This window comes from Somniosus microcephalus, chromosome 18 (assembly GCF_052327205.1).
Source record: "Somniosus microcephalus isolate GS21.2 chromosome 18, FLI_Smic_1.0, whole genome shotgun sequence".
NCBI classification, from domain to species: domain Eukaryota; kingdom Metazoa; phylum Chordata; class Chondrichthyes; order Squaliformes; family Somniosidae; genus Somniosus; species Somniosus microcephalus.
This window is the reverse complement of record NC_141004.1, coordinates 10,403,220-10,628,399: the sequence shown is the minus strand read 5'-3', so window position 1 is coordinate 10,628,399 and position 225,180 is coordinate 10,403,220. Positions and strand designations below refer to the sequence as shown.

General features: G+C 45.9%; 1 protein-coding gene across 7 annotated transcripts; it reads right to left on the bottom strand.

Moving 5' to 3' along the window:
• Positions 1-26,216: 26,216 nt before the first annotated feature.
• rap1aa (RAP1A, member of RAS oncogene family a) lies at positions 26,217-147,946 on the bottom strand. Of its 7 annotated transcripts, XM_086011038.1 has the most exons (9): positions 141,909-142,044; positions 141,150-141,252; positions 78,739-78,824; positions 71,302-71,370; positions 63,842-63,898; positions 58,960-59,100; positions 35,876-36,019; positions 33,564-33,679; positions 26,217-27,745 (listed from the first exon to the last, which is right to left on the bottom strand). In XM_086011038.1, the coding sequence occupies exons 3-8, from the start codon at positions 78,793-78,795 to the stop codon at positions 33,593-33,595; spliced, it is 555 nt and encodes a 184-aa protein (XP_085867164.1). In that variant the 5' UTR covers positions 78,796-78,824; positions 141,150-141,252; positions 141,909-142,044; the 3' UTR covers positions 26,217-27,745; positions 33,564-33,592. The 7 variants fall into 7 exon arrangements, with proteins under 7 accessions (XP_085867164.1, XP_085867162.1, XP_085867166.1 ...); XM_086011036.1 differs by lacking the exons at positions 141,150-141,252; positions 141,909-142,044 and adding an exon at positions 147,833-147,946; XM_086011040.1 differs by lacking the exons at positions 141,150-141,252; positions 141,909-142,044 and adding an exon at positions 147,805-147,827.
• Positions 147,947-225,180: the final 77,234 nt, after the last annotated feature.

Here is a 225,180-nt window from a genome sequence, read left to right as displayed (position 1 = left end):
GTGCTCACTGCCCCGTGTCCTAACTCGCACCCAGTCCCGTTCACCCATCACCCCCTGTGCTCGCTGACCCGTGTCCTAACTCACACCAAGTTCCGTTCACCCATCACCCCCTGTGCTCACTGCCCCGTGTCCTAACTCACACCCAGTCCCGTTCACCCATCACCCCCTGTGCTCACTGACCCGTGTCCTAACTCGCACCAAGCCCCGTTCACCCATCACCCCCGGTGCTCACTGCCCCGTGTCCTAACTCGCACCGAGTCCCGTTCACCCATCACCCCCCTGTGCTCACTGCCCCGTGTCCTAACTCGCACCAAGTCCCGTTCACCCATCACCCCCTGTGCTCACTGCCCCGTGTCCTAACTCACACCCAGTCCCGTTCACCCATCACCCCCTGTGCTCACTGACCCGTGTCCTAACTCGCACCCAGTCCCGTTCACCCATCACCCCCTGTGCTCACTGCCCCGTGTCCTAACTCACACCCAGTCCCGTTCACCCATCACCCCCTGTGCTCACTGACCCGTGTCCTAACTCGCACCAAGCCCCGTTCACCCATCACCCCCGGTGCTCACTGCCCCGTGTCCTAACTCGCACCGAGTCCCGTTCACCCATCACCCCCCTGTGCTCACTGCCCCGTGTCCTAACTCGCACCAAGTCCCGTTCACCCATCACCCCCTGTGCTCACTGCCCCGTGTCCTAACTCACACCCAGTCCCGTTCACCCATCACCCCCTGTGCTCACTGACCCGTGTCCTAACTCGCACCAAGCCCCGTTCACCCATCACCCCCGGTGCTCACTGACCTACATTGGCTCCTGGTCCGGCAACACCTCGATTTTAAAATTCTTATCCTCGTTTTCAACTCCCTCCATGGCCTCGCCCCTCCCTATCTCTGTAACCCCTTCCAGCCCTACAACTCTCATCCAATTCTGGCCTCTTGTGCATCCCCGATTTTAATTGCCCACCATTGGCGGCCGTGCCTTCAGCTGCCTGGGCCCTAAGCTCTGGAATTCCCTCCCTAAACCTCTCTACTTCTCTTTCCTCCTTTAAGACGCTCCTTAAAACCTACCTCTTTGACCAAGCTTTTGGTCACCTGTCCTAATGTCAGCTGTGGTTCAGTGGGTAGCGCACTCGCCTCTGAGTCAGAAGGTTGTGGGTTCAAGTCCCACTGCAGGGACTTGAGCACATGAAGCTAGGCTGACACTCCCAGTGCAGTGCTGAGGGAGCGCTGCACTGTCGGAGGTGCCGTCTTTCAGATGAGACGTTAAACCGAGGCCCCGTCTGCTCTCTCAGGTGGACGTAAAAGATCCCACAGCACTATTTCAAAGAAGAGCAGGGGAGTTCTCCCCGGTGTCCTGGGGCCAATATTTATCCCTCAACCAACATCACTAAAACAGATTATCTGGTCATTATCACATTGCTGTTTGTGGGAGCTTGCTGTGCGCAAATTGGCTGCCGTGTTTCCTACATTACAATAGTGACTACACTTCAAAAAGTACTTCATTGGCTGTAAAGTGATTTGGGACGTCCGGTGGTCGTGAAAGGCGCTATAGAAATGCGAGTCTTTCTTTTCTGTGGCTCGGTGTCAAATTTGTTGTTTTATAATACTCCTGTGCAGCGCCTTGGGACGTTTTACTACGTTAAAGGCGCTGTATAAATACAAGTTGTTGTTGTTGTATATAAATACAAGTTGTTGTTGTTGTATATAAATACAAGTTGTTGTTGTTGCTCTTAGCTCCGATTTACATTAATAAACCATCTCCCTTATCCCAGGGGTAGAATCCAGACTTTCGTTAGTCTCCGTCTTGTGACCTCGCACCAAATCTAACTACTTTAATTTTGTACAAACTCACTATTCCATGAAGACTGGAATGTTTGCCCAAAGCAAGAAAGCTTTTTACTGACTCCCCTGATGGACCAGTGTGGAAATGCATTCCCCGCTGTGGTATGAAGGCAGAGGGAACGGGAAGATCCCAGCTTCCAGCCCCAGTCTGTGTTGGGCTAGCGGGGAAGAGGATCAGCGAGGGTTCCTGCTCCTGAATGCAAACCAGTAACCCCGCTGGAGAGTGCGGGCTTGAGGGTCAAATGGGGAGAGCTGTGGGTTCGGCTGTAATAAACCCTCCCCCGGTTGAATGGCCGGCCAACACGCTGTCGGCCATGTCGCTGAGCCTCTTGTAGAGTCTGCGGTCTCAAGAGAGAGAGGAGAGAAACAAACTGCAATACAAGGGGAGGAAGTGATGCTTCAGCTGTACAGGGCCTCAGTCAGACCCCACCTGGAGTGTCTGTGTTCCGTTCTGGGCCCCGCTCCTCAGGAAGGGTATATCGGCCTTGGAGGGGGAGCAGCGCAGATTCACCAGAGTGATACTCGGGGCTAAACAGGTTAAATTATGAGGGCAGGTTGTATAAATGTGGCTTGTACTCCCCTGGAGTCCAGAAGATTGAGGGGTGATCTGATCGAGGTATTCAAAATGATGAAGGGATTCAATAGGGTAGATACAGAGAAACTATTTCCTCTGGTGGGGGGAGTCCAGAACAAGAGGACACAATTCTTAAAATTAGAGCCAGGCCGTTCAGGGGTGATGTCAGGAAGCATTTTTTGACAGAAAGGTAGTGGAAATCTGGAACTCTCCCCAAAATATCTGGAGGTCAATTGGAGCTTTCAAGACCGAGATCGGTATGTTCTTGTTGGGTGAGGGTATCGAGGGATATGGAGCAAAGGCGGGTCAATGGAGTTGAGGTACAGATCAGCCATGATCTAACTGAATGGAGGAACAGGCTCGAGGGGCTGAAGGGCCTTCCTGATTTATCTTATCTTCTCTCCTTCTCTTGTGACTTTGGTGATGACCTGCTCTATGGGCCTTGACCCCCCTACTTGATCTGTCCATAAACACTGTAAACTCACAGGGTGACAAGTAACCAGGGGCAACTATCAACTGAGAAAAGCTTGCAGTGAAAAAAAAATCCCATCAGAAAATAAATCTTCATCTTGTCCATGGAGTTATTGAAGGGAAAATAGGGTTCATAAGTTGGTCAAGTCCCTTGAGGACCTTGTTTTGCAAGGTTATTTGCCCCGCTGGGACCTTGAGCTAAGTTATAAATCCTGGCTCAAGTCAACAATGTGCAGAGTGAAAGTTATTGTAATGAAATCAGAACAGTCTGTAGGGAAAGACAATGGTCCGGACACGGGGAATCATGGGTGGCTTTGTGGCAGAGGTCAGGGGCCGGCTGCAGTTTGCATCTGGTTAAACCCTCTCGGTAAGATGCAGTCACCTAAAGCTCCGCTCGCCCAGTGCTAAACCAGACTTGGGACGGTGGAGGAGAGAGACTACGTCTGGAGTCCCAAACTCTGCCCATTCCCGGGTGCTGTGACCGTCCCCCAGGGATGGCCGTGGATCAGCAGCTTTCTAAACCTCACCGCCTCCGTGTGGCTCAGTGGGTGGCACCCTCGCCTCTGAGTCAGAAGGTTGTGGGTTCAAGTCCCGCTCCAGAGAGTTGAGCACAAAAAGTCTAGGCTGACACTCCCAGTGCAGTGCTGAGGGAGTGCTGCACTGTCGGAGGTGCCGTCTTTCATATGAGATATTAAACCGAGGCCCTGTCTGCCCTCTCAGGTGAACGTTAAAGATTCCATGGCACTATTTCGAAGAAGAGCAGGGGGAGTTCTCCCCAGTGTCCTGGCCAATATTTATCCCTCAACCAACATCACTAAAACAGATTATCTGGTCATTATCACGCTGCTGTTTGTGGGAGCTTGCTGTGCGCAAATTAGCTGCAGTGTTTCCTACATTACAACAGTGACTACACTTCAAAAAGTACTTCATTGACTGTAAAGCGCTTTGGGATGTCCAGTGGTCGTGAAAGGCGCCAAAGAAATGCAAGTCTTTCTTTCTTTCTTTCTCTCCCTCTTCCTTTAAGATGCTCCTTAAAACCTACCTAAGTGCAGGGTGGCCACTTATGTCATACCTCCCAGCCATCCTGGTTTAATTGGACATCTCGATATTAATCAGTCAATTTCCGTGTTCTACAGAAAACCGTCCTCATGTCCAAAGGCCTCTCGTTGGATCATTCGGCTCTCAAGGAGGCCATTCGGCCCATCGTCCCTGTGCCGGCTCTTTGAAAGAGCTCTCCACTTTGCCCCAGTCCCTGGCTCTGAGAACGCTTGTAGATTGAAGGGTGTGAATTATCTCGTTGAGCAACATCCAGTTCCATGAAATAGTTTCAGCGTTTCCATCCGGCTCCAGCCAACAACGAACGCGGTAAGATCATGGTTAAAAGAAAGACTCGCATTTCTATAGCGCCTTTCACCACCTCAGGACGTCCCAAAGCGCTTTCCAGCCAATGAAGTACTTTTTGAAGTGTCGTCGCTGTTGTAATGTAGGAAACGCGGCAGCCAATTTGCGCACAGCAAGCTCCCACAAACAAGAATGAGATAATGACCAGATCATCTGGTTTTTTAGCGATGTTAGTTGAGGGATAAATATTGGTCCAGGGCGCTTGGTAGGTGGGAGCGTTACCACAAGCCTCACACAATCACCATCCTGGCAGGTTCTCCTGTCAGTCCTGCTGCTGGCCCTTCCGTCTCTTTGTAGCTCAACCCCCTTCACTCCTCCTCTGTGTCTGTCGGTGGCCAGGGATTCCCAGGAGTCAACGACCGTGTTGCGCTGTTTCAAGTGAATCTGCAACGTGTCCTTGTAGGGCCTTTGTTCATCTGCCAACCACCAGTTCTGCATAAAGCACCTGCTTCAGTAAAAGTCCATCGCAACAGCGTGTGGAATTGTGCCCTCCAGTGGCAAAGTAGCAAACTTCATCTTTTTACTCTATACAGTCTACTTCTCACCGGTCAGGGCTGGGACACTCTCCAACTCTGGCTGGGCCAAGAAATAAAACTGCCCATTACATCAGTGTCAACTTTGGCTCAGTTGATGGCACTCAGAAGGTCAAGAGACTTGAGCACAAAAATCCAGGCTGACACCAGTGCAGTACTGAGGGAGTGCTGCACTGTCGGAGGCGCCGTCTTTCGGATGAGACGTCGAACCGAGGCCCTGTCTGCTCTCTCAGATAAATATAAAATATCTCGCGACACTATTTCCAAGAAGAGCAGGGGAGTTCTTTCCCTCAACCAACATCACTCAAACAGATTAGCTGGTCATTGTCACATTGCTGTTTGTGGGAGCTTGCTCTGCACAAATTGGCTGCTGTGTTTCCTACATTACAACAGTGACTAATCTGATTTTTTTTAGTGATGTTAGTTGAGGGATAAATATTGGCCAGAACACTAGGGAGAACTTCCCTGCTTTTCATCCAAATAGTGGCCGTGGGATCTTTTACATCCACCTGAGAGAGCAGACGGGGCCTCGGTTTAACATCTCATCCGAAAGGCGGCACCTCTGACAGTGCAGCACTCCCTCAGCACTGCACTGGGAGTGTCAGCCCAGATTTTGTGCTTGAGTCTCTGGAGTGGGACTTGAACCCACAACCTTCTGACTCAGGGGCGAGAGAGAGAGTGCTGCCCACTGAGCCACGGCTGACACACAATTTGTGGAGACTCCAGGGCGATTCTGGAGAGTTGGCAACTCTACCCAGCAGCCAATCATGTAGTTGCACTGGCAGGTACCGGGAATAAGGTAGCATCGATTTACCAGAATGATACCCGGACTCTAGGGGGGGAAAATTCAGTTGGTTGCACCTTAAGAGGGCGCTAACGGGACGCAAAGCAACAAGCGCCCGGCCGCGGCACTGCCCACGCCTCCCGCAAAATTCAGCGGGAGGTTAGTGGTGGCGCTAACCAGTAGCGCCCTGCGGCACTGCGCCGCTGGCGATGATGTCATTGGTGTGCGCAGCGCCCCGTTCACGCCCCAGCCATGATCTTCGGGAACGCCCCCTGATTTACTGCCGGACGCTATGTCCGACGGCGTCAGGGGGGCGTACCTGCGGCCGGGGAGGCGCAATTTAAAGGCGAGGTGCGGGGCGGACATTTTTGTTGCTGGCCACCTGCCAGCACCTGCCTGCGCTCCCGCCCCCGGCCTCCTGAACCCCCCCCCCCCCCCGCGGAGTGCCGGCTGCGCTCCAAGAGCCCGGCACTTCTCTTGAGTGCCGGGCTCGTTTGCCTGCACTCCCGATCCCCGGGGGCCCAGCTGGGCCCCAGGTCGCGCTGCACAAGGCCCCTCCCCTTTAAGAAGGGGAGGAAGGCCTGCAATACCGAGGAGCGACGTGCCGCAGCGCCACATAACGCCACAATATTGACTCACAGCGCCCCAAGAGGGATGCAGGGCGCTTCCAGTAGCGCCCCGCTTTCCTCTTGGGGCGCAACCACTCAATTTCCGGCGCGGGGATACTTTTAGCGCCCCGGCGAAGTTAGCGCCCCAATTGGGGTGCTATTCAATTTTTAGCCCTAATTGTTAAATTATGAGGACAGATTACGGAAATTAGGGTTGTATTCCCTGGAATTCAGAAGGTTAAGGGGTGATCTGATCGAAGTTTTCAGGATATTAAGGGGAACTGATGGGGTAGAGAGAGAGAAGCTATTTCCGCTGGTTGAGGATTCTAGGATTAGTGGGCAGAGTCTAAAAATTAGATTTTTATTAAGCAAAGGTATTAAGGGATACGGGCCAAAGGCGGGTATGTGGAGTTAGGTCGCAGATCAGCACAAACTCATTGAATGGCGGAGCAGGCTTGAGGGGCTCAATGGCCTCCTCCTGTTCCTACGTTCCCAAGGTACAGGCCTCTTGCCCAATATCTCAACTCACAGACTCCAAGAAAACCTTGCTTATATAAAAAAATGAGGTTTTAACTAAAACTCGGAGATGCCTGAAGCAAGCTGAGTGTGCTCAGGGCTTCCTCTCTCCGACTCGATTGGACCAGCCAGAGAAACACGTCGAGCTTGGCACGGCTCGGTGGTGCCATCTTGTGGGGGGAGAATGAACTGGGCTCAAAAAGTAAAAGGTTTGAAATTTGAAAAGTTAGTGCGGGCTTGTGAGGACGACACAGGATTATTTCCGCTGGTTGGGGATTCTAGGACTAGGGGGCATAGTCTTAAAATTAGAGCCAGACCTTTCAGGAGTGAAATTAGGAAACACTTCTACACACAAAGGGTGGTAGAAGTTTGGAACTCTCTTCCGCAAACGGCAATTGATGCTGGATCAATTGTTAATTTTAAATCAGCGATTGATAGATTTTTGTTAACCAAAGGTATTAAGGATTATGGGGCAAAGGCAGGTATGTGGAGTTAGGTCGTGGATCAACCATTGAATGGCGGAACAGGCTCGAGGGGCTCAATGGCCTCCTCCTGTTCCTATGATCAGCGCACGTACCTGTAAGTAAAGTGTAACGCAATGTATAAGATGGTTTTTAACATTAAGGCCAGAATTTTCCGGGGTGGTAGCAGGCGTAATCGGTGGCGGGTCGGGTGGGAAAGTTGTTATTTTTGACAGCGGGTCGGGAACCTGCTGTCATCTCGCTCCCACGCTCTCGCTCCAATTGAGATGATTATCAGGTAATTTACACGCACTGACTTTTTAAATTTCCCTGCAAGGCCACGGGATTCACGCAGCTCGAAAAACACATCTGTCAACCTGAGGCGGGAGTTCAGTGGCCATTGCTCCAGCTGATTACTTGACAGCATCAAATGCACAGTAAAAGCTCTCACCTGCCAGATGCTCACTTTCCTCAGGCAGAAGCTGTTGCTCAGTCCATTCCCAACACAGATTCTGCAGGCTGCAAGTCTTTCCAGCATAGTCTCCACCCAGTCTCACCTCATTGGAAGAACTCTCTCACCATTGACAGATCGCTTCTGTTATTTGCACGTCACCTGCCATCTATTCCATCAACATGGGTGCCGTTTATACTGTCTCACCTTGGTCCTCAGAATCTGAACATGATGAGCCCCAACACCAGCAGCACCAACAACAACACCTCCAACCTTCTCCGCAATCACCTGATGCTGCACAGGACATCAGCACCCGAGCACATTGCTGCCCGGGAGGCCAGCGATGGCCTCACCATGGCCAGATTTACTTCACTTGACACTGTACACCCTGGCTGCCACATGATGCGCCAGGTTGGCACCACCCCACACCAACACCATAAAGCATCCCTGCAATGCCCAAGCCATTCCTTTCACACTCACCACCATTGCGACGGGGGGGACGTTATGTCTCACCATTGCGAGGGGGGGATGTTATGACTCACCATTCACTGCAACTCACTAAGACACTTCCAAAGGTGCACACACATCTGTCCAAGACCGGAAGGTGTTGAAAATAAAGATTTCTATGTATGACAGCACATTAACAGAAACTTTACATAAACATTGGCTAAAATACCCAAGTGTGTTGTTAGTTGGTATGATTGGACTAGGATGGGGGTGAGTGTGAGGGGTGGCTAGTGAGATGGGGATGTGATAATGTAGATAGAGAGGGATGGGTGGCGGTGCAAGGTATGTTGGTGTAAGGATGTGCAGGAGTCGGGTTGGGAAGGCAGAGTGATGGGGATGTGATGAGAGGCACAGCAAGATGCAGTTGAGTGTGGCTTTGTACTAATGTTTCCTGATCTAATGAGATCATTGAAACATTTGTAGCACTGCACCCAGGTCCCCCTGACCACATCCCTGCTGGTGACCTCCTCTGCAATCTGCAACCAGGCTGTCTTGTTATCCTGGGGAGGTCTCTTCCGCCCATAAGAAGGGAAGAGGACCTCCCTGCGAGCTCTGACTCCCTCCATAAACATATGGAGGGAGTCATCGGAGAACTTGGGTGCAGCCCTCTGCCCCTGTGCAGTCATTGTCAGTGTTCGCAGCACTCCAATGCTGTAGTGCACTGACATTGACATTGACATTCAAATCCAATGTGGCCGTGGCCCCTTTGGTAAGTGGGAAAGTTTGGGCAAGTGGGAGGTGAGGGGGTGTTTTTGCTCTGTTTTGTTCCCTACTCCCAGGCTTAGACAGCACTGCGGAAGCGGAGCAGCGAGACGAATCAACCTAACAGGCACCACAGACAGCATTCAAAAGGGAGGTTGGTGATCAGCTTGTTGGTAGGTTCTCTTCCTTCTCTTTTATACCTTTAATAAGTTGGTAAGTCCTATTAAATAGTGGTGTGATATTATCATCTATATCCGGGCAGAGGGTCTTCATAACTAATAATAAGAAATTTAATTAATTACATAGAATGGAGCAGGTGATGTGCTACTGTTGCGAAATGTGGGAGCCGGTGGACCCCATTGAGGCTCACAGTGATTACATTTGCGACAAGTGTTTGCTGCTAGAGGAACTCCGGCTCCGTATTGAGGTGCTTGAGACCGAGCTTCAGACACATCAGGGAGGGGGAGAAGTTCCTGGACTCTATGTTTCAGGAGGCAGTCACACCTATGAAATTAATTAATTCAGATGTAGTCCGTGGTCAGGGACAGGACGGTGTGACTACGAGTGAGGCAGGTACGGGGATCCAGGAGGTAGTGTTGAAGGAGCCGCAGCCCTTGCTCTTGCCAAACAGGTTCGAGGTTCTTACTCACTGTGAGGGCGGGAGCGGGGACTGCAGGGAAGATGAGCAACCTGGCCACAGCACCGTGGAACAGGGGGCCATTCAAGTGGGGGGAATAAAAAGAAATGTTGTAGTGGTAGGGGATAGTATCATTAGGGGGATAGATAGGGTTCTCTGCAGTCAAGAGCAGGAGTCCTGAAGGCTGTGTTGCCTGCCCGGTGCCAGGGTTAAGGACATCTCTTCTGGGCTGGAAAGAAACTTGGAGTGGGAGGGGGAGGATCCAGTTGTCGTGGTACATGTTGGTACAAACGATGTAGATAGGACAAGGAAGAAGGTTCTGTTAAAGGAGTATGAGCAGCTAGGGGTCAAATTAAAAAACAGAACCTCAAGGGTAATAATCTCTGGATTATTACCTGAGCCACGAGCGAATTTGGCTAGGATAAATAAAATTAGAGAGTTAAATGCGTGGCTCAAAGACTGGTGTGGGAAAAATGGGTTTTGCTTCTTGGGACACTGGCACCAGTACTGGGACAGGAGGGAGCTGTTCCGTTGGGACGGACTTCACTTGGCCAGTGCTGGGACTAGAATCCTGGCGAATCATATAACTAAGGCTGTAGAGAGGGCTTTAAACTAATTAGTGGGGGGGGGGAGGTTTCTAGAGAGCAAATAATAAAAATGACAACGGAGAAGGTCATAGACTTAGGTAGCAGTGGGGAAATTAAAAACCACAGCGTGTCAGGAAGGGACAGAAGGTATGGAGTAAAAGGTAAAGTAGTAAAAGGGGAAAAAGCAGGAACTAAGTGTCACAAAACATATTTGAAAGTTCTTTATCTGAATGCACGTAGCATTCGTAACAAAATGGACGCGTTAACGGCACAAATAACTACATATGGGTATGATCTTGTGGCCATTACAGAAACATGGCTGCAGGGTGACCATGACTGGGAATTAAACATACCAGGTTATTTAACAATCAGGAAGGACAGGCAGGAAGGAAGGGGAGGTGGGGTGGCTATGTTAATAAAGGAAGGAATCACTGTAATACAGAGAAATGATATTGGGTCAAAGGATCAGGATAGTGAAACAGTTTGGGTGGAGATAAGGAATAATAAGGGGAAAAAAACACTAGTGGGCATAGTCTATAGGCCTCCAAACAGTTGCAACACTGTTGGACGGAGTATTAATCAGGAAATAGTTGAGGCTTGTAATAAGGGAACAGCTATAATTATGGGGGATTTTAACTATCATATTAACTGGACAAATCAAATTGGGCAGCCTTGAGGATGAGTTCATTGAGTGTATTAGGGATGGGTTTCTTGAGCAGTATGTAACTGAACCGACCAGGGGGCAACCAACCTTAGATTTGGTCCTGTGCAATGAGACAGGATTAATTAAAAATGTCCTAGTAAAGGATCCCCTTGGAATGAGTGACCATAACATGGTTGAATTCCATATTCAATTAGAGGGTGAGAAGGTTGGATCGCAAACAAGCGTGCTGAGCTTGAATAAAGGAGACTATGAAGGTATGAGAGCGGAATTGAGTAGAGTGGACTGGGAAAATAGATTAAAGGGTAAGACGGTACATGATCAGTGGTGTACATTTAAGGAGTTATTTTACAACTTCCAAAAAAAATATATTCCACTGAGGAAAAAATGGTGTAAAAGAAAAGATAGCCATCCGTGGCTAAGTAAAGTAATTAAGGATAGTATCTGACTAAAAACAAGGGCATGTAAGGTAGCCAAATCTAGTGGGAGGATAGAAGATTGGGAAGTCTTTAAAAGACAGCAAAAAATAGCTAAAAGATTGATTAAGAAAGGGAAGATAGATTATGAAAGTAAATTAGCAAAAAATATAAAAACAGATAGCAAAAGTTTCTATAGTTATATAAAAAGAAAAAGGGTGGCTAAAGTAAATGTTGGTCCCTTAGAGGGTGAGACCGGGAAATTAATGGTGGGAAACATGGAGATGGCAAAAACGCTGAACAAATATTTTGTATCAGTCTTTACGGTAGAGGACACTAAGAATATCCCAACACTGGACAAACAGGGGGCTCTAGGGGGGAGGAGCTAAATACGATTAAAATCACTAAGGAAGTGGTACTCGGTAAAATAATGGGACTCAAGGCGGATAAATCCCCTGGACCTGATGGCTTACACCCTAGGGTCTTGAGGGAAGTGGCGGTAGGGATTGTGGATGCATTGGTAATAATTTTCCAAAACGCCCTGGACTCAGCAAAGGTGCCGGCAGATTGGAAAACTGCTAATGTAACACCCTTATTTAAAAAGGGTAGTAGGCAGAAGGCTGGAAACTATAGACCAGTTAGCCTAACATCTGTGGTTGGTAAAATTTTAGAGTCCATTATTAAGGAGACAGTAACGGGATATTTGGATAAACATAATTTAATAGGACAAAGTCAGCATGGTTTTATGAAGGGGAAGTCATGTTTGACAAATTTGCTTGAGTTCTTTGAGGAAGTAACATACAGGGTGGATAAAGGGGAACCAGTGGACGTAGTGTATTTAGACTTCCAAAAGGCATTTGACAAGGTGCCACACAAAAGATTATTGCTCAAGATAAAAAATCATGGGATTGGGGGTAATATTCTGGCATGGGTGGAGGATTGGCTATCTAACAGAAAGCAGAGAGTTGGGATAAATGGTTCATTCTCAGACTGGCAGTCAGTAACTAGTGGTGTTCCGCAGGGGTCAGTGCTGGGTCCCCAACTCTTTACAATCTATATTAACGATTTGGAGGAGGGGACCGAGTGTAACATATCAAAGTTTGCAGATGATACAAAGATGGGAGGGAAAGTAGTGAGTGAGGAGGACATAAAAAACCTGCAAAGGGACATAGACAGGCTAAGTGGGCAGAGATTTGGCAGATGGAATACAATACTGGAAACCATAGAGCAAGTTATTATCTTAATGGCAAGAATCTGGAAAGTACTGTAGTATAAAGGGATCTGGGGGTCCTGGTCCACGAAACTCAAAACGTTAGTACGCAGGTGCAGCAAGTGATCAAGAAGGCCAATGGAATGTTGGCTTTTATTGCTAGGGGGATAGAATATAAAAACAGGGAGGTATTGCTGCAGTTGTACAAGGTATTGGTGAGACCGCACCTGGAATACTGCATACAGTTTTGGTGTCCATACTTAAGAAAAGACATACTTGCTCTCGCGTCAGTACAAAGAAGGTTCACTCGGTTAATCCCGGGGATGAGGGGGTAGACATATGAGGAGAGGTTGAGTAGATTGGGACTCTACTCATTGGAGTTCAGAAGAATGAGAGGCGATCTTATTGAAACATAGAAACATAGAAGATAGGAGCAGGAGTAGGCCATTCGGCCCTTCGAGCCTGCTCCGCCATTCAATGAGATCATGGCTGATCATCCAAATTCAGTGCCCTGTCCCTGCCTTCTCCCCATATCCCTTGATCCCTTTAGCCTTAAGAAATATATCCAACTCTTTCTTGAATATATTTAATGAACTGGCCTCCACCGTCCTCTGTGGCAGAGAATTCCACAGGTTCACCACTCGCTGGGTGAAGAAATTCCTCCTCATTTCAGTCCTAAATGGCTTACCCCTTATCCTTTGACTATGACCCCTGGTTCTGGACTCAGAAACATCCTTCCTGCATCTAGTCTGTCCAAGCCTGACAGAATTTTATAGGTTTCAATGAGATCCCCTCTCAATCTTCTAAACTCCAGTGAGTATAAGCCCAATCGACACAATCTCTCCTCATACATCATTCCTGCCATCCCAGGTATCAGCCTGGTGAATCTTCACTGCACTCCTTCCATGGCAAGAACGTCCTTCCTCAGGTAAGGCGACCAAAACTGCACACAATACTCAAGGTGTGGTCTCACCAAGGCCCTGTACAACTGCAGAAAGACATCCTTATTCCTGTGCTCGAACCCTCTTGCTACGAAGGCCAACAAACCATTTGCCTTCTTAACCGACTGCTGAACCTGCATGCTTACCTTCAGCGACTGGTGCACAAGAACACCCAGGTCTCTTTGCACTTCCCCTTCTCCCAATCTATTGCCATTCAAATAATAATCTGCCTTCCTGTTTTTGCCACCAAAGTGGATAACCTCACATTTATCCACATTATAGAGCATTTGCCATGTTTCTGCCCAATCACCCAACCTGTCCAAATCGTACTGGAGTTTCACGACATCCTCCTCACAGCCTACCCTCCCACCCAGCTTTGTGTCGTCTGCAAATTTGGAGATATTACATCCAATTCCCTCGTCCAGATCATTAATATATATTGTGAACAGCTGGGGTACTAGGACTGATCCTTGCGGTACCCCACTAGTCACTGCCTGCCACTCGGAAAGCGACCCGTTTATTCCAACTCTTTGCTTTCTGTCCGCCAACCAGTTCTCTATCCAAGTCAATACCTTGCCCCCAATTCCATGTGCCTTAATTTTGCATGCTAATCTCTTATGTGGGACCTTATCGAAAGCCTTCTGAAAGTCCAAATATACCACATCCACTGGTTCTCCCTTATCTATTTTACCAGTTACATCCTCAAAAATTTCCAGTAGATTAGTCAAGCATGATTTACCTTTTGTAAATCCATGTTGACTTTGTCCGATCCTGTCACTGCTTTCCAAGTGCTCTGCTATTACATCTTTTATAATGGACTCTAGCATTTTCCCCACTACCGATGCCAGGCTTACCGGTCTATAATTCCCTGCTTTTTCTCTACCACCTTTTTTGAATAGTGGGGTAACATTAGCTACCCTCCAATCCATGGGTACTGTTCCAGAATCTATCGAGTTCTGGAAGATGACCAGCAATGCATCTACTATTTCTGGGGCCACTTCCTTAAGTACCCTGGGATGTAGATTATCAGACCCTGGGGATTTATCGGCCTTCAGTCCCATCAATTTTCCTAACACCATTTCCCTACAAATACTGATTTCTTTCAGTTCCACCCTTTCATCAGACCCTATGTTCCCCGGCATCTCTGGGAGGTTATTTGTGTCCTCCTTTGTGAAGACAGAACCAAAATATGTATTTAGTTGGTCTGCCATTTCTTTGTTCCCCATTATAAATTCCCCTGATTCTGACTGCAAGGGACCTACGCTTGACTTCACCAATCTTTTTCTCTTCACATATCTATAAAAGCTTTTACAGTCAGTTTTTATGTTCCCTGCAAGCTTACTCTCATATTCTATTTTCCCTTTCTTAATTAATCCCTTTGTCCTCCTTTGTTGAATCCTAAACTGCTCCCAATCCTCAGGATTATTGCTTTTTCTGGCCAATTTATATGTCCTCTCCTTGGATCTTATGCTATCCCTAATTTCCCTTGTTAGCCACGGTTGAGTCACCTTTTTTGTTTTATTTTTATGCCAAACTGGGATGAACAAATTCTGTAGCTCATCCATTCGGTCTTTGAATGTTTGCCATTGCCTATCCACCGTCAACCCTTTGAGTGCCATTCCCCAATCAATCCTACCCAACTCGCTCCTCAGACCATCGTAGTTTCTTTTATTTAAATTGAGGACCCTGGTCTCTGAGTCAACTACTTCATTCTCCATCTTAATGAAGAATTCAATCATATTGTAAGATTGTGAAGGGGCTTGATCGGGTGGATGCGGTGAGAATGTTCCCAATGATGGGTGAAACTAGAACTAGGGGGCATGATCTTAGAATAAGGGGCTGCTCTTTCAAAACTGAGATGAGGAGAAACTTCTTCACTCAGAGGGTAGTAGGTCTGTGGAATTTGCTGCCCCAGAAAGCTACATCATTAAATAAATTTAAAACAGAAATAGGCAGTTTCCTAGAAGTAAAGGGAATTAGGGGTTACGGGGAGCGGGCAGGAAATTGGACATGAGTCTAGGTTCGGAACAGTCATGGCCCTGTGGTTGGGGAGCGGGCCCAGGGGCCGTGTAGCCTGGTCCTGCTGCTACTTCTTGTGTTCTAATTCTGTGTTAGATTTCAGGAGATGGTTCTATTCACAGGGATTAGTGGAGACCTCGGGAACAGGCTGCCAGCTAGGAGTCCTTCAAGAGTAAATTGGGCCTGTTCCTGGCAGGGGTGGAGATCACCACTTACAGAAGGTAAGTACTGTAGGAAATACAGGGACAGAGTGATCTCCTGGACGAGTTTCGATCGCCTAGATGGGTCGGAGAGGAATTTCCCAGATTTTTTCTCCCAAATTGGCCATTGGGTTTTTATCTGGTTTTTCGCCTCTCCCGGGAGATCACATGGGTTCGGGTGGGATGGAGAGTGATAGTAGATTTGAGGTTAGGATCAGATCAGCCATGATCTTATTGAATGGTGGAGCAGGCTCGAGGGGCCGATTGGCCGACTCCTGCTCCTATTTCTTATGTTATTATCCCGGCTGAAAACGCATCATGAATGACATCACCATACCCGCTCCATCTCATTGGGCCGGGTAACGTGCTGGGCGGGCTTAATAGGCCCCCATTAAGGGAAGTTCATTTTCTACAGTGAGATGGAGCCAGCAGCGGTGTCGGGACCCCCCACAGACACCGGCCGCACCGGACCTGCCCAGGTAAAGAAAATTCTGGCCCAAGTCTCTAAATTGGTCACGACCACGGCTGTATTTTTGTCAAAAAGCGGAATAAATACTTGAAAATATTGACAGCTTTTTTATGTGAATCGAAAGCAATTTAAAAGGGAAAATTAGTGTAAGAAATTGTAGCTTTTGTAAATCATCATAAACTGAAATTATGATCATGATAAATTTATAAAAAGGGACGTATTTATTGGCAATGGTGTTTGGCAATAGCGGTTTCAACAGGCAGCGCAGATGTAACTGTGCAGTTGTCAGTTCAGGTCTCGCACAATACCCAGCACGAACAATCCCCATATCTCTGAATCCCTAAACCCCAACCCAGGAAAACTGCAGTGTCAATAACTACTTGCATTTATATGGCGCCTTTAACATAGTAAAACATTCCAAGGTGCTTCATAGGAGCGTTATCAGGTAAAATTTGACACCGAGCCAGATAAGGAGGTGTTAGAACAGGTGACCAAAAGCTTGGTCAAAGAGATAGGATTTAAGGAGCATCTTAAAGGAGAGAGAGAGGCGGAGAGGTTTAGGGAGGGAATTCCAGAGTTTAGAGCCCAGGCGGCTGAAGGCATGGCTGCCAATGGCGGAGCGATGAAAATCGGGGGATGCGCAAGAGGCCAGAATTGGAGGAGCGCAGAGATCTCGGAGGGTCGTGGAGCTGGAGGAGGTTACAGAGATGGGGGGGGGGGGGGGGGCGATGCACAGGGCCAATGACATCATCGCGCGATGTAGCGCGGCTGCGGTATCAACAGGCGCTCCGTTAAAATACACACGTGTAGGTCTTCATTCATTCCCCTTTCACCTTGGCACCCCTCGGGCTCAGAGGGCTGGGGGTTCGAGCCCCTGTGCAGGATTTGAGTACGTAACCTAGGCTGGCACTTCAGTGTGGTACTGAAGGTGTGCTGCGTTACTGGAGCTGCTGTCATTCTGATGAGGTTGAGGCCCCATTTTCCTGTTTGGGTGAATCCATGGCAATAGTCGATAAAGTGCAGGGGACTTCTCCCCGTCTACATCCCTCAAACACCACACAAATATTTTTTTTCTGATCATTTATTTCCACTGGAAGGGTCGGTAACCAGGGGACACAGGTTGTCCTTGTGCACCAGTCACTGAAGGTAAGCATGCAGATGCAGCAGGCGGTTAAGGCGGCAAATGGTATGTTGGCCTTCATAGCGAGAGGATTCGAGTACAGGAACAAGGATGTCTTGCTGCAGTTGTACAGGGCCTTGGTGAGACCACACCTTGAGTATTGTGTGCAGTTTTGGTCGCCTTATCTGAGGAAGGATGTTCTTGCCATGGAAGGAGTTCAGCGAAGATTCACCAGACTGATACCTGGGATGGCAGGAATGACGCATGAGGAGAGATTGGGTCGATTAGGCTTATATTCGCTAGAATTTAGAAGAATGAGAGGGGATCTCATTGAAACTTATAAAATTCTAACAGGACTAGACAGACTAGATGCAGGAAGGATGTTCCCAATGGTCGGGGAGTCCAGAACCAGGGGTCACAGTCTAAGGATAAGGGGTAAGCCATTTAGGACTGAGATGAGGAGGAATTTCTTCACCCAGAGAGTGGTGAACCTGTGGAATTCTCTATCACAGAAGGCAGTTGAGGCCAATTCATTAAATATATTCAAGAAGGAGTTAGATATATTTCTTGAGGCTAAAGGGATCAAGGGATATGGGGAGAAAGCAGGGACAGGGTACTGAATTTGGATGATCAGCCATGATCTCATTAAATGGTGGAACAGGCTCAAGGGGCCGAATGGCCTACTCCTGCTCCTATCTTCTATGTTAAGGTAATTGGCAAAAGAACCAGAGGCACATTGTTTTCACACAGCGAGCTGTTATGATCTGGAACGCGCTGCCTGAAAGGACGGTGGAAGCAGATTCAATAGTGACTTTCAAAAGGGAATTGGATAAACATTTGAAGGCAGAAAATTTTCAGGGCTTTGGGGAAAGAACAGGGAGAGTGGGACTAATTGGAGAGCTCTTTCAAAGAGCCGGCACAGACACGATGGGCCGAATGGTCTCCTCCTGTGCTGTAAGTTTTGTTATTTGTGGGACATAGCTGTGCACAAAATTAGTTACTGTACTTGCCTATACAAGAGTGACTGGACTTTAGAAATAACCCAGTCGTTGCAAGAAAGACTTGCATTTCTATAGCGCCTATCATGACCTCAGTACGTCCCAAACGCTTTACAGCAAATGAAGTACTTTTGAGGTGTAGTCACTACTTTAATGTAGTGAAAGAGGCTTTGACTAAGTTTTATCTTTATAACCATTACTATCGCATGGCCTTCAGTATTGTAGACTTAACGAACTGGATTCACTAACCTCAAGTACATATCACGGTAAAGTCAATCTCTCGCTCAAGGTTGGCTGCGAGCTGTGGCTCAGTGGGTCGCACTCTCTCTCTCGCCTCTGAGTCAGGAAGGTCGTGGGTTCAAGTCCCACTCCAGGGACTTGAGCACAAAAATCTAGGCCGACACTCCAGCGCAGTACTGAAGGAGTGCTGCAGTGTTGGAGGTGCCGTCTTTCGGATGAGACGTTAAACCCTCTCAGGTGGACGTAAAACATCCCATGACACTATCTCGAAGAAGAGCAGGAGAGTTTTCCCCGGTCTCCTGGGGTCAATATTTATTCCCCAATCCACATCACTAAAACTGTTTATCTGGTCATTATCACATTGCTGTTTGTGGGAGCTTGCTGTGCTTATAAAATTCTAACAGGACTAGACAGACTAAATGCAGGAAGGATGTTCCTGAGGGCTGGGGTGTCCAGAACCAGGGGGCACGGTCTAAGGATAAGGGGTAAGCCATTTAGGACTGAGATGAGGAGGAATTTCTTCACCCAGAGAGTGGTGAACCTGTGGAATTCTCTACCAGAGAAGGCAGTAGAGGCCAATTTATTAATTATATTCAAGAAGGAGTTAGATATATTTCTTAAGGCTAAAGGGATCAAGGGATATGGAGAGAAGGCAGGGACAGGGTACTGAATTTGGATGATCAGCCATGATCTCATTGAATGGCGGAGCAGGCTCGAGGGGCCGAATGGCCTACTCCTGCTCCTATCTTCTATGTTTCGATGTGCGCAAATTGGCTGCTGCGTTTCCTACACTCCAACAGTGACTACACGTCAAAAAAGTGCTTCATTGGTTGTAAAGTGCTTTGGGTCAACCGGAGATCATGAAATGTGATATATAATTACAGGGGCATTACCATTTCACTTTTTAATATTTTTTTTGTGGGATGTGGGCGATACGGGCAAGGCTGTATTTATTTCCCATCCCTGAGGGCGTCAAGAGGCAACACAAAAAGGGAAATCTTAACCCACCCCACAGGAAAAGGATGGGAAAACGGTTAAGTTGCTGAGTAAAGACTTATCATTGCGCCTCTCTGCGATTTCCGTCCGCCGCCATCTTAACTGAGCCCTTTACTTTTAGGCAGCCAAGGTGCCTGCCTGATTCAAGCGGGAGCCTCATTAATATGTGCTAATCGGGGTCCTATGATGTCATTAGGATCCTGATTGTATGTTTAACGGGTCTACTTAGTGGGACGTTCCGCTCCGTAAAACCTGGCGGGAAGAGGAGGAAGCCCCTTCCCTTCTTTCGTGGGGCTGGGAGACGCGAGTGAGGTTCTGGCTAAGACCATTTAGGCAAAAGTGAAAGCAAGCCAGGGAAGGCCCACCGCCCACAGACATTTTTCCCTGGTGTCAGCCCACCAGTTACCAGCTTTATTGAATTAAACTTCACTACTTGACGAAGTTATGCAGTACCAGAAGTGTGACATGACCATACCCCAAATTGCAATGTTGGGGAATTAATTACAAAGCCAGCGCAGGTTTGGAAAGGGATCGGATTGTCGAAAAAACCCACTGGTTCACTAATGCCCTTCAGGAAAGGAAAACTCGGACTTCGCTAGTCTGTTACCGGAAGCTAAAAAGGTTAAATTATGAGGGCAGGTTGCATAGACTGGGCTTGTATTCACTGGAGTGGAGAAGATTAAGGGGTAATCTAAACGAGGTTTATAGGATGATCAAACGTGTTGATGAGGGAGAAACTATTTCCTTTGGTTGGGGGGGGGTGGGTGTGGGGGAGTCCAGAACAAGGGGACAGAACCTTTAAATTAGAGCCAGGCCGTTCAGGGGTGATGTCAGGAAGCACTTCTTCACAAAGGGTAGCAGAAATCTGGAACTTTCGCCCCCAATAAAGCTGTTGAGGCTGGGGGGCAATAGAAAATTTTGAAACTGAGATTGATAAGATTTTTGTTGGGCCAGGGTGTTAAGGGTTACGGAACCAAGGCGGTAGATGGTGTTAAGATACAGATCAGCCATGATCTAATTGAATGGCGGAACAGGCTCGCGGGGCTGAATGGGCTCCTCCTGTTCCTGTGGCTCATAACCATTGGCTGCCAAGAAACAATTGCTTCAGTATGCAAAACGCTGAGAAAATCCCAGGAGAAACACAACTCAAGAGGCTATCAGCCTCTGGCCAGGCACTAGCCCAAAAGCGGCGTCGGTAGATGTAGCTGATTTATAGAAAGGCATCAGCGTGGACTTGACTATGCTCACAGAATGTGTACCATTTGGCTCCTTTTAAACAGAGCACAGAAACGTGCGCCAGATATGCTTACAACACTTTTGGGTAACGTAAGCTGATGGAGCCAGGGAAGAAAATCAGCATTAACTAGACTCGGTTACGTGACATTCCTGGTTTTAAAATGGTAAGTTTATACCTCGTAGGCTGCACGCTTAGTCTTCAGAAGCTTCCCAGCAATTTTTATACATCCCCTGTTCCATGCCCATCCATCACAATGAGACCCCTCATCTGTTCGGTCACCCACCCCCTAGTGTGACCCCGACCAGTTCCCAGACACAGAAATGAGGTAAACCATTATATTAAGCAACAGCATGAACACATTCATTGTACCTGGAGGAGGGACGGAATGAATCTCAATTGCACTCTACTACGCACGTGCAAATTACCTAATCATACCTTCAAAGCATTTACAAAAAGACTTCTGCTATTTAACGGCAGGCTCCCCAGATATGGTACTGGGTCATAGAGAAAACAGCCTGTGCTGTGTTCGCTGGAGACTTGCATTTATATAGCACCTTTCAAAATCTCAGGGTATGCCAAAATAATTTGCAGCCAGTGAATGAATTTTGAAGTGTAGAAACTTTTGTAATGGGCCGATATTCTCTGGAGTTTAGAAGGATGAGAGGTGATCTCATTGAAATGTATAAAATTCTTAAAGGGCTTGACAGGGTAGATGCCGAGAGGCTGTTTCCCCTGGCTGGAGAGTCCAGAACTGGGGGTGGGGGGGGGGGTCATGGCAAATATAAAAGAGGTCAGCCATTTAGGACTGAGATGAGGAGAAATTTCTCTACCTCAGAGGGCTGTGGATGCTCAGTCGATGAGTATATTCAAGACGGAGATCGATAGACTTTTGGGCATGAAGGGAATCGAGGGATATGGGGATCGGGCGGGAAAGTGGAGTTGAGGTCGACGATCAGCCATGATCTTATTGAATGGCGCAGCAGGCTCGAGGGGCCGTATGGCCAACTCCTGCTCCTGCTCAGGTTCTTATGTAATGTAGCAAATGCAGTTACCAACTCATGGACAGCAAGGCCCCACAAGCAGCCATTGGATCAACGACCGAACTTTTTCCAGTGGTGTTACTGGAGGAACATCCCTGCTCTTCGAATAGTGTCATGGGATCTTTTATATCCACCTGAGCAGACAGAAGTGGCATTAGTTCACCGAAAAGACAGCAGTTCCAACAGTGCGGTGCTCCCTCAGCACTGCACTGAAGGGTCAGCCTAGATTATGTGCTCAAGTCCCTGAAATTAATCAGGAAATACTGCACAGGAGGCCATTCGGCCCATCGTGCTCGCCTGTCTTTGAAAGAGCTACGCAATTAATCCCACTCCCTTGCTCTTTCCTCGTAGCCCTGCAAAATTTTCCCCTTCAAGTATTCATCCAATTCCCTTTCCACAGTTGCTATTGAATCTGCTTCCACCGCCCTTTCAGACTGCATTCTAGATCACAACAGCTCACTGCATAAAAAAAATCATTTCGCCTCTGGTTCTTTTGCCAATTATCGTAAATCTGTGTCCTCTGGTTACCGACCCTCCTTTCAGCGGAAACAGCTTTTCCCTGTTTACTCTTATCAAAACCCTTCATGATTTTGAACGCCTCTATTAAATAGATCCACAACCTTGTGAGGCAAAAGTTCTACCAGAGGCAAACAACGGCCAGGGCTTCTGCTAGAAAGGTGGACGTGTGGCGATGTTGGAGGGGTGTTGAGCATGGCCACAATCGCCCCAGTCGAATGATTTCATTGGCAAGGCTCATAAATGATGGTCATGCGGTGCTGTACTGCAGGATTGTCTCCTTCAACGAGTCAGAGCCCCAGTACGAGTTTTTAAAAAAAATTTGTTCCTGGGATGTGGGCGTCGTTGGCAAGGTCAGCATTTATTGCCCATCCCTAAATGCCCTTGAGAAGGTGGTGGCGGCAAGCTGCCTTCTTGAGCCACTGTATTCCGGGTGGTGAAGGTACTCCCACAGCGCTGTTAGGGAGGGAGTTCCAGGATTTTTACGCAGCGACGATGAAGGCTGATTTCCAAGTCAGGATGGCGTGTGACGTGGAGGGGTACTTGGGAAGTGGTGATGTTCCCATGCGCCTACTGCCCTTGTCCTTCTAGGTGGTAGAGGTCACGGGTTTGGGAGGTGCTGTCGGAGAAACCTTGGCAAGTTGCTGCAGTGCATCTTGTAGATGGTACACACTTCAGCCATGGCATGCTGGTGGTGGAGGGAGCAAATGTTTAAGGTAATCAGCTCCTTCAGGGAAATAAGGTAGACAGGCAGAGTGGGTGTAAGGCAGTGGACATGAGTTTCACCTCAGGGGCAACCTAGTGCTAGCTGCTGTTTTCCTGTTGAGGATACCCAGGAGCCAGCCAAGAACCAAACACAAATTGCCTGCAAGTACAGAATAGTCAGGAGTGAATTTGGAGGTGCATTTAAATACACCCACCTTAATGGGACTGGTATGTCTTCACAACTTGAAACAGTTAAAAAGGTTCAGTGGAGGGCTTGGTTGTCCCATACAGTTCAGCAGCAGCATCTTGTATTCAGAAACTCCATTTACATTGCAATGCAAGGGTGGTATTTCAGACTTGCATTTATACTCAATGCCAGCACTCTCGCCGCAGTCAGAAGGTTGTGGGTTTACACACACAAGCCAAGTTTATGCAACCTGTCATCAGATCCAAGATAGCCTCCTGTGCCCACTGCTCTGCCCGCCACCCCTCCCTCCTCCCCATACAACAGCCATCTCTGGTTTCAAAGCTCTAATCCACATGAAAAGTGACCAGACTATCCATTAGATCTAGTTGAACCAGCTGAAACTGCACTATTGTTCCCTTTCTTCAGCTAAATTTGCTCTGAGTCCCACTCCAGAGGCTTGAGCACAAAACCCAGGCCAACACTCCTAGTGCCAGTACTGAGGGAGCGTTGCACTGCCGGAGGTGCCCTCATTCGGATGAGATGTTAAACCCCGTCTGCCCTCTCAGGCGGACGTAAAAGATCCAACGGCAATGATTTCGAGGAGGTGCGGGGCGTTCTCCTGTGTCCTGGCCAATATTTATCCCTCACTAGAAACAGATTTTCCAGTCATTATCACTGCTATTTGTGGGAGCTTGCTGTGCACAAATTGGCTGCCGTGTTTCGTACATTACAAGAGACCACTCTTCAAAAGTACTGCATTGGCTGTAAAAGCGTTTTGGGAAGTCGTGAAGGCGCTATATAAATGCAATACCTTTCTTTACTACTCCATCATACCAGATATTGGGAACAACCCCAAACTCCGCTCCACCAATCTCCCGTCACTACGCCAGTCAGGCTCATGACACTGAATGGCCGTTCCACCATCTACACGGCACAAGTCAGGAGTGTAATGGAATACTCTCCACTTGCCTGGATGAGTGCAGCTCCAACACCACTCAAGAAGCTCAACACCATCCAGGAAAAAGCAGCCCGCTTGATTGGCATCCCATCCACCACCTTAAACATTCACTCCCTCCACCACCGGCGCACCGTGGCTGCAGTGTGTACCATCTACAAGATGCACTGCAGCAACTCGCCAAGGATTCTTCAGCAGCACCTCCCAAACCTGCAACCTCTTCCACCTGGAAGGAAGCTGGCAGCAGGCGCATGGGAACACCACCACCTCCAAGCTCCCCTCCAAGTCTCGCACCATCCTGACTTGGAAATATATCTCCGATCCTTCATCGTCACTGGGTCAAAATCCTGGAACTCCCTTCCCTAACAGCACTGTGGGAGCATCTTCACCACACAGACTGCAGCGGTTCAAGGCGATGGCTCACCCCCACCTTCGAGGGCAATTAGGGATGGGCAATAAATGCTGGCCCTTGGAGCGACACCCACATCCCATAAACAAATTTTTAAAAATCGTACTTCACCTCCAAAGTCAAGGTCTTGGACAAATCTGGTTCTGGTTCCTCCGCCCCCTTGACTCGCAACATCTCAGCAAAGTCAACATCTCACACCCATTGCGTTGGGAAATATCTGGCTTCTTTTGGCTAATCAAAAAAAAGACGGAACAGGCTCGATGGGCTAAATGGCCTCCTCCTGTTCCTATGGCATGGTCATTATGCAAGAGAACGTTGCCCTGATTAAGGAGTCTAATTCACAACAGCTACTGTGTATGTTCAAGTGCTGTGAAATAAAGTCGCTCAATTCAAATCTGGTCTCACCTCACCAATGGTGTTCTCAATCTGCCTGCGAAGAGATTGAAGCACAGGTGCGAACATGTAAATATCCAGTTCAGATCAAAATGGGATATTGTTACACCTCTGGGCTTATGCTATTGTATAGTTAGAGATTGGGCACCACTCCTAAAATTATATTCAGTCTGTTTATGGAAGTGACTAGCACCACAGTATCCAAGAATATTAGATAGAATGTTCTCCAGGACTGGAGAATTTTAGCTGTGAGGGAAGATTTAATAGGCTGGGCTCTGTTTTCTTTGGAACAGAGGAGGCTGGGGGGGGGGGGGGGGGGGAGGGAGGAGAGGGGGAGACCTAATTGAGGTGTATAAAATTATGAGGGACCTAGAGTGGATAGAGAGGACCTACTTCCCCAAGCAGAAAGGTCAATAACCAGGGGGCATCGATTTAAAGAAAGATTAGAGGGGAGTTGAGGAGATCCTTTTGCACCCAGAGGGTGGTGGGGGTCTGGAACTCACTGCCTGAAAGGGTGGTCGAGGCAGAAACCCCCATCGCATTTACAAAGTACTTGGATATTCACTTGAAGTGCCGTAACCTACAGGGCTACGGACCAAAAGCTGGAAAGTGGGATTAGGCTGGATTGCTATGTTTTGGCCAGCAGAGACACGATGGGCCAAATGGTCTCCTTCCGTGCAGTAAATTTCTATGATTCTATAGAATGTACAGCACCGAAACAGGCCATTCGGCCAGTGTTTTTGCTCCACACACCCTACTTCATATAACCCTATCAACATAACCTATTCCTTTCTCCCTCATGTACTTATCGAGCTTCTCCTTAAATGCATCTGTGCTATTTGCCTCAACTACTCCCTGTGGTAGCAAGTTCCACATTCTAACCACTCTCTGGGTAAAGAATTTTCTCCTGAATTCCCTATTGGATTTAGTGACTATCTTGTATTGGTGCCCCTAGTTTTGGACCTCCCCACAAGTGGAAACATCTTCTCTACGTCTACTCTATCAAACCCCTTCGTAATTTTTAAAGACCTCGATCAGGTCACCCCTCAGCCTTCTCTTTTCTAAAGAGCCCCAGCCCATTCAGTCTTTCCTGATAGTTAATAACCTCAGTTCTGGTATCTTCCTTGTAAATCTTGTGCTGTACCTTCTCCAGAACTAGAATATCCAAGGCAAGATCCTAAACATGCAATACGTTCACAGCAATTTGGGTGAGCTATATCGTGGCCACACCTTCAGGAGAGATGGAGACAACAGAAATAAACCACACTAAAGCATTAGCAACTATGGCACAATCACTGCAGGTTTAGGGTGGTAAACCACAGCCGATTCCTCAGACACTCGCTGTCTTATTACGAACCTTTGAATAATATGACAAGAGAAACCGAAACGTCAGCCTCGATCCTGAGCAGAACCTTTCAACCCAATTGGAATCAATTCATGAACTTGTCCATTTTATTTACGTGAATTCACAATAAATCACACACAGTCAGTACAATTAGAAAACTTAAAAACTTAAATCAGATATCCAGAGTGGTATTCCAATTAGACATGGCAGAGCTCAAGATTGAACAGTCCTCAATAAAACAGTCAGCCCAGTATTGATGTGTCACTGGACTATCTATTAGAGAAATCAAACCATTTACGATGCATGATAAAGACATTATTTCTGCATCATATTGGACCGTAGCCCAATACTGGATTAGTAATAAGAAGGTATGGGAGGCTTACTAGAGAAAAATTATACTTCAGCCAATATATTTTAATTGTGTAATGCTGTTAGTTCATCTTCCACAAATTGCTCCTGTCACAAGGCCTGTAACCACTGTATTGCTATTTTTAGCCCAAATATTCTCTCCAGACAACACAAGCTGAAAGGACAAAATCTACACTACAGGTGCTCATCACATTTGTCCTAGAAGTCTTAAGAGTGGAAATTTCACAGACCATTAAAATCTTAGCGACAGCACTGGTTCAGAATTAAGCTCCATTTAGGATACTGAAATTGGAACAATTTGGGGTGTAAAAATGCTGATCTATTTACCATAAACTGCATTCAAGGCAAACTTTCAACCTCACCACCCACCCTCTATCCCAAACCCCGCAAATGCAAAGCCTGCTGCAGTTCAGGAAGTGCTTGCAGCTGGGAAATGAGAGTCTAGCATTGCCTGTGGGGAAGGAGACGCACTGTGCACGCAGCAGACTAGTCCCAGGATCTCCAAGGGGCCCAGACCCAAGAATGAAACATCCTGCCATATCTGTAATGCAACACTGACGCACAACTTTCTTTTTAAAAAGAAACCAACCTAGATTGGAAGGGAAACAAATGAGACCCAGGAAGCCAGTTTAGAGTTGGTTTAGTATAATATATTTCAGCTTTGAGAGAGACATAGAAATCAGCTTTCCACAGTTTTCCTATAAAAGACCCATTTTTCCAAAGCATTATGCACAAAACATTTTTAATTAGAATACAATTGTATAGTGAAAGTAAGGTGATCTTGTAACTCCCCAATATAAAACAGAGTTACAATGACCAAAAGTAGATGTTAACTGTTGGGATAAGTCCATCAAGGAACAAAATGGACTAAAAAGGTCAAAAACTATCGAACTATTAGTGCTTGATAGGGAGAGAGGTGCAATGATAAAAGGCCAATATGTAATCAACTCTTAATTTCACTGGCAACTTCTACAACATTGGAAATGTGTCCATGCTTTTTTTTGTATAATCATACAACTAAACTCATATCATTAAATCCACATTGGCTATAACCACTATGCAAAAAGGTGAAAATACTGTCTGTTCAAGCGATGCACATGGCAAATTTCAGGAACAGTATGTGCAAACTGTCTTCTGGAGATCTCTTTAAATTGAAGATATAAAAACGGGTGAAGCCTCTTCAGATATGTTAATTTTTTTTTGAAATTGGAATGCTGGCATTTTCCAATTAGGCAACAGTTCTTCATACCTGGAAAATATCAAACAGCAGAGCTCGTCACACAGAACCAGATAGAGTCACATTAAAAAAACAAGTTTAACAGAAAGAATGGCAGAACATAAGAACTAGGAGCAGGAGTAGGCCACATGGCCCGTCGAGCCTGCTCCGCCATTCAATAAGATCATACCAAAACAAGTGCTCTACTCGGAAGTCCGACACGGCAAGAGCGCCCCAGGTGGGTAGAGGAAACGCTTCAAGGAGACCCTCAAAGCCTCCTTGAAAAAGCGCAACATCCCCGACACCTGGGAATCCTTGGCCCAAGACTGCACAAAGTGGAGGAGAAGCATCCGGGAAGGCGCCGAACACCTCGAGTCTCTTCGCCGGGAGCAAGCGGCAGTCAGTGCAAGGAGCATATGTCAACCCAAGCACCCCACCCACCCGTTCAACCACCGTCTGCCCCACCTGTGACAGAGACTGTAGGTCCCGCATTGGACTCGGTCACCTGCGAACTCATTTTTAACGTGGAAGCAAGTCATCCTCGGTTCCGAGGGACTGCCTAAGAGAGAAGGGTTGACCACTGCTGTTCACAATTTACATTAACGATTTAGACATTGGAATCAAAAATAATTTCTAAATTTGCAGATGACACCAAGTTAGGGGGAATAGTCAATACTGAGGGGGACTGCAACAAATTACAGGAGGACATGAATAAACTTGCAGAATGGGCATATAATTGGCAAATAAAGTTCAACACAGATAAATGTTGGGTATTACATTTTGGTAGGAAAAGTAGGGAGGTCACTATCGATAGCAAAATACTGCAGATACTGGAAATCCGAAACAACAGAAAATGCTGGAAAAACTCAGCAGGCCAGGCAACATCCGTAGAGAGAGAAGAGAGTCAACGTTTCGGGTGGAAACCCTTTGTCAAGACTGAAAAAGCACAGGAAATGAGGTCACTATCACTTGGCAGGTGAGTGTTTAGGTGGGGTAGAGGAACAAAGGGATCTCAGAGTACAAATACACAAATCACAAAGTCGCAATACAGGTTAGCAAGGCCATAAAAAAAAGCAAACCAAGCACTAGGGTTTATTTCTAGAGGGATAGAAAAGTAGGGAAGTTATGCTAAACCTGTATCGAACCTTGGTTAGACCAACCTTGGAGTACTGTGTGCAATTCTGGTCGCCATATTATAAAAAGGATAGAGGCACTGGAGAGGGTGCAGAGAAGATTTACAAGGATGATACCAGAAATAAGAGGGTAGACCTATCAGGAAAGAATGAACAGGCTGGGTCTCTTTTCTCTCGAATAAAGGCTGAAGGGTGACCTAACAGAGGTCTATAAAATTATGAAAGGTTTTGACAGAGTGGATAGAGAGAATGTTTCCACTTGTGGGGAAGAGCATAACTAGAGGCCATCAATGTAAGATAGTCACCGAGAAATCCAATAGGGAATTCAGAAGAAACTTCTTTACCCAGAGTAGTGAGAATGTGGAACTCGCTACCACAGGGAGTAGTTGAAGCGAATAGTATAGATGCATTTAAGGAGAGGATATACAAGCATGAGGGAAAAGGGAATAGTGGATTATGCTGATAGATTTAGATGAGGAAAGACGGGAGGAGGCTCGAGTGGAGCAGAACGCTGGCATGGGCTGGTTGGGCCGAATGGCCGGTTTCTGTGCCGTATAATCAGAGACCTCAACTCCACCTTCCCGCCCTATCCCCATATCACTCGATTCCCTTAGTGGTCAAAAACCTCATCTATCTCGGCCTTGAATATACTCGATGATTCCGTATCCACAGCTCTCTGGGGTAGAGAATTCCAAAGATTCAAATCCTCAGTGAAGAAACGCTTCCTCATCCGAGTCCTAAATGGCCTACCCCTTATCCAGAGACATAGAAACATAGAAGATAGGAGCAGGAGTAGGCCATTCGACCCCTCGAGCCTGTTCCACCATTCAATGCGATCATGGCTGATCATCCAAATTCAGTACCCTGTCCCTGCCTTCTCCCCATATCCCTTTAGCCTGGAGAAATATATCTAACTCCTTCTCCAATATATTTAATGAATTGGCCTCTACTGCCTTCTGTGGTAGAGAATTCCACAGGTTCACCACTGTCCTAAATGGCTTACCCCTTATCTTTAGACTGTGACCCCTGGTTCTGGACTCCCCCGCCATCAGGAACATCCTTCCTGCATCTAGTCTGTCTAGTCCTGTTAGAATGTTATAAGTTTCAATGAGATCCCCTCTCATTCTTCTAAACTCCAGCGAGTACAAGCCTAATCGACCCAATCTCTCCTCATAAGTCATCCCTGCCATCCCAGGTATCAGTCTGGTGAATCTTCGCGGCACTCCCTCCATGGCAAGAACATCCTTCCTCAGATAAGGCGACCAAAACTACACACAATACTCAAGGTGCGGTCTCACCAAGGCCCTGTACAACTGCAGCAAGACATCCTTGTTCCTGTACTCTAATCCTCGCTACGAAGGCCAACATACCATTTGCCTTCTAACCACCTGCTGCACCTGCGTGCTTACCTTCAGCGACTGGTGCACAAGGACACCCAGGTCTCGTTGCACCTCCCCTTTTCCCAATCTATTGCCATTCAGATAATAATCTGCCTTCCTGTTTTTGCCACCAAAGTGGATAGCCTTGCATTTATCCACATTATACTGCATCTACCATGAATTTGCCCACTCACCAAACTTGTCCAAATCATACTGGAGTTTCTCTGCATCCTCCTCACAGCACACTCGCCCACCCAGCTTTGTGTCATCTGCAAACTTGGAGATATTACATCTAGTTCCCTCATCTAAATCATTAATATATAGTGAATAGCTGGGGTCCTAGCACCGATCCCTGCAGTACCCCACTAGTCACTGCCTGCCACTCGGAAAAAGACCCGTTTATTCCAACTCTTCACTTCCTGTCTGCCAACCAGTTCTCTATCCAAGTCAGTACCTTGCCCCCAGTCCCATGTGCTTTAACTTTGCACGCTAATCTCTTATGCGGGACCTTGTCGAAAGCCTTCTGAAAGTCCAAATACACCACATCCACTGGTTTGCCCTGATCAATTCTACTAGTTACATCCTCAAAAAATTCCAGTAGATTTGTCAAGCATGATTTACCTTGTGTCCCAACTGTGCCCCCTAGTTCTAGACTCTCCAGCCAGGGGAAACAACCTAAGCATCTACCCTGTCAATCCCCCCCTCAGAATCTTTTACGTTTCAATGAGATGAGGTCACCCCTCATTCTTCTAAACTCCAGAGAGTCTAGGCCCAATCTACTCGATCTCTCTCCTCTCATCCCAGGAATCAATCTAGAAAGTGAGATTAGTGTCACAAGCTCGTAAATGCTATCGGCACTGGTTAATTCATCGAAAACCTTTGTAGCTTCAACAACTAAGGTCACCACATCAGACAGAAGTGGGAAGAGAGGCTAATTTAAAATAGACCTTTGGTGTCCAGTTTATATATTAGACATTTCCAAACACTCCACTCAAAAACTGGACTTTGTCCAAAATGAACACAAGTCTTGACCGCGGACCTGGACGGCTAATTGGGAATTCATCAAATGTCCGTCTGTCAAAGGTCATGCAGAACTGGTTGAACCAGTAACTGTAAATTCATGAGGAACTGCACAGATAGTTGGCAGAGAAAACAATTGAGGGGGGTGAGAGATAGTGTGTAGAATTTTTGAACATGGGGATCAGGCAGAAGGATTGCAATGTTCTCCCCTGACACTCTGATACAAATCCTAATCCAGAGAAGCTCTAGTTGGCCAGAGTGTTTGATGCTGCCCTTTCCTTTCGAAGGGGAGGGATGGTCAATCTAAAGCTGTGGCAAGATAGAGCCAGGTGTGGCAGGAGGACTAACACAAACAAACAACATTCACTTTGTTCTTTGCAGCAAGTTAAACTCAGGAAGTTGTTCACATGATCAGGGCGTTTACACACTGTTGCATGTCAAAACACAGATCTGCCTAATTGCGGTCACTGAATCACTAGTTCAAACAGCAGAACCAGAGATCAACAAACAGGAATTAAGAGTTAATTCTGAACCAACACTGAAAATCCACAAATCAGGAATTTTATACCACCACTGACTTCACCAGGATATGATAGTTTTGAGATGTGCTATTAAAACTGTTAAACTAATTGTGCACTTAGTTATTTAAAATACGTCTATTGGAATTGTCTAGAAAGCAAAGGGCGCTGCACATCACAATATGAACTGTAGACAAAACATGTTCTTAGCCCTTGAAGAAAGGTCAGGAACATGTGTGGTGCTACATTTTAATCAAAGCGCTAGACCAGTGACGGCTAAAATTCACAAAATTTATGTGAAAAATAGAAAATGTTTTCAGTACATAACACTGTCAAAAAAGGACAGAACATGGCCTAGATACATTAAATAGTACACCACTGCCTATACAATGGCCCAACAACCCTCAGAGATCTCTGCGCTCCTGTTCTAGCCTCTTGCACACCCCCAATTTTCATCGCCCCACCCATTGGCGGTCATGCCTTCAGCTGCCCAGGCCCTCAGCTCTGGAATTCCCTCCCTAAACATCTCTCTGCCTTTAAGACTTCTTAAAACCTCTCTGACCAGTTTTGGGTCAGCTGCCCCAATATCTCATGTGGCTCAGCATCAAACTTTGTTCGATAATTGCTCCTAGGGACATTTCACTAAGTCAAAGGGGCTATATAAATGCATGTCGTGGACGTGGATAGATTCAGAGCTCGAGTTTCACTACAGTCCGCTACCATACAAAACACGACACGCAGTGTACCAACACTTGCTAGCTTCTACGACACAGAACTACGTCTGGGGGGGGGGGGGGGGGGGGAAAGAATCACTTACAAAATGAAAAATCATACTGTCAGCTTAATTCAGCTGGCAGTTCTCTCCTCCTGAAGGTTGCAGGGTCAAGCCCATGCCACGACTGGAGTGGATGACTATACAGCGCTGTACTGAGGAAGCGCTGCGCGGTCACTTAGGGAAGAGACATTAAATCATGGCCGCATCCATCCATTCTGTTGGATCCAATGGCACTATTTCGAAGGCGAGCAAGGAGTTCGTCCAGTGCCCTGGCCAACATTCTTTCCTCAACCAACACAGAGAATTAATTTATCTTGGGCTGCTTGGGGGGCATTTATGTAGGCAAACGTATCAGCCATTTTTTTGGCACTGCAGTGACTACACTTCAAAACAATTCCTTGTATGTGAAGCACTCCAGGATGTCTGGGAGACACGACAAGTTTTTCCCTTTGTTATTTAAATAGAATTTCAATTTTGAGATTCTATTCTGCCTCAACTTGCCGGTGTAAAAATTGAAATAGATTCCTTCAGAATGGAGCATAAAGCAGTTTACACTAGGAACCAGTATTTGAGTACTGCGCATGAAACAATGCACCCTTTTACAGTTTCCCAATCTCCTTTGGTCTGGCACAATTAAAGAGAGAATATCTTGGAAACACACGGCAAGCCAATTAGCATCTAAAATACAGGGGGGGGGGGGGGCGGAAGAGAGAGAAGGGGGCACATTCATCAGAACTGGTCGAGTGCGGTTTCAGAAGGCACAGTACGAGAACGCCGTTCCTCAACAGTTCTCAATAGTGACTCTGACCCACCCTGGACCCGAAGCCTAGACAGCAGCAAAGCCGGTCGAGAACCCACCAGGTCAAAACAGTTAAAATAAACTGAAATTTTTGCAAACGGAAGAGGAATTACAGCCAAAGCTCCCCCCGCCCCCACCACAAATGCTGCATTGTCATATTTAGCCAAGAGTTGGCCGTCCAACAGTAATCCCTGGTGTGATGAACAACGACCCCAATATGTCCTCACCTGGCTCAGACCTGCTGCATAGCAGAAGTTTAAAGCAGCATACATTGGGATTTCTTCTTTTTACACTTTTCCACCGGCGCTTTCCTATTGATCTGTCTGACCAGGTCATAAAAGATCTGCAGAAAGAGGGGGTGGGAAAAAAAATAGATTAAGAAACATATCGTTTTGCACACAAACAAGATTGGAGGTGGGGTGCCAGCGTTTCACTCTAAACTCTGACAGGACAGGTGTTGCACATCAACTCGCTGCATAACGGGGTGTCAGGGTAGAAGCACTTCACCGGGCAAAATCATGGCGTTCTTCCTACATTACAACAGTGACTACACGTCAAAACTACCTCACTGGCTCGGAAGCATTTTGGAACAACCTGAAGCCATGAAAGGCACTATATAAATGCAAGTCTCTTAGGAATAACCTATTAAGTGGCAACTAACACATTTTAAAAGATGAATTTACCTGAACTACCTACTTGACATTTCTGAAGTCACACACACATTGGAGAGCTCCTATACAAGGTATACCTAGATTTCAAAAATTTTTTGAGCGTGTGCAATGGCAATGGGGAAATGATGTTGGTCTTGGGAAATGTGGAGTGCCTCAGGGATTAGGCTGGGGGCTCTATGGTTGCTTATTGACAAAAGTGACGTAGATTCAGAAACTGAATTTTATTTGGTCGATCTGCAGTCAACACTAAGCTAGGGGGCGGAGTTTCTGATAAAGCATCCGAGGAGCTACAGAAGATCCTACACAATATTTGCAATTGAGCAGACTTATGGCAGATGAAATTCAATACTCTCATCGTTGGGTCCTACAACAATGGGGAACATTATGAATGGTGATTAATTAGTTACAGAAGCTGAAAGTGATCTGGGAGTGATAGACTTTACATTGACCACACAGTCATTGCAAAGTGATTATTGAAGTTAAAGAATATATTGCCAAGTTAGTAGAGACCTTCATCCTAAAGCTGAATAGTGCTCTGGTCAGGCTGAACCTTGAATACTGTGCTCACCCAGGTGGGAAACAGTCAAGCACTGGAAGCTGAGAAGGGCCACAAGATTGTTCCCACGTTGTCAAAGGAAAGGTTAAAAAAAAATCCCGAGTGCATGAAAAGGGATCTGAGGGGTATAGCTATTAAGTGTCATAAAAGATTCTGAGGGGGATTGACAGGGTAGATGCAGAGAGGCTGTTTCCCCCTGGCTGGAGCATCTAGAACTAGAGGGCATAGTCTCAGGATAAGGGGTCAGCCATTTAGGACTGAGATGAGGAGGAATTTCTTCACCGAGAGGGTTGCGAATCTTTGGAATTCTCTACCCCAGAGGGCTGTGGATGCTGAATCGTTGAGTATATTCAAGGCTGAGATCGCTAGATTTTTGGACTCTAGGGGAATCAAGGGATATGGGGATCGGGCAGGAAAGTGGAATTGAGGTCAATGATCAGCCATGATCTTATTGAATGGCGGAGCAGGCTCGAGGAGCTGTATTGCCCATTCAAGCTCCTAATCCAGAGAACTATTTGAGCATAAGAACGTAAGAAATTGAAGTTACAACTACAGGATAAGGGGACCAAAAGTACAAACAGGGAAGAGGCAAATTCAGGACTAGTGTTAAGAAGCACTTCTTCACAGGGCTGAGGCAGCAAAAACATTGGTGGCATCACCTTACCCAAGAATGGGAACAAGCAGCACAAACGCACGCTCTTCCATTACATTCCACACAGCATGAGAAATGCTTCATCAGCATCATCTACATTATGCCAGGCTACATCAGACCATGGTACTTTACCGCAAGACAGTAACATGGAGGTCAGCTTTATCAAGTTTACATTAAAATATATTATACCCATCGACTGAAAAGTCAAGTGCGTGAAAATAGTTTGAGAGCTTGCTGCTCAATGGCTGTAAAGGTTACACTCTGTACTGGAGAAGGCAGCAGTCATTCACCATAATCCTAAATGTTCTGCCAGGGTGATGCATGGTTAGGAGGATGCGTTCAGGGTACGGAGATCACCACTGGGGAATGGAACACTTTCCATTGTGCGAATCAAGTGTCAGCATTAAGCATTGCCAGGCACAACCTGGTTAGATACAAAGTGAAGCTCCCCTTTTCTCTTTCTCACCCCACCCCCCAAAGTACATGCCTCAACCCAACCTATTGCACCAGTGTGACAATTCTCCATCTCTCATCGGCTATGCTCTTTCCTCTCAATGAGATTACCAATTATCCCAAACGAGGGACATTTCTGGACTGAGACCAGGCAAACTCACTTCATAGTGAACCTCAACGCACCGAGGTGTGGACATTTGGCCTTACCTCATTAACATTGATCTTTGACTTTGCAGAGGACTCTAAAAAGGCACAGTTGTTCCATTGTCTTGCTAGGTTCTGGCCCTGTTCTTTGCCCACTACTCGCTCGTCTTCCAAGTCGCATTTATTGCCAACCAGAATCATGGGAACCTGGAGGAAAATACAAGCACCAGCGTCAGGCAATTGTTAGTAACAAGGCACAGACTCAGATGTGCCAAATTTCAACATCCCAAATCCATTTATCTTCATCATTACATCAATTTTACCGATCTGTTGGAATTAGTCAATGGGTAAAATGAAAAGCCGAATGCTCCATACTCTGTATTTATTGGAATAATCCTGTCCCCAAAAGCCTTCAATTATAAAGTGTCAGATTCAAAGCTATGGTGGATGCCCAGACTCTCATCTGACAGAGCAAGGCCCATGGTATCAACTACAATGGCAATTTGATATATATATATTTTTTTTAAATTAGGATGTGAAATTGAAGAGTTGAATTTATATTAACTATTGGAAACTTGAGCACTTCTAATTTCCCAGAACAACCTGGCATTCAATTACCACATAACTCAATAATAGATCCACTAATTAGGTGGCTGGTGAAATGGGCCTACATTCCAGCAAACCTGCACCAATAGGCTGTCTATTCCCAAAATTACTGCGGTAGAATTGCTGCCTGGTTTCTCCGACGTGATTTACTTCAGGCACTAAAAGAGACATTCCGATCCATTTTACTCACTATACCAAAGCCTCAGTTATTGCAACACAAGCACCCCACAGTTACAGCACTAACTGGTGTAAGCAAACTTCAGTAATAAAATGTCAAGTACTCGGTCTTGTATCCATTTACTGAGAACAGCAATCAAAGATTTAGATTATGAAGAGGGTTTGCATCGCTGGTCTACAGTACAGCGTGAAAACCTTCCTTGGATACGTCGTCCCACTGGCATGAGCTTACAAGGATTCCAATGAGCTGCTGTGGACCAGACAGCGAGTTAATAAATCTCCGGATACACATGACCATTCCAGAGAGAATGGGCCTTTCCCGATTTACAGCTTCTTGAATTTGGATCAAAATCTCTTGGCACTAAACTGCCATTAAGGCTTAAAACTGGTACCAATTAAAAAAAAAATATTTCTCACAATGAACGCTTGGATGTGGGCTACACTAAACGCTGCATTTATTGCCCCTCCCCAATTGTCCAGAGGTGGCGGTGATGGCGTTTTCCCATTCCGAGACTCGAGTAGGACGAATGGTTAGAATACATGAACATTTTCGGATGAGACGTTAAGCTGAGGCTCCGTCTGCTCTCAAGGTGGACGTAAAAGATCCCATGACACTGTCCGGTGCCCTGGGGCCAATATTTATCCTTCAAAATCAACATCAAAACAGATTATCCAGTCATTATCACATTGCTGTTTGTTGGACCTTGCTGTGCGCAATTGGCGGCCACATTTTCCACATTTCAACAGTGACTCCACTTCAAAAAGTACTTAATTGGCTCTGAAGCGCTTTGGGACGTCCAGTGGTTGTGAAAGGCGCTATATAAATGCAAGTTTTTTTTCTAGCTGGAGGGCGTTCGGGTGCGTTTGCACTGCAAGTTCAATATCTGCGTAAAGAGATTTTGGATTTCCACCAATGCGGAGTTGCAGTGCAAATCCAGAATCAGGCTCGAAACTGCCTTCAGACTCCAACAGAGTGAGACATTCCAAATAACACATGAAAACCCAATGCATTGTCAAACCTTTACTGGACAGTCAGGGCGCATTTTAAAACTTACCTTACCTCAACTCGAACATTGAGCAGGGACTCTTCCCTTCCCCACTCTCGAAACATTTAGCTGGGAGGCAGTTTCTTCAGCAGCACCTTCCTAATCCATGACCTCGACCACCTAGAAAGGCAGCAGGCGCACGGGAACACCACCACTTCCAAGTCACACACCACCCTGACTTGGAAATAGATCGCCGTTCCTTCATAGTCGGTGGATTCAAATCCTGGAGCTCCCTGCCCAACAGCACTGTGGGAGCACCTTCACCACACGGACTGCAGCGGTTCAAGGCGGCGGCTCACCACCACCTTCTCGAGGGAGATTAGGGATGGGCAATAAATGTTGGCCTTGCCAGCGACGTCCACACCCAATGAATGAATTTTTAAAAAAACTCTGCACGTGCAGGTGTTCAGACACGTGCAAAGCTTTCTCCGAAACAGGACAGCTAAAGTTCCAGCTAGGCAGGAGCCAAGTAGTATAAACAAGGTTCACCCTGGCTGGAACCTGAACTGCAGCAACAAGGCTGGCTAAATATAAAAGTTATTAAATATACACTGTGACAAACAGAATAGGAGGAACTGGACAGCAAGGCAAAGACAGGTAAAGTCTGTGTGTATTAGTAGCTTGCATGCAATTACAGGAACCTCGAGCACTGCAGTACATTTTTTCAGCATTACTGCATAAACTGAAAACTTACATAACCAGTCGAGCCGGGGGAGGGCCGATGGGATAAGCCAGCACAATGAACAGTTTTTAAAAAACAGCACATATGACTCAACATTTCAAGATTTTCCCTTAATCTGTTTTGCTGCACTTCAAGCCCACGGAAGATTTAAACAACAATAGCTGTATTACTTTTAGATACTTCATTAAAATGGTACTTGAAATGGAGGCCTGCGATTTCTGCACGAGTCATTTTCCCCAAATAAAAGAAACCCGTTGCAAAGTTGCTAGGATCGGCCCAGTGGCAGATCTTCAATAGTTCACTTACTTCATGTAGTTGATGACTAGTTTGCAGGGTTGTGGGGATAAATCTGGGCTGTGGGACTAAATTGGAGAGCTCTTTCAAACAGTCGACATAGGCACGACAGGCCGAATGGCCGCCTCCTGTGCTGCAAGAGTCTACGATTTATACTGGAGCCTTTCTCCGACTTGAAGGTTTGTGTGTAACCATGTCCTTTATAAATGGGTCTACAATTTTGTTACAGTTGTGTCGTGGTGGAAATCAACCCTCACCCCACTCCAACACAATTAAAGAAAGCTCACCCTCTTCCCCCACTGTCCGTCAGTCAATGTCTCCCCCTTCGGCAGTCACGCTGTGCGTCCGCTAATTTTAAACTTCCTTATTCACACGTATAAAATGAAACTGCTTTCTGATTTTTAAATCAGAATCGGAAACGATGAGAAAGTTGGCGTGCAGAATAATCTTTGAAATGTGTACCCTGCCCCCAAGGTACCTGCCAAACACGTTCTAAAATCTTTTCAGAAATGACCATTTCAAAACTTAACAGAAAAACACAAACTGCAAGAAGCTTTACTTGTTTTGGATGAAGTAGTTAGCTTGGCAGAAAGCTGTGATCTTTCGGAATGAAGAATTGAGATAATTATATCAAAATGTATTTGAAATACACCAAAGCTTCTTACAGAATTCCAAATCAATCATCCCAACAGCCGAGCAAAACCTGTGACGACTTTCCATTTTAATCTAACAGCAGGTTGACACATGAAGCGGTAGTTTTAAAGTATACATAATTCATTAACCAGTGACTTAGCTTTTATGTCAGGAGACCAGACTAAAATGCCCTTCTCCATAATGCGTGCCAACACATCAAACTCACAACTTGCGCCAAAGACGGCATCATTTAAAATTGCCTCTCGCATTCCTATCTGAAAGATACACACTACATTATTTACAACTTTGGAACCAAGAACCATTTAATTCAGCAGGAACCTGCTTCTACCTCAGGTACACCACACTGTTTGTATAGACCTGCTCAACTTTTAAACCAAATGCAGTGAGCGAGTACCATTACAGATGTACGCCTGCCAAGACTGCGTCAGTCCTTTCTTTTGGGAAACCTTACCTGCCAAGAAAACCGCACAGACAGCACGGTTCAGAAAACTTTGGGGGGGGGGGGGGGGGGGGGTGGTGAGTTACTAGGTTTTACTCATCGCCCTAATTACAGTTAAAATAGGACAGGATTTGCACACTAACAGACTTTCCACTACAAAAACCACCAATGATTCACAATGTTCAAAAGCCTGGCTGAATCTCTATCCACATTAAAGAAAAGTCTGCATACTCTTCAAATTTTTCCATTATAAATTCCTATATTCACAATGATAATGGAAACTGCCTTTGTAAACTTATCACAGCATCTCCTCAGCGGGGAGCAGCTGCAGTGCCTGTACAGGCGTGAGGGAAATGATAGCGTTAACAAGTTAACACAGGCAGGCGCCATTGAAGTGGACACAGGAATTTGTAATGGAATACAAAAACTGGTAAAACGGCAACTGATTTGCATCTGCTTGCAGACGATGGTTACAGGATGTTCAATCATCCTCTAACCTTTGCATCATTTTTAAAAATTCGTTCACGGGATGTGGGCGTCACTGGCAAGGCTAGCATTTATAGCCCATCCCTAATTGCCCTGGAGTGTCGCGCTAGGCCATTTCAGGGGGAAGTTAAGAGTCAACCACATTGCTGTGGGTCTGGAGTCACATAGGCCAGACCGGGTAAGGGTGGCAGATTTCCTTCCCTAAAAGGACATTAGTGAACCAGATGGGTTTTTACGACAAAACGGTAGTTTCATGGTCACCATTACGGATACCTTTTTATTCCAGATTTATGTAATCAATTGAGTTTAAATTCTCCAGCTGCCGTGATGGGATTTGAACTCATCACCGGATTATTAGTCCAGTAACAAAACCACTGCTACTGTGCCCCATCTGAATATACTTGATGTTGATTCCCCATATATAATTGTAAGAAGTCACACAACACCAGGTTATAGTCCAACAGTTTTATTTGAAATCACAAGCTGGCATTATTCTCTGACTATATATGCTGTGTCTTTATGCATCTCTCCACTTCACCTGACGAAGGAGCAGCGCTCCGAAAGCTTGAGATTTCAAATAAAACTGTTGGACTATAACCTGGTGTTGCGTGACTTCTTACATTTGTCCACCCCAGTCCAACTCCGGCATCTCCACACCATGGCCCCCATATATAACACCACAGAAGATTGACTAGTTGAGAGTAAAAAATTGGCTGCACGTTTTAAATAATACAGGAAACTTTGGTTTATCCGGAGGTTGTATGTCCGGAATACTCGATCTAATGGCAAAAATCAGGAGCCGTTTTCTAAAAGTTTTTTTAGTTCTTTTTCCCCCCCCCCAGTCAGGCACTGCAAGGTCTGTAGCTACAGCAACAGCTTCAGCTAGAGACGCTTGCAGCTGCAGCCGACTCTTTAGAAGCTGTTGCTAAGCAACAGTGTTTGTTGTCAGATACGGAGATGAAAACCTCCGTATGCTTCAACATTAACTTTGTATGTCCGGCAGTTTTGATAGATCGGCAACACGCCGGTCCCGTCGGTGCCAGATATCACAGTTTCCTGTATAGTGTCTATGTAACTTCAGTCACCTCTCACATACACGGCAAGAGCCGTGGAACGGGAGGACACAATGCCTCAAGGTCTTGAGCCACACCATGTCTGATCTCAGCAGTAGCTGTGCGGCGTCACCTCAAGACAACTCGTGCATCACCTAGCTAAGGCAGGTTAGGCAGCGGCACTGGCAGAAACTAGTGAGCTAGTCACCTGCCCAAATAAAAGAGAAATAAACCCATGCAGAAAAGCCAGCAATTCAGCATTGCCAATACAGATCTGTGTGGGGGCACAGATCAGGTATTGCAGCTGAATTAAGTTGGTCAATAGCAGGCTCACTGGCAAACTGGCCCCATCAGGACAATCACATCATAAAATTCTCATCCAAAATGAAACCACTCTTACCACAATATCTAAGGAACAAGAAACTGATCCACTCTGCCTGCAGCTTTGGTGTCAAATATTAATATGGCTACTGGAAATGATCAGCATTACTACATTAGTGATTACACTTCAAAAGTACTTAATTGGCTGTAAAGCATCTTGGTCATGAAAAGAGCGATATAAATGCAAGTCTTTCTTTAAGAACATATCCCAAAGTCTCAAAGCAATTCCCCTAGAAACCAACTGGATAATGCAAACAATTGAGTCACCTTCATTAGGTGATTACTGGCCCATTTCATGCCCTCGATCTTTGGAAGTACCGTAGAACAGGGCTTTTCAACCAGGGGTATGTGGTCCCCTAGGGGTCCGCCAGAGAGCGGCCGATTTCTCAGGGCGGGTCCTATCTGGGGAAGCCCACGGCAGGGTCGGACCTTTGGTTGGGTTGAGGGACTGATCAAAGGGGAGGTTGCAGTCGGACGGGGACAGAGCAGCTCAGCGGCCTATGGGACAGCGTCAGGTAGATGCAGACTGGGTCCGGGCTTGGCTGGGGTGAGAAGGTCCCTTGCCTGCCCCCGGGCAGCTGACTGGCTTCATTCGGCCGGTCGCTGGTTACCGAGTCCGGGCCCCGGCTTGGTAAGCCCCTGAAACTGTTACCGGGAGGCTCCAATAACAATGTTTGACTGGAACTCGGAACGGACCCCATCACAGACTGTGGACAAGTGTCTCTCTCCCCCCACAGACTGTGGGACAAGCTGTTCATCTCCCCTCCTTGTTCCCCCCAACCCCACAATTCTTATACAGAGAAAGTACACGTGCTGTGTTACAGGAGGTCTGTGGAATTTTTGTAACACAGGAGAGGAGCCAAGCAGCAAAAAGGTTGAGAATCCCTTGCCACAGAACCCGCAGCCAAGACCAATCGCCCGCCACCACCACCACCCCGATTCTTGCCAATGTGACCTTTGCTTTAGTGAAGTTGAAAAGCCAACGGACATGCAACTTCTCCTCATTTTAAAGTTACGCATGAGGTGGCACACAAAGACAGCCAAGTGTTGGCATGCTTAAACCACATGAGATTTCATAAAACTGGCCAAATTGGTTATTCTACACCAATTGGGCAGCATTGGAGGGAAAGAAGGGCACCAGGGAACTGTGATGCAGACTAGCACAAATTTACAGAAAATAAAATAGCAATTTAGTCTGCTTTTATATAAATTGTCAAAAGGATTTGTAGAACCCAACCAGATTCAGAACACCCATTTTTAGGTTACAAATACCTCATTGTCACTTCGAAATAGCACAAAGAAATGTGTGTGCTCCGGCAAAGATGCCTCATGCTCAACACTAGATATTTGCAGCAATATTAACGCTACCAAATTCTAGCCATGCAGTGAAGATATTAATCTTTAGGTAGGAGGAGACAGGAAATTTGACCCAGCGCACTGAGGCGTTTCTGGCCTAACTGCTTGTATAAACGTGGAATCCAATCAGCAAACGGATTCCCCATCTCCCAATCACCGTGGAAACCCAAATTATTTTTTTTGGGGGGGGGGGGGGGGGGGCAGTGCGGAGAGAAAGAGTCGAGATCCATTTCTACCAGTGTAAACGCAGTCTCAATACCTGCAGCAAACGCGAGCGTGACCTGTCTTTGTAGTACGCAATGTAAATTCACCCCCAGGTTCGGCAGAAAAGCCTTTCGGCATTACCATTATTGCAGAGGTCGGCGTCCATTGAGCAACAATCACGTGCTAAACAAAGACACATTAAACTGTGGAATCTTCCTGCATGCCTACATAAGGTGCTAGTCTGCGGAGTCTTACTGTATTTGGAATAAATGATGGGAACTCTTGCTACAATGTTATGAAGTAGAGCTTATGAATTGAAGATAAATAGTGTCTGCTTTGCCCTCACAGCACTACAATATGACAGTCAAATTAAAATAATTTATATCTGGTACCTGGATTGTACATTAACTCCTTAATATACCTCTGTTGCATGTGGACTGAATAGACAAGACTTTCACTCAGCTGTACAACAGATTCAACAGCACCCTTTGAAACTGCCATGTTACACCACTAACATTTAATCAAAGCCTTCCATGTTCATTTTATGAATGTTATAAATCTTGACCTCTCTTCTACAATGATGCAACACCAGCAATGTTCCCTGTAATTCTCTTGGGCCACGCGGCCCCTTTAACGGGCTGCGTAGCCCATTCAAAATTGCGCACATGCGCGTTTTCCATTTCAAAGCCAGTGAGCCGGCTGCGCGGGACCTCTAGAGCGCTGCGCAGCTTAAAGGGAACATTCAATATCAAATCAACCTACTTTTGTAAACTCCAACTGCTTTCCACAAGCATGCAGCTGCCTTTTGTGGCTGCAAGTTCCCACAAAATGAGATCTCATCATTTTAAGACGACCGAAAAGAAGTGGTCAACACATTGCATAAACACAAAGATGGGACTTAGTCTAGAAAACAAGGGAATTGCCCCATATCACTGTCTCAGCCTCAATTCTAGACAGATTTGCAGGAGTTAAAAGATACAACTACTGTACAGTTATATTGTACAGCATCTGCAGTCTTATTAGTAGATTTATGTATAATCAAGTCTGAGCTGCCAACATCATCATATTTCGCACTCCTGGAAGCTCTTTGAATCTTAGGATATGCTAATGTCATGTCAGTAAACACTGCCTCATGAAACCTAACAACAACATCTGATAGAATTTTGTGTCTTTCATTATTACAGAACTGTTCAAGTACCAGAACATTGAGTGGGGAAATGAGCAACACTGCACTCTCTACTGGATGCAGGAAATATTGCCGTCGTAAGATGCAAAAACCAAAGTATTAAACTTTTATTTAGGTAACGCACTGTAAAATCTGGTCCGGAAGTTGGATCTTTGTGGACGTTTTATGCTTTTTAAATGTGTAAATCCTACAGGCTTAACCTCGCGTGAAAACCTGCAAAAAAAAAAACCGAAGTTCAAAGCGCACGCGCAGCCTCCCCTTCTACCGCCCTTTCAGGCAGCGCATTCCAGATCATAACTCGCTGAGTAAAATAATGTCTCATCTCCCCCTGCATTTTTTTGCCAATGATCTTAAATTTGTCTCCTCTGGTTACCGACCCTCCTACTGATGGAAACAGTTTCTCCCCATCTACTCTATCAAAACCGTTTGTAATTTTGAACACCTCTATTAAATCTCCCCTTAACCTTCTCTGCTTGGAGAACAATCCCAGCTTCTCCACATAATGGTACCAATTCTGGTAAATCATCTCTCTCCAAGGCCTTGCCATCCTTTCTAAAGCATGGTGCCCAGAATTGGGCACAATACTCCAGTTGGTTTCACCCAAATATCCAGGCAAGAGCAGCTTGGCAATGGGCCCAATAATGCTGCACAGTGAACAGCATGAACTTGTGTAGGTCAGTGACTTGCCCTGTAACCCCATTCTGTGGAGTGGTGGGGGGGGTTGTGGGAGGGGGCGGGGGGGGAGAAGTTGTAAGTGCCCATGACACAAAGTTAGAGGCCAACTGTATAAGGGAGCTAAACATACACAAGGCTAAAGCACCTTGGGTTAGTGACCATATACCAATATCAGTTTGACCCCCTTACAGTGCAACTCCAAGCCAGTTCTCCCAATGACATTAGCACCAATGTTCCCTTTAATCTGCGCAGTAATAGGAAAGGTCCTGCACAGGCCGCTCACCGGCCTTTCCATTGCAAGTACCGTGCATGCACAGAAATTTAAAGGGACTATGCAGTAAGAGAAACAGGCCGCGCAGAACAAAGCACAGCTTACAGGAAACAGTGATTAGCACTCTATTGTTTAGAACCAGTTTAAAGTAAGAATAAGCTTATTCAATTACAAGGAACCATGGTTAACATCTTAATGGCAAGCGATCCACAATATTCCATTTATTCTACACAAACTGTGGCAGCAGAGTGTATCTGTTTGTGGTAATGACGGTTTTAGGGGGCAGGTGGTAGAGGGAATGGAGATTTTTTTTTCTGCCCACAGTAATGCTGGTAATCAAGGAGATTAAAAAGCAGAAACAGAGCTCGTACAACCAGCCCACAAAGGCAGATGTTCACACAGTGGAGTATCAGCATCAAAGCACTATGCAGTCATAGAAGACCTGAGCCCACAGCCGTTCCCCCTCCAGGGCAATTTCCGACAAAGTATTAAAAGAACAACCATTTCCCTTGGGACACCCATCTCATCAAATTCTCATCATGTCCTGTTTATTCCAGATTTGTCACATGGAATTTAGGTACAAGGTTTTCATCAAAATTTTACAAGAACAAAAATGCAATTCCTGGGGGAGTTTGAAGGCTGGGCGGAGGACACCCTCACACAATTAAAGTTTCAAATGCAGAGTTAAATTCGGACAGCTCAGTTTTACTTTTAGAAACTAATTTAAACGTCACCGAAAATCTACAAGGGACTTCCCCTTTTCCACTTGAACAGCCTTGCTGAATGAGACTGTGAACTGAATCGATGGAAGAAAGGAAATCGCTGAGATTCAGCTCATTGTATCAGAGTGAACAGTCCATTCACTCTTCTCGCCGCACAAGCATTTTTTTGAACAAAATTAGCTTCTTGTAAATCACAATTTCTGGGCGAATGCGAGGTTTATATTTCATAGGGTTTAAGAGCAAGACCAAAACTGGGAAAGCTGAAAGAGGAGAACAGTACAAGTTTCAGTGTGCCAGCTTCTAAATTAATCGTGCGTGCAACATGAAGGCATGTGCTCGATTAGCATCAGCAATGCTACACAGAAATAATGTTAAGGACTTGTGGATTCTTTAGATTCTCCTAGGTTTGCTCACAAGCAAACCCAACATGCCTCCTCCAATACACACAACTTGCAATGTCCCAGTTTTATCTGTTACAAATACATTGATGAGGAAACTAGGATCTTTGAGGCCCAAGTGTCAGAGGCAATGCATTGATTCACATTTCACAATTGTGTAGCTAGACTCGCTCTGTTGTTCAGAGGGATACAGGAGATAATTAAGGTATTTAATAAGATAGGCAAGTTTTTGATTAATAAGTTTTTTGGGAGCATTGAGTGATAACCTAGTTTCCCCATCAACAAAAATATTTTAATGAGGAAAATTCCTCTAGTGAATATATATGAATTTACTTATTAAATGCCAACCCTAATCACTGATGAATCTTTCCTGAACACTGTTTGTTGAATGTTTCTTGCTTTCTTCTGCTCTTTGACAACCATTAGTCCTTTATCTACTGACTTTCTTGACCTGTCTCCTTCGATTGAAGTGTAACTCCCACATCTCCGCTATTACTAAAGCGGCCACCAAGAAGCTGGTTTCCTCATTCAGCACAAACACTTATTTTCCCACGGAGAGCTCTTAACTCTATAAAGATCAAGTCTACTCAAGGCTGGACTACTGCTCCCATATGTGGAAAGGCTACGCTAGCACCTTTCTTTAAACTGAAAATACAAGAAAACTGGTCTGAGGGGGCAATCCATCTTTCACATATAGCCTCCAACTCACTCAGAACCACTAGCATTTCTCCATTTTAAAATCATTACTACGGTCAGTGCTCCTCTGAACTTTTGACCTTTGTCACTTCTAATGATGTCCTCCTAGAGTGGTAATATTGGGGGGGGGGGGGGGGGGGGGGAAAGAAGAGAGAAGGGGAAGAAGAAAGATGAGGGAGGGAGGGGAGGGGATGGGGAGAAAGGAGGGAAGATGGTGGGAGGAGTGAGAGAGAGAGAGAGAGAGAGAGAGAGAGAGAGAGAGAGAGAGAGAGAGAGAGAGAGAGAGCACGCAAGAAAACACAAATATTACATGCCATAATTCTGGTGGTTCAGAATTGTCGCAAACTTACCTTAATTCATTCAAATTCAATCCACGCCTACAACAAATCCAGAATGACGCAACCTGAGCCGGTTTACATTATTTAACTAAATGCCCGACGACTCTTACAGCAAGGTTGCATGGAAATGAAAATTGGCGAATATATCCCTTCCTCCATATTTAAAAAAAAATAAAGCTGGTCAGAGTTATTTTACCAACACGGAAGAAATTCTGAATTCTGGAAGCTACGTGGCAACAAGATGTTTTTGGAGATAGGAGGCAGAGCCGGAGAGATTTCAGTGTGGTGCATGCGGATCAGAATTGGACAAGGAACCTGCATTCCAGTGCCTTTAGAAGTTTAATACCAGCCTGGGCATCTGTGCAACCAAGTTTGGTGTTTGAGTTTTTTCAAGAATTAAACTGGTTCAGTGGTGGAGTGAGGGGGAAGGCAGAGTTCTTTGCATTTGAAGTAATAAAAACCCCATTAATTATGAAAACATTTTCATCCTTACCATTTCACCAGTTAAGTGCGCTTTAAGTCTGCACTCCAGCGACTTGAGCACGAAAAAAGTCTAGGCTGACACTCCGGTGCAGTACTGAGGGAGTGCTGCACTGTCGGAGGTGCCGTCTTTCAGACGAGACATTAAACTGAGGCCCCGTCTGCCCTCTCAGGTGGACGTAAAAGATCCCACGGCACTCTTTCGAAAAGGAGCAGGGGAGTTCTCCCCGGTGTCCTGGGCCAATATTTATCCCTCAATCAACATCACGAAAACAGATTATCCGGCCATTATCACATTGCTGTTTGTGGGAGCTTGCTGTGCGCAAATTGGCTGCCGCGTTTCCTACATTACAACAGTGACTACACTTCAAAAGTACTTCATTGGCTGTAAAGCGCATTGGGAGGTCCGGTGGATGTGAAAAGCGCTATAGAAATGCAAGTCTTTCTTTTTTCTAAAAAGGCAAGCGATTTCTTCAAAGCTGCACATGTTAAGCGAGGTGCATTAGCTTCATAAGTTTCTCTGCAGAGAGTGTTAATGGGGCTGAAGGGAAAACACACCAACACATTTGAATAGAAAGTAGTTGCGACCGATTGTGACAGAAAAATGGCTGCTGTTGGTAATGTAATGCATGAGCTGCTGATGTTCAAAGACACCCAAAAGTAGCAAGTGTCAACAGTGCCTCGGCCAGATGGGACACACCCTAGTGAACCTCAAAAAAACACAGCAGAGGCTCTGGTAAGAGCTGCGCCACAGAATAATGAAGGCTACCCTATTTAAAATAAAGGAATGACACCTGAAAATTATAATTCAGTTAGCCTAAAATGTTTAGTGAAAAATATTTAAGAGCACTGTACACTATGCTGTTTACACCCCCTATAGATCAGTCCAAAGGAACAGTCCCCATCGACAGATCATGTCCCACTAAACTGCTGGAATTCTATTGAGGCGCTAACTCAACGAGCAGATGAGGGATACCAGCGAATATAATTTATTTGGATCTTCAAGAGGGCATCTTAGTTCCACACACACGACTTCTAAACGAAGTTAAACTCATTATACTGAATAGCAAATTAGCTCACAGGACTGAGAAGAGTCTTGGCAACACGTAGAAGGCGGTGGAAATGAATAGAAACGGTTGGGGGGGGGGGGGGGGGAGGAGGAAAGAGAGGGGAAGAGAAAGAGAGCCGGGGGGAGGAAGGAGGCAGTGACCAGCGCAGCTTCAGGGAGATTTGTCATTCAAAATACTGGGTGGGGAAACTGGAGGAAAACACCCCTTGTTTATGACATTTGTTGTTATCAAGCTATGGTGACAATGATATAAACAGCATCAGAGAACAGATGGACCAATTAAGCACTATTGCCAGAAAGGATGATAACGGCAAAGTAACACACAAACACACCGGGGCAGGAAACAGCAGACACGTGCACACGATGAAAGGATGCCCTTTTGTAAGGGTGGATGTGCCTGCTATTATGACTTTGAGGTATGAATACTTCCTGCACACAACAGGAAATCTTTTGAGTTAAGCTCTGCTGAAAACCTGCAGCTTTAGTTTTCAGATTCAGAAGACCCCTCCATGTTGAGTGATGTAAAATAAAAGCTACATCCCTTGGGACACAGCCAATTAACAAACAATCCCAATAAATACATTAATTTGTATCTGAACGTGTTCAGTGCTTATGGCTTATCTGGAATTAGCTAAACAATTCACATTCACTGTTAAGTTTATAATCTTGAAGCACAGATTCTACACACACAGAAACGACTACAAGTGCTAAATGTTTATAAATGCCCAAACAGAAGTATGGCAAGTGCCCAAGTTCGAAGGTACACTAATGTCAAATACTCAGTCTCCCATAATTTGAAGATCAGAATATGCTGACTGATCAGCACAATACAAACAAAGCTAAATATAGCAACGCATGGTAATACCCAGTGCAAGGTCAGCATCAGGTCGATAATTTGGGCCTTGGAAAACCAAGATAGCTGCAACAAACTTAAAGTGAATTACTTTTTGCTCCCCGCCCTTCCCCAAGAACAGAGGAGCACACAGGCATAAAGAGTGACGGAGCCACAGGCTATTTCTCCTCAACTTATTCAGAATTGGCAGAGAACACAAGCATTCTGCCCACCAGACCGAGTGAAAGAGAACATTAGAAGGGTCACCATTCACTTCGTCTTACTGCGACGTGGGCTGTTAGCATGGCAAAGAAACACAGGAGAGAACCTTATGAACCTTCAAAAGGCTTTCATGGACAATTCAAAAAAACAAAATGTAGAGTTTGGAGCAATGTTCCCTTTCATTGTTTTTTGGGTGCGTGGCCCCTTTAATGGGCTGCACGGCCCCTTCAGATTTACTCACATGCGCAGCCTTTCCATTCAAAAGCCGGTAAGCCAGCTGCACGGGACCTCCAGACAGCGGGGACATTGGTTTGGAGGGTTTAACAATCTACCCTGATCTCCAGATATTCAATAGAGTTCTCTGGTCAAGTTGACTGAGCAACTAGAAAGGTGAAGGGAAAGAGGGGAGGTGGGAGGGAAATTGGCCAACCAATTTTCCCTCTCCGCTGGGAGAACTGGATTTTATATTTGGTGCTTAGTCTGTATAGTGCTACGCCTGGACTTCATATTATTAACCACAAATATCTGGAATTACAAATACTTGGAAAAAGTGAAATCAGTTTAAAATTAGAATCATTGGTCCAACTGCAGCACAGAAGCGACGCTGCTGTGGCTTGCGTACGAGCTCAAGATTAGACTGTTTCCCTGGACAACTGAAAGATACGAGGAGGAGTTGAACCATTGCACATACAAGTCAGAAGAATCTGTCCGGCATCCCATGTTCTCCCATCGCCTGGTCACGTGGCGATCCACCTCAAGTCAGTGGTACTTCACATGGGTGTCAGGGGTTTAGGACGTGATGGTTTGAGATAGGCTCAACGGACCAGCCTGGCTTACCCTGTACGTCTTTTCATACATTCGTGCGTCTTTCTATTGTCCCACCCCCACCTTCATTCTCCATGGGAAAGCTCTGCCGCATAGGCTGACTAAAGACAGGCCGAGACTACAAGCTTGGAAAATATTCATATAAAAGACTTAACCGTATTTCAATACACGGAGAACCAAAGCTGTGGTGGAGCTTGGGAGACATCTGACCCAGGTACAATGGCCTATACGCTCGAGTTTAGAAAAATTAGAGGTGATCTCATAGAAAAATACAAGATTCTGAGGGGGATTGACAGGATAGATGCCGAGAGGTTGTTTCCCCTGGCTGGAGAGTCTAGAACTAGGGGGCACAGTCTCAGGATAAGGGGTCGGCCATTTAAGACTGAGATGAGGAGATTTTCTTCACTCAGAGGCTTGTGAATCTTTGGAATTCTCTACCCCAAAGGGCTGTGGATGCCGAGTCTTTGAGTATATTCAAGGCTGAGATCGATAGATTTTTGGACTCGAAGTGAATCAAGGGATATGGGAATAGTGCAGGAAAATGGAGTTTAGGTTGAAGATCAGCTATGATCTTACTGAATGGCAGAGCAGGCTCGGGGGGCCGTATGGCCGACTCCTGCTCCTAATTCTTGTTATCTTATGCAAGAGCTGGAAATCAAATGACTCATTCAGTTTAAAGATGTGTGAGGATGTTGGTTAAATAGTTAAACTATTTGCGCCAGTTATTGTAGGTATTCACCTCTTCTCTCAGGGCTGGGTCTAAATGGACTGGAAACCCACGATGATGCAATAAGTTGAGCCAGGAAATCTGTTTACATTCTATTCTGATGGGATAAGAACAGAAACCCTGGAAACCACATCCACTTTAACTCTGCATATTAACAGATTCATAGAATGGTTACTGCACAGGAGGGCATTCAGCCCGTCGAGCCCGTGCCGGCGCTCTGCGAGAGCACTTCAGCTAGTCACACTCCTCCGCCCTTTCCCTGTAGCCCTGCAAATTTTTCTCCTTCAGGTTCTTATCCAGCTCCCTTTTGAACGTCACAATTGAATCTGCCTCCACCACCCTCTCAGGCAGTGCATTCCAGATCATAGCCACTCGCTGCGTAAAAAAGTTTTTCCTCATGTCGCCTTTGATTCTTTTGCCAATCATCTTGAATCTGTGTCCTCTGGTTCTCAACCCTTCTGCCAATGGGAACAGTTTCCCTCTATCTACTCTGCCCAGACCCCTCATGATTTTGAACACCTCTATCAAATCTCCTCTCAACCTTCTCTGCTCCAAGGAGAACAATTCCAGTCTATCTACGTAACTGAAGTCCCTCATCCCTGGAATCATTCTCGTAAATCTTTTCTATACCCTCTCCAAGGCCTTCACATCCTCCCTAAAGTGTGGTGCCCAGAATTGGACACAATATTCTAGCTGAGGCCAAATCAGTGTTTTAAACAGGTTCATCATAACTTCGAAATAACAGAAGATGCTGGAAAAACTCAGGTCAGGCAACATCCGTGGAGAGAAATTTGAGTTGACGTTTCGGGTTGGACACCTGGCAGCTATCTTTTGCCCTGCCAGTACACTTTACACCTAATCCCAGCCTATTACCATCTCGTCTAGCTTCTAATCTCTTTTACTTCTTTTGTTTCTTTTATTCTTTTGTCCGATCGCAGCCCTGCCTCCGATCTAGTTTCTTTTCTTTCCAGTTTTGAAGGGTCCAACCCGAAACGTCTTAGTACCGACCCCTGGGGACCACTGTATACCTTTCTCCAGTCCGAAAAACAACCGTTCACCACTACTCTCTGTTTCCTGTCAGTCAATTTTGTATCCATGCTGCCACTGTCCCTTTTATTCCAAGGTCTTCAACTTTGCTGGCAAGCCTATTATGTGGCACTTTATCAAACGCCTTTTGGAAGTCCATGTACACCACAACAACTACATTGCCCTCATCAAAAAACTCGATCAAGTTAGTTAAACACGATTTGCCTTTAACAAATCCGTGCTGGTTTTCCTCAATTCTTCCTTCGCTTCCCTCCGCATCCTAGGATGCAGCCCATCCGTAAGTACAGACAGCCTTTCTGGTACCTCCTCTATCAATTTTTATCTCATCCAGTATCTCCACTACCCCCTCTTTTCACTACGACTTTGGCTGCATCTTTTCCCTTGGTGAAGACAGGTGCAAAGTACTCATTTAGTACCTTAGCAATGCCCTCTGCCTCCATGCGTAGGTCTCCTTTTTGGTTCCTAATCGGCCCCACCCCTCCTCTTCCTACCCGATTATTTATATGCTTATAGAAGACTTTTGAATTCCTTTTTTAAGCTGCCAGTCTATTTGCCCCTCATTTTCTTTTTCCACTTCCCTGCTGAACTTTCTATATTCAGCCTGCTTTTCACTTGTATTCTCAACCTGTAATATGCACTCTTTTTCTGCTTCATCTTACTCGCTCTCTTTCGTCATCCAGGGAGCTCTGGCTTTAGTTGCCCTACCTTTCCCCCTCATGGGAATGTACCTCGACTGTACCCGAACCATCTCTTTAAAAGGCAGCCCATTGTTCGATTACAGTTTTGCCTGCCAATCTTTGGTTCCAATTTACCCGGGCCAGATCCGTTCTCAACCTACTGAAATTGGCCCTCCTCCAATTAATTATTTTTACTCTAGATTGCTCCCTGTCCTTTTCCATAGCTTTACTATGATCACTGTTCCCCTACTGACACTTGCTCCACTTGACCCACCTCATTCCCCAGAACCAGATCCAGCAATGCCTCCTTCCTCATTGGGTCGGAAACATACTGATCAAGAAAGTTCTCCTGAACACTTCAGAAATTCTTCCCCCTCTCTGCCCTTTACACTATTACTATCCCAGTCTATATTAGGATAATTGAAGTCCCCCATCATCACTCCTCTATAGTTCTTGCTCCTCTCTAATTTCCCTGCAAATTTGCTCCCCTCTTCCCCACGAGCTGGTGGCCTATCGAATACACCTAGTAGTTTAATGGCACCTCTATTGTCCCTTAACTCTAACCAAATCGATTCTGCCCTTGACAACTCCAGGACATCCCCTCTCTCCAGCACTAACATTCTGCTTAACCAATACTGCCACCCGACCTCCTTTCTTTCCTTCCCCATCATTCCTGAACATCTTATATCCAGGAATATTTAAAACGCAATCCTGCCCTTTTGAGAGCCAGGTCTCCATTATTGCCACGACATCATATTCCCATGTGGCTATTTGTGTCTGCAGCTCACATGCACTGTAAACCTATCTTAGACCTTCTTGTATTTAGTCTGACCCCACCCAATACCTTACTATTTCTTACTCTAGTGCTATCGGTCTCTCCCAATCCTTTGTTTCTCCTTTCTAATGCTACATCCTGGTGCCCAACCCCAGCCAAATTAGTTTAAACGCTCTCCAACAGCACTAGTAACCGCCCCCCCAGCCTTCATCCCTCCCGCCCGCACCATGTCTCCAGTCACGCATTCATCTGCTCTATCTTCCTATTTCTATACTCACTAGCTCGTGGCACCAGGAATAATCCAGAGATAACTACCTTTAGGACCTCATCCCTCTTTCTACCTACGTCGTTGATACCTATATGGACCACGACCGCTGTTCACCCTCCCTCCCTCAGGATCTTCTGCAGCCGCTCAGTGACATCCTTGACCCTCGCACCAGGGAGGCAACATACCATCCTGGAATCACGTCTGCAGCCACAAACGCCTGCCTGTTCCCCTATTTAATCCCCTACCACTATTGCTTTCCCTTTCCCTCTCTCTCCCTCCTCCCTCCCCCCACCAAACCCTATACAGCTGAGCTAACCATGGTGCCGTGGACTTGTCTCTGGCTGCACTCCAGAGGAACCATCGCCCCCACCAGAACAGAATACTGGTTGGAGAGCGAAATGCATTCAGGGGACTCCTGCACTACCTGCCTGGTCCTCCTAGTCTTTCTAGCAGTCACCCATTCCCCCTCTGCCTGCACACCCTTACGCTGCGGGGGTGACCACCTGAAACATGCTATCCACATAGCGCTCAGCCTCACGGATGCACCGCAGTGATGCAGGCTGCCGTTTAAGCTCTAAAACCTGAAGCTTGAGCTCCTTCAGCAGACGACACCTCCTGCACACGTGGTTGTCCAGGACACGGGATTCCAATGCTTTCAAACTATCCACATCCATTTATAAAGTTGTTCTTGTAGATTAAAGTTAAATTAGAAACTGTACAACAAGGAGCCAGAAGTCTACCCATTTGTCTGCAACTCATTTAAAAAGTACAAAGTTACAAGCTTTTTTGTCTGAACAACAAGTGCTGACAATTAGAGAGAAAAAGACCTTGAAAGGAGGCGAGATTTAGTAATAAGTGAATGGAATTTGATTGAGAAATGAAAAGTAATGCACACAAAATGCCAATACAATTACTAAATGCACATTATACATTTAAATAAGCTGAGTCAGGATGATTGAAGTGCCAACATGTTGGAGCAAAGCATTCCAAGGGTCAGTGCAAGACACTAGTTTGAATGGTAAATAAAGCATTACATTTCACAGGTAAACTACCAAGGGAGTGGCAGAGGCTGTGTGTTATGTATTGGTGAGATCAGACATAAAACAGCATGCAGCGGAGAGTGGAACTATACGGTACAAAAGGGCAGGAAAGAGTGCTTGGAATCGCAAGTTTTTGAACTACGAAGGTGGACAGTAGCTATTTCTCACTGTGAAAACTGGAGAAACCTGATCCAACTGGAGTCGCCCCTGCTCACCAAGGCAGAAACTCTTGTTGGGGTGGGGGCACTGGCAGCCCTCAAGCCTGATCCTGAACTCACCCAAAGATCAGCTGTGGTTTTCCATCCCTGCCCAGCTGAGATCTGCTAACTCAGGGCAAACCAAGAATAACATCTATGCTTTTTTAACAAAGTTAAAAGAAAAGAGGGACATACAAGAATATTCCCTGTAAGCTGCACTTTGTTCTGCGCGACCTGTTTCTTTTAGTGCGTGGTCCCTTTAAATTTCCACACATGCACGGTATTTGCAATGGAGAAGCCGGTGAGCGGCCTGCGTGGGACCTTTTCCATTACTGCGCCTTTGAGGGAACATTTCATACAAGTATGTTGCTGGAACAAGGCAAGCTAAGCTCAATAGGGAAGGACAGTCTTGAGGGAGGAGTTGCGGTACTTTTTGATCATTCTCTTTTACAGTGCACTAACCTTGCTGAATTTGGACCATAAAAAAAATCTTTGGCATCTTACTGACCCTCGAGAGTCAGCTCTCCCTCTTGCTGGACCATTTGGGTGAACCATCAGTGTTCGTTGACCTATATTATCTCCCAGTCAAGCGATGCCTCAATTTTAAAATTCTCATCCTCGTTTCGAAATCCCTTCATTGCCTCTGCCTCGCCCCCGCCCCTCCCCATCTCTAATCTCCTCCAGCCCCACAACCCTCCGAGATCTCTGCGCTGCTCTAATTCTAGCCTCTTGAACATTACCGATTTTCATCGCTCCACCATTGCCGGTCGTGCCTTCAGCTGCCAAGGCCCCAAGCTCTGGAATTCCCTCCCAAAACCTCTCCCTCTCTCCTCCTTTAAGGCTCTCCTTAAAAAACATACTTCTTTGACCAAGCCCATCCTAATATCTCATGTGACTCGGTGTCAAATTTTGTTTTACAATGCTCCTGTGAAGCGCCTTGGGGCGATTTACTACTTTAGATAGAAGATAGGAGCAGGAGTAGGCCATTCGGCCCTTGGAGCCCACTCTGCCATTTAATGAGATCATGGCTGATCATCCAAACTCAGTACCCTGTCCCTGCTTTCTCACCATATCCCTTGATCCCTTTAGCCTCAAGAAATATATCTAATTCCTTCTTGAATATATTTAATGAATTGGCCTCAACTGCCTTCTGTGGCAGAGAATTCCACAGGTTCACCACTCTCTGGGTGAAGAAATTCCTCCTCATCTGAGTCCTAAATTGCTTACCCCTAATCCTTAGGCTGTGACCCCTGGTTCTGGACTCCCCTTCATCGGGAACATCCTTCCTGCATCTAGTCTATCTAGTCCTGTTAGAATTTTATAAGTTTCAATTTATAACCCTAACCCCTCTCATTCTTCTAAACTCTAGCGAATATAAGCCTAATCGACCCACTCTCTCCTCACACGTCATTCCTGCCATCCCAGGTATCAGTCTGGTGAATCTTCGCTGCACTCCCTCCATGGCAAGAACATCCTTCCTCAGATAAGGTGACCAAAACTGCACACAATACTCAAGGTGTGGTCTCACCAAGGCCCTGTACAACTGCAGCAAGGCATCCTTGTTCCTGTACTCAAATCCTCCCACTAAGGCCAACATACCATTTGCCTTCTTAACCGCCTGCTGCACCTGCATGCTTACCTTCAGTGACTGGTGCACAAGAACACCCAGGTCTTGTTGCACTTTCCCTTTTCCCAATCTATTGCCGCTCAGATAATAATCTGTCTTCCTGCTTTTGCCACCAATGTGGATAACCTCGCATTTATCCACATTATATTGCATCTGCCATGCATCTGCCTAATCACCCAACCTGTCCAAATCATACTGGAGTTTCTCTGCATCCTCCTCACAGCACACACGCCCACCCAGCTTTGTGTCGTCTGCAAACTTGGAGATATTACATCTAGTTCCCTTGTCTAGATCATTTATATATAGTGAATAGCTGGGGTCCTAGCACCGATCCCTGCGGTACCCCACTAGTCACTGCCTGCCACTCGGAAAAAGACCAGTTTATTCCAACTCTTTGCTTCCTGTCTGCCAACCAGTTCTCTATCCAAGGCAGTACCTTGCCCCCAATCCCACGTGCCTTAACTTTACATGCTAATCTCTTATGCGGGACCTTATCGAAAGCCTTCTGAAAGTCCAAATACACCACATCCACTGGTTCTCCCTTACCTATTCTACTAGTTACATCCTCAAAAAATTCCAGTAGATTAGTCAAGCATGTTTTACCTTTTGTAAATCCATGTTGACTTTGTCCAATCCCGTCACGGTTTTCCCAAGTGCTCTGCTATTACATCTTTTATAATGGACTCTAGCATTTTCCCCACTACCGATGTCAGGCTTACCGGTCTATAATTCCCTGTTTTTTCTCTACCACCCTTTTTAAATAAATAAATAGTGGGGTTACATTAGCTACCCTCCAATCCATGGGAAGTGTTCCAGGGTCTACAGAATTTTGGAAGATCTATAGAATTTTAAGACGCTATATAAATACAAGTTGTTTTCTGCTGGGGAGTGCTCTTCTGCATCGCAGCAAAAGAGCAAAGGGTAGAGGGGGAGATTTACTCCAAAGATCCATTCCTGACCCCAGGAAATCAGGGCAATTGCAAAATCAGCAATCCCAACTGATCATTTGGTTCCCTGGGCTCAGGTGATTCCCAAGAAGCTATCAGATTCGTCTCAAACTGCATCCCACACCGTTCATCGCGCAGCCATTCCGAGATACAGTGATGTCACTAGGACAGTCGAGCAGTGACATTTAAATCAAAATAGGCCAACATTCCCCGCTATAAAATGGGGACTACTTTGAACAAGGACTCCGCTTCCCCTTTAAGGATTAGCTTCACCCCAAGCAATTGATTTTTGCAATAGTTTGGCCAAGTTGTAGCAGTCGAAAGTGAATTGGATCAGTTGCTCACTCACCAACAACTGGAAGGAGATACGGATTTAGAATGGTAAAGATGAAATGATTAGACTGGCTCCAGGAATGATCTGGGTGGCCTGAGCACTCTGTTCCCACGCCTACACGCTTAGAGAGGATTCAGAACCGTGCGAGGAAGCCAAATCATCAGGCGGTCAGATGTAGCTATGTCAATCATTTAGTTTAAACTCCACACATTAAATCAGCACCCTACATTTCTGGTCAACTCCTCTTCAATTCGCAACTGCTTAAAAACAGTTAAAAAATAAATTCCATAGGAAATAAACTTAAGTCCTTTTTAAATATTAAAAAGGTACCTGGTCAGAAACTTGAGAAGTAGCATTACAAGTTTGTCCCGAAATTTGACTGCAGTCAAGAGGCGAAATTAAATCAAGTTTACTTACATCTTCAGTGTCCTTGACTCGTAGGATCTGTTCCCTCAGGTCCTGTAAGTCATTAAACGTTGACTGTGCAGTTATAGAATATACTAGTGCAAACCCCTGGCCGTTCTTCATATACAGATCTCTCATTGCCGTGAATTGCTCCTGCAATGGACAAGGGATAAACTTAATGTTTGATCAACTACCAGGACTGTACATATAAATTTCTGCGGTACACACCTTATAAATCCCATCTGTCGTGTGCACAGCAAAACCCAACTGGTAGGAGGAGGCGGCAAAGGATACTGGATATTTTCAATGTGCTTAATTTGTTGCCCCCATGACTTCAGTTGTATCCAAGTTGATTCCCAGGATGAAAGGGTTGTCCTATGAGGAGAGATTGGGCCTATGCTCTCTGGAGTTTAGAAGAATGAGGGGTGATCTCATTGAAACACAAGATTCTGAGGGGGATTGACAGGGTAGCTGCCGAGAAGTTGTTTCCCCCTGGCTGGAGAGTCTAGAACTAGGGGGCGTAGTCTCAGGATAAGGGGTCGGCCATTTCAGAGTGAGATGAGGAGAAATTACTTCACTGAGAGGGTTGCGAATCTTTGGAATTCTCTACCCCAAAGAGGTGTAGATGCTGAATCATGGAGTATATTCAAGGCTGAGATTGATAGATTTTTGGACTCTAGGGAAAGTCGAGGGATATGTGGATCGGGCGGGAAAGTGGAGTTGTGATCGAAGATTAGCCATGATCTTATTGAATGGCGGAGCAGGCTCGAGGGGCTGTTTGGCCTACACCTGCTCCTAAATTCATGTTCTTATATTCTTGTGCATCTTCACATTCTGGCTGTAACCATCTTCCGATCAGCTGTTAGTCATATACAATGGGAGGGTTTCATGGACTCCCACATCCCATACGACAAGGGGGGGGGGGGGTTTCCACCCATGCTCCGGATGAGAGTATCCCGCAGGAGGTCAAGCCAGAATTCAGAGCCAGAGCTCTGGTCTCCACTCGCCAGGACGGTGTGGGGTTCAAGCCCTGCACCTGCTGACTCCGGGGGCAGGAATGCTACCACTGAGCCAAAGGCTGGCTCCCTGACTTAACCAGACCACCACCACTTTGGATGGCGCATGGCTGAAAGGAATTTTGATCGGGAATTTTACCTTTCTAAAAAAAGATTTTTTTTTTTTTTTTAAAAAGCTCCAACCGTAACAAGCGACTAAAGCAGAGAGTGGCGAGTTAGCTGCGCACATCATCTTTCACAGCACACATTTGCAGCTTTGGTTCTTCATGTAGCGAAGACTCAGCTATGCGATCATGTGAGCTCTCTCCACCACTCCTTCCACCCCCTCCCAGTCACACAGGGGCACTGAGCAAAGGATTGTCCACATTCAGCTGGGAACGATGTGTGGTGCAGGAAGAAAATACTTACAAATAAATCTCATACTTTTAAGCTCTAGACTAATACAGTAGACTTTAACTCAAATGAAAAATTAGACAAATATTAAGTGGCAATACCACCCCAAGACAGCTCAGCCAATTTGAGCCAGGGTGGACGACTGCAAGGGTTCCCGAACAGTCAGAAGCCCACATCCAATAGCCTCAACGCTATATTAGATCCCCTGTAAGGCTGCATGGGCAACATGAATACTGCATGGTTAACAAACAGCTTATGGATTTAATGAGAACCTCGGAAAAGGTTCGGTTCTGGTGCCATAATAGAGTGGAGGAAATACACATTTTAGTTGCACTTGTTACATTAAAACCTCTTCGACCAGAGTTCCTTTTAAATGTGAAGGAGTGTCAGAATGTTAACAACTGTGCAAATGAGGCTTGTAAGCTAAAGATTACAAAGTTGGAGAGAAAGCATTAAAGTTGAGAGAAATAAATCTGCAGTGCCTGGTTTAACACCAGGGGGAGCACCAGAGCTCAGTCTCCTGGACCAAACGTCCAGTGTTGGACACGTGCAGCGTCAGCAAGCTATAGTATTCGGATAACTTCAGGTCTTGCAGCAGTGTGTGCACAAAGACCGTTTTCCCACCCCCTCCCCAAGAACTGTAGAGCCCTGAATTATCCACGAACCAGACCAGAAGTCGGGGCAGGTTGTGTCCAACGTCCCAGTTAAGCTGCGCGGCCGTGCAGGCCGCTCACCAGCTATTAAAATGGAGGGGGAAAAAAACCGCGCATGCGTGAAAATTCGAATGGGCCACGCAGCCAGTTAAAGGGGCCTTGTATCTCCCCCCCCCCCCCAAAAATTAGAGGGAACATCGATCGTGTCATTCAACTGCAGGGCTGCAACTTCAGATTGGGCCCTGCCCTTCAAAACGAAAATTTCACACACGGGCTGCACAAAAATTCAAAATAAAGCGTGCTATACAGAATTCGCCGGGACAAGTAGGCCATGCTTTTTGCTGGCCTGATTTTATCTGCTAGACTGCCACTGCAGTTGGATTTTGGTCCTTTAAATCGGCACTCCGCTATATCCCGAATATCTACCACTTTTGATTATCCACCAGCGTCATTCCATTATGTAGATAATGGAGATTCCGCTATTTGTAGGAACAAGCAACTCTCTACTCAAATGGAATGAAGCTCTGTTGCTGAAAGTCGAGAACCAAGAATTTTAAATAAAATTCACTGCCTGAACATTTCACCCCCAGGGCAGAGATAAAGAAAATTGATAGCTAATTATAACTTTTTGGATTCAAACAAAAACAAAAATTCAGAATTGTAATTTAAAAATATTTGGGAACACTGCACGCTCCAAAGGAAAGACTGCACCATGAAGGAAAATTCAAAGAACTGGAGTACGAGGGTTACTCTGATCTCGAGCGGGTTCTCTGGAGTCACTTAGAAGGTATTTTGATTATGGAGGAGGCTAAAGCGTCAAGATTTATCACAACTTATTTAAAGGATAAGAAAGAGACACTTGGGTTTGCTGGCCTCTTCATTAAATTGTAGCATGTCAGAATATCATCTACAACATAAGATAATTCAACTCAAGTATACATGGAAATCAACCATGCCGGGTATACGCTGCATAATCAACAGATGCTCGAGACTGGCAAGAAGCAGACTCCGGTACTGCTTGTACCCTATGCAATCACCGTTCTGCAGCTGCATTCAAGTGCTGCAGGGCTCCATTGGGCAATATTTCACTAACCGGCTGCAAAGCTTCACCAACTTGAACGTCCTGGTCTCAGTTTGCCCCGTGCGAAACAAACCTTTCTGGAGGCCCTCTCAAGTTGGTGAAAATGCCAAAAATGTTCATTTTAATCCACACAACAGCCTCCTTGTAATGATGTAGACATATTGCGCACGTATGGCAAGGACTAGCTAGCTATGCAGCTTGTAACGGAGATGAGGCAGATAGGACTCCAGGGGTTAAATTATGAGGAGAGATTACACAAACTAAGGAATTTAGAAGGTTATGGGGTGATCTGATCGAAGTTTTCAAGATATTAAGGAGAACAGATAGGGTAGAGAGAGATAGGGTAGAATGAGGAATTGCTATGCTTTAATAGAGAAGGTCCAGGTATGGAAGCGTAGCGGTTTTGGCACTGAAGTGGCAACCTGTGCGTCGTGAGTGCAAATCCCACCAAGGAAAGTTATGAAATTGAATTCAACAACTTGATGCGCCATCAATTACTCAAAAGACTGAAGTTGAGCGAGTAACAACCAGGCTTTTATTAACTAAAGAATGAAGGTCTAGTCTCGAGTGGTCGACCCGTCCAGAATACTAAGGGACTGGGAGGTAGTCACTTATATACCTGGAATAGTGGGAGGAGTCAGCCGATGCATGTCCAGACCTGTACCTAGTGGAATACACATACAGACACAGACAGGTATGACAGTGGTTTACCACACAACTCTGGTCATTTGAGGATCTGGTATCACGAAAGCGGCTGGATTGTTGCAAAAACACAACTGAGTCATGAATGTCCTTCAAGGACCTTCCACCCCCAGCCATCTGGCCTACATGTGACTCTAGGTTGATTCTTAATGCCCTCAGGGACTGGAGCGCAAAAATATAGGCTGACACTCCAGCGCAGTACTGAGGGAGTGCGGCACTGTCAGAGGTGTCGTCTTTCGGGTGAATTGTTAAACCTGCTCTCTCAGGTGGACGTAAAAAACCCATGGCACTATTTCGAAGAGGAGCAGGGGAGTTCTCCCCGGTGTCCTGGGGCCAATATTTAATCTTTCAACCAACATCCCAAACAGATTATCTGGTCATTATCACATTGCAGTTTGTGGGAGCTTGCTGTGTGCAATTTGGCTGCCACGTTTCCCACATTGCAACAGTGACTACACTTCAAAAGTACTTCATTGGCTGTGAAGCGCTTGGGGACGTCCGGTGGTTGTGCAAGGCGCTGTAGAAATGAAAGTCTCTTTTTTTTTCCCCCCCAGGGAAATAAATATTATTTTGCCAATGTTGCCCACATCTCAAGAACAAATAAAATAATTAGTCAAAGCTGAAGATACAATTATCTGACCAACTTTTTAAGGTGTAACCAGGTATTCACCGAGAGATTACACTTTACAGGGACACCTTGGAGAGGGTAAACCTCGTCACTAGACCAGAACAGAAGGAGGTTCCACAAAGAAAGGCTAGGTCCTATTTCTACACGCTGATGGACCTGTACATCTCCAGCATTTTCTCCCTTTATTCCTATTCCAGCTGCTGGTAATAAGCTTCTCGATGGGAGAGGGAAGAGACAGGGTGGGGGGGGGGGGGGGGGGGGGGGAAGCTATGCACAAGTTTCTAACTGTTGCCACGGTTGTCATATGTATATACTAACCAATTTATGAGAGCTATACCAGACCAGCCATGTAATGCAGTATAATAAAATGACATTAAGGTGGGCAGCTACTCAAAACTTGTACAAAAAAAAGATTTCTTACTGTTCCTGCTGTGTCGAGGATTTCAAGCATACACTGTTGGCAGTCTACTTCAACTTGCTGCAAGAGAGAAAGCAGAATACATCTTAACCAAACCGGTCCACATTTAAATACTCAAGGGCTACGGTGAAAATTGCTGCTTATGTATTCATAACCAAATTCCCCACAACAGCCACACATTGGCACCGATTGTAGGAGAATACGAACTGGAGTAGGTCAGTTAGTCTCGACAGCCTGCTCCGCCATTCAGATCAGATCATGCCGATGTGTGCCTTAACCAATGTTACTTGTTTTTGGGGGGCGGGGGTGGGGTGATGCGCGGCCCCTTTAAAAGGACCACGCATCCCATTAAAAATACCCCGCATGCGCGACTTTTCGCAGTGGAAAGCTGGCAAGCCAGCTGCGTGGGAGGTCCCAAGAGCTGCATGGCTGCGCAGCTTAAAGGGAACATTGGCCTCAACCCCATTTACCGGCCTTTGATCTAGAATCCCTAGATACACCCTTGCCTAACATACATCCGTCGATTTCAATCGTGAAAATTTCAATTGACTTCCAGCATCCGTAGGCTTTTTGCGGGGGGGGGGGGGGGGCGGAAAAAGAGAGAGTGTTCCAGATTTCCACCATCCAGTGTGTGAAAAAGTGCCTCCTGATTTCACTCCTGAAGCGTGCCCCTCTAATTTGAGGATTATGCCCTTGTTCTGGGATGCCCCCACCAGAGCAAAAAATAAATAGTTTCTCTGTATCTAATCATTGAATCGTTTTACCATTTTGAACCCCTTGATTAGATCACCTATTTTGGATTGGACAGGCCTGTTCCAGTGAGCTGCCTGGAAGCTTCTAATATGTGACTTTTAAAAAAAAAAACATTCCTTTCCTCCCACATTTACTTCTATGCCTTATGATGTGGAGCCAATAATGAATTTACCACCACCATTGCGTATAACTGGAAATGCTCAACTGAATTAATGAATCACAAGTCTATTCCCCCTATTTGGCTGGGGTGGGGGGGGGGGGGGGGCAGGGGGGGTTGAGAGAGAGGCAGGGGAAAAGAGCCAACTCTTCACGCTTCGATTTAAGACCCTTAAAACTATGCAGTGATTCTTTGTTCACAATGAGACCAAATTAAGAGACAATGTCGCGGTAGTTTTAGGATACTTTGCATGTTCCGCCAAAGCTTGGCCTCGCAATTTAAGACCTCTGTAGGCCTACCTTACTCACGAGTCGTGTCATATCTGGCTGTCGTAGGCCGACAAACCAGATGGACCTTGGTCTTTTATCATCTAGCAATTCCAATGTTCCTATGCACAAGGGCAGTCAGCAAATTTGTTTTGGTAGCATTAGCGTCATTTTACAGCTTAGCTGTTTGCTTGGGGCACTGATGCAGGATTTTTTTTTTAAAGTTAGAAAAGATTTGAGGTTATTCTGCGCTCAAGATGAAGGACTTTGGTTCTGGGGAATGGAACAATTTTCCATGTTGGGCCTCTAGGGACGGTGTCAAATATTAGGGTCAGGTTAAAGACACCCTGTTGGATAAATGTGTGACCTTCAGAACAGCACCCACTACTGCACCGCGAGACATTGTCTTCCCCCCCCGCCGCCGGCCCCATGTTCCACACCAGCCATCCTGTGGCCAGAGTGAGATTGCCAATTGAAGCTAAATTAGGGAGAGGGGAGCTTTATGCTGTGCAGCAATGACTGCTCAATTTACTGGTCATTTAGATGATCTATTTTAAATAGTGTGGTATGACCAGCGAGCCTTTTGATGCTCTGCCCATCAGGTGGTAGCAATCTTGCTCTGGAACAACGATTCTCCAGTCTCTAGTTACAATAACTTCCAGATAGCTCACTCCTTGGAAACATTTTTCTTCTCATTGTTTAAATCCATCATCATCAGGTTTCACTTCTGCACAGCGAGTCAGAAATGAAAGCAATGTGCCCATCCAGGGGACAGCACAAAATGGGAAGTTTTAACAATCCAATGTGTAGATTTACTTCTACGCAGTTTCAACTGAAAAAAGTTTCATTAGAAAAAAGGGAAGTTAGCATATAGGAAAGCTTTCAGAAAATTATATAATGACGAGCTTTTGGGTCTAAACAACTGGTATACTAGAGCTGGCTGACTGTAGGGTGACCACCATTCCTGCTGCATTTCTTTAAGTTCAGCAGAAACTCCATGTGGCTCCGCTGCCACACACCTCTCCTGGAAGCACCGACTTGAGCTGGAATACAAGCCCAAAAGGCACCAGCGACCTTCTGCTACTTTGCACAAGCAACGCTTCATGCGTGAGCCTAGACATCAGGTTTCAGGAGGCTGTGGGCCACAGCGGGAACCGATCCCCGCCCTCACTCAATTTCTGGCAGCCGCTGGATAATGAGGAACAGGAACCGAGATAGCAAAATCAGGTCAACAATCAGCTCAAACAAAATGGGAGAGTTGGCAGATTGTTAGTACGACTTGAAACAGAAAAAGGTCCTCACTTGGTTCCCTGTATTAGAAACCACCATCCGAGCCAATTAAATGGTGGCACAGGATGCCCACTCCAGTTAGCAAACCAAGGCCGATAGTAAGGGAAAATAACTTTCCTTGCCCATTTAAAAGATGCGAGACACCCAGACACCATATCATCTTTCACACCACGCCACCACCCCCCCCCGCCCCGACATGAATCAGTCAATCATGAAAGAAAGACTTCTGAAATAAGAGAGCGGCCTACAGGTGGTACTGTCCAGGGAGTGTATAAATACTCGGGCACAGGCCCAGCTTGTGCAGGACATTAACAGGAACTAGTGAAGGACACAACTAGACCTCCATGTTGTAAAACAGTTGATTAAAGCTTTGTTTAATGCTTAGACCAAATGCCTAGTAGTTTTCTTCAGTCACCCCCCACCACCTCAAAGAATCTTCCAATGTAAAGCATTTATTGGAGCAGTGATTGCTTAGCTGACGGTATAGTATTGCACCCTGTAATGAATTTAAGGGGAAGCTAGTTAAGTACGAGGGAGAAAGGAATAGAAGGATATTCTGATAGCAACGTCCCCGCTAGGCTACTCATCTGCAAGGTCCTGCGCAGGCCGCTCACCGGCTTTCACATTTCAATTTCTGCGCATGGGCGGTATTTGCAAGGTATCACGCATTAAAAGAAACAGGCCGTGCAGAACACAGTGCAGCTTACAGGGAACACTGGCTGATATGCGCCACACAAGTTTCCTCCTAAGCACAGACAGAGACCAGTTGGGCTGAATGGCCTGTTTCGGTGCTATAAATTGTATTTAAGTCTATGTAATTGAGGACAGCGTGATTGAAAAACTCAACTGTAGGTCAAGTCCCTCAATCAAGCAGATTCTCAATTGCAATTTGCTGCACACCCACTTGTTCATTACTAATGACACCATAGATATATTTAGTTTTCTTGTACTGTTTATTAAGGCTCTCCGTCCCAGCCTGTGCACTGATCGAGTAGGACACAGCATGATACCAATTACGCTGAATTTAAATTGAACTGCCCTTCAATTAAAACTGAAGGGCAATCAAACAAAGAAATCATATTCTATTACTGAAGAAGTGTAGTGACGGCAGCCTACATCACCTCACCCCAGAGCAGTTAAGAAAAGGCAACCCCCAGCTCCCTCCGAGTTCACGCTGTGGGCTGCTGCTAATTTTCATTGAGGTATGGGTCAGAACTCAATTTTGGAATCCAGAGGACAGGACTTTTGGCTGAATGCGCCCGAATGGAACTTTTGCCTCCCTTCACCCCCCCCCAAAAAAAAGCTGCAGAGGCTGGGGGTCAATTGAAAATGTAAAAACCGAAATGGATAATTATTAGGCAAGGTTATTCAGAGAAAACTTACAGCACAGGAGGCCGCCATTCGGCCCGTTGTGCCGAGTCCCGCACCCCCGCTTTTTGTCCGTAACCCTGTCAGTCCCTCATCCTCCAGAACCCGTCCAACTCCCCTTTAACATTATTGATGGAATCAGCTTCCACCTCCTGCTCCGGTCGAGTGTTCCAGATTCCGACACCTCAGTGGAAAAAAAATTCTCATCTCCCCTCTAGATCGTTTGCCAATGACTTTGACTCTCTGACCTCTGGTTATTGACCCACTCACCAAAGAGTTTTTCCTCTACCTACTTGATCAAAACCTCTCATCTTCAAAAACCTCTACAGTCACCTCTTAACCTTCGCTGTTCCAAAGAGAACAGTCCGAACTTTTCCAACTTCTCCTCATAACTGAAGTCCCTCATCCCTGGTAACATCCTGGTAAACCTCCTCTGTACCCTTTCTAAGGCCTTTACACCTTTCCTGAAGTGTGGGGCCCAGAATTGTCCACAATACTCCAGCTGAGGCCTAACCAGTGATCTATAAAGTTCAAGCAGGATCTCTTTGCTTTTATAGTCTATGCCTCTATTTATAATCCCAAGTAACCCAGATGCTTTTTAACCACCTCATGAACTTGCCCTGCCACCTTTAAGGATGTGTGTATATGGACAGCAAGGTCTCTCTCCTCAACTACACTTTTCAAAATCATGCCATTTATAGTATTCGGTCTTTCCACATTGTCCTTCCAAAGGGCATCACTTCACATTTATCAGCATTAAACTCCATGGGTCATGCTTCTGCCCATTTCACCACCCTGAAGCCTATAACAATGCTCATCACTATCTACTACTTTGCCAAGTTTTGTATCATCTGCAAACTTTATAACACTACTCCCTAGACCAGGAGTCTAGGATTATTAAGGGATATGTAACCAAGGCAGGTAGATGGGAGTTAAGATACAGATCAGCCATGATCTAATTAAATGGCGGAACAGGTTTGAGGGGCCGAATGCCTCCTCCTGTTCCTATGTTCATCACAATTGGGTTTTTACTGGATATAATCCAATATGCAGATAAGGTAACTGGTTATACAAAACATTTTTCCAAACAGAGGCTGCATTTATTACAGCAACGATTATATTTGTGGGGCACTGTATTTTGGAATGCAACAGTTCCACATTCGCTTTCCTGAAGCTGACTCAGGCCAAAGTATGGGGAGTGGAAACAAGCCTAATCTAAAGAGCGAACTTTGGATGTCTTGGCATTGTTGTAGGGTGGAGATTGAGAGACCAGGCCAGCAAGGAGAATATTACAGAAACCGAGGTGGTCAGGACTTGTAATTGATCCCTCAACAATGCAAGTCTAAAGTAGGTTTAAATGGGCACTTAGTGCAGATGGATAGAAATGGAGAAATTGAGTCGATGAGAATGCAGCAAAAAAAAACTGAGGATTGAGTACAAAAATACTTTTGTCAGGTTACAGTATTTAATGTATTTATGATTTGGAAATGCTACTTTTTTAAAAAATTGAAATTGCGTTTTGTATTGACGAACTTGGTGTCACATGACCAGAAGCCCAGTATAATGTTTAGGACTCGATGATTCCCGAAGCGGGGCTCCCACTGGCCCGGTAAGGAGTCCACACACACTACCACCATAACATACCCCACTTACCCAAGCCCAGAGAAGTTGGAAAGGGGTTTGCAACAGTTGAGATTTAGGGACACAACCTCACCACCCAACCACCCCCCCCAGTTAAAAAATTTGTTGTTCACAGGATATGGTCAACACCCAACAAGGCCACATTTATAGAACATCCTTTGTTGCTTCAAGGATGAACCACTGCAGACCATGTGGTAATGATTTACCCACGATTGTGTTGGATAGAGAACCGAACAATCATGTAGCCCTGCCTGGTTCAGGTTACATCACATCTACAGCACAGAAACCAGCCATTCGGCCCAGCTGGTCCATGCTGGTGTTTATGCTCCACACGAGCCTCATCTAACCCCATCAACATCACTTTCTATTTCTTTCTCCCTCCCTAGCTTCCCCTTAAATGGTGTGGAGATGCCGGTGTTGGACTGGGGTGGACAAATGTAAGAAGTCACACAACACCAGGTTATAGTCCAACAGCTTTATTTGAAATCACAAGCTTTCGGAGCGCTGCTCCTTCTTCAGGTGAAGTGGAGAAGTGCATAAAGACACAGCTTATATAGTCAGAGAATCATGTCAGATGTTTACAGGTAACCTTTCCAACTGCCATTTATCACCTCGGCAGAGAGATAATCACAGCAGCCAAAGGTGTGAATGGTGTCCAAACAGGTCAGTCAGGGAAACATTACATCAAAGAACAATGTTGAACAATGTTCTTTGATGTAATGTTTCCCTGACTGACCTGTTTGGACACCATTCACACCTTTGACTGCTGTGATTATCTCTCTGCCGAGGTGATAAATGGCAGTTGGAAAGGTTACCTGTAAACATCTGACATGATTCTCTGACTATATAAGCTGTGTCTTTATGCATTTCTCCACTTCACCTGAAGAAGGAGCAGCGCTCCGAAAGCTTGTGATTTCAAATAAAGCTGTTGGACTATAACCTGGTGTTGTGTGACTTCTTACATTTCCCCTTAAATGCATCTTGTATCTATGCTATTTGCTTCAACTAATCCTTGCGGTAGCATGTCTGATATTCTTATGACTCTCTGGGGTAAAGAAGTTTCTCCTGAATTCCCTATTGGATTTTTGAGTGACTATCTTCTATTTCTGGCTTCTAGTTCTGGACTCCCTCGCAAGTGGAAACATTTACACGTCTACCTGATCAAAATCTATTATCTTAAAAGACCTTTATCAGGTCACCCCTCAGCCTTCTCTTTTCTAAAGCAAAGAGCCCCAGCCTGTTCAGTCTTCCCAGATAGTTATAACCTCGAGTTCTGATATCATTCTTGTGAATATTAGGTATCAGATTATGAAGGAGACTGCAGAGGGCTTTTTTGTAAAATGACTACAGAATGAAACTACAGTTGGTTAACAACAATTCAAATGTAAACAGGCAGATAGAGTAGTAGACAAGTGTATTCACTGCACAATTCTGTTAGAACACAAATTAAAGCATTCTAAGTAAGTGAAGATGATTCGTACCAATTTCCCTGAATTCCAGTCTGCACTATGTTAGCATAGGCTGCAGTTAGTTTTTTTTAAAATATGGCATAAAAAAAGAGCACTACCTATCAATTTGGAAAAGCAACTAAAAAGTTCACACCTTGGAGAGACTAAGTGGCACCGTGGTTTAGACTAGGGTTGTCCAATTGGAAATCCAGATGTGGCTAATTGCATTTCTGATTAGCAAATTAAAGAGTGTGTCAGACACAGGTCATTGGGCAGGTGATCTCAATACTCATATTTGCATGGTGTATGGATGGGATGCGTTGCAATGGTACAAGATACAGGGGCCTCTCCCAACCATTATGCTCCGCAAGCTTATACTGTGAGCCAAAAGGAAAACTAGTAATTTCAGCAACTCAAAGCTTATGAATGTCTATGTGGACAGGCTGTGCACACACATGTACCGATACCACCACCACCACCACACCCCTCCCCCCTTCTCTTGCCCTCACCACCCTCCAACCACATCCCATCAAGTCTCACCTTTCTGTAGGAGTCTTCTATTGTTGGGTCATACTTTTCAACAAATATTCCCTGAACAAACTGTACAGTCTGAAAGAGAAAAAAATCCAAAATGTCAGTATAATGTGCACGAACATACAATAGAAAACTCTAGTTCGGCCCCAGCTGGAGTATTGTGTCCCATTCTGAGCACCACACTTTAGAAAGGACGTGAAGGCTTTGGCGAGGGTACAGAAGAGATTTACTAGAATGGTTCCAGGGATGAAGGATTACAGTTACGTGGACAGACTGGAGAAGCTGGGGTTATTCTCCCTGGAGCAGAGAAGGCTAAGAGGAGATTTGATACAGGTGTTTAAAATTATGATGGGTTTAGATAGAGTAAAGAAGAGAGAAACTGTTTCCAGTGGCTGAAGGGTCAATAATGAGGGGGCAGAGATTTAAGGTGATTAACAAAAGAACCAGAGGAGACATGAGGAAACTTTTTTTTATAAAGTGGTTAGGATTCGGAATGCACTGCCCAATAGGGTGGTGGATACAGATTCAATAGTAGCCTTCAAAAGGGTATTGTATAAGTATTTGAAGGAGAAAAGACTGGAGGGATATGGGGAAGAGCGGGGAGGGGGTCCAACTAGATTGCTCTTCGACAGAGCTGGCGCAGACTCGTTGGGCTGAATGGCCTCCTTCTGTGCTGTACTATTCTAGGATTCTAATCAGAGCATCCTGCAGGGAAAAAGGACAAAAAGCAGGGAGGAAAAACCACAAGACTGATACTTCTAGCTCGGCAGCTTAAACATACCACCTACACTCCCACATCCCGTCTACCTAGCGCCACAGGTGAATGCCAAACAGGGTGTATTAATAATCACAGTTACAAAAAAAGTCAAGGAAACAGCTGCTAGAATGAAAATCCACAGAAAAGACAAAAGGTCAAAACTTGATGCAGCTTGCAGGTGCTGTTCTGTATTGATTATGTTCATTATTGTCGTGGCCTGTAAACACCAGCTGAGATATGCATTACCAAACATCACTAGTTTGGGAGCCACACTGATTTTGCTGAAGAACAAAATAAAGATGACATTTGACAGGTAGGGGTGAAATCTCCAAAATCAATAGATTTGTGCTGGGATGATTGATGGCTGTAAAGTTTCCTAAAAATAAAGCATGGTAATCCAGGACAAAGCAGCCCGCTTGATTGGCACCCCATCCACCACCTTAAACTTTCACTCCCTCCACCAATGGCATACCGTAGCTGCAGTGTGTACCATCTACAAGATGCACTGCAGCAACTCGCCAAGGCTTCTTCGGCAGCACCTCCCAAACCCGCGAACTCTTCCACCTAGAAGGACAAGGGCAGCAGGCGCATGGGAACACCACCACCTCCAAGTTCCCCTCCAAGGCACACACCATCCTCACTTGGAAATATATCACCGATCCTTCTTCGTCACTGGGTCAAAATCCTGGAACTCCCTCCCCAACAGCACTATGGGAGCACCTTCACCACACGGACTGCAGCGGTTCAAGGCGGCTCACCACCACCTTCAAGGGCAATTAGGGATGGGCAATAAATGCTGACCCTGCCAGCGAAGCCCACATCCCATATACGAATAAAAAATTAAAACACACTAGCCTGGGTTTTCTGATATAATGGTTCCAGGGACGCAGGAATAAAGAGGCATGGATAGACTAGAGAAGCTGATGGTGTTCTCCTTGGAGCAGAGAAGGGCAAGAGGAGATTTGATGGGTGTTGTTTAAAATCATGAAGGATTTAGGTAGAGTAAATAAATAGAAACGGTTCCCAATATCTGAAGGGTCAATAATGAGGGGGCACAGATTTAAGGTGATTGGCAAAAGAACCAGAGGCAATGAGGAAGAAAAATATTTACACAACGAGTGGTTAGGATTTGGAATGGACTGCCAGACAGGGTGGTGGAAGCAGATTCAATAGTAGCTTTCAAAAGGGAATTGAAGAAAACAATTGCAGGGCTATGGGGAAAGAGCAAGGGAGTGGGACTAACTGATTGCTCTTCGAAAGAGCCGGTGCAGATTCGATGGGCCTCCTTCTGTGCTGCACTATTCCACTATCTGGGAGGAGGAGAGCATGCCAGGGGATCTCAGACACCGTAATTGTGACCATCTTCAAGAAAGGTGACAAGTCCAAATGCGGTAATTAGAGGAGTTTCCCTGCTGTCTGCCACAGGGAAAGTCATCGCAAGAATCCTCCTCAATTGCCTTCTCCCAGTGGCACAGTGCGGATTCCGCCTACTAAGGGGCACAATGGACATGTAATTGACGCGGGGTGAAGATCAAGAGAAATGCAGGGAACAGCACCAACTGCTGTACATGGCCTTCTTTGACCTCACAAAGGCCTTCAACACTGTCAACCGTGAGGGATTATGGAGTGTCCTCCTCAAATTCGGCTTCCCTTAAAATTCTGCCACCATCCTCCGACTGCTTCATGATGACACGCAAGTAGTGATCCTGACCAACGGATCCACCACAGACCCAATTCACGTACGGACCGGGGTCAAGCAAGGTTGTGTCATCGCACCAACGCTCTTCACGATCTTCCTTGCTGCAATGCTCCATCTCACCCTCAGTAAGCTCCCCGCTGGAGTGGAGCCAATCTACAGAACAAACGGGAAACTGTTCAACCTCCGTCACCTCCAGTCCAGATCCAAGGTCATCCCATCCTCTGTCACCGAATTACAGTATGCAGACGACTCTTGCTTCTGCGCACACTTGGAGGTCGAACTCCAAACCATCGTCAACACCTTCACCGAAGCGTACGAGAGCAAGGGACTTACACTAAACATCCGTAAGACAAAAAGGTCCTCTACCAACCTGTCCCCACCAGATTACTGCCCCCCAATTATCAAAATCCACGACGAGGACTTGGGCAACGTGGACCACTTTCCATGCCTTGGGAGCCTACTGTTGACAAGGGCAGACATCGATGACGAAGTCCAACACCGCCTTCAGTGTGCCAGTGCAGCCTTCGGTCGCCTGAGGAAGTGTGTGTTTGAAGACCACGACCTCAAACCCGGCACCAAGCTCATGATCTACAGAGCAGCAGTGATTCCCGCCCTGCTGTATGCTTCAGAGACATGGACCATGTACAGCAGGCACCTCAAAGCACTGGAGAGGTACCACCAACGCTGCCACTGCAAATCCATTGGCAGGATAGGCGCACCATCAGTGTTCTCGCTCAGGCCAACATCCGCAGCATCGAAGCTTTGACCGCGCTTGATCAGCTCCGCTGTACGGGTCACATCGTCCGCATGCCCAATACGAGACTCCCAAAACAAGCGCTCTACTCGGAGCTCCGACACGGCAAGAGAGCCTCAGGTGGGCAGAGGATACGCTTCAAGGACACCCTCAAAGCTTCCTTGAAAAAGTGCAACATCCCCACCGACACCTGGGAATCCCTGGCCCAAGATCGCTCAAAGTGGAGGAGATGCATCCGGGAAGGCGCCGAACACCTCAAGTCCCTTCGCCAGGAGCAAGCGGAAGCCAAGCGCAAACAGTGGAAGGAGCGCACGTCAACCCAAGCACCCTACCCACCCACCCCTTCAACCACCGTCTGTCCCACCTGTGACAGACTGTAGCTCCCGCATTGGACTCATCAGTCACCTGAGAACTCATTTTAATGTGGGAGCAAGTCATCCTCGGTTCCGAGGGACTGCCTAAGCAGCAGCAGCAAGGTCTCACAAAGAGCCATTAAACAAATGGCCTGTTTTGTTTGGGCGAACTCACTTCTCTTCCAATAACATCCACCCGAGCTGACATGTTGTTCATGAAACATTACAAGGCACTGATGTACACTTAAATATGCACATGTGCAGGTGTGGGTGTTAATAACACTTCCAAGTCATTGGTTATGCAAGGATATTGGCTCGTGAATGTACCACTCAAGATCAGGCACACGTTAAGACAGCTACAGAGTTACAGCGGCTGTGAGGGGCTGGCAGTCCATGTAGGTCAAGACACTATCTGCTCCCCCTCGATCCCTGCTTAGCAAGACTAGCTGCAAGAGAACTGCACTTTACCATAATGCCTCTGGTCAAGGTACCCAAAAACAAAAAAATCAGGTAGGGTCCCTGCTTCTGATCGCTGTCCAGTTACCCTAGCTAGAAGTGCATGTGTATGGTGACTGCTGTGTGAAGACACAATGGGCCCGATTTTGCGGCTTGTGTGGGAATGGTCGGATTCCCCCGAATGTGGGGTTCTGACACAAATGTGTCAGCCAGCTCCACGCAATTTTCCCTCAAGTGGCCAATTAATTCCCAGCGTGTGGGAAACCTTGCTAATTGTCCATTTCTAATCAGAAAGCCCCACAGTATGATGTCATCATTCGTGGTGTTTTCAAGGTCCACAGCAAGCACTGCATGCTCTGAAGGCTTCCAAATGAACCATGCAGGATGGCAGAGGAGCCTGCAGCAGCTGTGGCCAGTGCCAGACCCCGAGCTGCCTCCAAATTCGACGAAGCTTCACTGCAGGCATTATTGGATGGGGTTAGGGCCCACAGGGAGGTCCTCTTCCCTAGGTCAGGCAGGAAGAGGCCTCCCACTAAGACCAAGGCTGCATGGATGCAGGTGTCAGCAGATGTCAACTCGAATGTGCATGTAACCTTGGCATCACATCTCTAACTCCTTCCTTTACTCCCCCACAGGACCATCCAAAGCCCCCGTCCCCACTGTGGAGGAGGAAGAGGCTGTGCAGCCAGACTCCTCAGAGGAAGCTCCAACCTGAGGGCGCAGCGTCAGCAGAAGTAAGCGCACCCAGCACCAGCGCAGACACTCACACCTCAGGGGGACCTTCGGGACATAGAGTAGTGTTGTCACCTGGTGCTTCACAGCTCACAAGTGAGCCTCAGCAGATTCTGGAGACAGGGACAGCAGTGGAGAGTCCTCGTCGGAGGGCACAGGACTCTGCCAGCTCAGCTCAGCTGCATGTCGACCCTCTGCCTCTGGGTCTATCCGCAAGAGAAGAGGTGATGGATCTCCATGCACAGATGCAGGAGTCTCTGGCAGGTTTTGTCTCCAGTATCGCTGTGAGTGTGGAGCAAATGGAGGAGTCCATAGTGACCATGAGCAGAGCCTTTGTGGAGTCACTGGCGCATAAACGCATCACCATGGAAAGGTTGGCAACCTCCATGGAGGAGATAACTCGCCAGGGTACGGAAAACATGGCGAGTGCTCATAAGAGAATGACATCTCTTGAGCAGCGTTGGCCATCTATTGAACAGAGAAACCAGACCTTCATGGAAGTCCTTCTGACCTTCTGAGTAGGACTGCCAGTGCAGAAACAGGTCCCCATGGCCCCCTAAAGCGCAGCATGGTGCTCTCAAGCCACTTCCAAGCGCTGGCCCCTTCTGCTTCAGGTGAGTGAGCAGCAGCCTGGTGCTCATCCTGCTGTTCCTGGTTCTGCTGCTGCCGCCTCTGCTGCTGGAGATCCTCTAATGGCAAGAAGGGAAGGAAAAAAAGGCGCCCCATGCTTCTCGTAGATGCCTCCGCTGAGGAAGCGCTGAGTGAGGGTGGCGAGAGGGGCTTCCCAGGAGATCACATTGGAGAAGTGTGAGAGGCTCCAACCTTCCACAGCTGTGCCTAAGCCTTGAAGAAGTAGCCCCAAGCCTGCAGCAACAAGGTCCTTCATCATACAAATGCTGTCCCTTTAAATCGCAGCTTTCCCGAATGATCTGCAGCTGACAGCAAGCAAACCGGCAAGCTTCACGCCAGGTTTATCAGCGGGGTTCCCCGCAGGCATGTTTAGTGCGGGGAACCCCACAAAATCACAACGGCCCCTGAAAAATCGGCTTAAACATGGTGATAATTGCTCATTACTGTTCCGACGGCCAGTCCCGCCAGCGGCGGACGGGACTGAATCGGGTCGCGGAGAAACGGCGGTCCGAAAGTCGGACGGGGCGGGGAATCAGGCCGGGGGGGGGGGGGGGGGGGTGGGGTGCGGGGGTCGCAACCCACTTTTTTGGCCCCCGGCCGCTTGAAAAGCCGCCCGACGGCTGGCAGAAAAATCGGGGCCAATGACTCAATTATGAAAACCCTCACCACCCTTCCTCAAATCAATAGGTTTTTTTTAATTTTTTTTTTTATTAAAGTCACCTAATCAGTACTTCCGATACATGCTCAACTACACTTTTCAACCTTGGGACGCTCAATTGAAAAGATAATTCCTGCTTTTTCTCCCCCAGCAAATTAAGCCCCCACCACCCTCTCCAAGCTGGTGGTGTTGACAATTCCGCAAAGCCAGCAGCCCTCCAGTACCTTGCTGCAGTGGCCATTCTTCACCTGCAAGCCCGGTCAGAGTGTCAGCAGGTTATTCAACTGTTGGCACCATCATACTGGAGAGACATTGCGTCGTCACTCAAGATCCAGCTATGCACATGTACTTCTAGTGGGGGTACCTGGATAGTAGTCATCAAAAGCAGGGACCTGCCTGATTCTTTTTTTTCCCCCCACCTCCTTGGGCCAGGCCAAGCGTAGGGATCAGCTGAAGCAGAGCCCAGGGATCCATATATTTTGTACAACTCACACAGCATTTGCCTGTGAGTCACTGGAGGAGCCTGCCAAGGCCTGGTTTTGCTTGTGTTGCAATTCTAATAAAAGTGAGCCATTTCCTCACTAGTTCAGCGAACTCGCTTACTGCTCAGTTAGGTGTCAGTTTATAAAAACACACCCTCTTTCCATCATGTGACAACAGGTCCATAAGGGTTAAAAAAAAAGACAAGTGTAGCAAACAGCCCACGTCCAAATAAGTTTGCAGAGCTGCGTATAGTACTTTAAAAAAATTGAAGTGCTTCGTATGAATAGCGTGGCCGGGGGCGCCTGCGATTTTCCAGTCTTAAAAATCACTGGCTGGTAAGCACCCAACAACTTGCATTTATATAGCGCCTTTAACGGAGTAAAACATTCCAAGGCCTTCACCTCCTTCCTAAGTGAGGTGCCCAGAATTGGACACAATACTCCAGTTGAGGCCAAACCAGTGTTTTATAAAAAGGTTCATCGTAACTTCCTTGCTTTTGTACTCTATGCCTCTATTTATGAAGCCCAGAATCCCATATGCTTTTTTAACTGCTTTCTCAACCTGCCCTGCCACCTTCAATGATCTGTGCACATATACCCACAGGTCTCTCTGTTCATGCACCCCCTTTAGAATTGTACCCTTTAGTTTATATTGCCTCTCCTCATTCTTCCTACCAAAATGTATCACTTCACACTTTTCTGTGTTAAATTTCATCTGCCTCATGCCTGTTCCACCAGCCTGTCTATGTCCTCTTGAAGTCTATCACGCTCCTCCTCACTGTTCACTATACTTATGACCAAGTTTGGTGTCATCTGCAAATTTTGGAATTGTGCCTTGTACACCCAATTCCAAGTCAGTAAAATGCAACTATAAAAAAGGATAACTTTTGGGATACTGTTTAGTGCTTTTATTGGTACTCACCAGCGCAGACTTCCCCACACCTCCTGAACCGAGGACGACCAGTTTGTATTCGCGCATCCTGTGACGTTCCTAAACAGCGTCACTATCTGCAAGACAAAAAAGGGGCAGCCTGTTTAGAGGCAAAAAGATGCTACCCACAAAATACACATTTTGTGCTGCTTCCATAAACTTAGTCTGCTTGGAAATCAGCTGCATTTGCCAACATTACTGACAAATTGAACAGTTGCACACGAAAACTAATAGGGAGGAGAAGCAGATGATGAATTTTAGTCTCCAGCCAAGCACACTGCAGAAATGTGCCAGGTTTTTAATGCAACAGTCTGCTCATCACATTTTAATCCACAAAATCCAGAACAAAAAAAAAGTTATGACTTTCCACATCCTTACGTACTTTTGAAAATTTGCCCTTGACTGGTGAGCATTACAGTAGAGGAAGAAAAGCACGCCTACAGTGACGACCCCTGCTACCTGCCCATGAGGTTATTCCTTTGTGCCTCCCTATGGGTGAACTACAGTCTCCAGATACCAACAATGCTGCAATGTCAAGCTCGATAAAATGGATGCCACCTCACTACAAGCAGCTGAGGCCTGATTAAATGAAACTAGAAACGGCAAAGACAGGCTGCCCCAGAACTCAAATCAGATCAACTATGCCAGACTTACTAGGCTGTTGAATCAGCCATGCTTACAAACCGCTTTTAACATTCGCACTGGTGCGAAATGACTAGCCATCTTAAACAAATAGTCAGCAGACTCTGCTTGAAATAAGCAATTCTGAACTGCACTTTACTGGAAAATCAGGGTGGGAGGCTGAACACGAGATGGAAAAAACAGACAAGCCCAAAAATTCACCCACATATCCTGTGCTTACTGGGATATTTCAAGCCAACAGCTACAGGATCATCATGTACTTCATACCCTTCAGGCAGATCACTTATAATCACATACAGCACTGTCAAATCACACAACAGCTCATACACATCCCACAGAACGTAGCACTACTAATACAGCCAAGGAACAAACATTCCCCGAGTTCAAGTTATGGTCAGTACAAGAATGGGAAGAACATTGTTCAGGACAGCTCCTTCCCAGAACAGAATCGGCACATATACAGCAATGCTATGTTGGTGCAAGTACATCTCACAGTAAAACCTCCTTCCTGTCACCTGACCGCACCCTGATCTTGTGCCCCTGTTAAAACACGCTCTTCCTGTCACATCATGTGGGAGCCCACATCAAGAGCTGGCAGCCTTAATGGCCAGTGGCAACAGAAGATAAAACGCTGAAAGAACCTGCTGCACACACAGCCTGTTCTGAAAAGAACATAATCCACTGCTTAACAGGCTTTAAAATAATCAAACAGTCTTGACGCCAGATAAATATGCTTCTAGGCCTAGTGGCATCATTAGGTTTACAGAGCATATTGGTAACAATGCACTACAGGAAAGAAAGAAATATACTTCGACTAATACACTGGAGGGGATTTTTTTTAATTTTTTTTTTAATAAAATGCAGTGCGTTGTTAGAATCTGGAATACACTGTCTGAAAGAGCAGTGAAAGCAGATGCAATAGCAACTTTCAAACGAGAATTGGATGTACTGTAGAAGGAAAAGATTGCAGGGCTATGGGGAAAGAACAGGAATGGGACTAATTGGATAGCTCTTTCAAAAAGCCGGCACAGGCATGATGGACCGAATAGCCTCCTTCAGTGCTGTACAATTCTGCTTGAATGTCATGTGACACTCAATTCAAACTTATCCCACCACCAATGACTGACTTGTAATCCCTAGCATCGCGCAACTTGAAATACTCTCTAGATAACTCAAGCTGGAAGAATAAAAATCTATAAATGCTTTTGTTAAATGTTTTTCACCTTCAAATGGACACAGCAAAGGCATCTGACATGCCCATTATGCTGCAGTGAAATCCTAATGACAACAGGGGACTTTTAGGTTAGTAAAGTAAAAAGTTAGTGATAGTGTTGCTATGTTACAGAACAAAATAAATTAAACTAGGTCACTTCTCAATCATGCCCGGTCTTATAAATAGAGGCTTCACTACACTATAATTTACTGGCGGTCTCAGTACGCTGATCAGCACGCAGTGCCAGCTCATACTTTTGAGGTAATTCATTTTTCACACTGGTCCATCAGAAGTGAAAAGCGACCACTTGCAGGTAAAACATTTTGCATGAATGTGAGACTCGTGTGCTTATCCTTGGCAATAACAAGCCCTTTCCACCTGTGAAACAAGTGAATAGTGATGCTAGAGTTAAGTGTAACAAAAAGTGTCGACAGCAAAAAACCTTTGCAGTAGCGACTTGGCCATCAAAGCCGTAAAATCTGGAATTGAACGTGAATAAATGGCTCTGTCAAATTGATTTACTTGCATTCCACCAGGTTTACCTGGTTCTTGGTTTCCTGTACATTACTCAACAGAGAAATTATTCTACAAGTGACACTTTGCAGAATTTGTACCAGCCATTTAGATATGCTCAAATAATTTCCAAGGATTGAATTAAATAATCTGCCTCTACCCATACATTAAATGGGGGATTTAAAAGCATCCGCTGTGGCTCAGTTGGCAGCACCCTCGCCTCCAAGTCTGAAGGTTGTGGGTTCAAGTCCCACTCCAGATACTGGAGCACATAAATCTAGACTGACATGCAGTACTGAGGGAGTGCGGTCTTTCAGATGAGACGTTAAAACAGGCTCTGTCTGCTCTCTCAGGTGGACGTAAAAGATCCCACGGCACTATTTTGAAAGCAGGGTAGTTATCCCCGGTGTCCTGGCCAATATTTATCCCTCAATCAACATCATTAAAACTTGGTCATCATCATACTGCTGTTTGTGGGACTTTGCTGTGCTCAAATTGACTGCCGCGTTTCCTACATTACAACAGTGACTGCACTTCACAAGTACTTCATTGGCTGTAAAGCGCTTTGGGACGCCCTGTGGTCATGAAGGGCGCTGTAGAAATGCAAGTCTTTTTTCTTTTTATTTCAAACCTGCAGCACAGGTTTTTCCAGAAATGTCTTGCACAGAGCTTGATGGTTATACAAACTCTTCACAATTAGCATTTCAAACACACAAGTGAGCCAACAGTTCTAGACTAGTTAAACTGGTCAGTTGTATGTCAAAATTAGAAAAGATTAAAAACAGATCAACACACTGCATAGAAATTCCTTTCATTCTAGGTGAACTTTGAGGAACAAATGTGATTTAATTGCACCACATTCAATACCATTTCTTCCCCACCACAGCCAGGATCATTCCAAAGTTCTCAATATCAGTCTTGTCCAGCCCTTTCCACTCCCTCCATCCTCATTAAACACCAACAAGCTGATTTGAAGATTGCCACCATCCGCTTGCCTGCATCAGCCTCCTCCCAACCTCCCATCTACCCTCAACCATCATTAAGCTCCTTGCCTCCATCAGATCCATCTTGTGTGTCCTCCACCCTACTTTGACCCAACTCTGATTTCTTAGCCCAGTGCTCGCTGACATTATGAGCAGCACAGCCCTGGTATTGCTCCTCCCTTCAAAAAGTCCACCTCATTACTTCCGGCTTGAATTCCTCAGTCTAGTTTCCACCCTACCTGTAGCATGAAAACCACCCTGGTCATGTCACAGGCCGCTCACGACACGATCCCTCTTAGTCCTGCTAGACTTCTCTGTTGCTGTGGTTGACCACTCCATTCTCCTCAACCATCTCTGATACACCTGTGGGGCACTGCCATCACTTGGTTCAATCCCTATCTATCCTTCCTAATTATCGTTTCAATTAAGCTCCTAAAGGGATTCTTACTATGATGCATTCACAAGTTTGATTGTGTTTTGCTGAAATTTGAATGAAGCGGCACGATACCAATCACAATGCAACGCCTTGCAATTGTTAAGTCCCATACAAAAGTAGCATCACACTGTTTCCACAGTAATACTGATTGCTTGCAGGACAATAGGCCCTTTCTGAAGCTTACTAGAAGTTTTACTTACGATTTAAACTTCTACAATTGCTTCTCAATAAATATATTACAGAAAGTGCACTAATATGCAATTTTGTACATCTCTCATCGTTGAATTTTAATGTTATTTATGGCTAGGGTTTCCAGGGTGGTGCTTTTAAAAAAAATAAAGCAAGCCATTTTCCGTGCTAAATCTAGAGCTTAAAATCAGTGATTTCAGTTGTCTTTCATTAAAGGTTACAATCAAAGATCAGGAAGCCTTCGAAATCAGGAAATCCTGGGAAAAAAAGGTAATTAAGAATGAATATCTTGTTGGTCATTTACTGATGCAAGTGAACGATCCTGTAAATCTGAAAGTAGAATGCTGGGCCAGTGGATGACTTTACGATCAAGTTGCTGCAGAAATCTGAACATATGCTTGGCTTCATCAGTGTTACAGGAATAAACACCAACTACAAGCTCTGCTGGCATTTTATCATTTATAATCTAAAATGGCAAATCTTACTTTACAAAATCAACCACAAAAAAATACTGCGCAAGACAGTTATCTTTTGGTATTTCTCTCAAAAGCCACCTTCAGAGAGAGAACTTAGGGTAAACAGGCCTATCAAGGGCTTAAAAACCAGAGCCTGTAGAAATATTTTGAAGATTTCTAAACTGGTTAAGCTTTCCACTGCAACATTTGGATTCCACGCCTGGCCTGCCGTTGCCTTTCCCCTCCCTGCACTGCATTGCAGAACACTTATTAGTTCCGCTTCTGGCCATTTCCTCCCATGCTGCTGGCAATTTTTTTGCTGAAAAAAAATGCCTTTTTATGGAAATGCATCTCCTGACTCAGAATTTCAAGCAGCTAGGAATCCTCCGCAGGGAGTCAGCACAAGATCATTTCTCGGTGCTCGAAATCCACTGGAAAAACCAATTCAGCTGATGACACAGCTCGGAGTAAACACAGAGAATTGCGTGTTTACATTCTACAAGCTGGATCTTGGCTAACCCGAGGAGCAGATCAGCTCAAAGGCAGAATGACATCACTCACCAATTATCTTATGCTGTACAGTAGCCTCTTGGCAAATCCTCCTCTCCATGTAAGGTCATAAAACACAAACTGCATAAATGGAACAGGGGGGAGGAGGGAAGGAAAAGAACACGATGTTTCACCACCTTGTTCCTGCAGATAAATTGTTATACCATCATTTGAGATCATATACAGGAAAGTTCAAACTACCAGCCAATCGCCAGGAGAATCTTCAGGTGCAGAGGCCAGGGGATAATTGCACCAGGACAGAGAGACATTTCAGACCCTTTATTAAAGTCACTCATTCTGTCCTTATTTTCCTTTATCCATTATAATTCCTATGTCTACATTTCAAACAGAAACTACTTATGTAAAGTTAATACGCTGCAATTACACCCTCCCACCAGTTTTTTTTTGGGGGGGGAGAAAGAGAGAGAGAGAGAGAGAGAGAGAGAGAAGTAGGGAGGCGGCTGCAGGACAGGAGGTGGTGGGGGGTGGTGCGTGAGTGAATGGGCTGGCAAAGGCAAGTAAACTACCTCAGACGTGCCAGTAGGACGGCGGGGGGGGGGGGGGGGGGGAGAGACACAGAAATAGCTTCCCCTCTCGCCAATTCGTATTTTCATCTTTGAAGGGGAATTTCTCTTTTTCTGCAGACCCAGGAGTTTAAACTTCCCTTTTCCAGTCAAGTTTTACATCTTGGGGATGGGAGGGGGTGGTCACTGCCACATTTACACCCTGTGGGGGGCAAGGGCTTTTAAAAAATCCTTACAGCGAGGAACAACCACCAACTAGGAGTCCACTGACCACAAAGTCCAGTACGGTCAGATGGTAGCGGAAGGCACAAGTGGGGAATGGGGCACAGCTGGCATGAGTCTCTCCTGTGTTGGCAAAGATGGAAAACATGGCGTGTACCACCTTTCATTGGAGCACTTTGAATTTTTACAGCACTGAATTGGCCTGATCGGGGGAAATTACCACTGTCCTGATGGGGACGGATGGAGGCTGACATGTAAAATGCACACAAGGATTCGGCCAGTTTGAAAAGTTAAAGCAGATTTCTTGGTTAGTGTCACAAATTGCACTTGACCAAGGATCTCTAGATCCTCCTGGATGAATTACTCAGGCACAACACAGCAGCAGCTCCCCTTTCAGAGCCAACATTAGCTGGCATTTTAATCTGACACAGCCACTTACAGGTGTATCTGCTACTGCAGGTAAAAGTCGATTTTGCCATGGACCCTCGACAGGAGTTTGCAATGCATTCTGAGGTGGCGTGTTTGAAGCCACTCATTTTGTATTCCAGAGCTAACTAAAAGCTATCGCAGTCCTGGCTAATTGTAGATCAAGCTCCAAAATGATTCTTATTGACTACGGTTTGTTATCATGTAGCGTATAGAATTTTATTGGAATCTACTGCATAGTTTCAAAATGTCAGTAGTAATTGCAAGCAAGAATACCATCATTCATCTCTCGTGTGGCACAGCTCGGAGGTTTTGCAACACAAAATACAATTCCTGTTGTTCTCAAATGAGCTGCAAGATGATTCATACAGTATTTAAGAGGGACATCAAGGAACTGGAGTGCATTAGCTTCAGAGTAGAAGTGTTTTTTTTTTGCTGTACATAGTTTGAATTCCTTAAGTGAGCACCTGCAACGCCTTGTGCCTGTCCTGGAATGGGGAAAAATTAACCTAATCTGCTATGTTGCGCTTAACCTGTTCCTCAGGCGTGGCTCAGTGGGTAGCACCCTCGCCCGAGTCAAAAGGTTGTGGATTCAAGTCACACTCCAGAGACTTGAGCATAAAATCTAGGCCGACACTCCAGTGCAGGGCAGCTGTCGGAGGTGCCGTCTTTCGGATGAAACATTAAACAGAGGCCCTGTCTGCTCCCCCAGGTTGACATAAAAGATTTCGAAGAGCAGGGGAGTTCTCCCCAGTGTCCTGGGCCAATATTTATCCCTCAGTCAACATCACTAAAAAACAGATTATTTGGACATCATCATATTGCTGTTTGTGGGAGCTTGCTGTGCGCAAATTGGTTGCCGTGTTTCCTGCATTTCAACAATAACTACAATTCAAAAAGTACTTCATTGGCTGTAAAGCGCTTTGGGACATCCCGAGGTCGTGAAAGGCGCTATAGAAATGCAAGTCTTTCTTTTAAGCAGTCGATATGTTGACCTTTAGCATGACAAGCCAAAATACACATGACTACCAACTTAACTACCGACTAGAACTGGGATCCAGAAAGTGGGTGTTAAGTTTTTAAACAAAGGAAGGGTGTATGTTTTTGACTGAGGTCTACCACATGGCAATGAATATAGAACGTGACAAAAAAATACATCACTGGCTACGCCATCAGTGGACCAGAACGCCAACCCTAACAAAAGCCAATGACATGCTTCCTTGGACTTCTATAGCCATTTCCAGCAACCCAATGCAATATTCCCCACCCCCTCACATTACAGACCTACAAAGCTGGACTTTAGATCATGTCAACAGTGGGGTGGACCCGCTTACACCAGACAACACAAATAATTCTATATCACATTTCAAACTGAAGGATTTTACAGGCACAGTACTAGCTCAGTTTACTTGGCTATATCTCAATACATGGATATTTATATAAACATGATAGAGCCAAAAACAAAGGTTATTTACAGGCATGGGTACAAAAGGTGAGGTGTCCCAGAATGGATCAGTGAAGGTCATGTACATGTGAAAAGGAAATTGATCACACCAAAACACCAATCTCAGAAAGACATTAAGAATGGATGGAACCTCGGAAAGATAGAATCAGGGTCAGAATTCAGTCCCCCTTCTGAAAGACATAACCCAGAAGCACCTTTGCACATTCACTCCTGAAAACCCAAAGAGAACGTAACCGAATACAAAAGCAAAATACAGCCAATGTTGGGAATCGGAAATAAACAGAAAATGCTGAGAATACTCAGCCGGTCAGGCAGCACCTGGAGAGAGAAACAGCATTTCAGGTCGATGACCTTTCATCAGAACTGGAAAAGGTTAGGGATATAACAGGGTTTAAGCAAGTGCAGAGGCAGGGAAAGAACGAACAAAAAAGGGGAAGGTCTGTGATTGGGTGGAAGGAAGGAGAGATTAAATGACAAAAGGGATGATGGTGCGAGGCGAAAGGGGGTGGCAATGCGACAAGTAAAGAATGCTAAAGAGATGGGGCTGTGAAAGCAAGTTTTGGTAAATACCTGATCAAACATGAGAAGGGAAACAGAAAGCAGTGAAGATAAACAAGGTAAGAGAACTCAACTCAATACTGTAACTGCATTATACCACACCATCACCAGACCAACAACAACGGGCTTTCTGCAAATATTTTATTTCTAATATGGCAGGTCATTAGAATCAGAAATGTAAGGCCCAGAATGCCATTCGGCCCATCATGTCTGTGCCAACTGAAAGAGCTATCCAGCCTAATCCCACGTTCCAGCTCTTGGTCCGTGGCCCTGTAGGTTACGGCATTTCGAGTGCATATCCAAGTACTTTTTAAACGTGATGCGGGTTTCTGCCTCGACCACCCTTTCAGGCAGTGAGTTCCAGACCCCCACCACCCTCGGTGAAAAAAATCTCTCAACTCCTCTCTAATCCTTCTACCAATTACTTGAAATCTCTGCCCCCTGGTTACTGAGCTCTCTGCTACAGGAAATAGTCCTTCCTATCCACCCTATCTAGGCCCCTCAATTAAGTCTCCCCTCAGCCTCCTCTGTTCCAAAACAAACCGCAGCCTATCCAATCTTTCCTCATCGCCAACATAAGCAACATCCTCGTAAATCTCCTCTGTTGTATATTTTTAATTATGGAAGTCCAAAGTATCATCAAAATGATCTCAAATTTGCTGCAAGTTGGTAGTACTGGTTCGTGCCGATCTACACAAATGTCTTTCATCGCCAACATCTGGATTTGAATCTCAGCCAGAGTGTGGGATGAGACGTCTGCTGGTCAGTCAGTTTTGTGGGCATAAACTGGCGAACTTTAGTACTAGAGTGAAAATTCTGTTAAAGAAAGCAAAGAAAGAAAAACTTGCATTTATATAGCACCTTTCACGAGCTTTCAGGACATCCCAAAGCGTTTTACAGCCAATGAAGTACTTTTGAAGTGTAGCCACTGTTGAAATGTAGGAAACGCGGCAGCCAATTTGTGCATAGCAAGCTCCCACAAACAGCAATGTAGCTGAAGTATAACTATTGGCCAGGACAGGACAGCAGGGATATCTCCCCAGCGCCTCTTCGAAATAGTGGCCGTGGGATCTTTTACGTCCACCTTAAAAAGCAGACAGGGCCTCAGTTGAATGTCTCATCCGAAAGACGGCACCTCAGACAGTGCAGCACTTCCTCAGCACGGCACTGGGAGTGTCAGCCTAGATTTATGTGAAGTCTCTGGAGTGAGACTTGAACCCACGACCTTTTGACTCAGGAGAGAGTGCTGCCCACTGAGCCACGGCTGACACATCCAAGAGGAATTGAATGATATTTTTAAAACATTACTGTCCCTCTACACAAAATGCCAAGAATCCAAGTCTACAAACCAAACCGAGCAAAGAATGAAGAACTCTCACTGCCTCCATACCCATGATGCAAAGAATAGGAATTCCTAGACTACTGATGCACTTTGGGATCTTAAAATTCAATCACTGATCAAATGCCTAGTCAACAAACTTCTAACGGCTCCTTTCTGAAAATACAAGGCCTATAGTAAGTCAATCCTGGATTTGATCCAGCAGCTCGAGGGATTTAGAGAGTTTATTAAAATACAGATAGAATTGGCTTGCTACCTCACTGCAATAGACAAGTCCCAACAGCAGTTGGGCTGAATCACCTCTTTTGTGATCAACGTTGTAATTGTTGCCTTCGATGCTATATATAAAAAAATACATTTTAAAAGTCACATTCTGTTCCCATTCCTGGAAGTACAATGAAGGATGTTCACCTGTTTTTACCATTTGGATGTCGTACTCAGCCTAGTTTTCAGAATAAAGCATACTAAGACAATACAATGAGCAGGAAGACCAAAATAATAAAAGCTTGCTAAAAACGATTCCTGTATGCAGCTGCATACAGGAAAGCATACTGTGCTGTGTGGTCAGTGTGCATGTGGGAGGAGTCAGTCACACAGAGAGCATTACCGCCCGGGTAACGTGGTGTGAAGTCCCGAACGACTTTAAAAAGTGATCATTAGTGCTCGAGGGGTTGGGTGGGGGATAAACAAAATGCAGCATTAGTTGCTTATGGGGATGCCCCTGAAATGCTGTAGTGCAATTATTGATTTTCAAAAAGCAGTTTCAAATTGTTCAGAGTAGTGCAATCTTTCAACATTTGGCTCCTTTCAAGAGCCATTGACATATATGCAAATAAGCGACTCGGGAGTACATTGCCCAACGAGCCCCTTTCAGCTCATGAGTGAATTGATTTGCATTCTATTATTGTTACACTCCACAAGTGACACCATTTTGCCTGCTTCCTGCTCATGACTTCATTACATGACAATTCAGAGACATATTGTCTGGAACACAGCAGCTAAACACCAATACACTGCAGGACAATTACTGTATTTTGAACGGTCCTCACTGGAACAAACCAAGAGAGGTTACGTTTGGTTGAAATTAAGAATTCAGAGGAGGAAGGGCGACGGGGTGGAAAAAGATGTATATGCCCACGTAGAGAAAAAAACACATAATTACTGGCAAGTTTCAGTAGAACATAGCAGTGGGTCCCAATTGAAAATTCGGAGCTCTTTCATACAATCTTACAGCAACAGAAATAGCTAGTCAAGTCAGTCTTGATGTTTTTCTCCACAAGACTCTTAGTCTAATCCCCCTCTGCTGCTCATGCCTCATATCCTTTACTCAAGCAATTACTTAATTCCCTTTTAAAGAATTCATCGACTCTGCAATTCTGTGACAGAGAATTCTATATTCTAATCCCCCTCTATACAAGACAACTTTTTCTAACTCAATTATTTCAAATTTGTGTCCTCCCATTACAGTTTCATTGACCAGTGAAAACATCTATGCAACATAACCCTTAATAACCTTGAAGGTGACTTGTCAGGTTACTCCTGAACTTTCTCTGCTACAAATGAAAAGAGCCCTAATTTCTGTCACTTTCTTAAATGCCGCCTCTCATCTTGGTAGGTCGACACTGCAACTTTATGGCTTTTATGTCTTTCCCATGAATGGGTTTCAGATAAATTTGTCATTTACATATATATAATATATATATATATATATATATATATATACACACACACATAACAAGAAAGCTTTGAAGACAGAACTATTCAACTTCTTGTAGCATTTACTTTTAAACTTTAGACACGTTGCAGATTGAGAAAAAAAAATTAAGACAGGAGGCGAAGGGCCAGGTCCATAATGCAGGACAAGGCTCAAGGGACCAGGAAGGAAGATGGGTAAAATGGAGCAGTGGTGCTTGAGTGACGTTAGGCTTGGGATTTAAAAGCATCTTTAAAAAAGGAAGTGACAAAGTTGTACCTGGCCTCGCCGAGATCATGCCTGGAGTTCAGCTTTGGTCTCCTTATTGCAGAAAGGATGTAGATTTCTTGGGCAGGGTTCAAAGCGGATCCCTAAACTTAGGGAGCTGTGTTATGAAAAGAGATTGCCCACCCTGGGACTCAACTTTCTTGAGATAAGGGGGATTTGATAGAAATCTAACATTTATAAAGAAAATCTAGGTATGGAGAAATTTGATCTAGGAAGTTTCTGTCAGGCAAAAGGATTAGAGGACATGGGGACAGTTTAAAGTGAAAGTCAGAAGGAAATAGAAAATTGAGACAACTTTTTTATTTATAAAAAAGGTAATAGAATCAACAAGTGACAGAACAGAAAATTATGGCACTTTAAAAACACTGGCTACATTCCAGTTAAGAAAAGGAGACAGAGGGCTCTTGGTTCTAGAATCAGGTAAGCCAGTAGGAGATTAAATGGACCAATGATTTCTTGCCCAAACCATTACTGCATTGCAACATACGAAGGGAAGACTGAGCAGTTGTTGAGCGGAATTGATGGGTTGAGAGATGAGCTACTCAGGGTATCCTGCTCTGGTAGCCCCAGCCTTCATATGGCTCAAGATGTTGATAATGGGCAACAATGGTGACATTGAAGGGGAGCTGGTTGGGGTTTGTCTTGGAGATAGTCAGTACCTGCCAGCCACTTATCAGATGTTACCTGCCATTTCTCATCCAAAGCCTGGGTGCTGTCCAAGTCCTGCTGTAGGCTTGCATAGGCTGCTTCATTATTAGAGTTGTGAATGAAATTGAACACTGGAATTAACAGCCAACAGCCCCACTCTAGACTTTGTGGTTCAGCGGTCACTGACTATGCAACTGAAAGTGGTTGGGCAGAGGGTGCTGCCCAAAGGAACTACAGCAGCTATGCGCTGGGGCTATGAGTTGGCTCCGACAACCACCCTCCTGTGTATCACTATGATTCCAACCTCAATTCTGCTAGGGCTCCTTTATGCCACACTCCGCTGAATGCTGCCTTGATGTGGAGAACAACTACTCACAACCTCTGACATTCAGCTTATGTCCATGCCTGGACCAAGGTGGTGATGAGGTCTGAAGTTGAATGATTGGATCAATGAAATACAGAAAGGCTGAAGGCGAGGGAGGATTAGAGAGAGATAAGAGGGGCGCCTGAAAGAGGTACCAAGCGCCTCCCCAGATATGGGAACAGTACGAGCGATAGGCAGAGTTGAACTTATTAAAATCTTGGAGATTTGCGAGGTGAAAAAGAGTGTGTGGTAAAGAGGACATCAGTCTTCTTGGGCACAGCTTTAATTGATGGGCAAGATGTGAAAGTTCACCTGAAATCTCAGGAGATAATGAGGCCAGAAACATTGAATGGGCAAAAGGACGAGGAGTGGAGGCAAAGAGAGGTGGTGACTATTGGTTAGACTTATGAAAGCTTAAGAAATTGTTTGGAGAATGGAAACAAGATCATTGACCCACAAGAGCAGGAGTAAGAGCAACATGTAATTAAATCACTGCACTGTAAGAGGTCTCGATGGCGGGTGCACTAAAGGTGAGCAATTTGAAGGAAGCCGACCAATACAGAAACAGAATTATTAGCAAGAATGAACAGGACTGGATGGCACGTGGAATTGGTCATGGATGAAGGAGGAAACCGTGAGGGAGAGAGGACAGCCCTGAGGAACCTTTGGGTGAATGGAAGAGAGAGGGAATCAGTGGATTAAAAAAAATAATTTTTTTTAATTTTAAAAAAAAAATTAGTTTATGGGATGTGGCCGTCGCTGGCAAGGCCAGCATTTATTGCCCATGAGCCATCAACTGAAGTTGAAGTGATTTTGGAGGACAGTAGATATGCACGAACGGTGCTCTGCGCGATGGCAGACAGTCATAGGGTTTGAAGATGTCCACGGTAATCTCAGATGATCAAAAAGCATTTAAGGGTGGGACTCGAGATACACAAAGTGACCACCGTTAGAATGGCCGTATCAAAAGCCATAAAATCATGGGTTAGGCCTGAATGAACTTCCAAGGTGAGAAAGATCATTTCAGTTTCAGCAGCAGGTTCCATAATTTTGGAAAGTACCAACGCAAGAGCACTTAGATGGACAAAAATGTGAGTGAAGGCAAACATGTACAAATTTCCAAAGGCAGCAGGATGGTGGGGGGAGGTTAAAAAGTACAACGCATAAAAAGGAGTACCTTTGATTTAAATATTCGCTCACTTTGCCAAAAATGGGATTAATATAATTTTGGTGCAATTCGTCACACAATAGAGGGAAGAACTTGGATGAAGCAATCTGCCCTATTTTAACAAAGCAGAACATAGAACGAGACTTGCCTTTTTCATTAAAACTACCTTTTGCTCTCTTTTCCCCTTCCAAGCACAACGCATCAGCCCATTGCTAAATGGCCTACAGCAAGAAAACGCATTTAATCTGGGGTGTATACAATTGTGATTTCCTGCCAAATTGCTCATTCTGTATTACTATTGCACTCAGCAGCTGCACGTTTCTTAGCAAATCAGCTAAAGCAACATTTCAAATGAAGTTCAGCAATTAGTTACTAAAAATTGCATCAAAAAAGTGCTGCTTGGCTAAAACAAATTTGATTAGGTTATGGATTTAATGTGTGACTATCAGTTGTTCTGTGGAAGCACGGCTCAAGTGTATTGTGCAACCCGCTAATGTATTAAACACAACCATCCCTTATTTGATTACAGAAAAACAATTTTAAAACAAGCCAGTGCTGGAGGAGGAATCTGCAGTCACAGTTCAGGAGTAGTGAAGCTCTTACCAAAAAATAAATTCAATTGTAACATTACATTCAGAGTTAATATGCCACTCTGGGGGGGAAAGGAAATGCCAATGGATTTCTCGAGGCGAATTTGAGCTGATCAGAATGGAAAGGATTTAAATTTTCTACTTCCAATTCTCATACTTAGTGCAGCTTTCCGATGTGTCAAAATATTTAATTCAAAAGACTCAATTCTGTACGAGTATGATTATAGCACATCATACTTAATGATGCCCTCGCGTTTTTGTCCCAGGGATAAGCAATCCCTTATTTAGGAGGTGTTTATCTACATGTCTGTACAAATTAAAAGCAGAATCACACCTTTTCTTGAGAAACCCAAGTGTAGGGTGCAGGAGACCAGGATAAAACAGTGTTGTTTAATAGAAATTGCTGAGTAGCTACAGATGTGGTCTACGGCGACACGGTTTCAGCCAAATGTTGTAATTTTACTAGAAAACGCCTTACACACAAATACAGGTAAATGCACTTCACATGTGCACATTTACTTAATATCTACTACCATTCGACGAGTGCCTCTCCTCCAGACTTCCCCAAAGCCTCTCCACTACCTACAAGGCACAAGTCAAAAGTGCAATGGAATACTCTCCACTTGCTGGATGGGTGCAGCTGCAACACAAGTTCGACAAGATCTAGGACAAAGCAGTCATCTTGATCGACACCCCATCCACTAGCTTAAACATCCACTCCCTGAAGCATCGATGCACCATGGCGACAGTGTACACTCTCCACAGGATGCACTGCAGCAACTCGCCAGAGCTTTTTCTGCAGCACCTCCCAAACCCGCGACCACCACCTTCTGGAAGAACAAGGGCAGCAAGTGCATGGGAATACAACCATCTCCGAGTCACACACCATCCTGACTTGGACAAATATTGCCGCTCCTTCCTTGTCACTGGGTCAAAGTTCTGGAACTCTCTAACAGCACTGTGGGAGTACTTTCACCACATGGACTGCAGTGTTCAAGGCGGCCCATCACCACCTTAGAGGGTAGCTAGGGGTGGGCAATAAATGCCTGCGACACCCACATCCCGAGAACGATAAAGAATTCAGTAAACACGGAGGTAAAGCACTCAATCAAAAAAAAACTTGCACACTCAACTTTTCATTTTACCAATAAATGCACAAAAGGGTTAAAGTACACATGCATGTGCAATATTTGTGTACTGTAATCATCTGCCCAATGATAGTCTATTACTCATTTACTAATCAGAAATGCAATTAGCCACATTTGAATTCCCAATTAGCCACATGTGGCTAGAGGCTACCATATTGGGTAACACTGGGATAGAAGATCTGGTAGTAAATAGGTGATGCCAATATACAGTAGATAAAGCTACATTAAAATCACAACTGAAAATATCAGGTATTGGTCAGATCAGACTATAGTATCGAAGAGTGGTAGTTAAACTTTGATCTGAACATGCATTTACCACTTATTGCAACTACATATCAAGCAAAAAAAATCAGCTTCATCAAAAAAAAATGCCCATCTTTCTTATCTGGATGAGCAAATAATTTTTTGCCCACAAGCCATCCACTGCAATTTCTGCCTCGGTACCTACTGATCAGTTCCGACTGCCCAACCACTGGATTACAGTAATGTTCTCCTGGAACTGGACCATAAAGCCAGCTGCACACTGGTTTACTAGTCTACTCAATAAAACTCAATTCAAAGTACCGGATGTCAATATTTTTTACATTAACTTCGCATTTTGCTGTTTTTACACTATTCAATATTTTTGTACTAAAAATTGAATTAGTTGACAATATTCACATTTGCGACACTTAATATTTCAGACAAAACTGAATGCAATATTTTACCTTGAAAATCCAGTGATACAGTAATTAAAAATAATCATGTTGAAACCTGCAAATAAACTGGTAGCACAACAGGTGCATCAACAGTGCACAGTGCTGCTAAAATTCCTATCGCACCTATAGATACGGAAGCCACCATGTGAAAAATCCTCAATGTCCCTCAGGATTTTTGAAATGTAGTCACTGTTATATAGGTAAACGTGGCAGCCAATTTGTGCAGAGTGGTCCCACAAACAATAAACTAAATGACCAGTTAATCGGTTTTAGTGATGTCAGTTAAGGGCAAGTGTTGGCCAGGACACCTGGAGAGTTCCCCCACTCTTCAAACTGTGGGAGCTTTGACCATCCACTTGGGCAGACAAACACAGCCTCAGTTTAATGTCTCAAACAAAAGACTGCACCCCTGACTAAGCCGCACGCCCTTCAGTACAGCACTGAAGTGTCAGCTTAGATTATGTACTCCAAACCCTGAAGCTGGAACTGAACATGGTTTTAAGCTTCGAAGCAACAGTGTTACCACTGAGACAAGCCAACACTTGCCAGCTGCTGGTAATCCCTGAATTCACAGTATTATTGCAGACTAAACTTTACCAGTTAAAGCCCTCTGATGGCCAAGATCAGCTTGCAAGACTGCTACTCTAAGCAGGAGTGGCAGTAGCTAATCCCGCAAAGCGTGAATCTGTATTACTGAGCGAGAGAGTCCCCATTAACACTGCTTACAAGGGAAGAATTGTGCTCAAATTTAAGTTTGCCCTTTTTAGTTTTACTTTGTGATTAATGCAATAGTTTAGGATATTAGTACTAATCATACTGCCTTGGGAGATTTTGGCAGATGTCTCTTCCCTCACCCTGTGGCCTCTGGCAGAATTACAGCTACATGTACCTCTGGGTTTCCATTCATTCTGGACAGTGGGATGCTGACCGAACTGGAATTTGGTGCCGAAGCATCTTCCAGATCCCCAGCACAAGGAGAATACATTAAGAGGCAGGGTTATCCTAGTTTCCACACAGACGAAAAACGACTAATCTTATTTATTTTAAACTTACAGTGGACAATGCCCACAGCGGCATCCTTGAATCTGGAGCTTGCTGCATGGGGAAATCGCCAGACATTGGCCCACACTCCAGCACTCAGTGGTGCAGTGTTACAGCATTCCCAACCATGGCTTCTGGCAAAATGTCAGTAAATGTCAAGTGCTCTCAAATCGCACAACCAATAATGAAGGGAAACAAGAGCCCATTTATAGCTGCTGCAGATTTAAAATAGTGGTTTCTGGTCTTACAAAATTTCAAGGAAGGTTTTCAGACAGAGAGTCACAATAGGTTAAGTTGGGAGACAGAACTGCAAAAAACATATTTAGCTAATATAGCACACGCAGAGATTGTGCAGGATTCTTATTTAACCATAGCCCTCCTCTCTGTCTGGTCTGCTTAAAAATATACTTAATATGTGGCAAAGCAAACCCATAATAACATTCCTGAGTGAATCACACAGCTTCTGTAACAATGATATTACACTAGAGTCTGCAAGATTTTATACATAATTAATTTGGCAGCAATAGACCCAGGTGTCTCCTAAACAAGCAACTACATAAATTGTTCCCACCACCGAGATCATTTTTTCCCCACAAGTTGGAGGTAAATAATGGCAGTGTGTGCTGAATGCACTCCTTGGCTGCCTCAAGTAATTGCTACGGTCTTTTCGTGCTCACTTGAAATTGAATTTACAAGTTATGTTTTTATCCCAAACATAAAGTTGTGCAATACAATTCAAGAAAAAGTCCAACAAGTTAGATACTGTTCATCTGCAAGCAGCTCTACAACTGCAGGTATCGGATAGAAAGAATGCATGCCTATTTTAAAAAGTGTTCAAGGGAAAAACAAAGAACTTAAGGCAGCTGGGATAGTAGCTTTCCTTGGAGTTGAGCATATTTTGGTTAGCTTATACACATTTCAAAAATTCAGCCAAACATGACTGCATAGAATAGAATCATAACGACAAGCATTTATATAGCACTTTTAGCGTAGTAAAACGACCCAAGGCGCTGCACAGGAGTATTTTAAGACAAAAAATGACACTGATCCACATAAGGATAAATTAGGGCAGGTGACCAAAAGCTTGGTCAAAGAGGTAGGTTTTAAGGAGGGTCTTAAAAGGAGGAAAGAGAGGTAGCGAGGCGGAGAGGTTTAGGCAGGGAATTCCAGAGCTTAGGGCCCAGGCAACAGAAGGCCGAGCGATAGAATTAGAGGAGCGCAGATATCTCGGGGGGTTGTGGGGCTGAAGGATATTACAGAGTTAGGAAGGGGCGAGGCCATGGAGGGATTTGAAAACAAGGAGGAGAATTTTGAAATCGAGACACTGCTTAACCGGGAACCAATGTAGGTCAACGAGCACAGGGGGTGAACAGGATTTGGAGAGAGTTAGGACACGGGCAGCCGAGTTTTGGATGACCTCAAGTTTACGTAGGGTGGAATGTGGGAGGCCAGCCAGGAGTGCGTTGGAATTGTCAGGTTTAGAGGTAACAAAGGCATGGATGAGCTGAGGCAAGGGCAAAGACAGGCGATGTTACAGAGGTGGAAGTAGGCGGTCTTTGTTATGCTGCAGATATGTGGTTGGAAGCTCATTTCAGGGTCTGTTTGCCCTTCAGCCCATCAAGCCTGTCCTGGCTCCTTAATTTCCTACATTACACCAGAGACTACACTTCATTGGCTGTAAAGCGCTTTAGGACGACCAGCGGTCGTGAAAGGTGCTATATAAACACAAGTCTTTCTTTTTGAGAGAGCTGTGCAATTAGTCTCACTCCCCTGCAAGGCCTGGATTTCTAACATTTAAATGCTGCAAAATAATTTAATTGGGCTTCAATAAATCTCTTTCCACCAGGATACCCAATTAAAGAGACTGCTGTTAATCTGGCACATTAAAAGGTATCAAAGATTAAACATATATAGGTCAACAGAAAAGAATATCGTCTTTAAAGAAATAGTACAGAGGTAAGAAACACAAGCACACTAATATTCCTGTACATACTGTTTTCATTGCAGTAAATGCCAAAGTACTGTACTCGCCAGTCAACTCTGCAAAGGGAACAGTTGACTGGCAGGGCAAAGGCTGGGAGATTAGGCTGGTCAAAAGCTTCTGGCATCCTGAACAGAAGATCAGCAGGCCATCCAGCTTTCAATAGGGGGGAGGAGACGAGAGCAGCTTGAGCAATGCTACCTTGGATGCCGTTTGCTTCACGAGCACATCAGTGGCCGTCTCCTACATCTGAGCGCTGCTGTATAAGTGAGCAAAACTTGAATATTTAATGTCCTACAGATCTCTGCAACTTTAGACCCCTGCTATAGGGCAAAGAGTCAATTTCTCGGCATGTGATCTTAAACTTCAGATTCTGGGTCTAAGAATGGATGCATTGTTTGGTTTTGGAGACAGCAGCCAACAAATGCAAGATACTCACTGGTTTCAACTGGACGGCAACATGCCTAACCAGAACAATCCAGAGATACGGCGTGACGTGGAAAGGGCAGAGAAAGAGCAGCAGTTTGAAAGAAAGGATAATTTTGAAAAAAGTGATTACTCCACTGGCTATAGTTTATGAAATTCTCCTGTTGAGCATGCTTGTGGGGAATGGGGCTGGGGTGCCAAAGGAGGAATGCAGGACTAATACTGCATAGATACACATCAACCCATTTCACCACAATGCAGAAAATAAAAACTGAGGTGGAATTTCCTGTGGGGGGCATAAGAGCAAAATTACACCCATCCCGCTAAAAATTTTGGGCGTAATTTTACACCAGTTTTGAACCAGCATAATGGCAGGAAATGAGTATGACTAACCTGGGGGCGGAGCCATTGCAATGAACAGAGAGGAGTTTGGGAGTAGGGTTCGATAGACAGGCAGATTGTAAGGAAATGTGAGCGTAGTGTAATTGTGTGTGTAACACACTTGCACCCAAGCTTGCATGATCTTTTACCCTGGGTATTTGCTTTATACGTGTTTCTGGGCACAAATACACAGGAAATTCCACCCCTAAATATCTCTCCTCAAATCAGTTAGGGCTGAAAAGCTCAGGAGTCTCATTTAAATGAATTGGTTCATTATATCTCTACTTGATTTCAGTTGCACCGTGACAGACTTCAACCGGGGCGAGACTCTTGGTAAAACTCTCCTGGTCCTTGGGACAGAAGATTCAGACATATACCCTGATGTTTCATCTCTGCTCACATGCTTAAACACTGACTTAAACTGCACTACACCTATTAAATTCACTGACCGAAGACTTGTGTGGAAAATAAATGGGACTTCAAAAAATCTGCACCCGTTACACTGTAATAGATTAACGTTTAGATTTTATTTCTAGATGACAGGCTTGCATTGGGTTCTGTAAGATGCAACATTATGCACTGCCGCTACTATATAACCGATTATTCTACAATTTACATCTGACTGCAAGAGATGCCAACTGATAATGGTTTTAAAAATCACACGAGTGGTATGCAGATCGACAGGGGACATTTAAGGTCAAGCGAGGATTTCCCTCCAAACAAAATCCAAGCAATATTGTCGTTAAGAGGAGGAAAAGGATAATTGACGGACAGGCATCTCAGAATGGCTTCTCTGACAAGTCTACAAGTTTAGAAACTTCAATTGCACTAATTAGTTCAGCATGTCTTGTTAAGCCAAATACTTTTCTACTAAGAGCAGGGGAGTTCTCCCTGGTGTCCTGACCAATAGTTAGCCCTCAATCAACATCACTAAAACAGATCATCTGGTCATTATCTCATTGCTGTTTGTGGGAGCTTGCAGTGCGCAAATTGGCTGCAGCATTTCTACATTACAGTAGTCTCAGTCTGGGTGATGAAAAAATTCAATTTCTCAGCATACTTATGGGGGGTTGAGGCAGGGGTGAAAAAAGGGGTTTCGGAATCTAGTTGGTAGTAAAGAAAAGGACCCTGGGGTTATTGTCACCCTCCTGGATGAGGTGAGCGAGAAATGGATGTGATTAAAGTCAGGTATGATGGATGGATACCCAAGTCATGCGCTCAAATCTCTGTAGCTTGGACTTGAAGGAGAAAAAGGTGGGAGCTACGCTAGAGGGAATGACAAGAATAAGAGGGCGAAGCTTTTCATGGAGACAAAGGCAGAGAAAAGAGAGCGGCAAGGGAGTGGTTGAGCAGATGAACAGCCGCAGCGATAATGTAGTGGAGTTTAAAAAGAAAAAAACCATGCATTTCTATAGCGCCTTCCACGACCACCAGACGTCTCAAAGCACTTTAGTCAATGAAGTACTATTTGAAGTGTAGTCACTATTGTAATGTGGGAAACGCGGCAGCCAATTTGCACACAGCAAGCTCCCACAAACAGCAATGTGATAATGACCAGATCATCTGTTTTTGTTATTTTAGTTGAGGGATAAATATTGGCCAGGACACCAGGGATAACTCCCCTGCTCTTAGAAATAGTGCCATGGGATCTTTTACGTCCACCTGAGGGGGCAGACGGGGCCTCGGTTTAACGTCTCATCCGAAAGACGGGTTTGAAGGTGCGCTCATTAGCAACTTAGAAGAGATAAAACAAAAAAGGGGATATCCATCCACGAGCCGACAAGAAATTGATAAATTATATTTACTACTCCTCTGCAACTTGAAAATTTAAAGCTCATAACCATAAAGTACCTTTGGAGGAACTGCAAATGAGTGCTCCAGCACAGCACTGAAGCTGCAGTAAAGCCACAGACTGGCGCTGTACTTTAGAACTCGACAGCAAATAGGTCACTTATTAATAATTTGCTCGAGTTCAACATCCTGACTGTGCAGTTCAATATTATTGCCACAACGGCATTGATCGCAGCTTGTATAAATATGGAAGGAAAATTAAACATATAATGCAAGATGGATGACCAACCTATGGCTGTGAAAGAGTCCAGCACAGAGCCTTTGGTGCGATAAAGACTTTTAATATGAACATACAGGTAGACTATCCTTTATCCGAAAACCTTGGGACCAGCCGTGTTTCGGTTTTCGGATTTCAGAAGGTATTTTATAAGACTGGGAAATTTGGCGGGGGTGGGGGGTCGGCGGGGGGGGGGGGGGGGGGGGTGTCGGGAGAAAAGAATATCAGACAGACCGCTGCAGCTATCGGACGGGCCGCTGTATTGTTGGGTTCACTCTCCCGGTACCTCCTTCACACTGCCCGGCTCGGCCTGCAATCTCCTACCCGGGCGGGAACTCTGTGACCCTCTGCCCTGCTCAGCGTAAGTCGTGCGCCACTCTGGTCATGTCGTGCGCACGACTTACGCTGAACGAAAAAACTTTCGTTTTTTTTTTTTTTAAAAAGAGGTTTTCGGAAGTTCGGATAAAGGATAGTCTACTTGTACTGAGCAGAACAATATTGGTTGAACTTTGACAATAACTAAAACCCTCCAATTAACATTGCAAGTTAGCAAACTACACCCAAATGTGTTACCGTAATGTATTACAGCAAGTTTCCTAACAATATGGAAGATACATTATTTCTGATGCCAAGTTATGATTGTGAAAGGCAGGTCTATAGCCAGGCAGAAAAGAAATCAGGCAGAACAAACTGCACCTTTTTATATAAAAAAAAAAAAAAAAAATCTGTAGCAAAGCAAAAGGCAGGTAGATGCTTGATGTCGGTCTGCAGAGGTCAGTCGGCAAGGAGGTCACTACACAATTACTCTGAAGCACTAGTTAAAAATGTTAGGCTCTCGCTTGTGTTCACTCTCATGCCAGTCAGTGGCTCAGTGGGTAGCACCCTCGCCCGAGTCAGAAAGTTGTGGGTTCAAGTCCCACTCGAGACTGGAGCACAAAATCTAGGCGGACACTCCCAGTGCAGTTCGGATAAACATGGGCCTCGTCTGCTCGCTCAGGTGGGTGCAAAAGATCCACTGCACTATCCATGGTCAATATTTATCCCTCAATCAACATCACTAAAAAATTAATTATCTGGTCATCACCACATTGCGGTTTGTGGGAGCTTGCTGGGTGCAAATTGGCTACTGCATTCCCTACATCACAACAGTGACTACACTTCAAAAAGTACCTCATTGGCTGTAAAGGGCTTTGGGACGTCTGGCGGTAGTGAAAGGCGCTATATAAATGCAAGTCTTTCTTTCAATGCTAGTGATGGACTATTTGATACTGTGAAAGTTTTAGGATCATGGCATAGGCCTGTTCTCACTATGCATGATCTCAGCGGCACCGGAGTGTGTCGCTGTTTTCAGTTTAATTTAGAGGATATAGTCAGGGTAAGTCACACACTACAGTCCAGAGTTTTCTTGGAGCTGCTACTTACACTTGAAAATAGCAAATAAAAGGGCCGGTTACAAAATCCAATTTATCCCCAGACAAGCCATAATAAAGTACTTTCTACCCTCTCGTGTAGGCGGACAATTAGTGCCTACTGGCACATCAGAAGTGAGAAGGACACTGGTAATGAGCACTGGAAGCAGAAAAACAGCATTTCAGACACGACAAAGGTAACCTTCAATATTGGCATACGAACATGCAGATTAGAGAATACGGATAATAAATGCATAGAAAAGAGTGTACAAGTCACGTCACTATATTTATACGTGGACAACGGATTCAGTCATAATGCCCTGTACTCGAGCTTAAATATCAGTTACTGTGGAGAGAGCTAAAGACGGAGAAGAACAAGTATTTATACAGCGCCTTTAACATAGTAAAACGTCCCAAGGCACTTCGCAGGAGCGATTATCAAACAACATTTGATACCGAGCCACACAAGGAGATATTAGGACAGGTGGTCAACGAGGGAGGTTTTAAGGAGCGTCTTAAAAGGAGAGAGGTAGAGAGGCGGAGGTGTTTAGGGAGGGAATTCCAGAACAAGGGCCCAGGCAGCTGAAGGCACGGCCGCCAAAGGTGGAGCGATTAAAATCGGGGATGCACAACAGGCCAGAATTGGAGGAGCGCAGAGATCTCAGACGGTTGTGGGGCTGGATGAGGTTCTAGAGATAGGGAGGGGCGAGGCCAAGGAGGAATTTGAAAACACGGATGCGAATTTTAAAAATCGAGGCACGTTTAACCGGGAGCCAATGTAGATCAGCGAGAAGTTCACCAGAACTCAATTCAATTACAAAAATGACTTCTTCCAGCCATCCATTACTCAGCACATAACACCAGAAAAAGACCAAAATTGCTCTGTTCCTGGGACTCGAATACCTTAGTAGTTTGATGTTGACCACAACTCTAATGTAGGCCACTAACTATCAGTGCCAACAAAACAAAGATCAACAAAACAAAGATCGTGCATTGGCAGAGGAGGGGAGGGTATCAGGCTTACAAAACAGAAGTATATAAAAAGATCAACATTTAAAAAAAAGTGTACAACATTCTTAATTTTAATTAAAAAGCACTTTTGGTCCACAAAAGTTGGGCAGATCATTCCGTTCACTTCAGCACTAAGCTTGCAAACATCATCATCTGCTGAAGCAAAAATCTTCATCTTCAACAAATGTCCCAATTCAATGCATTTAGTGGTTTGATTCTCAAGTTAGGATTAAGTATAAATTGCACAAGTCTAATCTTCGCCATGTTACTTTCATAGTTTACATAAATTGCCGTTCTTTGCTCAAGAGACTTCAATTTCTAGGGTTTAGGCTTTGTTTTGTCCCCTTGCTGACACTGGGAAAGAGGGTGGGAAGGACAGGATAAGAAAACATGCCTGGGTAGGATAGTGTATGTGGAGCCGTACAACTACCCGTTTGGCAAGTCTGCTCTTCCTAGCTTGGATTAGACCGGAAAGTAGATTTATAGCCCTCTAAAAAGATTAAAATCTCTCTCCAGCTAAAGTTAGTTCAAAAAAGGTGCTCCATTTCCCACGTGGACAACCACATAAAAACACTCAAATGGTTACCTCATCAGATGGCGAAGAGAATTTAGAATTAAGACTAAATTAAAGCTGCTCCACTTGCTTTCCCAAAGGCTCGGCTCAAAGGCAGAAGCAGCAGCACCAAAAGCATGCATTTATATAGCGCGCCTCACATGCAGGAAAAAGTTTCAAAACGTTTTATAAATGAGGAAAACGATTTAATGGATGCTTGGGGTGAAAAAGGGGGAGGGGAATGGCGAGGCCAAGATGGGGAACTAAAGGCATGTTTGAAGAGGAAGGTGGGAGAAACTGGTTAGAGAATTTCAGAGGGCAGGAGTGTAGTAGTTCAATGAGCAGTCACTGATGGCGAAGAGGGAACAAGGGACAGAGGGGTCTGGTGTTTAAAGACCAAATGGTGCGCGTATGACTTTAAGGCAGATCAGTAGTGCCACGGAGAAGTTTGAAAACAAGGAGAATTTTTTAAATCAACACAATGTGGCACAGGGAGCTGGTGGAGGCGGGGGAAATGATAGGAGTATGAAACTTAATGCTGGTGAAGACCCTGGCTGTAGCATTTTGAAAGAATTGAAGATCGTGATGGTCAGCCAGAATTGAGTGTGTGCAAGCGGGAGGAAAATCAGAGATTGTACCGAGCCGTAAAATCAAAGGTTCCAGATTCTATTCCAAGTCTATGTTGCGTTAGCTGATCTCAGCCAGTGTTAATTGGGGACTTGCAATTGGTTTCAGCATCCTTGAAGGAGAAAGGGGAAAAATGATTAAAGTTCCTGCTCACTATCCAGCATCACTTACTGGGAAATGCACACATCCACATTTGGCAACAGGATTGGGCTTGGCCCCGATATGGCCCACAGGCACATTTATTCTTTAGGTTCAAAGAAAGAAAGGAGAGACTTGCATTGCTGTAGCACCTTTCACGACCACCAGCTGTCCCAAAGCGCTTTACAGCCAACGAAGCACTTTTTGAAATGTAGTCACTGTTGTAATGATAGGAAACACGGCACACACAGACAGCAATGGAATAATGACCTGATAATCTGTTTTAATGATGTTGATGGAGGGATAAATATTGGTCAGGACTCTGGGGAGATGTCCCCTGCTCATCAAAATAGTGCCATGTGATCTTATACATCCACCGGAGAGTGCAGACGGGGGCCTCGGTTTAATGTCTCATCCGAAAGACGGCACCTCCGACAGTGCAGCACTCGAATGCTATGCTCAAGTCTCTGGAGTGGGACTTGAACCCACAGCTTTTTGGCTCAAGAGACAAGGGTGCTACCCACTGAACCACAGCTGACACCAAACAAGAATGGCTTCCTGGGTAATGTAGCTGGAGGACACCCATGGAACAGTATGCCTTCAGGAAATGGGGCAGTGGTGAAAATTAGCAACATAAAAAAATGCTCAACCATATGAGAGTTACTGCAGACAGCAGGAAACATGGTTCTGAACAGGCACAAGTCAGAATGAGATCACATGCACATCTTAAAATTACTGCTTTTTGAAAAAAAGGCATTATAAACTAGTTCTACCTTCTAAACAACCAGTTTGTCTTTTCCTTTCTAACTGCAGCCAGGTTACAACGCCATGGGTGTACTGGTGGGAATGTTCGGGATTCTATCGCTGAAGTCATTGCAGCCGAGTACTTCAGAGCATGGCAAACGTACAAGGTCAGTTTTGAAGTTACTCACTGGTCACATGTTAACCTGCTCATTTATTTTTAGCAAAACAAGAACTTTGCCTGAAACGAGCCAGCCATTTTAACGATATGAAACGCAGTCTCAGGAAGCGGACGAGAGCCTGCAGGGCCTACTCTGCAAATCTGGCCCACGGTAAAACAAATCACAACTCTTGCCCCAATGTCCGCAGCATCAACTAACACAAGACCCTGCCGCTAGACAGCCTGCACTGCCACCACAGGCCACAACTCATTTCAACAAGATTGTCATCAAATTTGTTTCCACTGTTGACAGATTTAGGAAGCAAAGAAAATTGCACCAGTTGCCTTACAATATAAATAATAAGATAAGCTAATTCTATCATACAGCAGATTGTTTTTCTTCAAAATTTTTTTATTTTTCATAATACTGATTGTTCCCGACTTTACAGTAATCCTCTTTTTAAAAAAAAAAAGCATGTGGATTCAGCCCACCAAAATCCCCCCCCCCCGATATTCTAACTCTCCCAGCTTTGCATCGAACCAGTTTGAGTATTCCCAATAATCTTGCTACAACTACCCTGCCCGTTTGACTAAAGAGAAGCGAGTTTTATTTTCCTTTCCCAGTCCCTATTTCTGTTCCAAATTTACTTTTCAGTAATTTCCATTTGTGTCCTCTGGTCCTACTTTTCTTTCTTACTTTGAAGAAATAATTTAAGTTAACCTTATCGTTAGTTACCATTTAATATACTTCAATTTAATAATTGTTGTACACTACAATTACATGCTGGGAGCAGATAAATATACTCTTCCAAAATGCATAATTTACTGTGAATTACATCTGTTGGAATTGTTAAAATCAGGCCTGAGGCAACTCGGAATCATACAGCGCACTGATCTGCAATTTTCATTTGGGGATTTATTCCCCCCCCCAAATGTAATTTAAAAATCCTGTGTAATAAAAATGGAATCTGACTTATTCAGTCACTCTGGACACAAGTGCCCAGCTGAACACGAGATTGATTTTCAGCCAATGACACCTAACTTCCCAAAATATGGCGAGTTGCATCACATCTGGAAGGGTATATTTAAGTTTTGCTGCTGAACCAACCAGCTCAGTGGTTATCCAAAAGGAAATGAGGAAGGCAGCCAACACAGTCATTGCGATCTGAACTGGAGCAGCACTGACAGACATTATTTCTTTTGGATAACCATAGCAGATGTAATGACATCACTGCACATTCCTCTACATGGGAACCTGAAGAAGTTGCTTCCAGGACACCACTTCAGAGGCATTACCTGTACTTGGAACCATACGCTCATTGTGCAAATGTTTTTCAATTTGCCCGATAAAATGCTTTCAAAATCCACTTCAACACAAGAACATAAGAATGAGGAGGAGTCAGCCATTCAGCCCCTCAAGGCTGCTCCGCCATTCAATAAGATAATAGCTGATCTTTGACCTCAACTCCACTTTCCCACCCGATCCCCATATCTCTCGATTCCCCTAGAGTCCAAAAATCTAGACATCTGCCTTGAATATACTCTCAGCCCATTGGGGTAGAGAATTCCAAAGATTCACAACCCTTGGAGTGAAGAGATTCCTCAGTCCTACATGGCCAACCCCTTATCCAGAGACTACGCCCCCCTAGTTCTAGGGGGAAACAACCTCTCTGTGTCGACTGTCAAGTCCCCTCAGAATCCTGGAGGGGAGGTTGGATATTGGCTAGGGTTTTGGAATTAATATGTTATTTGTAACTGAAACTAATTAGGAAGGCAAATAGTATGCTGGCCTTAATTACAAGAGGATTTGAGTACAGGAGTAAAGAAGTCTTACTCCAATTATATAGGGACTTGGTGAGACCACACCTGGAGTACTGTGTACAGTTTTGGTCTCCTTACCCAAGGAAGGATATACTTGCCATAGAGGGAGTGCAACGAAGGTTCACGAGATTGATTCCTGGAATGGCGGGACTGTCGTATGAGAAGAGATTGAGTAAACTAGGCCTGTATTCTCTTGAATGCAGAAGAATGAGGGGGGAGCTCATTGAAGCATACAAAATTATTACAGGGCTGGATAGGATGAATGCTGGGAGAATGTTTCCCTTGGCTGGGGAGTCTAGAACCAGGGGCCACAGCCTCAAGATAAAGGGTAGGCCATTCAGGACTGAGATGAGAAGAAACTTCTTCAGAGGGTGGTGAATATTTGGAATTCTCTACCCCAGAGGGCTGTGGAGGCTCAGTCATTGGGTATATTCAAAACAGAAGTTGATTGATTTCTGACTAGCAAGAGCATCAAGGGATATGGTGATAGGGCCGGTGAATGGAGTTGAGGCAGAGGATCAGCCATGATCTCATTGAATGGTGGAGCAGGCTCGAAGGGCCTACTCCTATTTCTTATGTTATGAAGCAGAGTTAGTTGATATCAGCCAGTGGCTCAGTCTTGCTTCTGTGTCAGATGGTTGTGGGTTTAAGTTCCAGTCCAGCGACTGGAGCACAAAAATAAAGGCTGACACGGTTAGTGCAGTACTGAGAGAGTGCTGCTCTGTCGGAGGTACTGTCTTTCAGATGAGACATTAAACCAAGGCCCTCTCAGGTGGACTTAAAAGATCCTATGCCGTTATGTTGAAGAGGAACAGAGGAGTTATCCCCAGTGTCCTGGGACCAATATTTATCCCTCAATCAACATCACTAAAAAAATCTGGTCATTATCACATTGCTGTTTGTGGGAGCTTGCTGTGCACAAATTGGCTGCTGCCTTTCCTACAACAGTGACCACCACTTCAAAAAGTACTTAATTGGCTGAAAAGCACTTTGGGACATCTGGTGGTCATGAAAGGCGCTATATAAATGCAAGTCTTTCTTTTTCTTTATCCACCAAGGCAACAGTCTGAGCATAGTTAGCCTGAGCACTTCTAGGCTGGTGAGGTTCCTATATTTATCGTTATTCCGGCTAGAATGGGAGTATACACTCAATGGAAAGACACCGAAGGACATGGATGAACACAGAGGAGACCTAGCGGGGATTAAATATGTAATTCCCCGAAAGTGTGACTACAGATAGATGAAACCATGAAGAGGCCAACAAATTCTGAGAGTTTTATAAACAGGGTAATAAAGTACAACAGTAAAAAGAGGTAATGGTAAATTTGTACAAAACTTTAGTGAGGCCACAAAAGTAGCATGTGCAGTTTCAGGCACCCCATTACTAAAAGATAAAGCCAGACAAAGAGTGAACAGCATAGATTAACCAAGGCAACACCAGGGATTCGAAGCTATAATTATAAGAGAATCGAGATGCTAGGAATATTTCCATTAGAACAGGAGAAGGCCACAAGAAGATTTAATAAAGGATTTTTAAAAGAAGAGTTTTGAAAGAGTGAATAAGGAAAAGGCCATTTCCTCTGGTTCACAAGTCAGCGACAAGGGGTCATTAATTTAAAACTGGTGGTGAGGAAGCAAGTGGAGAAATTTCTTTACACGGTGGAATTTTGAAACATTGCTTGCTCGGCTACAGGGAGTGGTTGAGGCAAATATTATTGCACTTTTTAAGGAGAAAACTGGATGAATATTTGAATGATTATAATATGGACTATGGAGAGGGCAGGGCAGTAGGATTAGTTTTTGATTATTCGAGAAGATAGCCAGCAAAGCCTGAATGGCCTCCTCCTCTGCTGTAAGAATAGTTCTATGGAATGGCGAGGACAGTACAAGGCTCAGCTGTCGCAACAGTCAAATCGTCTGCCAACACCCACTTGCCTTGGCTCACACATAAAAGAATGGCCATTTGATGAAGTGTTGAGAAGCTGATGTCCATGGAGCCATACATCAACAAGAGTAAGCATCAGCAGAAGAGGAGAATTAGCAAATAAAGTTGTAATTGTTAAGGGTCTCACAGTTGTTGCTGTTATGCCATATTCAGGTTTGTTGCAAGTACAAACTACCAACTAGATTTTAAAATGAGGTTATGGGATGGAACTTGGCCCCGACTTCCTTATTTTTGTGAACACGTGCTGATTTACAATAAGGCCGTTTCCTATAGCTAAAATAAGCAGCATGTTTCAACTTTAAGGTGGACACTGGACCTTAAATAAGCAGTATAAATAAACCATGGAACAAATCACAGAATAAATTACACAAATTGTAACATGGAAACACGCCATTTGGCTCAACCAGTTGTGTGTTTATCCTCTGCACAAGCCAGTAGCCCTAATCCCATGTGCGCACCCTGTTCCCATATCCTTTTTACCACAACCACCTATCCTTAAATATTGACATGGCCCCTGCATCAATCACTAAATCCAGAGGGAGGAAATGGAAAGGCTCTGGCTGGGACAGCTGGAATGAACTCGAAGCACCAGGAGGCCAAGGTGAATGAATCCAATGGCCCACGACTCCGGAAAGAAGACCAGCAAGATAGTGAAGCAGAGACAGAAGCAGGGCCAGTGGAAGCTTAAGAGGGAAGTCTTGCTGCAGTTATACAGGGTATTGGTGAGGCCACACCTGGAATACTGCGTGCAGTTTTGGTTTCCATATTTAAAAGATATACTTGCTCTCGAGGCGGTTCAGAGAAGGTTCACTCGGTTGATTCCAGAGATGAGGGGGTTGACGTATGAGGAAAGGTTGAGTAGGTTGGGACTCTACTCATTGGAGTTCAGAAGAATGAGAGGCGATCTTATCGAAACATAAAAGATTGTGAAGGGGCTTGATCGGGTGGATGCGGGGAGGATGTTTCCACTGATGGGTGAGATTAGAACTAGGGGGGCATAATCTTAGAATAAGGGGCTGCGCTTTCAAAACTGAGATGAGGAGAAACTTCTTCACTCAGAGGGTAGTAAATCTATGGAATTTGCTACCCCAGAGAGCTGTGGAAGCTGCAACATTAAATAAATTTAAAATGGAGAGAGACATTTTCCTAGCAGATAAGGGAATTAGGGGTTACAGGGAGAGGGCAGGGAAGTGGACGTGAGTCTAGATTCAGATCAGCCATGATCCTATTAAATGGCGGAGCAGGCCCGAGGGGCCGTATGGCCTACTCCTGCTCCTATTTCTTATGTTCTTATGCATCTGAGACCCTGTAGCCGAGCAAGCATGGATCAGAAACCAATAATTATTTTAATTTATTAGCCTCTAACTCTCTCTTCCCCCCTTCACTTCCCAATATATAAATTAGAACCGCAGCATTAGAAAAATACTTAAATGTACAAAAGTTACAACTGATACTTCTCTACCTCCATGAGCCTCCGACTTAGGTATACCATGCAGAGTAAAATGCTTTCTGTGACTTATGTTGAAACTACAGCATCAAGCAGTTCTAGTGATGAGCAACAGCTGACACATTTAAGGGGCTCTAGAGAGTTATAAAAAACCATGTGATTGAAGGCGTAGATGCATTCTACACGAATGGGCGCTCTCTCTAAAGGGTCCCATTAGAGGGTCGCACACAAACAATGGGAGAAACAAAGGAATATGCTGTTCTGATGTAAAGTTCTTTTCTACCTATGAGTAATTTGCCCAGAAATGTTTGTTTGTTTGTTTGTTTGTTTTTTTTTTTAAATTGTATGCAGCTGCACCATCTAAAAAAGGACAGCAAGAACATTGGTTGGTGCCTCTATAGAGAGCGAGAGAAAAATTCCACTGAGCTAGAAGGGCAATAGACCAAAAATGGGAAATTCCAAATTCACAGCAGTCCGCTCATGGCAGTGCCCAGGTTTGACACATCAAGAGTGGTTACCAGTCTGTCATATTGTACTTTACTGTATCTGCAGTGAACAAAACTGCTGCAGTTAGAGGTAAATAAATGCTTAACAGCCAATTTCTTGTACCAGCACAAAAATCGCTATTTAAACCAATATTGAAGATCCTGATTTTACTGTGGCACTGGTCCAAATGATGAACTCTCTTGTTTGGGCTCAGTACATGGTTTGGATAAAACAAATACCTGGTCTGAGCATAATGCTACTTAAAGTACTGAACTGCAGTACATTTGCTTCAAGCATAATCCTTAAAGCAAGAAATTAAATTGATGAATGTTGTGTTGAAGAGAGAATACCAAAATCCCAAGATGAGGCTCCTGCGAGACATGTTTGAGAAACGTTACAATAATGCAGACATTGGCCCGTTATTTGCGGTCAGCGGCGAAGCAAAGGCGCTCGCCGCTGGCCCCAAAGAAAGCTGCCCAGAGATCTTGCGATCTCCGTGGCGAGAAGTTTGTCTTTTTTGACGTTCAATTGATTTCAGCACTCTGTAATGTGAACCCCCAGTGCGATGCGGCAGTGACGTCAACAAGCTGCCAAAGCAGCCAATTACACTGCAGAATGCTCAGACCAAAAAAAACTAGGAAATGAGAAGTTGTTTTTATCCAGACTTTAAAATGTTAGAGAGCAAAATAAAGATTGGGACTCTCACGTGGGCATAAGGTTGAAGCTGAAATAGGAACAAACTAAGAAAAATGTAAGTTTTTTTTAAATTGTAATTTTTATAAGAAATTTGACACTCCACAAAATTAAAATTAGTTTCTCAGGGCCAGAATGTCTGTTTAGCAGTCAATACTCTGTTAAAACCCCAGTTACACCTATTTCAACAAGGCTCAACTTTTAAGGGGGTATTTTACAGCGATATTATGGCGGAAAAGCCCAAGTTTGCGTCAGTTTCACTGATTACATTGACTGCCGGCTATGAGGGGGCAGGCCACAGTGCAGGCAGTGTCGGAGCAGTGAATGACTGGCCGCAACTTCAGGACTGCTGCATTTAGATGCACATGCGCTAAATCCAGAAGTTGAGGTCGGTTTCAGTGGGGTAATAACGGCGAATGCGGTTAGTTCGCCATCATTACCTGCCGCAAATTTCGGCCCAATATTAGTACATCACGCTGTACCTGATGCAGTACATGGAACAGCAGCAGCTAGGCTGCAATTCTGGAATATGGTCCCACTTCAGCTGGTTTCAATACATCTATGACTAACCAAGTGCCCAGGCCTAATCTGCCGTGACAAATTATTCTACTATCAGAACTTGATGATGTTCCCTACAAACTCAAAAATGGGATTCAGCACTATAATTAATTCGGATTTTAAAAAGTTGCTGCGCAACACTTGAGCCACTTAGTCTGTGATTTACCATCAAATCTACCACATCATAGAAATGCAATAATTCACAGATCCAGGACTGTATTGAGAATCCTTGAGTACCAAAGAACATTCAGGGCCCTCCCTCCTCTCCCTACACCCCCATACATTAAACAGTCTATGCCTACAGATTAAGTATCAAAACTTGCAAAGAACTACAGAGGCTTCTAGAATCTCTTCCACAGCACCTTCCTACCCTGCTACGAGGCTCTGAAAGCATAAGCAACTCTTCCTCCTCTACTTCCAGCATGCCTTCCCACCGCTGAGTCCCCATACCAGCCACACAGTGCCGCTGCAAATGCTAACACCCCCCCACCCCCCCCCCCAAGCGCTCAGATTCCAGTCACCACCTGCCGTGCACTGCAATTAACCCAACCAGCAGGCAGTGCAGGTGGTGGCTAGACTGAGCACTGGGAAGGGTGGTAGTTACGCCTAGTGCGTTTGCACCCACGCAGTGCAGTTGTTCATGGTGATCCTGGTGAGGGTCCCAAATTTGGCCAGGGCACTGACCAACCTGGTTACCCTGAAGTACCTCAGATGTCAGGTTGTGAAGATGGGATAAATGATTATCTTTTTGTTGCCTGTGATTTACTGTTCAACAAGTATTGGAAGCTGTCCAAAGCAACAAGTTCTTGCCGTTGGTTCTTCTCTTCTTCCCAGGGAAAATAATCAGTGAAATAGCCAAGGCAGAAAGACATGAAAGAAAAGAAAGACTTGCATTTCTATAGCGCCTTTCACGACCACCGGATGTCCCAAAGCCCTTTACAGCCAATGAAGTACTAGTGTAGTCACTGTTGTAATGTAGGAAATGCAGCAGCCAATTTGCTCACAGCAAGCTCCCACAAACAGCAATGTGATAATGATCTGATAATCTGTTTTGTGATGTTGGTTGAGGGATAAATATTGGCCAGGACATCAGGGAGAACTCCCTTGCTCTTCTTCGAAATAGTGCCATGGGATCTTTTTTACATCCACTGGAGGGGACAGACGGGACCTCGGTGAAATGTCTCATCCAAAAGACAGCACCTCCGACAGTGCAGCACTCCCTCAGCACTGACACTGGAGTGTCAGCCTAGATTTCTGTGCTCAAGTCCCTGGAGTGGGACTTGAACCCAACCCTTCTGACTCAGAGGCGAGGGCTATCCAGAGCCACAGCTGACAAAACACCCACTAATCAGAACAAGAATTTATTCACGTGGAAACACAAACTCTTAAGTATTTATACAAATACTCATTAAAGAGAGCATTAAGAATGGAGTCCTAAAATAATTCATTAAATCGGTCATTAACTCTACAACTGAATTAACAAAATGGGAATAAATTTCTGCCATTAAAAATCGTTATGGGTGGGGGATTGATGAGCAGTTGAGAGAGGGAAGAGTGGCATTACAGCCCAACTGTAGCACAGCAGTAGTTTCTGCGACCTTGCAGAATCAGTCAGTCAATCAGGGAACCATAGTGACAGCACATTCTGAAAAGGAAACCAAGGTCTCCAGGAATGCTTTTGTTTTACAACAAACCTCAGTATATTGAAAGCCAGGGGCGGCCTTCATGACTCTCATGCCCAGGTCCAAAAGGGCGTGCAAGCTGAAGGTTCGTGCTTGCCAATTTCATTGCTTGCTGCACAAGCCATTAAATCAAAAGGGCACAGAAACAGACACCAAACAAACCTGGCACCTTTAGTTTGTGCTAGGAGCAGCAATTTCCTTCTTTATTCTCCAGCCTTAGACTAGCTCACTAGAGTAGTCAGAGTGCCCTTTCCTACACTATTACACTGGCCTTCTGGCACACTGTCAGCACCCGTACTTGTCCAGAATCTGAAGATGTCCACCAGCCTGGTGAAAGCGAGGCTGCCCTTACAAATGTACATGGTAAGCAGAAGTTACAGAAAGGTTAAAACTCATGAGTAACACAATTGTACCAGACTTAAAGGTCAGCTGAGAGCCATGGTTTTCATAGCATCTTGTTGCTGAAATACTTGGAGGCTAAGTTTCAAGAGGAATAGAATTCAAAAGCAGAGATGTTAATCTTGAATAGAACCTTGTCTGATTGTCTCAAATCATGAGACTGTGGGGTGGCAATAGTGTATACATGATTTTAAGTGGTTGCTGTCATTGTAAAAGTATTAGTTACTGTTGTAAAATTTGCCCACAGACAAAAAATCACACTCAAAGGAGTTCATGGCCCGCTCGGTACAAAAAAGATTAAGAGGGAACATTGCCCCTAATTCTAGGCTCTCCAGCCAGGGGAAACAGCATCTACCCTGTCAATCCCTCAAGAATTTTATACATTTCAATGAGATCACCTCATTCTTCTAAACTCCAAAGACTATAGGCCCATTTTACTCAGTATCTCCTCGAAAAGGACAACCCCCTCATCCCAGGAATCAATCCAAGCAGCTAACTGTAGTATTTCTAAAAAGTGACTGAAAATAATGGGTTACCTTTTGTGCCATGGACTAACTGCTGTTCCATCCTTGCTTTAGATCATACAAAAAAAAAGTCATGTGTAAAGCTCAAAATTCTCAGTGTATAATATTTTGAACTCAACCTAGTACATTCACCGCCCATAATCTGTTGCCAGACAAGTCAAAAAAAAGTCAGATACACTATGTTTGTAACTACACCTCGTCTTCCTTCAAGCTGGCTTGGAGAGTCATTTATAACATATTTCAGTTACAGGAGATTACAGGAGTACTTTATTTCTGTTAGTATTAGGTTATAGAATCATAGAATAGTACAGCACAGGAGGCAACATTCGGTCCAGCGAGTCGGCACCGGCTCCTTCAAAGACCAGTCCAGGTAGTCCCACTCCTCCCCTCTTTCCCCATATCCCTGCAATTTTTTCTCCTTCCAAGTATTTATTACTTTAATATAAAAATAATAATGTGCATTAAAGGAAAGGGACATGTGCATCAACCTATGGCAACATGCAACTGAAGCAGCAATATAAATGGCTTCGATCAGATGCTTCAGGGCAACTGGGTAATTTAAAATCATTTCAGTGAACCACAAGTACAATGTCATATTTCAGGGTTCAAAGATCAAGAATAAAAGGAGCTATATGCACTGCTACAGCAATCTGATCAGCAAATCTTTATGCAATGTCTTTCTGAACATGTCAGTGTCATATCTATTCATGCCAACATGCAACTTTGACAGCTCCAAACTACCACAAGGAACGGCAGTGGCATTCTATTGTAGAATTCCTATTTTCTTCATGTGGAGCTCTGCAGTTTAAGGAAGAACTTGGATTTATACAGCGCTTTTCATGACCTCAGGATGTCCCAAAGCGCTTTACAATCAATGAAGTACTTTTTTAAAAAAAAGGTAGTCACTGCTGCACTGTAGGAGAAGTATATTTTCACTGTTTTCGTTTATAAGAACTTTTTCCAACGACTCCCACTACACCCCACCCCCTGCAACATCTAACATCTTCTGCCAAAGCTGCTTAAACCAGCCTGGAGGTGGCATCTGACTGCGCCTGAAACTGACCAACTGCCCTCCTTGCAGGAAAAGGTCACATCATTGCGCACCACTGCCAACTTCCTTCTGATGAAATGGCCAAGATCATAAGCCTGTGGTTATCATGGACGCAAACCTTTGTTCCAGCAACACACACACACTGGAGCCAGCAACTGCGGCCAGTAGTCTTAAAATAAAAGTTAGCGATTTAATGCAGTACAAAATGTTTTTAAGCTAAACACTTTTGATGGTGAGGTTTCAGAAAAGGGGTACAAAATGGCACATTCCTTTAAAACTAGCTAAACAATCATAAAAAAGGCAATATGTGAGGCAATTATGGCCCCGTCTGCTCTCAGGTGGATGTAAAAGATCCCATGGCACTATTCCAAAGTGTAGGGGAGTTCTCCCCGGTGTCCTGGGGCCAATAGTTAGCCTTCAACCAACATCACTAAAACAGAAGATCTGGTCATTATCACATTGCTGCTTGTGGGAGCTTGCTGTGTGCAAATTGGCTGCCCCGTTTCCTACATTACAACAGTGACTCCACTTCAAAAAGTACTTCATTGGCTGTTGAGCGCTTTGGGACATCCCAAGGTCGGGAAAGGCGCTGTATAAATGCACATTTTTTTCTTTAAGTTAGCAACTTTTTAAATTTAAAAAGAAATGCATTTATGCTTTTGCGCAGTGCTCCGTTTTTCTGAATGTTTTCCCTCTTGCTCTTCACAGGAAACAAATATACATTCCAATGATCTACCAGTAGTGCAGGGGAAGTGGCTCAGTGCTGTAGATCAGTCACTTCCGAAGATCTAAATAGGTTTTCCATAATCACAAAACTATCCGATACAATGTAATGGTTACCATTTATAGCGATCAGTGCAGTTGTAGCGATCACTTTAATGTCACTCTCCATTATTGAAAGACAATTCCCTCAACTGTAACTCTTAGTCTGCATGATCGAGCACACAAGTGGGTAATGGGCTGCTAATTTCCAACTTCTAATGAGTAATGGGCTAATTGTCCTCAGCTTGTTAACTAAAGGATCTAGGAGATGACTGAATGGCTGCACTGGCCATACTTAAAACTGGCTGAGTGTTCAGAGTGGCGCACTGCCGAGCCGTTTTAAGCTCAGGGCACTAAACAGACCCTTTAATATAGCAGTATTATTTTGAATAGCAGAGAGAGGAGAACCTGAGACACTATTTAAGTTTACTGTTTAAATGCTAGTGAGTGCCAAGCAATGCTGCTCAACAGACATCATGGAATCAGCAGTACACTTTGGTGATCATTACCTTCCACTATAACCACTTAGTGATTGTTCAATCACTATTAAAAGAATTCCACTGTTTCTCAATTGTTTTTAAAATCATTTTTATAACATATCACCTCTTCCCCTCTGTCTTCCCAAAGCATTACAGGACCAAGAGGGCAACCCGTTACTAGGCCACAGTCAATGCTGCTCTCTAACTAGTCATTGAGAGAGTATTGGCTAGGTTGACTGCTGCATTCAGCACTCCCTTGTGGGTGCTAAGGAGACACAAGACTCTGGATAATTGAGTGCAATCCCACATCCTTTCTTTGCGAAAGTGTGTAGCGAGGCTCAAATGTGGCACTAAATTTATGACAGTACAGGTCTGGGTCATTTATAGAAAAAGGAAACCATATGGGAGGAGGGGGGAGGGAAGAGAAGAACTCCAACAGTACAAGGCTTCCAAATTGGTAAGTGATGTGCCTTATATTTGAGCCACATGAAGACACCCATTTTAGTGTTCCTTCATACTAAAGACATGTCAGCTACAACATTGTCATTAGGCATGTATATTAAAATTGTAGTCCAGTTAATAAGCTTTAGTGTTTGCAGTACATTTCTTGTGATACTCTTAACGGATTACTTTGAATTATTTCTAGCGACAGCCCTGCAGTCACCAGTACTTCTCCTCAGTGCTGTGTAGTACAAAACTGCTCTCTCCAGTCACAAACCAACTTGCAAAAAGGCACATCTATATATAGCCAGATATTTCACAGTTTAAGTGGACAGGTTACCAAATCTTCAAGCATCCATTAAACTTTATTGAATTCCATAGCAACAGAGCTGCAATCATGTCCAGCAGTAGCTCCACTCTCAAAGCAACATCTGGGACCAGCCTACATGGGAAATGTTTGAACCAGGAGTGCGCACAAATACTCACTACACCAGCTGCCTAGGTCCTAAGCTCTGGAATTCACTCCCTAAACCTCTCCACCTCCTTTAAGACACCCCTTAAAACCTACCTTTTTGATCTAGCTTTTGGTCACCTGTCCTAATATCTCCTGGTGTGGCTCAGTGTCAAATTATGTTTGATAACAGTCTTGTGAAGCACCTAGGGACATTTTACTACATTAGAGGTGCTGTATAAATGCAAGTTATGTCCAGTCAGTGTTGTCTTTTCCCATTTTGGTAACTACATTGAAGCCAGTGTCAAACATACACAATTCTCTATGGAATCTTTCCCAAATGATGGTACCCATCATTAGCAGAACAACTCAATGTGAGGGGAAACCTAAAAAAAGTTTGGAGCACTGCAAGTTTGGTGGGGGGGGGGGGGGGGAAAGTGAACTGCTTTATATTGAAAGTTTCTGCTCCTCCCCTCTCCCCACCGCAAACACAGCTTTCTTTAAAAAGGCACCCTAGAAACTAGTGTGTGAACTTCTAGAGTATAAAAAGATCCATTTAAAACTTCTTGACCTACCAGTATCCATTGACAGGAACGGTAATTCCTCTAACAAAGTCTCTTGGGTTCTGGACTCAAGCCCTGGCTTAGAAAAACAAAGCATGCACAAACCTAAACAAGTATATTTAAGGACCAGTCTTTTAGATGTATCAATGCTGTGTCCCTTTGCATTTTGATAGACCTATGAACACAAAGATCTGACACCTGCTATAAACAGTATAATGTATCACACAAGATCAGAAAAACCTGAAATTATAAACCACTCAAAATTGGTCTTTACCAGATGGAAATCAGGCACTTCAGTTGGAAGCCTTGTGCACTTGACAATACGAGTCTCCTCTCCCCCTGTACTTTCCTTATTGGAGGAAAAAAAAAGTTTCCTTTTTCTAACAATGCCCAAGGAATCTGAAGAGCCACAACTTTAGTGGTACATTATGTGCCAAATGCACACACTCAACAAAAAAAGTGCCCTTGCATGGGTTACAAAGCTGGTCATCTGCCCTTGACTTCTTTCCTTGCCACAGTACAGTGACGCTTGGTCATTAAATGAAGAGAACCACTTTTATTCCAACTTGACTACAAAGGAACGCAAACAGTGGAAATAAAATGAAGATTTTGCGGAATTACAAGCAGAAACCTCGAGCTGCCACGAGGCAGTACGAAGAGGTACAACATTTCTCCACAGTAGGGAAGAATTTAAACATGGCATCCTAACTGGTATTTTGCAATTGGCACCTTATTGGACATTACTAATAGAATTTTGGAACAAACCCTGTATCCGCACCAAGCCATCGGTTACACGTAATAAATCCAGTAAATTCTAAAATCCAAAATTAATGGAGTGTACACTATTGCAATGTACGTGACCAAGCATGTCTCCCCAAAGGCAACAAGCTAGTTCAAAAGGCACTCACAGGAGCGTTATCAAACAAAATGAAACACCGAGCCACATAAGGAGATACTAGGACAGATAACCAAAAGCTTGGTCAAAGAGGTAGGTTTTAAAGGAGCGAGATAGAGAGGTGGAGATATTGAGGGAGGGAATTCCAGAGCTTAGGACCTAGACAGCTGAAGAGAAGATCGCCAATGGTGGAGTGATGGAAATCGGAGATGCACAAGAGGTCAGAGTTGGAGGAGCACAGAGATTTCAGAGGGTTGTAGGAGGTTAGGGAGATAGGGAGGAGCAAGGCCATGGAGAGTTTTGAAAACAAGGATGAGAATTTTAAAATTGAGGCATTAGGTCAGCGAGCACAGGGGTGATGGGTGATTGTGATTTGGTGCGAGTTAGGACATGAGCTCATCCAAAACTCTGCTGCCTAAGTTTATGGAGGGTGGAAGATGGGAGGCCGGCCAGGAAAGCATCAGAAGAGTCAAGTCTAGAGGTAACGAAGGCACAGAGGAGTGTTCCAGCAGCAGATGAGCTGAGGCGGGGCAGTGTGGTGTGGCGGCTGTAGCTACTGTGACCGGAAAGCCCTGCAGCGGGTAGTCAAAACTGCCCAACGCATTACCGGCACCCGACCATAGAGCACATATACCAGAAACGCTGTTTACGGAGGTCACGGTCCATCATCAAAGACCCTACCCACCCCAGCCACAGTCTGTTCGCCCTCCTGCCATCTGGGAGACGCTACAGATGCATTCGCACCCGTACGACCAGATTTAGGAACAGCTTCTTTCCCAGGGCTGTCATCCTACTGAACTCCACAAATAAACTCTAAAGCCTGCACATCTGCCAATGCACTTTATTATGGTTATGTTTATGTTAATGTATTACAAGCCAAATGTATGTTGAATGTTTAAATGTCTTAATCTAAATGTACACTCTCGGGAGCCGCAAGCCTACATTTCGTTGTACTGCACTTGTGCACTAACAATGACAATAAAGTTGATGATTATGATTATGAGTCGCGCGATGTTACGGAGGGGGAAGTAGGTGGTCTTGGTGATGGAGTAGACGTGGTCGGAAGCGCACGACACCAAGGCTGCAAACGGTTTGGTTCAGCCTCATTTGCCAGGGAGAGGGTTAAAACTTAGCATTAGGTCACTGGAATTAACATATTCAACACTTCCTGCGTGAGACCCAATAAAGAATTTGCAAAATTACAGCACTGCAACTTTAAATAGCATGTAGGCTTACTTAGTGTATATTGATACCAATACAACAGTAAAAAAACCTCAAGCCAACAAACTCCAAATGGTGTGCTGCACACTGAATTCCCCACCACTAGTCGTAGATCTGTGACCATCAGTTTTTCACCCTATTATATAAAAGTAGATCACTCTTTCCAGATTCAACTCCGGTTTTGAAGGATAAAAGCTACAAGCTAACTGCAATGTTGGGCGTTCCCACACTGTTTAATTATTTCATATGCCTACCATTAGCATTTCAATAATACTGAATGGCAGCATTGATGAGCATTTTAGTTACAATTATTAGTAAGTTACTGGTTAGCATTTAAAAAAGACTCCAAGGTTTATCCCACATATTAGCCCATTCGCAGGCAGAAGGTTCAAAGGAATACTTCACAACTCTTAGACACAAGTCACAGCTTCCGTTATTGCTTGAGGCGTTACTAGTGTGAAACCATCTTGTAGTTGTGTTGGACACTGCAGCCAGCACAAGAGGAAACCATGATGCAACGAACCTAAAGATGTAAATTTGTATTGGGTATCAAGCAGGAAGTGTTGAATATGTTAATTCCCGAGATATCATGCTAAGTAGGTCAATAAGGAAGTGAACAAATACAAAAACACACATCTTCATTCTGTGGCGTTAGTACTGCACAGCCTATGCAACTGCATGAGCCCCCAAGAGGATCCAGCAATAAGTTTGTCTAGTAAAATGTAGGGCAGCACCCCCCCACCCCAAGAAAGGTAGCACATACAAGGGCGGCAGTTAACCGACATAATTCCATCTATCAATTTCCCCAAACAGGGAAGCAATCTGGAATTGCCCCTTTTATTTGGGGCAATATGAATACTGTATACAAGTGTATTAATCCACTGTGCTTCCAAGGATTCCTTTCTCTACCTCCAACCTTCCCATGTGCAAAATCTTCCAGGTATACACATCGGCAAATGGTATGTTGGCCTGCATAGCGAGAGGATTGGAGTACAGGGGCAAGGATGTCTTGCTGCAGTTGTACAGGGCCTTGGTGAGACCACACCTTGAGTATTGTGTGCAGTTTTGGTCACCTTATCTGAGGAAGGATGTTCTTGCCATAGAGGGAGTGCAGCAAAGATTCACCAGACTGATACCTGGGATGGCAGGAATGACGTATGAAGAGAGATGGGTTGATTAGGCTTATATTTGCTAGAGTTTAGAAGAATGAGAGGGGATCTCATAGAATTTTATAAGTTTCAAATAGGACTAGACAGACTAGATGCTGGAAGGATGTTCTCGATGGCGGGGGGAGTCCAGAACCAGGGGTCACAGTCTAAGGATAAGGGGTAAGCCATTGAGGACAGAGATGAGAAATTTCTTCACCCAGAGTGGTGAACCTGTGGAATTCTCTACCACACAAGGCAGTTGAAGCCAATTCATTAAATATATTCAAGAAGGAGTTAGATATATTTCTTGAGGCTAAAGGGATCAAGGGATATGGGGAGAAAGCAGGGACAGGGTACTGAATTGGGATGATCAGCCGTGATCTCACTGAATGGTGGAGCAGGCTCGAGGGGCTGAATGGCCTACTCCTGCTCCTATCGTCTATGTTTCTATGAACTGCAAATGCATTTATCCTCCCCACACTGAATTCTATAGATGGTTACACACACTATACAATGGGAGGTCTGGAACGGAGCAATTTACCTCCTCCCTACAGAAGCTTTCCTTGGGAGAATCCTGCCATCTATGCCAAATAGGAAGCAAAGATATATAATTATGCACTAAAAGTGGGGTATCCAAAAATACAGCCTGTGGGCCATATCCGGCCCTGGAGCCCTAATTAACTTAGTTCTATTTGCGCTTATATTTCCTATGCACTAGTTTATCCAGTTTAAAGTTTGAGTGCTCGGAGACTTCGAAAGGGCTGTTCTTAACACCACTGCCTCGTTGGTGGACAAATGACAGCTAGATCCATCTGCATCCACAATCAAATTAATGTGCACGTGCATTTAAACTCTATAGCTGTTTCTACACTGCGAGAGACCCACCCAGTGTCATTGTTCCAAGAGCAGGTTTTGCATAGCCAGCTACAAATGTTAAATTGCCAGGACTCTCGAAAACCAGCCGCCAAAAGGCTCTGATTTATCATTTGATTGCTGCCAGGATCTCCCCCAGTTGCATCAAAATTGAAGAGCCAAATCTCTCCTTAAAACTCCCCCATAAATTGACCCAGTACAAGACAGCTGAATGGCTTCAGGAGAAGTGCCTTTGCCAAACCATTATGGAACCAGAAAAGCTATGCCAAAATTCAGTGTACTAGCTTTACTGAAATAAAAACCAAGAGACACAAACCGATCATTCAACATCTGACATTTCTCGATAGGGATACTGCTTGGCAGATCTCAAACTGCTGACATCCTGAACATTAAACTGGCAATGTATCAGACACACAAATAAACATTGTAAAATTGTTCATATTCTCCCCCTATGCATTATACTGCCACATGGTGCCACCGGATCCCTCTGGTACCTGTTCCAAATAGCCATTCTGCATGCGGTCTAGCCACGATCAACTAAATTCTGTAGAGACCGAGAATTGAACCTGGGGACCTGGCTTGTATGGCTCTGTTCCACAGTGGCTTTATCAAATGGGCCATCAGCGGAGCCAAGATCACTTATAATGACAATGGAAAAAGTGAAAAATATTTGCTTCCTTTACCTAGCCAAACTATTTTGCACTGATATGCTGCTAAATTCTTATTATAGATTGCCACTGTAACCATTAATCTCAGTGTGACCGTGAAACTATTTCACAAGTTATTTATTGAGCTGATAAATTTACTGTAGCAAAGAACCTGGAGGATATCTGCAAGATGCTGATTTCTGCAACTGAATAAAGATTGAAAGAACACTGTTACAAGTAGATCCCACAGAACTGTTAATAAAATGGTTACAAAACGTCAATTAGCCATTGACTATTTTATAAAAGGTTAGCTTTTATACAATGTTGAATACTACAAAACTAGAAGTTATAACCAGCTATTGATAATAGAATCTTACGGCACAGAAGGCCATTCGGCCCATCGTGCCTGTGCCAGCTCTTTGAAAGAGCTTCCCAATTAGTCCCACTCTTTCCCCAAATCCCCTGCAAATTTCTGTTCAAGGTTCATAGTTGGCAGTTGAACTCATGACCTTGAGTTTAACACTACTGCTAAAAGGTGTTAGCAGCACAATTTCAGAGGGACAACTTCACCTCGGTGCCACTCACCGAGTAAACTGTACAGCAGGCATTCCAAAACTTTATAGAAATGTATTTATCCATTGAATAAATTACCCTTAATGAAGGGTCCTTTACAACTCTTGCATTACTGTGCTGTACTTACCACTGATGTTTAAACCCAGCTAGATTACATTTTATATTTAAAGTGACACTCAAGCAACTGGTCACAAACAGACTTCACTGGAAAACCTTGTGGCAAATTCATTCCCTTCCAGCACACCCGAGAAGGACAATACAAACAGTTCTGATGAAGGGTCCCAGACCCGAAACGTTAACCCTGTTTCTCTCTCCACGGATGCTGCCTGGCCTGCTGAGTATTTCCAGCACTCTTATTTTAATACAAAGTTACTGTTTACACAATATTCATTAATCAGCCAATTAATTCAAGCCAAGAAAATCCACAAGCATTCTATTAATACTGATATGAAACACTGCTGGGGCAGAAACAGATAAAGGAAAGGGTTACAGTTTTGCTGGAATGACATTTAAAAGTGACTTGGTTTTGATTACGAAGGCTAAGCATTTACCTTACATTGAAGATTTGAGTTACATGAGCATTCCTGCAGTAAGTCTTTTATTCAACAGCACTGTTAAAAAACTTACAAGATTGTACTTCAAGGCAGAAACATTGCAGGGCAAGGGAAATAATTTGTCCAGTACATGAGCTAACGTACTTTAACACCTACCTATGCATCAGTCCTTAGTTAAAATTACACAAGAAAGCAAGAAGTTTGTACATCCGAACACATTATCGGCCCTACCATATGCTGCACAGCTCACAAATCAAAGAAACACCAACGCCAGAACAGACTCTGAAGTATCAGCACCATGGGAAACCAGATAATATTCCACAAATAGGTAGTTCAAATTAAATGCAACAAACATTACGAATGTGGGTAGAGATTTTAATAAATTGCATTCTTAGCATGCTGTTGGATTTTTTTTTATTTTTTTTATAATATAAAAGCATGCGATCAGTTTTCCCCTTTGCACGAAATGAACCCAGTAATGTACTATTAGAAATTTAATAATCCTATTTGTTACATTGCAAGTGTGAGAATATATTACCACTTAAAACAACCCTTTCAAGGCATGGGTCTAGTTTTCCATTTTATCATACACACCTAAGAAACCCACTGAAAGACACACAAAAGGACCTACATAAGAAATTTTAGGTGGGGACAATGTTACATTCGATGGATTACAGTAGTATCGACCTCAACCAGTGACATTTTTTGTCTGTAATAAGTTTTCAATTTGGATTCTTTATTGTTGGAAGCAGCATAGGAGGGGTTAAAATCCAGGATCTCAGAATATTTCTCAAAAGAAATTTAAAAAGTCAGGAGTTCAGAGACCAGACTGCGGTAGGCTTCACAAGATTTTATGGAAGACACAATAGGGAGTCAAACATGCCATGTGTTATATGGCTACAGATTTCAAATTATAGGACAGGAATCACATGCTGTTGTCAAAGACCCGCTATCTAGTTAATATTGGCGAGAGAATTCCAGCCTTCTGTTTCAGTACAATTTCATAAGAGTTTGGATTGTATTTTTGGTGGGACGTTGGTTTCAGAAAAGTCAGTTTGCAGCTTTCAAGCCAGGCTAGGCTAGTTTTCAAACTGCAGCATGTTTCAGTGTAAGAATTGGGCTTCTGTTTTAAAGTCTACGTACAGAAAGTCCGTGGAGTCTGATGATTTTATCTAGAATAGCGATGTTTGCTTCACATGGTATACTATTCATTTATCAATATCAATTTATTTAAATAAAATTATATTGAGTCCAAATCTCTCGTCTTGATGGGCAGTCCCATGTTTCAGAAAGAGAATCATGTGGCCACACATCATACAATCCAGTTTTGGTTTCCTGTACATAGCAAGTACTCTAAATGGCAACTTTCAAGTCTCATACCATTTTCCTAGATAAAAGGGTACACGCCAGATAGTGGGGTACAGGAGGGCCATTTATGGAAGTGGCTGGTGATGTTGAATACAACAAAAAAGCTAGTCTAAAAGCATGACAACCATCATTACCTTAATTTTGACACAGTAAGGTAGTCACTTAAAGTCCCAATTTGTTCAGTCAACAAATCCTTTATTTATTACTAGCAGGGGAGCCCGGCGTTGCCAGGGCAATTTTGGGCCGCGCGGTCTCCGTGCCCCTGTGTGTCCCCCCCTCTCTGTCCCTCTCCTCATCTCCTTGTGCTGTCCTCTCCCTCCCCTCTGCCTGCCTAGCGCCCGAGGCCCGGTGCCATTGTGATAGCGGCAGTGCGGGGCCTAGCGGTTGAGGCGCGGCCGGGCTGTCGGACCGAGACGGACCAGAGCCGAGCTCCCCCGGCTCCCCCGACCGGTGTGTGTCGGGCCGAGCAGTTGAGAGGCACGGCCCGAGTGAGTCCAACTTACCTGCCGCTCCGGCGGGGCGGGAGCGGGATCGGGAATGTGGGGGTTTGTTTTGGTGCTGCTGTCCCTGTGGGGATGGAAAAAATGGCGGCGAAGTTTAGGGAGACTGGAGGATTAGGACCCACCCATGACGCACTGATTGGTCAACCATCAGGTGAGTGAACTGTAGGATTGGTCAAGCAGCATGTCAGTCAACGCTAATGACAGGTAGGATTTTTTAACCTTTTTTGTATATTGTCCTAACAATTTGTGAGATGAAAAAGTAAATATGCTTACGAGAGTCCCTTAATGATAAGCTTTCTTTTGATATAACATGGGTAGGTACGCTCTATAACTTTTGATTGGACAGACAGACAGAGAGAGAGAGAGAAATAATATATATAAGATTTGCTTGGCATTACTGAATCACTACTTCCTGATTTACCTCCTGTATTTTACTCATTTCAAACTTGGTATCTGTTATTATGAGCATTAGTCCTTCACCTTGGTCCCACAGCTTTAAAAGTTCCAAATCAACAATGTGATTAGTGTTCAACATGGCACCTATAAACTTGGGGCACACGGCCAAGGGGTCTAAGCTTAAATCTGTTCCCAAGCCATCAATGGTTTCTACTGAAATGGTTGGGGAAGTTGTCCAAAATGCCAGTGTTTTCCCACTATTAGACACAACAGGAATTAAACCATCTAGTTGAAAAATTGTGTATAGCGTATTTAAACTGCTTTTAAATGGTTCTTAGGCCACTGGCTACTGATGAGTGGGTCCCATGCAGCTAGCAGCAGCAAGTGAAATGTGCCAGGCTGTTTTAAGACTAGCATTCAAGAGCGCCTTTTTTTTAAAAAATTGGTTCGTTCTCAGCCCAACAAATGCATTGTTCTGGCTGCAGCACATTCTCTCTCATGAAGTCATACCATCAGTACTTTGCACGGACACAACCTGTCTACGCATACATAATATACTGGGATTCATTTTGCAGCCTGTTCAGAGACCAACCACAGTACTTGAAAAAGAATGCGGCACACTCAGTCCCTTTCCAGAGACCTGGGCTACAATACAACAGCAACTTTAATCAGAAACTTCCTTCAGCTGATCGACCACAGGTCACTCTGACCTGGTGTCATCCCATCACATACCAGGTAGAACCAGAGCCAACATATCCGGTAGCTTTCAGAAAAACCCGTAACAAATGTGGCTCTTTGATACAACTGAAACAAGTCGGAGCTTTTATATTTCCAGAGGCAGCCAACAGCGAGACAAAGTGTGCATGTACTGTTGGCTGCACTTTTATAACCGGAAGTGCCTTGCATATATTGCATGGCAAGGCTACCATATTTGCAAGAGCTCCTGAGCACTTGCTGCATGCCCAAGCGCCACCATCTTTTCCCACAATACTGTCAAACTCGGCTTACAATGAGCTCCCTATCATTGCATCCTCAAAAATTTTAGCAATCAAAAGATACCATGTCACACTGGAAATTTGGATCAATGGTATTAGATATTATGAAACTTAAGATACTGTACTTCAATTTAGTCTTTCATAACTAGTCTGCCAGTAAACGTGTACAAAACTCAATGAAAAAAGACTTGCATTTCTACAGCACCTTTCACAACCTCGGGACGTCCCAAAGCACTTTACAGCCAATGAAGTACTTTTGAAGTGTAGTCACTGTTGTAATGTAGGAAGTGTGCCAATACAAGGGCTACAAGGTAGTCATATACCAGCACACTTTCCTAGGCTTGGAGTATCTTATACAAATAGTTCCAGTCATATCTTTCAGCTAGAACAAATTTTAAGAGCAATCATGTAATAAAGCTTGCGTGTTTGCTATCTTGCAGTCACTACATAAGTGACTATACTTTCAAAAGCAATTTTTAAGCCTTGAAGTACTCTGGAGGATGTGAAAGACATTATATAAATGCAAGTTCACTTTTCTGACTATTCAGTCTACAGCAGCTCAAACTGGCAAACATTCATACTTTTACTAAATTCTCTTGGCTGAAGGGTCGATAACAAAAGGGCACAGGATTTAAGATGATTGGCAAAAAGAGCCCGAGATGACGTGAGGAAAATCTTTTTTTACGCAACGAGTGGTTAGGATTTGGAACGCGCTGCCAGATAGTGTGGTGGATAACACAGTAAATTGAATTTTCTGTTGACAGAAAAAAATTAGACCAAATCCATTGCCTACAAAATAGAGGCAATAGGCAATCACAGAATAGTATAGCACAGGAGACCATTCGGCCCATCAGGTCTGCGCTGGCTCTGCCAAAGAGCACTCCAGTTAGTCCCACTCCTTCCTCATATTCAATAGTAGCTTTCAAAAGGGAATTGATAAATACTTGAAGGAGAAAAAAAAATTACAGGGATACAACACAATAGGAGTGAGCATTATATAAAAGCATTATACACCCCAGGGTGAAATGGTAGAAGAGACTGGAGTTGAATGGCGTACTGCTGTTCCCATCTCTCACATGGTCCCTCAGCACATTATAGATGTTCAAGCACATCTCAGCTCTTAGCAAAGGCCCAGGACCAGATTGCTTACCCCTCTCAGTTGAGGAAGTAACATGCTCTGGGGAAATGGAGAGCATCCAATATAAATCAAGTGATTTATAATTACTCCAGCCAAGAAACCAGAAGTCAAGCTTGACTAAATATGGAAGACTGTAGCACAAGTATTGGAGATCACATATAGCCATTGATCACAGTCCCTTTTTTTGGCCTGATTCCTATCATCACATATTAGAAGCACAAAGCAGCACATAGGATTGACTGATAAGTTTCACTAGACTGGATGAGTTGGAGAATGTTTTTTTCCCCCCCAAAATCTTAGTGCCACAGCTATTGATAAAGCAGATCCTTTCGATTGTTCAGCTAGTATTCAAGCATGCAGACCACTGCCACTCAAAGCTAACCAGGCTTGCATCATCCAGTCCACAAACACAATACTTCAATAAAGTTGCGTCAGCTGTGGCTTAGTTGGTAGCACCCTTGCCTCGGAGTCAGAAGGTTGTGGGTTCAAGTCCCACTCCAGAGATTGGAGCACAAAAATCTAGGCCGACACTCCAGCGCAGTACTGAATGAGTGCTACACTGTCAGAGGTGCCGTCTTTCCGATGAGACGTTAAACCGAGGCCCCGTCTGCTCTCTCAAGTGCACATAAAAGATCCCATGGCACTATTTCGAAGAGGGGCAGGGGAGTTCTCCCCAGTGTCCTAGCCAATATTTATCCCTCAATCAACATCATTAAAACAGATTAGCTGGTCATTATCACATTGCTGTTTGTGGGAGCTTGCTGTGCACAAATAGGCTGCCACATTTCCTACATTACAACAGTGACTACACTTCAAAAAGTATTGGCTGTAAAGCGCTTTGGGACATCCGGTGGTCGTGAAAGGTGCTATATTAATGCAAGTCTTTCTTGGTGATAGCTGCCCATTTGTATTCAGCGGGAAAAAAGAGTTTGTGTAGCTGTGCGAGAGCAAGATCGAGAGCCAGATAAAGATGGCAGCGGAAAGACTTCTAATCCTCATCTCACTATTGGTCAGAAAGGAATCATGAAACCTTTCACCCACGCCTTCCAAGCTGGAGATCAAATAAATCAAGGAGGCGAGAGGGAGATAGGGAGTATCAGAGGAATTTAATGTTTTTACCAAGTTAGAATAGAGCTTTATTCAGTAAAAAGATCTAACGTACCAATCAACATCATACATAGTCTAATACTCAACAGTGGTGCAAGTTGTTATCTGTCCTTACTGAATGAAGCCACCCTATAATTACTGCAAGATGTAAGGTACGTTCACTAGCAAGCATGAATAAGCTTTGCTTCGATTGAAACAAAATTGATTCTCTCTTAACTAGTAGAAGGTGGTGGGAGACAAAGATAAGCAAAAACAAGTACTTCATATGCTGGGGTAGGAAGGGGCAAAGGGAAGAGGAGAGGGCGCAATAGCCATCATACAAGTCAGAAATTCCACTGACAGCCCTTTATATGCACTAGTACGAATCATGTAATTCCATACATGTTCAACTGCTACACTTGAAGAATGTCAAGCTACCTCTACTGCACTCCTCACATTAGGAGCAGTCACTTTTCAAAAACAGATGTCTGGCAATTTAAGGGTTAGTGAAATTCTAAATAGCTTAAACATCGATGAACAGTTTTGGACATGATCTGAACAATGATTAAATGACTGCTTTGTAACTCAGTGCCACCCATCTAGTACCTACATTCCTCACAGTATCCTAATATTGTATGTGTGCTAAAGGTTAGAACATTAGAAAAGTTATTTGTACCTAGCCTCTACTGAAAAGGTCAGAGAAGTCAGAAATTAAACTGGAAATGTGTAAGTATTTGCTGATCTCAGTTGCTGGTTGCTATCTCGATTTACATAAGGGAATTTTAGAACAATGACTTACAGAAGTAACAGATAAAGTAGTTAATGTTGTATCAATTTTGCAGTATTATACATTTTCCTACAGTATCTTACTTCAGGGCAGTTATCAGCAATATCCCACTTTCACTGCATTTCCTGTTTTTCTAAAGATACTATTTAGGTCCAATTACAGCGTATATTCTCACTGCATTTTTGGGGGATAAAAGTTTACTAACTTTGATAAACTTTACTGCCACTGTAGTCTTGCAGATAACTTCAATACTACTGACACTCTGGCCATTTGCAGTGTGGTTCTCGTCAATGCGATAGAGTTCACAGAACAGAACCCAATTTCGCTGCAGTTCAGGGCTTCAAAATAACTTCAGGAAAGAGAATTACACAAGCCACATCCGGCTGAATATGGTCTCATAACTCTTCACCACGGTGCCTCCCACCCCAGATATACAGCTCTTCATATAAAAAAGGCACATTCCATTTTAATGATTGCTTCTTAAAAAGTTTGTAATAAACTGGAGACTGAAGACCATGACCAAATTTCTTCCTTTACCAACTTTGGTATTCTAATTCATTCCCATAAATTTCCGATCCTTAACGACATACTGGAAAATATATCACATGTACAGTTGCAAAGAATGATACCCAAGGAAAGTGAACATGTATTCTTTGGCTAGACCTCCCAAAACCACAACCTCCACCACCTAGAAGGACAAGGGCAGTAGGCTCATGGGACCACCACCAGCTCCAAGTTTCCCAAGTCACACACCATCCCAATTTGGAAATATCTCACCGTTGGGTCAAAATCCTGGAACTCCCTCCCCAACAGCACTGTGGGAGCACCTTCACCACACGGACTGCAGCAGTTCAAGAAGGCAGCTCACCGCCACCTTCTCAAGGGGCAATTAGGGATGGGCAATAAATGCTGGGCCTTGCCAGCGACGCCCACATCCCATGAACGAAGATATTTAAAAATGTAATGAACCACAGCATGATCCATTCCCATTTAAAATCAGTGATACTTGTAACATGGTGCATCTAAGAGACGGGTGATGTCAGAAGTACCATTGATTTTAAACTGTGAGCCTGCTGCTCCACAAGAGGGGAAAGAATGAAGCCCTCAAGAACTTGGCATGTACACTGGCTTTAAAAGAAAATCCTTATAAGAAAATTTAATTGTAATGAGATAGACAATTCCAAAAGCATGTGACAAAACTGAATTGGTTTTATAGCTATTTTACATAAAGACTAGAGTTTGCCTTTTATAGAAATGTTCTGTAATATGTTTAGTGTAATGCCTGTTGGTACAGTAAAGCTGGAGTTATAGGCTGACGTGAATACTGCCAGTTCTCTTAAGCAGGTCACACAAAAACACAAACAAACAGAGTTCAGCCAACTCATGAAATAAGCCAACATTTTTCACTCAGTTCATCAAATGAAAGTCTATTTTGCTGCATAATGGCCTCAATAATTCCCTCAACTGCCCCAAATGGATAAAGCTCGGCTTTGATGCCAGTATTTTCAAAAAGATTGCCTATATTAATTGCAATCTCTTCCGCCAGATTAAATTCTGTATCCACAATGCATTTAATTATCAGAGAGCATACAAACTAAAAGCCCTTCTAGCAAAAATAAAATGGTATATATTATGGTGTACATTATATAGCTTGCAAAGCTTTTATACAATAGATTTACTTCTAATTTGAACAGTACACAGATGAAGCAAGACCCGGAGATACCCTTTATTAAGGAACAAGCTTATTCCAAGGGCCACTGCCTTGAGTCTTGTACTGTAAACATAGGAGCCAAGACATTGAAATTAGTCCTTACAGTCAGCAGGCAGTTTTCAGTAGGCTTTTTTCAAAACTGTCTTCCAACAATCACAAATGGATACTACAAATGTCATTGCCACAACTTGCTTGTTCTTTCCAAACAAGAACTTCGTCTAGCCCGCAGTATTGGGATTTGTTTTTGGTCCCAACCGCGCCTCAGCAGTCGCACTCTCGCCTCGGAGTCAGAGGGTTGTGGAATCAAGTCCCACTCCAAAGACTTGTCAATATAATCCAAGCTGGCATTCCAGTGCAGTACTGAGGGAGTGCTGCCTTTCAGAGGAGACGCAAAACCTAGGCCCTCTCAGGTGGACGTAAAGCTCCCGTGGCATTATGCAAAGAGCAGGGGAATTTTAAGAAATAGGAGCAGGAGTAGGCCATTCGGCCCCTCGAGCCTGCTCCGCCATTCAATAAGATCATGGCTGATCTGATCTTGGCCTCAACTCCACTTTCCCGCTCGCTCCCCACAACCCTGGACTCCCCTGTAGCTCAAATATATTCAAGGCAGAGATAGACAATGACTCCGCCTCCACAGCTCTCTGGGGTAGAGAATTCCAAAGATTCACGACCCTCAAAGAAATTATTCCTCAACTCAGTTTTAAATGGGTGCCTCTTATTCTGAAACTATACCCCCCATTTCTAGATTCCCCCACAAGGGGAAACATCCTCTCTGCATCTACCCTGTCAAACCCCCTCAGAATCTTATATGTTTCAATAAGATCACCTCTCATTCTTCTAAACTCCAATAAGTATAGGTTCAACCTTTCTTACGACAACCCCGTCATCTCAGGAATTAACCCAGTGAACCTTCTCTGAACTGCCTCCAATGCAAGTATATCCCTCCTTAAATAAGGAGACTAAAACTACACGCAGTGCTCCAGGTGTGGTCTCACCAGCGCCCTGTACAGTTGTAGCAATTTTCCTTACTTTTATACTCCATCCCCTTGCAATAAAGGCCAACATTCCATTTGCCTTCCTAATTACATGCTGTACCTGCAGGCTAACTGTGTTTTCTGCACAAGAACCCCCAGATCCCTCTGTACCACAGCATTTTGTAGTCTCTCTCCATTTAAATAATAATTTGCTTTTTTATTCTTCCTACCAAAGTGGATAACCTCACATTTTACTCCATCTGCCAAATTTTTGCCCATTCACTTAACTATATCCCTTTGCAGACTCTGTGTCCTCCTCACAACTTGCTTTCCCACCTATCTTTGTATCAGCAGCAAATTTGGCCACAGTACACACAGTCCCTTCATCCAAGTCATTAATATAGACTGTAAATAGTAGAGGCCCCAACACTGATCCCTGTGGCACCCCACTAGTTACAGTTTGCCAACTTGAAAATGACCAATTTATCCCGACACACTGTTTTCTGTTAGTTAGCCAATCCTCCATCCACGCTAATATATTACCCCCAACCCCGTGAGCTCTTATCTTGTGCAGTGACCTTTTATGTGGCACCTTATCGAATGCCTTCTGGAAATCCAAATACACCACATCTACTGGCTCCCCTTTAGTCACCCTGCTCGTTACAGCCTCACTAGAACTCTGGTAAATTTTCCCAGGGTCCTGAACAACATTTATCCCTCAACCAGCAACACTTTATATAAAAAAAAAAAAAAATTCTCTGGTCATTTCTCATTGCTGTTTATGAAACCTTGTCATGTGCAAATTGGATTCTGCCTTTCCTACACTGCAACAGCGGCTACACTTCAAAAATACTTCACTGTTTGTGACACAGTTTAGGACGTCCTGAGGTTGTGAAAGACAAATGCAAGTTCTTGCTTTTCTCTTTAAGCTTAGTAAATAGTATTTCAGTGTTTCGCTTGTTCAGACTTTGTGATGCTCCTCGTTTTTCTTCCCCATTTTATATTTAGAACATTAAAGTCCCAAGATACTTTCCTTCCCTTTTGCCCGTATGTACTTTTTTTTTTAATTAAGAGCTAGCTATGCCTCATCAAAGCAAGGTTGATATAGGACTTAGTCACCGAGGAGAGGGCAAGTTGACTCATCCTCTACTGTTCTTAGTCAGTGAAGCCAACTCTCAGGGGCTGAGATCACCTGCTTCTCATGCTTAAAAATATTTAAATGCCATTTTGTATTTTTATGAATCTATAGCCAATATAAACTTGGTTTAAATACATACCCCACTAGTATACACACACCCATGTATAGCATATATATATTCTATTGAAGCACCATAGAAGATTACAGCGCAGGCGGCCATTCAGCCCATCGAGTTTGTGCTAGAGCAATCCAAAGCTAATCCTGCTGCATTGCTTGCTCTCCCCTTAGTCCTGTATTTTTGGCTGATCCAAATATTTATTCAACTTTCCCTCAAAAGTCTGCCTCAACTACTCCCTGCAGCAAAAGCATCCCTGCAGCAAAAGCATTCCACGCTCGAACACCCTGATGTGCAAACAAAACTTCTATTGTGTAAATTTTACATTGATAAGCTCTCATCACCGACTCCCCAACCAGACGAAAGTCATTTCCCCATCAAAACCCTTTATGATTTAAAAGAAAAACACTTAAATCTCCTCTCAGCTCCAGTGGAAATAGTCCCAGTATCACAACCCTATCCCCATACAGTTTCCCATCCCTGGCACAGCCTGGTGAATCTATGCTGTACGAGTCCTTTCCAAATGGGAACCCCCCTCGTCCCCGTAAAACTGCACACATGACTCAAACTGTGGCCTAACCAATGTCTTGTACAAATTTACGACTTTACTTTTGCACCTTGCTTTTTATAAAATCCAAAATGATAACTTTTTTTTTTTTTTTTTATAAAACAGCATTATCTACCTTCTCGTTGTGAAACAGATAACCATTCTTTATAAGAGGGTAATTTCCTCTCCCCTCAGCAGCACCGGATCTCTTCCAGGTCTAGTGCAGGAGGGAAAACTCCTCGTCACTGCATCACTTCCATCACCCAACACAAACCACCCTTGTGATAATTGGACAGGAGTCTTCTATCTAATTAATGCAGCAATATAGGCAATTTTGTGGTATCAACTGAAAACTAACCTGCCTGAACATGTAGTCTTCACTTAAACCAGTTTCTAACTACAAAAGCAAGTTCAGTACAGACTCAATTCGGACCATTTACTTTCTTCGCTGTGGGGCAACAGCAGCAAGTTAAAGATTCTCATTTAGTCACCGGCCATTAAAATCTCATCTCCATTTTTAAAAATAGGAACTCTATCTATTACAGTTTGCAGATTTAACTCATGGCCATGTATTAAACATGAGTAAAGTAAATGCCTTAGAACACAGGAACAGAACCTCCCCCCACCCCACCAAAAATAAAATGGAGAGGAGGTGGATGTAATGACAGATCTCTGCACTTGAATCCACTCGCCCACAGCTGCCTGGCATGTTCCTTGAAACAGCAAACACATTACAAAATAACCAGAAGGTTCTGGAATTAATAAATCAGATGCCATGAAGTAGAACTTGTTCTGACTCAAGGCCCTATAGCTCTCTGCGTCAAACAGGAAGGAGGTCACAGTATTTCAGTTTCCAGCAGAGAGGCCTTTGGGTCAGATCTGCTTAGGGAGAACTGCCAACTCTTCAATTCCAAATATGAGACACAGAGAGAGACAGACACAGAGACATCGAGGCTATCAATTTGAAGATGTTTAGCAAAATCATTTCATGCTCTAGGAACATAAACTGTTGAACCCAGTGTTTCAGTTCTACACCATTATGCTGCAGAATTTATGCAGCCAGTTGAGTGAAAATGACATTTAAAAACATGGAGATTTTTGTTTTTTCCTAATGGGTCATAACAGCAGCAACAAAGATTTTTCCAACAGTCTCTCTTGAAACCAAAGATAGTTAAAAAATAGACTCCCACGGTGGTCAGGTCAAATAGGGAATTCTTTTTCAATATTCTATATTCAATACTTATCCCACATGGCTGGTTTATGAATCTTTTTAAGACAGGATAGTTTGAGATTATTCGTTCTCCCACACACAGTTATCCTTTGGTACGGGATGGAAACTGGCCAAACCAGCTGACCCAATGCTCCCACCAAATTCAGTGGATCTCAGTCATGGTATAATAGTCAAGTCTCATTCTCCTGCACTGATCAAAATGAAGGTTGCAGTGCCACAAGAGTGGCAAGTGGCCAGTTGGTAAAAGCCAGCAATCTCTTTGCATCATAGAAAGCAATATATCGATTCCTAAACTGGCCGAGGGAAGAAGGGTGAATCTGTACTCTATTGGGGAGGGAAAAGCAGTGCTGGAAATCGGGGAACTTCTCCAATGTTACCACATGGCTTCAAACCTCTCTAGGTCGAAGAACAGCTCGGATGCAGAGCTCTTCCTCTTCCTCACTGCCCCAAAACTTTGCCATAATCCTAACTCAAGTGTTCTCTACTGAACCATTAAGATTGCAACCCAATCAGTCCCACATAAAAAAGTTAATTTACACACCATTCTGCTGATGCCATTTTGTTATAGAAACATAGAAGATAGGAGCAGGAGTAGGCCATTCGGCCCCTCAAGCCTGCTCCGCCATTCAATGAGATCATGGCTGATCATCCAAATTCAGTACCCTGTCCCTGCTGGAAAGAAAATTTGGTACCAAAAAAGGCATAAGGAACTGTTATTTTCCATTCATTTCAAGTCCTGCTCATGTAGGATAATGGGATTTCCCCACAAGAGAAAAAAAGTGGTATCTTATTCAAATTATAAGCAATGCAATCACACGGGGCAGGTATTCCAATACTCTGGCTCCATAACAACATTGTAGATCAGAGACCAGATACTTCCCCACAAAAGAGGGTAGGGCAGTGTTAGAGCTAACCCTAACCTTATTGCTCCTATTGACAACAGGTTCCAATGACACATTGGAAAGGCCAAGAAATGTATCTTGAACAACTTGCAATTATATAGCGCCTCACCACATCATTCAGAAAGGTCCCAAACGCTTTACATACAGTAACGCTGTAATGCAGACGTTTTGCACACAGCAAGTTTCAAACAGTAATGAGATGAATGACCAGTTAATCTACTTTTGGTGGTGTTGCTTGAGATAAGAATGTTGGTTAGAGAGAACACGTCATCTTCAGATAGCATCATAGGATCTTGAAACTATGGAAAAACATACAGATCCTCAGATGAACATCACATCTGAAGGACATCACTCCCTCGGTAAGGCACACAAATGTAATTCTGGATTATATGCTCAAATCCTGCCTTGAACCCATAACCTTCTCAGTTAGAGGCTCGGTGAGTAGCACCAACACCAGGTTGATTCATTTAATATGGGTGAGGGAGAGAAATCGGAGGTGGGAAAGTTGTTACCACAATAATATGTGAAGCATTGTTTTTGCCAAATTTATAGGTGTAAAACGTGTAAATTTCACTCTTTGGAAAGAGATCAAAGATTGTTTTCATAGTTTGAAGGTCACCATTACAGATATGCAAGGGCCTTACATATGGTTAAAGTAAATATTTTGTACAGGAAAGGCACTATTTTGAAAGGGGTGTGGAGCAATTTTGCACACGTAGCTCAACTGAAGACAGTGTTGATCTAATGCTTTCAGCTGTACTGACAACGAACTTAACATTCCACGTGGTTTTGCTCAAAATCCAATGAATACAGAAGACTCCATATTCCAAAAGTAATCACACATCACTGCTGGTAGTACTGCAGTTATCTTCTTATTTAAAGAAGTAAGCCCTCAAACAGCTCAGGTTATTTTGAGTACAAACTAATAAGTTGACCCTTGAAACACAAAAAGAGCTGAAGTTTGAATTAAAATGGGATGGTTACAGTCCAAATTAAGTCCACAGTACTAGTGAACAGAAATGTCGTCACACATGGTGCCTGTCCTGTGCACAGATAGTGTGGTCTCACATTTATGTCCCGAATGTTCTTTTGGAGCATATTCCTCAAAACAAGGGTCAAAATTCCAGCTTCCATGTCAAACATATGCAACTCGTCTCAAAATATGCACCTTCCTTGAGGGAGGTGTTAAAATATTTTGAGATTGGATATCTTCTCAATAAAGGGACACGCTGGATATTGTTTCCACTAGAAGACTCGGGCGGAAGGGGACGGGGCAGGAAATGGTAAGAAAAACGTACAACAGCAACTGAATAATCCTCATGAAAAGTTATTTCAATAGACCAGTGGTCACTATCAAATTAAGGCACAAAAAGGACCCTGCCTCCAATGTTTTCCTCCCCTCGTACCTTACATGTTAAGATGGTGACTTAATTAAGCAGATGGCAGTCTTCTGAAATCTCACCCAATCCCACTGCCAAGTAGTCATTCATGGGCAAGTTTTCATTTCCATAGGCAGAACCTCCAGGCTACGTAACTTTGGCAGGAAGAGTAGGGAGGACAGAATTCACACCCCATCTCGACCCTCTCTCCCAACTTTAAATCGCAAATATTTTCAGCAAAAAAAGTGGGGGAGGGAGGAAAACAAACGTCACCGAGCAGCAATTCTGGCCTATTTCCACTCCCTTTTTTACCCACGATCTTGGCTCTATCCTCCTGCTAGTCCAGCTGAGGATAGCTAACTCAACACAGACCACGCATTAAACCTGGGGGCTTCAGATTATTTTTTAAACATGTCCAAAGGATGTGGAATGTCCTGACAGACGTCAGGAACAGTGACAGGAAATGGAATTCTGCCAAATGTAGCATTGAACAAATATTTCACATGTAGGAACAAATTATACAAAAATGCAACACTGCTACCAATAAAATATCTGCTACAAAAGCAGTCACTTCTGCAAGCCCAGCAAATTTCCCCCCCACTGCAAATCCTGGGAATTTGGGAAGATGAAATTGCGGCACGGTGGCATAGTGGTTAGCACTGTTGCCTCACAGCGCCAGAGACCCGGGTTCGAATCCGGCCTCGGGCGACTGTTCTGTGTGGAGTTTGCACATTCTCCCCGTGTTTGCGTGGGTTTTCTCCGGGTGCTCCGGTTTCCTCCCACAGTCCAAAGATGTGCGGGTTAGGTTGATTGGCTATGATAAATTGACCCTTAGTGTTAGGGGGATTAAATACGTGGGGTTACAGGGATAGGGTGGGACATGTGTTGGTATAGGGGTTACGGGGGTCGGGTGGGATATGTGTCGGTGCAGGCTCGATGGGCCGAAATGGCCTCTATCTGCACTGTGGGGTTTCTGTGATTCTGTGATTCTGTGATCGGGGCCCCATGGTTCCAGGTACCTATACTCCACATATATTTCCAGTGAACTATCTGGGTCTTTGTGTTCTCTACAAAAGTAGTCAAAAAAGTTTCTAAGAACCATCGACATTAGTCACTAGAAAATCATTTAAAAATGACTACCACGACAGGTACTAGGACTTGTGCTTTTACTGTGCAAAATGCCCCAAGCATTACACTGAAAAGTAGGGACAATACAAAAGATAAGTTTGGAACAAACATTTTTTAAAAGACAGATAAAGTAACAACAGACAGTTTAGAAGGGAGTTGAATAGACCGACAGCTGATGGCTCTGCTATCAATAGTGGGGTGGTGGCTAGGGGGTTGAATACATAGGAGGCCAGGGTCAGAAGACGAAGGTCATGGGTTGCGACAGGATTGAAGGAGGTTGCAGAGGTAGACTCAAGCAAAGCTGTGGAGGGATTTGTAAACAAGGGCAAGAGATTTTGAATGCAAGGACTTGGGTGAGGACAGAGGTAATGGGAAAGTGGGGCCTGGTGTAAGATAGGATGACGCAGGCAGCTTTGGACAAAGTGTAGATTGTGTAATGTGGAGCTCAGGAGGAGAACACAGCAGAAAAAGCCTGAAGGTAACAGGGGTGTGACTAAGGGTTTCATTGACAATGGCAAGGGATGGAGGAAGACAAGCCAGGGCGGAACCTGGCAACACTACAAAGGAAAGAATCAGGAAAAAATGCCTAGGTTTGTACCCCACCCTGTACCCCACAATTACTGCGTCCAAGTCGAGTTAAAATTGTTGCACAATTTTTAAATGCTCTAATTCTACAATAAAGACCTTATGCTAAAACAGGAAGTGCGCAAGACACCGAGATCACAAACAGCAGTACGCTTCTTCCCAGTTTAAGACTTAAAAGGTTTCATTCCCACATATACATGCAGTTAAGACAAACGCAGGAAGCTTGTACTCTTTGCAGTTAAGACAAAACACGCTGCGTTAAGCATCTCTGTCAGGTTAGGATTGTGTCCAACAACCTGTCAGTTTCGTAATGCCAGTAACTACCAACACCAGCATATTCTGTGCTCAATTTGGCAATACAATTACAGTAAAACAGGGCATGAACTTTACATTACAATTCAATCAATCAATCAATCGGCTCTGAAGCTCAACTTGCGCAACTCCTCTTCTGGTAGAGAAAGAAGTCGACTAAAACCCAATGTCATTCACTCCGCTTAAAACTGCTGTGATGAAACATTGTCCAGTCATACACAATCCCGCAGGGCTGTCGAAGGCTTACCTAGTTTTTGAAGCTTCTTTCAAACCATGCAGACGTTTCTGTGTTGTTCTTCCGGTGTGGCAACGGCACTCTTCAATGTCAAAAAGCAACCGTTTCTTTTCAACTGCAGTGACATCATATTTACTCAATACTTGAACCAGAAGTCATCTCTCCTTATAGTGTACCGCTACTTGTAGAAGACAGAAGCATTGACAAGGCCAACTCAGTCTTGTACAACACATTAAAAGTTTAAAGCAAGTCGACGCCAAACCATGTTTGATCTCATCGGGTTGGATAAGTTTGCATTAAGCACTGACTAATCTAAATCACAAACAAGTTATTTTAATCAAATGGAGGCTTTCAATCTTAAAAGTAGATGCTGACTATACAGACATTTTAAACTCTCCAACAAACATCCTAAGCCAACGCTCTGCTCAGTCCAAACAGGGATGCTCAGTTCACATTACTGTACAAGCTCAAAGAGGCGGAATTGGTTTAATTTTATTTGAACTCGTAACACTGAAGGAAACATCACTAGTTACACAATGCTATTGCATGGTGGAATGTACAGCTACTGGCATGGTACAAAATTTAATGAAAGAAAAATCACACTATGCCAACAAACTTTCATGGCATTAAATGCTCCAACCACTGCTCCTTCGCCCAAGTGTGATACAACTCAAAATGCTCTCCGAACACAGCTCAAGGACAAAATCTATAGTTGCAGTGCCAGGTATTGTCCAAGTTCAGGTAGATGTGGTATAAAAATTACACACTCACCATTATGCTTACTGAAATCCTACAAGAACACTGCCCATCACAACTGCACAACAGAAACACTTCCAAGTGAAGTAACCAGCCACGTTTCAAAGTTCAAAACGCCACAGCTTTCACCTCAGGGTGGGAGCAATGACTTACAAAGCACTAAACAGAAGCCCGTATCACAAGGGGATCCTTAAATAAACATCACAGAATAAGGAAGGAGAGTCAGGAGCCAATCAGCACACACAACGATTACAGGTAGGAGTGAATTGCTTGCAATGCACCGCACCACACCTTTTAAATAAGGATCGTCACCTGCACCAGTCTGGAGTAGTGCTGGGCTATTTACAATAATGTGGATCGTCACCTGCACCAGTCTGGAGTAGTGCTGGGCTATTTACAATAATGTGGATCGTCACCTGCACCAGTCTGGAGTAGTGCTGGGCTATTTACAATAATGTGGTGGGGAATATCAGTCAGAAAAATCAGTTATAAAAAGAAACATGCATCAAATGCAAAGGTTTTCAGAGATCAAATAAAGGGCTGGAAATACACAGGTCAAGCAGTGTTTGCAGATCCTGACTTCGCTCCCATGTGTAGCAGTATTTTGCATTTATTGTAGTTTCCAGTCTATTTCAGATTTCCACCCTTCCCAATTTTTGTTTTCTATTTATCATCAGGAAAAATAAATCAAAAAACCTCCCTTCACATTCACTGACCAGTTAAATAGTTTTATTATGTACACTTCAAACTCATCAATTTACTCAGGGTCCCTTCATAACTACAGAAAGTTAGTGTAGAGCCACACAACGTATCTGCATTCATCTTGGGTAGCCCTTCATATTCTCAAAAACGACGAGGTCGATCAGATATAGCAAGTCAGATTAAGTAACTAAAACAAACCAATTCGGTGCTTCAGATGATTTGCAAAAACAGGATCTCGAAAAGCACTATAAAACTGCAGCAATAAAATGTCTGCTACTTGAAATCAGAGGCTGATGTATTTCACATTAAACATCAATTGAAAAGCAAGAGTCCAGAATTGGATCACGGGAGTGGTACATTTATATACTAAAAATTGAGATGAATTAGTTCTGATGGATGGGGCCACCCAAAACATTAGTGCATCTTCCTCTCTAAATGACCTGGCTATGTATTTCCACCATTTGCTGCCTGTCACCAAGTTTTCTTAGTATATCGGTCCCATCCAAAAAACATACTGTGGCACCGCACGCAAAATCACTCACATGCATGTGCGGGTTGGATTCCCAGAGACTGCAAGAATTGTTTACACCTCTCCGCACCAGAATCATAGATCCAGGAGGGAAAAAATAAACTGGATCTACAAATATGGGAGCCAGATTTGGTGTAAATACTGGGAGCCTTTTTTCATTTAACCCACCCAACACCTGCCAGCATAAAAACAACTTGAATTCAACACCAAGCACCACGGAGAGACCTGTGCCCACTGTTACTCCACCCAGACGCTGCAGAGTTCTCTGGCAGTGAACCGTTTTCAGTTCAAGTGGGCAGAGTAAGAAAGTTTCACAGGCTCGTTACGTCTGGCTGCTGATTTTTCTAGCCTGCACATTTATTTTTTCCCCTTCAAATCAAAAGGACATACAGGAGATTGCAAGCTGGCATCTTTTTTGAAATTGCTCCTGCCTGGGCACAGCCACCTCCATGGTCCACACTCCAGACTGGTGCCACACCAGGATACACTGGGATTTGCTGTACAGGAGCCACCCCCAGCCCACCCGCATCACTCCACACCCGCCCCCCCCCACTCAGCTCACCCCCAGGCCAACCCCATCAATGCCCTCGTCCCCACCCATCAATGCCCTCACCCCCACCCTCAGGCCAACCCCATCAATGCCCTCACCCCCACCCTCAGGCCAACCCCATCAATGCCCTCACCCCCACCCTCAGGCCAACCCCATCAATGCTCTCACCCCCACCCTCAGGCCAACCCCATCAATGCCCTCACCCCCACCCTCAGGCCAACCCCATCAATGCTCTCACCCCCACCCTCAGGCCAACCCCATCAATGCCCTCGTCTCCACCCTCAGACCAACCCCATCAATACTCCCACCCCCCGGGCCGGGTGGGGGTGCTCCGAACTCTAGAGCCTGGCCCCCCACGAGAGTGAGAACTGAGCTCCCCGGGTCCGGGTCTCCCCGGTAGGAGCCACGACTCCCCCAACCCACCGCCCCCCGGGGTGCCGGACCCGGCTCAGGAGGTCCCGGCCGCCCAACACAACCCGGCCCGGCCTTCCGGGTGAGGAGCGGCCGGGACCGAGTGTGAGCAAGGCGGTGGCTCCACCAGCGAGCGGCGGCCTCCTCCCCGCCCCGGACCCAGCCCGCCGGCCGCCCTGTGCCAGTGCCGGGCCCCGGTACCTCAGTCTCTCTCTCGGGCCCCGGTACCTCAGTCTCTCTCTCGGGCCCCGGTACCTCAGTCTCTCTCTCGGGCCCCGGTACCTCAGTCTCTCTCTCTCTCGGGCCCCGGTACCTCAGTCTCTCTCTCTCGGGCCCCGGTACCTCAGTCTCTCTCTCTCGGGCCCCGGTACCTCAGTCTCTCTCTCTCTCGGGCCCCGGTACCTCAGTCTCTCTCTCTCGGGCCCCGGTACCTCAGTCTCTCTCTCGGGCCCCGGTACCTCAGTCTCTCTCTCTCTCTCGGGCCCCGGTACCTCAGTCTCTCTCTCTCGGGCCCCGGTACCTCAGTCTCTCTCTCTCGGGCCCCGGTACCTCAGTCTCTCTCTCTCGGGCCCCGGTACCTCAGTCTCTCTCTCTCTCTCGGGCCCCGGTACCTCAGTCTCTCTCTCTCTCTCGGGCCCCGGTACCTCAGTCTCTCTCGGGCCCCGGTACCTCAGTCTCTCTCTCTCTCTCGGGCCCCGGTACCTCAGTCTCTCTCTCTCTCTCGGGCCCCGGTACCTCAGTCTCTCTCGGGCCCCGGTACCTCAGTCTCTCTCTCTCTCTCGGGCCCCGGTACCTCAGTCTCTCTCTCTCTCTCGGGCCCCGGTACCTCAGTCTCTCTCTCTCTCTCGGGCCCCGGTACCTCAGTCTCTCTCTCTCTCTCGGGCCCCGGTACCTCAGTCTCTCTCTCTCTCTCGGGCCCCGGTACCTCAGTCTCTCTCTCTCTCTCGGGCCCCGGTACCTCAGTCTCTCTCGGGCCCCGGTACCTCAGTCTCTCTCTCTCTCTCGGGCCCCGGGTACCTCAGTCTCTCTCTCTCTCGGGCCCCGGTACCTCAGTCTCTCTCTCTCTCGGGCCCCGGTACCTCAGTCTCTCTCTCTCTCGGGCCCCGGTACCTCAGTCTCTCTCTCTCTCTCGGGCCCCGGTACCTCAGTCTCTCTCTCTCTCCGGGCCCCGGTACCTCAGTCTCTCTCTCTCTCCGGGCCCCGGTACCTCAGTCTCTCTCTCTCTCCGGGCCCCGGTACCTCAGTCTCTCTCTCTCTCCGGGCCCCGGTACCTCAGTCTCTCTCTCTCTCCGGGCCCCGGTACCTCAGTCTCTCTCTCTCTCCGGGCCCCGGTACCTCAGTCTCTCTCTCTCTCCGGGCCCCGGTACCTCAGTCTCTCTCTCTCTCCGGGCCCCGGTACCTCAGTCTCTCTCTCTCTCCGGGCCCCGGTACCTCAGTCTCTCTCTCTCTCCGGGCCCCGGTACCTCAGTCTCTCTCTCTCTCCGGGCCCCGGTACCTCAGTCTCTCTCTCTCTCCGGGCCCCGGTACCTCAGTCTCTCTCTCTCTCCGGGCCCCGGTACCTCAGTCTCTCTCTCTCTCCGGGCCCCGGTACCTCAGTCTCTCTCTCTCTCCGGGCCCCGGTACCTCAGTCTCTCTCTCTCTCCGGGCCCCGGTACCTCAGTCTCTCTCTCTCTCCGGGCCCCGGTACCTCAGTCTCTCTCTCTCTCCGGGCCCCGGTACCTCAGTCTCTCTCTCTCTCCGGGCCCCGGTACCTCAGTCTCTCTCTCTCTCCGGGCCCCGGTACCTCAGTCTCTCTCTCTCTCCGGGCCCCGGTACCTCAGTCTCTCTCTCTCTCCGGGCCCCGGTACCTCAGTCTCTCTCTCTCTCCGGGCCCCGGTACCTCAGTCTCTCTCTCTCTCCGGGCCCCGGTACCTCAGTCTCTCTCTCTCTCCGGGCCCCGGTACCTCAGTCTCTCTCTCTCTCCGGGCCCCGGTACCTCAGTCTCTCTCTCTCTCCGGGCCCCGGTACCTCAGTCTCTCTCTCTCTCCGGGCCCCGGTACCTCAGTCTCTCTCTCTCTCCGGGCCCCGGTACCTCAGTCTCTCTCTCTCTCCGGGCCCCGGTACCTCAGTCTCTCTCTCTCTCCGGGCCCCGGTACCTCAGTCTCTCTCTCTCTCCGGGCCCCGGTACCTCAGTCTCTCTCTCTCTCCGGGCCCCGGTACCTCAGTCTCTCTCTCTCTCCGGGCCCCGGTACCTCAGTCTCTCTCTCTCTCCGGGCCCCGGTACCTCAGTCTCTCTCTCTCTCCGGGCCCCGGTACCTCAGTCTCTCTCTCTCTCCGGGCCCCGGTACCTCAGTCTCTCTCTCTCTCCGGGCCCCGGTACCTCAGTCTCTCTCTCTCTCCGGGCCCCGGTACCTCAGTCTCTCTCTCTCTCCGGGCCCCGGTACCTCAGTCTCTCTCTCTCTCCGGGCCCCGGTACCTCAGTCTCTCTCTCTCTCCGGGCCCCGGTACCTCAGTCTCTCTCTCTCTCCGGGCCCCGGTACCTCAGTCTCTCTCTCTCTCCGGGCCCCGGTACCTCAGTCTCTCTCTCTCTCCGGGCCCCGGTACCTCAGTCTCTCTCTCTCTCCGGGCCCCGGTACCTCAGTCTCTCTCTCTCTCCGGGCCCCGGTACCTCAGTCTCTCTCTCTCTCCGGGCCCCGGTACCTCAGTCTCTCTCTCTCTCCGGGCCCCGGTACCTCAGTCTCTCTCTCTCTCCGGGCCCCGGTACCTCAGTCTCTCTCTCTCTCCGGGCCCCGGTACCTCAGTCTCTCTCTCTCTCCGGGCCCCGGTACCTCAGTCTCTCTCTCTCTCCGGGCCCCGGTACCTCAGTCTCTCTCTCTCTCCGGGCCCCGGTACCTCAGTCTCTCTCTCTCTCCGGGCCCCGGTACCTCAGTCTCTCTCTCTCTCCGGGCCCCGGTACCTCAGTCTCTCTCTCTCTCCGGGCCCCGGTACCTCAGTCTCTCTCTCTCTCCGGGCCCCGGTACCTCAGTCTCTCTCTCTCTCCGGGCCCCGGTACCTCAGTCTCTCTCTCTCTCCGGGCCCCGGTACCTCAGTCTCTCTCTCTCTCCGGGCCCCGGTACCTCAGTCTCTCTCTCTCTCCGGGCCCCGGTACCTCAGTCTCTCTCTCTCTCCGGGCCCCGGTACCTCAGTCTCTCTCTCTCTCCGGGCCCCGGTACCTCAGTCTCTCTCTCTCTCCGGGCCCCGGTACCTCAGTCTCTCTCTCTCTCCGGGCCCCGGTACCTCAGTCTCTCTCTCTCTCCGGGCCCCGGTACCTCAGTCTCTCTCTCTCTCCGGGCCCCGGTACCTCAGTCTCTCTCTCTCTCCGGGCCCCGGTACCTCAGTCTCTCTCTCTCTCCGGGCCCCGGTACCTCAGTCTCTCTCTCTCTCCGGGCCCCGGTACCTCAGTCTCTCTCTCTCTCCGGGCCCCGGTACCTCAGTCTCTCTCTCTCTCCGGGCCCCGGTACCTCAGTCTCTCTCTCTCTCTCTCTCTCTCTCTCGGGCCCCGGTACCTCAGTCTCTCTCTCTCTCTCTCTCTCTCTCGGGCCCCGGTACCTCAGTCTCTCTCTCTCTCGCTCCGGGCCCCGGTACCTCAGTCTCTCTCTCTCTCTCTCTCTCTCTCTCTCTCGGGCCCCGGTATCTCTCTCTCTCTCTCTCTCTCTCTCCTCTCTCTCTCTCCTCTCTCTCTCTCTCTCTGGCCCCGGTACCTCAGTCTCTCTCCCCGGGCCCCGGTACCTCAGTCAGTCTCGGGCCTGCCGCCTCTCTCTGTGCCGGGCCGCTCGAGCTCTCTTTCTCCCGACCTCACCGCAGCCTCGCTCTGGCGCGCCTTAAAAGGGAAACGGCTCTTAAAGCGGCAGCGGCCCCACCGGCAGACACCCAACTCACACTCACCCAACTAGCACCGCCCAACTCACACTCACCCCAACACACACACACCTGACACACCCCAACTCACACTCACCCAACACACACACACCTGACACACCCCAACTCACACTCACCCAACTCACACTCACCCCAACTCACAATCACCCCAACTCACCAAATAACACTCACCCAACTCACACTCACCCAACACACACTCGCCAAACTCACACTCACCAAACTAACCCAACTCACACTCACCCAACACACCCACTCACACTCACCCAACACACCAAATAACACTCACCCAACTCACACTCACCAAACTCACACTCACCCAAACTCACACTCACCCAACTCAAACTCACCGAACACACCCACCCAACTCACACTCACCCAACACACCCAACTCACACTCACCCAATACACCCAACTCACACTCATCCAACACACCCAACTCACACTCATCCAACACAACCAACTCACACCCACCCAACTCACCCACTCACAAACACACACTCACCCAACACACCCAACTCACACTCACCCAACACACCCACTCACACTCACCTAACACACCCAAAGTCACACTCATCCAACACACCCAACTCACACTCACCCAACACACCCAAACTCACACTCACCCAACTCACTCACCCAATACATCCAACAAACCCAAACTAATTCACACACTCACCAATCACACTCATTCACACACCAATCACACCCAAACTCACACACACTCACCCAAACTCACACTCACACACACTCACCAAAACTCACACTCACCAAAACTCACACTCACACACACAAACTCACACTCACACCAAACTCACACACTCACCCAAACTCACACACATTCACCCAAACTCACACACACTCACTCAAACTCATACTCACGCCAAACTCAAACTCACCCAAACTCACACTAACACACCCACACTCACCAAATTCACACTCACAAACCAAACCCAAACTTACACTCTCTCTCACACCCAAACTCACACTCACATTAACTCACACACACACACTCACCCAAACTCACAAACACACACTCACCCCCACACCCAAACTTCACACCCACACTCACCAAACTCACACTCAAATGCACACACACACACACCCTAACTCACACACACAAACAAACAAGCTCACACCCAGTACTGAGTGAGTGCTGCACTGTCGGAGATGCCGTCTTGGTGGACATAAAAGATCCCATGGCCACTATTTGGACAAAGAGCAGGGGAGATCTCCCCGGCGTGCTGGCCAATATTTACCCTTCAGCCAACATCACTTAAAAAAGAATGATCTGGTCATTTATCACATTATTGTTTGTGGGAGCTTGCTGTGCGCAAATTGGTTGCTGCGTTTCCTACATTACAACAGTGACTCCACTTCAAAAGTATTTCATTGGCTGTAAAGCGCTTTGGGACGTCCTGAGGTTGTGAAAGGTGCTATAGAAATGATAGTCTTTCTTTGTTTAAAGGTGCTATATAAATACAAGTTGTTGTTGCTGGTTGCACCTATGTTTCTCAAGTAAACACACATGTACGTACACACACACAACCAAAAGAACACAATGTACAAACACATCAACACACAAACAATACCCAGGGTCTTAAGACACTTTCAGACTGCAGCAGTGCTGCTGACCGCCAATGCATGGGCTCATTCAGCTGGGCAACACTATGAAGATAAACATACCTTTTTTTTAAAAAAAATCCTCCCAATCTGCCGCAGGTTCCTGGAGCTCTCAAGCTTGGCCACGAGTAAACACACACTGAGGCAGATTCAGTGCACCTACAGGCTGATGTCAGACATGAGAGATGTAATTGAGTCAATACTTTGCATAGCCACCGTCTTCAGAGTGGCACAGCATGCTCACACCTGCACAATTGATCAGGCTTCCGATTTTAACACCAGTCTAGATGGTGGCCGTCAGATCATCTGCCTGAAAAGGCATTGAAGGTGGAGGGACTGGATGGCTCAATACGTTAGTGCATGAGCCTTTCATATCTAGCCTACCAAGCCCTCGTCTGTCCTCTCAGGTCCACCATCCACAGTACTTAAGGAAGTGTCCCTAGAAATAGTAGATGCATTGCTGGTCATCTTCCAAAATTCAATAGACTCTGGAACAGTTCCCATCGTTTGGAGGGTAGCTAATGTTACCCCACTATTCAAAAAAGGTGGTAGAGAGAAAACGGGGAATTATAGACCGGTAAGCCTGACATCGGTAGTGGGGAAAATGCTGGAGTCCATTATAAAAGATGTAATAGCAGAGCACTTGGAAAACAGTGACAGGATCGGACAAAGTCAACATGGATTTACAAAAGGTAAATCATGCTTGACTAATCTACTGGAATTTTTTGAGGATGTAACTGGTAAAATAGATAAGGGAGAACCAGTGGATGTGGTGCATTTGGACTTTCAGAAGGCTTTCGATAAGGTCCCGCATAAGAGATTAGCGTGTAAAGTTAAGGCACATGGGATTGGGGGCAAGGTACAGACTTGGAGAAAGAACTGGTTGGCAGACAGGAAGCAAAGAGTTGGAATAAACGGGTCTTTTTCTGAGTGGCAGGCAGTGACTAGTGGGGTTCCGCAGGGATCGGTCCTAGGATCCCAGCTATTCACAATATATATAAATGATCTAGACGAGGGAACTAGACGTAATATCTCCAAGTTTGCAGATGACACAAAGCTGGGTGGGCGTGTGTGCTGTGAGGAGGATGCCGAGAAACTCCAGTATGATTTGGACAGGTTGGGTGATTGGGCAGAAGCATGGCAGATGCAGTATAAAGTGGATAAATGCGAGGTTATCCACTTTGGTGGCAAAAACAGGAAGGCAGATTATTATCTGAACGGCAATAGATTGGGAGAAGGGGAAGTGCAACAAGACCTGGGTGTCCTTGTGCACCAGTCGCTGAAGGTAAGCATGCAGGTGCAGCAGGCGGTTAAGAAGGCAAATGGTATGTTCGCGTTCGTAGAAAGAGGGTTCGAGTACAAGAACAAGGATGTCTTGCTGCAGTTGTACAGGGCCTTGGTGAGACCACACCTTGAGTATTGTGTGCAGTTTTGGTCGCCTTATCTGAGGAAGGATGTTCTTGCTATGGAGGGAGTGCAGCGAAGATTCACCAGACTGATACCTGGGATGGCAGGAATGACGTATGAGGAGAGATTGGGTCGATTGGGCTTATACTCGCTGGAGTTCAGAAGAATGAGAGGGGATCTCATTGAAACTTATAAAATTCTAACAGGACTGGACAGACTGGATGCAGGAAGGATGTTCCCGATGGCCGGGGAGTCCAGAACCAGGGGTCACAGTCTAAGGATAAGGGGTAAGCCATTTAGGACAGAGATGAGGAGGAATTTCTTCACCCAGAGAGTGGTGAACCTGTGGAATTCTCTACCACAGAAGGCAGTTGGGGCCAATTCATTAAATATATTCAAGAAGGAGTTAGATATATTTCTTAAGGCTAAAGGGATCAAGGGATATAGGGAGAAGGCAGGGACAGGGTACTGAATTTGGATGATCAGCCATGATCTCATTGAATGGCGGAGCAGGCTCGAGGGGCCGAATGGCCTACTCCTGCTTAGTATGTTTCTATGTTTCTCTCAGGTGGACATAAAAGACCGCACGGCACTATTAGTAGAAAAGCAGAGGGAGTTATCCCATGGTGTCCTGGCCCTCAATCAACACCTAAAAACAGAAGATCTGTTAATTTATCCCATTGCTGTTTGTGGGAGCTTGCTGTGCGCAAATTGGCTGCCGTGTTTGTCTATATAACAGTGACTACACTTCAAAAGTATTTCATTGGCTATACAGCAATTTGGGGCCAATGTTCCCTCTAATTTTTTTTTGGGTGCTTGGTCCCTTTGATGGGCTGCGCCGCCCTTTCAAATTTCCGCGCATGTGCGGTTTTTCCATTTAAAAGCCGGTGAGCCGGCTGCGCGGGATCTCCAGACCGCAGCTTAACAGGAACATTGTTTGGGACATCTTAAGGATGTGAAAGGCGCTATATAAATGCAAAGTTATTTTTATTTCTGGTTATGGGATCTTGCTGTGTGCAAAATGGCCACCATGTTTCTCTATAGTATCAATCACTGCATCTCAAAGTAATTAATTGTATGTGAAGCATTGAGAGATGTGATGTGGTGCTATATAAATGTAGGTCTTTCTTTTCGCAGTTTCCCTTTGGTAGCTCAGACACCCAGAAGTTAGAAATGGGGTTCTCAAGAATGCTTCAATATTTGAACAGTGTAATATTTTTAACTCAAGGAACAGTACCTCATCTTCCGATTAGGCACTTTACAGCCTTCCGAACTCAATATCGAGTTCAACAATTTCAGATCATAACCTCGGCCCCCATTACATTTTTACTTATATTTTTTATCCACACCTTTGTTTTGGTCTTCCCCCCCCCCCCCGCCCCCCTTCCCCCTTTTTTTCTCTCCCACATGGCAGCTGTCTCCCATTCTGCCAGCGCATTTCACACCTAATCTAGAGCCGTCTTTTGTCTCCACTAGTCCTATCACCATCTCGTCTCATTTTGAATACCTCTTAATGTCTCTTCTCTTTTGTTCTCTCCCAGCCTGGCCTCTTAATCTATTTCATTTCCTGTGCTTCTTTAGTCTTGACAAAGGGTTTTCACCCGAAACGTTGACTCTATTTTCTCTCCACGGATGTTGCCTGGCCTGCTGAGTTTTTCCAGCATTTTCTGTTGTTATTTCGGATTTCCAACATCTGCAGTATTTTGTTATTGTAATATTTTTATATCTCCTACACCAACTAACCCTTGCTCTCTGAGTGAGCTTGCTAACTTAGTGCCCATTACGGGTAGTTTTAAGCCACCAGCTGGACTGGGACGACCCAAACTCCTTTCACCTTACTGTCAGGGGATGAAGGAGACTTCCATCACATCAGTTTGGGCAGAATTTGAACCCAGGTCATAAGAAAGAAAGAAAGAATTTGCATTTATTTAGCATCTTTCATGACCTCAGTACGTCCCAAAGCGCTTTACAGCCAATGAAGCACTTTTTGAAGTGTAGTCACTGTTATATAGACAAAAACATGACAGCCAATTCACACACACCAAGGTTCCACAAACAGCAATGAAATAAAATGGCTGGTTAATCTGTCTGTTGAGAGATAAATATTGGCCAGGACACCGGGGAGAACTCCCCCTGCTCCTCTTCAAAATAGTGCCGTGGGATCTTTCATATCCACTTGAACAGGCAGACAGGAGCTCAGTTTAACATCTCATCCAAAAGACGGCACCTGTGACAGTGCAGCACTCCCTCCAAGTGTCAGACTGGATTGTGTGCTCAAGTCTCTGGAGTGGGGCTTGAACCCACGACCTTCTGCCTCAGACAGTGTTAGCAACTGAGCCAAGCTGCAGCAGCCTATCATTGAAGGCAGAAGTATTTTTTTTTAATCAATATAATAAAACTACAGTTAAATCAACAAATAGAGAAAGGACTAAAGAGCTCTGATGGCCTAGTGGACCACCTAGAATCTGGAAAGCCCACTTTGAAAACCTATGGTGTTGGGAGGCTTTTCTTGAGCCTGGCGTACAGGCGCACTGTTGGCGCAGAGTTGAGGGCGGTTTATTCTGCATCCAACTGTTCTGTACCATTAGGTCAGTCATGATCTAATTGAATGGTGGAACAGGCTCGAGGGGCTGAATGGCCTCCTTCCGCCTAAAAAACTGTGGCTCCACCTGAAACCATAGGACTGTATCTTGAAGCGTTTGCTCAATTGTCTTTTGGTGATCAGGGAGAAATTTCTTCTTTAAAGTGATGAAGGGATTCGATAGGGTAGATACAGAGAAACTATTTCCTCTGGGAATCCAAAACAAAGGGGCACAACCTTGAAATTAGAGCCAGGCCGTTCAGGAGTGAAATCAGGAAGCACTTTTTCCACACAAAGGTGGTGGAAATCTGGAACGCTCTCCCCAGGTTGCAGATGCTGGGAGTCAATTGAAATTTTTAAGACAGATCGATAGATTTTTATTAGGTAACAGTTGTTGTGTATGTAATATGTGTGCTACTTTGAACCTATGGACAGGACTGCACTACTTGTTGGGCGTAGTGATACGCAGTACCACTCCTGGCCATAGGGGTATAAATAGTACTGTGGGTACTGATCTCCCCTCAGTTCCCGCCTGTGGGCATGAAATAAAGACCTACGTATAGTCCCTACCTCCAACCAGTAAAGACCTGTTTTATTGTTACTGATTAAGTCTGAGTATTAATTACTTGAACAACTCACAGATTTAACACTGGCGACGAGTCTGATTCGGACCCTGCGGCAGTCACTCCACGGCAGCTTCGTCCACAGCCAGAACGTTGCAGAGAGGTTTCCACCCTCTCCACCCCACTGGAAGACATCCTGACCTCGGAGCCTCCATCGGCGACCGTCAGCTTCTTCTCCAGCTTGGTGGTGGGTAAGCCGTTGTCTGAGCCGGGCAGCGACGCGACAGGCAGTCGACCGCGTTGGCCGCACGAACGGGGCTGGGGGAGCTGGAGGAATAGGGCGCGAGAGCCGCTTCGAGCGGGAGGCGTTTCAACAGAGCGATCGCATCTCCTGATAAGAGCCGAGAGCCGCTTCGCGATCCAGCGATCGCATCTGCTGATAAGGGCCGCACTCGGGCGATCGCGGCGAAGATAAGGGCCGCACTCGGGGGCTGAAGGGAGACGGCGTTGGGGGACGGGTGAAGACCGCCAAGCGCGGGAAAACCGCCATTTTGTGGGCGGAGGACGACGGCAAGAGCGGGAAGCTGCCATCTTGGATAGCAGTAAAAAAAAAAAAAAATCTGAGAAATTGCAAATCTACAATGCCTAAACACGGGAATATTAGCACCTTTGATAGTGACCTCGAAGATTGGGCCATATATGTTGAAAGAGTAAAAAATTATTGTAAGGCCAATAAAATTCGTGACCAAGATAAAGCTCTAACATTATTAAATTTAATGGGTGCGAAGACATACGGGCAATTGAAACACCTGTTATCACCAGATGAACCGGCGGATAAGACGTTCGATGAGATTGTTACTGTCCTGAAAGATAATCTAAACCCCACGCCGCTGATGCTAGCGGAACGATTTAAATTTTATGACAGAAGGCAGCTACAGCATGAAAGCAATGCTGATTATTTGCTGGAATTGCGTAAATTAGCGAAATATTGCCAGTTTGGAACGGGACTGACAGAGGCACTTCGAGACAAATTTGTGTGTGGTTTATTTAAACAGGATACACAAAAGCGACTGCTCGAGGAGAATGAGCTGACGCTTGAGAAGGCGGTCACTATGGCAGCAGCACACGAAGCTGCAGCGAGAGGCACGGCAGTAATGCAGCTACGGTCACCGGAGCTCAGTGCACACAAATTGGGTGTGAGTTCTGGCAAATGTTATCGTTGTGGAAAGACAACGCATGATCAGAACCAGTGTTGGTTTAAAAACCAAGAATGTAGAACTTGTGGTAGGCTTGGACATATAGCTAGAGTATGCAGGTCAGCGAAGAAGACCAGCAACAAGAAGTCACCGCAAGGAAAATACGCAAAGGTACACAAGGTGACCGAACAGGAGTCCGATTCAGACGCTAGCAGTAATGAACTGGCTAGCTTAAGAGTACTCAACGCTGGTAAGGGTGCAGACCTCCAGACAATTTGGGTCACTCTTCAGATAGAAGGAGTCCAAGTAAAACTGGAATTGGACACTGGATCGGCATTGACGGTCATAAATAAGAAAGATTACGGAAAGTTATTCCAACATATTCCCCTACAGGATACGGGGATTATATTGGAAACATACACGGGGCAAAGAGTGTACCCCATCGGGAAAATAGAGGTTGCAGTGGTCCACAAGGGCGAAGACAGTCAAATAATGGACTTATATGTGATATCTGAAGGAGGTCCTCCACTACTAGGACGGGAGTGGATTAGGAAAATGAATATGGACTGGCATTTCCTACAAACAATAACGAGTGAGAACTCGGTGAAGATAGTCGGCCCAGACTCTGGAACGGATGATGGTAAGCCCAACTCAGGTGCAAAAGACAAAGTTTCAGCACAGAATTCCACTGAGCAACAACAACATAGTTTAACTGTGGATTCTGAGTCTGGCAAGTCTACTGATGTGCCCATTTCTGAGGGACACCGGGCTCGAACTCAACTCCATTTCAAACTACAACAGCAATTAGAACAAATGCTTCGCCGTTGTGAGCAAGAGTTGAATGCAACGAAAGAGTTCTTTGATATAGAGTTGGAGAATCTGGAAAGACAACAGAAGCAGCTGATGGAGAAAATGGAGCAGGAGCACACAAAACGTCTGATGTCAGAGGAGTTAACGGTCAGCCAACTCCTGCATATGCTGAAGGACAGGACTCTGAAATGGGAAAAACTTGAACACGAACTTCAATATTCAAACGAAAGGGGTTCGGAGCTCTCAAAGGTTATTGGAAGAGCTGAGGTGGCAACACAGACTGAGATGACTGCAACAGAGCAGCCCTTGGATGCCAAAAGTACGCTGACTCACGTCAACGTAGAACAACAGACCGCTGAAACAGCTGCTCCGGTAGAGGGATTGAATAGTCCGATCAATCAATCTCCAAAAGAAGTTGAAGTAGTAAAATCTCAAATGAGGTCATTAGTAAACGACTTGCTGAAAGCCCAGAAAAAGCTGAATGAAGAGGTACGCATGAAGAAGTCTCTTCAGGAAAGATGTCTGGATTTGGAACAAGAGCTGGCTAACGTCCAGCTGGGTATGGAGGAAATAGACGACCCTCTCACTGGTCTAGCTCAGGACGACACCGAATATTACTATGACCTGGTGGACGACACCGAATATTACGATGTCCTGTCCTGCCCAGCTTGTAACTTCGACTCCCAAAGTGCAGAAATCATGGAGGAGCACCAAAAGTCTACGGAACATCGGGAGAAGCTGGCTCTACGACGGAAACAGGAGGAAGAGAAGGAGGAACTGCGCATGCAGCTGGCAGCTGTGGCAGCTGACAATGGAGCCCAGAGAGTCTCCAAGAAGCAGAAAAAGAAAAGTAAAAACAGAAGATGACCCATCTGAACCATTATCACCTCTACCAGATCACACACGTGGTCCCTCCGAACGGAGCCAATTCAGTTCGGAAGTTCAAACTGTTAAATCCATGGAAGGACTATTGAATGAGTCACTCCAGCAACGTGAACCGACTCCACCACAGAGATTGAATCTGTGAACTGTTTTCCGCAGAGACTGAATCTGTGATCTGTTTTGACATGAAGTTATCTATGTATCTATGTTATTCTGTTATGTAAACCTGAAGTTATATATGTATATATGTTATTACGTTATGTTAAATGGGGAGATGACTGTAAAGCTAGGAAGGGAGGAATGTTGTGTATGTAATATGTGTGCTACTTTGAACCTATGGACAGGACTGCACTACTTGTTGGGCGTAGTGATACGCAGTACCACTCCTGGCCATAGGGGTATAAATAGTACTGTGGGTACTGATCTCCCCTCAGTTCCCGCCTGTGGGCATGAAGTAAAGACCTACGTATAGTCCCTACCTCCAACCAGTAAAGACCTGTTTTATTGTTACTGATTAAGTCTGAGTATTAATTACTTGAACAACTCACAGATTTAACAACAGTGTCAAGGGAAATGGAGCAAAGGTGAGGAAATGGAATTGAGGTGCAGATCATCCATGATCTTGTTGAATGGTGGAACAGGCTCGAGGGGCTGAATGGCCTCCTCCTGTTCCAATCGCATAATCCACTAAGTCACCCAGTCTCCCACATCAATGCAATTTACTTCATCATATATGTTTTCAAACCAGCAGATTAAAGATTTCTAAACACCTTGTCATGAAGAGGCTGTTGCTTTAAAGAATGAGTTAGGAGGAGGTTGTGGTGAGCTCCTGAGGGGCTAATGACTCAGTCACCCCAATGAGAGATAACAGGAAGTGACAGCACTAACAAGATAGGCTTATCTTGTATTATAGAGGAAATAAGTTATGTCTCATCTTGTGTTTTTCATTGTAAAAGAAAGAAAGACTTGCATTTATTTCACGACCACCGGACGTCTCAAAACGCTTTACAGCCAATTAAGTATTTTTGAAGTGTAGTCACTGTTGTAATGTAGGGAAACGTGGCATCCAATTTTGCACTCAGCAAGCTCCCACAAACAGCAATGTGATAATGACCAGATAATCTGTTTTAGTGATGCTGGTTGGGGGATAAATATTGGCCCAGGACACCGGGGAGAACTCCCCTGCTCTTCTTCAAAATAGTGCCGTGGGATCTTTTACATCCACCTGAGAGAGGAGACAGGACCTTGGCTTAACGTCTAATCCGAAAGACGGCACCACCGACAGTGCAGCACTCCCTCAGCACTGCACTGGAGCGTCAGCCTAGATTTTTGTGCTCAAGTCCCTGCTTGCTGTCAGGAGGAGCTATAGTCCTATGAGAGCTTCAATAGTGGGTAAATGTCATCGTTGAATCAATGGTTCTTGATATTTATTTCCAAAGGAGGTCAGAAGCTATTGGATTTCCAACGTAATACTGGTCACTGAAGTTAGTAAATCACCTGATGGGCTTGGGTTCATATCCAGGATTTGCAATGCATGGCGTTCCCTATCTTGGCTGGGCTGACAGTGGAAGATATTCCGACAGACAGGACTCATAAGAACATAAGAAGTAGGAGCAGGAGTAGGCCATACGGCCCCTCGGGCCTGCTCCGCCATTCAATAGGATCATGGCTGATCCGAACTTAGACTCACGTCCACTTCCCTGCCCGCTCCCCGTAACCCCTAATTCCCTTATCTGCTAGGAAACAGTCTACCTCCGTTTTAAATTTATTTAATGTTGCAGCTTCCACAGCTCTCTGAGGTAGCAAATTCCATAGATTTACTTCCCTCTGAGTGAAGAAGTTTCTCCTCATCTCAGTTTTGAAAGGGCAGCCCCTTATTCTAAGATTATGCCCCCTAGTTCTAGTCTCACCCATCAGTGGAAACATCCTCACCGCATCCACCCGATCAAGCCCCCTCACAATCTTATATGTTTCGATAAGATCGCCTCTCATTCTTCTGAATTCCAATGAGTAGAGGCCCAACCTACTCAACCTTTCCTCATAAGTCAACCCCCTCATCTCCGGAATCAACCGAGTGAACCTTCTCTGAACTGCCTCGAGAGCAAGTATATCGTTTCTTAAATATGGAAACCAAAACTGTACGCAGTATTCCAGGTGTGGCCTCACCAGTACCCTGTATAACTGCAGCAAGACTTCCCTGCTTTTATACTCCGTCCCCCTTGCAATAAAAGCCAAGATTCCATTGGCCTTCCTGATCACCTGCTGTACCTGCATACTAACCTTCTGTGTTTCATGCACCAGGACCCCCAGATCCCTTTGTACTGTAGCACTTTGCAGTTTCTCTCCATTTAGATAATAACTTGCTCTTTGATTTTTTCTGCCAAAGTGCATAACCTCACATTTTCCAACATTATATTCCATCTGCCAAATTTTTGCCCACTCACTTAGCCTGTCTATATCCTTTTGCAGGTTTTTTATGTCCTCCTCACTCACTGCTTTCCCTCCCATCTTTGTATCGTCGGCAAACTTGGATACGTTGCACTCGTCCATTTGCTTGGGAAATAGTACGCAGCATTGCGGCGGTGGGGGGGCTGCAGGGGGTCCTAAAGTAGCAAAAACTGGAGAATTGGAAGAACAGATTAACGGACCATTACAAGGGCATTGTGTGAGACTGGCTTCATTGAAATTTTTAAAAATTAATTATCGGGATGTGGGCCGTTATTTATTACCCATCCCTAGTTGCTCAGGTTTGATACAACAGAGTGTCTCGCTGGGCCACTTCAGGGCGCAGTTAAGCATCAACCACGTTGGAGTGGGACTGGAATCACATGTAAGCCAGACTGGGTAAGGACGCCAGGCTTACTTCCCTAAAGGAAATTAGTGACCCAGCTTGGGGGTTTCATAGAAACATAGAAGATAGGAGCAGGAGTAGGCCATTCGGCCCCTCGAGCCTGTTCCGCCATTCAATGAGATCATGGCTGATCATCCAAATTCAGTACCCTGTCCCTGCTTTCGCCCCATATTCCTTGATCCCTTTAGACTTAAGAAATATATCTAACCCCTTCTTGAATATATTTAATGAATTGGCCTCAACTGCCTTCTGTGGTAGAGAATTCCACAGGTTCACCACTCTCTGGGTGAAGCAATTCCTCCTCATCTCTGTCCTAAATGGCTTACCCCTTATCCTTAGACTGTGACCCCTGGTTCTGGACTCCCCCGCCATCGGGAACATCCTTCCTGCATCTAGTCTGTCTAGTCCTGTTAGAATTTAATAAGTTTCAATGAGATCCCCTCTCATTCTTCTAAACTCTAGCGAATATAAGCCTAACCGACCCAATCTCTCTTCATATGTCATTCCTGCCATCCCAGGTATCAGTCTGGTGAATCTTCGCTGCACTCCCTCCATGGCAAGAACACCCTTCCTCAGATAAGGCGACCAAAACTGCACACAATACTCAAGATGTGGTCTCACCAAGGCCCTGTACAACTGCAGCAAGACATCCTTGCTCATGTACTCAAATCCTCTCGCTATGAAGGCCAACATACCATTTGCCTTCTTAACCGCCTGCTGCACCTGCATGCTTACCTTCAGCGACTGGTGCACAAGGACATCCAGGTCTCGTTGCACTTCCCCTTTTCCCAATCTATTGCCGTTCAGATAATAATCTGTCTTCCTGTTTTTGCCACCAAAGTGGTTAACCTCACATTTATCCACATTACACTGCATCTGCCATGCTTCTGCCCAACCACCCAACCTGTCCAAATCATACTGGAGTTTCTCAGCATCCTCCTCACAGCACACACGCCCACCCAGCTTTGTGTCGTCTGCAAACTTGGAGATATTACATCTAGTTCCCTCGTCTAGATCATTTATATATATTGTGAATAGCTGGGGTCCAAGGACCGATCCCTGCGGTACCCCACTAGTCACTGCCTGCCACTTGGAAAAAGACCCGTTTATTCCAACTCTTTGCTTCCTGTCTGCCAACCAGTTCTCTATCCAAGTCAGTACCTTACCCCCAATCCCATGTGCTTTAACTTTGCACGCCAATCTCTTTTGCGGGACCTTATCGAAAGCCTTCTGAAATTCCAAATACACCACATCCACTGGTTCTTCCTTATCTATTCTACCAGTTACATCCTCAAAAAATTCCAGTAGATTAATCAAGCATGTTTCTATGACAATCCGACAGTTTCACAGTCGCTTTTACTGATACCAGCTTTTTATTTCCAGACGCTTTTAAAAACTGAATTCAAATTCTACATGTTGGGATTAGAACTCCCATAATACTCTGAACTTTTAGCCCAGGCCAGTCCAGTAACATAACCACTACACTACCATACCCCGGTGAATACGAAGTTTATGATTGCGGAAAAGTGGTTGATGCTTTAGCAGGGTTTGGTTCACCATATTGCTACTATATAGTTACAGCCTCCAGTACCTTGCGTAAGTTTCCGAGTGTCAGGCAGTGACTAGTGGGGTACCGCAGGGATCGGTCCTAGGACCCCAGCTATTCACAATATATATTAATGACCTAGACGAGGGAACTAGATATAATATCTCCAAGTTTGCAGACGACACAAAGCTGGGTGGGCGTGTGTACTGTGAGGAGGATGCTGAGAAACTCCAGTATGATTTGGACAGGTTGGGTGATTGGGCAGATGCATGGCAGATGCAGTATAATGTGGGTAAATGCGAGGTTATCCACTTTGGTGGCAAAAACAGGAAGGCAGATTATTTTCTGAACGGCAATAGATTGGGAGAAGGGGAAGTGCAACGAGACCTGGGTGTCCTTGTGCGTCAGTCGCTGAAGGTAAGCATGCAGGTGCAGCAGGCGGTTAAGAAGGCAAATGGTATGTTGGCCTTCGTAGCGAGAGGGTTCGAGTACAGGAACAAGGATGTCTTGCTGCAGTTGTACAGGGCCTTGGTGAGACCACACCTTGAGTATTGTGTGCAGTTTTGGTCGCCTTATCTGAGGAAGGATGTTCTTGCCATGGAGGGAGTGCAGCGAAGATTCACCAGACTGATACCTGGGATGGCAGGAATGACGTATGAGGAGAGATTGGGTCGATTGGGCTTATACTCGCTGGAGTTTAGAAGAATGAGAGGGGATCTCATTGAAACTTATAAAATGCTAAAAGGACTAGACAGACTAGATGCAGGAAGGATGTTCCCGATGGCGGGGGAGTCCAGAACCAGGGGTCACAGTCTAAGGATAAGGGGTAAGCCATTTAGGACAGAGATGAGGAGGAATTTCTTCACCCAGAGAGTGGTGAACCTGTGGAATTCTCTACCACAGAAGGCAGTTGAGGCCAATTCATTAAATATATTCAAAAACGAGTTAGATATATTTCTTCAGGCTAAAGGGATCAAGGGATATGGGGAGAAAGCAGGGACAGGGTACTAAATTTGGATGATCAGCCATGATCTCATTGAATGGCAGAGCAGGCTCGAGGGGCCGACTGGCCTACTCCTGCTCCTATCTTCTATGTTTCTATGATCATTGTTCATCTGCAAACCTGAAGATGCAAGTGTTCCTGGACTGGTTGACCACGTCTCAAAGCCAAGCCGGGTCATTTCCTCATACAGCAGCCACACTTCAATATGGGTCTGCTGTATATTAATCAGGAGCAGGATCCTTGACTGATTTTGTTTTGCCTCCATAGTGCAGGAACCCGCTCCTACCCCTCCACTGCTACAGCTGAAATCATCACAGACCATGGATCAAAGATGGACCCTTTTTAGCCTGGATGGCTTAGTACCATAGATGGTGTACATTCACCCACTGAACCTTGGCCATCAATGAGGGATCAATTTGCCCCACTACCCTGTCTCCTTAATTTAAATGCCCCTCCCCTCTGCTCCCCCCCATCCCCATCCCCCCACTGTCACTTACGCTCTCTGCAAGGACATTGGTACCAGATCCAGTTCAGATGAAGCCCATCCCACCTGTAGAACACCCCCTGCACCAGAACAAGTCCCACTGTCCTTGGAATCTTTCTAGCCACACGTTGACATGTCAAATTTGCTTCTCCCTAATTTGTTCAGCTTGTGGCACCAGGAGTTATCCTGAGGTTACCAGCTTGAGGTCTCGCCCCTTAGTCTGGAACCTAACTCCTCAAACATCCTCTACAAGTGCTCCACCTTGCCTTTTCCGGTCATTGGTTGCTGTATGAACCATGATTTCCGTCTTAGGTTTTCCCTGCCTGCTCCATTATTTCCCCTTAACCTGGCACCTGGGAGGCAATATACCATTTGGGACTCCCAGCATCAGCTGCAAAATAGGTGGTCTATTCCCCTAATTATAAAATCTGTCAGAACTACCACTCTCCTAATCTCATGGCTAGTGACATGAATCAACTGAGCGGTCTGCGGGTGGCGCTGTCCAAGGAGAGTATAAATACTCGGGCATGGGCCCAGCTTGCGCGGGACATTCTTAACAGGAACTAGTGAAGGACAAAACTAGACCTCCATGTTGTAAAACTGTTGATTAAAGCTTTGTTTAACACTCAGACCAAGTGCCTAGTAGCTTTCTTACATCAGCTAGTGTCTCCCTTTTCTTCATGCGTCACCCTTTGCTCCATGATGCTGCGGTTTTACTCTTGCACCTTCCGTAAATGTGAGTTTAGCCAAACCTCGGTTGCCCATGTTCTAACTCTTCGGCAGCACCTCCCAAACCCGCGATCTCTTCCACCTAGAAGGACAAGGGCAGCGGGCGCATGGGAACACCACCACCTCCAGGTCCCCCTCCAAGTCACACACCATCCTGACTTGGAAATATATCGGCCGTTCCTTCATCGTCTGTGGGTCAAAATCCTGGAACTCCCTCCCTAACAGCACTGTGGGGGCACCTTCACCACATGGACTGCAGCGGTTCAAGAAGGCGGCTCACCACCACCTTCTCAAGGGAAACTAGGGATGGACAATAAATGCTGGCCTTGCCAGCGACGCCCACATCCAATAAGCAAATTAAAAAAAAACTCGCATCAAGTCCCGTTCGGCCATCACCCCCTGTGCTCGCTGACCTACATTGGCTCCCGGTCCGGCAACGCCTCGATTTTAAGTTACTATTTAAGATACAACTCAGCCATGATCTAATTGAATGGCGGAATTACAAATGATGTCCAACTTAGAAATTTGTAGTGTTATGCACTTGGGTAGGACTAATGCTGAACATATATACACCCTACAGGGAACAGAATTGAAACCAGTGGTGAAAAAGAGAGATCTGGGTGTAACAGTGCATTACTCATTAAAGGTTCAAGACCAATGCCGTGAGGCTACAGCTAAAGCAAACAGGGTTTTAGGTTGCATCTCTTGGACTATCTTTGATCACCTAAAGGTGGAAATCTTCAGATTATTTTCCCTAATTGGCCTGGGTTTGTATCTGTTCTTTGTGCCTCTGTCAGGAGATTACATGGCTCTGGGCGATGGGGCCTCCCTGTGTCATGATGCGTAGGGCATCACAACTACGCGGGACGGGCTAGATGGACCAGTAGTTTGTTTCCTGTCCGTCATTTTCATATGTTTACGTGTGGGTAACAGGCTTATGGCCTACTCTCGTTCCTATATTCCTACCCAGTGGAAAGTGTGTAGATGTCAGAGAAGGGCAAGGGATCATCCCATTTGTGATGTTCCCTGTGGTGAATAACCCGCCAATACTCACTGTCTAGGCTCATACTAGTGCCGGGGGAGGGGGTGAATTGTGAAACTATAACCAAACACCAGTCACCACCTTCAGAAAATAAATGGCGAAAATTGGAAGTTAAATGCTGTGTGACATCTGTCAGACTGAAGGTGGCTGCGGGGCAGTGACCCTTTGGACAGCCATGTGTAGCTCATGTGTCCAGTGACAAACACCCTCTTTCAAATTTGCCATTTTATCTTTCTTTTCATCATCATATATATATATCGAATCATGCAGATGTTCTGGAAAGAAGGGAGAGGGAGGAAGCCGGTAGAAGTCATCAGCAGCAATCAATCTAAGAAAAGGACACAATAACCGCAGAACATATCCTGACAGAGCAGACAGCGCATTGTCAGTCATGCAGGGGAACCATTCCGACAATGAATTCAAAATCCAAATGCTGGGGTGAGGGCAAACGGGCTGGATGATGCAATGAGTCAGACAAAGGCAGTTCACCTCTAGGACCTGGATTTGAGCACAGACTAGATTAATAGAATAAGACTCTTTTTTTTGCTGTCCATAAGGTCCCATCCTCAAACGAGTTTGGGACCACAATCTAGTTTGTAACGGCCATGAGCCCCCCATTCCACAAAATTATCTTTAATTCAGCATAAATTGGCACTAAATTGGCAATCTCACTGAGAAAAAAACAACAGGATGGCTGGTGGTGGGGGGGGGGGGGGGGGGAGTGGAAAAATGACACACTGGTACAGCAGTGAGATTCAGGCTCAAGGCAGCGTAGAGGAAGCTTTACTTTGCATCTAACTGCACTTCAACTGGCCTGGGCGCACTTGGTGCAGACTCTGAAATCAAAATGAACGAGTGCAAACTTCACAAAAAGAAAATAGAAATTCGAATTAGAGGAGCAGCACTTCTGTGTGGGGTGCAGGTTGGTGCCCCCATTTCATAAGAACATAAGAATTAGGAGTGGGAGTCGGCCATACGGCCCCTCGAGCCTGCTCCGCCATTTCAATAAGATTACGGCGGATTCTCAACCTCAACGCCACTTTCCCGCCCGATCTCCATATCCCTTGGTTCCCCCAGAGTCCTCACACAGTTGTGACATATGGGAGGGGTGAATCTCCTCGGATTCCAGTTCAGGTTCTAACTTGATGACTAAACTTGTAGAAATCTTCTTAGTGCTGTTCCCTTCCCCATCAAAATGCAAATATCAACGTAAGTCCTTTGGATTTGGCTTCCACATGAGACTGATCCTCTACACATGGACACACTTTCCACTCGATAGGAACAGGAGCAGGTCATGCAGCCGAGTTGAGTGGACACATTTCTTTTAACAAGAATTATCTGTCAGTATGTGGTACTTCTCCGACACAATCGGAAAATCTTACAAACTGAATGGGGCTGACAAAGCAAAGGACAAAAAACCTCACATTCAATATCAAAGCAGTCCATATTCTACAATACTTGAAAACCAAACAAGAGCCCATCCTAGTGAGACCTGGGGCAGGATTTTCATTCAGGAGTCGGGTTGGAGGTGGGACTACAACTTTCGGGGTTGTAGTCCCGCCTCCATCGAGATGTGGCCAATCCACACAATTTTAACTTGATTGATCTTGTTGAGCCCGCCCAGCGGGCTCAGCAGTTCAATTAAGGGCCACCCGGCAACAGGTGACATCACAGACTGAAATTTCATCTGTCAAGAGCTTTTGACAGATGAAATATCAGCATTCCACAGCTGTTTGAAGCTGTCAAACACTGACAGTCTTACTTCTAACATGAGTCCTTCTCCACAGACTCAGTTAGAAATCTCTCCTGCACAGAAAGCTGCAGGCTGTCACTTTTGACAGTTGGCAGCCATTCTGCTTTCTGTGCCGGTGAGATGAGGGACTCCCGAGACCTAAAGGAAGGAAGGTTGAAAAGGTAAGAAAAGGTAATTTAAACTTCTTTAAACACTTTAGACACACCAAACACACTTACCTTTGCACCCATCACTCACCTGAACACTGACATCTCGACCCCTCCAAGACCTTCAACCCAACATGGAGGCGGGTTTGGGTGCGGGATGGGGTCGGGATCCCTGATTTCGGGATTTTAACCCCCCGCACGCCTCCAATCCCAACCCCACGGCCCAATGAAAATCCTGCCCCTGGTGTCTTCTGACACGCACGCAAAGTGCTCTCCGAATTTAATGGCACATTTAGGGTCCCAAAGACGCACCTGTGACAAATTCAAGCCTGACTTCTGGTCAATGCCGGGAGTGGAATACAAATGAATCTTCAGAATAGAAATTAGGTGAAGGTTACAAGATCACAGAGTAGATGTGGATGAGGAAGACCATTTGGCTCATGATACCACATCCATTTAGAAAGCACTTACAACCCCTCTTCACAGCATCCAGCTGATTCTTTCTCAATGGTACCAGGGTTATTGCATCTACTTTGCCACCCAAAAGTCCATTCCATGTATTGGTCACTCTGTGTGTGAAGAGAATCTTCCTCACATGAGTTCTAAATTCACCATTTCTCAATTTGAAACTGCGTTCCCTTGTCATAAGAACATAAGAAATAGGAGCAGGAGTCGGCCATTCGGCCCCTCGAGCCTGCTCCGCCATTCAATAGGATCATGGCTGATCTGATCTTGGCCTCAACTCTACTTTCCTGCCCGTTCCCCATAACCCTTGACTCCCCTAAATTTCAAAAATCTGTCTATCTCCACCTTAAATATATTCAATGACCCAGCCGCCACAGCTCTCTGGGGCCGAGAATTCCAAGGATTCACGACCCTCTGAGAGAAGAAATTCCTCCTCATCTCCGTTTTAAATGTGCGACCCCTTATTCTGAATCTATGCCCCCTATTTCTAGATTCCCCCATGAGGGGAAACATCCTCTCTGCATCTACCCTGTCAAGCCCCTTCAGAATCTTATACATTTCAATAAGATCACCTCTCATTCTTCTAAACTCCAATGAGTGTAGGCCCAACCTGCTCAACCTTTCTTCATAAGACAACCCCCTCATCTCAGGAATCAACCTTGTGAACCTTCTCTGAACTGTCTCCAATGCAAGTATATCCCTCCTTAAATAAGGAGACCAAAACTGTCCTACCACCACAGTTAATTCAAAATAGTGTTCCAGATTTACCTTTTCTATACCATTTACTGTTGTGTTAGCTTGGCTCAGTGCTCTCATCTCTTAGATGACTGTGGGTTCAAGCCTCCCTCCAGAGATTTGAGCACATAATCTAGGCTGACACTTCAGCACAGTACTGAGGGGAGGGAGTGCTGCGCTGTCTTTCGGATGAGACGTTAAACCGAGGCTCCGTTGGATGGATGTAAAAGATCCCACGGAACTATCCAAAGAAGAGCAGGGGGATTCTCCTGGTGTCCTGGTCAACATTCCTTCCTCAACCAAGTCGGCTGCGTTTGGTTATGAAGTGCTTTGAGATGTCATGAGGATGTGAAAGGTCCTATAAAAGGTGCTCCCGGTTCAGCAACGCCTTGATTTTAAAATTCTCATCCTTGTTTTCAAATCCCTCCATGGCCTCGCCCCTCCCTATCTCTGTAATCTCCTCCAGCCCCACAACCCCCCCCCCCCCGAGATATCTGCGCTCCTCTAATTCTGCCCTCTTGAACATCCCTGATTATAATCGCTCAACCATTGGTAGCCGTGCCTTCAGGTGCCAAGGCCCAAAGCTCTGGAATTCCCTCCCTAAACCTCTCCGCCTCGCTACCTCTCACTCCCCCTTTAAGACGCTCCTTAAAACCTACCTCTTTGACCAAGCTTTTGGTCATCTGTCCCAATATCTCCTTATGGGGCTCGGTGTCAAATTTTACTCCTGTGAAGCGCCTTGGGACGTTTTACTATGTTAGAGGCGCTATATAAATAAAAAGTTGTTGTTGTTGTAAATAAATGCAATTCTTTGCTTATAGCCAGTTGCCTTCTTTTAAAATTAAAATGTTGAGGCCTTCTGATGCTAAGGACCAAATTCACAGATCTTCACTTTACCACATCCAAAATTTAATTAGATCTATATATTTCTATATTTCTTTATGGGCTGTAAACTGGCTGTGCTGCATCTGGCTGCAGTCAGGGTGTGGCCGGCTTATTGTTTTGGAATATGAGTGTAGAATGTTTGTACTTCAAACATTTCTTCAAATGAAGTAACAGGAATGACAGAATTTTCATTTATATGGCACCTTTCATGTCCTCAGGACATCCCAAAGTGCTTCACAGCCAATGAATTACGTTTGAAGTGTAGGCACACAGCAGACAAGAAGGCCGCACACGGTGCAATGAGATAAATGACTGTAATGTATGCACCTTTAAGGGGAGAACTACTTTTTACAGCTCCTGTATACTGTAGTACCGGCAGTGGCCACACCTGTATATAAACTCTGAGTAGTGATCTGTACAGTCAGTTGCAGTTTAAACCCTCATTCAGTAAACACCTGTTGATCGTTCCCTGCAGTCTTTGTCTGATTATTGAAGGACACAACATTAAGATACACGGATCTAACATTGGCGACGACGCAGATTCGAACCTACCTGCAACTCTGCATCACCTCCCAGGGATTCGCTCCTGGAGAACAGTGGAAGGAGGTCGAGTCCAGAAGCATGGGCGTCGACCACGGGCAACCGCCCAGTCATCCAGCGGAGATTTGAGCATCGCAGGGGAGGCTGTCGAGAGCCAGGCTTGGCTTTCCAGTCACGGTGGTCCAGCGAAACGGGCTGGCAACAGGTACTGCGCAGACCCTTCCCGGACAGCGGCGGCTAGAGCCCGACCGAGCGGCACAGAAAAAGGCCGAGCAGCGTCGACGGGGGAGAGAGAGAGGGCAGAGCGCACAGGGCGCAGCCGGTGTTCAGGACCGAGCGGCGTCAACGGGGAGAGAGATGAGAGAGAGCAGGGTGCAGCCGGTGTTCAAGGGCCGAGCAGCGTCAACGGGGGAGAGAGGCACGCAGGAAAACGCGAGGCGCTGCCATTGCCACGAGGACCGCAGAGAGCAGCATTGGCAGCAGCGCAGGAGCAGCACACGAAACCCACAGGGCGTCGCCATTTGCCACGAGGACCGCCGAGAGCGGCGTTGGCAGCAGCGCGGGAGATGCCATTTTAAGCCGCAGCGGGGAAGAAAGGAAAGCGCGGGAGACGCCATTTTAAGTCAGTCTAACCACACCCAAAAATGCCGAAGAGTGGCAGTATCACAGCATTCGACAATGAAGTCGAAGATTGGACGACATATGTCGAACGCATAGAAGTATACTGCAAGGCGAATGAAGTGCCAGATGACAAGAAAGCGCTGGTATTGTTGAATTCAATGGGTGCAAAAATGTATGGCTTACTACGAAACCTAGTAACCCCAGAGAAGCCAGTAGAAAAGGATTTTGAAAACATAGTGTCAATCCTACAGGACCACTTAAACCCCACACCGCTGCTGATAGCAGAAAGATTTAAGTTTCACAAAAGGAACCAGCATAAAGATGAAAGTAATGCTGAGTATTTAACGGAACTGCGCAAGCTATCAAAACACTGCCAGTTTGGAACGGGACTGGCAGATACTTTAAGGGACAAGTTTGTGTGTGGGCTTCAAAGTGAAGGAACCCAGAAACGGCTTCTATCAGAAAAGGATCTTACGCTGGACAAGGCTTTCAGCATTGCAGTATCACACGAAGCAGCCGCACGGGGCGCTGCAGAGATACAATGGACACCGCAAGAATATGGCACAAATGAAATGTCATACGGAACAGTGAAGTGCTATCGCTGCGGCAGAACAACACACGACCATAATGATTGCTGATTCAAGGACAAAGTGTGCAGACAGTGTGGAAAAGTAGGACACATAGCAAGAGTCTGCAGGTTGGGAAAGAAAACCAGCAGCAAGAAATCTCCACAGGAGAAGTACAAGAAGGTACATAAGGTGACGGAGAGTAGTTCAGATGAACAGAAAAGTGATACAGACTCCGGAAGCAAGGAGCTGGGTTGTCTGAAACTACATAATGTGATCAAAATGGAGGATCACCAAACTATCTGGGTCACGCTCAAGATAGCAGGAGTCCAAGTGAAAATGGAATTGGACACAGGATCAGCCCTAACAGTCATAAACCGAAGGGACTACAAGCGGCTATTCTCACATATACCCTTGAGAGATACAGAGATTGTCTTGAAGACGTACACGGGGCAAAAAGTCTACCCCAAAGGAAAAATAAGGGTGAATGTTATATATAACGGCAAGGAAACACCAAAAATGGACCTATATGTATTGCCAGATGGAGGACCACCACTACTAGGGCGTGAATGGATCCGGAAGATACAGCTAGATTGGCATTCCATACAAGCACTGACTGTAGATGCCAAAAAGGATGACGACGTCACACCTGGACGACTGTCAAAAATGCTAACTGACGCACAAGAAGTGTTCCAGCAGGGACTCGGAACACTAAAAGGCATAACAGCGACGATCAAAATAGAGGAAAATGCAAGCCCAAAGTTTTTTAAGGCCAGACCGGTACCTTATGCGATCCGCCCAGCCGTCGAAGCAGAGCTGGAAGGTTTGGAACGTTCAGGAGTACTGTCCAAAGTGGACTGGAGCGCGTGGGCTACACCCATTGTTCCTGTAATGAAGAGGTCATTGAGTAATACGCCTGGGGAACCAAAGAAGGTTCGCATCTGTGGGGACTTTAAGGTGACAGTGAACCCAGTCCTTCACACTGTACAATATCCGCTTCCGCGGATTGAAGATATTGTTGCCTCACTATCTGGAGGGAAACGCTTCACTAAGATTGATCTGGCCCAGGCGTACCTGCAAATGGAGGTAGAAGAAGCCTCGAAACAGTACCTCACGATCAACACTCATAAAGGTCTCTACCAATACAACCGGCTGGTGTTCGGGGTAGCATCAGCTCCGGCTATTTGGCAAAGGGCAATGGAACAAGTCCTGCAAGGGATTCCAGGGACCCAGTGTTATTTGGACGACATCCTGGTCACGGGCGAAAATGACAGTGATCACCTCGCCAACCTGGAGCAGGTGCTCACTAGATTGAAGGAATATGGGCTCCAAGCTAATCGCCACAAATGCGAGTTTTTCCAGAAGCAGATCTCGTATTGTGGCCACGTTATTGATAAAGAGGGGTTACATAAGTCCCCTGAAAAGGTTGAGGCAGTAGTCAAGGCTCCAGCACCGGAAAATGTGTCACAACTGAGGTCGTTCCTCGGGCTGGTGAACTACTACCATAAGTTCTTGCCGAATTTGTCTACCGTACTACACCCACTGAACACCCTACTGCAAACGGGGGTACCATGGAAGTGGAGTGACGAATGTAAACGAGCTTTCCAGAAGAGCAAAGCATTGATCACATCAAAAGAGGTGTTGGCACATTTCAACCCAGCACTACCAATTCGGTTGGCATGTGATGCATCACCCTATGGCATTGGAGCGGTGCTGTCGCACAAATTCCCGGACGGCTCGGAGAGGCCAGTAGCCTTTGCGTCTCGGTCACTAATCTCAGCCGAGCATAACTACGCCCAGATTGACAGGGAGGCCCTCAGCCTAGTGTGGGGAGTGAAAAAGTTCAATCACTATCTGCACGGGCAGAAGGTCACCTTGCTGACTGACCACCAACTACTTGTCTCCATCTTTAATCCAAAGAAGGGCATTCCGGTGATGACTGCGCAATGGCTACAAAGATGGTCCCTTTTTCTAGGGGCGCACCAATATGAAATCGAGTATAAGGGCACGAAACAGCATGGAAACGCTGATGGGCTATCACGCCTGCCACTGCCTACTGCGGAGGAAGCACCAGCAGTGGATCCTGTCGAAATATTTCATTCGACTATAATTGAATGCTTGCCAGTAACTAACGCTGGTATAGAGAAGGAGATCCGAAATGACCCGACACTGTCTCGGGTATATGATTTGACGGTGAAGGGATGGCCAGCACATGGCGACTCACTGTTGCCAGCATTCTCATCCAGAAGAGAACAGCAGTCAGTATGCCAGGGGACCTTGATGTGTGGATCCCGAGTGGTAATTCCACCCAAGTTAAGGGAGAGAGTGCTCAATGAGCTTCACGAAGGTCATCTGGAAGGGGTGAAAATGAAAAGCCTTGCTAGGGCTTATGTGTGGTGGCCGGGGATCGATCAGCAAATCGAGGACCTGACAAAGAGCTGCTCAGGATGCCAGAAGGTCCAAAATGCACCACCACATGCCCCTCTACACCCATGGGAGTGGCCCTCATCTCCATGGCAACGGGTGCATTTTGATTTTGCTGGTCCATTCATGGACTCAATGTTTTTAATAGCCGTGGATGCGCATTCGAAATGGCCTGAGGTGATCAAAATGTCCTCCACCACCACGGAGGCAGTCCTACGGACCATTTTTGCCAGGAACGGCTTGCCAGAGCAGATTTGCTCTGATAACGGACCACAGTTTGTGTCTGAAGAGTTTCGAAGATTTATGAAAAGGAATGGGGTAAGGCATTACACACCCGCCCCGTATCATCCAGCCACAAATGGATTGGCTGAGAGGTTCGTACAAACCTTTAAAAAAGCAGTAAAGGCCATGTGCGATGACGACATTTCACTGCAGCATAAGGTGGACAATTTCCTGTTAGTCTACAGAAATGCGACACATGCAGTCACCAACCAGGCCCCGACCATGATGTTCTTTAACCAAAGGTTGAGATCTCATCTGGATTTGCTCAGACCAAATGTACGAAGAGATGTTGAGAGTAAGCAATTCCAGCACATCAATGAGAAGCCGACAAGGAGCTTCAATGTAGGGCAACCAGTCTTGGCCCGCGACTACCGAACAGAGAAATGGCAACCAGGAACGATATGCACACGGCAGGGGCCACTAATGTACACAGTGGATGTTGGGGAGAACATTGTGAGACGCCATGCTGACCAGATCCTAGAGTCACAGGTACGAGTCAACCCCATGTCTCGGCCATACGTACCTGGTGAGGAACCCGACGTACAGGTCGCATCTACCTCAGAAACAGTAGCATCGGAAGCTGATGAACCAACCGACGACAGGGGGCCAGAATCGCCTCCGCACCAAGAGCAAGACACTCGGGAAAGGCGCTGTCCAGAAAGGATCAGGAAGCCTCCCCAAAGACTGAATTTATAAATAGACTATTTTCAGCTAATGTTGCATGTTAAAAGTGTTAATTGTAATTAGTTTGATATTTAATTGTTAAATGAGTGTTATGGTACTGTTAATCTAAAGGGGGAGGAATTATAATGTATGTACCTTTAAGGGGAGAACTACTTTTTACAGCTCCTGTATACTGTAGTACCGGCAGTGACCACACCTGTATATAAACCCTGAGTAGTGATCTGTACAGTTAGTTCTAGAGTAACCCTCATTCAGTAAACACCTGTTGATCGTTCCCTGCAGTCTTTTGTCTGGTTATTGAAGGACACAACATTAAGATACACGGATCTAACAATGACCAGATAATCTTAGGCAGGATATATTGGCCTTGGCGGGAGTGCAATGTAGGTTTACCAGAATGATACCCGGACTTCAAGGGTTAAGTTACGAGGAGGTGTTACACAAATTAGGATTGTATTCCCTAGAATTTAGAAGGTTAAGGGGTGATCTGATCGAAGTTTTCAGGGTATTAAGGGGAACAGTTAGGGTAGATAGAGAGAAACTATTTCCGCTGGTTGAGGATTCTAGGACTAGGGGGCATAGTCTAAAAATTAGAGCCAGACCTTTCAGGAGTGAAATTAGGAAACACTTCTACACACAAAGGGTGGTAGAAGTTTGGAACTCTCTTCCGCAAACAGCAATTGATGCTAGATCAATTGTTAATTTTAAATCAGAGATTGATAGCCTTTTGTTAACCAAAGGTATTAAGGGATATGGGCCAAAGGCGTGAGATCGCAGATCAGCCGTGATCTCATCGAATGGCGCAACAGGCTCGAGGGGCTGAATGGCCTCCTCCTGTTCCTGTGTTCCTATGTTTTCAGGATGTTAGTTGAGGGATAAATGTTGGGCAAGAGGACTTCTCCATTCATGGGAGCTTTCCCATCCACTAGAGCAAGCAGGCAGGGCCTCAGTTTAACATCTCAACCCCTTAGTGCTGCACTGAGCTAACAGTTTAAATTCTGCGTTTAAGTTCGAGAAGGTGGATTTGAGCCTACAACCTTCTGACTCAGAGGAGGGGGTGCTTCCACAATAACCCATTAATGTGAATTAAGCAAAAAATAAATGCTGAGATCAGAAATGGGGCACAATTTATCTCTGTATAATATCATGAACCACAGGATAGAGCTTCATGGCATGTGCCAGTATTCTCCTCTCTGTGCATTATTCTGAATTGATCTGTGCAAATAATACAGAACAAGGGGGCATAACCTTAAAATTAGAGCCGGGCCGTTCAGGGGTGATGTCAGGAAGCACTTCTTCACACAAAGGGTGGTGGAAATCTGGAATTCGCTTCCCAAAAAGCTGTTGAGGCTGGGGGTCAAATTTCAAAAGTGAGATGGATAGATTTTTATTAGGCAAGCGTATTAAGGGATACAGAATCAAGGTGGGTAGATGGAATTAAAATACAGATCAGCCATGATCTCATTGATTGGCAGAACAGGCTTGAGGGGGCTGAATGGCTCCTGGAAGAAAAATGCCTGGGGTAGTTGAAAGTTCTGCGGCTGACTGGGAGAATTGCTACATCACCAATTCAGCAGAGGGAGTCAATATTAATGGGGGGGAATGCAGGGGCCCCAGCTGAGGTTGGGGGTCAGGACTGGGTGAGGCAGATGTGATCTCCACCATTCAATTGCTGTCTGGATGTTTCAAGCATTCCCCATGGAAAGAATGGTTGACCATTGACGGAATTCCACTAGAGACAGGATTCCGCCCATATGAATTTAATCAGAGGAACAAAACATAAAAATTTTAGTCAGTCAGCTCGTTGGAAATCGAACTCTTCTGAAAAATTAACTGTTCCCGGTCTTTAGCCGATCTCTGCCGGGGCGGCGGTGAGCGTGCTCCAATTGGCCTCAGTGCCTTTGGGCCAGAGAGAGGGGCAAAGAGCCTGGGGTGCCCCACTCCTGTTTGCCAACCGGCAATCCCTGCTGGAAAATGTACGGCTGTTGGGTGAGGTCGGGATCAGTTTCAACTCCGACGCCCTCCAGGGTCCAGCAGCTTGAAGGATGGCCATCCGGGCAAGGTGCTGGAGGGCCACCGGTACCTTAACACTTCACGAGAGTGTCATCCCAAACTCTGCTGCCCGTATCCTAACTCAAACCAAGTCCCATTCACCCATCATCCCTGTGCTCGCTGACCTTCCTTGGCTCCCGGGTTCGGTCACGTCTTGAATTTAAAATTCTTATTCTTGCTCATATCCCGCCACTCCCTATCTCGGTAACCTCCTCCAGCCCTGCAACCTTCCAAGATCTCTGCATTCCTCCAGTTCGGGCCTCTTGTGCATCTCCCACTCACTTCACACCACCATTGGCGGCCGTGCCTTCAGCTGCCTAGGCCCTAAGCTCTGGGATTCCCTTCCTAAACCTCGCTCCTCCTTTTTTGAACAAGCGTTCCGTCACCTGTCCTAATATCTCCTTATGTGGCTCGGTGTCAAATTTTTGTCTGGTAACGCTCCTGTGCAGCGCGTTGGGGAGATTTTTACTACGTTAAAGGTGCTATATAAAGGCAAGTTGTTGTTGGGAGGAGAGGAGATCGTTGGAGGTGGTATAAAAATAAAAATAAATTCTGTAAAGCTCCACTTTAGTGGAGGGCTCCATTGAATGCAGAGGCTGCAGCTACATATTAGAAGCTAACACATTTAGAATTGTCCCTACAGACTTACCAGTGCATCAAGGACCCTGTCTTACGTGGTCCTATATCCTCTGAATCAATTAAAGTTATGTGCAAGCTCTCTCTGTAGGCGTTTTCCACAGAGCCAGCCATCCCCACTGCCTGGGGTTCTGCGCTGACAAACACTGAGGTAATCCATTTGAATTTTATTCTATAAAATAACATGTACAGTGTCTTGGAAGGATCAGTGATTAGAGCGACATGACCTCATGCCTCCCGTTGCTTAGCGACCATAGCCTCTCTGTTGCCAAACGGGGAAACATCTTGTTGAAACAGTCAGGTTATTAACTTTCCTGTTTGAATCAGCTCAGGCCCGTGGGTTGCGGGATTTGTTAACCCTTTAAAGAGCAGTTTAGTGGGTTAAACGTCTCTCTACTTTTTTTCTATTTAAAAAGAAAGACTTGCATTTCTATAGCGCCTTTCACGACCTCAGGACGTCCCAAATCACTTTACAGCCAATGAAGTACTTTTTGAAGTGTAGTCACTGTTGTAATGTAGGAAACGCAGCAGCCAATTTGCGCGCAGCAAGCTCCCACAAACAGCAATGCAGTAATGACCAGATAATCTGTTTTAGTGGTGTTGATTGAGGGACAAATGTTGGCCAGGAACCAGGGAGAATTCCCCTGCTCTTCTTCAAATAGTGCCATGGGATCTTTTACATCCACCTGAAAGAGCAGACAGGGCCTCGATTTAACGTCTCATCCAAAAGCTGGCATATTCCGACAGTGCAGCACTCCCTCAGCACTGCCCTGGAATGTCAGCCTAGATTTTTGTGCTTAAGCCTCACAGAGTGTGACTTGAACCCACAACCTTCTGACTCAGAGGCAAGAGTGCTACCCACTGAGCCACGGTCTGTCCTTCTGTTCCCTTCTTCCCCTAAGGGCATTGGTACAGGTCCATGGATGGCAGGAGGTACCCGGTATCTGCCCAAAATGCCCCTTCTTCACGTTACAAACCTCGACAGTAAGTGCGAGTAGGGCTATTTGACTACGGGAAGGCATCACAGCCAACTGGTGCTAATGATACTGGCACTAGCAACCTAAAGATTGTGTAGTTCAAATCCCACCATGGCAAGTTATGAAGTTCAATAAATCTGGTGATTTGTGGGTTGGTACCGGAAAAGGTAACCATGAAATTTGCCGAATTGAGGTAAAATCACAACTGTTTCACTCCTACTCAGTCTGTCCTACATATTACTCCAGTCCCACACTATGTCCTCTGAAATGGCCTAAGTGGTTTGCACAATTGATGCATCTGAGGAAGGATGTTCTTGCCATGGAGGGAGTGCAGCGAAGATTCACCAGACTGATACCTGGGATGGCAGGAATGACGTATGAGGAGAGATTGGGTCGATTGGGCTTATACTCGCTGCAGTTTAGAAGAATGAGAGGGGATCTCATCGAAACCTATAAAATTCTAACAGGACTAGACAGATTAGATGGAGGAAGGATGTTCCCGATGGCGGGGGAGTCCAGAACCAGGGGTCACAGTCTAAGGATAAGGGGTAAGCCATTTAGGACAGAGATGAGGAGGAATTTCTTCACCCAGAGAGTGGTGAACCTGTGGAATTCTCTACCACAGAAGGCAGCAGAGGCCAATTCATTAAATATATTCAAGAAGGAGTTGGATATATTTCTTAAGGCTACAGGGATCAAGGGATATGGAGAGAAGGCAGGAATGGGGTACTGAATTTGGATGATCAGCCATGATCTCATTGAATGGCGGAGCAGGCTCGAGGGGCCGAATGGCCTACTCCTGCTCCTATCTTCTATGTTTCTATGTTTCTATTAGGACAAGTAGGGATGGGCAATGAAAGACAGAAAGACTTGCATTTCTACAGCGCCTTACATGACCACCGAACGTCCCAAAGCCCTTTACAGCCAATGAAGTACTTTTTGGAGTGTAGTCACTGTTGTAAGGTAGGAAACGCGGCCAGGACAAGTCTATTGGCGGCGGTGCCGCCTCGCTCCGACGTGTGGGTGCCGAGATGTGTGCCTTCGGGGTGGGGGGCCGGTGGGTGCGACATGACCTGGCCGTGGAAAAGGATGGTTGAAACCGGCCGAAATAAAGCCAATTTGCACACAGCAAGCTCCCACAAACAGCAATGTGATAATGACCAGATCACCTGTTTTATTGATGTTGGTTGAGGGATAAATATTGGACAGCCGGGATAACTCCCGTGCTCTTCTTCTAAATAGTGCCATGAAATCACCTGAGAGAGCAGACAGGGCCTCAGTTTAACATCTCATCCAAAAGATGGCACCTCTGACAGTACAGCACTCCACTGGAGCGTCAGCCTAGATTTTTTTGCTCAAGTCTCTGGAGTGGGATTTGAACCCACAACTTTCTGACTCAAAAAGCAAGGGTGCTACCCACTGAGCCACATGGCCATGACTCACACATATAATGTGTCCTGCCAACATTGCCCACCTCCTAAAACTGCCCAATTCTGTTCTCATCAGGTGCCCGCACACTTGCGCTTTCTAGGCAGATTACTGGATGGTGATCAAGAGTAAGGATCCAGGTTGATTTTTCTCCTTCTTAGCCCAAGGCTCGAGGCCAATTAAAGTGCCCCAACTGTTGCCTTAGCTGAGGTCAGCTTAGCTAAGGTTCAATCCTTGGTGCAGAGTGAGAATCAAACCTTAGGGACATAGGAATTGCTGGCTAAAAATAGATCCAGGTCCATCTAGTTCGCCGTCTACCATCCCGCATAAGAGATTAGCGTGTAAAGTTAAAGCACATGGGATTGGGGGCAAGGTACTGTCTTGGATAGAGAACTGGTTGGCAGACATGAAGCAAAGAGTTGGAGTAAACGGGTCTTTTTCCGACTGGCAGGTAGTGACTATTGGGGTGCCGCAGGGATCGGTCCTTGGACCCCAGCTATTCACAATATATATTAATGATCTAGATGAGGGAACTAGATGTAATGGCCCAGAAATTCGGAAAACTGCTAATGTAACACCCTTATTTAAAAAGGGCAGTAGACAGAAGGCTGGAAACTATAGACCGGTTAGCCTAACATCTGTGGTAGGTAAAATTTTGGAGTCCATTATTAAGGAGACAGTAACAGGACATTTGGATAATCATAATTTAATAGGACAAAGTCAGCATGGTTTTATGAAGGGGAAGTCATGTTTGACAAATTTGCTGGAGTTCTTTGAGGAAGTAACATATAGGGTGGATAAAGGGGAACCAGTGGACGTAGTGTATTTAGACTTCCAAAAGGCATTTGACAAGGTGCCACACAAAAGATTATTGCTTAAGATAAAAAATCACGGGATTGGGGGTAATATTCTGGCATGGATAGAGGATTGGCTATCTAACAGAAGGCAGAGAGTTGGGATAAATGGTTCATTCTCAGACTGGCAATCAGTAACTAGTGGTGTTCCGCAGGGGTCAGTGCTGGGTCCCCAACTCTTTACAATCTATATTAACGATTTGGAGGAGGGGACCGAGTGTAACATATCAAAGTTTGCAGATGATACTAAGATGGGAGGGAAAGTAGTGAGTGAGGAGGACATAAAAAACCTGCAAGGGGACATAGACAGGCTAAGTAAGTGGGCAGAGATTTGGCAGATGGAATACAATACTGGAAAGTGTGAGGTTATGCACTTTGGCAGGAAAAATCATAGAGCAAGTTATTATCTTAATGGCAAGAAACTGGAAAGTACTGAAGTACAAAGGGATCTGGGGGTCCTGGTGCACGAAACTCAAAAGGTTAGTATGCAGGTGCAGCAAGTGATTAAGAAGGCCAATGGAATGTTGGCTTTCATTGCTAGGGGGATAGAATATAAAAATAGGGAGGTATTGCTTCAGTTGTACAAGGTATTGGTGAGACCGCACCTGGAATATTGCATACAGTTTTGGTGTCCATACTTAAGAAAAGACATACTTGCTCTCGAGTCAGTACAAAGAAGGTTCACTCGGTTAATCCCGGGGATGAGGGGATGGACATATGAGGAGGGGTTGAGTAGATTGGGACTCTACTCATTGGAGTTCAGAAGAGTGAGAGGCGATCTTATTGAAACATATAAGATTGTGAAGGGGTTGGATCGGGTGGATGCGGGGAGGATGTTCCCGATGATGGGTGAAACTAGAACTAGGGGGCATAGTCTTAGAATAAGGGGCTGCTCTTTCAAAACTGAGATGAGGAGGAACTACTTCACTCAGAGGGTGGTAGGTCCATGGAATATGCTGCCCCAAAAAGCTGTAGAAGCTACATCATTACATAAATTTAAAACAGAAATAGACAGTTTCCTAGAAGTAAAGGGAATTAAGGGTTACGGGGAGCGGGCAGGAATTTGGACATGAGTCTAGGTTCGGATCGGACATGGCCCTGTGGGTAGCGGAGCGGGCCCAGGGGCCGTGTAGCCTGATCCTGCTCCTATTTCGTGTGTTTAATTCTGTTAGATTCAGGAGATGGTTCTGTGAAAGTAGATTGGCGGTTAGGATCAGATCAGCCATGGTCTTATTGAATGGCGGAGCAGGCTCGAGGGGCCGATTGGCCTACTCCTGCTCCTATTTCTTATGTTCTTATGTTCTTATGACCTGCACTTACCTTGCGCGCCGGCCGTTGAGCTGTGGGCCCCCGTGGAATTCCGATCCGTGGCCTGGCCCTGCTGCCGGCGCACTGTGCTTGCGTGTCCCAGGGGCGCAGTTAGTTCGATGCATCCCCTGGGATCACGTGGGCCATGGGCAGCCAATCGGAGGAGGGAAAAGCCCATTCATAAGTCTGACAGGAAGACCTGTCAAGACTTATAAATACTACGGCCCCAAAATAGCAGTAAACCTTCAAATAAATTTTTTTTTTAAATCACACTTTTTAAATAAACTATAAATTACATTAAATAACTATTTTAAACAATAATTTAAATTTTTGAAAAAAATAATTTTATATTCTAACGGGGCTAAAAATAAACTTACCTTGCTTTAAAGTATTTAAAAATAACAAACCTGTGGAAAAAATGTTTTAATTTTAATTAATTGACCACTTACCTTGTAAAAAGCAGGCCTTATGCCTGCTTTTTACATTTCTAAATCCTGAAGGCTTACGATCCCGGGAAAACCTGCAAAAAAAACCTAAGTTTAAAGCGCACGCGCAGCCTCTCCTGCGCGCGCGTTCGACCTCTGAACCCCTTCGTTCAGAGGATCGGAAGTGCCGATTTCCCGTGCATGCGCAGTGCATGCAGAAAACCGGCACTTCCATTCAGCCTACGGGTGAGTACCCCGTGCGTACTCACCCGTGGAGACCCGAATTTCTGGGCCATTAATATCTCCAAGTTTGCAGACGACACAAAGCTGGGTGGGCGTGTGTGCTGTGAGGAGGATGCAGAGAAACTCCAGTATGATTTGGACAGGTTGGGTAATTGGGCAGATGCATGGCAGATGCAGTATAATGTGGATAAATGCGAGGTTATCCACTTTGGTGGCAAAAACAGGAAGGCAGATTATTATCTGAATGGCAATAGATTGGGAAAAGGGGAAGTGCAACGAGACCTGGGTGTCCTTGTGCACCAGTCGCTGAAGGTAAGCATGCAGGTGCAGCAGGCGGTTAAGAAGGCAAATGGTATGTTGACCTTCGTAGCGAGAGGATTCGAGTACAGGAGCAAGCATGTCTTGCTGCAGTTGTACAGGGCCTTGGTGAGACCACACCTTAAGTATTGTGTGCAGTTTTGGTCGCCTTATCTGAGGAAGGATGTTCTTGCCATGGAGGGAGTGCAGCGAAGATTCACCAGGCTGATACCTGGGATGGCAGGAATGACGTATGAAGAGAGATTGGGTCGATTGGGCTTATATTTGCTGGAGTTTAGAAGAATGAGAGGGTATCTCATTGAAACTTATAAAATTCTAACAGGACTAGACAGACTAGATGAAGGAAGGATGATCCCGATGGCGGGGGAGTCCAGAACCAGGGGTCACAGTCTAAGGATAAGGGGTAAGCCATTTAGGACTGAGATGAGGAGGAATTTCTTCACCCAGAGAGTGGTGAACCTGTGGAATTCTCTGCCACAGAAGGCCGTTGAGGCCAATTCATTAAATATATTCAAGGAGTTAGATATATTTCTTAAGGCTATGCGGAGAAAGCAGGAACAGGGTACTGAATTTGGATGATCAGCCATGATCTCATTGAATGGCGGAGCAGGCTCGAGGGGCCAAATGGCCTACTCCTGCTCCTATCTTCTATGTTTCTATGTTTCTATCCTGGTAGTCCCATGATATGACGATAATGGAGTTTTTTACCAATCACAGCGATCAATCTCTATCAATGAGTCTACAACAGACCCAGACATGAAGCCAGGAAAACCCCTTGTGGTGGAGTGCTTTGGGAACCAGAGGTCCAGAGTCACCTGTTCCTCCCGAGCTCGCCACACTCCCCACACAACACGTCTCACATTACTCAGCTACTGGATCCCAAAATGTTATTTTCTAAAAGGAATCTATCTAATTTGCATTTTAATGAATCAAGATGAAATGTTTCCACCGTCTCCCGAGGGAGCCCGTTCCATAGATTGACCGCTCGCTCACTGAAATATTGTTTCCGCGGATTAGTTTTGAATTTACCCCCTTCGAGCGCAGGCCGTGTCCTCTGGGTCTACTGTTCTGTCTAAGGTGAAATAGCTTGTCATGGTCGACATTATCTGGTTATATACCTTCTGGTATATATGGTTGTGTACCTCACCAAGTGGTCCCCTCCTCCAGTAGGCAAACGTGGCACAGGTGCTACATGTTTGGCTGTACCACACGTTCACAAAACTACAATAAGTGAAGGTTCAGGTTATTTCCTACCGGCACCCATTGTGAAGCCGAGGCATCTGGGTGAAGGGGCCAAGGCCCAGAATGCATGGGCACCAGAGAAGTTGAAAGGAGCAGGAGTGAAGACGGGGCAAATCAGGAAGTTGTGGTTAGATCGTAGATCATAGTCGGAAGGCACAACTGAGCTGACAGCTTTCGGGTCCTGGGAAAGAATGAGTTAGAACAGGAAGCAGTGTGATGAATCAAGGAGGAGGAATAATAGGAAAAGAGAAGGGAGTTCAGAGGAAGCAACTGTAATAATTTTCATAAAATTGATGGAGGTTGAAAAAGAAAGACAGACTTGCATTTCTATAGCGGCTTTCACGACCTCAGGATGTCCCAAAGCGCTTTACAGCCAATGAAATACTTTTTGAAGTGTAGTCACTGTTGTAATGTAGGAATTAGGGCAGCCAATTTGTGCACAGCAAGCTCCCACAAACAGCAATAATGACCAGATAATCTGTTTTTGATTGAGGGATAAATATTGGCCAGGACACCGGGGAAAACACCCCTGCTTTTCTTCAGAATAGTGCCATGGGATCCTTTACATCCACCTGAGAGAGAAGACATCTCATCCGAAAGACGGCACCTCCAACAGTACAGCACTCCCTCAGCACTGCACTGGAATTATCAACCTAGATTTGTTGTGCTCAAGTCTCATGGAGTGGGGACCTCAACCCACAACCTTCAAACCCACAACCTTCAAACCCACAACCATCTGACTCAAAGGCAAGAGTGCTGCCCACTGAACCACAGCTGGCACTGTGACGGAGAGAGGGAGATTGTCTAAAACGTGAAGGTCAAGGGTTACAGCTTATCTTCCTGTTTCTGATCTTGTTTGACCTACTGCACATTTCAAGCATTTTCTAGATTCATTGCCAATTGCATCTACTCCTCTTAACTGAGAACTGTGGCTATCCAGACCTGTTAGGTACACAGTTTCCCACATGAGGTAATTTGTAACCATCATACCCTGCACTATACACAAAACTTTAGCACCGAAAGTCCAGATCCACTCTTGTTTCTGGGTAGGCATTGTGGGAAGGGGGGAGGCTGGGGGCATTAGACTGGGAGGGGTGAGGTGGGAACTCCCATCATCACAATATTTTGCTTTCAGACAGAGTCAGAATAACAACCTGGTGCTTTACTCTGTATCTAACCCGTGCTGTACCTGCCCTGGGAGTGTTTGATGGGACAGTGTAGAGGGAGCTTTACTCTGTACCTAACCTGTGCTGTACCTGCCCTGGGAGTGTTTGATGGGACAGTGTAGAGGTAGCTTTACTCTGTATTTAACCCGTGCTGTACCTGCCCTGGGAGCGTTTGATGGGACAGTGTAGAGGGAGCTTTACTCTGTATCTAACCCATGCTGTACCTGCCCTGGGAGCATTTGATGGGACAGTGTAGAGGGAGCTTTACTCTGTATCTAACCCGTGCTGTACCTGCCCTGGGAGTGTTTGACGGGACAGTGTAGAGGGAGCTTTACTCTGTATCTAACCCGTGCTGTACTTGCCCTGGGAGTGTTTGATGGGACAGTGTAGAGGGAGCTTTACTCTGTACCTAACCTGTGCTGTACCTGCCCTGGGAGTGATTGATGGGGCAGTGTAGAGGGAGCTTTACTCTGTATCTAACCCGTGCTGTACCTGCCCTGGGAGCGTTTGATGGGACAGCGTAGAGGGAGCTTTACTCTGTATCTAACCCATGCTGTACCTGCCCTGGGAGCGTTTGATGGGACAGTGTAGAGGGAGCTTTACTCTGTATCTAACCCATGCTGTACCTGCCCTGGGAGTGTTTGATGGGACAGTGTAGAGGGAGCTTTACTCTGTATCTAACCCGTGCTGTACCTGCCCTGGGAGTGTTTGATGGGACAGTGTAGAGGGAGCTTTACTCTGTATCTAACCGTTGCTGTACCTGCCCTGGGAGTGTTTGATGGGACAGTGTAGAGGGAGCTTTACTCTCTATCTAACCCATGCTGTACCTGCCCTGGGAGTGTTTGATGGGACAGTGTAGAGGGAGCTTTTCTCTGTATCTAACCCGTGCTGTACATGCCCTGGGAGTGTTTGATGGGGACAGTGTAGAGGGAGTTTTACTCTGTATCTAACCCATGCTGTACCTGCCCTGGGTGTATTTGATGGGACAGTGTAGAGGGAGCTTTACTCTGTATCTAACCAGTGCTGTACCTGCCCTGGGAGTGTTTGATGGGACAATGTAGTGGGAGCTTTACTCTGTATCTAACCCGTGCTGTACCTGCCCTGGGAGTGTTTGATGGGACAGTGTAGAGGGAGCTTTACTCTGTATCTAAACCTTGCTGTACCTGCCCTGGGAGTGTTTGATGGGACAGTGTAGAGGGAGCTTTACTCTGTATCTAACCTGTGCTGTAGCTGCCCTGAGAGTGTTTGATGGGACAGTGTGGAGGCAGCTTTACTCTGTATCTAACCCATGCTGCACCTGCCCTGGGAGTGTTTGATGGGACATAGAGTCATAGTCATAGATTTATACAGCACAGAAAGAGGCCCTTCGGCCCATCGTCTCCGCGCTGGCCATCAAGCCCCGTCTATTCTAATCCCATTTTCCAGCACTTGGTCCGTAGCCTTGTATGCTATGGCGTTTCAAGTGCTCATCTAAATGCATCTTGAATATTGTGAGGGTTCCTGCTTCTACCACCCTTTCAGGCAGTGAGTTCCAGATTCCAACCACCCTCTGGGTGAAAAAGTTTTTCCTCAAATCCCCTCTAAATCTCCTGCCCCTTACCTTGAAACTATGCCCTCTGGTTATTGACCCCTCTACTAAGGGGGAAAGTTCCTTTCTATCTACCCTATCTCTGCCCCTCATAATTTTGTACACCTCAATCAGGTCCCCCCTCAGCCTTCTCTACTCTAAGGAAAACAACCGCAGCCTGTCCAGTCTCTCTTCATAGCTGAAATGCTCCAGCCCAGGTAACATCCTGGTTAATCTCCTCTGCACCCTCTCCAATGCAATCAAATCTCTCCTATAGTGTGGCGACCAGAACTGCACACAGTATTCCAGCTGTGGCCTAACTAGCATTTTGTACAGCTCCATCATAACTTCCCTGCTCTTATATTCTATGCCTCGGCTAATGAAGGCAAGTATCCCATATGCCTTTTAAACCACCTTATCTACCTGTCCTGCTGCCTTCTGGGATCTATGTACATGCACACCAAGGTCCCTCTGATCCTCTGTCCTCCCTAGGATCCTACCATTCATTGTGTATTCCCTTGCCTTGTTAGTCCTCCCAAAATGCCTCACCTCACACTTTTCAGGGTTAATTTCCATTTGCCACTGTTCTGCCCTTCTAAGCAACCTGTCTATATCGTCCTGTAGCTTGAGGCTTCCCTCCTTGCTATTTACCAATCCACCAACTTTCGTGTCATCTGTGAACTTACTGATCATACCTCCTGACTGTTTGGGGGCCTATAGTACACTCCCAGCAAAGTGCTTGCCCCCTTTTTGTTTTTAAGTTCTACCCATATGGCCTCATTAGAGGAACCTGCTAAGATATCATCCCTTCTTACAGCAGTAATTGACTCCTTGATTAATATTGCGTCACCCCCTCCTCTTTTACACCCCCCTCTGTCTTGCCTGAAAATTCTATACCCTGGAATATTGAGTTGCCAGTCCTGCCCCTCCCTCAACCATGTCTCTGTGATAGCAACAATATCATACTCCCATGTGTTCATCAACACCTTCAATTCATCTGCCTTACTTGCATTAAAATAAATGCATCCAGCCTTGCCATACTCCCTTGTGCCGTTACATATTTGCTCTGCCTTCCAGGCTGAATTGTTTTTTCCTCTATATTTGGCTGTGCATCACCCCCTACTATAGCTCCACTCCGTATCCCATCCCCCTGCCAAGTTAGTTTAAATCCCCCCCAACAGTACTAGCAAACCTCCCCGCAAGGATGTTGGTCCCGTTCTGGTTCAGGTGCAACCCATCCGACTTGTACAGGACCCACCTTCCTCAGAAGCAGACCCAGTGATCCAGGAAACTAAAGCCCTCCCTCCTGCACCAACTCTTTAGCCATGCATTCATCTGCTCTATCATCCTATTCCGATACTCACTAGCACATGGCACCGGGAATAATCCAGAGATTACAACCTTTGAAGTCCTGCTTTTTAATCTGCTACCTAGCTTGCTAAATTTTTGTTGCAGGACCTCATCCCTCTTTCTACCTATGTCGTTGGTACCAATGTGAACACGACCTCTGACTGTTTGCCCTCCCCCTTCAGAATGCCCTGCAGCCGTTCAGTGACATCCTTGACCCTGGCACCAGGGAGGCAACATACCATCCTGGAGTCACGTCTGCGGCCACAGAAATGTCTATCTGTTCCCCTTACGATTGAATCCCCTATCACTATTGCTCTCCCACTCTTTTTCCTCCGCTCCTGTGCAGCTGAGCCACTCATAGTGCCACAGACTTGGCTCTTGCTGCATTCCCCTGAGAAACCATCTCCCCCAGAAGTATCCAAAATGGAAAATCTGTTGGAGAGGGAGATGTACCCAGGGGACTCCTGCACTACCTTCCTAGTTCTTTTACACTGTCTGGTGGTCACCTATTCCCTGTCTGCCTGTGCACTCCTTACCTACGGTGTGACCACCTCGTTAAACGTGCTATCCACGAAGATCGCAGCTTCGCTGATGCTCCACAGTGACTCCAGCCGCAGCTCCAGCTCCAAAGTGCGGATTTCGAGTAGCTGCAGCTGGAGACACTTCCTGCACATGCGTTTGCCCTGGACACCTAATGTGTCCCTGATTTCCCACATAGCACAGGAGGAGCACTCCATGTTGCCGAGCTGCCCTGCCATGTCCTAACCTTAATTTACTCCCTTTACTTCCTTTAAATACACTAGGGACCTTACTTCACTTTAAACACTACTTACTCTAAACTAGAGACCTTACTTTTACTTCAATGACTGGACTGTAGAAATACTCACCAGTTCCTACTTACCAATCAGCTCCTTCCCTGGGTGTGATGTCACTTTAGCGCTTTTGCAGTTGTTGTTGTTTGACTGCTCCCCCTCTCGGACTCATTCCCAACTCACAGCACTCCTCTGCAGTGCTCCTTTATGGCCGCTCTGCTTTCTCTCAGGTCCTGCAGCCGCTCCCACACAGGTCCGCCTCCTCCGGACAGTGTAGAGGGAGCTTTACTCTGTATCTAACCTGTGCTGTACCTGCCCTGGGAATGTTTGATGGGACAGTGTAGAGGGATCTTTACTCTGTATCTAACCAATGCTGTACCTGCCCTGGGAGTGTTTGATGGGACAGTGTAGAGGGTGCTTTACTCTGTATCTAACCCATGCTGTACCTGCCCTGGGAGTGTTTGCTGGGACAGTGCAGAGGGAGCTTTACTCTGTATCTAACCCATGCTGTACCTGCCCTGGGAATGTTTGATGGGACAGCGTAGAGGGAGCTTTGCTCTGTATCTAACCCGTGCTGTACCTGCCCTGGGAGCATTTGATGGGACAGTGTAGAGGGAGCTTTACTCTATACCTAACCTGTGCTGTACCTGCCCTGGGAGTGTTTGATGGGACAGTGTAGAGGGAGCTTTACTCTGTATCTAACCGGTGCTGTACCTGCCCTGGGAGTGTTTGATGGGACAGTGTAGAGGGAGCTTTACTCTGTGTCTAACCCATGCTGTACCTGCCCTGGGAGTGTTTGATGGGACAGTGTAGAGGGAGCTTTACTCTGTATCTAACCCGTGCTGTACCTGCCCTGGGAGTGTTTGATGGGACAGTGTAGAGGGAGCTTTACTCTGTATCTAACCCATGCTGTACCTGCCCTGGGAATGCTTGATGTTGGCAGGGGGTGTCTGAAATGGAAAGAGCTCCATTGCCCAGCACAAACATGACTTAATGAGTACGGAAAAATTCACAGAAATAGGAACTCAGAGTTCTGCACTCAGACTTTACTCACAGCGGGAGACAGTATCTGTGGGTGTTTTTGCAGAGCAGCAAGCGGAAACATCTCCATCCTGCAAAAAACCCACAATAGGACCCCTTTTGAAGAAGTCGTTCTGTGTCCTGGACTCTTTCATTTCCCAATTTTTCCCCCTCCTTTGCTGAGGTGCCAGCTGTTGTTGGGGTATGATTCCATGGATCCCGGCTACCCACCAGTACTTTGCTCAAGTGTACGGTATCCATGTGTGAACCCTAGGCACCGAGCATCACCGGGCTATTCGACTGTGGAGGAGTCACGCCCAAGCTAAATTTATCTTCAATTGAAATCTAAGCACCCGTGCACTTTCCGCCAGGGGTCACTGGAAAGCAAGCGGCAGCACCAATCAAGGCTGATTGTATTTCCTCTCTCTTGCCTTGGGTACTGAGGCCAACTTCAGTTCCCCAGCTGCTGCCCTGGCTGAGACCAGGTGAAGCCGCAGGATGCATCGCACCAACACGCCAAGGCTTCTTCGGCGGCACCTCCCAAATCCATGACCTCTACTACCTAAAAGGACAAAGGCAGCAGGTGCATGGGAACACCACCACCTCCAAGTTCCCCTCCAAGCCACACACCAACCCAACTTGGACATATATTAGCCATTCCCTCATCGTTGCCGGGTCAAAATCCTTGATCTCCCTACCTAACAGCACTATTGGAGCACCTTCACCACACGGACTGCAGTGGTTCAAGGAGAAGGCTCACCACCACCTTCTCGAGGGCAAATAGCGATGGGCAATAAATACCGACCCTGCCAGCGATGCCCACCTCCCGAGAATGAATTAAAAGAATGCAGCACTGCCATGCTGACTGGTCAGAGGTAATGTCCCTGAGCCGGAAGATCCCAGGTTCAATCCTAGATCTGGCCTGCATGAGCTGATTCCGGGTGAAGCATCGGTAGGGACACTACAATCACCCATAGCTCCCTGAGCTAGGGAGGAGAAAGAAAGAAAGAGTAACTGCCACATAAAGAAAAATAAATAAATTTGCATTCATATAGCGGCTTAAAGACCACCGGACGTCCCAAAGCATTTTGCGACCAATGAAGTACTTTTGGAGTGTAGTCACTGTTGTAATGTAGGGAACGCAGCAGCCAATTTGTGCACAGCAAGCTCCCACAAACAACAATGTGATAATGACTAGATAATCTGTTTGAGGGATTTTTAATGATTTTTTATTCATTTTTATGGGATGTGGGCGTCACTGACAAGGCCAGCATTTATTGCCCATCCCTAATTGCCCCTTGAGAAGGTGGTGGTGAGCCGCCTTCTTGAACCGCTGCAGTCCGTGTGGTGAAGGTGCTCCCACAGTGCTGTTGGGGAGGGAGTTCCAGGATTTTGACCAAGCGACGACGAAGGAACGGCCGATACATTTCCAAGTCAGGATGGTGTGTGACTTGGAGGGGAACTTGGAGGTGGTGGTGTTCCCATGCGCCTGCTGCCCGTGTCCTTCCTGAGGGATAAACATTGGCCAGGACACCGGGGATAATGCCCCTGCTCATCAAAATAGTGTCGTGGGATCTTTTACATCCACCTGAGAGAGCAGACGGGGCCTCGGTTTAATGTCTCATCCGAAAGACGGCACCTCCGACAGTACAGCACTCCCTCAGCACTGCACTGGAGTGTCAGCCTAGATTTTTGTGCTCAATTCTCTGGAGTGGGACTTAAGCCCACAACCTTCTGACTCAGAGACAAGGGTGTTACCCACTGAGCCATGGCTGACACATAACGAAAGGACATGCACTGTGTACACGTCCTTTCACTGGATCAGCTGGGCACCCCGATTGGCTCGGCTTCCGTGTATTGCAGGGTTGCACCTTGCCAGAGTGATGGGCATAGGAAAAATTGGGTATCGCCCATTTTGGGGCGCTAATATCAGCCAGGCGCAAAGTTTAGCACCCAGCGCTAATTATCGCCTCTGATTGCAAAATTCGCCTCTATCGCCCCTGGAGGTGATTTGAGCGCTAAATCAAGCGTTACACACCTAGTGATTGAGGGATAAATAATGGCCAGGACACCAGGGATAACTCCCCTGCTCTTCTTCTTCAAAATAGTGCCATGGGATCTTTTACATCCACCTGAGAAATCAGGTGGGACCTCAGTTTAACATCTCACCTGAAAGACAGCACCTCTGACAGTGCAGCACTCCCTCTGTACTGCACTGGAGAGTCTGCCTAGATTTTTGTGCTCAAGTCTCTGGGAATGGAACTTGAACCCACAACCTTGTGACTCAGAGGCAAGGGTGCGAGCCACTGAACCACTGGCTGAGAAAGATCAGCTCAGGTTCTCCCTCCTGATCACTATATAGCGACCCCCTACTGGGAGTGAGCATGTACAGGTGCCGGTGTAAGGTCAGGATCAGGCTCCACTGTGATTCACTCCACAGTCGGATATCTCACTGTCAAAGCTCCCACACAGTAGAATGGCTACTTAGGCAGTGGGCAGTGAGGGAGTCGATATCTTTGCAAAGGCAGGAGAGGAGAACATTAAAAAAAAAAGGTCACTCGGTACTTACCAGGGTTCAGACACACTACTTCGCACCCACATTACAGTCTGCATCAACCTGATACTGAAACTGTTTCACATTGACACAAGCTGCGAGTAACTGCATAAAATTTCAAGGAAACTTGAAATAAATCAAATACAAGGATCATCGCATTGTAATCTAAAACCGTACATTCCTTCACACCGTCAGAACACAGCAATGGAAATAACAACCCCTTTGTGAAACTCAAAGAGGAGGTTCGGGAAATACCCAAGGGACTCCAGTGATGGGAATTCCAGTTTCAAACCTCATTACTACGTCTTAGTGCTGGGTTCATATTGACTTCCATCCAAATCCCAGCGATGACCTGTGAGGTTAACTCTCCAATAATTCATTCGGTGAACGTTACTAATCATTTTTTTTGGTGGCTAAAACCCAGGAAGTGAAAAGTACGAAGAGAGCTCTCCGTGCTGAAAGTGTTTCAGATAAGGGCTGACCCAAAGGAAGAGAGAGGCTGTACTGAGCGGGTTTGATGCTGATGTACTATTTCTAGCGAGGTATTGAGGCGTTGGCCAACGTTAAGAATAACACAGCCATCCGTCCTGCAGTGAGAGTGCAGCTGCAGCAACAGTAGACATTGGACAAACAGGGCAAGTGGGACCGCAGGCCACTGCAGTCAGAACTGCGTGTGTGAGAGAGTGAACACTGGACAGGGAGACCCCGAACAGATTGTTAGAGCTCAATCTGTGAACCGCACTCCCGGTCACATCAGGCTGACCCCATTTTCCACACCAGCCATTCTGCGACGTTGTTGAGTTGAGTTTGTCAATTTGGTGCCTAATTAGGATGCACTCAACGGCCTTAGTGTCAGAGCAAAAGAGCCCACAGTCCACGCCAACACTAAAGGTGTAGAATTAATCTGGGGTCAGGACTGAAGTTGACCCTGGAGAGAAAAAAAGACTTGCATTTATATGGTGCCTTTCATAACCTCAGGATGTCCCAAAGCGCTTTACAGCCAATGAAGTACTTTTTTGAAGTGTAGTCACTGTTGTAATGTAGCAGCCAATTTGCACACAAGCTCCCACAAACAGCAATGTGATAATGATCAGATAATCTGTTTTAGTGATGTTGATTGAGGGATAAATATTGGCCCCAGGACACCGGGGAGAACTCCGCTGCTCTTCTTTGAAATAGTGCCCATGGGATCTTTCATGTCCACCTGAGAGAACAGACGGGGCCTCGGTTTAACATCTCACCTGAAAGACAGCACCTCCGACAGTGCAGCACTCCCTCAGCACCACAGTGGGAGTGTCGGCCTGGATTTTTGTGCTCAAGTCTCATGGAGTGGGACTTGAACCCACAACCTTGTGACTCAGGGGGGAAGAGAGTGTGCTACCCACTGAGCCACGGCTGATTCGTGAATAAGTGTCCTTGGAGGGGATAAACCCAGAGTAATGTCAAAGCAAGTATACCAATTGCCCCGGGGCATTCTTTGGACCACCTCGAAATTCTTTAAACCTAACTGGTTTAAATGGTTAGACAATACGGCACTCCTTGGCCAGTGTGCACTCTCTCACACAAACACACACAGTTCCAATTTCAGTGGCCTCCCACTCTCACTTACCCTGTTTGTCCCGTGGCACTGTTGCTACAGCTGCACTCCCCAGTGTTGTCTAAACATTCAATTATCAGCATCAGCTGTGACTCAGTGGGCCGCACTCTTGCCTCTGAGTCAGATAGGTGGTAGGTTCATAACCCCCCACTCCAGAGACATCGAGCACATAATCCAGGCTGATCCTGCCAGTGCTGCACTGTAGGAGGTGCCGTCTGTCGGAAGAAATGTTGAAAATGAGGCCATGTCTGGGGGCGTAAAAGCTCCGGCGGCCATTATTTCCAGAACAGCAGCAAAATCTCTCCTGGTGACCTGGCTGACATTTGTCCCTCAACCAACACCTAAAAAAATATCAAATGACTGGGCCATTTATTTCATTGCTGTTTGTGGGAGCTTGCTGTGCGCAAGTTGGCTGCCGTGTTTCCTACATTACAACAGTGACGACACTTCAAAAAGTACTTCGTTGGCTGTAAAGCGCCTTGGGAGGTCGTGAAAGGCGCTATAAAAATGCAAGTTCTTTCTTTCTTTCTTGGCCCTCTTCTGGCCCAGTGCCAGTTGATCTTTGGTGGGGTGAGGCTCTTGCCTCTTGCCCCTGCGCCCCTTGATCCCAGCTCATTTCTTGGGGGGGTCAAGGTGAATTAGAGAAGAGGCACATGAACCACTTACGGAGCTGTTGGGTTTGCTAGCCTCTGGCGGAGGGTGTGGTGGGAAGGGAACTTGTTGTGGTGCCTTGACACAACATAGCACAGCAGGGGTGCCAGCCAACGATTAAAAAAAGAATGATTCAAATTCAACATTTTTAAATGTGGCAGTGGAAAGGTTTTTTTTTGTGAAAGTAGCCCTTTAAAATTTTAACTGCACTCCACCACAGCCCACTGCAACACCGGACACATTGGACTAGTTGAGCTGGGAGGTAACAAAAGCATGAATGCGGGTTTCAGCCGCAGGTGGGCTGAGACGGGGCGGAGACGGGCGATATTAGGGAGGTGGAAGTAGGCGGTCTTTGTGATGGATAGGATATGGGGTTCAGCCTGAGACAGTGGCCAGGGAGGGGAATGGAGTCAGTGGTGGGGGAACGGAGTTTATAGTGGGGACGACGGATTCAGTCTTCCAAATGTTTAACTAGAGGAAGCTGTGGTTGATCCGAGACTGGACTGGTGGACAAGCCAACTGAGAACACAGAGGCAGTGGAGGGGTCAAGAGAGGTGGTCCTAGATGGCATCAGCGTACATTCCTACTTTGCAACCGTTCACTGTACCAGTCTGTAGTCCCCAACCGCTTCAAGATGACGTTGGTTATTCCAGTCCCCAAAAAAACAAAAGTAACCTGTTTAAACGACTACCGCCCCATAGCACTCACTTCTGTCATCATGAAGTGCTTTGAGAGGTTGGTCAAAACTCACATCAACTCCTTACTACCTGACACACTGGACCCACTCCAATTTGCCTACCGCCCAAACAGATCTAGGGATGATGCCATCGCCACTGTACTGCACACTGCCTTATCACACCTATGTGAGAATGTTGTTCATTGATTATGGTTCAGCATTCAATACCATTATCCCCTCCAAGCTTGTCAACAAGCTCAGTGAGCTAGGACTTAACACCTCCCTATGCAACTGGATCCTGGACTTCCTGACGGGCAAACCCCAGGTGGTGAAAATAGGCAGAAACACCTCCTCCACACTGATCCTGAACACGGGAGCTCCCCAGGGTTGTGTGCTCAGCCACCTTCTGTACTCCCTGTTTACTCACGACTGTGTGGCCACGCACAACTCCAACTCCATCATCAAGTTTGCTGATGACACTACAGTTGTAGACCTGATCACAGATGGCGACGAGACAGGCTACAGGGAGGAGGTAAGAGATCTAGCAGAATGGTGCAAGTACAACAACCTCTCCCTCAACATCAGCAAAACAAAGGAGATGATCGTGGACTACAGGAAGCGGCAGGGGAAGGGAAACACCCCAATCTACATCGAAGGGGCTGAGGTGGAGAGGGTCAGCAGCTTCAAATTCCTGGGTGTATTCATTACGGAGGACTTAACGTGGTCCCATCACATCGACGTCGTAACCAAGAAGGCATGCCAACGCCTGTTCTTCCTCAGGAGACTGAAGAAATTTGGAATGTCCCCCCAGATTCTCACCAACTTCTACCGGTGCACCATCGAGAGTATCCTGTCCGGCTGCATCACTACCTGGTATGGCAACTGCACCGCCACAGACCACAAGGCTCTACAGATGGTAGTGAAAGCTGCACAACATACTATAGGAATTAAACTACCTGCTGTGCAGGATATCTACCCCGAGGGGTGCCGGGGGAAGGCCCTGAGAATCATTAAAGACGCGAGCCACCCCAGCCACAACCTCTTCACCCCGCTCCCGTCCGGTAAGAGATACCGAAGCATGCGGTCTCGTACCAGCAGGTTTCGAAAAAGCTTCTACCCCCAGGCCATAAGACTCATGAACGAATAATTTATTATTATTTATTATTGTTGTTTTTATTTATTATTACTGTATTTCTATTAGTATTTTTATCATTGCTATGCCATATTTATTCCAATGTTGGGAGGAATCGTAAAAATCAACATTTCATTGTGCAGTACACACGTTTGCTGCATATATGACAAATAAAAATTGAATTAAATTGAATTGACTACACTTCAAAAGTACTTCATTGGCTGTAAAGCGCTTTGGGATGTCCTGAGGTCGTGAAAGGCGCTATAGAAATGCAAGTCTTTCTTTTTTTCTTTATGTGAAAGCTGTCCTTATGTCTGCAAATGATGTCACCAAGGGACAGTGAGTAAGAGGAGCAAATGAAAGAAAGAATTGCATTCATATAGTGCCTTTCACAACCTCAAAGCGCTTTACAGCCAATGAAGTACTTTTCGAAGTGTAGTCACTGTTGTAATGTAGGAAACACGGCAGCCAATTTGCGCACAGCAAGCCCCCACAAACAGCAATGTGATAATGATCAGATAATCTGTTTCAGTGATGTTGGTTGAGGAATAAATATTGGGGAGAACTCCCCTGCTCTTCTTCGAAATAGTGCCTTGGGATCTTTTACATCCACCTGAGAGAGCAGACGGGGCCTCGGTTTAAAGTCTCACCCAACAGATGGTATCTCCGACACTGCAGCACTATGTGTCAGTCAGGATTTTGGGCTCAAGTGAGACTTGAACTAACAGCTTTCTGACTCACAAGGCGAGAGTGCTACCCACTGAGCCACAGCTGACACCTCGCGCAGACCTTTGTGCCTGCCCTAAATCTGAAGTGAAGCAGCGTGGGTCTCCCTACTCCAGGGAGTCTCACTCTGCTTGGACTCAGTGTCACCGACACTACAGGGTAAATTGAAACGATGGTAAATCATAGACAGCTTTCCAATACACGCTGACTACACGCGAGGCCCTGGCGGCGGTATTGGGATCATGTTAACCTTCACCCCACCCCCTGTAGCTGTAGCGTCAGGGCAAAGTGAAACCACTTCACGGCGACGCTGCTGTTGTAAATCTACCCAGAATGTAATGAAATGGTGGGAGGGAGAGAAAATATAAATCACTTATATAAAACCGAACGCCCATCAGAGAGCTGTCACAGATACTAATGCGAGGCTTGCAGTCGAGCTTTTTCTGTCCCACAGGAGCAATTATTAAAGGTTTATAAAAGCAAGCAAATAAACACATTTCATCAGGCAAGACGGAATGGCCATTTAACATTATAATCAAAGTGCTTCTCCTTGGGATTTGTTTCTTTGGATTAATTGCTGCTGATCTGCCCCCAATGCAAAAAGGGAAGATAACACTCTTTATACTCGCTGAATATTTAACCCAGATTATATAACGGTGTGCGGTAATGCTGTCTTTGTCTTTTTGGTAGAGTGGTGGAGGGAACCACCAGATTAAAGCTCTGCTAAACCCCCATCTCTGGGCTGCTGTGGTGAAGACCGGCCTTGGTGAGAAAGAAGAAAGACAGACTTGCATTTCTATAGCACCTTTCACGACCTCAGGACGTCCCAAAGCGCTTTACAGCCAATGAAGTACTTTTGAAGTGTGGTCACTGTTGTAATGTCAGAAGCCAATTTGCACAGAGCAAGCTCCCACAAACAGCAACGTGATAATGACCAGATAATCTGTTTTTAGTGATGTTAGTTGAGGGATACATATTGGCCCAGGACACCGGGGAGAACTCCCCTGCTCTTCTTCGAAATACTCCCTGTGGTAGCGAATTCCACATTCTAACCACTCTCTGGGTAAAGATGTTTCTCCTGAGTTCCCACAGCACTATTTCGATAGAAGAGCAGGCGGGTTCTCCCCAGTGTCCTGGGAATAATTATCCCTCAAAAGCAGAGTATCTGGTCATTATCACATTGCTATTTGTGATGTGATGAGCTTGCTGTGCACAAATTGGCTGCCGCGTTTCCTACATCACAACAGTGACTACACTTCAAAAGAGTGCTTCATTGGCTGTCAAGCGCTTTGGGACTTCCTGAGTTTGTGAAAGGCGCTGTAAAGATACAAGTTCTTTCTTAAATAAAAACAAAAAATGCTGGAAACACTCAGCAGGTCAGGCAGCACCTGTGGAAAGAGAAACAGATCTGTTTCTCTCTCTCCACAGATGCTGCCTGACCTGCTGAGTAATTCCAACATTTTCTGTTTTTATTTCAGATTTCCAGCATCCGCAGTATTTTGCTTTTGTACAAGTTCTTTCTTTTTACTTTAAGGTCCATGAAGTCACATTGAAAATGATGGAAATATGTGGCAATATTCTGAACAAAGAGATGTTTCTGTAAATTAGTTGTACCGACAGGAAGCTCTTGATGGACGTGTTACTGATGTTAAGTTGTAAGGGGGACTTCATGACCAACAGAATCATAAAAAGGAAGTTAATTTCTGTCACGATCACAAAATTGCATCTTATCCGATTTCTGCTTCCTTTTGCTGACTGTACTCTGGTTATTAAAAGAGCCTTGCAGAAACTGCCCTGATGGCCCAGTTGCTAAAGGTTAATGTACGACTGAGACACGAGGACCAGAAGGTCCCACATCCATCTCCTGGTCTGTGCTGAGTTAACTCTGGAGGCAGTACCGATGTTACAATCAGTGGGCAGAAGAAGGCAAACATCAGGCAGAGTCCCAGTTGCTTCTTACCATACACCGACCCCTTGCTGTGGACATTGAGTGAGAAGAGCCACTGGGGCTGTCCTTATGTCATTCTTTATTATCAGGGCTACCCCCACACAATTCACAATTCACCCTCCCGTACCCACCTCACCTCCCTGTACCCCCCGCACCCCCATACCCCCCATACCCCCCTCACCCCCTGTACCCCCCGCACCCCCCCCGCACCCCCCGTACCCCCCCCCGTATACCCCGCACCCCTCCTGTTCTATTCTGCCTGTCTTTTTGAAACGTCAAGTACCCTCGAATATTTAGTTCCCAACCTTGGTGACCTTGCAACCAAGTCTCTGTAATGAGTATTAGATCAAAGCCATTTATCTCTATTTGTGCCATTAATTCGTCTATCTTGTTATGAATGCTTCATGCATTCAAATAAAGAGCCTTTAATTTTAATTTTTGACCATTATTCTCTGCTTTCACCTTATCCACTGATGCACTGTTACCGTTAAACTCTCTGTCCCTTCCTGTCACACTCTGCTTACTTTTACCCAAATCGCTACACTGCTCTATTGCCTTGACCTTTCTCTTTAGATTTCTAAATTTTCCCTCACCTGACCCCTCCCCCCCTTGTTAGTTTAAAGCCCTATCTACAGCCCGAGTTATTCGATTCACTAGGACACTGGTCCCAACGGAACAACTCCCCCTTTTATCGCTGGGGCTTATCTATGATGGCTTCCACAATCGAATAGCCGGGCAAACGCTCACCATCTAGACTCGCACGTGAGCAGGGTACCAAGGTGCCGAGCTGTACACCGACATAGGTCAGAGCCTTTAGGCGAAGGGGAACATTGGAGGGAAAATGGATTCACACATGAGCTGGCAAAACTTACATAAGAAATAGGAGCAGGAATAGGCCACTTGGCCCCTCGAGCCTGCTCCGCCATTCAATAAGATCATGGCTGATCTTGGGCTCAAAGCCACTTCCCCGCCCGCTCCACATAGCCCTTCACTCCCTTATCTTGCAAAAATCTGTCTATCTCCACCTTAAATGTGTTTAATGACCCAGCCTCCACGGCTCTCTGGGGCAGAGAATTCCACAGAAATAATGACCCTCTGAGAATAAATTCCTCCTCATCTCAGTTCTAAAAGGGCAACCCTTTATTCTGTCTCCTTCCTTTCTTAAATAGGGGTGTTACATTTGCGGTTTTCCAGTCCACTGAGACCTCTTCAGAATCCAGGGAATTTTGGTAGATTACAACCAAATGCATCCACTATCTCTGCAGCCACCTCTTTTAAGACTCTAGGATGCAGGCCATCGGGTCCAGGGGACTTGTCCACTGTTAGTCCCATTAGTTTGCCTAGTACTAGGCAGGTGAAATTGGGTTATAACAACAGAAAATGCTGGAAATACTCAGCAGGCCAGGCAGCATCCATGGAGAGAGAAACAGAGTTAACGTTACAGGTCTGGGACCCTTCGTCTGTTGTTATTTCAGATTTACAGCATCCGCAGCATTTTGCTATTGTATAGGTGTAATAGAGTGATGAGTAAGATCGCAAGCTTTTGCCAAATCAACAGCAAACAACATTGGGGAAGGACAGAGGTCGGGATCATAGCTTGATTTCTGATGCTTACTTTGTCGTGGATGAAAGTTCTTTCAAAAGTGTTAATAACGTTAATGACCAATTGCTCTACATCTAGACATTGCTAGTAACTACTACCTACTTAGTCTTGTATCAAATCGGCACAGGTAGGATCATGACAAGGCCAGTTTGTGATAGGTAATATTAACATCGTTGACCAAATGATCAGGAACCAGCTATTAACACTGAAAGAAAAAGGAAGACTTGCATTTCTATAGCACCTTTCACGACCACCAGATGTCCCAAAGCGCTTTACAGCCAATGAAGTACATAGGATTACATAGGATATACGGCACAGAAACAGGCCATTTGGCCCAACCAGCCCATGCCGATGTTTATGCTCCACTCGAGTCTCCTCCCGTCTTTCCTCATCTAAATCTATCAGCATAACCCTCTATTCCCTTCTCCCTCATATGCTTGTCTAGCCTCCCCTTAAATGCATCTATACTATTCACTTCAACCACTCTGTAAGGGGTTTTCAGATCGCAGAGGTTTCTCTCTCTAGAGGCCTCTCTCTCTTGCACAGTAAAACCTTGAGTGGTTCGACCCACTTGCCCCTTAGGTTCTAGACACTGGACTTGGATGCAGGAACTACAATGTAGAGAATACTCGATAGGCCAGGTTTAATGGAAATGAAATGAAATTTTATTGCATAGAGAAGAACAAATCAAATGCAAGTCAATAAAAGGTACATGGGAGGGAAAAACAAATTCATAATTCATTACTAACTGAGATAGATACAGGCATATTACACTTTACAAAAATCATCATGAAATGGGGAAACACACGGAACATCGAGGGACAACAACTCATTACCCCTTAAATGCCCACCCCCTAAGCCTAGCTAGATCAGATTGTGAGGGGCCAGAAACATGCTCACCAATCCAGTTGGAAAGTATAGAGTTTTGAAACAGGTCTATGTTTTGATCCTTTCAGGCGTCCTGTCTCCACATGGTCAGCGCTGCGGGCTGCGACACTCTCTCTTCTTCCTCGAGGTGAAAGTCATGGACAGGCTGGACACTGGCAGGCCTGGACGTCGGCGGGGACAGTGACCACCTGTTTGACCATGGTTGAAGAGGTCTCTTCGCGGAGTCTAGCTGATTACCATTTTCAGCTAGATTTCTTCTGTAGGGCTGCTGTCCTTTGTCTCGTCAATGGCCCGGGGTTTGTCAATGATCTCCCAATGGTTACCCCGGGGCGGGACGCAGACTCGAATCGCCTTCTTGGTCTCTGGATCGACGTTCTTCCACGGCTCTCAAAAGGACAAGCTCAAAAACGCATCTGGCTGCTTGCTACCGATGGCTACCCCGGGACTCCAAATATACTTCTCAAGAGAAGCCTTTATCTCCCGCCAAATCAAGGTTAGTCTTTGTTTAACTTTTGGCGGGCTTGTATCACAACGGGGTAGTTATTATATTTAAACTGCTTTCGGGATGGCCGGTGATGGCCATCTCTGGTCTGGAATGACCTTGTATTGTTTTGAATGTCTTCTTGATGTCTTTAATGGGTCTTTGATGCTCCCCTTATGAATATGAAACTGTTTCCCTTTGTCTGGGTAAACTTTCAGATGGCCTTTATCTACAGGCCGATCTGACTGGATCTGCATCCAATCCATATGTATGTGATTGTGTCTGGTTTCATTTTCTCCGAAACGGCCTTCCAGAACTTACTGTGGGCTGAATCCACAAAGGCTGTCTGGGGACTGTAGGAACCATTTTAAAGTGTCCAAAAAGCTAGTCACGGGGTCTGGCGGCCATTTTACGTGTCCCTTTTCTGGGCTTCTTTTAAAACAGTCTTTAAAAGTAAAGACCTCTTCTGCCAAGGGACCCTTATTTGACAATATTAATTTTGTGGATCTTACCACTCCCTGTGGTAGTGAGTTCCACAATCTCACCACTCTCTGGGTAAAGAAGTTTCTTCTGAATTCCCTATTGGATTTCTTGGTGACTATCTTATATTGATGGCCTCTAGTTATGCTCTTCCCCACAAGTGGAAACACTCTCTCTGTATCCACTCTATCAAAACCTTTCATAATTTTAAAGACCTCTATTAGGTCACCCCTCAGCCTTCTTTTTTCAAGAGAAAAGAGACCCAGCCTGTTCATCCTTTCCGGATATGTCTACCCTCGCATTTCTGGTATCATCCTTGTAAATCTTCTCCAGTGTCTCTATATCCTTTTTATAATATGGCAACCAGAACTGTACGCAGTACTCCAAGGTTGGTCTAACCAAGGTTCGATACAGGTTTAGCATAACTTCCCTACTTTTCAATTCTATCCCTCTAGAAATAAACCCTAGTGCCTGGTTTGCTTTTTTTTTATGGCCTTGCTAACCTGTGTGGCAACATTTAGTGATTTGTGTATTTGTACTCCGAGATCCCTTTGTTCCTCTAAATTCAAATTCAAATTCAAATTCAAATCGCTTTATTGGCATGACAAGGTACATCTTATGTTGCCAAAGCATCGAAAAACATTTATGTTTGAACACATAAACGCAGGTCTATCCATACAGTGTATAAACAGATATCTCTACCCCACCTAGACTCGCACCCTCCAAGTAATAAGTGACCTCCCTATTCTTCCTACCAAAATGTAACACCTCACATTTGAAGTGTAGTCACTGTTGTAATGTAGGAAACACGGCAGCCAATTTGCGCACAGCAAGCTCCCACAAACAGCAATGTGGTAATGACCAGATAATCTGTTTTTTTTTAGTGATGTTGGTTGAGGGATAAATATTGGCCAGGGTACCAGGGATAACTCCCCTGCTCTTCTTCAGAATAGTGCCATGGGATCTTTTACAACCACCCTTTTACAACGTCTCATCCAAAAGACGGCACCTCCAACAGTGCAGCACTCCCTCAGTACTGCACTGGTAGTGTCAGCCTAGATTTTTGTGCTCAAGTCTCTGGAGTGGGACAATGAACCCACAACATTCTGACTCAGAAGGCGAGAGTGCTGCCCACTGAGCCACAGCTGACACATGACGAAAGGACAAGCACTGTGCACATGTCTTTTCACTGGATCAGCTTGGCACTCCTGATTGGCTCGGCTTCTGTGTAATTGCAGGGTTGCGCCTTGCCAGAGTGATGGGCTTCTATCAGATTCCAAAAATCCACTTGAGTACAACGGGATGAGTTTGCTTCCCAGAACTGCCCCATCATCATGCCCGCCCACCTGGTGATGGGCAGCTGGCAATTGAATGGATGACTTTAAGCTATGAATGGTTTCTGTTGTTGGTAGAATGGATGAGGTGGGAGAGGGAGGAATGTGGCGAGCTGGCAGTGGAACATTTATTGCTGGCCAGAGTCTATGGGCTGGATTTTGCCACTGAGGTGGGTTCGTGGCGGGAGAGGTAGTTGGCGGGTTCCGGTCCCGCTCCCGGCTCCAGCCGCTCTGTGCTGCATTGTTTGGGCTTGTTAAGCCCGCCGTGCACGTTACTCGGCCCAGTCACTAGGTGCGGGTCTGTTGAGCTCCTCTGATGACGCGTTTGCTGCCGGTCTATTTAAGGGGGCCATGACCCCATTTGCTCTCACTTCTGTTTTCATATTCCTGAGTGCTGCTTGATTGAAAAATGACTACAGAGAGACAGAGGGCTGCGCCACGCTTCAACAATGACGCCCTCCATGTTCTTGTGGAGGGAGTCAGAGGACGCAGGGAGGCTCTGTCCACTGGGAATTGAAGGAGGAGACCTTCTCACCAGACCAAGGCAGCCTGGCTACAAATAGCTGAAGAGGTGAATGCAAGGTCTGTGGTTGCTCGCACCTGGGCGCAATGTCGGAAGAGGTTCAATGATCTCCTACGTTCAGGAAAAGTGAGTATAAAAGCACACTTACCTTCATTCTGCTGTGCCTGTCATCACATTCCCATCACCCTGCATTGCCACCCCTACTCCTGCACATCCTAACTCACCCCAACATCCCTTGCACCATCACCCATGCCTGTCTCCTTATCTACAGAATCACATCCCCATCTTACTATGTTCCCCTCACACTCACCCTCAATGTTATGCAATGACAACAACCAACAACTTAAAAGGAGGCAACTTGGTATTGACACCCCACTCCATCATAGTCTCCCTCTAAACATCTATCCTATCCATTCATTACACTCATTCCATCACTCTCACTAACACTGCACTTCTTTCCCTCATTGCAGGAAAAGAGAGCCCACAATAAGAGGGGGAGGGAACATAAGACATAAGAACATAAGAATTAGGAGCAGGAGTTGGCCATTCGGCCCCTCGAGCCTGCTCCGCCATTCAATAAGATCATGGCTGATCTGATCTTGGCCTCAACTCCACTTCCCTGCCCAATCGCCATAACCCTCAACTCCCTTATCATTCAAAAATCTGTCTATCTCCACCTTAAATACATTCAGTGACCCAGCCTCCACAGCTCTCTGGGGAAGAGAATTCCAAAGATTCACAACCCCCTAAGAGAAGAAATTCCTCCTCATTTCCATTTTAAAAGGGTGCCCCCTTATTCTGAAATTATGCCCCCTAGTTCTAGATTCCCCCACGAGGGGAAACATCCTCTCTGCATCTACCCTGTCAAGTCCCTTCAGAATCTTATGTTTCAATAAGATCACCTCTCATTCTTCTAAACTCCAATGAGTATAGGCCCAACCTGCTCAACCTTTCTTCATAAGACAACCCCTCCATCTCCGGAATCAACCTCATGAACCTTCTCTGAACTGCCTCCAATGCAAGTATATCCCTCCTTAAATAAGGAGACCAAAACTGTACGCAGTACTCCAGGTGTGGTCTCACCAATGCCCTGTACAGTTGTAGCAGGACTTCCCTACTTTTATACTTCATTCCCTTTGCAATAAAGGCCAACATTCCATTTGCCTTCCTAATTACTTGCTGTACCTGCAGGGAGAGAACACAAGGATGAGCACCATTACTGGCTGAGCTCACCAGCACTGAGGAGGCAGTTCTGGACATCGCAGGAGTAGTTGACCAGCCTGAAGTGGGGGACGGAGAGAGGGGCTCATTAGAACAACCTGGTGACAGAATTATTTTCCATCCATCTTATTTTGCATTCATGAGTGACTCGATTGGGATCTGATGTCAATAGAAATTGAATGTATAGCATGTGCACAATGGGATGTGTCTGCAATCTACATATCACATGTCTAACTCATGTCTTTACTCTTCCACAGGACCATCAGGAGTCCGGCTCCCCACTGGCCAGGAGGAAGAGCAGGAGCACCCTTCAAATGATCCTCTAGCCTCTGAGGGAGCAACAATGAGTGCACCCAGCACCAGTGTAGAGACGCACACCTCAGTGGGTCCTATGAGAGATAGAGTAGTGTTGTAACCTGGTGTATTACAAGTCACAAATGAGCAAGATCAGAAGGTGGAGACAGGAACAGCAGTGGAGACTCCTCGTCAGAGGCCACAGGAGTCTCCCAGCTCTGCTGAGTTGCATGTTGACACTGAGCCTCGGGGGCCATCCAGAAAGAAGGCGATCCTGGAGCTTCAGGAACAAGTGCAGGAGGCTCTGACAGGGTTTGCAACCACAGTGACTGCGAGTGTGCAAAGAATGGAGGAGTTCATCTCAAATCTGAGCAATGCCATGGCACACGCACTGGCAACTGTAGTTACCACCATGGAAAGGATGGCAACCTCTATGGAGGACATAAATCCCCAGACTCAGGAGAACATGGTAACACTTCTAAATAGATGGTCATCTATGGAGGATAGATGGCTTCTATTGAGGAGAGAAACCAGAGGTTCATGGATGTCCTCATTATGAGGAATGTCAGTACAGACATGGGTCCTCATGGCTCCACTGATGTGCAGCAAGATGCTCTCCAGCTACTTGCTAGCAGAGAAGTGCGGGTGGCCCATGAGAGGGATGATGGTAAGAGGGGACATGGAAGTGGGGCTCCTCTCCAAGTGCTCACACTTCCTCCCCCTTGCCAACCCCTCGGTCAGAGCCCCAGATGCCTCCCCGAACAGTGATGGCCGAGTCTGCCCCTGCACAGCCGCAGGAGGAGCAGACTTTGGCGGGGCCCTCAAAGACTCCAAAACCCAGAGGATGACCGCCAAAGGCATCTAAGCAGGCGCAACAGAGAAGTGAGCAGGCTGCCTCTACATCTGGTGAAGCCACAGGGGTAGCACCACGTAGAAGCACGCGTAAAAGAAAGCTCCCACAGAAATAGTCACAAGGGTAGTCACTTGGGTGAATTGCTATAAATGAGTGTTAAGATTCTGTTCTTTTATTTTTTGTAATAAAGTAATGTTTTCTGAATGTTTGATTTTGTTGCCAAATGTGTGGTCACAAATTGAAATGGCACAGACAAGGGTAAGAGCACCTTTATTGTTCAGCAATGGTGGTGACAGTGCAAGGATTGAACAGTTCATTGTAGAGATGCTCTATGGTGTGGCAGTGGGGTGATGCCAACCTTCATGTGCATGTGGCACCCACATGTCTGTGCTGCCTAAAGTTAGGTGAATCTGGCATTGATTAGGCCATCCCTGGCATCACGGGCAGCAATGTGCTCGCGTGCTGGTTGCACTGGGTCAGCCGCCTCCTCCAGGTCTTCGTCTTGCTGAACCTCATTCTGCTCCTCCTCTTCCTCCTCCTCCTCCTCCTCTGAAGAGGCTGTGTGCTCTGCACCTTCTTCCTCATGCAGCGCTAATCCTCGCTGCAGTGCGATGTTGTGCAGGGCGCAGCAGACAACGACGATTCTCGAGACCCTCGCCGGTGCGTACTGAAGGGATCTGTCCAGGCATCTGAAGCAGATTTTGAGCAACCCTATTGTTTGCTCGATGAGACTTCTGGTGGAAATGTGGCTTTGATTGTAACGCTCCTCAGACTCGGTTGATGGCCTCCTCAATGGTGTCATTAGCCACGTCCTCATGGGATCGCCCTTGTCTCCAAGGACCAGCTGGAAAGTTTGTTTGGTGGTGCAAAGAGCTGAGGGACATTGGACTGGCGCAGGATGTAAGAGTCATGGCAGCTGCCAGAGAATCTCGCGCACACTTGCATGATGCTCTTCCTATGGTTACACACCAGCTGCACATTAAGGGAATGGAAGCCCTTGCGGATTACAAATGCTGCTGGGTTCTGATGGGGTGCCCTGATGGCCAAATGTGTGCAGTCGATGACGCCCTGCACCCGTGGGAAGCCAGCCAGATTGACAAAGCCGAGCGCCCGCTCGGTAACACTGGCTTCATCAGTGGAAAAGTGGATGTAATTGGCGGACTTGTCAAGAAGGACATCGGTGACCTGCGTTATGCATCGGTGGGTGGCCGACTGGGAGATGCTGCTAATGTCTTCTGCTGATCCCTGGAAGGAGCCTGAGGCGAAGAAGCTGAGGGTGGTGGTGACTTTGACAGCCATTGGTAAGGCGTGTCCACCCGCTCCTCTGGGCTGCAGGTCTTAACCGAGCATTGCGCAAATGCCGGCGACTACCTGTCGCAAAAGTCTCAGCCTCCTTTGGCACCGCTGCTCAGTCATGTTGAGGACGCTCATCCTCTGCCTGTAAACCCTGTGTTGGGGGTATCTCCTGTGGTGTGGTGCAGCCCTGCGCTGATGGCCCCTACCCTGTGCAGCATCAGGTGGTTGAGGAGAAGGTTGGTGCTCTTGTTGTTGTTGCTGCTGGTGTGCCTGGTTCTGCTGCTGCTGCAGATGATCACCTTCAGATTCTGAGGACCAGAGTGAGAGAGTATAAATCGTTCCCATTCTGTGGTTATATATGGCAATTGAGGATGAGATGGTAGAAGCAATCAGTCAATGAGGATGGTGTGGAGATGCCGGAGTTGGACTGGGGTGGACAAATGTAAGAAGTCACACAACACCAGGTTATAGCCCAACAGCTTTATTTGAAGTCACAAGCTTTCGGAGCGCTGCTCCTTCGTCAGGTGAAGTGGAGAGATGCATAAAGACACAGCTTATATAGTCAGAGAATAATGTCAGATGTTTACAGGTAATCTTTCTAACTGCCATTTATCACACCTCGGCAGAGAGATAATCACAGCAATCAAAGGTGTGAATGGTGTCCAAACAGGTCAGTCAGGAAAACATTACATCAAAGAACAATGAGGTGGGGTCACAAGGGGTCAAATGTTGCAGATGCTGGGGTCTGTGTGAAGAACAAAAAAACAGACAAAAAACATTTTTTTTGCTGGAAATCACAGCAGGTCCGGCCGCATCTGAGGAGAAAGGTTATTCCAAGGAGGTGACAGTGCATATAGAGTTTACACCACACACTTACAGCCTCAATACAGATCAAATGTGTCTTCCCAATCCTGAAATCAGCAACTTCTGGCATTGATGTGAAAGGTTAGATTTTATACTGCAGTTGCAGCTGGGAACTATTCAGCTCGATTGAACTCCCGACATACTTACCCGACGTGATCTCTGAACGACGTGAATACTGTTGAAAATGTGGGAAAATAGAAAAAGGCTGGCAAAATAGTCTTTAACAAGCAGTTAATAAGCAGTTAACTATCCTAAATGCCTCCCCCACTGCTTGGTGTCGGGTCTGTTCTGAAATCCCAGACCCGACGCTTTGGAATCTTACATGGAGGCAGGTTCGTTGTGGGTACACAACCCGCCATCAATCATTGCGATTTTGACAGCGGACCCACCTCCGAACCCGCCCTCTGAGCGCCAGCAAAATCGTGGCCTATATTTTCTCTCCTGTGCGATGAGACACAGAATCCACAGACTGGGGAAGTCCCAGGTTCAAACCCTGGTCATGTTTCTAACTCAGCGATAGGCAAATTGACTGGTAGCACAGTCAAACCATGTTAACCCTCCACCTCCCTGCATCCCAATGGCAGATTTCAATATACATACTTGAATGAAGCCCATGGGATTAAAGGGGCAGAGGCAGCGTGGATACGAAATTGGCTACGAATCAGAAAGTAGAGAGTAGTGGTGAACGGTTGTTTTTTCAGACCGGAGGGAAGTGTGCAGTGGTGCTCCCCAGGGGTCGGTATTAGGACAACTGCTCTTTTTAATATATATTAATGACCTGGACTTTGGTACACAGGGCATCAGTTCAAAGTCTGCAGGTGACACGAAACTCAGAAATGTAGTAAACTGTGAGGAGGATAGTAGTAGACCTCAGGAGGGCATCGACAGATTGGTGAAATGGGCAGACACGTGGCGGATGCAATTTAACGCAGAGAAACGTGAAGTGCTACAGTTTGTTGGGAAGAATGAGAGGCAATATAAACATAATGGTACAATTTTAAAGAGGGTGCAGGAAGAGAGAGATCTGGGGATGTACGTACACAAATCTTTGAAGATAGCAGGACAAGTTGAGAAGGCTGTTAAAAAAGCACACGGGATCTTAGGCTTCATAAGCAGAGGCATATAGAGTACAAAAGCAGGGAAGTTAAACTAAAACTTTATAAATCACTGGTTAGGCCACAGCTGGTGTATTGTGTCCAATTCTGGGCACCACGGTTTTGAAAGGATGTCAAGGCCTTAGAGAGGGTGCAGAGGAGATTTATGGTACCAGGGATGAAGGACTTCAGTTACATGGAGAGACTGGAGAAACTGGGATTGTTCACCTTAGAGCAGAGAAGGTTAAGGGGAGATTTACTAGAATGGTACCAGGGATGAGGGACTTCAGTTACATGGAGAGACTGGAGAAACTGGGATTGTTCACCTTAGAGCAGAGAAGGTTAAGGGGAGATAAAAACAGAAATTGCTGGAGATACTCAGCAGGTCAGACAGCATCTGTGAAGAGAGAAACAGAGTTAACGTTTCAGGTCGATGGCCTTTCGTCATTGACCTGAAACGTTAACTCAGTTTCTCTCTTCACAAATGCTGCCTGACCTGCTGAGTATCTCCAGCATTTTCTGTTTTTATTTCAGATTTCCAGCATCTGCAGTATTTTCTTTTTGTATTAAGGTTAAGGGGAGACTTGATAGAAGTGTTCAAAATCATGAAGGGTTTTGATAGAGTAAACAAGGAGATACTGTTTTCAGTGGCATAAGGGTCGGTAATCAGAGGACACAGATTTAGGTATTTGGCAAAAGAGCCAGAGGTGAGTGAGGAGGATTTTTTTTTACGCAGCGAGTTGTGGTGATCTGGAACGCGCTGCCTGAAAGGGCGGTGGAAGCAGATTCAATAGTAACTTTCAAAAGGGAATTGGATAAATGTGAGAAGGGGGAAGATTTGCAGGGCTCTGGGGAAAGAGCAGGGGGAAGTGAGACTAATTGGAGAGACTCTTTCAAAGAGCCGGCACAGGCACGATGGCTTCCTTCTGTGCTGTATCATTCTCTGATTCTTTGAATGAGCCACAAACTGAACTGCGGCACAAATAAGCCAAATTTGTTTTGACCTCATTTGTTAACTTCTCAAGTTTCAACCAATTCAGTTGAAGGGTCGTTGCCACATCATCAGCTGCCATTTCCTCAGTTATATTTGCTTATCCGAATATTTGCTAAACTTTGCTGATAAGAAAAGAAAGAAAGAATTTGCATTTCTGTGGCACCTTTCATGACCTCAGGATGTCCCAAAGCGCTTTGCAGCCAACTAAATACATTTTGAAGTGGAGTCACTGTTGTAATGTAGGAAACCCGGCAGCCAATTTGTGCACAGCAAGCTCCCACAAACAGCAATGTGATAATGACCAGATAATGTTTTAGTGACGTTGATTGAGGGATAAAAGACGACACAAAGCTGGGTGGGCATGTGCGCTGTGAGGAGGATGCTGAGAAACTCCAGTATGATTTGGACAGGTTGGGAGATTGGGTAGATGCAGTATAATGTGGATAAATGCGAGGTTATCCACTTTGGTGGCAAAAATAGGAAGGCAGATTATTTTCTGAACGGCAATAGATTGGGAGAAGGGGAAGTGCAACGAGACCTGGGTGTCCTTGTGCACCAGTCACTGAAGGTAAGCACGCAGGTGCAGCAGGCGGTTAAGAAGGCAAATGGTATGTTGGCCTTCGTAGCGAGAGGGTTCGAGTACAGGAACAAGGATGTCTTGCTGCAGTTGTACAGGGCCTTGGTGAGACCACACCTTGAGTAATGTGTGCAGTTTTGGTCGCCTTATCTGAGGAAGGATGTTCTTGCCATGGAGGGAATGCAACGAAGATTCACCAGACTGATACCTGGGATGGCAGGAATGACGTATGAAGAGAGATTGGGTCGATTGGGCTTATACTCGCTGGAGTTTAGAAGAATGAGAGGGGATCTCATTGAAACGTATAAAATTCTAACAGGACTAGACAGACTAGATGCAGGAAGGATGTTCCCGATGGCAGGGGAGTCCAGAACCAGGGGTCACAGTCTAAGGATAAGGGGTAAGCCATTTAGGACAGAAATGAGGAGGAATTTCTTCACCCAGAGAGTGGTGAACCTATGGAATTCTCTACCACAGAAGGCAGTTGAGGCCAATTCATTAAATATATTCAAGAAGGAGTTGGATATATTTCTTAAGGCTAAAGTGATCAAGGGATATGAGGAGAAGGCAGGGACAGGGTACTGAGTTTGGATGATCAGCCATGACCTCATTGAATGGCGGAGCAGGCTCGAGGGGCCGAATGGCCTACTCCTGCTCCTATCTTCTATGATAAATATTGGCCCCAGGACACTGGGGAGAACTCCCCCGGCTCTTCTTCGAAATAGTGCCGTGGGATCTTTTACACCCACCTGAGAGAGCAGACGGGGCCTCGGTTTGAAGTTTAATCTGAAAGACGACACCTCCGACAGTGCAGCACTCCCTCAGTACAGAACTGGAGTATCAGTTCCGATGATGTGTTTGAGTGTCTGGAGCAGGCCTTGAACCCACAACCCTTACTAACTCAGAGGCAGGAGAGCCAGCAGTGAGCCACGGGTGTCACCTACATAAGAACATGTCCATAGAGTCTAGGTCACAGTTAGCAGTGTGGTGTGATCAATATCTCCATAACTGACACTGACAGGATGAGATATTGATCACATCACAGGGCTGACTAACATATTTGACGAATATTACAGTAACTGTGAATTATGGAATTTTCCCCATAGATATGAAACCTAATGGCTGTTTGCCTCAAACAAATTCAGTTTGAGTTGTCCAACTATTTGTCTTTAATTGAACAATATCTAATTTCAATTGTTTGCGTGCACTATTGCATTCAGACAGGTGAGTAGATGTTAATATTGAGCCCCGATTTTAACTCGGGACGCGAACCGGACGTGAGCACCTCGGGAAGTGCGCGGCCGCCATTTTAAACCGCACGCCCTCGCTTCGTTCCCAGCGGGCGGGGAGGGTTAAAATCGGGCCCCATGCTGTCAGTATTAAGCACTCTTAGGGGGCGATTTTGCCAGCCCTAGGGAGGCGGGTATGGAGGCGGGACTGCTGGGAAAATGGCAGAATTTGGGGGCGGGTGCCCAACCCGACTCCGTGCCATCTTCCTAGGAGTTGGGTAGCCATCCCGCGCCGGGTCCCGTCTCCTTGGAGGCGGGAAGGGATTAAAGCCTATTAACTGTCTGTTAACAGGCAGAAAATAGGATTATCCCCTTTTTTCCCTCACAGGTGCGGGCTTCCCGAAGGCTCCAAAACCCGGCAGCTCAGCGAGGCGCGTACTGGGTCTGCGGGAGTCGGGGGGGGGGGGGCGGGGGGGGGTTGCAAAAGTGTGGTGTGAAGGTAAGTGATAGGTGTAAGAGTGTAGAGGTGTGTATCTGAGGTAAGTGCAAAGTGTTAGTAAAAGTGTACTTACCTTTGTTTCTTCCTGCAGGCTTCAGTCGGTGTGTATGCGAAGAGTCTCCCACCTCCGTGTTGCAGATGAGAGATGGCCGTTGCATTCTCAGATGCAACAACCATCTCATTTCTGTAAAAGAAAGAAGGTTCATGAGGTCTTGTATGCAAGACCTCAACAAACTGCAGAGAATGTCAGTGTTTGATAGCTTCACAGAGCTGTCAAACGATGACAATTCATCTGTCAAACATTTTTGACAGATGAAACGTCATACGCTGACATTCTCTGTAACCGGCTTGCCCTTAATTGGCCTGCTAAGCCCGCTGGGCAGGCTCAACAAGGTCAATAAAGGGAAAATAGCGTGGGTTGGCCACAAATCGATGGAGGCGGGACTAAAACCTGACAAGCAGCAGTCCCGCCTCCAACGCGCCCCCATTCACAAAATCACCCCCCCTAGATAGGGTACAGCTTGATGAAGAGTGAGTGCCTGGTTTTCCTTCTGTTCAATCAGGGTGAATCCTCAGCAAGGTGGGACTTATAGAGCCATATGGCACAGAAGGAGGCCATTCAGCCTATTGACTCTCGCTCGACCCCCTTGCCTGCACCCCCTGGCGTATCCGGGATCAACTGTTGCACCTGCGGATCTCGTTCCCAGAAAAAATAGGTCACAACACTCGTCAAAGAACTCGCTGAAGAAAAATGAGATGGTATTCCGGCTGTCTTCTTCGATATCAAAGGACGAACGATGACTGTGCTGGAGTGTGAGCCTAGGTCATCTGTGTGAGCCTTAGCATGAGACTTGAACCCACAACCTCCTCTAGCGTGAAAAGTGCTTCCAACTAAGCCAACCTGACACGACTGAGCTGTAGAGACCAGGGTGTAGATTGTAACCCCTCACCCCCCTGCTGGTCTTGGGCACTGCATGGCGAGCACTAGGGTTGCTGAACGTATTCTTGGAGGTTCCATCACACGACCTCCTGCCTCCCACCACCGCCGCACCCACGCTCCCGCCATTGGTCATCCGACTTAGCCATCCTCGTGACACCCCGTCCGCCCAGGCCAATTGAAAAGGTGCTGTCGAAGAAGCCTTGGTGAGTTGCTGCAGTGCATCTTGTACCCAGCCTCCGACCTGCTCTTGTAGCCACAGTATTTATGTGGTTGCTCCAGTTAAGTTTCTGGTCAACGGTGACCCCAGGATGTGGGGATTCGGCGATGGTAATGCCAGTAAATATCGAGGAGAGGTGGTTGGACTCTCGCTTGTTGGAGATTGGCATTGCCTGGCAAATGTGTGGCGCAAATGTTACTTTCAACTTATCATCCCAAACCTGAATGTTGTCCAGGTCTTGCTGCATGTGGGCATGGACTGCTCCATTACCTGAGTTTGTACTGAGCTACCTGATCTTAGCCAGAAAGGCAGTCGAGCACTATAATTAGCCTCACTCTTAACTCAGATACAGAAAGAACATTTGTATAAGGCTGCCAGTGACTGTGGAACTGTACCCCCGATTATTAAAATCCACGACAAGGCCTTGGAAAACGTGGAGCACTTTCCATGCCTCGGGAGCCTACTGTCAACAAGGGCAGACGTCGACGACGAAGTCCAACACCGCCTTCAGTGTGCCAGTGCAGCCTTCGGTCGCCTGAGGAAGAGAGTGTTTGAAGACCAGGACCTCAAACCCGGCACTAAGCTCATGGTCTACAGGGCAGCAGTGATACCTGCCCTGCTGTATGCCTCAGAGACATGGACCATGTACAGCAGGCACCTCAAAGCACTGGAGAGGTACCACCAACACTGCCTCCGCAAGATCCTGCAAATCCATTGGCAGGATAGATGCACCAACGTCAGTGTTCTTGCTCAGGCCAACATCCCCAGCATCGAAGTTCTGACCACGCTCAATCAGCTCCGATGGACGGGTCACATTGTCCGCATGCCCGATACGAGACACCCAAAACAAGTGCTCTACTCGGAGCTCCGGCACGGCAAGAGAGCCCCAGGTGGGCAGAGGAAACGCTTCAAGGACACCCTCAAAGCCTCCTTGGAAAAGTGCAACATCCCCACCGACACCTGGGAATCCCTGGCCCAAGACTGCACAAAGTGGAGGAGAAGCATCCGGGAAGGCGCTGAACACCTCGAGTCTCTTCGCCGGGAGCAAGCGGAAGCCAAGCGCAAGCAGCGCAAGGAGCGCACGTCAACCCAAGCACCCCACCCACCCGCCCCTTCAACCACCGTCTGCCCCACCTGTGACAGAGACTGTAGGTCCCGCATCGGACTAATCAGCCACCTGCGAGCTCATTTATAATGTGGAAGCAAGTCATCCTCAATTCCGAGGGATTGCCTAAGAAGAAGTACTCCAGCAAGTCTTAGAGGGCTTGACAGGGTAGATGCTGAGAGGCTGTTTCCCCTGGCTGGAGAGTCTAGAACTAGGGCGCAATATTCATTCACGGGATCTGAGCATCGCTGGCAAGGCCAGCATTTATTGCCCATTCCTAATTGCCCTCGAGAAGGTGGTGAGGAGTCGCCTTCTTGAAGCGCTGCAATCCGTGTGGTGAAGGTGCTCCCACAGTGCTGTTAGGGAGGGAGTTCCAGGATTTTGACCCAGCGACGATGAAGGATCGGCGATATATTTCCAAGTCAGGGTGGTGTGTAACCTGGAGGGGAATTGGAGGTGGTCGTGTTCCCATGCGCCTGCTGCCCTTGTCCTTCTAGGTGGAAGAGGTCGCGGGTTTGGGAGGTGCTGCCGAAGAAGCCTTGGTGAGTTGCTGCAGTGCATCTTGTAGATGGTACACACTGCAGCCACGCTACGCCAGTGGCGGAGGGAGTGAATGTTTAAGGTGGTGGATGGGGTGCCAATCAAGCGGGCTGCTTTGTCCTGGATGGTGTCGAGCTTCTTGAGTATTGTTGGAGTTGTACTCATCCAGGCAAGTGGCGAGTATTCCATCACACTCCTGACTTGTGCCTTGTAGATGGTGGAAAGGCTTTGGGGAGTCAGGAGATGAGACACTCGCTGCAGAATACCCAGCCTCTGACCTGCTCTTGTTGCCACAGTGGTTGGTCCAGTTAAGTTTCCAGTTAAGCATAGTCTCAGGATAAGGGGTCGACCATTTTGGATTGAGATGAGGTGAAATTTCTTTACTCAGAGGGTTGTGAATCTTTGGAATTCTTTACTCCAGAGGGCTGTGGAGGCTCAGTTGTTGAGTATATTCAAGACTGAGTTCGATAGATTTTTGGACACTAAAGGAATCAAGGGATATGGGGATAGTGCGAGAAAGTGGAAATGAGGTAGAAGATCAGCCACGATCTTATTGAATGGCGGAGCAGGCTTGAGGGGCCGAATGGCCGACTCCTGCTCCTAATTCTTATGTTCTTGTGTTGGTACCTTAAGAAGAGGAAGGGTGAAAATTGTGCAGGAAAAATCTCCTTCTGAAAAGAGCTTGGATTGGGAATGGGATTGATACTAAAAAAGAGATGGTCAAATAGTCCATGGGACCTAATAGTTCCTGTGCTGTCGGGACCATGGAAATATCATCTGGGGAAATGAACAAAGTAGACCGTGAGTTATGCTGCAAGTTTGATTTGATTTGGAGTCACAGAGATACATTTGCAGAACTTCCCATTGGAGCATTAAGTAAATTGAGTGGAGACCATTAGGAGCAAATTGCATAAACAAAAGGTATGCACCTTGAATTGAAACAGCCTTTAGATGTCCATCTCCTAAAGTTCAACGAGTAAGACACTGGCATTGAGAAGTGACTACAATCAGCGGGTATACTTATCCCTGCGCCAGTACTACTTCAGTAGTACGAGGATCATAGGCTTGGTACCAGATGTGGCTCTGGTGTGGGTGCTTACTGCTGAGAAGGTTGCTTTTACATTCAAATAAGAAAAAAAGGAAGACTTGCATTGATATAGCACCTTTCACAATGTCCCAAAGCACTTTACAGCCAATGAAGTACTTTTGAAGTGTAGTCACTGTTTTCATGTCGGAAACGCGGCAGCCAATTTGCGCACAGCAAGCTCACACAAACAACAATGTGATAATGACCAGATCATCTGTTTTAGTGATGTTGATTGAGGGATAAATATTGGCCCCAGGACGACGGGGAGAACTCCCCCTGCTCTTCTTCAAAATAGTGCCGTGAGATCTTTTACGTCCACCCAAGAGAGCAGACGGGGCCTCGGTTTAATGTCTCATCTGAAAGACGGCACCTCCGACAGTGCAGCACTCCCTCAGTATTGCACTGGGAGTGTCAGCCTAGATTTTGTGCCTAGATTAGGTGTCCTGGACAACATTTATTCCTCAGTCAACATCTCTAAAGCAAAATGTCAAATTTTATGTGATAATCGCTCCTGTTAAAGGCGCTATATAAATGCAAGTTGTTGTTGTTGAAGAATAAAAATATTATGGGAATGAAAATGAAAATAAATCCACAATTAATTCTGCGGAATTAAATAATCTCTTGCTTCAGCTGAGTGAATTAGGCACATCAGAAACAAATTGATCGGAAGCTTGACCTGCGGTTAACATAACCTGACTAATTAATAATTCAGTTCTTCCAATTAACCTGATGCTAAAACTGAAAGGATTCTGAGATCAATGAAGCACTGGGAAAAGGCCTAATCACCTCAGCTCAGCTTGCTGTATTCTTGAAATATTCCTTCTGGGAATGGCTACCGCACTCCTGATGGCTCACCATAGGTTTGCCGGCCAGCTGTGGAAATGTATTATCCAGGCCATGACAACAGCAAAAACATCTTGTATTTATACAGCGCCTGTAACATAGTAAAACATTCCAAGGTGCTTCACAGGAGCGATAACAAACAAAATTTGGCACCGAGTCACATGAGATATTAGGGCAGGTGACCAAAAGCTTGGTCAAAGAGGTAGGTTTTAATGAGCGTCTTAAAGGAGGAAAGAGGGGTAGCGAGGCGGCGAAGTTTAGGGAGGGAATTCCAGAGCTTAGGGCCTTGGCAGCTGAAGGCACGGCCGCCAATAGTTGAGCGATGGAAAAACTCAGCAGGCCAGGCAGCATCGGTGGAGAGAGAAACAGAGTTAATGTCTCAGGTCAAAGACCTTTCGTCAGAACTGGAAAAAAAGCAATTCACACCCCATCTAGAGCCATCCTTTATTCTTTAACCTGTCCCATTACCACCTCCCCTTGCCTTGAATATCTCTCAATGTCTCTTAATCTCTCCTGATTTCTATCCTGTCACTGACCTTCCCTTTTGTTCTTTCATCCCCTCCCCCTTTTCCCAGCCCGCAAACTTGCTTTCCATTTCCTGCTTTTTTCCCGTTCTGACGAAAGGTCTTTGACCTGAAACGTTGACTCTGTTTCTCTCTCCGCGGATGCTGCCTGGCCTGCTGAGTTTTTCCAGCGTTTCCTGTTGTTATTTCGGATTTCCAGCATCCGCAGTATTTTGCTATCGTAATAGGTGAGTGATTATAATCAGGGATGCTTAAAAGGACAGAATTAGAGGAACGCAGATTATGAAGGTTTTTGATAGGGTAAACGTAGAGAAGATGTCTCCACTTGTGGGGGAGACCAGAACGAGGGGCCATAAATATAAGAGAGTCACTAATAAATCCAATAGGGAATTCAGGAGAAACTTCTTTACCCAGAGAGTGGTGAGAATGTGGAACTCGCTACCACAGGGAGTGGTTGAGGCGAAGAGCACAGATGCATTTAAGGGGAAGCTAGGTAAGTACACGAGGGAGAAGGGAATAGAAGGAGATGCTGATGGAGTGAGATGAAGAGGGGTGGGAGGAGGCTCATGTGGAGCATAAACACCGGCACGGACCAGTTGGCCAGTTTCCGTGCTGTAAATTCTGTGTAAGTTGACACTTAAATTTTTTTGAACGTTGAGTGGATTTGTCGAAGACGCGAAGACTTTGCGAACACGATCAAACCAGCGCCAACAGTGAGCCCGCCGTTTGACCGATCTTTGGTGTCACCATTTCTGGCCCAGGGCAGACGGGGAAATCCTTTGGTTCGGTCTCGGTGCAGGCGGTTATTCTAGAAACTTCCTGCAGTTGTGTTGACACCAAAGTGATTATTGGATGTTTGCCATGAGGGAAATGCTGACCAGGAAGTCCTGATTTAATTCTTTGAGAGATGCGTATTGAATAATAACATAAACTGCGGCACTCTAAAGGATTTTTCTTTTATTTCGTTAAATTCGCCTCTGCTTCTCCATATTTATTTAAGGTTCATTTGTCAAAATGCTTGCTGTCTAAATTGCTTAAATGGCTCGAATTTACAAACGAAGGACAAATGGCTGTCAATATTGCTTTCATATTCATAGAATCACACAGCACAGAAGGAGGCCATTCTGCCCATCGTGCCTGTGCCGGCTCTTTGAACGAGCTCTCCAATTAGCCCCACTCCCCCCCTGATATTTCCCCATAGCCCTGCAAATTTTTCCTTTTCAAGTATTTATCCAATTCCCTTCTGAATGTTACTATTGAATCTGCTTCCACCGCCCTTTCAGGCAGCGCATTCCAGATCATAACAACTCACTGCGTTAAAAAAAAATTCTCCTCATCTCCCCCTCTGGTTCTTTTGCCGATTATCTTTAAGCACTTGTTTCTATGATTATAACACGGGTGAGTTAGTGCCAATGTTCCTTTTAAGTTGTGAGGCAGCGCTCTGGAGGTCCCGCGCATGCGTTGAACTTTGATTGGGCCGCGCGGCCCCCCAACAAATTAGAGGGAACATTGGTTTTACCACCTGTGTTAAAATAGCGCAGTGAGGAGTTCATAGAAACATAGAAACATAGAAGATAGGAGCAGGAGTAGGCCATTCGGCCCCTCGAGCCTGCTCCGCCATTCAATGCGATCATGGCTGATCATCCAAATTCAGTACCCTGTCCCTGCTTTCTCCCCATATCCCTTGATCCCTTTAACCTTAAGAAATATATCCAAATCCTTCTTGAATATATTTAGTGAATTGGCCTCTACTGCCTTCTGTGGTAGAGAATTCCACAGGTTCACCACTCTCTGGGTGAAAAAATTCCTCCTCATCTCTGTCCTAAATGGCTTACCCCTTATCTTTAGACTGTGACCCCTAGTTCTGGACTCCCCGACTATCGGGAACATCCTTCCTGCATCTAGTCTGTCTAGTCCTGTTAGAAGTTTCAATGAGATCTCCTCTCATTCTTCTAAACTCTAGCGAATATAAGCCCAATCGACCCAATCTCTCCTCATACGTCATTCCTGCCATCCCAGGTATCAGCCTGGTGAATCTTCGCTACACTCCTTCCATGGCAAGAACATCCTTCCTCAGATAAGGTGACCAAAACTGCACACAATACTCAAGGTGTGGTCTCACCAAGGCCCTGTACAACTGCAACAAGACATCCTTGTTCCTGTACTCAAACCCTCTCGCTACGAAGGCCAACATACCATTTGCCTTCTTAACCGCCTGCTGCACCTGCATGCTTACCTTCAGCAACTGGTGCACAAGGACGCCCAGGTCTCGTTGCACCTCCCCTTCTCCCAATCTATTGCTATTCAGATAATAATCTGCCTTCTTGTTTTTGACACCAAAGTGGATAACCTCGCATTTATCCACGTTATATTGCATCTGCCATGCTTCTGCCCAATCACCCAACCTGTCCAAATCATACTGGAGTTTCTCGGCATCCTCCTCACAGCACACACGTCCACCCAGCTTTGTGTCGTCTGCTAAATTGGAGATATTACATCTAGTTCCCTCGTGCAGGTCATTAATATATATTGTGAATAGCTGGGGTCCAAGGACCGATCCCTGTGGTACCCCACTAGTCACTGCCTGCCACTCGGAAAAAGACCCGTTTATTCCAAGTGTGAGCATATTAAGCCTTTGTGTGAGAGAAGCACTGGTCATAATATTTGTCCCCCGAGGGTTTGAAGTTCTGTTTTGGGCTGTGGCGCTAAAACGAGGCAACAGCGAATCGGCAGCACCTACCCGTCGGAGTGTAAACTTCAGGCGAGGGGTAGATGCGCGGCTAGGCGTGGATCTCCAAAAGTCGCTGTCCGAGTTGCGATGCTTCGCGAAAACGGTGTCTCGCTGCCTGTCTCACCATCGACATGCATTGAACGTTGTGAAGTGGCTGTACTTGCGCGGTCGATACGAACTAAACTCGCTACGGAAAGTTAAGTCTCGTCATTTCAAGTCTAAGAACCCTTTTAAGGACTTGGTAAGTGTTAATTACTGCCAATCAACCTCTCTGGCACTGAAAGTTGACTATTACAAGTGTGAGGTCTCATTCCTTCAGGTTTTAATTGTTGTTGGAGATTTAAAAAATGTCAACTTTAAAATTTTCCTTTTCCTTTCTGTCTGTCTCTTTTTTTTATCTCTCTCTTAATTCAATCTCTCTTTCCCTTTCTCTATTTCTCTTTCTGTACCTGATTTGACATTGAATTCACCCCCTCCAATGTTCAGCCCTTGTGCTGTTTATTTCTCAATCCTTCAATTTATTGATTAAAGAGATACCCTGTTGGTTGCCCTGTTCACTGAGGCCTCAGATGCCCTGTTTCCCTCACTGCGCCGATATCAGCTTGCACTTTCAGCAACTTGCCACGCAAGAGTAAGTCTAACTAATAGGACAAAGCAGTCCACCTGATTGGTACCCCATCTACCACCTTAAACATTCACTCCCTCCACCACCGGCGCACCGTGGCTGCAGTGTGTACCATCTACAAGATGCACTGCAGCAACTCGCCAAGGTTTCTTCGGCAGCACCTCCCAAATCCGCGACCTCTTCCACCTAGAAGGACAAGCAGGCGCATGGGAACACCACCACCTCCAAGTTCCCCTCCAAGTCACAGACCATCCTGACTTGGAAATATATTGGCCGTTCCTTCATCGTCGCTGGGTCAAAATCCTGGAACTCCCTCCCTAACAGCACTGTGGGAGCACCTTCACCACACGGACTGCAGCGGTTCAAGAAGAAGGCTCACCACCACCTTCTCAAGGGCAATTAGGAATCGGCACTAAATGCTGGCCTTACCAGCGACGCCCACATCTCAAGAACGAAACAAAAAATGCTCTGCTGCAGCTGAATTCAGGGCCATTATTTTCGAATAGCCCTGTATCCTTTGAGGTGCTGGATTGGGTTGAGTCACCTGGCTGATTATATTTCTATCGAATAAACTGGGCCAATCACACCCAGGTGACAGGAATGCTTGTACAGGGTCAGGTGCTCACCAATGGCCGTCCGATACCAACTGTTCTGCATTGTTTGCTGTTTATTTTGGCAGTGTCTTTATTGTTTAACATGAAACGCTGTATCCACGGTAACGGGAATACTGAAACTCGGATGTTGTGGGGCAGGCGGACACCAAGAGCTGGAAATGCTGGTACAACTGAGCTGATTGAATAGAAAAACAGAGTTAGTCATCAAATAAACTAACCAGGAACAAAGAAAGCAAGGATATAGGGGATTTTCAAAAGAGGAAATGGCCTACAGGTACAACAAACCGCCCCTTTTTTCTGGGTGATCTTTCCCACATCCTCACCACGTCCCTCAATCCTCTCTTTCTACATAGAGTCATTAGGCACAGGAGGAGGCCAGTCAGCCCCTCGAGCCTCCTCCGCCATTCAATGAGATCATGGCTGATCTGCACCTCACCTCCATTTACCAGCCTTTGCTCCATGTTCCTTGATACACTTAACTAACGAAAATCTAGCGATCTCAGGCTTGAAGGCTCCAATTGTTCTCCAGCATCCACGGCCTTTTGGGGGAAGCGAGTTCCAGATTTCTACTACCGTTTTTTGTAAAAAAAAAAGTGCTTCCTAATTTCACTTCTTAGCTCTAATTACGCTCCAATGACCTAGCTCTAATTTTAAAATTATCTCCCCTTGTTGAGTCCCCCATCAGAGGAAATAGTTTCTCTGTATCTACGCTATCAAATCCTTTAAACCTTTTAAACACCTGGATCAGATCACCCCTCAGCCTTCTAAACACGAGGGAATACAAGCCAATTTTATGCAACCTGCCCTCGTAATTTAACCCTTTGAGCCCCGGTATCATTCTGGTGAATCTGCGCTGCTCCCCCTCCGAGGCCAGTATATCACATTCATAATCCATTACCAGCTCTTCTGTCTCCCCTCAAAAAAAACCTTATATTCTTAGTTAGACCACATCCTTCATTGATTGGTTTGCAAGTGACATTCACATTGGTCATTCAATCCAAAGTTAAATCATCAGTGAATTTTTACAAATGAATTCTTGGGATGTTGGCATCGCTGGCAAGGCCGGCATTGATTGCCCAGTTGCCCCTTGAGAAGGTGGTGGTGAGCCGCCTTCTTGAACCGCTGCAGTCCGTGTGGTGAAGGTACTCCCACAGTGCTGTTTGAGAACTGAATGGCTCGCTAGGCCACTTCAGAGGACAGTTAAGAGTCAATCAGCCTATTGTGGGACTGGAGTCACAAATAGATGCTGAAAGGATGTTTCCCCCGGGTTGGCGAGTCTAGAACCAGGGGTCACAGTCTCAGGATAAGGGGTCGGCCATTTAGGACTGAGATGAGGAGAAATCTCTTCACTCAGAGGGTTGTGAATCTTTGGAATTCTCTGCCCCAGAGGGCTGTGGATGCTGAGTCGTTGAGTATATTCAAGACAGAGATCGATAGATTTTTGGACTCTGGGGAAATCAAGGGATATGGGGATCGGGCGGGAAAGTGGAATTGAGGTCAAAGATCAGCCGTGATCTTATTGAATGGCGGAGCAGGCTCGAGGGGCCTTATGGCCGACCCCTGCTCCTAATTCTTATGTTCTTATAGATCAGACCGAGTAAGGACGGCAGGTTTCCTTCGCTAACGGCTATTAGTGAACCAATTGGGTTTTTATGACAATCCAACAGCTTCATTTTCACTTTTACTGATAGCAGATTTTTATTTCCCGATTTCGAAACTGAATTGAAAGTCCCAACCTGCTGTGGTGGGGTTTAAACTCAGGCTCTTTGGATTACTCATCCGGTAACATAATCACTGCGCTACCGTACCCGCTGAGGAAATCTAAAAGTAAGTTTAGGATCATCTAGCACAACCTTATGCAAGATTGGAAAACGAATACAGCTTTTCAATCTGACCATGGGTTCATGATTTAACTTCTATTGGTTCTATGAGACGTGCAAAATGGCCAGCAGTCGTACTGGGGCTGGCGCGGCTGTAAGTAAATAGTTCTGCACAAGGGCACATTTAATCTTGCACAAACACAGTAGAAGGGAAATGATCCTTTAATTCTTACTTTCAGTTACGTGAGGTGTTTTAATATTGAATGATGCAATACCGTAATTTCTAATGTTTAATGCACCATAAAAGGTTTTGATCCTCCTGGCATGGACCTAATGGGAACGCAATACAGGCATTTATACAGCACCTATCACGACATCCCAAAGCACTTCACAGCCAATCAAGTATTTTTGAACTGTTGTAATTTAGGCAAATGAAATAACCAATTTGCACACAGCAAGATCCCACAGACAGCAATGTGATAATGACCAGGGGGAGGAGCCTAGCGCAGTGCGACCCGGGGCCCAGCTGGGCCAACAGGGACCGGAGTGCCGGCAAAAGAGCCTGGCAGTCAAGAGAAGTGCCGGGCTCATGGAGCGCAGCCGGCACTCCGCGGGGAGGGGGGCTGCAGAGGAGGCCGGGGACGGCAACGGGGGCAGGTGCTGGCAGGCAGCCAGCAACAAAAATGGCCGCATGACACCTCCCCTTTAATTTGCACCACCCTGGCCGCAGGTAGGCCCCTGTAGGATTCGCAAAAATCCAGGAAAATACAGTCTACATTGTAAAACCCCTGGAATGGCCACATTTTATGAACACAAGATGGAGTTGGCAGATCACATGACTCATTTCAGAAGGACATACCACTGCAGTATCTTAAAGAAACCTGAGTCACCACCGATTAGAAGATTCCAGAACTGACTGCAATTGATATGGTAAAATGGTTACAGTAGTAACGAAGTCAAAACAAAAGTATTTACACCTCAAGGTGTGTTAATTGCTAGCAAAACGCAAACCCATCTCTGAAATCGCAGAGCACAGACAAAACCTATTATCTGTACCAAACTCAGAGGGACACAGGACAGATCCCATTAGTTTCATTTACAAGACATTAAAATAAAGTACCCGCTTTTGTCAAAGCAGCCTGCCCATTACTTTAACAAAAGAAAACCCCTGATTTGGCGCCATGATAAGGGCAAGAAAACAGTATAACTGTTGGGGGAAAAGAGACATTAAAAAAAACCAACACACAGTTTCAGACAGACACGAGGTCAAAGGCAGAGTGAGTGGAGAGGTTCGATTATGGTTCGAGGAGCACGGAGGGCCTACAAGTTCGAGCAGGAGAGCAGGTTCAGGAGCCGGTCCCATAAGGAAGATTGGAGATCCCGGACGATACAGGAGCACCAAGGTCAAGGACAGTTTTTTTAAAA

Bases quoted from the DNA above. Each gene is read 5' to 3' on its own strand.
- rap1aa (XM_086011036.1), bottom strand. From the start codon at position 78,795: ATGCGCGAATACAAACTGGTCGTCCTCGGTTCAGGAGGTGTGGGGAAG. The intron at 59,101-63,841 runs GTAAGAAATCTT...TGTCCATTGCAG, and splicing joins TCCTCGACACAGCAGGAACA to GAGCAATTCACGGCAATGAG. The intron at 33,680-35,875 runs GTAAGGCCAAAT...CTCTTTCTGCAG, and splicing joins CAAAGATCAATGTTAATGAG to ATCTTTTATGACCTGGTCAG.